Source organism: Dermatophagoides pteronyssinus, unplaced genomic scaffold (assembly GCF_027571235.1).
Source record: "Dermatophagoides pteronyssinus isolate colony J.1.1.1.1 unplaced genomic scaffold, Derpt_VIB-CSIC_2022.12 sq0007, whole genome shotgun sequence".
Classification (NCBI taxonomy): Eukaryota; Metazoa; Arthropoda; class Arachnida; order Sarcoptiformes; family Pyroglyphidae; genus Dermatophagoides; species Dermatophagoides pteronyssinus.
This window is the reverse complement of record NW_027461531.1, coordinates 2,643,355-2,882,116: the sequence shown is the minus strand read 5'-3', so window position 1 is coordinate 2,882,116 and position 238,762 is coordinate 2,643,355. Positions and strand designations below refer to the sequence as shown.

The 238,762-nt window shown below is 28.8% G+C and overlaps 53 protein-coding genes, 1 long non-coding RNA gene and 1 other non-coding gene across 65 annotated transcripts; 29 read left to right on the top strand and 26 right to left on the bottom strand.

Moving 5' to 3' along the window:
- The first annotated feature begins 5,240 nt into the window (after nucleotides 1-5,240).
- On the top strand, nucleotides 5,241-28,931 carry LOC142645173 (uncharacterized). Of its 4 annotated transcripts, none has more exons than XM_075820800.1 (3): nucleotides 5,241-5,423; nucleotides 28,199-28,718; nucleotides 28,795-28,931. In XM_075820800.1, exons 2-3 carry the CDS (start codon nucleotides 28,241-28,243, stop codon nucleotides 28,929-28,931), a joined length of 615 nt encoding a protein of 204 aa, XP_075676915.1. In that variant the 5' UTR covers nucleotides 5,241-5,423; nucleotides 28,199-28,240. The 4 variants fall into 4 exon arrangements, with proteins under 4 accessions (XP_075676915.1, XP_075676916.1, XP_075676917.1 ...); XM_075820801.1 differs by lacking the exon at nucleotides 5,241-5,423 and adding an exon at nucleotides 25,936-26,150; XM_075820802.1 differs by lacking the exon at nucleotides 5,241-5,423 and adding an exon at nucleotides 27,443-27,515.
- Nucleotides 21,846-24,269, bottom strand: LOC113794012 (traB domain-containing protein). The gene is made up of 7 exons (XM_075820570.1): nucleotides 24,062-24,269; nucleotides 23,389-23,937; nucleotides 22,893-23,033; nucleotides 22,708-22,818; nucleotides 22,436-22,618; nucleotides 22,124-22,332; nucleotides 21,846-22,013 (listed from the first exon to the last, which is right to left on the bottom strand). The coding sequence occupies exons 2-7, from the start codon at nucleotides 23,746-23,748 to the stop codon at nucleotides 21,863-21,865; spliced, it is 1,155 nt and encodes a 384-aa protein (XP_075676685.1). The 5' UTR covers nucleotides 23,749-23,937; nucleotides 24,062-24,269; the 3' UTR covers nucleotides 21,846-21,862.
- A 16-nt stretch (nucleotides 28,932-28,947) lies between the features above and the next one.
- On the top strand, nucleotides 28,948-38,997 carry LOC113793838 (uncharacterized). Its single transcript, XM_075820799.1, has 7 exons — nucleotides 28,948-29,337; nucleotides 31,058-32,614; nucleotides 36,024-36,477; nucleotides 36,574-36,791; nucleotides 36,871-37,353; nucleotides 37,522-37,634; nucleotides 38,810-38,997. Exons 1-7 carry the CDS (start codon nucleotides 28,948-28,950, stop codon nucleotides 38,874-38,876), a joined length of 3,282 nt encoding a protein of 1,093 aa, XP_075676914.1. The 3' UTR covers nucleotides 38,877-38,997.
- Nucleotides 38,998-39,250: 253 nt separating this feature from the next.
- AMPdeam (AMP deaminase) lies at nucleotides 39,251-42,704 on the bottom strand. Its single transcript, XM_027344087.2, has 9 exons — nucleotides 42,400-42,704; nucleotides 41,851-42,177; nucleotides 41,618-41,760; nucleotides 41,410-41,554; nucleotides 41,206-41,340; nucleotides 40,442-41,141; nucleotides 40,137-40,370; nucleotides 39,719-40,070; nucleotides 39,251-39,663 (listed from the first exon to the last, which is right to left on the bottom strand). The coding sequence occupies exons 2-9, from the start codon at nucleotides 42,146-42,148 to the stop codon at nucleotides 39,328-39,330; spliced, it is 2,343 nt and encodes a 780-aa protein (XP_027199888.2). The 5' UTR covers nucleotides 42,149-42,177; nucleotides 42,400-42,704; the 3' UTR covers nucleotides 39,251-39,327.
- A 647-nt stretch (nucleotides 42,705-43,351) lies between these two features.
- On the bottom strand, nucleotides 43,352-45,148 carry LOC113793685 (methionyl-tRNA formyltransferase, mitochondrial). Of its 2 annotated transcripts, none has more exons than XM_027343750.2 (6): nucleotides 45,016-45,148; nucleotides 44,508-44,945; nucleotides 44,333-44,453; nucleotides 44,173-44,287; nucleotides 44,042-44,117; nucleotides 43,352-43,973 (listed from the first exon to the last, which is right to left on the bottom strand). In XM_027343750.2, the coding sequence occupies exons 2-6, from the start codon at nucleotides 44,905-44,907 to the stop codon at nucleotides 43,489-43,491; spliced, it is 1,197 nt and encodes a 398-aa protein (XP_027199551.2). In that variant the 5' UTR covers nucleotides 44,908-44,945; nucleotides 45,016-45,148; the 3' UTR covers nucleotides 43,352-43,488. The 2 variants fall into 2 exon arrangements, with proteins under 2 accessions (XP_027199551.2, XP_027199559.1); XM_027343758.2 differs by having other exon boundaries at nucleotides 44,173-44,275; nucleotides 45,016-45,147.
- A 17-nt stretch (nucleotides 45,149-45,165) lies between these two features.
- LOC142645172 (uncharacterized) lies at nucleotides 45,166-45,695 on the top strand. Its single transcript, XR_012846337.1, has 2 exons — nucleotides 45,166-45,438; nucleotides 45,507-45,695. It is a non-coding gene; the product is annotated as an uncharacterized LOC142645172 (long non-coding RNA).
- A 21,289-nt stretch (nucleotides 45,696-66,984) lies between these two features.
- Nucleotides 66,985-69,299, top strand: LOC113793627 (uncharacterized). Its single transcript, XM_027343682.2, has one exon. The coding sequence runs from the start codon at nucleotides 67,615-67,617 to the stop codon at nucleotides 69,202-69,204; it is 1,590 nt and encodes a 529-aa protein (XP_027199483.2). The 5' UTR covers nucleotides 66,985-67,614; the 3' UTR covers nucleotides 69,205-69,299.
- Nucleotides 69,300-73,250: 3,951 nt separating this feature from the next.
- LOC113793387 (uncharacterized) lies at nucleotides 73,251-98,918 on the top strand. The gene is made up of 3 exons (XM_027343417.2): nucleotides 73,251-74,235; nucleotides 94,030-96,045; nucleotides 98,140-98,918. The coding sequence occupies exons 1-2, from the start codon at nucleotides 73,351-73,353 to the stop codon at nucleotides 96,010-96,012; spliced, it is 2,868 nt and encodes a 955-aa protein (XP_027199218.2). The 5' UTR covers nucleotides 73,251-73,350; the 3' UTR covers nucleotides 96,013-96,045; nucleotides 98,140-98,918.
- Nucleotides 98,919-108,835: 9,917 nt separating this feature from the next.
- Nucleotides 108,836-109,800, top strand: LOC113793160 (uncharacterized). The gene is given in 3 exon segments (XM_027343147.2): nucleotides 108,836-109,429; nucleotides 109,432-109,510; nucleotides 109,587-109,800. Coding segments are annotated over 3 exon segments (642 nt in total). The 5' UTR covers nucleotides 108,836-108,973; the 3' UTR covers nucleotides 109,694-109,800.
- A 558-nt stretch (nucleotides 109,801-110,358) lies between these two features.
- On the top strand, nucleotides 110,359-112,317 carry RanGAP (Ran GTPase activating protein). The gene has a single exon (XM_027342688.2). The coding sequence runs from the start codon at nucleotides 110,446-110,448 to the stop codon at nucleotides 112,021-112,023; it is 1,578 nt and encodes a 525-aa protein (XP_027198489.2). The 5' UTR covers nucleotides 110,359-110,445; the 3' UTR covers nucleotides 112,024-112,317.
- On the bottom strand, nucleotides 111,975-112,905 carry LOC113792773 (transmembrane protein 242). Its single transcript, XM_027342706.2, is given in 5 exon segments — nucleotides 111,975-112,258; nucleotides 112,336-112,356; nucleotides 112,358-112,507; nucleotides 112,573-112,673; nucleotides 112,735-112,905. Coding segments are annotated over 5 exon segments (519 nt in total). The 5' UTR covers nucleotides 112,811-112,905; the 3' UTR covers nucleotides 111,975-112,087.
- A 22-nt stretch (nucleotides 112,906-112,927) lies between these two features.
- Nucleotides 112,928-114,044, top strand: Vps60 (vacuolar protein sorting 60). The gene is made up of 4 exons (XM_027342696.2): nucleotides 112,928-113,128; nucleotides 113,189-113,434; nucleotides 113,486-113,776; nucleotides 113,830-114,044. The coding sequence occupies exons 1-4, from the start codon at nucleotides 113,057-113,059 to the stop codon at nucleotides 113,878-113,880; spliced, it is 660 nt and encodes a 219-aa protein (XP_027198497.1). The 5' UTR covers nucleotides 112,928-113,056; the 3' UTR covers nucleotides 113,881-114,044.
- On the bottom strand, nucleotides 113,988-116,278 carry LOC113792746 (uncharacterized). Its single transcript, XM_027342677.2, has 5 exons — nucleotides 116,009-116,278; nucleotides 115,677-115,950; nucleotides 115,423-115,619; nucleotides 115,214-115,365; nucleotides 113,988-115,145 (listed from the first exon to the last, which is right to left on the bottom strand). Exons 1-5 carry the CDS (start codon nucleotides 116,188-116,190, stop codon nucleotides 114,070-114,072), a joined length of 1,881 nt encoding a protein of 626 aa, XP_027198478.2. The 5' UTR covers nucleotides 116,191-116,278; the 3' UTR covers nucleotides 113,988-114,069.
- A 35-nt stretch (nucleotides 116,279-116,313) lies between these two features.
- LOC113793635 (uncharacterized) lies at nucleotides 116,314-118,929 on the bottom strand. The gene is made up of 2 exons (XM_027343693.2): nucleotides 117,838-118,929; nucleotides 116,314-117,762 (listed from the first exon to the last, which is right to left on the bottom strand). Exons 1-2 carry the CDS (start codon nucleotides 118,852-118,854, stop codon nucleotides 116,377-116,379), a joined length of 2,403 nt encoding a protein of 800 aa, XP_027199494.2. The 5' UTR covers nucleotides 118,855-118,929; the 3' UTR covers nucleotides 116,314-116,376.
- A 40-nt stretch (nucleotides 118,930-118,969) lies between these two features.
- On the bottom strand, nucleotides 118,970-122,541 carry Tudor-SN (Staphylococcal nuclease domain-containing protein 1). The gene is made up of 4 exons (XM_027343219.2): nucleotides 122,089-122,541; nucleotides 121,956-122,031; nucleotides 119,383-121,889; nucleotides 118,970-119,312 (listed from the first exon to the last, which is right to left on the bottom strand). The coding sequence occupies exons 1-4, from the start codon at nucleotides 122,128-122,130 to the stop codon at nucleotides 119,244-119,246; spliced, it is 2,694 nt and encodes an 897-aa protein (XP_027199020.2). The 5' UTR covers nucleotides 122,131-122,541; the 3' UTR covers nucleotides 118,970-119,243.
- A 353-nt stretch (nucleotides 122,542-122,894) lies between these two features.
- Nucleotides 122,895-123,026, top strand: TRNAE-UUC (transfer RNA glutamic acid (anticodon UUC)). Its single transcript has 2 exons — nucleotides 122,895-122,931; nucleotides 122,992-123,026. It is a non-coding gene; the product is annotated as a tRNA-Glu (tRNA).
- Nucleotides 123,027-123,369: 343 nt separating this feature from the next.
- On the top strand, nucleotides 123,370-130,642 carry Rbcn-3B (WD repeat-containing protein Rbcn-3B). Its single transcript, XM_027344239.2, is given in 10 exon segments — nucleotides 123,370-123,698; nucleotides 123,767-123,873; nucleotides 123,938-124,182; nucleotides 124,242-124,578; nucleotides 124,741-124,767; nucleotides 124,874-124,961; nucleotides 125,022-125,062; nucleotides 125,064-125,271; nucleotides 125,329-126,370; nucleotides 126,427-130,642. Coding segments are annotated over 10 exon segments (4,779 nt in total). The 5' UTR covers nucleotides 123,370-123,524; the 3' UTR covers nucleotides 128,937-130,642.
- On the bottom strand, nucleotides 129,651-134,728 carry Dp1 (satellite-binding protein 1 Dp1). Its single transcript, XM_027344249.2, is given in 10 exon segments — nucleotides 129,651-130,094; nucleotides 130,162-130,803; nucleotides 130,805-131,935; nucleotides 132,012-132,203; nucleotides 132,277-132,660; nucleotides 132,662-132,850; nucleotides 132,852-132,980; nucleotides 132,982-133,998; nucleotides 134,000-134,431; nucleotides 134,578-134,728. Coding segments are annotated over 9 exon segments (4,200 nt in total). The 5' UTR covers nucleotides 134,090-134,431; nucleotides 134,578-134,728; the 3' UTR covers nucleotides 129,651-129,668.
- Nucleotides 134,729-138,040: 3,312 nt separating this feature from the next.
- Mettl4 (Methyltransferase like 4) lies at nucleotides 138,041-140,183 on the bottom strand. Its single transcript, XM_027344132.2, has one exon. The coding sequence runs from the start codon at nucleotides 139,934-139,936 to the stop codon at nucleotides 138,377-138,379; it is 1,560 nt and encodes a 519-aa protein (XP_027199933.2). The 5' UTR covers nucleotides 139,937-140,183; the 3' UTR covers nucleotides 138,041-138,376.
- Nucleotides 140,184-140,258: 75 nt separating this feature from the next.
- LOC113794023 (uncharacterized) lies at nucleotides 140,259-144,283 on the top strand. The gene is given in 8 exon segments (XM_075820563.1): nucleotides 140,259-140,395; nucleotides 140,471-140,522; nucleotides 140,576-140,742; nucleotides 140,813-141,694; nucleotides 141,761-141,845; nucleotides 142,253-142,662; nucleotides 142,664-143,697; nucleotides 143,763-144,283. Coding segments are annotated over 8 exon segments (3,066 nt in total). The 5' UTR covers nucleotides 140,259-140,386; the 3' UTR covers nucleotides 144,190-144,283.
- On the bottom strand, nucleotides 144,187-145,860 carry SCOT (Succinyl-CoA:3-ketoacid CoA transferase). Its single transcript, XM_027344143.2, has 2 exons — nucleotides 144,694-145,860; nucleotides 144,187-144,632 (listed from the first exon to the last, which is right to left on the bottom strand). Exons 1-2 carry the CDS (start codon nucleotides 145,858-145,860, stop codon nucleotides 144,279-144,281), a joined length of 1,521 nt encoding a protein of 506 aa, XP_027199944.1. The 3' UTR covers nucleotides 144,187-144,278.
- Nucleotides 145,861-146,251: 391 nt separating this feature from the next.
- Nucleotides 146,252-146,991, bottom strand: ND-B18 (NADH dehydrogenase (ubiquinone) B18 subunit). The gene is made up of 2 exons (XM_027344204.2): nucleotides 146,739-146,991; nucleotides 146,252-146,671 (listed from the first exon to the last, which is right to left on the bottom strand). Exons 1-2 carry the CDS (start codon nucleotides 146,881-146,883, stop codon nucleotides 146,424-146,426), a joined length of 393 nt encoding a protein of 130 aa, XP_027200005.1. The 5' UTR covers nucleotides 146,884-146,991; the 3' UTR covers nucleotides 146,252-146,423.
- Nucleotides 146,992-147,000: 9 nt separating this feature from the next.
- LOC113794062 (uncharacterized) lies at nucleotides 147,001-148,658 on the top strand. Its single transcript, XM_027344151.2, has one exon. The coding sequence runs from the start codon at nucleotides 147,135-147,137 to the stop codon at nucleotides 148,617-148,619; it is 1,485 nt and encodes a 494-aa protein (XP_027199952.1). The 5' UTR covers nucleotides 147,001-147,134; the 3' UTR covers nucleotides 148,620-148,658.
- Nucleotides 148,659-148,824: 166 nt separating this feature from the next.
- On the top strand, nucleotides 148,825-149,969 carry LOC113794102 (uncharacterized). Its single transcript, XM_027344192.2, has 4 exons — nucleotides 148,825-148,982; nucleotides 149,050-149,183; nucleotides 149,250-149,495; nucleotides 149,572-149,969. The coding sequence occupies exons 1-4, from the start codon at nucleotides 148,916-148,918 to the stop codon at nucleotides 149,923-149,925; spliced, it is 801 nt and encodes a 266-aa protein (XP_027199993.2). The 5' UTR covers nucleotides 148,825-148,915; the 3' UTR covers nucleotides 149,926-149,969.
- Nucleotides 149,880-150,943, bottom strand: Polr2C (RNA polymerase III subunit RpII33). The gene is made up of 2 exons (XM_027344181.2): nucleotides 150,644-150,943; nucleotides 149,880-150,584 (listed from the first exon to the last, which is right to left on the bottom strand). The coding sequence occupies exons 1-2, from the start codon at nucleotides 150,852-150,854 to the stop codon at nucleotides 149,950-149,952; spliced, it is 846 nt and encodes a 281-aa protein (XP_027199982.1). The 5' UTR covers nucleotides 150,855-150,943; the 3' UTR covers nucleotides 149,880-149,949.
- Nucleotides 150,944-151,082: 139 nt separating this feature from the next.
- On the top strand, nucleotides 151,083-152,771 carry LOC113794073 (uncharacterized). Of its 3 annotated transcripts, XM_075820557.1 has the most exons (3): nucleotides 151,083-151,171; nucleotides 151,504-151,957; nucleotides 152,008-152,771. In XM_075820557.1, exons 2-3 carry the CDS (start codon nucleotides 151,591-151,593, stop codon nucleotides 152,625-152,627), a joined length of 987 nt encoding a protein of 328 aa, XP_075676672.1. In that variant the 5' UTR covers nucleotides 151,083-151,171; nucleotides 151,504-151,590; the 3' UTR covers nucleotides 152,628-152,771. The 3 variants fall into 3 exon arrangements, with proteins under 3 accessions (XP_075676672.1, XP_027199963.2, XP_027199971.2); XM_027344162.2 differs by having other exon boundaries at nucleotides 151,111-151,957; XM_027344170.2 differs by having other exon boundaries at nucleotides 151,113-151,957; nucleotides 152,011-152,771.
- Nucleotides 152,650-154,579, bottom strand: Eogt (EGF-domain O-GlcNAc transferase). The gene is made up of 2 exons (XM_027344119.2): nucleotides 154,264-154,579; nucleotides 152,650-154,191 (listed from the first exon to the last, which is right to left on the bottom strand). The coding sequence occupies exons 1-2, from the start codon at nucleotides 154,466-154,468 to the stop codon at nucleotides 152,657-152,659; spliced, it is 1,740 nt and encodes a 579-aa protein (XP_027199920.2). The 5' UTR covers nucleotides 154,469-154,579; the 3' UTR covers nucleotides 152,650-152,656.
- An 11-nt stretch (nucleotides 154,580-154,590) lies between these two features.
- Nucleotides 154,591-157,105, top strand: Adar (Adenosine deaminase acting on RNA). The gene is given in 6 exon segments (XM_027344410.2): nucleotides 154,591-154,879; nucleotides 154,940-155,249; nucleotides 155,251-155,789; nucleotides 155,847-155,974; nucleotides 156,033-156,428; nucleotides 156,481-157,105. Coding segments are annotated over 6 exon segments (2,067 nt in total). The 5' UTR covers nucleotides 154,591-154,686; the 3' UTR covers nucleotides 156,982-157,105.
- Nucleotides 157,003-158,694, bottom strand: LOC113794318 (1-acyl-sn-glycerol-3-phosphate acyltransferase delta-like). The gene is given in 6 exon segments (XM_027344435.2): nucleotides 157,003-157,185; nucleotides 157,247-157,457; nucleotides 157,516-157,718; nucleotides 157,782-158,145; nucleotides 158,147-158,274; nucleotides 158,346-158,694. Coding segments are annotated over 6 exon segments (1,149 nt in total). The 5' UTR covers nucleotides 158,509-158,694; the 3' UTR covers nucleotides 157,003-157,105.
- A 146-nt stretch (nucleotides 158,695-158,840) lies between these two features.
- On the top strand, nucleotides 158,841-160,722 carry LOC113794307 (poly(A) RNA polymerase, mitochondrial-like). The gene is given in 4 exon segments (XM_027344422.2): nucleotides 158,841-159,855; nucleotides 159,857-159,977; nucleotides 160,036-160,245; nucleotides 160,314-160,722. Coding segments are annotated over 4 exon segments (1,443 nt in total). The 5' UTR covers nucleotides 158,841-158,988; the 3' UTR covers nucleotides 160,559-160,722.
- LOC113794328 (protein KTI12 homolog) lies at nucleotides 160,562-161,470 on the bottom strand. Its single transcript, XM_027344446.2, has one exon. It carries the CDS (start codon nucleotides 161,468-161,470, stop codon nucleotides 160,595-160,597), a length of 876 nt encoding a protein of 291 aa, XP_027200247.2. The 3' UTR covers nucleotides 160,562-160,594.
- LOC113794336 (HORMA domain-containing protein 1-like) lies at nucleotides 161,455-162,513 on the bottom strand. Its single transcript, XM_027344455.2, has 3 exons — nucleotides 162,374-162,513; nucleotides 162,001-162,311; nucleotides 161,455-161,946 (listed from the first exon to the last, which is right to left on the bottom strand). The coding sequence occupies exons 1-3, from the start codon at nucleotides 162,386-162,388 to the stop codon at nucleotides 161,601-161,603; spliced, it is 672 nt and encodes a 223-aa protein (XP_027200256.1). The 5' UTR covers nucleotides 162,389-162,513; the 3' UTR covers nucleotides 161,455-161,600.
- Nucleotides 162,514-162,674: 161 nt separating this feature from the next.
- Nucleotides 162,675-163,382, top strand: LOC113794344 (uncharacterized). The gene has a single exon (XM_027344466.2). It carries the CDS (start codon nucleotides 162,675-162,677, stop codon nucleotides 163,302-163,304), a length of 630 nt encoding a protein of 209 aa, XP_027200267.2. The 3' UTR covers nucleotides 163,305-163,382.
- A 146-nt stretch (nucleotides 163,383-163,528) lies between these two features.
- Nucleotides 163,529-165,877, top strand: Ddx1 (ATP-dependent RNA helicase Ddx1). Its single transcript, XM_027344399.2, has 3 exons — nucleotides 163,529-163,894; nucleotides 163,956-165,036; nucleotides 165,112-165,877. The coding sequence occupies exons 1-3, from the start codon at nucleotides 163,529-163,531 to the stop codon at nucleotides 165,825-165,827; spliced, it is 2,163 nt and encodes a 720-aa protein (XP_027200200.2). The 3' UTR covers nucleotides 165,828-165,877.
- Nucleotides 165,878-169,471: 3,594 nt separating this feature from the next.
- On the top strand, nucleotides 169,472-170,250 carry Rab3 (RAS oncogene family member Rab3). The gene is made up of 2 exons (XM_027344556.2): nucleotides 169,472-169,809; nucleotides 169,914-170,250. The coding sequence occupies exons 1-2, from the start codon at nucleotides 169,472-169,474 to the stop codon at nucleotides 170,224-170,226; spliced, it is 651 nt and encodes a 216-aa protein (XP_027200357.1). The 3' UTR covers nucleotides 170,227-170,250.
- Nucleotides 170,251-172,021: 1,771 nt separating this feature from the next.
- Nucleotides 172,022-173,747, bottom strand: Set8 (SET domain containing 8). The gene is given in 3 exon segments (XM_027343345.2): nucleotides 172,022-172,722; nucleotides 172,795-172,953; nucleotides 172,956-173,747. Coding segments are annotated over 3 exon segments (1,068 nt in total). The 5' UTR covers nucleotides 173,571-173,747; the 3' UTR covers nucleotides 172,022-172,428.
- A 206-nt stretch (nucleotides 173,748-173,953) lies between these two features.
- Nucleotides 173,954-176,084, bottom strand: LOC113793349 (uncharacterized). 2 transcript variants are annotated; one of them, XM_075820561.1, is made up of 3 exons: nucleotides 175,192-176,084; nucleotides 174,836-175,130; nucleotides 173,954-174,747 (listed from the first exon to the last, which is right to left on the bottom strand). In XM_075820561.1, the coding sequence occupies exons 1-2, from the start codon at nucleotides 175,472-175,474 to the stop codon at nucleotides 174,871-174,873; spliced, it is 543 nt and encodes a 180-aa protein (XP_075676676.1). In that variant the 5' UTR covers nucleotides 175,475-176,084; the 3' UTR covers nucleotides 173,954-174,747; nucleotides 174,836-174,870. The 2 variants fall into 2 exon arrangements, with proteins under 2 accessions (XP_075676676.1, XP_075676675.1); XM_075820560.1 differs by having other exon boundaries at nucleotides 174,882-175,130.
- Nucleotides 173,965-174,845, top strand: LOC113793338 (BOS complex subunit TMEM147). Its single transcript, XM_027343357.2, has 3 exons — nucleotides 173,965-174,107; nucleotides 174,178-174,371; nucleotides 174,452-174,845. Exons 1-3 carry the CDS (start codon nucleotides 174,031-174,033, stop codon nucleotides 174,766-174,768), a joined length of 588 nt encoding a protein of 195 aa, XP_027199158.1. The 5' UTR covers nucleotides 173,965-174,030; the 3' UTR covers nucleotides 174,769-174,845.
- A 493-nt stretch (nucleotides 176,085-176,577) lies between the features above and the next one.
- On the top strand, nucleotides 176,578-183,779 carry dome (cytokine receptor domeless). 3 transcript variants are annotated; one of them, XM_075820553.1, is made up of 7 exons: nucleotides 176,578-176,724; nucleotides 179,182-179,592; nucleotides 179,644-179,862; nucleotides 179,948-180,232; nucleotides 180,314-180,446; nucleotides 180,546-181,060; nucleotides 181,131-183,779. In XM_075820553.1, the coding sequence occupies exons 3-7, from the start codon at nucleotides 179,763-179,765 to the stop codon at nucleotides 183,155-183,157; spliced, it is 3,060 nt and encodes a 1,019-aa protein (XP_075676668.1). In that variant the 5' UTR covers nucleotides 176,578-176,724; nucleotides 179,182-179,592; nucleotides 179,644-179,762; the 3' UTR covers nucleotides 183,158-183,779. The 3 variants fall into 3 exon arrangements, with proteins under 3 accessions (XP_075676668.1, XP_075676670.1, XP_075676669.1); XM_075820555.1 differs by lacking the exon at nucleotides 176,578-176,724 and adding an exon at nucleotides 177,618-177,978 and having other exon boundaries at nucleotides 179,182-179,862; XM_075820554.1 differs by lacking the exon at nucleotides 176,578-176,724 and adding an exon at nucleotides 178,042-178,191 and having other exon boundaries at nucleotides 179,182-179,862.
- Nucleotides 183,780-184,721: 942 nt separating this feature from the next.
- LOC113793443 (uncharacterized) lies at nucleotides 184,722-188,546 on the bottom strand. Its single transcript, XM_027343487.2, has 5 exons — nucleotides 187,485-188,546; nucleotides 187,041-187,330; nucleotides 186,777-186,972; nucleotides 186,373-186,590; nucleotides 184,722-186,282 (listed from the first exon to the last, which is right to left on the bottom strand). Exons 1-5 carry the CDS (start codon nucleotides 187,764-187,766, stop codon nucleotides 185,499-185,501), a joined length of 1,770 nt encoding a protein of 589 aa, XP_027199288.2. The 5' UTR covers nucleotides 187,767-188,546; the 3' UTR covers nucleotides 184,722-185,498.
- A 3,463-nt stretch (nucleotides 188,547-192,009) lies between these two features.
- LOC113793463 (deoxynucleotidyltransferase terminal-interacting protein 1) lies at nucleotides 192,010-195,835 on the bottom strand. Its single transcript, XM_027343508.2, has 3 exons — nucleotides 195,723-195,835; nucleotides 194,943-195,667; nucleotides 192,010-194,888 (listed from the first exon to the last, which is right to left on the bottom strand). Exons 1-3 carry the CDS (start codon nucleotides 195,724-195,726, stop codon nucleotides 194,370-194,372), a joined length of 1,248 nt encoding a protein of 415 aa, XP_027199309.2. The 5' UTR covers nucleotides 195,727-195,835; the 3' UTR covers nucleotides 192,010-194,369.
- LOC113793471 (uncharacterized) lies at nucleotides 192,031-194,357 on the top strand. Its single transcript, XM_027343518.2, has 2 exons — nucleotides 192,031-192,904; nucleotides 193,432-194,357. The coding sequence occupies exons 1-2, from the start codon at nucleotides 192,031-192,033 to the stop codon at nucleotides 193,614-193,616; spliced, it is 1,059 nt and encodes a 352-aa protein (XP_027199319.2). The 3' UTR covers nucleotides 193,617-194,357.
- LOC113793481 (uncharacterized) lies at nucleotides 195,783-197,240 on the top strand. Its single transcript, XM_027343529.2, has 2 exons — nucleotides 195,783-195,914; nucleotides 196,014-197,240. Exon 2 carries the CDS (start codon nucleotides 196,053-196,055, stop codon nucleotides 196,728-196,730), a length of 678 nt encoding a protein of 225 aa, XP_027199330.2. The 5' UTR covers nucleotides 195,783-195,914; nucleotides 196,014-196,052; the 3' UTR covers nucleotides 196,731-197,240.
- LOC113793846 (uncharacterized) lies at nucleotides 196,838-197,214 on the bottom strand. Its single transcript, XM_027343926.2, has one exon. The coding sequence runs from the start codon at nucleotides 197,212-197,214 to the stop codon at nucleotides 196,879-196,881; it is 336 nt and encodes a 111-aa protein (XP_027199727.2). The 3' UTR covers nucleotides 196,838-196,878.
- A 136-nt stretch (nucleotides 197,241-197,376) lies between the features above and the next one.
- Nucleotides 197,377-199,397, top strand: LOC113793453 (E3 ubiquitin-protein ligase RFWD3-like). Its single transcript, XM_027343498.2, is given in 3 exon segments — nucleotides 197,377-198,221; nucleotides 198,223-198,927; nucleotides 198,989-199,397. Coding segments are annotated over 3 exon segments (1,791 nt in total). The 5' UTR covers nucleotides 197,377-197,456; the 3' UTR covers nucleotides 199,310-199,397.
- Nucleotides 199,271-202,858, bottom strand: dlt (codanin-1 like protein dlt). The gene has a single exon (XM_075820552.1). It carries the CDS (start codon nucleotides 202,853-202,855, stop codon nucleotides 199,427-199,429), a length of 3,429 nt encoding a protein of 1,142 aa, XP_075676667.1. The 5' UTR covers nucleotides 202,856-202,858; the 3' UTR covers nucleotides 199,271-199,426.
- On the bottom strand, nucleotides 202,820-205,385 carry LOC113793509 (uncharacterized). The gene is given in 2 exon segments (XM_027343558.2): nucleotides 202,820-204,119; nucleotides 204,121-205,385. Coding segments are annotated over 2 exon segments (2,328 nt in total). The 5' UTR covers nucleotides 205,321-205,385; the 3' UTR covers nucleotides 202,820-202,991.
- Nucleotides 205,386-205,876: 491 nt separating this feature from the next.
- Coq4 (Coenzyme Q4) lies at nucleotides 205,877-206,762 on the top strand. The gene is made up of 2 exons (XM_075820562.1): nucleotides 205,877-206,026; nucleotides 206,086-206,762. The coding sequence occupies exons 1-2, from the start codon at nucleotides 205,877-205,879 to the stop codon at nucleotides 206,485-206,487; spliced, it is 552 nt and encodes a 183-aa protein (XP_075676677.1). The 3' UTR covers nucleotides 206,488-206,762.
- On the bottom strand, nucleotides 206,475-207,692 carry LOC113793550 (surfeit locus protein 1-like). The gene is made up of 4 exons (XM_027343601.2): nucleotides 207,399-207,692; nucleotides 207,196-207,338; nucleotides 206,843-207,137; nucleotides 206,475-206,785 (listed from the first exon to the last, which is right to left on the bottom strand). The coding sequence occupies exons 1-4, from the start codon at nucleotides 207,579-207,581 to the stop codon at nucleotides 206,513-206,515; spliced, it is 894 nt and encodes a 297-aa protein (XP_027199402.2). The 5' UTR covers nucleotides 207,582-207,692; the 3' UTR covers nucleotides 206,475-206,512.
- Nucleotides 207,693-207,765: 73 nt separating this feature from the next.
- On the top strand, nucleotides 207,766-209,014 carry LOC113793539 (small glutamine-rich tetratricopeptide repeat-containing protein beta-like). Its single transcript, XM_027343591.2, has 4 exons — nucleotides 207,766-207,907; nucleotides 207,959-208,565; nucleotides 208,626-208,745; nucleotides 208,808-209,014. The coding sequence occupies exons 1-4, from the start codon at nucleotides 207,793-207,795 to the stop codon at nucleotides 208,926-208,928; spliced, it is 963 nt and encodes a 320-aa protein (XP_027199392.1). The 5' UTR covers nucleotides 207,766-207,792; the 3' UTR covers nucleotides 208,929-209,014.
- LOC113793529 (trafficking protein particle complex subunit 13) lies at nucleotides 208,940-210,512 on the bottom strand. The gene is made up of 4 exons (XM_027343579.2): nucleotides 210,384-210,512; nucleotides 209,952-210,309; nucleotides 209,345-209,887; nucleotides 208,940-209,273 (listed from the first exon to the last, which is right to left on the bottom strand). Exons 1-4 carry the CDS (start codon nucleotides 210,418-210,420, stop codon nucleotides 209,036-209,038), a joined length of 1,176 nt encoding a protein of 391 aa, XP_027199380.1. The 5' UTR covers nucleotides 210,421-210,512; the 3' UTR covers nucleotides 208,940-209,035.
- On the top strand, nucleotides 210,486-213,149 carry LOC113793520 (mitochondrial potassium channel ATP-binding subunit-like). The gene is made up of 5 exons (XM_027343569.2): nucleotides 210,486-210,614; nucleotides 210,684-211,017; nucleotides 211,071-211,619; nucleotides 211,684-211,769; nucleotides 211,819-213,149. The coding sequence occupies exons 1-5, from the start codon at nucleotides 210,589-210,591 to the stop codon at nucleotides 212,945-212,947; spliced, it is 2,124 nt and encodes a 707-aa protein (XP_027199370.2). The 5' UTR covers nucleotides 210,486-210,588; the 3' UTR covers nucleotides 212,948-213,149.
- Nucleotides 213,150-213,727: 578 nt separating this feature from the next.
- LOC113793675 (MAM and LDL-receptor class A domain-containing protein 1-like) lies at nucleotides 213,728-217,603 on the top strand. The gene is given in 13 exon segments (XM_027343739.2): nucleotides 213,728-214,588; nucleotides 214,590-214,823; nucleotides 214,881-215,244; nucleotides 215,304-215,506; nucleotides 215,586-215,804; nucleotides 215,806-215,988; nucleotides 215,990-216,088; nucleotides 216,185-216,283; nucleotides 216,285-216,339; nucleotides 216,421-216,657; nucleotides 216,728-216,854; nucleotides 216,921-217,240; nucleotides 217,356-217,603. Coding segments are annotated over 13 exon segments (2,742 nt in total). The 5' UTR covers nucleotides 213,728-214,051; the 3' UTR covers nucleotides 217,421-217,603.
- Nucleotides 217,604-218,495: 892 nt separating this feature from the next.
- On the top strand, nucleotides 218,496-220,703 carry Hibch (3-hydroxyisobutyryl-CoA hydrolase). The gene is made up of 6 exons (XM_027343717.2): nucleotides 218,496-218,741; nucleotides 218,869-219,164; nucleotides 219,298-219,428; nucleotides 219,552-219,857; nucleotides 219,965-220,265; nucleotides 220,347-220,703. Exons 1-6 carry the CDS (start codon nucleotides 218,719-218,721, stop codon nucleotides 220,466-220,468), a joined length of 1,179 nt encoding a protein of 392 aa, XP_027199518.2. The 5' UTR covers nucleotides 218,496-218,718; the 3' UTR covers nucleotides 220,469-220,703.
- Nucleotides 220,704-223,879: 3,176 nt separating this feature from the next.
- LOC113793714 (uncharacterized) lies at nucleotides 223,880-235,770 on the bottom strand. 2 transcript variants are annotated; one of them, XM_075820547.1, is made up of 4 exons: nucleotides 234,447-235,770; nucleotides 225,159-226,378; nucleotides 224,819-225,079; nucleotides 223,880-224,523 (listed from the first exon to the last, which is right to left on the bottom strand). In XM_075820547.1, the coding sequence occupies exons 2-4, from the start codon at nucleotides 225,775-225,777 to the stop codon at nucleotides 223,958-223,960; spliced, it is 1,446 nt and encodes a 481-aa protein (XP_075676662.1). In that variant the 5' UTR covers nucleotides 225,778-226,378; nucleotides 234,447-235,770; the 3' UTR covers nucleotides 223,880-223,957. The 2 variants fall into 2 exon arrangements, with proteins under 2 accessions (XP_075676662.1, XP_075676663.1); XM_075820548.1 differs by lacking the exon at nucleotides 234,447-235,770 and adding an exon at nucleotides 228,707-228,818.
- Between the last annotated feature and the right edge of the window lie 2,992 nt (nucleotides 235,771-238,762).

Genomic DNA, 238,762 nt, shown 5'->3' with positions numbered 1-238,762 from the left:
AGGGTATCCTTGAATAAGATGTTGGAATTCTCCTTGTATATGTAACCATATCAGCCAACCATTTTTTCTTGATCAGGTGTTCCAGGAACATAATTTGAAGTGATGAAAATTAACCCAAACGCACCCACATTCGTCCAGTGAAAAACACGCCCATTTGCAAAAATTGCTCTCCTGCGGCCATCACTCCGAACATTTTTGTGAAACTTGGCAAGATTATTCGTCTCTTTATGAAGTCTCAAAAAAATGTCATTTGAAATTCTCAGGTTAGGGCATCAGAGGTCAAAGGGCAAAAAACTCTCACGCCTCTCCAACGGGGTTTGGTTGCATTTTTTCTTTTGGGTCATCAAGATATTCAAGATCTTCACCTGATTTGAAGTTTTGAAGAAATTGCCAGTTGTGGCAGAGAAGTTATCAATAAAAAAACGAAAAATCAATACATTTTCCTTCCGGCGGTTTGGGCGTGTACAAATACAATTTCCGGTATGTTCCACATTTCTGGAGTGAACACGCCCCAACCGCCGGAAGGGTGTGCATTAAAATTCACCTTTTTATTGATAACTTCTCTGCCACAACTGGCAATTTCTTCAAAACTTCAAATCAGGTGAAGATCTTGAATATCTTGATGACCCAAAAGAAAAAATGCAACCAAACCCCGTTGGAGAGGCGTGAGAGTTTTTTGCCCTTTGACCTCTGATGCCCTAACCTGAGAATTTCAAATGACATTTTTTTGAGACTTCATAAAGAGACGAATAATCTTGCCAAGTTTCACAAAAATGTTCGGAGTGATGGCCGCAGGAGAGCAATTTTGCAAATGGGCGTGTTTTTCACTGGACGAATGTGGGTGCGTTTGGGTTAATTTTCATCACTTCAAATTATGTTCCTGGAACACCTGATCAAGAAAAAATGGTTGGTTGATATGGTTACATATACAAGGAGAATTCCAACATCTTATTCAAGGATACCCTTTAAAATCTCAAACACAATACTCTTACAGACAATGTTGTGTTTTTTTGCTATTTATTTCATTCTTTTTTCCCACATACAAACATATATAAAATTCAGATTTAAATTTTCATTTTCATTTTCTTTTTTTTCATTAGACCCATAAATATGTAAATATTCGTTTCGTGCATTCTTTCATGATAAGAATATATAAGGTCAATAATTGATTGTTTGAATTGGGTTTTGATGAAAGTTGGCTTCACTGCATTGCATTTTTTTCACTATTTATCTGATGCAATTGAAATGATTTTTCTTTCTTCTTTCTCTTTTGGTAAAATTTTCATTTCAAGTAATGTAAAATAATCATTTTTTTGGTTTTAATGATATTTTATACATGGCCAAATGAGAGGGAAAATATGAATTTATGCAAATGTTTGAAAAATTTAAATTTTTCTTAAATAAAATTAAATTGTTTTTTTTCTCTCGTTTTCTGGTTGGTGAAATGTGTAAATTCATTTTGATAATTGTATCATTCATTAGCAAGAAAAAACGCATCTTACGTTTTTCTTTCAGCATATTTTCAAAATCTCATTTTCGCAATTGTTTTGATTATATGTGATGATGATAATCATCATTAAGTTTCTTCCATACATATTTTTTGTTCGCATTTCTTATTGTGTTTAGTTATATAACATTCCAAATGATTTCATGGCCAATTGTTTTTTCAGTTGATCTTATTCATTTCTCCTCTGTATGAGAATAATGTTTATCACAAATTATAATCTTTCAACATTTTTCATATGAAATTTGATTATTGTATATGATTTCGTTACTGTTCATTGTTTGTTATCATAGTCAACGTAATAAAGGAAAGACAAAACGCTTAGCAGCTCATAAATTGTCCATTAACATTAACACCAACACACACACACACACACCCACCAACATTCGAATACACACAATGAAATCCACTTATAATGAGTATTATTATTATCATCAGTTATTTCTTTTGTTGTCATTAAACGTATCTTTCTATGTATAGTCGTCGGTTTGTCAAGTGTGTATGTTTTTTGGGATGATGTAATTATCATCATCATTGTTCTTATGAAAATATATTCTTGAAAATTCAGCAACAAAAACAACAACAAAAAAAAGTCTTTGTTGTCAGTTTCTTTGTTGTTGTTGTTGTTGGTCTCTAGATCATATATAGTCCTGAAAAACAAATTAATATCTATGTGTTGTATTGGTAAAGGACAATCGCTCAGAACAGCGAAAAAAAATCAACCACAAAACATCTTTGGCTTTTCAAATTGTATCAAATAACCAGAAGATAATACTTAATGATTGCAATTTTTTTTTGGCATCATAAATAAATATAAATATCGACAACAAACACAGTGTATCCAATTACGATTTTTTTTCGTTTTTTTTTTTTTTTTGATTTACAATATATTTCATATACGTCATCATAATTAATATCATCAATATTTGTTACCGATTTTCTCTTTCTCTCTTTCTCTATCTCTCTATCTGTGTTAAATAAAGTTGCAATCAATTGATATTAAGTGAAAAAAATTGCCAGCCATTTCATATTTCTTTACTGAAAGAAAAAAAGGAAACTCTATCCATTTCGTTGTGGATAATAATAATAATAATAATAATAATAAAGTGGCCACTTATGAATTCTGAAATTTATTACATTCATTATACTATCTGATGTTTGATTGGTACGCTTATCCTTAATTTTTATATCAACATTTTTGTTACTGCAAATTTATTACCAATAAAATTTATCAACAACAACAGCAAACAAAATTCTTTTTTTTTCACTTTAAAATCTAAACAACAACAATAAATTTTTATCTATTTTTTTTGTTGGAAATAAATGAGGTGATCAAAAATGAATGGTCGATTTTAAATTTTGGATGGTTTTTCCTTCATTGTTGAAGATGAGTTTTTGAAATTCATTGAATGTCTAGCCTTTACTGATATATCGTTTTTTTCTGAAATAAAACTAATAAAAGTTAACCATCAAATTGATCTATAATCTCAATTTATAGTTTTTATAATAATATTTATTTATGTTTTTCAAAGTTTTTTGTTATCCCTTTCCATTTCATCATTGATGAATGTTTGTTATTCGAATGAATTCTCATTTTGTATGTCAATGTTACATGGTCGCTCTATATAAACGAGAATTAACATGAGAAAACAAATATAGAACACAAAAAATGAGACTACTTACCACCATGAAATACAATTCCATCGAATCATTTTCTTCACTAGAAGACTTGATTCTTTTTTTTCCATTCTCCAATGATGATGATGATGATGATGAGTTTGTTGTTGTTGTTTTTGTAATTTGTTGTTTGTTATACGAAACAAACTAGATTTTCTACGCTTATTCAATTGTTAATTTGCATGGTAAATCAAATAGCCTTGATTTTTTTGTTTTGTTGGTTTTTTTTCTCTATTCTTCATACTGTGAAGAGAAGTAAAATCCTGAGCAAATTTGAAATGAACTCACCAGAAAAAATAAAACCAGAAGATTTTTTTTCGTTACAAACAACAGAATAAGAGTAGAAAAAAGATGCAAATTTTTTCGACTGTGATGATGACAGCTCATATATTTTATTGAACAGAATCTAGAAAAAAACAAAAGAAGCAAACATGAATACAAATTACTAATCATATATAAATAAGTGTGTGTGTGAGTGTGTATACGACATGATGATGGATACATTAGAAATTCTGCCGTCATCATCATCAGCATCGTTATCCTTATCGGATGTGATCCGTTATCCAACCATAAGAATGGAAAAATTCCTTGCTTTATGAAATGGAAACAAAAACAAAAAAATTCGAGAATAGGCCATCCCAAACAACAAAATTTGTCAATCAATTTTGTTTTTTTCCTATTCCATTTTATGCTGTTTGACTTTCTTCGAAACAGCAATGTTTCTTTCGATTGAAAATGAATTTATTCCTTAAAAACTTTTTCAGTCAGCATAATCATTGATAATCATTCATTTTTTTGTTCCTTGGAAAAAATATATACTTGAATCAAATTATCAAATTTATGAATCATAAATTTCCCAGAAGAATTCACCTATTTTTTTTTGTTTCCCCAAACGAAAAAAACAACAACAACAAAATATTCATGTCAAAATAATGGAAAAATTTATGGATTTGACAAAATTTCTCTCTTTCTCTATTCTGACAACAAAAAAATTAATGATTATTTTCGACTTTCAATTTTTTTTTCACCTAAATTATTATCGTCGTTCAATAATGACAGTTTTTTTTTCTTTTGGATACATCGTTTCTTATCGATCCAGCAATGGAGATATCATCATCATCATCATTTTATATTACAATGATGATGATGATAATCAAACATTTTTTTCCACGAAACAACACAATAGAGCTATTCCATTTCCACATTGTATATCGATAAATCGTTCAATTTCATATGATTGAGGTTAAAGTTTCCCGAATAATTTTCTATCATGGTTATTTTTCATTTGAAAAATTCATTCAATTGATTTTGTTAAAACATTCAGTAATAACAACATGGAGAAAATTAAATGAATTTTGACTAAAGAGAGATAAACATTAAGTAGATTTTGATTAACAAGATGGGAAAAAAAGAGAAACTTTTCAAGAATCCCGAGTCTATGTTTTTTAGATTGTTAGCGTTAATTAATTATCTTTATCAATGTTTTTTTATCATTTTTTTCTCTCTTTTTTTACTTGATTCATGAATTCTAATTTTGTTTTTTTCTTTTCACACATTTCTTCTTTTCTTCCACTTGTGAATTCTTCAACCGAATTTTATGTGCGTGTGTTTGTGTCAACTTTGGTCAATGAACTCTTCCATCATCAATCTAATATGGCCGCAAATAATCGATTTTCATTTTATTATATGTCGACCATAAAAAAATAAAATCAATGACAACGATGATGATGATGATGATAACACAACTAAACTAAACTAAATTAACTAACTAACTAAATAAATAAACAACTCAAATGATTAATAACCGTATTATTATCGTCGTCATTAATTCTTTGTGTAATCAATGAAAAATTGATTAAACGAAACGAAAATCAAAATATCAACCGATTAACATCATCATTTGGTGAATCTTTTGAATGAAATGTATCCAAAAAATTCAACGATGAAACATCGTAATATTTTTCATCATCGATTTTTTTAATTCTTGATTGAATTTTCATCATGTTTATGTTGTTGTGTGTGTGTTCTATATGACCTCTATTCTCGATTGTCCGGTTTCTTTTTGTCTGTGTTTGTGTGAATATGAATTTCATTATATAAAAAAAGTGTACGCGAACGAGATGAATCATCATATGCAATTTGTCTATCACATGATTCAAAAGTTAAACATTATCGTATCGATATATTACCATCAGGAAATTTTGCTATACAAGATGGACCAAAATTTGAAAGTATTATAGCGGTAAGTGATAATTTTCGTTTTTTTCCTTTTTTTCAAGATTCAATTTTTTTTTGATTTAATCGAAAAATTCCAGATTTAAATTTTATGAATTTTATTCCAATTCCACACTGTTTCGTGATTCTTTTTTTCAATTTCATTTGAAATCCAACACACACGCATAGTGAGAATATAGTAAGAATTTTTCCATACAAACACGCAATTTGAAAAAGCTCAAATTCTTATTTCATTTCATATTAATAATTATGATTCTATATTCTATATGTGTTTTTGTTGGTGAAAAACAAGAAGACACACACACCAAACATTATATTAGATCATCATCATTTTCATCAAAATCGATTGATCGATTCAATTGATTTGATTTGATTTGATTCGAATCAAATGTATGTGTTTATACTGAATTTTTAGGTCGCCAAAAAATGATGATTATGATTATTATTATGATGATGATGATGATGAGTTTATAATTCATCTCTAGGGGATTTTATATATTACTATATCTAACTAAATTGTAAACAAACATTTTTCTTCGATGATGATAATAATGATGATTCTTTTCATTTGATTTCTGATCTAGAAGCTAGGTTAGCAATCAAATGTTATCATCATCATTTTCTAGATACAATTATTAAGGGCCACCACTGTGTTTGTTTGTTTGTCTGGTGTTTGTTGGAAATTGGTGCGATTTTTGGTTGGGTATTGTTTGCGTGCTTCAATATTTTTCTTTTCGTTTTCAAATCAATTCGTGTTTGGTCAATTTATGATTAGTGAAATGATGATCGGATATCATATAGTGAATGAATGTGTGACTTGGGATTTCCGAATATATATATTTTTTGTTTTGGTTTTTTGGTTTTTTCATTGACAATATCAAAAAAAAATAATAATAATTATCATTATTGACGACTATATAAACGATACGATATATGGGAGTTTCTTTTTGTTTTTTCTTCTTGTTTTTGTTTCAATGTAGAAAATGTCCTTTTATCCTTATGTCTATTTTGTGTTTGCGGTCATTTCTTTTTTTTTCATATATGATACTACAATCATCGACCTGGTGTTTTTTAATTATTATCATTGAACAGCCAAAAGAAATAAAAAGCTAAATTAGTGGTTTTTTCCGGCATGTTTGAAAGAGATTGACGAAACATAGTTAAATAGTCAAGAAATAGATACAAATATTCTTGTCCAGATCACTGATAGTTGTTGTTGTTGTTGTTGTAGACCTAATGAATAAAAATCCAAAAGAAGTAGTAGTCTATTGAATCAAAATGAGAGATGAAGATGATTCTAATTATCTTTTTTTTTCTTTCATTCAATAGCAATGGCTTTTCTCATTTGTATTTTTTTCGGTTGTATTTTCTTTCTCATTATATTTTTATCTGGTTTTTTTTGTCGAGAAAATATATAAAAAAAACTAGGGCAATCATGATGATCTGGTTTGTTTTTCGGGTAATGGTTTTATATTCTCGTTGTTTTTTTGGATTGCCTAATCCACCAACACACAACTATTTGAACCATGAAATTGAAAACAAAACTTTTTTCTTCCCAAAAAAAAAAATTCGGGTTTTCGGTTACTCTATAATCGTTTATTTGCCGATATGAGTGTACAAGGGTAAAGGCAAAAAAATTGTCTCTCTCACTTTCTATGTATGAGAATTTGATCCAATATTGTTGGTTGGTAATAAAGCTTTTAATTTTGTTTCCCCTTCCATATAGCAAAAAAAACAAAATGAATATTCATAAGCTTTGAAAATATTCAATTATGATGATGATCATCATGAGATCTGGAACGTCGTTGTTGATGAAGATCAACTTTTTTTCCATTTTTAAAAACTTAAAATATTTTTCCAATATTTTTAGTTTAACCAAGGAAAAAAAATTCTTTTTTGAATCATAAAACAAACAAAATGTTGAAAAAAATAGGCAAGAATTTTAATCTAAAAAGAGAATGTGTGTGGGTGAAATAAAAATTGAGACAAAATGAAACGCCTTTTGCGTATCATCATTTTTTTTCTTCTTTTTTTTCCAAGATTCTCTCTCTCTCCTGTTTGTCTATTAATCATATAATGAATGATTTGGCTGTCAATTTTAGACAATGAAATAAATTATATGCGAATATAGTTAATATCAAATATGAAGCAAAGAAAAAAAACGAAGAAATTTTATCAACATTGCGATAGGACCCAAAAAAAAAAGAAAACCTATTTTCTTTTCTGCATATAATTTTCTTCTGTTTTTCATCCTCAACTTCCCCCCCCTCAACATCCCAAACAAATACTCGATACGTGTGTGCGTATGGCCGCCACTTTCATATTCTGTATATTCGTTTTTTTTCACTTGCGAATCCATCACATTATGATATCACTGGATTCTTATTGTTGTTGTTGATTTTCCAATCTTTATATTGTTATTGTTGTTGTTTTCATCATCAGCATTCTATAGTATGACAAACATGAAAAATTGTTTTAAAAACATTAATAAAATTAAAATACATTATATGACAATGATGGTTTTGTTTTTGGTATTATGCATTGAAAATTTATTTGTTTCCTTTTTTCACTCTCGTTTGTTCACCAAACATGCATCATTCAAATGTTTTTGCATTTTTCATCTAGTAATTCCGAAAAAAAAACCATATGGTTTTTTGAGATTTTGTTGTTGTTGTTAGTTTTGGAAATGTTTTTCCATATGGATTAGCTATTTTTTCGTTATAATTTATCAATCATGATGTTTTCCATGTATTTTTCAATATTGACCGATGAATTTCTCTATACATATTTCTTCATCTACGATGATTTATACAAAACAGGGACTAGAAAAAACTTGTATTTTTTCTGTTCTTGAACTGGATTTTATTCGCTCCATCGACAAGAAAAAAAAACTATTTGTTTTCGTACATTTTCACAAACTGTTGATTGATTTGACTGAATTTTTTGTTGTTGTATACGTAGATATTTATCAAATAAATGTTAGGAAAACAAAAACAATTGAAGCAAACAAAATCGATTTGATCGTCTGATTTGACTACAGGATTCAATGTTTATGGATCAAATACATTTCTTCGATTCTGTTTTTCTTTATTCGCACAATTTATTCACACTTTATTCGTTAATATACTGCTCCCCAATAGGTATGCATGGAATGTGTGTCTGTGCGACCGTGTGTATTTTTTGTATATTTATGCAACAAAAAATATGAATTTTCTGTACCCAAACTGCTGCAATATGTTGACCTGTTTTTTCTCTCTCTCATTTACAATATATTCAGAATTTGATTTGATCCACACACACATAATTTACAAACAACCAGGTTCAGGTATTATAAGTGTAAATGATTTTTTTTCTGGATCAATTTCAGCTTTAGAATTTTGTTGTTTCTGAAGCACATCTGGAACACCACACACACACACACATATGGTAAAAATCATTTTGTTAATTGACTGTACATAATATGTCGATAATAACTTTATCCATCAATCTTTACGTGTTGTAACTAAAGTACCATCATCTTTAATCACCTTTGAACACAACTTGAATGTTTTTCAAATTGATTGTACATCATTTTTCGGTGTGTTTTGTTTTTGGCGAATAATAATTTTAAATTATTCACAAGCAAATAATTGAAATAAAACCGAGTAAATCTTATTAAATGGAAGGATTGCTTGCGTAATGACCATCATCATCATCATCATCAGAAGGTTATAAGAATTTACTTCTCGCATCAACTCAAGAATCTGGCATCCATTTTTTTTCCTAATTCAAACATTTAAAGATTAAATTATACAAGGCATATGTTTATTATTAACGATGAAGTGTTAGTGTCGGGAATAAATTTTTTTTTCACATCCAGATGAAAAATATGTTGAAATAATTGGATTTTTTTTTCTCCATTTCTCAATATATTCTTATTATTCAATGATTCTAGTCGACAATCATCAAATCATTGTGTGTTGTGTTTGAATTGGATGGGGTTGAAAAAAAAATTCAAAAAAAAGGTATTATGAGAAATGAATGAAAAAAATTGAATAAGATGAATGGATAAAATGAAAAAAAATTTGATTGAGATTCCAGAATAGTAATAGTAATAGTAGAAAAGAAAAAATATAAATCAACGAATCACATTGAATTTTGGCGTCAGATGTTTGATTTTCGTTTCTTTTTTTTTACTGTTCTCATCCATTCTAAACTAAATATTTTCTACCATCTCTTATATGTACAGAATCAACCAATGACTTAATGTCAATTTTTAATTAAGCCAATGTCAAAAGATGTACGATTTTTTTTTCTTTCTTCGATGACTTTTTACATTTTCGTTCTGTTTTCTTTTCATATATGGTGTGTGTGTGTATTTTTTTAATCATTCTTATTGATCTTGTGAACTATCTATAGGAAAAAGAGAGAGAAAAAAGTTAATGTACATTGTTTGACATGGACAAATATTTGGGCAGGCAAAATACTCTAGCAAAGAAAAAAATTGAGAGAATATTCAAACGAATCATTCACAATAATGATGGTTGACTTTTTGTTGGATATTCTGCCTTGAAGAAAAATATAAAAAAGATGAAATTTATTCTCTCTTGGTGTGCCTTGATGGTTGTCATGTCAAAAATTTTTCTCTTCTTCTTTTTTTTTGCCTTAACCAATTGACAAATCAAAGTTAGAATAATATATTTTATAAGACGAAACAAAAAAATTAAAGAAAGATTCTACATTGTTGTTGTTGTATGCAATTTTATCTTGTTGGTAGAAAAAAACGACATTATTTCCATAGACAAGTACAGGAATTTTATTCTACATAGAATATGTTGCAACAATGTCAACCAGCAAAAAAAATAACAACGATGACAGCCAACAACAAACAAACAAAAATAATGACAACAACAACGAAATTACGAAAGTACGATACGATTGAATCAACAACATTGAACAACTAATTAAGTTTGAACCCATTTAGTAGTGTGTAGGGTGTGAAAACACAGGCGTTCAGATATCATTTAGATTATATATTAGCTTATCATAAAGTGTAAAATCCTGTTATATTTGTTGATATATATATCGATCGATTAAATTGATGTTTTTTTCATTATTATATCAATGTGATGATGATGAATATAGAGAGAGAGAATCAGATTCTTTTCGAGGATCTATTTTTGTTTGTTTATTTTCATCATCAAGGCTTGATCTGTGTGATCGACTTGATGATTTCCTTCCCAGTTTTATTTTTTTGGTCCCGTATACTTTCATTTTTAAAACTTGATTTTATCGCATTATTTGCTGTGTTTGTATTGCTGTACTCTTGTGTGTGTGTGTTATCGTTTCTAATTAATCTTAAGTATGTTGTTGTTGTTGTTATCTGTTTATGTTATTTAACTTTTTTTTCTAGTTGTTGTTCCATAAAACACACACACAGAGACTATTGCCAATTGATTGGATTCTGTTATGATGATTTCCTGGTTCTTCTTCATTTTTTTTCGAAATTAAGATTGTTTTATCGATGATATGAATTGAAACACAAACATCCGTTAGTTAAAAAGTTTGTTTTTAATCCATAATATTTTATCTTTATTTATTTCTTTTTTATCAGAGAAAAAAAAAAATATTAAGTTTTTTATTCTTGTTTTCTCTCGAATCTTCGTATGTTTGTTTGTTTGTTTGTTTGTGAATTCATGCGTTTTTTTTATTCTCTCGGTTAAAAACACACTATAAGGAAAAAAGTTTTTTATATTTTTTTTTTAGATTCAAAACTTTCTTATGGACTTTGTATCATTGATAATTTTTTTTTTGCTTTTGTTTCTGCTATTATTATCCATTGTTGTTTGTTTGTTTGTTTGTTTGATGATATAAATTCGGTCTAATAACACTAATGTGTAACCATATCGTCCTATATTTGACATTAAGTACTTTTTTTCAGCATGATTTTTTTTTCTGATTCTATGTTTTAAGTTGACTTTTCTTATAGTCGATTTGGATTTTTAATCTGGTATATACCCCATACATACGGTCGAGTTACACACAAACACATTTAAAGATGAAACTTTTTCTTTAATTTTTTTTTTTGCTTTGATGTTTGATTCTGGAAAACTCTTCAAGAAAAAGCTAATTCACTCAAGTGTATTAAATGTTTGTGGTTTTTTTTTCTTTCATCTTTGTAAATGTTTTAATAGTCGATTGCTTTAGATTGTTGTTGAAAATTAAGTGAATTTTATATATGTTACAATGTTTCTTTTACACTTCGAAAAAGCGAAAAGTATTCCACCTTTATCTATATCATCATGGATCTTTGATTTTTGCTTGAAAATATTATTAGAACAAAAGAAGAAGAAGAAAATTTTGAAAAGATGCAAGTAACTCGGGCAACATGTTGACTTTTCATCAAAATGAAACAAATTACACTCTTTCTCTCTCTCTCTCTCTAGTTCACAAGAATAATATGTAAACTTTTTTTCTCCAAAACCATTTACATTTTTACTTAAAGGTTTTTTTTCACATTATTCTGTTTGGTCTAATATTTTCATTTTTTTTTTTATTTTTAAATAATTTATGTACTCCGTTTGGTCGCGTTTTTGGGTTCTTATTATTATTATTTCTCACATTTATATCGGTGTGTTTGCTTTTATATGGCTAGAATATTCAACGAAAAAATATAGAAGAGGAAAAAATCAGGAAAATTGACTTTACCTTAATGATGATGGTTTTGGCCAAAAAAGAAAAAAGAAAAAATTCCATGTGTTTTTTCTTTCCTTATGTAAACACAACATCATCATTCAGGTTCTATGGATATTTCCCCATCTAAACATTATTTATTTTTGTTTTTTTTTTATTATCATTATATTCTACCTTTTGACGAATCTATAGAATAATGTACACACACCACCGTCACTATACACACATTATTGATATTTATGAGAATGAATGAAACACACACACACCAATCATTTGCTATAGCAAGGGTGATAAAACAAACAAACAAAAACAAACGAGAAAAAAGAATATGAAGAATGAAACAAATATGATAATAATATTAATATTAAACTTTTCTAATTTCGTCTAATTTCGGGGTTTTTCTTTCTGGCTCGATAAAATTTAAGAAACAAAAATTTATCCATTTCATTTTGGTTCAAAAAACTCTAAAGAACAGAATTCACACTAACATTTTACTGGAATGACATCCAAAAATATTTTTTTTGAGAATCTTTCTTTCTTTCATATTCTATGTTGGATATGTTTCATTTCATAGCCTCAATACACACACACAAACACAAATGTCAAACAAACAAACAAAAACTATTTATATTTTTGTTTTGTTTTGTTTTATTTTTTAAATAAAATATTATGACACACTTAAGAAATTTTCTTATTCTTCTTCTTCTTATTTTTCTGTCACACATTCACATAACTTACATATACAGTGGTACCTCGGTTAACGAACACCTCGGTTAACGAAATTTTCGGTTAACGACGATGGGTCAGGAGAAAAAATTACCTCAGTTAACGATGATTTTTTCGGTTAACGACGATTTAAAAAAATCAATTTTTTGATTTTTTTGCGTATAATTTATTATAAATATTTGATTTTTTCAACAAAGACAACATCCTACTTATGAGAATTGATATCTAATCAAGAAATTTCATGAAAATTACAAGTTCCAAATATAATAATCGCTAGCCGAAAATGATTCTTTTTGGTTGAACAAATCTGAATTCCCTTATTCAGCTATGATTACTAACGATTCAAAATTCGCTTGCTTAACGATGATCACTAACAAATCCAAATTTACTAACCAAGCAATGATCACTGAAAAATCCAAATTTCCTAACCAAGCAATGATCACTGAAAAATCCAAATTCACTTGCTTAACGATGGTCACTAACAAATCAAAATTTGCTAACCAAGCAATGATCACTGAAAAATCCAAATTTCCTAACCAAGCAATGATCACTGAAAAATCCAAATTTCCTAACCAAGCAATGATCACTGAAAAATCCAAATTAACTTGCTTAACGATGGTCACTAACAAATCAAAATTTGCTAACCAAGCAATGATCACTGAAAAATCCAAATTTCCTAACCAAGCAATGATCACTGAAAAATCCAAATTTCCTAACCAAGCAATGATCACTGAAAAATCCAAATTAACTTGCTTAACGATGGTCACTAACAAATCAAAATTTGCTAACCAAGCAATGATCACTGAAAAATCCAAATTTCCTAACCAAGCAATGATCACTGAAAAATCCAAATTTCCTAACCAAGCAATGATCACTGAAAAATCCAAATTCACTTGCTTAACGATGGTCACTAACAAATCAAAATTTGCTAACCAAGCAATGATCACTGAAAAATCCAAATTTCCTAACCAAGCAATGATCACTGAAAAATCCAAATTCATTTTCTAAACAATTTCAACTAAGTAACGAATTCAAATTCATAAACGAAACAAGTCCAACAAAGAATGAAAAGTTTAACAAATCTTATCGATCAAGGAATAAAATTCGATTGGTTATCAAAAAGTGCTATGGGAGAATATGGTTCATTTTTGAAAGATTTCGGATTTGAATAAGAAAACAATTTCCTGGGTTTGAATGGATTTAAAATTTGCAAAATTTCATTTTGAATTCAATCGTTTTGAACGAATTGAATCGTTATAAACACGTGAATTTGAATTCTTTACTGGCCATTGTTGGAATGGTTAAACAAGTGAATTTTGGATTTTTCAGTGATCATTGCTTGGTTAGTGAATTTTGATTTGTTAGTGACCATCGTTAAGCAAGTGAATTTGGATTTGTCAGAGAACATTGCTTCGTTAGTGAATTTGGATTTTTAGTGATGATCTTTAAGCAAGTGAATTCGGATTCGTTAGTGATGATCTTCGAACAAGTGAATTTGGATTTTTTTAGTGATGATCTTCAAACAAATGAATTTGGATTTTTTAGTGACCATCGTTAGACAATCTAAAACATATTGCAACTCTTTTTTGAGAAAAAAGGTAAAGAATTATGACAGTGAAGCAAACTTTTAAGGGAAGTGGGACATTTTTCATTTTTATCACCGAAAAGTGATGATTTCCGTTATCAGATCCAGTCTATGGATTAGCCTAGATAAGAACGAATTCAAAAATAATCAGTTTATTATGATTACATGGCTTTTTTCGAGAATTTAAGGTGATAATAGGAAATCAAGGTCTGAGGTCGGATCAATTTTATCCGCTCTCCATTGAAACCTATGGAAAATCGTACCTCGGTTAACGAACATTTCGGTTAACGACGGTTTTTCAGGACCCGATCATCGTCGTTAACCGAGGTACCACTGTATTCCTATTTTATTCTTGTTGTTTTCAGAAGAAGAAAGAAAAATCTTCCAATAATAACAGTATTCTTCACATACTTCAAATCTATGAATGTTTTTTCTTTTCTTCTTTTCTTTTTTTTAGATATGTTTGTTTGCATCATTTATCTAAATTTACACCCAATGACTTTTTCATATTCAAGTTGTTGTTGTTGTTGTTTATTTGTTTTGTTTTGAATTTACCAATGATATGTTCCACGAATGACACACAGTGAAAAAAATACTGGACTTTTTTTTTCTCAATTTCATCGATTCATTGAACAAACAAACACACACACACACACTGATTGTGGATGAACAAAAATTTTGTTGTTTCGTGGTTCCCAAAATACATGAATGTCGTACACATATTCTGAATACATATAATGTGTTTCACAATAAAATGGATAATCTTTTTATGTGATTTGATATGAAAGAAAAATGATTTATGTTTTGCGTTTAAAAAACTAAAAAAAAACTAAAACCAAACAAGCAAAACATTCGGTTGTATAAAGTGTTGAGAAGAAAAATTTCATTATTTTTTTTTATTGTTTGAAAATAAATTTTTTTGAAACGTTTTTTGTTTGTTTCGCTTTGCTTTTATCCCATTTATTCGTCAAATCAAACGTCAATTATTGACCGGAATTTCTCTCATTTTGCTTAGGATGATGATGATCATCATCATCATTTAACTGATACATCGTTTGCAAAGCAAAAAAGACAAAGAAACAGAAAACAGAATTTCTGTATCGGACAAGAAATTGACATCATCAACTATACCAAAAACATTAAATGATCATAATATTATTCTGTTCAAAAATAATTTGGATTTTTCGATTTTTTTGTTTGTAAAAACAACAAAATATTATTACCAAAAAAATTTCCCATTTTGATTCCATTTTAATTCAGTGTCATTTTCTGTTTTGTTTGTTTGTTGATTTCAACTTGCTAAATTAATGATCTTCGTTTTTTTGTTTTGATTCGAATTGTTCTATTTTCTTTTCTGTTGTTTTTGTTTTTGACAAAAACTTGTTTGTTTACAGAAGATTTCTTTCTCTCTTTCTAGTTCTAGCTCTGTTTGAAAATTTAGTGTTCCAGGAACAACAAATTTGTTATATATTTTTTCAATTCGTTCGTTCGGTTCCTTTGTTTATTTTTTTGTTTTTGATGTATGTTTCCAAAAACAGTTGTCTTGCATCATCATCATATCTGGGCTTTGAAATTATTTTTCATTTTTGTTTTTCGGTCAAACGGATATGTTGTACACACACACACACACACACAGACAGAAGAATTGCCAAAAGAATTGGATTTATTGGTCTATATGTTTTACATTTTCGTTTTCGTTTTTCTCATCTTATTATTTTTATGATTGCATCATAGTTTTCATCATCATCATTATTATTGTTTTGTCTTTGAAATTTCCTTTTCCCGCCTCCATTTCTGACATTGTTTTTTTTTTTTGTTTGTTACGACCTTTTTCATGTTTTCAATGAAAATTAAATGGGGGAAAAATCATCGTTATGATGATGATGATCATCATCATCAACGATAAAAACAACAACAACAACAACAATAATAAATTCTTTAATAAATCACTAATTAATGATTCGATTCTTTTAATAGTAAATTTTTGTTTGTTTGTCCAGTTTTTTCTTCGTTTCGTTGCAATTTTCCTGTTATTTTTTCTCGTTTCAAACATCAATAATAATATTCTCTTTTTTTTTGGATCGGTCGGTATATTTTGTTGATTATAGATTTTTTTCTTTTTCTCGAATTTCATTATTGAAACAATCGATTTGTTTGTTTGTTTGTTGTTGACGGGTTGGTTTGTTTGTTTGTTTGTTGTTGTTGTTGGTTGGTTTGGTGGTTATGATGATGATGATGATAATTGTATATTGATTTGTGATCATTTTCTACCAAAAAACAACATAGAATCATGGAATTTGAGAAACAGAAAAAAAGAAAAGAAAAATCACTTGGCTGTTTAGTATTGATTGTTGTTAATAGTAGGTAACAACAGTACCAGCACCAACAAACATTATTTTGATTGAGAATGATGATCTTCAAAATTTTTGTTGTTTTTTGGTAGTTTTCATTATTATTCTGTCCATTACTTGTCTTTGCTTTTTTCCTGTTTTTATTCTGTATTTTTTGATGATGGTATTTTTCTTCCAATCTTAAACTTATCGATTTTATCAAAGAAGAAAATTAATGACAAGTACAATCATTTTGTTTGGAAAATCTAGAATTTTTGAAAAAAAAATTTCCCAAAAATAAAATCTTGATTCAGTTTTATCACAGCTTTCTTGTCATTATTAGGAAATTAGTGAACAAAAAAAAACAACAACAAAAACGATTATGTTTCGGTAAGTCATAATGGGTTCTATTTGTTCTGTTCTTATGATTCTTATTTTCGTTTCGCAAAATTGCAATCAAAACTTTGTTCAATAAAATGTTTGTTGGATTATTTTATTTTTTCCCGAATTATCTTAGATCTGTTGTGATAATCAACAAATTATTTTTGACATTAAAAAATTTTTGTTTTGTTTTGTTTTGTCTTTGAATGAAAATTAACTTTTTTTTCTCTGGCAAAGCATAATGTCATATTGATTGGATACAAAATCGTTGTGTTATGTTATGTGATGTTACGAATGTATTGGGAAATCGCTATTATTGTTTCATTCGTTCTTTGCAGTGAAAAAAAACCAATTTTCTATTTTCACTCTTTTCACTATGACTTCTTCCCCCACCACCGAACAAATTCAGTTTAAATCCTAAAGATTGATTATCATCTATATTGCATTCGACAATATAAATGATGAACCGAATCAGGGATATTATCAAACACCAATATAAATACACTGTCTTTGTCTACGATCTGTATCCATTGAACATTACAACAACTAAACGAGAGAAAAAAACCAATGAAAATGACATACACACACACACACACAAACAAAACAGATCCAAAATGATCCAACAAATACAGAAACGTTGTTGTCGTTATAATGATGATGATTATTATTAGTTTCACTACAAAACCGAAACAAAACAGAATTTTTTTGTTTTTTGGTTCTTGGTTGACAATGTTTAGAATCGTTTTTTTTTCATCCTGGTTATTCATTGCATTGTTTATGAAGTAAAAAAACATTCAAAACACGCATCATTCGATGAATAACTGAATATTTTTTTTTTCATCAATTCTACCACTTTCTGTTTGCTGGTGAATAAGAAACTTTCATCTGGGAAAAAAACGCACGATACACGAGCAAAAACCTTAAACCAGTAATGCTAATTTAAATTCAAATTTGAAATCTTCGATTTTGATGATGACGATTTTCGTTTGCTATTCTATCCTGAAACCAATAAAAACAGTAAATTTATTTTTTGGCAGTTTATATTGACAACAAACAAGAGAACAGATTTTCCATTTTCTTCTTATTTTCAATTCGTTCGTTCGTTCGTAATTTTAGCTTTCTTTCTATAGCATCTATTTGTTTGTTTACAAAACAGACAGGAAAACAAAATAAGACAAATGACTCAATAAATTCTATATTAGCATCAACTACAAAAGTGTTTTTTTTTCGTTCAGTTCAGTTCAGTTCGTTAAAAATTAGTTTCAAGTCATCGATACTTTTTTCATTCCATCCCAGTTGTTTTTGTTTGTTTTGTTTCAATTGTTGATGCCTGAATATATAGACCTATTCGGTCTAGATTTTTCATTTCATCAATTCAATATATTGAACTGATTGTTTTTATGGTCATGTTTATGTCATGAAATGGATATTTTGTTTTTTATTTTTTTTTCATTCTTCGGCCCCAAAAAAAAAACATTAATCGTCTATCTATTTGGTTCGAAAGAAAGTGGCTACGAAAAAATAAAATGTCATTAATTCTTTTTGTTCTTTTGTTGTTGTCATGTGTTGTCTAAGAAGTGTTTTTGTTTTGTCGAGAGAAAAGAAAGTTATTGACTTTTTTTTTTCGTGATGATCTTTCGATTTTCGGATGTTCCGAATAGTAATATCGATTGTTATTTTCATTTGACACATAAATATAATACCTTTGGTTCAATTAAATTGGAATTCAATTCGAATCGAATAAGAAAATCAAAATGGTTTTTGTTTTCTACTTTTGTGTTCATTAGTCAACCGAAAATAAACACATCTGGTATCATCATTATTATCATTGTTTTATGTTGCTGTTGTTGTTTTTTTGAAATTTCTCAAAAATTTTTTCCGTGCTAATTTGGTCACCGGAAAAAAAACAAACAAATAAAATTGATTGACTAGATTGAAAACTTTTTTTTGGACTAATTTTATCATTTGTTTTGTATGTTGTGGTCTAAACCCGGGGAAAACAACATACACAAAGTTGATATCTCAATGTTATCAGTTGTTTCACTATCACTGGAAAACAAAATACACAGTTCACATTTCATTAATCATTGAAATATAAGCCAATGAAATAAACCCGAACACAAATCATCATCGATAGATCATTTGGTGAATCTCATTTAAATCGATTTCTATAGATTTTTTTTTTATATATTATTCTTTTGGCTCCCTGATCGATAATAATATATAGACTGCTACTGTACATTGGGAAAAATCATCTTATAGATAACAATCTAGCTGAATGAATGAAGAAGAAAAAGAATCAAAACAAAATCTAAAGATTTTGTTGTTGTTTTATTTTTTTTCTTTTACTTTTTGGTCATTCTGAATAATGTTCTTGCTTTATTCTGTTGTCGTTTTTTTATTTTTTGGTTCCCTATGATATTAATCTAAATGAACATTGTTACCAGAATGACCAAATGTGAATACAATCCACATAGACATCATGATCCAGAAAGACATTCTCTAGAGATTTAAATGAATGTGTGTGTGTATGTAAACACAAGTGAAAACATTCTAGCATTAAAATAATAATAAAAAAGAAAAACATAACCCGAATATTACATGATCACATCAACCGACCAACAAACACATCCAGACAATAAGATGTTTAAACATTTCAACCAAAAAAAGTTATTTACATGAAATTTTATATACAAACAAAACTTTTTTTCTTTTATCAACAAACCGCTGATCATCATCATCAAATAATATTGTCTTTTGATTTCGTTTTTGTTCTCTTGACAAAATGATGATTTTCAAATATAATATATTCATTATGTACACAAGGAAACAAAGGTAACCACCACCACCACCCAACCTTATGAATAACAAATTTCTGTGATGGCTAATGGTTTAAAGATCATTAGGATCTTCATTATTTGCACACACAGTAGTCATTTTGATGACAAAAAAAATGAAGAATCGTAAAAATGTTAGGAAGAAGAAGAGAACTTGTCATAACATTATTATCCAAAAAAAAACCTATATAAATTCTTCAAGTTTTGTTTGTTGTTTTCAATGTAATTTGTATTAATTAACCGATCAAAAAAAAACCTGCCATGAGAATAGCAGGATGATTCTTTTATCCAAACAAAACCCAGAAAAAAATAGTGAATGAATGAAACACTGTCTTTGAGGTTGTTATATTCACCCTAGTGTATCCTAAAAAATCTTGTTCCATACACACACAATGATAATGATTATGATGTTGAAGACAAAGTAAATACAGAAAATTTTCTTTGTCCAACATTGACATCATAGCATAATATAGCTAACCATCATCATTGTCATCAACTTTTTTTTGGTTATATTCTTGATGTCCATTGTGTTTTCCAAAACAAAAAACTACCATTATCATTTTGTTATATTCGTAATAATGTCGACCTTTTACGAAACAAAACAAAAATTTTTCGTATTTTTGTCATCATTTTTTTTTTTGTTGCTTTGTTATTGGTCAAATATGAAACAATTGGTTTGCAACAACAAAAAAAAAAACTATAATAATAATAATAATGATAATGAAATGGAAACAAACATCGACAACAATATACTTGAAAAACTTGTCTTATTTTTTCATTCAATTCTTTAAATGAATGATAATGATATCGTTTTGTTTTGTTTTGTATTATTATTTCTTGAAACTTCTGGTCATGTTAGTTTCTTGTTTTTTTCAATTTCTTGTTTTTTTACTTTGGCCATAACTGTTTGTTGATGATACGATTGTTTTTCATTGAATATTATGATTGTTTTCGTTTGTTTTTTTTTACCAAAACAATTCTCCACATTATTATTGTTATCGGATATTATATAACAGAGTATATATTTGATAAGTGATAAGTGTGTGTGTTTAAGCTGCTTGAATTGAGAATAATAATTATTAAAGAAAATGATAAAACAACCGAATATCTGATGATTTCTGATATCCATATCGGATGTTTGTTTGTTTGTTTGTTTATTTTTCATTCCTATCGTGTGATTTATATACAAAACACTAAACTGATCGAAACCAAAAACAATACTGAGAAAAATTTATTCTGAAAATACAGCTATAGGCATTTATAATCGTGTGAAGAAAGAAAGAAAAAAAACGTGGAAAAAGTTAATCGGGGATTCACAATAAAAAGATCACAGTAAACATATAGTAAACATTTAGTTAATATATTCCATAGAATTTTTGATCATAACCAAGAAACAAAAATGAAAACAAAACAGAATTTTTATCAAGTTTATATGGTTTGTTTTATTGATTTTTTTCCATAATAACTACATATGAAAATATGGCAAAAGAAAATGATAGAAATAATCGGTTATTCAACTATCGTATTATTCATTTTTTTTCTCAGATCAGAATTGAAAAAAATGGTCGATTCTTATAATTTACAAATATAATTCCTGTAAATCCTTTATTTTCTTCTCCTCGATTATTCGTGATTTTTACTTTTACATTTATTTCTTACCGTTTATGGTTTGTTCTCCCGTTAAGAAAATAATCATTTTTTTTGAAATGATCATGATTCATGATGAGCAAGTAAACAAATGTCAGAATTATTATTTTGAATTTTCATTTAATCATTATAAAAAATTTGTAAAAAAAATGGAAAAAATTTTCATTAGATAAAGAACAATTTGATATTGTTTGTTTGAAATCTGAAAGGGTTTTGGAAATTTTTAAAAAATTGAATATAAAAAAAAGATGATATGTATTTCATTTCATCAAATTTGATTGGATAATTGATGAACAATATTTGTGGTCCAATTTTTTACCGTATTTGGAATAACATAACGATATAAACTATAAGCTATGGCACCATAGAATGTATATTTGATAATTATAAATGTTTTTGATGGTTTTTGTACAGGAATTCTATTTTTGTGGATCATAACGATAGAAAAAAAAAGAAAAATCAATTTATAATAAGATCAATGTGAATTTATAAAATAAAAATACAAAAATCAACAACAACAACAACATACTTGATAAGTTCTTCAACATTAATATTTTCTGTTTCCCATTTATCTCGTATACCTGCTACATGACCAATACCAACAACACCAACAATTGTACTATCCGGTGGTGTTGTTTTAGCTACATTTCGTAATGAATCAACTAGAAACATATCACGTTCATCGACCATTACTCGTGAAAGGCCTGGAAATTCAGCAGAAAATTCATCCACTAATTGCTAAAATTTTCAAAAATTAGAAAAAAAAATTCAATCATAATAAAAGTGAGAAAAAAATAAATTATTTCATTTCGGATATTGAAGAAAAAATATTCAAACATACTTCAAGAACATCTTTCTGTTTATATCGTTCCAATTCTTCTTCTTTTAATTTTTCATAATTAAATAAACAATGAAATGTAATCTTAATCTTTTGCCATGTAGTTAATGTTGCAATAGCACGTCTTAATGTAATATCGATTGGACGATCACCTAACATAACAACACATCCGGGTATTTTTAATGCCTTTAAGGGAAAAATTTTCCAAATATAAATTATTGATTGATAATTGAATTTGAAAACAAAAAACAGTCAATAAATAAATATATATTTACTTCATTGAATGCATTACGAAATTCACCTCCGGGTGCAATCTCTAGATCTTTGGTCACACGAGCTGAAGCACTTAACAATAATGTATAGATAAATGTTTGAAGAAATCCATGCTATATATATTCCATCGAATAAAATAAATAAAAAGAAATCTTAATAATAATTTTCTTTTCATCTTATATAATACCTTTTTCATATAATCACGAATCTTACGAAAATTCAATGATTTTGCTTCTTTCATGATTTCATTTTCGCTCATCGATAAAAAACACATACGACTACGACATAGTTCCAATACAACAACTTGAGGTTTAAATTTTCGGATTACCTATCCACCAACCACCACCAAAAAAAGAAAATGATAAAAAAATTTGTTCATGATAAATTGATGATCATTGGATCGATAATTGGTATGAAAAATGAGTCAGAAAAAGAAAGAAAAAAAGAAAACAGTATTTTGTGATGTGCTATATGAAAATGATGATATCGTATAAAGTCACGTTTGTTTTTCTTTTATTCTTTTTTGTTATTGTTGTTGTTGTTCCAACTTTACTGTTCCTTTTTTTTTGTATTCTATTCTATTTTCACATTCTCTGGTTCCATTTATTATAACTATAACACACTGGACTAATGTTTATATATTTGAATGAATGAATGAAATGAAAATGAAAATGAAAAATTACCCTTCTGACATCTCGATGACTTGCTTTACTAAAATGGCTTGTACCAACTAGATAAACAATTCTTCTATCATCCACTTTTAATATTGATACTGTTTCGGGCAAATTATTTGGATCTAGATCATCACCATCATCATCATCAACAACATCATCACCAAACCAATAATTTTGTTTGTTGTCATTTTTCATTGATGGCGATTGTTGTTGAACTGGCAAATCATTTGGTTGATGTGATGATGATGACATTTTTTTATTTTGTTTCATTGTTGTTTTATCATCACCATCATGGTGGTGGTGGCGGCGGTCATAATATTTATCGTCATTTTTGATAGGCGTGAATGAATTATTCGGTTTTATGAGCATATGAAAATCTTTATTATTCTTGGTGGTGGTCAAGTTGTTTATCAATTTTTACCACCACCACTATACTGTGATAAACTTGGCCATTCATTTGAATCTTGATTCATGTCGTTTTTTTCTCTCTCTCTATTTTATTTCCAACTAATAATGATGATGATGATGTGGATGATATTTGAGATAATAATGAAGAAGCTAAAGCAAAAAAAAAAGATGTCAAATTTATATTCTTGATGATGAAAACAAGTGAATAATGATGAAATGGAAACAAAAAAAAGTTTTTTTTTCAATGAATATATAAAAAATAAGATCATATAACCATGGATGATCACAAAGTGGTGTTAACTTTTGTTTGGATTTTTTTTCCAACACGAATGATGTTTGGATGAAATATTGGACCCGAAACTAAAACTAAAAAACAAACTAAAATATCGAATATAAGAAAAAGATACAGAAGTTTTTAGTTTAGATTTTTTTCGACAAGTCGATGACGTTGAATGGAGCGCGAGACTAAATTACCAATACACATCATCAAAAAAAAAAACGAAAGAAAAAGTTAGAAACATTGACATGAATTGACTGAATGTAAAGCGCATTACAAAACAAAAATAAACAGCTGGCCTGTTTTTTTTTTGTTTTGTTATTGTTTATTGAGATTTTTTCTTCTCCCGTTCGTATATAACGGATCGCGTTTTTTGATTTTTTTTTTCGATTTTCCTTCGGTTCATTGGCATTATTGTTTTGTTTGTTTTGTTTTGGATTAGCAAAGTATTTTTTTTTTGCTTTGTTTAATCTGTGAATAATCCTGTTGATCACGATTATTTGTCACAATCGATCGATCGATCGATTTGATCAAGATACAAAAAAAAAATCTATTGATCCATTTGAATAAGTAAATTCAATTCGACAGAAAAACGATGCGAATATATTTTTTTTCTATTATCGATTATCGAGATGTACTATATCATTAATACTCTATTGGATTTTTCTTTTTCCTTTCTTTGCAATTGAATTTTATTATTATTTTGTCATTATTGGATTTTCATCATTCGTTTTATATATAGAACATGGTTGTTGTTGTCATTGTAGTCATCATTGTCGTATATAATTAAGTTAATTAAATTAAATTTATTTTGCTTTCGCTCAATTCAGTTTGTGTTTAGATTGTTGATACGAAAGAAAAGAAAAGAAACAACAACAATTTTCCTATATTTGATCACATTTGAACCATAGCCAAAAACAAACAAAAGTGATTTAAGTTACACAAACACTGGCCATAAAATCGAATCAAATGGACCAATCAATTGGTGATTTGCCATTTCGATCTTTTCTTTTTTTCTCTTTCATCGTTTGTATTTGTTTCCAAAAAAAAGTTCCATTACAATTAATCGTATTTTATCTATGTTGTGATATGAATATAGTATCCCAAAACAGAAACAAAAAAAAAACATTAAAATGAATAGGGAAATTTTTTCTTCTTTTCATTTGTGTTTCCATAATGAAACAATTTTTATTCAAGTTAGTTGATTAAAACGAAACGATTTTGATGAAACACAAAGTAAAGGGAAAAACTAAAAAGAAAAGATCTATAAACATTGATTAGGGAAAGAATTAGTAACAACAACCCAAAAAAAAAAAGAAAATTTAGGTCAAATCTGTAAACGTTGAGGGCTTCACATTTTTTTTTCTCGGCCTTCATTGAAACTTTGAATAATAATTTGATTCTATTGAAAAATGAATGATGAATTTGTGTTCGGTATTATGGATTCAATGGATTTTCATTCATTCATTCATTGAGCTTTTTTTGTTTCCATCGATATTAAAATGTGTATCATATCATGTCATGTCAATGAAAATCGATTTTTTTTTGGTTATGAGAGAGAGAGAAGAAAAATATATATTTAGCCAACAAGATTTTGGTTCCAATTTTTTTTTCATTGTATTTGGGTATATTATCGTTTGCATAGAAAGAAAAAACCCGGGAAACTGTTTTCTTCTTTAGCAAGAATATCCGTTAAACATCCACTGATAAAACTGAATTTGTTTTGTTGAATGAATGGAAAAAATGAGAGAGAAAAAGGTCATTTAGGAAGAGGAAAAACGAAACGAAAAAAATCATTCATCCTTCCTAATGATGATGATGATGATGATGATTTGATTTTTTTTAATATTTTTTATTATTGAAAATGAAAAAAATAAAAACGACGAGAGATCATTACACATCATATATGAATAAGCCCATGATAAATCGAACGTTTTTTTTCTCTGTTGTATTCGAATTCGAATGTCGAATCATCAACCGGATTCAATAATAATAATAATAATAACACTGAACGATGAAACAAACAAACAACCATCATTAAACTGAAAAATGATGATAATAATAATGAAAAAAATATAAAGAATTGGTAAGAAAATAAAAAATGATTATTATATAATAATGAAAATTGTTGTTTGTAATAACAATTTAAATATAATGTTCCAATGATTTTTTTTTCGTTCTTCTGAATCATCATAATCATAATAATGATAATTTGAGTGAATCGAAACCATTTATCCATAATCATCGCCTGTTCTGTTCAGACATAGCAATTACAGGAGAAAAAATTTACTTCCAGAAACAATCGTTTGTTTTAAAATGTGAAAATAACAGAAAAAAATGAAAAGAAAATTGAACAAATGAAGAAATCGAATGAAATAAGATTTTGAAAAAGAGTTAATCCCATTTTCAAATCTCAATTCTGTTTTTATTATTGTTTTTCAAGTTTTTTTTTGAAAATTACGATCATCATCATCAAACGAAAATGAAATTTAACGAATAAGCAAAATGAAAAAAAGGAAATTATCCGGTTATGTATCCTTTGATAATGACTATTTTCGTTAATAAATTTAATTTAATTTGATTTTGGTTCAGTTTGAACATTTCTGTTTTTTTTTGTTGATTTTCTGTTTTTCATTATAGAAACAAAAACAAAAAACATTTCAATGATGGACATTTTGATTATCATTATTATAGTTGGTTTTTGAGAATTCACCGATTCGTTCACTAAATTCAATGAATCATTTTGATTAGTGTCGTGAATTGTCACATTACAGATCAAATTTAAATTGACTTTGATTTTTTTTTTTGTTTCGTCAGTACATTCGAATTTCATGGATTTCAAAAAGTTCTGTATACAAGTATCATGTGTGTGTGTGTGTACAGCAAGCTGCATTCATTCGTAACAATCCAATAAGCTTTTTTTTCCTGTTGTTGTTGTTCTATAATGGTAATAACGACAATGACGATGAATGTAATTTAATCTTGAATGCAATTTCTTTTTCTCTTTCTTCGTGTGTGCTCACCACTTTTTTTCTTGTCAATGGTTCTCTAGCTACATTAACCAATGAACAGAATCATTGTTCTGAAATCAATTAAACGTTTTTCTTTTCCAGTGAATGAAATGACATACACACACAGACAGAATAAATTTGACTATAAAATTACCAAAGAAAAGAAGAAAAAAAACAATTTCTATAAATGAAAAAAAATTCATTTGAAAATTTCCAAATCATTCATTCAGATAACTTGCATTTTTTTTGCTGCCGATTTGATGCTCAACCCTTTTCGAAATGACTTTGTTTTGTTTAGGTTCCACACGTTATATCCCTGACAATGCAAACATCCTCCATTCTTTCTTCTTTCTTTTGTTTAATTTGATTTGATAATTTATTCAATCCTGTGTATTCTCCTCATTATAATTTTCTTCTTTTCATTCACCTGATATTCAAATGTTCATATTTTTGTTTTGTTTATAAGTTTGTATTTAAATTGATTAATTAATTAATTAATTATTCAATCAATTTTTTTGAAGATTGAATGCATTTTATCATTGTAACTTTTACATTGTGTTTGGATTGAATGAAGTTTTCTTTTCTTTTTCGTTTGTTTGTTTGTTGTTGAATGGAAAAAAATGTTTATTGATCTATTTGAAATCAGAGGAAAGAAAAAAATCCTTTTTTTCTCGCTCTTGAATCAAATTCTATCTTTTTTTACATTGTAGATAAATATTCTATACGCTCGTTTGAGCAACGAATTCAAATTCGTATTTTCAAAATTGCATATGCAATAATATTAGCATCTTTCATCAGCAATGGATGCAGACTTTTTTTCACTCCTTTTCGGTTTGAATTTGAAATCTATATTTTTTTGCACTCAAAAAAAACAAAACAAAAAATTATCGATTTTTTCCATTTCGTTTGAAATTATTTTCTACTTCTAAGAATTTTTTTTTGACATTGTTTAACAGCGTAAAAAACGTTGCTGTTTGGGAAAGAAAATCTATCATTTTTCCAAATAAATTTGAATCTTTTTTCGCACTGAAACTAATTTTATTCTGTTTTTATTCTGTTTTTTTTGCTTTCGTTGCTATTTTTCCTCAAAAAACAAATTGATTGAATATATCAATCAAAATAGCTTATATCACATTATACAATATTTTCCGGTGGACTATGGTGTATGCTTGGTGATGGTTGTCCACGACCACAAGAAATAATACGACAATATGCTGAACAAAGTAATGCACAAATATCATTAATACAACAGAATAGTAATCATCATCATAATCAACATCAACATCATCATAGTATATCATCGATACCATATCAGGTATCATCATCAAATCATAATCAACATTCATTACAGAATCATCTTGTATTCACTATACATCGTCATAAAAATGATAATAATAATAAATCATCATTTGATGATTATTATTATAATTCTAAATGTAAAACATGTTTACAATTACAATTTCCATCAAATAGACATCATCATCATCATCATAGACAACGTCGTGTTTCAACACCAACAAATTTAAAATTAAAAGAATGGTTTACAACTATAAATCATAAATGGGCACGTATTAAACGACAAGTTATATTACATCATCAAAGACAACAACCATTGATTAATGAAGATAATTATGGAACAAATGGTTTGATTTTTTTTACACTTTTTTCTCAATTTCGCTTTTTAATTTCTTTTTAATTTTTCTTATTATTCCTCATTAGAAATGACCTGTTGTCATGTGAGTAAAGTTACAAAAAATACTAAAACAAGAAATCTACAAGAATTATTAAATGGTCATAATGAATCATATCGATCACCAACAACAAATCTAAATATTCATTGTAAATGTCTTCCCTAGTCAACGTTATTGTCTGATGAATGGTTATGGTACAACTTCAACACGTTATCAACATCGTAAACAACAATTTGGTCGTTGGCATGAAGAACCAGCATTCGGTAGCCGTTATGCATTTGATAATGAAACTTCATTCAATAATAATAATGATAATAATAATAGACAAACTAATTCGGTTACAAATACACCAAGTGCAAAAACAAAATTAACTTCTACCACCAATCAAAATGATATAAATATTAATTCAAAATCAACACAAGCTAATAATGATAATGATGATATGGTTAATGATGATGATGATGATAATGTTAATAATAATGATAATGATGAACGAATAACAATAACCAATAATAGGAATCATATTCATCATAAATCTCTTATAAAATCATCTTCAATCGATACCATAGCGGTAAGTTTTGTTTATTTCAAATCATATATATTTTTTCCTAGGAAAATATATCAAGATTGGAAAAAATCATGCATTTTTGTTGTTTTTCGTTCCGTTTCATTTCATTTGTTTATAACTTTTTTTTTACAACGTAAATCATCATCATCATCAACATCAAAGAAAAAAATCACACTCGAACAAATACACACGTGGCATTAAGTTTACAAAACAAAGTACTTTCCAATCAATCAATTACCGTATATAATATATTTCAAGAACCGAACATGAATGATTCGTTCGAATATTTGTTTTTTCTCTCTCTCCTTCTCTTTCTCGCAAATATAATCATTCATATGTACATTTACCGAAAAAAAATCTTTGGCTGATTTATTGTCCAAAAGAAGAAGAAGGAGATTCCTTCACGGAACGCTAGGAATTTTGTTTTTTAGTTTTAGTTTCAACTTGAACAACAACAACAACAAAAAAAAATGTTTCCATGAATCTTTTCGTTCACTTATTGTATAAATGTGTTTTTTGTTGTTGGTTGTTGGTTGTTGGTGTGTGTGTATAGATATCGATAAGAATCAATAGAGTAGTATTTCCTTTCGGCAATTTGTTCAATAAATTTACATTCACATTTTTTTTACGTCCTTCAAAATGGAATGCCATACATACGAATAACATACAAATATTTGATTCGAATCACGTTCATCATCATCATTGAAAAAGATAGAGAGACAGAGAAAGAAAAAAAAAGTTCCAGAAATCAAGAATGAGAATACCATGTTTTTTTTATTCCTATTTGAATGATTGAACTTCAATGAAAACAGTGAAAAAATCATTCACATCATCAACATTATGATGATGTATACACACAATCATCAAAATGAATCTTCATGTTTGAAATATAAATAAAATTTTGGGCGGTGTGTATGTTTACCAGTAGAATTCAATTCTTGTCATATTATTTTGATTCAAATATACCAAAAAAAAAAAAATTCTTTATCTTTGTAAGAAAATGGAAGATTGAACTTGAATTCAAGTAATTTTTCAATTTTGCTGAAAAAATTTGTTTTTTTTAGCTTATTGATTTTATCAGAAACCGAATCGAATCAAAATATCATTGGAAAAAATTGGCCGGTTTTGAATGTAAACATTATCATTCGTTTTCGTTCATTTAATGTATCAATTTGATTTTTTTTCTGTTTTTGTTTTGCTAATTGTTACCAATGGTGGTTGCTTTTTCTTTTCTTTTTTTTTTGACTATTTGTATTTTTCTTTTTAGTAAAATTGAGACATTTTGTTCCGTTTTTTGTTTTTGTTTTCCTTGGAATCATGTCATGAAAAGAAACTTTGGACTGAAAAAAAAGAAAAAGAAAACATTATTTGTTCAATCACGCTCAAACGAACATATCAAACATTATCAAATGAGAATGAATGATCATATACAGTAAAAGGCTGACAGTCTGATTGGAATTTTGTTTTTCTTTTTTCTTTTTTTTTCCTCTTGTTTCCGTCGGCATCTTTTTTTTCGGCATCAATCCAATCAGAAGAAAATTCAACCGTCAAAAAATAAAATAAAGAATGCATTTTTTTCTTCTCTTGTTTTGTTTATTGTTATTACTTTTTTTTGTTGTACATTATTAGCTAAAATTTAGTTATCTTTTTTTACGGTATCTTTTTCCGGTTGTTTATATTTCATCATTTGGTTAAATAACTTGTATTTTTTTCAATTACTTAGGCCTTCTTTAATGATCCAATCGAAGAGATTCGTCGTTTACATTTCCGACCATCATTTGATGATCATCAAACAACAAACGACAATTCATTGATGAATCAAACAACTATGGTCAATGGATTCAATGAAAATGATATATCCAATCAATTTGATTCTGATTGTTTTAATATTTCAAATTTTAATAATAAACCATTATTACAACGTGCCAATTCATTTGATGATCATCATCATCAATGTCATTGTAATTGTTCAGATTGGTTACTTGATATTGATACTGATGATTTAAATGATCCATTTCAAAGTTTACCTATAACTATTATGGCTAAAAATGATTGTAATCAAACAAATAATGATAATGATACAGCAATGAATGAATTACAAACAGTTTTTAATTCTTCTTCAACATCTACGACAACAACAACAAATCAATCCGATCATAATAATAAACAGATTATGTTCAATGGTTTTAATCATCAGCAGCAACAGCAACAACAACAACAATCATCGTTAACAAATAATTTTATATCATCTTCATCATTGAATAATAATAATAATAACCATACAATCATGAATGGTGGAATGAATTTCATACAAAATTCAAGCATGAATGGATTTCAATCTTTAAATAATAACAATAATAACAACAGTAACAATATTATTGGCCATACTTTAACACAACAATCAAAACAACAATTTACTAATCTTAACGGTCCACTTGTTTCAGCTGTAGATTCATCGAATCATCATCATCATCATCATCATAATCATAATCATCGTGAATTAACGACAAAACAAGATAATAATAATAATAATAATGTCGGTAAAAATTGCTCAACATTAAGCGGTACTACAAGTAGCGGAAGTAGTAGCAGTAGTATGAGTACAAATAGTAATAATAGTAGCGGTAGCGGTAGTGGCCGTTTTTATAATCGATCGTTTGGTCCAACAACTGTACCATCATTGTCAACAACAACAACAACAGCGATGATAATGGTAAAATCATCTCAAAAAGATAACGGTGTTGAAAATTCTATTCATCACAATAATGATAACAATAATGGTCACTTATCATTTCATTCTACTTCAATAAATCTTAATAATAATAATAATAATGATCTAATGGATTCGAATTTTTTCAATGAAAAAAATAATAAAAATAAAAATGATGAGATTAATCAACATTCAAGTTGTTCATCAAAATCATCATCTTCAACAGTAACAACAGCAACAACGATAACTTCAGATGTTGTATTAACATCATCATCATCCACCATTCAGCCATTATCAATTTCTCAATGCTGCAACGATTCTACGGGTACAACAAATTTATCCACTACCAACAATATCAAGAGCAATTCAACACAATCAACTTCAATCTCAACAATATCATCATCATCATCGGCAACAACAACAACAACGATAATGTCAACAATTTTAAATCATCATCAACAACAGAATCGTCCACCAATAATTGATCTACTTAAAGAATTTGATGTATGTTTTGATAATCATGATCAATTGGATGATGATAGTTCAACATTAACTGATAATTCTTCAACGGTAAGAATTTATTTTATTATCATTATTATGGGCTATTAAAAATCAAATCCAATCATTTTAATGTCTTTAACTCTTTTCAATTTCAATTTCATTTCATTTACAATTAATTTTTATCTGCATTTTTTTCCAAAATGGAATAATTCACTAATCACATTCATTTATTTGAAAAAAATGAAAGAATTAATGGCCCAAATATTCTTTAAAGTTGTCATTTTCAATTTAGATTTTTTGTTTCCTTTTTCATTTCAATAATAATAATAATAAGATTTACACCAATCATTATGATAATTCATTATTTTTCTTTGATTTGATTTCAATTTTTCTTTAATTTCATAATTTTTTTCATCCATTATGTGTGTCTGTGTCTAAATTGTTGTTTTGCATAAAATAGTTTTCATTTCAGCAAAGTTTTTCGGCACATCAAAATCTTAATCTTTTCATCATCATCAGTCATCAGTCATCAATATTGAATATTGCCTTCAATAGCTATTATTATAATCATCATCATCAGATTCTATGCTTTAATATTTAAGAATCTTAAAACTTTTTTTTTTTGTTTTGTTTCATTCCATCCTGATTTGATTATCACAAAGTTTTTTTTTTCGTTTTTCATATCCAAAAATGATTATTATTATCAATCATCATTCTTTCAGTATGTTTATTACAGATTTTTTTTTTGCTTGCCAGATCCAGTATACTGTTGTTTCCAAAAAAGTCTGTTTATATTCTTTCTTTTACTTATTCATTCATTCATATATGATGATTGAAGAATTTCGGATTTTCGCTTTCATTTTCTACACTCTTTCCTATCACTGTTGTTTGTTTGTTTCTTCTTTTCCGTTTTTCATCATTATTCATACAAAAGCAAGTAAATACGAAACTAATATTCTGAGAGAGAATAAAACAGTGATCTGGACTTTTTTCTAGTGTGAGATATGTGAAACTAATAAATTGACATGAATGATACCCATACGATGATGATGATGATGATCGGAGATCTGAACTTTTTCCAAAAGATGATATTGCCGAATTTTTGTTTTATTCTGTTGTTGCTTATTATTATTATTATTATTTGTTTCATACTTGAATTATTTACAATATCTATCTATCTATCTACTATCTTGCTGTGTTATTATATTCGATTTATATTCATCGTTATTGTTTTATTATTAACACAATTGAATTGGCCAGGCATAATAATAATAATAATATTTCGTTTTACTTTGCCGATCGTTATCGTTTTAATCTTGTCATGAATTTTTTTCCCCCAAATAGACAGCACAGCACAGCACAGATTTTATTAGATAGATCGAGATTCAGTTTGTTATTTTTCATTCGAACTATTTTCATTTCGAATGTCCATCATGTACACATCATGTGAACAATAAACGTGAACATTTGTGAAACAATTGCCAAAAAACGGCCGGTCATTTTTTTTTTTTTGGTTTGAAAGACCATGTGAATGAATGGATATAAATTTAAATTCTTTTTTTTTCCCCAAAATATTCTTCGATCATTTTGGAAACCAGAATTTCCTGATTTTAGCAACAACAACACTGATCAATGATATTGGTTGGCCGATTATTTATTTATTTTATTGATTTTTTCTTCTTTTTTTGGTTCAATATATCCATCGTTTCGAAACATAGTCGAATGAACATGCATGCATGGTTGACATTTTTTTTTCTTCGAAACATAGCCTGGCCTATAGAGACCTTCCTTGTATCGTATTTGATCAAAATTTCTTCTTCTTTTTTTTAATAAAAAAATTTCGCTTTGATACCCACCAATTATTGATGGAATTTTTATGCTAATACAATTCAAGTTTTTTAGTTTTTTTGACTGCCAACACTTTTTTTTGATATCCCCTTTTTTTCTGGTCAGTTTGAAGCTATTTTTTCAATCAACAACATCATCATCTAATCCCATTCTAGTATTCTTTGGAAAATTTCTTTGGTTCAAACTTGAACATTTTGAATAACAAGCAAAAATTATATACAAAAAACTTTTGACCAAATCGATCAATTTTTTTTGTTCACTCTTTTGCTGAAAAAAAAATTATAACTTTTTTGTTTTTTTTTCATTTATTTATTTATTTAAAAACAACAAAAAATATATCCATCTTGGGAATGGAAAAATTTTAAATTATAGACTTGGTTTGTTCAACCAAAACTTGAATGAAAGTTGGACTATTCGGGTTAGGCAGCAACAACAGCAAAAAAATAGAGATAGAAAGAGATGTCCCATCATTAGTTGTGCACATCCTTCTTTTTTCCCTAAGCAAATTATATATAGGATTCATTAGTGGTGGTCATTTTGGTTCCAAAATTTTCTTTTTTTTTGCTATTTTCTGGTTATGGTTCTTTAATAATAATAATAATAATCTTATTCATAGTAGTTTGATAAGCAAATGTCAACCATAATCTTTTCAGATAAAATTTTCTTACTTTTTTTCCTCATGATTCCAGTTTGGAACTAAATCAACACTTTTTTTTGTCTTGTTCTTTATTCTCTTTCACTTTGGTTTTTGTTGTTAATTACATCAACAAAAAAAAAATTGAAATTTCAATTTTTTTTCATTCCGTTCTCTTGAGAATTTTAAAATAATGTCAACTCTTTTTATTTCTTCTTTTCATTGAATTCATTTTCTCTCTTTTTGAATGTGGAAATATTGTTTGATTTTCATTTATTATCATCATTTTTTTCAAATTCTATTATCATTTCCATATTTCCACCGGATTCATCATGTTCATTTTTTTTCTTCTTTCGTTCGTTTGCTTTCCGTCATATTTTCCGCTATAATATTCCATAGATAAGAAAATTTTTTTTTATAAAGAAATATTCTGGCCACAAATAAGGTGTATTTTGTATTTCTCGGTTGTTTTTATGGAGTTTTGAATTTCCGGCCCATATTTATCTAATAGTCAAATATGGAATAAGATATAGTTTTCTTTTCTTTGTTGTTGTTTTCAATGACCAAATTATCATCATTAACCGAATAGTATCACTTGTTTCATTTTGTGTTTCACGGATTTTCAGCATGTAATTTTTCAACAACAACAACAACAGAAATTTATTATTTTATTTGGGATAAAAACAAGACAGACAACAATGAATGAATGAAGACCGAATGAAACAAAAAAGTTATCAAATAAACAAAATGAATAAAGTGAAACAAACAAAAAAATGTATTTTCCATTTCACGTCAAACATTTATCATATTTTAAAACTTTTCTTTGGTCGACGTAGAAAAGGGTAGACCAGATTTTTTTTTGTTGTTGTCATTTCAAAATGATGATCTTTACCCTTTTATCATTTATATTTATTATTATTGATCATTATAATTGCTTTAATGTTTTTTTGTTTTTGTTTTTCTAATATTTTCATTTTTTTTTCAATAAATAAATAGCATTCATCAAATTCCCCACCAAAACAAAATGTCCATAATGAAACAACAACAACAACAACAATGGCAAATTGTAGTAAAAATATTCCAACATCAACATCATCAATCTTACATACAAATGATTCCAATTTTTTTCAACAACAACAAAAACAACAACATAAATCATATCATCATATATCATCATTACCTCCACCAACTATTTCTCCACCACCACCACCGCCTTTATCCAGTTGTATTGAAACACCAATATGGCCTAATAATAATATTATTAGTGAATCATCATCATCAACAACATCGTCATCAACATCATCATCATCATCATCGTCATCAATAAATCCTTCCAATATTAATTCATGCATTAGCCAACAAGTGCCCTTGGGTGATAATAATGATAATAAAGAAAATAATGAAACTACTATTTCTACTAATCAACAATGCCTTAAAGACATTGAATTAAGTATATATTCACTATAAATATATGATGATATAAGATCTATGATTCTAATTCATTTTATTTGGCCTTTTTTTTATATTTTTGCCATTGTCATTCTAGTATGCTTGAATGAAGTGATTGACGAAGTTCAAGAAACAATACAAAAATGTAAACGTGGCCCAATTTGTTTTGATCCTCGTTGTATTACATTGAAACGAAGAATAGGAAATGGTTATTTTGGTGATGTTTTTCTGGCTACTATTCCATCATTACATGGTTCATCGAATATAAATTTAGCCGTTAAAATGCTTAAAAGTCATGCCGTTCCACAGCAAAAGGTAGAAAATGATTGATAAGTTTTTTACCTTACCGAATCCGATTCTGATTTTTATTTCTTTTTTGCTTTTATTTTTATAGGCTGAAATACTTCGTGAAGCACAAACAATGGCTAAACTTGACCATCGACATATTGTTCGTTTGATCGGTGTATGCGAGAATGATCCATTTATGTTAGTGATGGAATTGGCACCTTTAGGACCATTGAATAAATATCTACAAAATCATGGCCAAAATATGACCGATACTGATATTTTACGTTTAATGCTTCAGGTAGCTAAAGCAATGCAATATCTTGAAGATGTAAACTATGTACATAGAGATTTGGCTGCTCGTAATATTCTATTAGTTAATGAAAAATTTGCCAAAGTAAGCGATTTTGGTATGTCACGTGCCCTTGGCCAAGGTAAAGATTATTATAAAGCTCGTTCAGCATCAAAATGGCCACTCAAATGGTATGCACCTGAATGCATCTATTATTATAAATTCAGTTCAAAATCGGATGTTTGGAGTTTTGGTGTAGCATTATGGGAAGCAATGTCTCGAGGTGAAATGCCTTATCAGGTGAGTATCTGGCTTTTTTTCTTTTTTTTGCTCTCTCTCTTTTGATTGTCTTTTTTTCATAAAAAAAAGAATATTGTGCTTGTTACTTTGCCCGTTTTACCGGAAAAAAATGATTTTCATTATGTTCATTTTTTTCATTTTTATTTATTCGGATATTTGTTCTCTAAGGGCATGGATGGGCAAGACATTCTACGAATGTTCAATGAAAATCGACGTCTGCCTAAACCAGAGAATTGTTCTGTCATCATCTATCAAATTATGTGGAGTTGTTGGCAATTCAAGTAAGTTTTTCTTTTTATTATTCTTTCTAGTCTCTATTGCTTTTCAAATTATAAAACAGTAAAAAAATGAGAAAAAAGAAATTTAAATTTTAAATTTGATTTTTTTTTCTGCCCGCTTTTCTTGAACTCTTGTCTACGTCTTTTTTTCTGTTGAACTATTTAAAGAAATAAAAAGCGGAAAAAAAACTTTACATAAGTCTTGTGTAATGAAATTATCAAAAAATGTGTATGTGGATGATGATGAATCCTTGCAGCAACATATAATCAATTCGAATGATTTCTATGTATGTCGATTTTCCGAAAAATATTTTGGAAATATATTGAAATGTTCCATTTTTTTAGATCTGTTCTAAATGGTTCATATGTGTGTATGTGTTTACCCAATTCAATGAATATCTAATAGAATTCATCAACGATAAAAGTTATAGACCATTAAGGGGTGTGGTAGAATGGAAAGAAATTTGAATCAATTCATTTTTACCCATTTATTGATGAAACATTAAATAATCGTATATAGTTTGACCGTTTTTTTTATATATATTTTTGAACCAGGAAAACAAAAATTTTGACATTTTTTTTTCTCCTTCTTCTGGAATCTGAATTAAAATCTATTTTCATTTCATATTCTGCTGCCAATATATAACCAAGAGAAATAACATAGAATAAATTTTCTTTTTTCGATAAAAAAAACCATCGGAATCCATAATCGATTGAAATATATTACAATTCGCATATAATTTCAAGCATGAATTTTTTTCGATACAGAAAAAAATATTGAATTTTAATTTTATTTTCTTCAGCAATGAAAAAACAAAACAAGAAAATAATCCAATAGGTCAAGTGATGTGAATAAATTTTTTTTTCTCTCTCTCTCTCTCTCTTGATTTTGAGTGTAATCACTCAAGTTTTATTTATTTATTTTAAACAAATTTTGTTTTTGTAAAATTTGTGGCTTGTATTTTGCTATTTAAAATTTTTGACAAAATATAATTCATTTGAACAGGTCCCTAATGATTCTTCAAAAAAAATTTCATCAGCCAAACTTTTTTCATTGATCACACTAATAAATTTTGTTTTTTGTTTTGAAGATTGTTCAAACTTTTCGTTAAAAATTATTATTTGCTAATTGGATTCTAATTTTCTAATTTTTTTTCTCTCTCCCCCTTTCTCTATAGGCCTGAAGATCGTTTAAATTTTGCCAACATTGTCGATCAATTGATGCATTATCTTGATGGAAAATGAAAATAAAAATGCCTTCCTTTTCTTTTCTTTTTTGTTAACTCATTTTTTTTCATTGCATTACTATAGTCTCAATTTTATAAATGTTCATGTAATTTTTTCAATAAAAAAATTTTTAAAATTATGGTTTTTTTGAATTTTTTTCAATCGAACAAAGTGCTACCATCTATTAATATGAAAATCAAACAATGTTTTTTTTTACAAGATTTTATTAAGTTTCTCGTAAAAGTACTACCATCTTTTGAGAGAAAAAATAACTTTAAAATATTTCAGCAATTTTAAAATCTTTTTTAAAAATGTTCAATAATCACTATTCACTTGCCAATCGATTAGTAAAATGATAAAAAACAAAAAACAAAAAATCAATCACAATAATCAACCAAAAACAAAAAAATCTGTAATAATTTCTAATTTTATATTAAACTAGAAATATATAATCTTTTCCTTATAATAATTAGATTAATTTATGTGGTAAAGATGGTTTTGCAATCGTTTTGCCTCCAATCGATACTTTTTTTTGTCGTTCCCAATTTTTATCATCTGATCGCAAATGATCCAATTCATCCAACAATGTTTCATATCGATATGAAACACGAATTCCAGGTAAATTAGTTCGTTGAATATCGTTTCCTTCAACACCTTCACGTTGATAATTGGCTCCAATCCAATGTTGTTTAAATTCACTAGGAAAACCAGACATCAAAACGGAATTGCGTGCTAATTCGCTCATATCACAGCTACTTAATTTCCATACTTGTGCGGCAATCGAATATTCTTCCATCAATGGTTCCTGTAATCGTTGTATTAAAATCTATTTTTTTACATTCAAAATAAAATTTTTTTACCTTAGTAAAATGAAACTGTAACGGATCATCAGTCGAAAGTGATACGCAAAGACCACGAGATGCAAATTCTGGTAAAGGATTTCGATGATAATTCAAAAATAATGAATTATTTGATAACGGTGACATTGCGATTCCAATCTGAGTCAAATAGTACAAGTATTGTAAAACTGGTACTTTTCGAAGCAAAAGACCATGGCTAATATTTTCAGCCAACAAAAATCCACCAATCAAATGTTGAATATTACCAGCTTCACCACAATGTGGTCGTAAAACAAGTGTATTGAATCCACGTTCTTTACGAAAATGATTCAAAATGACCATATTGGCATACATATAATAAAGGTAGTAATTACTGTTTAAAAAAAGATCAGAAATCATTAGAATAAAACTCAATTCAAAAAAAATGTTGAAAACATACTATGGCGGATTTTCTTCATCTGTCCATTTGTTTGGTAACGTGATTTCTTTATCAAACATTGGATTTTCGTGTTTTGATTCATCGTCGACCGAATCGAATCCAGTAACATAGTTTAAAAAGACATGCAATTCTGGATGAGAATTTGGATTGTTCGTTACTTCAAACAGCGGCATAAAAATATTTTCCAACATTTGTTCAAAATTTCCAAGTATTTTGTTCGCTCGATATACATCACTAAATGTTCATTTATAAAATTTATATTTGTAATGAAATTTGAAACTTATGGAAATCATTATGCAACTTACTAGAGACGAGGAATTTGAATTATCCATCGAACAGTGTCAGAATAGACATTGTTTGTAAGGGCCCATTTGGCTAAATCATCCCATTCATTTGGTTTTCGGCCATAAATCGACAAACGTAATTCAGCCTGTTGATATTTGGATTCTTCTAGATCAGCCATCACTTCTTTAAGAATTTCGGCAAAATAAGCACCTTTGATATAATTGTCAGTTTTAAGAAATATTTCTCTTAATCTTGATTCACCGATAGGATTGTATTTGGCATTGAATTTATCAAAACGATGAAATGTATTACGATCGGCGTGAACATCCAACATATCGACACTTAGATCATAGCTTGTTAAATTTAACGAATCAAACACTTGTTCCAAAGTTAATGGTTTACCATTCTCTATGCATACAAAATCATTTCGTCGTGTTTTGATTGTTTTCTTGATAAAACGTAACAAATGTTTTTGATTCATACAAGAAGAGGCATGAATGTGCGTATCAACTTTACGTGTATTATAAAAATCTCTATGCGGTACAGCTTTTTGTGAACGTAATTCATTCATTTCATTGAGAAGAACATGTAATTGATATTTGTATGTTAGATATGCTAATCGTTTGTAACAATGTGATTTCAATGGACCATCTGTGATGATATTACACATAAATTTCATATCTTCAATAAAACTATTGAATGGTCGAACATTATAAGCTCCTGGAATAAAATTTCATGATTAAAACAAAAAACAATATAAAGCAAAAATTCTAAAAATTCTTACGCTTTTTTCCATCAAAATCGCTCTTATTTTTATAGACATGGATAACGCCATCTTCGATTTTAAGAATACAATTTAAATCTTCTGGAATCTTTATGTTCCAAGGATCAGCTATTACTGGTGGCTCATCAAAATTTACTATTGAATAATAAAACAATATGATAAGCAATAATAATCGAAAAAAACAAAATTTTGAACAATTCATACTTGTTTCAGATTGATAATCAGATTTGTGTGTTCGATGTAAAATACGTTTAGCCATCTCCGGAAATGATTGAAATGCTTCACGCATATAAATTTCTCTTAAACGCATAGCTCTACGCAATGATTGATATATTTTTGGATCTTCAGCCTATGATTTAGTTTTTACCATCATTATTATAACGAATAATTCAAATGTCACAACAGGACTTACACCGAATGAATTTTCTCCTGAAATATAAACACGCTGAAAATCCAAATGATTCAGGATAGATGTTGTAATAATATTTGAACATGTAGTTGGATCGGCTGAATCAGAATGTTTATGAATACATTGTAATTCAGTCTTAGGTACAGCTGATAATATATGCAGAATGGAGAATGGAGAAAAAAAACATAATCACAACGATAATAATCGGATGTCTGAAATTTATAACCATAACTTACTTTGTTCATCACATGTAGCGCGTTCTTCCAATTCTTTCAATGCGATTTGTTGTGCTAATTGTTGTGCGGCAATTTTTTTCTGTTCTTCCAATTCGATTGGATAATGTGGCAAGGTATATGGTGCAGAAATTTCTTTAACATTCAATTCACTATGATTAGATATATCTCTAGGTATTTTTGCTGCGTTTGCAGCAGCAGCTTCATCATCTTCTTCAATTTCATCGTCATCTAAAACCGATGATTTCATAAGGATTTCTTTCTCTTTTTTTAAATCACTACCGCCTACTAATCGTTCCATATCCGAAAAATGAAAATGTTTTGTTAAATCTAAATAAACAAACAAATATAAATAAATGATTAGTTGAAATCTTAAATTCGAATGATATGAACAATATCACATCGTTATAATTGCAGGCATTCTTATCATATTTCACCACCGTATTACTTTCGATAAGTTTTTTGAGAAAAAAATAAAATAAATTTAACTTTTAATATTATCATTGTTTGTATATAAACGAACGTGATGAAAAAAAACGATTGATGACTTACCAATGACCGTCAAAAACAAATAGATAAATAAACAAATTTAATGATCTAGATTTGGATCGCTTTTCAAGCGAATGATTGTTGAAGGTGAAAAAAGTGCTCTAATTAAAAATAACAGAAATTTAGTTAATTCCCTAACAACGACAATTTGAAAGAAGAAACAATGAGAGACAAACTTTTAAAAAAAAATATATTCAAATTCAAACATATGATTCGTAGAATCAGAATTCTGATCAATCAAGTGAATAAGGAATGATGATTGAATTTTGATATTGTCGAATCGATTATTCACTTAAAACTTGGATTGTCAATGATCTTATTAATAAACAAAACAAACCAAAATCAAATTCGTATTAAGTTGTTGATGTGAATTTTTCTATCCTCGTTTTGGTTCATATATACAAATTGCGGTTGGTTATATCGCAATTAATATATATTGATGGTAATAGGATTCAGAATTGTTTGTTGTTGATTATTTTGGAAATAAAAATCATTGTGGCAGTGGTAAGTATATCATGCCACATTATTTTTTCTGCAATAAATAGAGCGCATACTCTCTCTCTTTCTCAAACAATTGTTAACAATCAAACAAAATATATTAGATTGTGAAATAATTATAAAAAAAAGCTAAATTCTTTTATTCGAAAGATTTATAGAATGACTATAAGGGAAAGAAAAATGTATAACCATTGCCAAAATATATTTTTGATGTCTGGATGAATGATTATGATCATTTAGAAACAAACACATTTATCAGCATCGTTTATCATCATCGTTAAATGTTCGGTAGTGTAAAATAATGATCAAAATTCAAATCGAATGATTTGAATTTTCAAAATATTTATTTTAGATAAATGTTATTCGATATTTAGAAATGATTGATTATTATTATATCGATTTGATTATCAATGTTTAACGTGATTAATAAAGGGGTAGCTACCGATCGAATGGAAAATTTTTTTTTCAATCACAATTGTATATTTTATTTACAAACAGGCAAAAAAAATGTTCAATAATAACTAAATTATAATCGAATGAACTAAATCGAAATACACAAATCGATATTGATTTGGAAATTTTCTTTTACTCTTATCATAAATATTGTTGTTTAATCTGTTCGAATTCATTCATATTAAACATGCCGCCATGTTTTTCCGTTTGTCCTACAATTAAAAATGGTCGCTGTCCTTGATTATTAGCTTTGAATTCTTTAACAATTGGACGAATAAATGTATTGGAGAATCCTAATGCAGACATTTTTCGTCGTCCTTTCAGTGTTAGGCTTCTAAATGCCGACCATGTTTCATTTGCCGAAGCAATACATAGAATGTGTCGTTTTTTATGATAATAAACAAGGCCTGGCAAATGTTCATAGTGTCCATGTCCGGCTAAAACAGATATATTCAAACGATTCACAAGATCTGGATCAAGTATATCACCCAATCGTAATGGTGTACCATCAATCCAATAGGTATAAACATCGATGGTACCATTGAATGCGCGAAAACGCCGATCAATTTCATATGCATTCATATTTGTCCAATCGATTTCACCATCCGTAATTTTTAGTTTTCGAGCTATATACAAGTTTTTGTTGGTTGTCAAATTAGATGGAATGATTGTTAAATAAGAAAAAAAAACTGACCATATGTAACTCCTTCTTCAGGTTGTTTACGAGCGTTCGCTAAACAATTGTCCAAATCTTCAATACAGTCCCAAAGCTAACAATAAAAATCAATAAGATTTATCAAAGAAAACTGTTGATAATCAACTTACTAGTTGAGCTCCTATTGGTGCCATCACTTGTTTCAATTGTTTGGCCGAAATTCGATGTACAATTTCGATGGGTTTTTGTGCCAAAATTTCGCCAACATCAAACCTGTCCAAAATGCTAACGTTTTTTAAAGCAAATAAATTTATAGTCAATCGAACATACCTATTTGGATGAATTTTCATTATGGTAACACCGGTTATTTCATCACCATGAAGTATAGCATGTTGGATTGGTGAAGCTCCACGCCATCGTGGCAATAATGAGCCATGAATATTGAAAACACCTAAAAATGAAATTTATTTGAAAAAAATGAATATAACAATAACAAAAACAATACCAAAATGGCAGGCATTGATGGCTTGAGAAGGTATAAGGCGACCGAATGAGGAAACGACACCAAGATCAAATTGATCATTTGGAACCGTATATTCATCGAATAAAGTAATTGGTAGATCAGTTTTTTTACAATATAAACTAACAGGATTATTACATTTTGTTGTGACTACTTGTATATTTTTTACAATAACTGTAGCATCCAATCCAGGATTTAACAGTTTTTTATGTAATAATTTAAGACTAGCTATACTAAAATCATCAGAACCATAGAATAATATGGATAATTCTCTGGCTGATTTTTGTTTTGCATATGATGATAAAAATGATTTTGAAACGACCATGTTAGCTGGCGAAAGCCATTTTCGTTTCACCAATGATAATAATAATAATGTTGATCTCATACTTCATCGTTTGAAATCGATCGATAAAAATATTAATTCTGCAAAAAAAAATGAAACCATAAACACAATTCAATTAACATTAGGCACCAAGCGAACAGAAATACTTACAGAAAAATCCATACTTTGAAATAAATGATCTATGAAGATCATGAAAAAATCAGAGTCACATGTATCCAAAATATGAAGAAAAAAACAAAATATTCAAAACAACATTGAAATGAGTTTATTCATAAACATCGTATCCAAATATTTCGAATGTGAAAAAAAAATCTGAAGCAAATTTTTGTTTTTTTTTGGATAATTTTGTTTCGATTCGATTTGTTTTATCAATTGTTTCCTTTGTATGTACCTGTTTTTATGGACTTTTAGGAAATTTTTGTATCCATCCATGGTAACCAAACGTATTCAACAAAAAATTAAAATAAATCAAATCAAGATTAATGGATGTCAAAACAATTTGAGAAAATATGGTGAAAATAAACAAGCTATGAAAAATTATGATTGGTTGGATGTCCTGTTTGTTTGTATCGGGTAAATCGTTGTTGTTGTTGTTGTCGTTTTTTTTGTTCATTTTATTTTCATTCGTTTTTTTTCAATAGATATTTTTTTCTCATTTCATTTTGGCCAATGACAAATGCTAAATCTGTCAAATTTCCTGTCATTATTTTTTTTATATATCCAAATATTTCCAGGAATGCGTTGATAATGTTTTTTTTCTCAAATGGATACAATATTGGTTACAATACACACACACACATGCAAATAAAACCACAAACACTATAGATTGACATTGAATTTTGCGCTTTGTTTTCTATGCATTTAAAAAATCTGCCGAATCGTTTAACAGTTTTTCTTTTTTTTTTTGATATTGAACTTGAATTTTATTATTATCATTTTTCTGTTTTCTTGAAGGATTCGATTATTTTTTTTTCTTCTTTCTCACTAATTACTGCATTTCCTGATCGGTGGTGTGTGTGTGTGTTTGTGGCCATCAATTATCCGATAAAAATGAGCATTGATTGCATCGATTGATTGAATTTTTCGTTAATAATATTCTGCGTTCATAATTCTGAAGAATATTCAACAACAACAGCAAACGATTGCATTTGTACCTAAATAACTTATTGCAAATGGATCAAAATCTTGTTTTTTTTCGAAAAAAACAAACAAACAAACAAAATGATGAACGCAATTTTTTGATTTAATTTAAGGTCATCTTGTCCATTTAATTCATTCCCTTCCTTTCCCTCTATGTTATATGAATATCATATGTTTTTTTTTCATATTAATCTTTTGTATTTTGTATTTTTTTATTTATTTATTTGATTGATACAATGAGAAAGAGAGAAAAAAATATTGAAATCAATAGCCAATATTATCATAAACAACCTGTTGATTGATGATAATGATGATGATGATGTTATATGAATAAAACGGAACAAATTACCTTGAATCAAATCAAGGTAAATTGTTTTTCTTTATTCAAAAATTTTTCATTGTCATTTTTTTTAAAAAATATCATTATTTCTACCGAATAAACAAACAAACAAACGAGATGAAAAAAACAATAATCATTTCATCATCGTCTGTTTTTTTAACTATATAACTGTTAACAACTGAATTAAATCATTTGTTTTTTTTTTGATTCAAGGATTCCAAAATCATACGGGTTTTCTCTGAATTTTTTGTGTATTTAATTTCAATGAAATGAAAATGATTGATTGATTGATTAGTAAATCAATCAAATGATGATGATGTGAAAACATCATTGATTCATCATGTAAATAAAATGCTACTGAATGTGAATATGATTTTTTCCATTCAGAGGCGAACATTCATTCATTCATTCATTCATTCATTCGAATCGATCAATAATGATCCAATAATATCATTTTCATAAGAGGGGAAACAAAAGGGGAAAAAACAAAATTCAAGGATTTATCAAGGAATAATAATATTTCTCATCAAAACATTATCAATTGCAATGAACTTGACTTTGAAATTATTCAGTGAAGAAAATAAAAGTATTAATATTAAAAAAAAACTTTTGTCAAATCATTCATCGAATGGTTGGCTGATTTTTTTTTCTCTCTCTCTCTCTTCTCACTTTTATCCATCCTTATTTTGATTGGATTTTTGATTCAATCCATCTGTGAGGTTCAGTATCTATTTGATGGAAAATTTAAATGTTCTCGATGAATGGCTAAATTAAGCTGTTGGCCTTCAGCCACCACCATCATCATCAACAATACAATAATCATCAACCGACGCCAATCTACCGTTTGTGTGTGTGGATTCAACAATAACAACAACAACAACAAAAAAAATGACAAACAATATAACTGAATTGAAGTTTTATTTGTGTTAGTGGATAGTTTTTTTTTGTTGAAAATTTCAAATAGAAAGAGATAAGTTTCAAAAAGGTTCCGTTGTGAACAATAACAACAACAACAACAAAATATTATTGAAATCCACATTTATATTCAAAATTGCCTTCACCTTCGCCTTGAAACTGCATCAACAACAACAACAAGCAAAATCTTTAATATTTTTTTTCATCATCAAAATGATGAATGAATGAATTTATTTTGAACTAACTTTGTTCTGATTTTTCTTTTCCAATAAAGAAAAATATAACCCGGCCAAATGACCGGAAGGAAATTCAATTTGTAACGCATTTTTTTGGAAATAATTTAATAAATCTTAATAAAATAATTTAATTTGGAAAACATAAAACAAACAAATTAATAAATATCGTACGATAATTTATCATAAAGTACAAATTAGGTATTAAAAAGTGGACCGATCTTTGATCTTGCAAAAAAAAAACATCCACAATAACATAAAAAAGTAAAACACTGACTGGCTGGACGAAACACTTTCAATTTCAATGCGCATGTCGAAATGGATGGCTTGCATTTTATTTATAAGTCTGATTTACATAAACAAATGGCTGGCTTGCATTGAATTGGCCTTATGACAGCTAGACTTCGTCTACTTAGTAGACGAAGCCAATGGCCAATGGCTTGCAATGCTAGTATGACAATAAATAAATAGATTCACAAAAATAAAATAAAATAAAATAAAATACATTCAATGTTTATGTATTGAATGTGTGACAAATATCATTCACGTTAAAGCTGATCATTCGAGTTTCTCATTCGTTTTTATTTTATCAACAAAAAAAAAATATGGAATGGAATTCTCATCATCAACGAGGCAAAATCAAAAACAAATCAATGGCGTTTACCCAAATGACGTTTTTTTTCCTATTCACACTATCGTCGGAAGATTTTTTTGGCTCAAAGATCGATAATAATAATGTTTTTGTGTGCCTAAAACGATAACTGATGATCAATATAATCAGGAGATTATTCGTGACACTATGTTTTTGTTTTGTTTTGTTTTTTTTAAAAAAGGATTTTGTCATTTGGGACAAACAAAATAGTACATCACGAGATTTGTGTGGAAAAAAATATCAAAATACATTTTTTTTGAAAAAAATCAATTTAATCATAGAATTAGACATTTTGCAGACATCGATTGATTTTTTATAATTATATTCAAAATAATATCATTTGAAAATGAAATGATTCCTTTTTTTGCTGTTGTTGAGCAATAATAACGAAAAAATATATGTACAATTTAAAACTATTATCAATATCATTAATTTAGGTTGATCATGATGATGATGATAATGTGTCGACGTAAACGGATTTTCTACCCCAGAAAAGAAAAGAAAAAATAACTGATGATGAATATAATTCATTGAATGACTAAAGTAAGTTGACAGCTATGATGTTGTTCAATTCGATGCCAAAGCATCTTAGGATATGTCTTAGTATATTAGGATGTATGTGTGTGCTTGTTTTTTTTTGATCAATGTTTGATAAGACGACGAAAGTATTTTTTTCTTTATTTATTTATTTATTTACTTTTCTTGGTTTTTCGCCAAAATGTTTACGATAAAAGTGTATGATTTTTTTTCTTGTCGTCGTTTGACAAACGTAAATATCGATGATGACGATAATATGTCCATGACATGTAATTATTATTGTTGTTGTTGTTGTTGTTTGGTTCAAAGTAATCGATATCTTTGTGGTTTAAATTGGGAAAAACATTCTTGCTGTTGTTGATGATGTTAAAGATTCTTGATTTGAAACAATTTGGCCAAAAAAAAATCGGAGAAAAAATGCCAATTTTTTTCTCGCTAGAAATAACATAAATTTTCCTTTCAAAAACTAAAAAAAGAGTAAAAATTAGACATTTCACATCATCATCAAAGTTGCTTTTTTCGGTTTTAGCCAACCAAATTATAATTGACAAAGCGGGTAAAACAAAACAAAAAAAAACTCGTATGATAATCCGATTTAGGTCGTCGATGTTTGTATTATCATTTTTCATTTTCATTTTCTCTCGGTAAACACTCAAAATTTCTGGCCGATTCTGTTGACAAGAAGATAAACTTTTTTTCTGTCTCCCTCCTCAATAATTAACTAGCTGTATCATCTCTTTCCCCTTACAATTCCTTTAAAAAGACATCTTTCCTGTCACTAAGATTTTACGAAAAGAGATATATTCACCTATTTTTTTACCAGAAAAAGAAAAAAAAAATTTTTTGTCACAGATCATTTGATTCAAACGTCGTCTTTCTTTTCTTGATGATGATGTTGATGATAAAAAAAAGCGAGAATTTGCTTTACGCCCATTTAAAACCCATTTTTTTCATTTCAAAACAAAAAAAAATCATCCAAATCAAAAATGAAAAATTATAATCCAAAATGATTCTTATTAGTTTTTTATGATTTGAGATCTCAAAGAAAGAAAAAATGATCATTGATGATCAAACAAAACAATGATGATCATTGTAGAGAGACAATGGCAATGTTTTTTTGTCTGATGTCGAAATGTTTGACAGAAGAATTTTTTTTTTTTGTTGCACATGGTTGTTTTGTTTACCTCGAATGAATAAAGAATGAACAATCTTATGATTTCCGGTTATTCTCATGATCAACAACATCCATACATTCATCAATGAAAAATGAATATCATTGTTGTTTGTATTATTGACAAAATTTGAAAAACAAAAAACAAAGATGTTTTTCAACAATCTCAAGAGACAAACAAACAAATGAAACAAACAAGAAAATTCATTGCATTCATGTTTTTCTAATTATTTCATCATTTAAACGATATTATTCATCATCATCATCATCATGTTGACATGATTCCAATTCTTCATGGTGATGATGATGATCATCCAATTTGAATTTAATCTGGCAAAAATAAGAAAAAAAGAGGAAAGTTTTTCCCTTTAGATATGACAGTGACATTAGCATTATATTACCAGTAGAATGAACCTCATGAATTCATTTTTTTTGCTTGTTATTCTGTTTTTACATCTTTGCAAAGTATTGCCCATTAAATCCGTTGACGGAATTGATAATAAATAATAAACAACTATTTTTACTTGTTTTGAATTTTGAAGAAAAAATTTTGTGAAATGATATATGAATGATGAACAAAGCAAATCAACAAAACAGCAAAAATGAACAAACAACCCGAATTTTGTTAATAATGTTAAGAAAAAGAAAATGATCTTGAGATTCAGATATCTGAATAAAACTATGAAGCGAATCTTGTAATTGTTTTTTTCTTTGTTTTGTCTTTATTTTTTTTTATTATTCGATTGTTGTTGATAATGATGTTGGTGATGATAATAAACAACAGGGAAAAAAACCATTGCAAAATGAATGAAGAACTCATCATCATCATGATTTTAATTCATTCAACCAACATTTAGTTCATTCATTCATTCATTTGTCTGTTTTTTTTATGATCCGGATCGTGTAACGTGATCCTCTTCGTTTTTTTCATATTTAAACTAGGTTGATGTTGTCGTTGTTGTTATTTTTTTTTGCCATAATCAATGATAATCACTTGAAGTTCTTTCTGTCACTCACAAACATATACACACAATGGCCATGGATTCAAATTATATTATGAATACATCAATGTAGTAGTAGTGAAAAAAAAAACATTAAGCTAATTAATTATAACGCTAATCAATCGATATTATTCTGATTGCCTTGTTAATGATGATGTTTGTTTTTGTTATTTTGTTTTTTTCTACACATTAGTGGATTCTAAAATGGAATCAATCACCATGACCATGACCGTGGAATATTCATAATTGTTGGGAAAAAACATTTTCGTTTTGTTATCATCTCTTTGTTTATTCATCAAGAATTCAAAATTTTGAATTCATAAAAACATGAATAAAATGATTGACCATGATTATCATTCCTTTCATTTCTATTTGTTTATTCAATCAACAAGAAAAACAAAAAAAAAACATTGACATTGAAAACGAAAAACTCTGATGATAATCTGATGATGATGATGATTATTGATATTATTTATTGACATTTTTTTTCTGTTTCTGATGGCCATTTTTTTGATAAATTTAAGTTTTAAACTTTCTAATCTTAATGATAGTTGGATTCTCCTTGATCACCATCATCATTGTCGTTTAGAAGAATAATGATGATGATGATTCTATTATTAAATATCAAATCAAAAAAAAGTAAATAAAAATAAAATAAACAGTCAATTTAGCGAATAATAACAGCAACAACAATAGCTGATTATTATCAATGAAACGAAATAAAATGGCCATGTTGTTCATCATCATGATCGAAGCTTCTTTTTTCACATTCAATTTACACTCAGATTAAGGATATTATCTGAGATTTTTTAACTGATCCATCATCAGGTGATGATCATGATTTTTTTCGAACAAGCAAACAAACAAACAAATGGAAAAAAGTGAAAGGAAAAAATCTCTACAAAACGAAAGATGCAGTTGAAGACAACAAAAAATCATTGAACATTCGACCAACAATAAACAATTCAATTACAATCAAATCATCATCATATGATCATAACATTCGACAATTTTTTTTGGTGGAAAACAACCACAATATAATGACAACAACAACATTAACAACGATAATGATGACGAGGATTAACGTCCTTCATTTTTTTCCAGTTATTATTATCATCATTTATTTTTCTGATGATGATAATGATGATGATGATGATGATATCCGCACATAAACAAAGATCCTAAATATTTTTTATCATTGAATATAACTAAAGAGATTATTAGTAATTTAGTAAAAGTTAGTTAGTTTAGTTTGGTGGTGGTGGTTCTCTGTTGTTGTTGTTGATCCGATCTAAAGATATGATATTTAGTTTTTTCCTGATTTAGTTAAATGATGAGCCCCACAAACAACTGTGTTTCCGTGCAAAATTTATCTTCAAGAAAAAAAATCATCATTTTTTTAAACAGGAAATATATGATAGGTGATTGATTCAAAATTTTAAAAATTAGAAATCCATGAAAAAAAGGAAAATTAATTTTGACAACAACAAAACGAAAGTGAATGAAAAACACAAGATTCGATATCATCAATATCATCATCAATTAGTGATACCATTTATTAGTTTAGCGGAACAATCATCATCATGATTTTTTCTATTTTTATTCTAATGATGATCGATTTTTTTGAAAATGGAAAACGCTATTTGCTTATTAAAAATACAGAATAATGTTTTTACACATATAAAGTTTTTGTTATCAAATCATTTTCATCTTTGATCTGATCATCATCGCCATAAGAACGACAATATTAAATGGTGTATTAAACCATTTGATTTTTTCTTTCTTTGGAAAAAATTTCCGTCTTTTTTTCTTATTTACTTTTTTAAAAATCTTTTTACTTTTTTTGGCTTGTTTCAATTTTGACCATACAAAAAAAAACGGAAAAGATTATGATGGTGATGATCAAATTTAGATATTCTCATTCAATCAAGCTCATAAACACATTATTATTATCATTGATAATCATTGAATCTTTGAATCATATAAGTGGACGATATTTTCAAATCAAATGAAAGTAAAACAGTGGTCATAAATACTTCCTTTTTTTTTCTTTTCACAACCACCCTCTCTTCCCCTTTGGACAAAACCGACAGAAAATTTTTGTTTTGCATTGACTTGATGATGATTTTTTTTCAAATTTTTTTCTTGCAGCCAAAATAAAACAACAAAAATAATCTACATTAATGCGATTATTAGGTCGTTATTCATTTTTTTTGCATCACCCATTTCTTAGAATAATGTCTATGTTGAATGAAAAAAAGAAAGAAATTCATTTCGAAAAGGAATAATTTCATTTATTGTTGTTTGTTGACAAAATGAAATAAATTCAATTAACAATGTAGAAGAGCAGATTGAAATGTTTGTTTACCAAATGTATCGCATTTCAATTTTTCTATTTTAAAATATTTTTAAGGAATTGATACGATCACTGATAATGTTGTTTTGTTGTTGTTGTTGTTTTTACACAATTTCCTATTTGGACATCAATCAATGTTCATTTTTCATTAAGTAAGTCTTTAAAAATTTTCTTTTTTTTGACATGAATGATGATACTGATGGTGATGATAACAATTTTTGTCATGCGGATATGATCGGTGTCATCTTTAGGGTTAGATTTTTATTTTATTTCCTGCCATCATCATATGAATTTTGGTTAGTTTGGTTTTTGGATTTTGGATTATTATTTTTTTTCAGTAAAAATCAATCAATCAAACACACTTGATGACACGATCGATCAGCATACTAGAGAAAAAAATTATCAAGAAATTATATCAGAAGCCATATGATTCATATAATCAATGTTTACATCATCATCATCAAAGTAATTAAAAAAAGAAAATTATCATAACATTCAAAAAGCAAACAAACACACAACTATCGTTCGGAAATTTCCCCAATAACACTAACAACAACAACAACAACAACAACAAGAATTAAGTAAGGAAAAACAAATCATTCAAACGGAATTCAAACACGTACACAGACTATACTTAAAGACAATGTCATTCAACAATTATAATCGTTTTTTCCAAATATATTTTTTGTTTGTTTTCAATAAATAAAATCTTTCTTTGTTTACAATGTGTCAAGGTTCACCGGGATCCTTGAATTGTTTTACGTTTTCTATTCATGTATGTATGTATGTGTGTTCATCTATCAATCGATTGAAAAAGAGATTTCTTTTCGAAGAAAAATTTGACTAATTAAAATAAATCTTTTGATCACTGCGTAGGAGTAGATTTTCATTTTTTTTTTTGTATTTTGGTTTTTGGTCAACAAAGACATCCGATTTTTTTTCATTTGAAAAATAACGGGTTTTTTCCTATTTCGTTGAATAGATTATGAAAAAATCGTTGTCGTTTGTTTTTTTGATTATTTCTTGGAAAACAAAATGTTTAGTTTGCTTTATACAATACAACCGGATTGAATAGAAATGGCCTGCAAATCTAACTGACCATTTGTAAATTTTTTTTTGTTTTTGTTTTGTTTTGTTTCATTTGTCATTTTGTCATCATGAATATTTTGAATTTTCAATGTCAAATTTACGCATATCTACCCTCTTTTCATCGAGACAATTCCATACATTGATTGAAACAATGTCCGTCGTTTGTTGCAATTTCATTTTTTTGTTCCATGAAACGGTACAATGAACGATAAACGATGATTCATTCTTGAAATTCTGGAAATTCTGCATTACTACTACATTTTCCGGCCGGTAATTCAAACCATGCATTCATCCAGACCATTTTAGAAGGACATGTCAATTTTTTTTTGAAATACAATGACATTGAACATTGATTCATTGGTATTTTCTTTTTTTTCGTTATCATTCATGAACAAAAAAAAATCGGGTTTGAGTAGCCGCTTATGCGGTAAAAAAAGACATTTTCTATATAGAATGAATCATCCAAAGAAATATATGTAACTAATAAATGGAAACTTCAACGTAAATCTTTACGTGTTCGAATGTTGTGTGTGCAGCTTTGGCGTTGTAATGATAAAACGGGATTTAATTTAGAATAAAATATTTTATTGACCAAGCATATGAAGATCATAGATCTCCAAAATACTCGATGATTGAATGATAATTTAGGAAGGCTTTATATACTAGATTTAAATCAGTTAATTACATTCATTAGGCTACAACATTCATTAGTTGATTAACAAAACATCCAAACGATGGTATTTAGGACATGTAATCAATCAATAACATTCCAAAACAAATCATGTTTTGGAAATATTATTACATATATTTACCAAAAAAACAAAAAACACTTTTTTCATGCGCAAAAATAAACCTACAATATTGAACCAAAACAAAGAAACTGTTTCCTGCAAAAAATGATTGAATCTGAAAAACAAGACTGATGATGATGATCCGATGATTTTAAGACCTTGTTTTTCAATTGGAATAATGTAAGAAATGTTTGAACAAAAAATCAATTTTTTTTTCAATCAAAAATATCGATATTTAGGCCTTGGGCCATACGTGTGTGTTAACACGTTATTTTTTTTAAATTGTCCCTCAATTCATATACAGAAATTGTTTGTTGGAAATAATTGAATCCTTCCTTCATTTTTTTTTTTTTTTTTTTGGATAGTAAATTTTGGGATTTTTTGAAGAAAATGCACACACAAACACAACAGTTTTTAAGTATGTCAGTGGCCTTAATATTAGAAAATTCCACAATAACACAGTGTAGAAAGAAAAACATTAGCTCATTTTTTTTTTGATTTGGGATTTTCCAGATTGTCAGATTGAAAAAAAGAAAAGAAAATTGAAATTTACTTGAAAGCTTTAATCATCATCTAATATAAGTTGTTAGGATAATATAAACTCTTTACTTTACTCTTTAATTTACTTCAACAAACTGTATTTTTTCAATGATTTTTTTTCTGTTTCTTTTGGAAAACATTAAACAAACACGTGTAAATGTAATTATATCATACTTTTTCATTTTCCAACGACAATTTTGTTTATCTCTTTGTTCTTAATTTTGCTACAAATTCAAATCCAAAATCCGAATTCTCCATTCGCTTCCATATGATTCTTGTGTTGAGAGAGAGAGATAGAAATATATCGGAAATGTGATTATAAATATGAAAACAAAAAAATGGTGACAAAATATTAGATGAAAAGAAGTAAAGAAAATATTATTTTTCCTACTTTATCACACTTTTAAGTTTTGTTCCTCCGCACACATACACACTCAAATACACAGACACAAAGTATACTATCTTCCATACAGGATTTCCTTTTATTATTATCACTGGAAACAAAACAAAAAAAAAATGAATTTTCCGTATAAGTAGACCAACTGGTTAGTCATATTGACAACAGCAACAACAACATTAAAACACACCCTTCACATACACAATAGAAACATAATTAATTGAAAGAAAAATAATAATGATAATGATAATTCGAAGAATGGTTTGTCTTTTTGTCTGGTGTATGGTATGTTTGCACGTACTAATCGAAACAGAAAAGTAAGTGAAAGAAAGAAGAAAAAAAAATAGTAACCAAACACTAATCAAACGGAAATTATTGTCAGGTGATCGGGTGACATAGTAAACAAAACAAAATGAATTAAAATGAAAAGGCGATTCGAGAAACAGAAACAGAAAAAAGGTATTTTCATGACCACAAACATGAATGAATGAAACTACTGTTTCTGGAATGAACCAAAAAAAAATATAATAACCAAAAAACCTTGAACCTAATTATGTGTTTTATTTTTCTCATTTTTTCTTATTGTTTTTATCATTATTTACTTAAGTTTTTTTTTTGGTTTTGTTTCTTCATTTTCTTTTTATTGTACCTAACTAAATTTAAGCTTATTAAAAAAAGTTTTCGAAACAGAAAAAAAGCAAAAAAGAAAAATGAATTCATTTAAATTTTGATTCGAAAAAAAACAGAAATTTGCCATATTCTTGGCTAAAATTCAGAATTCAAAATTAGTGCTGTTCAAAAAATTTTCCAACTTTTACTTTTTTTTTCATTTACCATAGTTTCTTATGTCAATGTAGGTTTAATAGGTCATTCGCGCCGTCATAATGAATGAATGTGATGGAATTCTTTTTTCTGTTTGTTCTTGACAAGAAAAAAATATGAAAAATAATAATAATCTTTTTCTTTAGGAAAAAAACGACAAGTTCTTCTTCAAAGTAAAATTCTTCATCAAAAATTAACTCATTTATTTATTTTTTCAAGTAAAGTTTTTTTCGTTTTTTTGTTTATTTATGTAGAATTTATCATCATTACAATGACAAAATAAAAAGTGAATATTCTCCATTTTTTCTGTCCCCCGTTATGATCAAAATGACATGAATGTCATTAATCTATCTATTCTTAGATTTCGTAAAAAAGAGGATTTATTTAGGAGTGACTTTTTTTCAATGTGAATAAAAAGACAAAAAAGAAGAATCACTAAGAAACCTGGATCGTATAAGAAACATCACATGGTTTTGCTGGTTTTTTTTAAAACCAAATCACGCATAGTGATGACCTAAAAAAAATTCACTTTATCATCCCGTATGGCAATGGATTATTTTCACAATCAATTTTGTTGATACGTTGATTTGATGACACAAATGTGTATGTGTTTTAAAAAGTCAATCATTTCATTTACAAAATACAAAACAAAACAAAATTTGCTATTGATTTACTTATTGATTGACAAATTTTTCCTTATAGATTATTGTGATTTGATATTGAATTTGTTTCTTTCATTTGAAAATTTAATTTCAAATAAAAAGTTATTGGAGGAAAATTCTTGAATATCATTAAACATTTGGAAAAAAACCGTTAAAGGAATTTTCGGTTTTGTTTTTTTTGCATTCGGCGAAATACAGATACATTGAAAATCTTTACTTTTTTGTTTCCCTCTCTTACTCGTTAAATCAATGATTTGAAAATTTTGTTGTTGTTTTTTGTGATTTTTATTTTATTTTTTTTTATAAATAGAATTCAGGAATGTGGAATTCAACATGATGATAATCTCTTTTTTTTCTGAATAAATCAATTTATTTAGCACATTTTTCTTGTTGTAAAGTTTATTATTGAAAAATTTTACGAGATTTTGAAAATTCCTAATGAACATTTTATACATTTACTTGATGATTGATCGAAGGAATTTTCCCTTCAATGAAATTCTGTCTACTGTTTTTACATTGAGCCTCTAAAGAAGAATCTCCAAAGTTTTTGGGTGTTTGTTTGTTTCATTGAAAATCATTATTATCAATGTATCTAAATAGACATAAACTTTGCACCCTTTTTTTATTTGATTTTTTTTGTGCCATAATTAAACACATTTTAGAAAAAAAAATTCAATGACATAATACAACAAACGTAATTTACATGGCAAGTATACAATGTGTTTTTTTTGTTACGTTTTATGATCGCATTTAAAAGATGAAGATAACCAGAGAATTTCATCATATCGTTTTCTTTTTCTTACCGATAAAACTTTCTTTTGTACCTACATGGTGTGTTTATACTTTGTGACTAGACTTGTTTTCATTTTCATCATGTGATATTATTACACAATGTTTGTTCTGATCTAATCAACTTACAAACATCCTTCAACAGAATTCAGGTGAGAAAAATAACAGAGAAAGAAAGCATTCGACAGACAGGTTTACAGGTCCACCACCAGGATGGTGGTTGCATTTTTTCTCTTGAATGAAAAATCAAAAAGAAACAGGAATATATTCAGGTGAAAGAGTAATGTTAGATCGGAATGATTCTTTTTTCTCTTGTTTAACATTGTTTTAAAAAGGGTTGGTTTCGACCAAACACATCATCATTATCAACACCAATACTCTTTTTATAGTTTTTAGTTCTAAACAATTTATTCCGATTTCAACAAGATAAACAAAAAAAAACTAAAGTCAGGTATCGTATGAGTCATCCATTCATTTTCGTATTGTATTTCTATGGTTTTGTGAACACAATATAAGCACACACTATGAATAAATCACGCACAGGTTAGTGATATTGTTCAATATCACTACCAACCAAAATACATTTAAAACCAAAACCTTGACCATCATTATTATCAAATTCCATCATGTTTAATGTCATAATAAAATGTGAATAATGACAATCAACATTTAATTACCCCAACCATGAATGATAATCAGCAACCAAACAAACAAAAAACTGGTAAACTACAGCTACACAAAACAACTCTCTCTTGTCATTATTACAAACAGAAAACAAAACAAAACAAAACAAACACATACCGATGACAATCAAAACAACGTGGGGATTCACATAAATTGATTATATTTCAAGCAAAAAGAAAAAAGAAAAATTAGGATTCTAAAAAAAAAATTATCCGATAAATATTGAATATTAATTATTGATAATTAGGAAAATATTTGGACAATTATGATTTATAATTAGATAAAATACCATGACATATCTTGTATGGCAAGGTACATTGTTATTATTATTATTTAATTTGCCATCATCATCCTAAAAAAACGACGATGACGACGACCACGGTAACAACACTGATTTGATAATGATAATATCAAACATCATCATCGTTGTATTGTCATTTTGAATTCAAGGATCGAAATTTAGTGTTTCGTTTTTATTATTATTATCATATATAAAATATTGGATTGTTTGATTTACGTAGTCGTCGTCGTCGTCGTTGTTGATGTGATCAAATAAATTTTTTCTCTCCTCTTTTTTCCAGGAATTTCATTTCTTTCTGGTTCTGATGAAAAACGAGACAAATAGACCTGACAAATACATGAATCCAAAACAAAAAATATAAATCATATTTTGAAGATTAGTGTTATTAAGTAAGGTATAAAAAAATCAAACAATGATAATAATATGGCGCCAAACATCAATATATATAGATTGGCGTCAATGAATTATCATCAACAACAACAAACACAACAACAAAAATTGACGATAATAATGAACACACAGTTTTTAAAACCTTGAAAATATAATTTTTTTAAAAAAAACATTGTTAGGTAGTACATTTGATTCAATCATTCTTTTCAAGGTTGTTTTTCTCAAACATTCAACCAAAGAAAAAACAAAAATTCATTATATAGATAAGATTGATGCAAAAAAATAACATCATCAAACAACATCACAAACATAAAGATTCACGTGATTGTCATGTTCAAACAACTTTCATTCATTCAATTTGAATTCTATTTGGATGGAAAAGTCCATGTAAGTGCATGTCCACACTGGTATATCCATTCATCATAATTGTACGTTCTTTTCTTCTTCTTCTCAATATTTGTTTTGTTTTTCATCTTTTGGTAATTGAATAATGATCAATCGGTGATGATTGGACAGTTTTGATTGATTTAAATTTTCCTTTTTTTCTACGTTTCTATTTTAAACATCTAAACATTGGTGAAAATCTATTGATTTTTCCAACTAAGATGATCATATTTCGTCTTATTCAATATTTGTTGCTGTTGTTTTTTATCAACAATATTTTGTCGTAGAGTCGTAGTGTTAATTCAATAATAATAAAACAAAAACAAAAATTGTTGATATATAAAACAAACAATGTTGTATAACAAACTTGTTAACAAAGAATTACATTATTTAATCAGAATCGTTACCATAATGATGATGATAATGATGATAGTGAGAACAAAAAAAAACATTAAGGACTTTAACAATTATCCAAAAATCATTGAACTAGATAGAATTCAATGATTTTTGAATTGGTTTTTCCACAAATTTTTTTTTGTTAGAAGAAAAAAACAACTAATTTTGCCATTTTGTATCCAATGATTTGCCGAAAGAGAAAAACAAACATTCCACATCTTATTGCTAATCGATTATACCTTTTTTTTCATTAGTGATGGCCTGAAAGCAAATTTGATATATGTAAATACAAATTGGGATTTTACGTGTGTTTTTGTCAATGAATCTATTTATTTTTTTTTCAAAAAATTCATCAATGGCAAAATCGATATCAGATTGATAAAAATCTATTTAACAACCTAATTAGTTAATTAATTTACCCAAGATTTAATTAAATAATTATCTAAATATTTTGTTTGTTTTTTTCATTTCAATAATCGCAGGATAAAAAACCAAAACTTTTTTTTTGATGAAAATCTATTTTTAGCATCAAAATTAATGCAAAAACCAACCAAACACCATGTATACATTATTATTATTATCATTAAGCTAACATCCCACCCTTTGATCATTGATGAATAGAGTATTGTATGACATACAATGATGAATCATCATTGATAATGGTGGCATCTTACCAATATTGATGATGGATGCTAACATTATTATTATTATCATTATTATAATTGCGCAAACGCAATTTCTCGGGTTGATCATGATACTACTACCATCATCACTAAATCGTCCAAAAAAACCAAAAAAAAAGTGCTGCTGTGTCTTCTTCTTTTAGATCTTTTCATGATACACTTGTTGAACATTGTTCAAAGGATTTTATTTTTTTTGTTGAAGAATTTTTCCATGGAAAATTGGATGATTCATACATTTAAATGTGATCATCTCATAAAAGAATGAATGAATCAATGAAGTATATTTCGGATTTCTATGATCATCATCATTCATGCATAGCATCATAATTATATCCGTAATGGTATTTTATTATGTGCGTAAATATATAGAGAGAGAGAATGAGAAAAACAAAACCCATTTGAATTCCTATCAAATGTTTATATATGAAAAACGATTATGATTGTGTAACATGCGCAACAGGTTAGAATTTTTTTTCTGTTGTTCGAAAAAATATAATTTTCATATGAATGATTGGAATTTCTGTGTAGAAAAAAATTCTTGTGCAGAAAAATAACATGATAAATCGATGTTTGAATTCGTTTTTACGATAGAATGTAAGGAATTTATGAATGAATGACCTGAAAATATTTACAATATCCGTTCAAATTAACAAACATCTTAATGATGACTAAACGTTTGAGAATGTTATGTTATATCAAATCGATATTTTTTTGTTTTGTTTTTGTTTTGAATTTATCAGATCAAAATAAGGTCATAGTAATTGGGAAAAAAATCAACATTTACAACTACTACTACGGCTGCTAAATGGATAAAATTGAAAAAGGAGAAACAATTTTATGAATGAAAAAATCTTTCAATCAATGAAATTGCAATTTATAAACAAACAAACGAAAAAAAAACAGAAATATTCATTCAAATAAAATCTCATATACATCATTATTATTATTATTGTATATCGTATGATGCAATCGAAAAATTGCTTTAAAAAAATTGTTTGAATACTGCCATCAATTAAATTCATTGCAATATTCATTTATCAGTGTAGTAGTAACACGTGTTTAAAAACACGTACAATGTATTTTTGTTTGTATACATTTTTTTGCAATGATTTCAAAGAAAAAAAATGTATACAAATAAATTGTATGATGCAATGGTTTTTTTTCTTTTAAAACTATTCAATGTTTTGTGTGTGTGCTTTGCGTGTATTACGGAAATGAATTTCTTTTTTTGATTTCTAACTATCATATTGATTGATTCTTGATATATGATGCATGCGTATGATGACGATTCTTATTATTGATAAGAATCATTATTATTATTATTATTATTGTTTACGTGGTTGGTTGTCAATAAAAATAACACACACAGCGGCACATGATCAATATTTTTTATTTTGTGCGATCAACGACCATCAAAATATTTATTATCATCATCTTTATTGTTTGTTTGTTTGTTTGTTTTCTTTTATTTGATCAATATTTTGATGATAACGATTCTGCAAAACCTATTTTTATCTTTTTTTTGTTGTTGTTTTTTTATCAATCAAAAAGTTTTATAAGTAAATATTGTCCGAAAAAAATGACGATATTCGAATGATGATTCTCATCATTTTGGTTGATAAAAAAAACCATAAAACAACAACAATGATTCTTTTTTTCAATTCTCTGAATTTCAAACAACAACAAAAAACATACACCCATTCACCCACTCATATAAACACGCTATATTGAATTGAAAAAATTTTCATTTTTTGAAGCTGTATCTGGTTTTCTGGTTTTACTTATTCTTCTTTTTTTTTGTTGTCTTGCTTTCTGGCTGGCTGGTTGATCGTCATCGTCTGGTGTTGTTTTTGTGTAATGCGTACGAACGATGATGATGTTGAATAACCATAACCATAAAAGGATATTTTTTTTTCTAGAAAAAGAAAATTCAAAAAGTATTGAGGCAGATGATGATTATTATGGTGGTTGTTTTAGAAACATCAATCAATAAAATTATTATTGAAAATAGGATTAAAACGACGACGAAAGAATCTATTGATTCTATTTGATTCTAATCGACAATAATAATTTTTTTTTGTGTTTGTCAGATAACATCAGAAAACATTATTATCAAAATATAAACTATACACTTTATATAGTTTATAAACAGTTTATAATCACAATGATTCCATATTACACTTCAATATCTAGCATTTATCATGGTTCAACCAACTATTTTATTGTATTAGGTAAAAAGAAAAAAAATCGGAAAGGGCTAACGCCTTTAGCCTTTTTTTGTTATTATCAAATGATTTTGATCTTATAAAGTGTGTGTGCTTTGTGTATTTGACAAGTTGTCGACTACGAAGACGACGACGACGACTATAAGAAGACGGCGTCATATTAATATCAATCAAAAAAAAAAATTTAGACAAGATGTTTATATGTTTAATATTGTTTAGTTTTTTTTGACATTATCAATTGGCGCCAATTGATCAAATAGATCAAAATATATCTCCAATAAATATGTATTTTACAAAAAAAAACAAAATTCTGATCTTATTGAAAGCATAGTCAACAATCAACTACATTTGGGCATCTGGTTTCAAGATCATCATTACATTACAGGAACAAACAACAGAAAAAATTGACATTCACATTCAATATTTCGTGCAAATCTATCACGTGATAATCATCATTCAACAACAACGAAAAATATCGAGGAAATCATATTTTTGGAGAAAAAATATGATTTTTTTGTTGTTGTTGCTTCACATTTATCGAAACAAACAATAACCTAAAATGAGAACATAATAATAATTCTAATGACGTAATCTATTTTTTTTTGTTTTTCATTCATTCAATCACACTGTAAAAAATGAAAAATATGCTCTCCAAACAAAAACTAGGAATTGATCTTTATTATCAAAAGATAGATTCTATGCTCTTGCTTCTCTGTTTGTTTTTTTGTTTTACTGATTCGATTTAGGAAGCAAGAAACAAATAAAAAATTATTTTTGTAATTTGGAAATTGTAAAGAAAGAGAAAAATATTTTATTTAAAAAAACAAATAGCAAATAACACCCATCATCATCATTCATAAGCAAACAACAACAAACATCTTTAAATAACGATGATTGCGTGTTTCGTAATATTTTTTAAATTCGGTTTTTTTCATTTTCTTCTTCTTCTTTTGAAGCTCTTTCTCACATTTGATTTCTTACTTTGTTAATGCACATATATTTTCATTAGTATTATTATTCATGGATCATCATTATTATTGTTTTTGATAATGATGAGGATTTTTTTTCATTTTCTGCTTACTTACAATGATGTCATACAAATTTCATTATTTTTTCTTCAATTTATCTATCATTTTCCCACACTTATAGCTTTACAAAAAAATATCACTTTTGTTATGTTTTATTTCATTCAATTTTTTTTCGTTTGTTTCCAATGATGATGTGATCATCAAATAAGTAAGAAGAAAAACTCCATCAAGGTACATTATAGAAATGAGAAAAATATTCATTCAAATCATCAAATGTCAATTCCCGATTTTGAAGGCTTTTCATTGAATTATTCCTGGATTATATCCGGATGTTTTTCATTTTTTTTTTTTTTTTTTGAATAAGTCAAATTTTTTCTTGACAAATCATCAAAAATTGATAATTAGAATAGCTTTTTTTTTTTGTTTTAAAATCACCAACACAAACACTGATAAGACAATATAGAGATCAGAAGCAATGAAAACCTCTAATCTCGTGATTTGAATATATGTAGTTTTCTTTTTTTCTTTTTTTTTAAATCTTATCTTATTTTATGATATTTTTAATTTACAAAATATGCATACACAAAGTACAAACATTCCATAATATATTAATCAATGAAAAGGTTGCTGTGATGTGAAAATTGTATGATTGACAAAAGTGTTTTCCCCTCTTCCTCTCAAATATCTCACTCACTCACTCTCTCTTACAAATGATGATCCAGATAAAAATATTATGAGTGTTTCTGACAATGAAATCGATACTTATTTTGAATGACTAATTTATTTATTTTTGTTTTTTTGTTTCTTTATTATTTGATTTTATTCATTCATGTTTTACAATTTCTTAATTTCATCATCATCAAAATCATTCATATAATTGAGATTGATCATCGATGATGATGATGATGATGAGTATGATGACATTCATTCATTGTTCCGGTTGCAATGGTTTTAAACGGTTTTTTTTAATTGCATCTATCATCATTATCTACTTTTGACATTATTTCCGATTTTGATTGTTTGTTTGTTTGATTATTAACATTTTTTGTTTGTTAATGAAATTTGTTTTTTGCTTTTGTTTTCGTTTTTGGCAGGCATTAAATTGTGTCAGGAAAAAACAAAAATCTCATTTTTTTAAATATCATGATGTAATGGAAAATCAAAGATTAAAGATTATGATTATAATTAATTGAAACAAAAAAAACTTCAAACAACAACAACAAAAAAAAAATTGAATTAAATTAACGAAATTAACGAATAATGAATTTTGTATCATTGCCAAATTTACGTTTACAAAAACCAAAAAAAAAAAAATTGTTTTTCTTCTTCAAATTCTTTAAAAGTGAGGAACTATGGCAAATTTCTAATTTTGGAAGAAAATCCATGTACAACAACAACAACAACAACAAACACAAAAAAAACATGATGCTGTTGTTTTTTATCATCATCATCATCATCTAAGAATCATGGATGTATTTTCTAAAAAGTTTTTTTTTTTATATTTTTAGAATGTCGATCAATAAACAACAACAACAACATGAGATGTTTTTCAAATTCCAATAATTGCAAGATATCATCATCATTTTTATTATGTGTGTGTGTGTGATTCTAAGTGTTTTTTATGTTTAGTTTTGTCTTGTTTTGTTTTGAATGGAAAAAAAATCATCCCACTCATTGATCCAGAAAATATACATCATTTTTGTTTTTGTTTTTTTGACATTTAATTTCTTCATTGCAGATGTTTGTAGTTGGTAGCCGTAATGTGGGAAAACTAACTTTTTATTCATTCATTTTTTGTTTTATTTCGTTGGGTTTTTTTATTCACTAGGGTCTGACATTTGCAATGAAACATAAAATTTTGTTACATTTATTTCCTTCCCCCGGCCAATTTTTCCTATGCGGATTGTTACTAACTATATATACCCTTCCATGCTTTAAAACGAAAACGATGATCATCATCAACAACAACAACAACAATCCAAAATGATCCATAACTATTTATCAACGAAAAAACACAATACAATACGATTTGGTTGTCATAGTAGCCAACAGCCAAAAAAAAAAAAACATAGTCGGCGCCATCAATTTAATTTTGAATGAGATTCATATGACCAAAAAAAAAAAAAAAAAAAAAAATAGGAATGGCTATATTCAACAACAAACAACCCAACGTTATATTATTTTGTTTTTTTTACTGGATTCTATCCATCATTATCCATCATTCTTATCATCATCAGTAACAAGAAAAACAAGTAAAAAGAGATAGAGATATAATGATCACATCAATTGTTTACTAGTGGTACGGAAAGTACACAAATACAACACACATTATACATGTACATTTTTTTAATTTGGGGATGGGGTGGGGGAAAAAAATAATACATTCTTTGTCGAGACTGCGTTAACCGGATTTTTTTAATGTTTTTTTTTTGGAAAATATAATGATATCATTACAATTCATTCATTGGATATCGATGATGTCATTGTAATTCAAGATGATGAAAAAAAAACAACATGCAGACATACACTATACTAGAAAATTTTTACGATTAATAAAAAAAAAAATACTACTTTTGTATAGGGAGAGAGCTGGAGTGAGAAGATCCTTCCTATTAAATATATACTTTCCTCTGTGTGTGTGTATCACAAGCATATTTTCTCTCTCTCACTATACAACAACAACAACAACAAAATAACATTAACTTCCATTGATTCAAAGAAAAAAAAACCTGGCGCCATACATATACATAACACATATATTGGGAAAACGAAATAAAAAAAATACACAGAGCATATATAAGTAACAGCACAAAATTTTTTTCCTGTCAAAACGTGTGTGTGTACATCAATCCAATCCACAATTTGATTCAATTCAATTTTTTGATTTCCGATAAACAAATTTTAAAACCAAAATATTAATTCAAATAAAAAATAGTGATCCATTTCATTCAAATATATAAATTGTTTTGTTTATTCAAATCTGATGATGTTTTATTTTTAATCATTTTTTCCAATAACAACAAGAAAAAAAAATCAACGAATTTTTTCCATCATTTAAAAATATTGACAATTTTAAATTCAGTGAACAGTTTTCGTTTTTGATTTTGTTTGAATAACAAGATTTTTCTAAAAAAATCACTTTTGTTTTTTTCCCAAAGTGAAAACAATTAATTAATTTATTATCGATAAACTTGTTGATCATCAGTAAAAAAATTTATTAATAATGGCTACAAATACACATTTTCCATATTTACAAACATCAATCATGTATGAAGATGGTAATAATGATTTTATTGGTAATACATTAAATACACCGGATATTGTTGATATGTTGGATTCATTTCATCCAACATTTCAATCGGAAAAAACTTATAATAATGATCATCAAATATTTACCGATGTTTATTCACAATTGGATGGTCAAATAACAACATCAACAACAACAACAAATATGAATCCAATGATTTTGAATTCATCATCACCATCATCATCATCATCATCATCATTGATTAATAATAATAATCAAACAATATTAATGTCAAATGGCAACTCATCATCATTATTATCATCATCATATGGCTATATTGATTCACCATTATCTAATCATCAACAACAACAACAACAAAATTATTATGAACGTAAATCCTATTCACCATTATTAGAAAGTTCAGAAATAAATTTAGAAAATATGAGTTCACCTGAAATGGCACCAGTATCACCAAATAAAGTTTGTCCACATACGGATTATAATTATTCACAACAACAATATTCAGATTCATCATCATCGAATAGTAAAAATAGTAATTCATCAACAACAATAGCCTATCAAAATCTTGAAACGGCTCAACCAATTATAATTAAAGATGAATTTGATGAAATGTCATCATTGGTTGATTATTTAAGTGATCAATCACAATCAGCAACAACAACAACAACGACAACAACAGCAGCAGCAGCGACAAATACCCAAATAATCAATCCAAATACATCAACAACACAACAATATTATACAGCAAATTCACCAGCATGTTCGATCTCATCCAATTATTCATTGGATTCATGTCAATCACAACCAAAAACATTTGCAACATTAGATAATGTTATAAATATTAAACAAGAACCTATTGATAGTCAAACAATATTAATACAACAATCACAACAACAACAACAATATCAATCAATTGTACCAACAGTTGTTGATGAAACAATTGTTTCGGCAACATTTTTACCTGATAATTGTCATCATCAACAACAAAATACAACAACAACAACTGATCTATCATCAAATCAAATTATTTATAATTTAACACCTGTAACTAGTAATAATACGAATAATAATGGTTCAACAGCTAATTATTATTATATGTCATCAACGCCATTAAATACCAACAACAACAACAATACAAATATTATTCCCAATAATTCAAATTCATTAACAACGACGTTATCAATACCATCAACATCATCGACGATAAACCATAATAACGTACATCAACCACAACAACAACAACAACAATCACATGGACGTAAAAGAGGTGCAAATAATTTTGTTGTTGGTTTACATCAATCAACAACAAATGGAACGAAAAAACAACGAATGTCTAAACGTGAAAAACAAAAATTAATGGAATCCTGTATTGAACGATATGAAAGTGAAAATAAACAATTAGCTGAACAGATTAAATTATTTGAAAAGCAAATAAATTTTTGTAAAAAATATTTGAATGAAAATGTTGCACCATATCTACAAAAACAGCAATTACAAAAGCAGCCAATTCATCAACAATTACAAAGTTTTATTGGAATAGCATAAAAGATTCTTTTTTGCACCTCAACTTTTTTTTTCTTCTTCTTCTATTAATGGTCTCGTTCCTTCTAATCAACACCAAAAAAAAAACAAAAACAAAATATTAATAATGGAAAAAAAAATATTTGAAAACAAACACCAAAATACATACTCAAACTTATCAATCTTATATCCCAAACTACTATAACAACAACAACAACAACAAAACACCGCCTTAAGAAATTCAAAAAAAAAAAAAAAATTCTAATTCATGGCACGCTCATCTTCATCATCATCAGCATTTATTTTTTTTGTAAATAAATTGTTTTAGCATTTTGGACATTGGAATTTTTTTTTTTAAATCGTTTGTTTGTTTGTTTGACATATACCCACTTAAACACAAACAACATTCTTATAAAATATATGATTTTATTCATTCATTCATTCATTGCAATTTTGCTTATTTATTGTCATTCTTTTTTTCATTTGTCTCTGATTCTCATTCTGTTTACGAACGATTATTATTATTATTATTGTCTATTTTCACTGAAATTTTACATTTTTTTTTCTTGTCTTTTTCTTCATATTATTATTATTATTATTATTATTATTGATTATAAATCACCGAATAAATCTACTTTAAATAATTTATATAAATATGGTTTTCATTTTGGTTTTTCTACGGTATTCTATAAAATTCTGGAAAACAACGAGTCAAACTTGATGAATGCATGGATTAAAAGAAACCATCATTTTTGAAAAAAAAAAATCTTGTTGACGAAACAGCCATCTATTGATGGTAAAACGAAATAATGGATAACTTGAAAATAGTTTGCGTTTAAATTCACAAGATGGCAATACGATTTGATAAAATTTTTGAATATTTTTTTTTTTTTTTTTGAAAAAAATGGCGTCATTTTTTGTTTTTGTAAAAAAATTGTTTTCAAAAAAAAAATTAATCAAATCTGTTCCTCCTCTCTTTAGTTGAATTTAATTTCGATTCTTTTTTTTTTGAAAAAATAAAATATGTAGCGTGTTTAATTTTCTGCTCGGATTCAGGGAAAAAAAATGGACAACAAGAAAAAAAATTAATCAAAAAACAAAAAAAAAGATTTGACAAACAAGAGATTCATAAGAAACAACAAAAAAAAGAACAAAATTCTCTTTATTCATTCATAATTAAATAAAAGATTTGTTGTTGTTGTTGTTGTTATTATTCCCCCTCTCTTTACTTAAAATGGTAAATACAAAAAAAAAAATTATTGACTTGAAAAACTTAATTGAAGAAAACGAGATCATGATTTATAAACAAACAAACACAGCGAAAGAGCTAGAGAGAGAGAAAGACACGAATATTCACTGTTTGAAGAGAATCGGGAATCAGAACACCGAGAACGCAAAGATTCGTTGAAATAAATAACAAAATATTTAACTGACACGCAATAATTGTCGAAATAAGAAATTGTCTAAATCAAACAACAAACAAGGAAAAAAGCGAGAAAGAAAGAAACAAAATTGAAAAAGAAGAAAAAATACATTTGATTTGCTTAAAGATTCTGTCATTCATGTTTGATTCTCATCATTTGACAATAACAACAAAACAAAACAAAACAAAACAAAATGTAATGTAATTAACTGGTGTTGAATGTTTTTTATTTCATCATCATCACCATCATCATCAGTTGATCAGTTTACCTTGATACGGTAGAATATTTTATAAGACATGGAAGATGAACAAAAAAAACAAACCTAATAAAACCTAGTGGGCATTATTATTGGTTAAATTTGGAATCATGACTTGTATTTTGTTTGTTTATGTTTGTGTATGTTGTATGTTTAGGAAAACATTCATTAATGTTTGTTATCAATTTTCAGGTTTTTATTTTTCCCGCAATTTCATTCATTCTTTTTTTTTCTTTCATTGCATGACAAAAGTATTCTTTTCAAGGTAAACAAAATGGTGTTTAGAGGAAAAAATCTATGTGCGTGTTCTAATAAGTATAATGTGTGTGTGTGTGTTTGTTTTGGAACCAAAAAGAAAAAAGAAAAAAATCTTATGTTTAATCGGTCTTCTTTTCATCAGTTTTTGTTGTTGATTCAGAATATTCTCGATATATTATTATTATGAACTTTAATCTTTTGATGAATAATCTTTATTTCTTTCTTGTTTGATTTGAATCAAACTTAAAAATATTTTCTCTTCGTTTTCGTAATCTACTTTATCATCAGTTTCTTTTTTCGGTTGAATAATTTTATAAATGAAAAAATTTTTTTTCTTTGTTGGCATTCAAAATGAATAAAATTTAAAATTTTCAAAATTACAATTCGATTACAAACTAAAATAATTTCATTTTAGATCAAGCAATTTTCAAATATTCAATACAATTTTTTTGTTACAAATTTCAAGATCAATCATATTGATTAGATTCTTTGCCTGATAAACAAAGATTATTAGATATTTTCTATTAAGAAAATTATTATCATTTTATTAATCAACAAAAAAAATTGATTATGAAAAAAGATATGAAAAAGTTCATCGGAAAAACTGACCATTATATTATTATTAAAATAAATGGCGAAAAATATTGCATGATATTCGGTAAAAAACTGACCAAAAACAAAAAAAAACCTATCCCCAAAAATGAAACCAAATGTATTGATGACAATCTTTCCTTTACTGTCTATTTTTTTCAACCATTCTCTCTCTCTCTCAATGATCTCCGATAGATATAATGTTTTTTATCTTATTATTATTATGTGTTGTTCATCAACAATATTTGGTGCAATTCATATGTGTTTGTTCGTGTGTGTGTGTGTGGGTATAGTGTGAAAATTTTCATTTTCATTTAAAAACAAAGTAAATCTACTAAACACACATTCATTAAATTATAACTGAATCTACTGAATAATATTGAACAGTTTCAACAGCGTCAAATCGAAGGGAAAAAAATGCAATGATGACCAGAAAGCCAGAAAGGTAGAGAGAGAGAGAGAGAGAGAGAATGTTTTTTTACCTGTGTATGATAATAGATATAAATGGGGAACAAAAAAAAAGATATATTTGAATGAAAAAGAGAAATGTTCATCAAATGAATTTAATAAGGGAAAAATAAAAATGAGAAATACAAAAAAAAAATGGATAGAAAGAGAGCGAGTGAATGAGTGAGAGATATTCGATATGATCATCGAATCTAATAAAGAGACATAGATCCAGAAGAAGAAGAAGAAGAAGAAGTGAAACACACATACTGAGATACTCAATCGAAAGAAAAAAAAACACTCAACCGTATTATAACTGACAATGGATAAAAAAAACTTTCATTTGAAATTTTCATTGAATATAATCACACTATATCATTTATCAATTCATTTATTAATGAATGATCAACGTTTAGTGTGTATGTTGCGACAAAGTAGTTGATTATTTTGAAACAAAAAAAAAAAATTCATACATTGACAATCAACTGAATACAATTTGATAGAATTTTTCGTTTTTGGCTATTCTCTTCCACCTAAAATCAATTTTTTGTTTGACCGATACATTTGTTTTTTAAATGTGAATTTTCAAAACAAAAAAAAAAATTATTGATTTTTTTTCTGTGGATTCTTTTCACCATTCGTGATTATGTAATAAGAATTTTCTTTCTCTCTGAAACATAAATCAGTCTGAATATATTGTGTGTGTGTGTGCAAGTGATTTGTGTTATTATTGTTTGATTTGTTTCATTTTTTTTCAATCGGAAAATCTTAAATGTACATTATATGATCATCATCATCATAAAAACATAAACAATTTTTTTTCATTTGATCATTGACCATTCATCACATTGATGGTCACGCAAACAATTTTTTTTTCTTCTTCTTCTTCTTCTTTTTTGAATTCTGTTCTGATTTCCGTTGATTGTAAATGTGTTTTTGTGTGTGTGTGTCGTGAATATTCTCAAAATAATAATTTTGTGACTTTGAAAGATAAATATCCAAAATAATTGTAAACAAAAATATAAATTGATTCATTTGACCACATATATAAACTAAGAATTTTTTGTGTAAAAGTTTCATTCTTCATAAGTGAATTCAAAGACACAAAAAGTGTATAACAGTGACATTAATCATATTAGCCATGATTATGATCGATTTAATTATTAAATAACATATGAATTATATACAATTACAATGATAAATAATAAATGTTTAATGACCAACAACAATCCAAACGATTATCATCATCAACAACAAAGTGAATATGATCAATGTTTATTGATCGAAAATAATAATATTATTAATCAATCAAATGAACCGATATCATCATTATTATTGACAAATGAAAATCATCATCACAATCAAACATCATCGATAAAAATGGATATGGAATATCAACAGCAGCAACAACAACAACAACAACATCATATTCATCAACCAACACGACCGCATCCATTTATGATTACAAACAATGGTAGTAATCAAATTCTACCAGTACCTACAGCAACAACACCATCATCAACAGATATTCATCAACAACATTTAAACGGTAGATATCATCTTCTTCATCATCGACATCAACATCAACATTCAACACCAGCAAATGCTTATTATTATCATCATCATCAAGATCCGAATACGATGGCAACATCAACATCATCGGTAGCAGGATCTGCTACAACTACTTTACAACCACCGCCTCCCCAACCTCCACAATCATTATTACCACAACCACCACCATCATCAATAACTCAACCACCGCAATCAACTACACCACAATCATCAATTTCAGAATGTGAAAATGAATTCATTTATGAATCATCATCGTCATCATCATCAGCATCATCATCGATATCCAATTCAAATTACGATAATATTACTAATTATCCATCAATGTCAACTAAACAATTGAATCATACGGCATATCATTCACAGCAGCAACAGCAACAACAACAACACGAACAACATTCAAATGGATATCATCATCACCATCATCATCATCATCATGACCATCATCATCATCATGATCATCATCATCATCAACAAGAACAACAACAGGAAATGGCCGAATATCATGATGTAAGTGTCCCCATCCGATTCTATCAAATGAATGAATTTCAATGAATGATAAATATTTTATGTTAATGAATATCAAATATCAATTCAATTGTTTTAACCCTTATGTATACAAAGTTTATTTTATTTTCGTTTGAGAATATGAATTTTTCGTTTTTTTGTTTTAATTGATTGATTGATTTCAATCATTATAAAGCAAAGACAAACAGCAACGACAAAAGCCTACACTCTTTCGTTTTTGTTTGAATGTTAAACAACAAAAAAATTTCATTATCATTGAATTTGACCTGGAAAAAAATTCAATTTCTCTCTCTCACTCGCATTTACTGATTTGATTTTGATTAAAAAAAAATATATATAATGATAATCATAAATGATGCCAAAATCAATCAATCAATTGAAATCGAAATCAGAAACGAAAATGAAACGAAAAAAAAAATTCTTTCTTTTTTTTCACTTGATTGTCTTCAAACACACACACACACATTCATTCTCATCCATTTGACCAATGTACGCCTTATTTTTTGTCAAATTATCATCTGTCTGTTTTTCAAATCTATATAGACACACACACACCGACCAACAGGCATCTAGATTTTGAATTTAGCCTAAACTGAAACAAAAAACACACACACAAACAATAAGCATCACCTTTTTGTAATAAAGAATAGTGGAAAGAAGAAAAAAAAAGATCAAATCGATTGATGTTCTACATTAATCACATCATTTATTTTATTTTGAAGAAATGGTTTATTGGTTTATTTCATAATAATTATCACACATTTACACACACACAGAAGACTGAAATAAAAATAAAAAAAAGACATAATCCTCTTGTAAAGTAGGATTTTGTTTTTTTTTCTCTGTTTCTGTTTAAGAAAAAAAAAGAAATATTTTTCCATTTGCTATAAGATGATGATGATGTCTCCTATTTGTTTGTTTGTTTGTTTGTATGAATGAAATTGAATTGAATGGTTTTGAATTTTGAATGGAAAATACCCGAATTTTTCGTGTGTGTGTGTGTGTGTGTGTGTGTGTGTGTGTGTGTGTGTGTGTGTGTTTTTTCCATTTTTACATAACATATTAATGATATTAAATCCTGTATTTGTGTTTGGTCCTTTTAAAACTAAATCATAAATTCAAATTTCATCATCATCATTTTTGTATTATGTCAATGAATCAAGTTATTATTGATTTTATTGATTTTTATCATAAAAAAATATGAATATTTTTTATTCATTTCATTTTCTCTTGAAAATTTCAAACACGCAATCAATCTATACATGATTTTTTTTTTTTTTTGAATAAATGAAAAACAAACAGAAAAAAGAAAGATAAAAAGAAAAAGATGAAAAACAAAAACAACAACAACAACTGACCAGGACATTCTGAATGGGGCAATTAATTTGGATCATCCGTTAAATGTTTCAAATGGATCAAATCTTGTGTGTTTGTGTGTTTGTACCAAAAATTTTAATATCAGGAAAAATAAAATTGTAATAATCCCAATAAGGTCAATGACGTCAATCATCAATCATCATATTCAAAGTTGAATGGATATCACATATACACAAACAAACACACAAACCGATAGACATAAATGAATGGAAAATTTTTTTCCCGAATTTTTGTTTCATGTTTTTTGTTTCATTTTGCCCGTATTGTGTTGTCTTCAAATAATTATGATTAGCTTTGATCGAAACAAACAACAAGAATCTGCATAATGTATTTTTTTGCATATGAAAAACTATTTTGTTGTTTTTTCTGATGATCAATAGGGATGAATATACAATAACGTAGGTTTCATTTGACATCTACATACATACATGCATACATATGTACAGACATTGATGATTGAAAACGAAATTTTTTTTAAAAAAAAACTTAAACCAAATAAATAACAAAACAAACTTAAGTTATTTGATGGATTTAAAAGATTTTTAAATGATGATTTTTTTGCACAATCAATTCAATTCATAATCGATTTTATCGATCAATCAATTTGAAAATTGGTTTAACAACAACAACAATATCATCGATATAATATCATCGATTTTTTTCGAAAATATTCTCTTTGATCATCATTCAAATAACAGAAAAAATTAACACATGTTGTTCAACAGATATGATCTTCAACAACAACAACAACAAAATTTTAATTTTTCTTTTCATCATCATCATTTACCATTATGCAATGGATTAAGTGATGATCAATAACGTATTTTAATCTTTAAACATAAAAATTTCGATTAATTTTGATTGAAATTGAATCTATTCAAAAAGTTATTTGATTTGAATTGAGCTTTAGTCATCTTTTGATGGTCAGATTGTTTGGATTTGAAAATCTCTTTTCCTAAACACTAACAATAAACAGAAAAATCGCATTAATATAACGGTTTTTCATTTATCTTATTTAATATCGTTATCTCTCTCACTGTTTTCTTGGTTATTTTGATCGGTTTTTTTCCGATTCAAAAAATTATAATTTATACAATCGATTAATATGAATTATGATCATTATCAAATTGTTGTCGCCATTTCATTTTTTCCAACCAAAAAAATCCAAATGTTTACAATGTTAATAAATTTGCTTTTTTTGGAAGAAAAGAGAGTGGAATATTTATCAATCGGATTGATAAATAAAAAATGAATGCGAAAAATCTTTTTATCTGTGAATATATATTTTTTGTAATCTATTCAGGTACTTTATCATTCACATCATCATCATCTTGATCATCACCGACGCCAATCATTCAATCAATCAACTATAATGATGATGATGATTTTCTGTCTGTTTGTTGATTTTGAGAGCAATTTTTTTTCTTTGTGAAGAAAAAATATAACGGATACGGAGATCAACAGCAAAAATATGTAATGCGACTATCCTTTATTTTTTCTGGCCAGAACGGATCAAACAGATCGGATAGATGGTAAAACGTTTGTTGTAAACGTCCGAGGAAAAAGAAAAGAGTTATCGATAAATCTTATTGGATACATCAGAGGCGTTAAAAAAAAATTTGTATTTGAATTTTAAAATAACATGAAATTTTCAACAAACAAATTCCTCATATCACTTGAGTAATTGATTCACAAATGATATAGTTGTTTTTTTTCGCTTGTTTTGATTGAGTGAAAAGAATTTAAGTTTTTTTTTAAAAAAAACATCAATAATATACGAAACGAATTTGAAATGAGCCGTATAAATTGAAAATTATCTCACAACCACACACACAAACAGACAAACATCCTCAAGCAACGTTGTTGAAAACAAAAAAAAAAATTTGTTTCAAATTAAAGCGTTGATTAAAAATCAAAAAAATTAATTTTATCGATTTCATACATGTTGTTGTCTACACCATAATCATACAGGGAAAAAAACCTTGATTCTTGAATGGAAATTTTTGTTTTGTTTTTGAATGTGTGAAGAAAGGGGAAAAAACAAATTTTCAAATCAATAATTTTTTCATTCTTATTGATCAACAATAATTTGCTTTCTCTGATAATGATCTGAATTTATTCGTTTTAACAAAAATTCGGTTATTAACTTGATTATAATCAAATGAATATAAAAAAAGACGAGAAAAGAAAAATCCTTAATAAGTGATTGATGTTAACTATGTGTAATCAAATCACATTCAAGTATTGCCACAAGTATAACACACACTCAATGAAATAACATTTACATACAACAAATTCATTAATGTTAATGATGATTATCATAATTTTCCATTTTTTTCCCTACTTGATCGTTCATCAACTCATTTTGTTTTCCAAATATTAATTACAAATTGTGGAAGGGATTCTTTTTTGTTTCATTATTCACAATTGAACAGTAGCTTTTTTTCTGTGTGTTCAGAAATATTTTGTTTCGCATCATTTTTCTGTTGTTTGTTTGTTAGTTGGAAATTGTGATCCAATCAATTAATAATCAGTGTGTGTGTGTGTGTGTGTAAGTAATCATGATGGCCATGTTTATTATTAATTGTTATTAAAATACATTGATTTCTCTATACCGAAAATAGTGAACAGAAAGAAAATAGAGAGCAATAGTGAATAATAATAATAATGAAAAACAATCTATCAATCGATTGATATATAGATCAATCTTATATGATTACAATTAATCTCTAGATACGCGAAATACATTAACAACAACAACAACAACAAAAATCTGTAATAAAAAAACTATCAATATTTGAATCTATAAATCGAGTAAAATGAAAAAATAAAATGTGAAAATGAAACAATCAAAAAACAGTAAAAAGTATAATTATTCAAGGTTTATTTTTTTCATTATGTCAATAATAATGAAAAAATAGATGTATTTATAGTCGATAAACAAAAAAATGCGTGTTTTTTAATATACAGATTTTTTCATTCCAAAAAAATTTATCTGAAAAAAAGGCGGCAAACATAGATGAATGTGTGTGTGTGTTTTTTGAAAGTGAAAGGCGTGGAAAAAAAGTATCAAAGACATCTAACCATTTCAAACAAATTCATATGATTCAAATTACATTTATAGGATTAATTGATATTTATTTGACAAATGTTGTTAGAAAGAATCATTTTTAACCCCCTATTTATCGAAAGATAGTCAATGATTATGAAAACACAAGAGATTTGTCAGGTTGCTTCTGGCTGTTGTTTGATTATTTTGATTTTTTTTGCATTTATTCAAAACGATTGATTAATTTGGTAATTTGGCAATGTTCATCATCATCATCATCATGTTGATGGATAGGTAAATTAACAACATTTTTCTTGTCTGTTTGTTTGTTTGGTTAATTGGTAAACCGAAAAAAAATTCCAACCATAATGATTGATCATTATCATTGAACATCATTTTAACATCATCAAATCCAAAAAGCAATATTCATAATAAAGGAAATTAATTAAAGTTTTTTCCCATTCAATTGCTTTCATTTTCTTCAGAAAATAAAGAAAGTAGATTGCAACAACAACAAACAAAAAAACGGGAGCGAAAATCAATCGAGAAAAAAATGATTTTGATCAATCGATCGATTGAAATTGAAATTTATCTTTTGTGTGTGTGTGTGTGTTCCAGCAAACAATGATTTTCATTTTAATCAAAAAAAATCAATTTCGATCTCTGTTTATTGGTGACAGTAGCAGAAAAAAATGTCAAATTGTTGAATGATAATTTCAACACCTGAAATTGTAATGTGGTCAGAATTTTTCAATGATTCTCAATGAATTGATTGGACAAAAAAAAAATTGTTGTCCCTGAAGATATGAAAATAACAATAGACTCCATCATCATCCTCATCATCATTGATTGAAAATAAAATAAAAAAATTTTTGAAAATTTCATATTTTTATTATTTAATCACATTCACACACCAATAATACCTGTTCAGGGTTAAATTGATGGAAATATTTAACAAAAAAATAAAAAAACAAAAACAAAAACACTAAAATGTTTTGTTTTTTATTTTAGTTTTTTTTCTCGTTTAAGCAAACTTGATCTCATTATCGGTCCATTATTATTACGATCATAACGTCAATCACTAATATGATTACGATTACGTTGTTGATGATTACGATTAAAATATAATTAATCATCATTTTGTTCGGGAGAAATTCCATAGTTTTTTTGTTTCATTCAATTTTTCTATGACATCATCACTTGTCCGTTTTTATTTTTGTTTTGGATTTGATTTTTGATTTCTCGTTCAAAAAAAAAACCATGTGACATGGATTTGGAAAAATTGTTTCGTAATTGGATAATAATTTAATTCAGGCAAACGAAACAAACTAAAAATTATGAGCATCATAATTCAATCAAGAAAAAAAGAATGTTTTCCCCTTTCCATTCTGGCTTATCATAAACGGTGATTATCAAATCTTTAGTGATCATTTCATCGTCGATTGGTCAGGTTGTAGTTGTCGTTGTCACCATATTGATTTTATAGTTTCTGCTTTTTTCCTGATTTATTCTGACAAACGATGACGAAGATTAATTGATGCTGTTGTTGTCCAGTTAATACCATTTGATTATTAAAACTTTTCAAACTTTTCAAGTCACATGTTGATGATGATGATACGCTACTGTTGTATTTGATGCGATTAAATAAATTCAGAATGAAAACGATTCAGGTATATGCCAATTGTCGTAATATTCAGACAAAAGGGAAACAACAACAAAAACAACATTCACAAACAGCATGATATATTTTTTTCAAAATAAAGATCTAATCGGTTTGATAAACTTTATTTTTTGATGATGTGATTAATTCTATTCTGATTATGATTTTTCTAAAGATTTTTTTGTTGTTACATTTTTCTTTTCTTTAAATTCAATGTCATTTGTTTGATTGTGTCATTACAAAATTGTTGTTTATTGTCATGATAATCAAGAACAATTTTACTTGTGTTTTTTTTTCATTGAAAGAAAAAAAATAGTGTCATAAATTGTTTAAGCCAAAGAATCTCATTAAGTATATTTATTGTTGTTTGTGCGGTGGTTAACATAAATATCAAATGACCTGATTATTTCAATCAGTAAAGAAAACAAAAAATCATTAGTTTGGATTAGAATTCTTCATCAATCTTGTTTTCATTTTCCAAAAAAAATAACTGAATGATCAACTTTGGATTTGTCAACATTTTATTCATGAATCATTGATGATTAGAGTAAAAAATTTTCAATAAATTAGATGGTTTCTCGAATATTCGTATGCAAAAAAAAAATCTTGATTTTAGCAAACTGATAAATCGTTCGTTTACAAATTACAATTCGTACAACGTTTGATTTCGATGATGATAATGAATGATTTTTAATCCTGCTTTTTGTTGTTGTTGTTGTGTTATTCATCAAGATCATCATCAAATCCCTATTACGAATATAATAATATTTTTTTACCGCTATCATCATTATCACTATTAGGAAAAACAATTTTTATCGGGTTTCGTCCTGCCTTATCAGCAATGTATCCAATCAATCTATTTTATCGATAAAAAAAGAAAATCAATCAATTGATCAATAATAATAATAATAATGAAAATTCGAACGATTGATCATTAAATCTTGTTTTTTCATTCATTCATTCATTAACAAATCGAAAAATTTCGTTTGTTTTATCTTTATCTTGAACAAGGGAAAAATTTCATTTGTTCTTGAATATATTAACTTTTTAAAAAATCTAAATTTTCAATTATAATAACAGATGTGATTAGAGGAAAAAATTCATTCATTCATTCATTCAATGGCAATGATGAATTCAGTTTCATCAAAAAATTGCATGTGAATTTTTTTTTGTAAATTTAATTCACAAAACACGATCAACGTTGAATTTCATTCGGTCAATTCTTTAATCCAGTATATTTTTCATCTTTTTTTTGCGTTTTTTTTTTTTGTTAGTTCTGTGCAACAACAATCAAGTTTCATCTCTTTTCACCTTTTTTTTCTTGAAAAAAAAATTTTTTCAAAAATTTTTCGTATGAGAAAATCTGATTCCAAAGAATGAAGAAAAGGTATTCGTTCTTCTCTTTTTTTCACAATGTGGGTTTTTTTTCGTTAATTCGATATCTATCATCATTATCGATTCCATTCGAAGGACATTGATCATAAGTTTTTGCTAATTTTGCACCGAAAAAACAAAAAAAAAACTTTTGATTGTCATCCAAATAACAAATTTTTCTTCAAATTTTTCTCTTTACTGATTAATCTTGCAGAAATGATAAATGTTTGTGTTTTTCTGATTGGTGATGGTGGTCATATAATACATAAAAATGATAATGATAATTTCTTTTGATCGATCGATCGATCGATTAGCTTAAAACCTCAACGGTAATAATAATTAATTAACAAGTGTATAAAAAGGAGAAAATAAAAGGGTTATGAACATCATATATCATCATATGACCAATAATCGATTAATATGGTTAATCAATCGATTTTTTTTATATTATAAATGATATGATTGAAGGCCAATATGATATGTTTGAATCATCAATAACAACATAAAAAAAAGAAATCAAATTCACATTTACGTTTGATATACACTATGGTCATATAAATTCAAATCTTTTTTCTGTTTCATCATCATTTGTAATGAATATTCAAATGAATTCTTCTTTGAATTATGTCACGCAATCTGATTGTGTCATTGATGAAGAATTTTTTTTCTCCCTTAATTTTTTTTTATTCTCTTAATGCACATCAATTTATCGATTTGTTTCGTGACGACAACAAAACAACAACAAAAAACTGGCTCATACACACACAGGAATCCTATCAACTCGATCGTGTAATGGCTAATTTTGATGTTTCCCAAAAATGAATGAAGAAATATATAAGTAAAATCATGTTTTTTTGGTTATATAATAATCGTTTTGATCAATTAGTCTGCGTGTAATGTGTATAATATTTATAAGCATATTCATTATCATAATCATAGTGTCTATGCCATCATTATTAAGCCATTATCATCAAAGAAAAAAAATACATATAAATAAACAACAACAACAATCCAGCATAAAAAAGTCAAGTCAACTAATAAAAATTTATCCATTTGTCAAATATGTTTTCTTCTATCAATGTAAATCTATCATGCAATCTGTCTGTTTAAAGTGATCCGTCCAATTACAAAAAAAAAAAAAATAATAATAGGGTTCATCAATAAATAACTTTTTGACCAATAATAATAATGTCTATATTAACCATTTTTGGAATAATATTACAGTTAACAATAATGATAGTTTTGGATCGAAAGTAGTCATTTATATTTGTTTTCTGTGGATATAATCAATCATTAATGATGGCCATATGGACTATGTGGATTATACAATCATCAATACTTTACAGTTTTACAGATGAATGATTTTTCAATATTCATCCGCGGATAAATTAAACGTTCAAAGTTCATCAATTGAATCTGACTTTCTTTTTTGTTGGCCAGAGACTTTGAACAAAAAAAAAACTCAATCGAATAGATTGACCATGAAAAGAATCGAATCAATGATTCCACAACAACAAAAACGATTCATTTCATCCTTTTTTTCTCATACGTTAATTTTTATGGGTGAAAAAATAAAATAAAAAATTTATTGTTGAAAAAATATTTGAAGGTTACCATTTTCAAAACGGAAAAATATACAGCAAAAAGTATAAGGTTTTTACATTATCATTACATATACAATGAATAAAGCAAACAAATATTCAATTGAAATCTATTGTTATAATTTAATTAGCCGGCGATGTTTTTAATGATTATGTTGGTGATGATGGTCAATTTTTTCCGTCGCTTTTTCTTTTTTTTAAATTCAATCAAATCAATGATATAATGATAATAATCATGAATTGACCATATAATATTATAATGATAATGATGAGTATTTTTTGAAGAAAAAAACAGGAGAAAGGATGAAAATAAAATAAAATTGAAAAAAAAATTCAAATTTAAAATCGTTTCAGACTTTTAAATAGACCCCAAAAAAAACCAACTGAATTACACGATATAAGAAATTTTCAATTGTAATTATATATCTTTTTACTTTTATATTTTATTCATTCAAACACTACCTTGAACATAGTGTGTTTTTTCAATATTTTTTTCCTTTCTCTTCAATTCAATCTTTAATCCGGATGATGATGATGATAATGATTATCATCAACTTCAAACGAATTTAAATTGGTTTTTTTTGCTGGACAACAACGAAAAATATTTGGAAAAATTATTTTGGAAAGATTGCTAATCAAATTATTTCGGATAAATTTAAATGAATGATTATGGTGATGATGATTATGATTATTTATGATTATGATGTGATGGAATGGCGTTATTATCGTCAACATTCACAGTGTAAATAAATAAATGAAAAAAAAATATTGAACAAACAACCAAAAAGCGTGGCTTGTCTGGCGCATTTTCGTTTTTCTTACTTAAATCTTAATTTACAAGATATTGCGAGGCAAATTTGATCAAATTTTCAATAATTTCATAGATTTTAAATGATGATCGATCGATTGATCTCGATTGAATCTCAATAGATTGATTTTTTTAAGCTGTGTGTGAAAAAAAAATTTTCCAATCTTAAATTTTGTTTTTTTGAAATTCAATCTGGCAATCAGCCGACAGGCTTCAATTAACAAGGGGTCAATTTTGTATAATGAGCCATCGATTTATTATTGAAATGAAAAAACAAGGCTCGACATCATTTTTTTGTTGATTACAATCCAATTCAAATTGAATTTTTTTTTTTAAACTAAACAGTTTTTTTTCACCAAAAATCAGATCATTTTAATCACCATATTTACCCGGTTTTATATTGGACATCAGTTGAAGAATATGAACATTTTATCTTGCGATATTTTAACGAAATAAATAAACTAAATATTTAATTGAAATTTAATGCAAATATAGAATAAATCGGTTCAAATGCAGATTAACACACAGATTTTTTCTTCTTCTTCTTCTCGTTGTACAATCATAATTATTCCAATGGATTTCATCTATTAAATCCATTCAAATCCATCAAGTTTTGTTGTTGTTACTGTTGTATATCGATCAAATGATGCTTATATCTTGATCAATATCATTTGAATATAATGAATTTATTGCTATGTTAAAATATGTTAAATCATCTACATTTTTTTTGCTCTGTGTTGATTTGGGGCGAAAAATAAAACTATTTCGGCCCCATTTTTTTTCTTCGAGAAACAAAAAATATGAATTATGTATCAGGGTCCAAAATAATAATGGATAAAAAAAAACGAAAAATTTCCAACATTTCAACAAAAGGTTTTATCTTGGCTAGAAAATCTTTTTTTTTTTGTTGAAGATTTTTATTTTTTTTGACGAGAGAAAATGCCCAAGTCAACATATTGTGTTAAAGAAATAGTCTGTTGTCGATATAGTTGGTTGATTTTTGGTGTACATTAATTAACAACCTGGATGATAATATGATTCGAGAAATAAGTTTTTGTTTGGCCACCGAAAAAAATGACACATTTTTTTTTGTTGGAAAACTAAATGATACATTTTATCAATCGATGATGAACTTCAATCTTGAATCATATCAGATCGGATTGATCAATTTTTTCTCCTTATCCCGTTTTTGATAATCTCATTCAATTTCTTCATCTTTTTTTTCAAACTGATTAAATTTCAAAGACAAATTTCATCATTTTGGTCTATCATTGATTCTCTTCAATATTTGCAACAAACATAAAACAAAAATATTAAAGTTGCATTTATGGCATCAAAAGGTAGATCGATAAAGATTAATCAAAAATAAAAGAAGAAAAAAAATTGTACGATTAATTTGATTTGAGATGGCAAAAAGCAAAAAAAAAAAAAATTTGAAACAGAATGATTCATTATAGCCATTAGTGGCCAATTGATTGTATTCATTAGTCCCGATAAACAAAAATTGATCTAATTTCAATGATTTTTTATTATCGTTATCGTTATCATGATTAATAAACGATCAATAAATTATAACTAACCCAAAAAAAATGATGTAATTTTTTTCTTTTTTCACTCAGTTGGATGGTCATCATTGTTGTTGTTGTTCGGTCGATCGATTTTAATAATCATAATCATATTTTTTGGAAGCAAACAAACATAAGAAATGGAAAAAAATTGTGATAAGAATCGACAAATTTCTTTTGACACCTCTGTGTCTTGAATGGTATCCATCGAACAGAACGACAAATCAACACAGATTGATCACCACTCTTTTTTCTTTTTCACATCTCCTCCCTGCTTCTGTTTGAAAATCCAAAAAAAAAAAAAAAAAAAATGTTGCGACAAAAAAGTTGTCAATTTTCATCAAATTTTATGTTTGTTTCATTGATTTGATTCAAACATTTTTTGTTTTCTCTTTGATTCAAAATCCAATCATGGAAAAGTTGATAAAAAATTTTAATGATTAATTTGATTATGTTTAATTCAATTAATGTTGTTGTTTTTTATCATGATTTCTTTCAAAAAGGTAGAGAACAAAATCAATTTTAGTGACAAAATGACAATTTAGAACAGAAAAAAAAATTTTCCACCTGAATCTACGATCTATTAGTAGTAGTTGTCCAACAACAACAACAAAATAACTGAACTGAAATGACCAGTTAGTTAATTAGTTAGTGGAAAAATCCCAGAAAAAAAACTAAATAAATTGATCAATTAGATCAAATCAATCTGATTGATAATCTATTGTTGTTGTTGATGAATAATCTGGGCGTTGAAATGATAATAAACTATCAGATGAACCTTGAATGTAACGATAATTTTATTTTATTTTATTTTTTACTTTTTTCTTAATTTAGATTAATTATAATTACAACAATTATTATTATTATTATTATCGTTTATAAACATACTCGAATATCAGTTATAATTGAACGTTAAATTAGATCAAATCCAAATCCATAAGAAAGAAAAAATCATATTCTATCGAATCATTGGATAAATTGGATAGAAAAAACATCAATTTAAACAAAAAAAATAGGATCGGTTAAATAAAGGATCGTGATGTGTGAGATAAATTAAACAAAAACAAAAAAAAAATTGATCCTGGCGGCTCCCAAATTTTTCTTCTTCTTCTTTTTCCAATATCGATTGTGCAATATTTGGGGAAAAAAAGCAGACATTCATTATATAATTATCATGGCATTTTTTGTTGAAACTTTAAAAAATCATCAATATCCGAAAGTGACAAAAAATCAAAATTTTACAATTTTGTCTCATTATAACGGGTCATCGTCATTTTTTTTTGTTTCATAAACTTTTCATTGCCAAAATCACATATGTTTTGTTTCAGAAAAAAACAGCAGCATTAGCAAAAGCAATGGTTCAAAGAAAAAATCATATCCAATTAATCAATTGAATAGGAAAAAAACAAAGCCTTTTTAGTATTCTGGCCACAAATATGTTCGTTACATTTTTCTTCAGTAATATTCATTGTTTCATTTCATTATTGGTCATCATCATCATCCGATTTACATTGAATCTTTCAAGTAAAACAGATTGCAATATTTTAGATACAATAATTAAAATTGACCACAAGTTAATTGATTTTTTTTCCTAGTCATTATTGTTATTTCAGTTTCGATTCAGTATTCTGCGTTGTTGTTGAAACAATGTTTAGCTATGAAGTTTTTCTTTTGGCTTCCAAAATATTGAAAAAACGGCTATCGATTACATAAATTGTACATTGTCAATGAGATCAGAATATTTCCAGCTGCTATATTTTGTTTGCCCAATAGATTTAGTTTTAAATTTCCAATCTGGAACGATAATAGATTGAAGTTTTTTGTTTCAAAATTGATTCCAAAAAAACATTGTTAGTTGTTATAACTTTTAATTATGTTTGAAATCTATTTTTATAATAAAAAAATAATCATAATTAAAAAAAATTAATTCACTAATCACAAAATCAAAAATCATTTGATCGATTTGGTATTGATTGATTAAACGATATTATTTTAAGCATTTTTATCTATTTTATTTGTTGTTCAATTTAGTTTAGCCTTGATTGATCAATAAATATAGCGATCAATTTACCTGATTATCGTTTGAAATGATTGCTGATCAGTATCATCATCATCATCATTTCCATAATAATGATGATGAAATTGAATGGAATTGGGCCAAATTTTTTTGCTCCGTTTGATTATCAGTTATAGATGTCCACTTGATTATTTTGTATAATTTTTTTTGGGGGGGAGAAATTGATGTATCATCATAATATAAACATTATGGTGATTGATATATAAAACAAAAACAAACAGGCATTTCAGATATTTTCACATTTTCATTAATCATTTCAGTATGAGATATATAATTGATGAAGTTTATTGATAATAAACAATAATAATAATAGCAAAATACAGAAAAGCAAATGAGAGATTAATTTAATATACATCAGTGCTCTGCTTTTATACATATGTCAGAGCAGCTGACCTTTGACCCTTGATCTGTACGACTAAGTGTCAATGTTTAATACTTCCCCTCGGTTCATCAGTACAAATAGACTGCTGAACCGACCTGGTGGTAAGTTTTTAGTTAGAATGTCGGCGATCTGATTTTCAGTTGAGATCCACTTGATGATAATATTTTTGTCAATAATATCATTTCTTATAGAATGATACTTGATTGATATATGACGTAGTTTTGGTGAAATCGATTCGTGATAAAGTTGATAAACCGTTGAACGGTTGTCACAGTTCAATACGGGTATTTCGGTTTCAATACCTAGTTCGATAAGTAAATTCCGTATGTATTTGATATCCTTTGAACATAATGATGCAGCGATATATTCAGCTTCACATGTATTATCAATGGTGCATCGTTGAAGATGTGTTTTCCATAATATTGGACCACCATAATAAACAAAATGTCCGGTAGTGGTTCGACCATTTATTTTATCGCCTGCAAGATCGGCATCGGAATAACCAATAATATGTTTTTGAATGTTTCCGCCAACAATGATACCATTCGATCTGGTTCCATTAAGGTACCTGAAGAGGCGTTTTACAGCTCTCACATGAATTTCACGAGGATCATTGGTGAAACGGGCCAATAAAGATACTGAATAAGCGATATCGGGTCGTGTTTTGCACGAAAGATATAATAATGCGCCAATGGCTTGCCGATATGGATAATTCTCATCAGATGGTGATTCAGTATCGTACGGATTGAGACCACAAGCAAATGGTGAATCAGATTTTCTTGTTTCGTCCATGTTGAACGTTTTTAATTTGTCAATAAGATACTGTTGTTGTTTCAAAATGATGGTACGATTCCGATAATTTCGTTCATATTCAATGCCAAGGAAACGAGATGAATTTACTTTACGGATTTCAAATTTGTTTGACAATTTATTATAAATCTCGTTTGGTTTGTTTTTATCGGTGGATGCAATTATTCCATCATCAACGTAAATGATCATGATTGTAAAAACGTTATTTTCTCGTATAAAATAAAAACAAGGATCTAAATTAGTAGGTTTAAAACCAAAGCTACGTACGGTTTGATCGAACATAGAATTCCAAGATTTTGGACTTTCACGTAATCCATATAGACCACGAGCCAGTTTACAAACACGTCCTGAATCATCTTCATATCCAGGTGGCTGGCGGATGTATACATTACCCGTGATGTGGCCATTTAAAAATGCACAGGATACATCGAATTGGATTAATGACATATTGTAGGATGCGATAATCGAGAAGAACAATCTAATGCTTTCCATACAAACAACTGGAGCATAGCAATCGTATGATGATTTGTCATCTTGTTCAAAGCCTCTTGCCACTAGGCGTGCTCGATATCGACCATCTTCTTTTATGGTGTAGACCCATTTTACCGAGATGATTCGTGAATTTGATGGTGGATCTACCAATTTCCAGGTTTGATTTTTCAGTAATTGATCAAATTCATGTTGCATTGCCTGCTTCCATTTGAAAGAATCAGAACTATTGATCGCTTCCCTGAACGTAATTGGTTCACTTCCAGCAACAGCAATAATTGCTTTACCATCAACATCTCTTGGTCGTAATGATTTGATTTTGTCAATATTTAATTCATATTGTCGATTAGTGGAACCAAGAGGACGTCCAATATTGGGTCGTTGGTTCACTGTTTCGTTGATTGCAATATTTTCGTTGATTACAAAGTTTTCGTCGTTTACAATGTTTTCGTCAATATCGATATCGTTAAGGTTTTCGTCGCTTCCCCTGATTTGGGTATTTGTATTGTAGTCGACATCACTTCCCCCGTTGACGTTATCGATAGTTGAATCAGAATTTGTGATGTTTGCATCAAATTTGTAAGAATTAAATGATTCAATGGATGTAAATGATGCATTTTTGTTGTTGTCGTCATTATCGATTAAAATTGATTCATTAACATTTGTTTTGGATGGAGATGTATGGCATTTAGCCTGTTCATTAAACTTAACATCACATGCAAATTCTACACGACGATTTTGTGGACAATAAACACGATACGTGTTGCTAGAATGATATCCAACCATGAAGACCTTTTTGGTTTTAGATGAATATTTATGACGATCATTTTTGATTAAGGCATATCCGGTACAGCCAAAGATTCGGAGATTTGATAAATTTACTCGTCGACCAAAATATTTTTCGAATGGAATGATGTTATTTGAATTGAGCATGCGATTGATGATGTACACACTGCTGTTTGTTGATTCATCCCATAATGATAATGGCAAATTTGATGATGAAAGCATAGAAATTGAATGATCAACGATATTACGAATGGCTCTTTCTACTCGCCCATTTTGTTGAGGTGTTTTGACAGTAGCCAATTCATGAATGATGCCACGATTGTTGATAAATGATTTAAAATCATTACTAAGAAATTCAGTTCCATGATCTGTTCGGATACAAAGAACATCATTTCCAGTATCAAGCTTCACTTCGGTGACAATTTTTCGAAACTTTTCTAATGTTTCTTGTCGATTTTTCATAAAAGCAATTTTAATAAAACCAGAAATTTCATCAACAGCGACTAAATAATACTTGTTGCCATGAATTGATCGTGATGTGTAGCCGCCAATATCCAGGTGAAGTTTCACTCCTGGTTTCAAATATTGATAATTTTGATTTTTCCGGTGGTTGGTCGCGGTCATCTTACCAGCTTTGCAGGAGACACAGAACGACATATCATCATCAATTTTGTTTGGTACGCCATCTACCAAATGTTGATTAATCATTTTTGAAATTGTTGCGGTTGAAAAATGCGCGCAACGTTCATGCCATATTGCCATTGAATTTATGGATGAAGCTGCTGATGCTACAATATTTTGTTTTACTCGAATTTTCATGTCGAATAAATTTTCATAATCTTTTGACCAATCAGCAACAATAATGGGTTTGCCCATTCGATATACGATCATACCATATTCGTTGGTGTTGACTTTGGCACCTTTTCTACACAGTTGGCCTGTTGAAATCAAATTAAATGGTTGATTTGGTACATATGATACATCAGAAATTTTGCCGGGTGTCCATTCTTTACCATTGAAAAATTCACAATGAAGATCACCAATAATCTGTACTTTGGTACTTTGTTTAAGGCTAGTGATGGTACGATCAGTGTGCCGTTGATTTGATAATAAATTCACGTCGTTGACGATATGGAAGCTAGCAGCACTGTCGGCCAAAAATTTTGGTGATTTGTTGTTGTTGCTATTTGATGCTATTAATGTCATTGCTGACACAAGTATTGTTGCAGGATCAAGATGATTTTTATCGTCGTTGTCAGATTTTTCGTTTTGTTTACGATAAGATTGGAAATTTGAATGACGTTTCGAATTTGCAGGTTTGTTACGATTTTTCCTGCGACAGTCTTTTTCTACATGATTTTTAAGACCGCAGAAGTTGCATTTCATGGCAACATTCTTTTTGCTCGATATTAACGTTGCACCAGATAATTCTTTTTCCGGTTCACCCAACTCCCTTTCACGACGTAAAAGCATCGATTCAAATGTATCACTTGAGATACTGGAATCTTCTTTAATATTTAATAGCTCGACTTGTGTACAAATGTCACGATATTCTGATGGAAGAACGTCGATTACTTTTGCAACAATGAATGAATCAGGCATTCGCAATTCTTTTTCAGCCATTTGGATGACATTCCTACGAACTTCTGAGAATAATTTAGAAACATCACCATCGAATTTTATTTTCTGATATTGTCGCATTAGATCGAAGATGTTGCTTGTTTTTGATGACCGATACTTGTTTTTCAATTTGTCAATCATGGCTAATGGTGTTGTACAATTGAAAATTGTTTCACGATCTTTATGTTTGACTGATGATTTGATCAAATTGAGGCATCGATTGATGTCCTGTTTTTGTTTCTTTGTTAAACCATTTGTTGGATTGAAATTGAAATTGGTATCGATATATTCCTCGCAGTCCATAGCTGTCAGGCATTCTTTTATTGATTCAAGCCAATGATGAAATGGGGCATCGCCCAACGTCAGATATTGGACATTGTTCGGATTAAATTGTGTCATTTTAAGCAATTAAGATGATGATGATTTTTACGACAAAATAAAGAAAATAATGAATGATGATGATGATCACAAGACAAAATAATTTTTAATTATTCGCAGTTAAAAGCCGCTCGGACCCATAACCTGATGAAGTTTATTGATAATAAACAATAATAATAATAGCAAAATACAGAAAAGCAAATGAGAGATTAATTTAATATACATCAGTGCTCTGCTTTTATACATATGTCAGAGCAGCTGACCTTTGACCCTTGATCTGTACGACTAAGTGTCAATGTTTAATAATAATTAATGAAAAAAACAAACAAAAATCTATTTAATGGATCATTTAGTGAATTATTTGGCTAATTCGATCAATTCATTTATCCTGGAAATGTTGGTTTTATTTGGTTTCGTTTTTGTGGAGAAAAATGACAACAAGATAAGCTTAACTGTTTTTTTGGCTTCCCGTTTTATAAATCCTATAAATAAATCAATCAATCGATGTTGTTGACTTTTTTAAAACGACAAAAAATGGACTTGTTGCATAGTGGCCGATTCATTTTCTCAAAGCCATTTGGAAAAAGAAAAAGAAATATTCGAATGATAATCATCATCAATGTGAATCGATCATCATCATCATCATTGATTTATGATTAACAAAAGAAGAATATAAAAAAAAACTAAATCGAATTAAAATTAAAATCAATCGACCAATGACAAATAAATAAATAAAAATAAAAATCGAATAACAATAGCATTTGAATTTTTCTTTCAATCATAAACAATCTTAAATTGAAATTGAAACCGATTCGAGTATAAATAGCAGAAATTGAATCTTATTATTATTATCATTCATGGTCGATGTTTTTTGTTTTGTTCATTCGTTGATGGTCAATACCAAGAAACAAAACAAAACAAAAAAAAATCGATCATCATCAAATCGATTGCTCCATTTGCTGTCCTGATTTTTTGTCTGTTTGTCTGTTTGAATCTTTATTTTTCTGGATCAAAATACAAAACAAAACAAAAATTTCATGATCATCTTTCAAATAGCAATCATCGACGGCTATATACACACACAACACTATTAACACACAAATGTGAAACAATCGAACCAATTGTTGATCAATAATTTTTATTTTTCTTCGTCTTCTTGATTTCTGCTGACCGCGCTTATATATTTTTATTATTATTACTTAAGGAGAAAACATTATTTCTCAATATAAATAAAGACCTGATGATTATGACAATGATGATTATGATTATGATGATGATTAATCTTTTCATTGATCATCCATCCATCCATCCAAACAAACAAACAAAAATAATAACCCAAAATGAAATATAAAACTATATAATGTTTTGCTACTGTTTTTGACATGATGATATAACAATGTTTTCTTTTTCTTACTTTTTCTTCTTTGATTCCCACGCAATTTTTCATCATTGTTGAAACCGAAACAAAATTGACGCCAATTATCATCATCGAATAATGATGATGATGATTGGCCCTTTAAGGTCCTTTATTATTATTTCATTTCATTTCATTTTTTGGTCGCCATTCGCGAAAAAAAGTTCATCTAACTAGCCATATGTACAGCCGTTTTTCTATGCTGTTCATTTCAAAAATGATCATTATTACATAACGAAACAAAAAAAAACAAATAAACAAACTACTTGAATTCATTCCAATTTGATCGAACTGATTTATTTTTATTGATTGATCCAGTTATTAATCCTTTTTTTTCTTCTTTATATTTCTCAATCTTTTTTTTTCTTCACAAAATCAAAAAGCAGATGTGGCAAGATATTGAAAGCGTTCTTTTATTGGGACAACAACATCAACAGCAGCAACAACAACAGCAGCAGGCACCACCTCCACCTCCTCCTCCTAATCAACAACCACCACCACCACCACCATCATCATCATCATCATCAACAGCATCACAGCCACAACAACAGGATCAAATTACATCGTCAACATCGAATGACCATCATCATCATCATCACCATCATCATCATCATCATGATAATAATAATCAACAGCAATTACCTACGTCAACAAATAGCCAATGTATGAACAATAATAATAATAATAATAATAATAACTGTTCAAATGGACAAGATTCATTGAAAAATAATAATAATAATGATGAAACATTATTGAATGGACAAACAGTTCAAACACAAATTAATAATAATACTGATAAAAATGGCGATATAATAAAATCAATAAATCAAACAAATTCATTGAAAACCAAAGAATTAGATTTATCCGAAATGATTATCAATGAATATGGTGGACATTTTTATGAAAGAATCAATACTACAACAGCTAATAATACAATTAGCGCTGATGTTATTAATAATGATAGTGGTGTTGTTGATGATAATGATGATAATCATCGATCAATTCGATATGAATCACAATCAACAGGTCAAAGATGTTCAACAATGGTTAATCCAGTAACATCATCCATTCAATCAATATTACCGGTACCGTCTTCATCATATTCATTAACGGCGGCTACTAATACAACATCATTAACCGAACTTATGCCTTCAGTCACTTTATCACCTAATTCGATTATTTCATCTTCCTCTTCTTCTTCATCATCATCATCGTCGTCTTCATCACCACCAATGAATAATGGATCCATGATTAATTCTATAAAGAAAGGAAATCAACAATTTCCTAGCACAAACAATACAATGTCATCATTATCATCATCAGTAACAGCAGTCAATGGTGGTCAACAACGATCACATCTAAAAGATCAGATGCCAATATTACATCAACAATTATCCAGTAAATTTGTCGGCACAACAAACACACCAATTTTATCACATCAACAGATTAATAACAACAACAACAATCAAGCATCATATCCAAAATTATTATCTAATGGACCAACATCATCATCTTGGAATGATAATAATAATAATACTGGAGAAAATCAAATCGATAATTGTTATTATTCAAATACAAATTATAATAATAATGGTGGTAGTAGTTTTTGTCATACAAACGGTACAGATGGTCATCATAATGGTTATCATCATCCACGATTCAATCAAACTGTTCAATCATTATCGGTAATGTCACCGCCTGCATCACCTGGTGATCAAAAATCATTTATACAATTGATAAATAAGCAACAAAAATCAAATTCCGAATCTAATCAAAACTATCAATTTATGGCAACATCTCCATGGTCAATGCCAAATGGTCAGCAACAACAACAACAACATACAGCAGATATTATTCAAAATGGTGGAAATATTCAACAATCACCATCAACAATACTTACACTTCAAACCAATCAATCGATCTCACAATCACCGAATAATCGTATAATTACAAATCATGATTGTAAAGAAGAACTTATCTGTAATGGTCAATTAATGCAACAATCATTAAATCATAATCATCTAAGTCAACAACATCAACAAAATAAATCACAAACCAATAGCAATAATAATAATAATAGTAATTTTAGACAGAAAAAAGTAACAACACATACTTGTTCACATCCTGGATGTACTAAAACCTATACAAAAAGTTCACATCTAAAAGCACATTTACGTACACATACCGGTGAAAAACCATATCAATGTAGTTGGAAAGGTTGTGGATGGAAATTTGCCCGTTCGGATGAACTGACCAGACATTTTCGTAAACATACTGGTGATCGACCATTTCAATGTCAACTTTGTGAACGAGCTTTTTCACGATCTGATCATTTGGCTTTACATATGAAACGACATGCGGCTGTTTAATTTTTTTTTCACAAATACTTAATTATCTAATTGGTAAATATAATTTTTTTTTCTTTATATATGTTTCATATTGATTTATAATTGCAAAACATTTATCTAAACCTTAAAAAAAATCATATATTTTATCATCAACATTATCATTATCATTGATCAATCAATGTTTCAAATAGGGAAATAATTTTTTTTCGTTCAGGGAAATACTCTTATTTTCATTATTCCGTATCACTATTGTTTTCGGTTATTCGATCATTATCATGTTTGAAAATTTTTTTTTCAACCATTCACACCTGTGAATGGATTCAAAGTCAAAAACTAGTATTACAAAAAAAAAACAAACAAAGATTAGATTTTTTTTCACATCCACAAAGCAAAAACACATAGAACAACAATCATTATGGATTGATGATGATGATGATGATAATGATGAACACATAAATACTGTGAATTATATCACATAGATAGTCGGAATGATCCATGCAACAATGAAAAAAAAACTAAACTAAACCATTTTATCATTGACAACATAAATTCATTCATCAATCTTTATCCATCAACAACTGGAAATACAGACACAGACACACACACACATGACATTCATCAACAAGTCATCGAGTTAATCTTCTTAAACTAGATAAGATTTTTTTCTTTCACTTCTTAATGTCCCATCATTTTTTTAGACTAGGGGGGAAGATTTGTAAGAGAAAAACAAATAAACAAACAAAAAATTCAGTTTTTAATGATATTTATAAAGATTGAAATGATTATTTCGATTCCTTATTTCTTATTATTAAAATTAGGGGAAAAAACAAAAAAAAATTTTCATCACATCAGACAATTTGATGAATGAATATTTTAGCGAAGAAAATATTTAGCTTTAAAACCTCATTTTTCTATCAATAAAATCCCATTGACAATAATTAAATGTCTAAAATTCACGAAAAAAATTTCCATCATTATAATGATGATGATGATAATTTTATCTAAAACAAACAAAACAAAACGATTATCAGATATATATCTTCAGGGGGAAAAAAATTGTGACAAATTATCGATCGAAAATGATTATATAGAAAGTTTTTTTGGAAGAAAATTCTTGAACAAGGACATGGATTAATTTAAAAAAGTCTTAATTAATGTTTGTGTGTGCGTGTGTGTGGTCATCAATTGGTCATAATTGCTCAATCAGTGATTTACACACACGACTACGAAAAACTACAAATAAAGGAAATGTATTCGAGTTAAAATTAGTTTTTTATTTTCAAATGAATTTTTTCCAGTGAAATTTATTTTCAAACATGTTAATTAACTTGTTGATCAAACAAATTGATCATTTCATCACCGTCATCAAAATGAATGAGGAAAAAAAATTGATCAAAATTTTTTCCTCGATTTAAAATTCCTCCATAAGAATCTTATTATTGTAGACATGAGATGAATGATGATAATCACTTTGCATCCAAAATTGTTTAGGGTTTTTTTTCTTCAATCTTTTTAATAGTTTGATTAATTATTCATTTTGTGAATTGATAATATGATGATTATTTGCTGCCATGAAAAAAAAGAGATAATCCAAATCACTCAATCTGATCGAATTAAGAATTCATTCATTGATCAATCTGTTTCATTGTTTTCCAAACTCAAGGTCTGTCCAATGAGAAAAACAGAAAACAAAACAAAAAAATTGATTAGCCAGAATTAATTATCAGTTGAAACAATGTTTCAATCATTCAAAAACAAAAATGACATGAAATAATCTTCTTAACTTGAATCATTTGATTAATTCTATTCAAGTTATATATGATATAATGAGGGTGGAGAAAAATAAATAAATCTTTAGCTGACAACAAATTATTATTATCATTGTTGTTGTTGTTGTTTTTTCACAATCATAAATTAATTAATGATCAGAATGATAATTTTTCCAAATTCAATGACAAATTACAAATGAATTTAGTGAGAGAAAAAAATCTACTTCCGTTTTTTTTGTTATTGTTGATCCCAATAACATTCATCATATCACCTTTTTTTTCACCTCATAAGCCAATGTATTCGAGTATCGCATATTGATCCATTATATTAATCTGTTTTTTTTATATTTCATTTTTTTTCTTCTTTTCAAATCAATAGATCAATGGATTTTTTTTTATTTTCACACTTTGAATGTTCACGCCTGTCTGATTCAATCTTGTCAAACATGATGATGGTTAATCTCTTATCAACATTATTGATTGAACAAACAATCAACTTAATTAAATCGTTGACCGGCCGCTTCATCAGAACATAAATTTTCATTTTGGTTTCGTACCGTTTTGTTTATTTGGTTTTTTTTATTAAAATTCTTGTGTTTCCATTTACCCGCCTTCATATTGATCTACATTTGTTTCTTTTTGTTTTCCCGTTATATTTTGTTGAGTTTTTATTTTATCATTTTAGAATTTATGTTTAAGTTTTATTATTGATTACTGTTTTTTTCACATTTTGTTTTTTTTGTAGTAAAAGATTGTTGGGTTTTTTCCATTTAAATTTACACACATTCATTACACTACTAACCATTCAAAATATAAGGATTCTAAGATTGATTGATTGATTGATTTTAGCCAAAACTTATCACAACGCATACTACGTCCATATAGAATATGGACATTTTCTGCTTTTATCATCAGGCATCATTATTCAACAAAAATTGTTTTGTCAAAAAAAACACCATTTGGAAAACACAACAACAACAACAAAATTTTAATTTATTAATCAATAAACTACAAACATTTCATCCATATTATTATTATTATTATTGATAAAAATATAAATATTTAATTATAATTTACAAAACAAAATTAACTTATTTATCTTTGATTCCAAACAAAACAAAAAAAAAATATTTAAATTTCTTAGCAAAAACCAAACCAAACGAAACAAAACAAAAAATGATTATTAAATAAAAACATAAATAAAATATTATTATTATTTGAAATTAATCAATCTTGTCTTTTTTTTTTTTAAAATAAATTCTTACAAATCATTCTCATCCTCATCATCAGGTTAATCGATTTGTTTCGAGAGATTTGATCTGGAATCTAGCAAAAATCTTTTGCTTTTTTTTCAATATTAGCCGAAAAAAAACCAATAAATGTTTATGATTCATGGAAAAATTAAGGAAAAAAACATCAAGATTACATTAAGATTTATCATTGGAAAATATAGATCAAAAAAAAACTAAAATTAAATAATGAAATTAAGGATTTACGAAAGCAAAGTGCGGCAAAATCATATTTTTTTTTACTTTAAAAAACAGATAATTTTTGGTTTGGTAAGAAAAAATTATCTTTATTATAGGTTGCATATTAATTTTTTGGTAAACATCAATTCAATGATTTGAAGAAAAAAAGTGCAAATGAAAGATTGAAAAAACAAAGTTTTATCTCAATGACACCACTCTCTGAACTGAACATTTCTTTTTTTAACATGTTAAAATCCAATCATTATTACACATATCACGATCAATAATGCTGCAAATTAGATGAAAATTCTTTCCATTAATTGATGTTGAGCCAAATATTATTGGACAAAATATGAAAAAATGGACAATTATCTGATCGATACAAAGGCGAAAAAAAAATTATTATAATTTTTTTTCTTGTTATTTAGAATAAAACATGGAAAATTCAAATTCCAACAACAACGAAAATCCAAATTCAATGATTGATCGATTCTCCATTGGTTATCAATCACGATTCATGATAATTATCAATTATCATAAATTCATTGCGAAAGAAAATTCATTCATTCATTTTTTTTGAATTTCTATTCGATCTATTTTAAATCAAAAGAATGAAATGGAAATTTATTGTTTGTTTGGAAAATTGTTTTTTTTTGATATTCGACAAAACAAAACAAAACAAAAATGAATAATGTTTTCACACAATTAAATCCACTGTTGTTGAGTTGATGTGATGAATGTGTGCACACACACACACACAATATAAATCAAAAAATTCATTGTAATTATTATTTATTAATAATGGATTAAATTGATTGAATCCTATATCAACTTGTTGCCTTGTTGCAACAATTTATTAACAACAATTTTTTTCTGTTTATGATGATAGTGTTTATGTTATAATAATCAATAAACAAAAAGATTCTAGGTTATCGAAAAGACAAATAGTGTACGTGTTAATGTATGGATCCATCGTCTTCATAACAATTGATGCTGTGAATATATTGTGACTACATTAATATTTTTTTTTACACCATTATAATTGCTGTAATCAAAAATAAATAAATAATAAAAACAATGAAATAAATTGGACAATAAACAAAGCAAAATGGATCGAAAAATGTGTTATTAGAAGCTCTAATTTTTTTTTTTAATTGTAACATGAAAAAAAGGATGTTTAAATATTTCCTTTTTTTTCATCGTTTATCTCTCTCTCTCGCACTCAATGACTTTTACTATGTGTGTGTTATAGATCGAAATATTTTGGATGATAAAGGTTTGGCCAACTGTATAGGTGAACTGTTAGAAATTTGCTAAATTAAAACAATGATTATTGTTATTCCGGACAAATGTTGATGCAAAAAAAAAAAACGTGTAGAAAAATCTATGGGACATTTGTGAACAACAGCAGAAAGAAAAATTCTGTCAATGAATCAAACAAACAAACAAACAAACTAGATTAGTTTCGTAAAACAAAATCAATTTTTTTTTCTATTATATTTTTCTGATCCATCAATTTGATGAATTCAAAAATCATTCATTCATTACACACACACACACCTTTTTATTGTTTGTTTTCAATCATCATCATCATCATCCTCATCATCATAATCATAATCGTCGATGGCCAATAAATTATTCGAAAAAATTTTCATTGTTTTTAAAAAAAATTAAAAATCAATGTTATGAAACAGAAAAAAAACATCAACATTTTGTTGTTTTTTTACCCAAATTATGATGATGATGATGATAGCGATAATTGATTGATGATCTTAATTTATTCAAATGTTTTCCATAAATGTTTTTTGTTTCCCAATGAAAAATGATGATGAATTCTATGAGAAACAGGATCGACAACAAACAAAAACTTTAATTGATCTTGTTTTTTTTAAATAAATTCATCGAAAAAATTAAGTCACGCTGAAATTGAATTGGGGTAGAAAAAGATTTTTGAAATTTTTTATTTTGCTGTTGTTCATAATCACCATTATCATCTTTCACCCCTTACGGGATCAACAGAAAAATTACAGCCAAAAAAAAATCAATATAAAAATATCGATCATGATTGATCAGACCAGAAAAAAAACATCCTAATCATTTAATCTGGATTTTCATGAATTTTTTTTTCTTCTCTTCAATTAAAATAAGTTGAATGCATATCTCTCGAAGCGATGCTAATGAATCTTGACATTAGATTTTTTTTTGTTGTTGTTTCTGGTTAAATTTATTGAGCTGTTGGCCGTAATTGAAAGTGGCAGTTTTGTTCAAAAATTCAAAAGACTATTGGAAACGAAAACAGCATCCAAAAAGAAAAAATGATGAACAATTTCGAATGATGAAGACACGAAATTGATGGGATGATACGGATCAATGTTTTGCTGCCTGTATAAATGAGAATTCGGTAGCAAAGTCACGAAAAAGTTTTTTTTCTGTTGTTCACCAAACACTACTAACATACACACACGATATAATCATGACTATTTAACACCATTTGAATCATCTTTTTAAAGTATTATATAATAATATAAAAAAACAATCATTTATCACAGGTTCAATGTTGTGTGATCATAATATACATCGTCGACTTCTATTGATGATGCTAACTAGCATCGTCAATTTTTAATTGTTTATCTTAATGAGCAACCTGAAGATAATAAAAATAGAAAATTCTTTCCAAAATTAAAAAATGTGAAATATTGAACTAAATAACTTAAAAAACATTGTTTTTTTTCCAATAATAATCTCATTATCGTTTTTTTTACGATTATAATTTGTGAGCATCATTCATTCATTAATGGCTTATAGATTCTAAACAAAACAACGAGTAAAGCAAAAAAAATCATTCCATTTTGAATATAGAAAGGATTTTTTTTCTCAAATCATTATCTTTATTTATCATGATATCTGTTGATATTTCAACAGCAAAAGGAAAAAACAACAAAACAAGTAAAACAGTGAAACAGAGAAAAAAATCATTTGCAATTCTAAAATTTATAATTATAACAAAAAGTAATTATTTTGATTCGATTTTTTTTTGCATTACACACATACATTGGTCTATTCTATTTCTATGTATTTCTCTTTTAAGATTTTTTTTTTTACAGATGGCCAAAATCATCATCATTTGATCTTTTTTTTTGCTTTATTCTTAGATATTTTGAATAAATTTATCTGTAAATATTATCATAGCACTGTGATTTTAAAAAATAAGTATTTATCCAAAATTCGACGATGATCCATTTGTTAATAATCTTGTCCTTGTTACCTGTGTGTATATGTGTAAAATCATTAAAAATAGTGAGAAAATAATTGACTTTTTGTTTTCATTGTAAATTTTCTGTTTTGACATCTCTGTTGTTCCACCACCAAAACAAACATTATGTCTGGGCCATTTTTTTTGACTAATATTTGAACAATATCAATACAGCAAAGTGCAAAAGAAAAATAAGAAATCGATAAGAAAACAAGTACAAATCTACCAATTATCAATCAAGGCTGAATAATCCAAATCATTTGTTTTCACTGTTTTAAAACAAAATGAAATTATTAAAATATTATAAGTTTTTTCCGTATTCCAGGAAAACAACAACAACAACAATAATAAAACAAACATGGCCAAAAAAAAACGTGACTTAAGATTATAGACATTGGCCATTGGAATGCTTGGGAAATTGTATCAAATCACATCATTACAACAACAACAGCAAAAACAAAAATACCGGATTCTTCACAGGATTATCAACACACTGGCAACAATAAATGGCAAAAATGTTTGATGAGAGAAAGCGGATAGAATCAAGGAAATGATCCATTTTTTCGGTGGAAAAAAATACAAAATTCTACAAAAGTGATGGAGATTTTATTCCCTTGATTTTCAAAAACAAAACAAAAAAAAGTTAAAAATAGTTCATACTATTGAATAATAACCGTAGGTAATGGTAGTAAAAAAGGAAGAAAATTTATCTATAATTATTTAAAATTAAATGAATTATATCTGAAAAAATAATAATAATAATGTCTTTGCATCTATGATTATCATCATCATTCAATCTGAATGGATAGCCTTTTTGGATGATCTTTTTATTTCTTCGTTGCTTAAATGACCTAAAGCGAATTCTCTATGTTGAATCATAATGAAATTTCAAAAAAAAAAAATTAAATTAAATTATAATCAATAAGTTTGCAACAATAATAACATTGTGTTTAATCAATAGAAATTCAAGAATATTAAGTTTTTTTCGGATTATTAATAATAAATCAATCTATAGAATCAATAAAAGATGATACAATTATTGTTTCATTAATTGATCATCATCATCATAATCGTTTCTTTTCAAAAGAAAATAATGATTTCAATTCAATTCAATACAATAATAATTTAAACACAAAACACATCTATTTGCTGACCTTTACAAAAAAAAAAAGTAAATTAAGAAAAAAAAAATGAAATTATTGATCTGTAATAGGATAATATGAAGAAGAAGAAGAAGAAGTTCATCTAATCATTTATACAGTATATCGGATAGAAATAAATGAGGAGAAAAAAAAACTAGATCAATAATAAAGTCAACAAACATTCGCAAAATGCAAATCAGAAGAAAAAAATATTTAGATATCACCATCATCATTGAAAATCTGAATATTATCATTTCGGATTGAGTTATCTTTGAAAAAAATTTGAATATTTTTGTTTTTTTTTGGCAAACGTAAATCAAACATCATTATTGCCATGGATAATGATAATTATCATTTCAAGTCTATAGGATGATCGTCGTAGTCGCCAGCATGCTTTTGCGAAGAAAAGTTTTGTTAATTTTCTTTTCTAAACTCATTATGTGTTTAGCATAAATCAATTAATCATAATTAGTCATCATCATCATCGATAGAAATTATTATGAAAAGTGTTGAAATTGATGTCTATTGATTCATCAAATAGATAATATTTAAAAAAATCCCATTTTCAATTTCCCGAATGTCCAATATATTCGATGTTTGCTTATTTTTTTGCAAATTTTCATTTCCGAATCAAACAAAAAATGCAATGAAAATTTAATCAAACATTGACACATGAGGCATTTTTTTTGAATCTATAAGATCTTAATCGAAAATTAGTTCACCTGGACCAAATTCATCAAATCAACTAATAAACACACACACCGGTTGTGGTCATTTATTATTATTATTATTATCATTTCTCTTATTGTTTGCATTTGCCAAAAAAAACGGAAAAAAAAATTTCATTATACGTTAGTGTTATTTGATTTGAAAATGATGAAAATACAATAATGATGGCGATTATATGATGACAGGGTTTTATCATTTGTCCATATCTCTTTATATGAAAAAAATAATAACATGTTAATCGCACACACACACACACAATTCATTCATTCAAAATTCAATTCAATTTTATTGAATTGATAAACATTACTAACATAGTATATTATAATGTTTGTTTTGTTACATAGAAAAAAAAATATTGAATCCATTTATTTAGCTAAAATATAATTCGGTATTCAAAAAAAAAAAAAATTAGATCCAAATACAAACACCAAATATGATATGATAAACACCTTTTGATGAAACTGTGTTTGATCCAATTTTTTCTGTTTTTTTTTCTTCTTTCATTTTGTCCATCATTGTTGAAATAATAATAATCATTATCATTATCATCATCCGTAATCAATCGACAGAGAATCGATTGGAAAAATAAGGTGTTTGATTGAATGGAATAGGAAAAATTGAACCAAAATTGAATTGAATTGAATTTTCATCGAATATTTATCGAGATTTGGATATGGCATATTACAATGGAACAATCGATTTTATTCGTTGTATACTTGTGTGTCATTTTTTTTTCTCATTCATATAGCTTGAGATAATCTCATTTTTTTTTGTTTGTTTGAAATGAAAACAACAACAATCTGCCATCATCATTTTCATCGTTATCAACAACATTCTTTGTAAAAACAATGACATCCGTCAATGATTAAGTCATATCATTTTTTTCGTTTTTGTTTTTTTGATTGGAAAATGGATGACCATTTGTTTTGTTTTTTTTTTCATTGAAACAAACGCAAGTAATTCACTATCAATGAAACAATGATCAATCAATTAATCCTTCGAAATGGAAATTGATCAGACACAAAATTAAATCCAGATAAGTGTTTAGGCGTAAAAATTTAAATTTTTTTTCCACGAAACAACAACAACAGCAACAAAATTGTTGAAACATCAATTAAAATCAAAAAAACGAATCATTGATTCATGAATTTAAATTTTTTTTTTTAGAAAAAAAATCAATCGATTTTATCAAATTATTTTTCATTCACCGGGTGTGGTATATCAGTATTTTTATTTGTGGAGGAATCTTGAATAAGATGTCAGAGGATAATAATAAGATGAAGTAAATAGGAAAAAAATCTTGTGACGTTTTGACATCAATTAAAAATTTCATCATAACGAACGTATACTTTTTTAGCCGCTGGATAAACAAAAATGTTTGTCCAAGCAACAACAACAACAAAAAATGTTACCAGTATTTTTAGCTACATTCAAATTTCAAATCATCATCATTATTATTCACGATTTTGCTCTGAATTTTTTTTTCATTTTCAATCAAAATCAAAATCTCAACAACAACAAAAATCATCGGCCCACCAATCAAGTATTTATTCTTTTCTTTCGTTTATTTATTTGGTCATGTTGAATTTCCGAAATATTTTCTGTTTTGTTTTTTAAGTTTTTCATCATTGATTTACAACATTAAAAATTTTTTTTTTTTGACCCGAATCAATAGCTTTTGATAACTTAATTAATATTTTTTCTTTCTGTTTTTTGTTTTCATAAAGTATTTGAATGGAATTTTTTTTTCGTTTGTTTCATTTTGATTATCAACAATGAAATCACATTGAATTGAACGGGCTGCTGCCGAATGAATGAATGAAAAAAAATTACAATTAAAACGAACAATTTTCGAAATAGTTCATAGTTTCATACGTACACAAACACACCATATATATTGATAATAAGAAGAATGATAAGAATGGAGAAAGTCTTCATTAAGGTTACAGGGGAAAAAACAGAGTCTGTTTTTTTTTGAATGACGAGACAAAGACCATGATGATGATCATCATCATCATTGATCGATTGACTAATGATTAATATTGTGTGTGATCATTTGGGCCATTTATTTGATATGATCACTATATGAACTATATAGAGTGATAGAGAAAAATTCCATTTATTATATGATTGTGTTATTTGGTTGATGAACAAACGATTGATGATGATGATGATGATGATGAGACAAGAATCTTTGATCAAACTACATTGATAAATCAAATGAAACAAAAAGATTTTTGTTTTTGTTTTTGTTTTGTTTTTTGCCTACAACAACATTATTATCATTTCTTTTTTCTTTCCTATTCAAGGGGAAAACAAAACAAAAAAAAAATCGTGACCGTTCGATAACAATTTGCTACCTGAATTTGTTACATCTTTTTTCAAAAAAAGATTGATAATTTTTTCGTTTTCAATAGATTGATCCAACACATTGAATATTATACAATATATGTATGGTTTTGATTAGAATCTTTCTAACGAATTGTTTTCGTATATAAATGTGTGATGATGATGATAATTTACCATCTTTAAAATCATTTTTAAACGCCTTTAGTTAGTTTAGTGTGGCACGCGCATTTTTAATATGAAACAAGTGAAAAATTCTTTTTTATATTTCTTCATTTAATCAAAAATAATGGCTACTATTCATTCTTCAATGAAACCGAGTAGGAAGGATATATTATTTTAGATTAGGTATTATTGTAATAATCATCATCATCATTATCACCATCATCATGATAAAGTGAATATAAAAAAACGGGATTGAATTGATCAGAAAAAGAAAATAATATTATTATTATCCTTTATATATTCACAATAAAGGTGATAATAACTGTGTGATAAAAGAAACCGATTCGAAACCAAAAGAAATTTTTTTAGTTTTCTGTTTTGCCTACTCATTTTTTCCACACACACACACACACAATCATTTGGCCAACAATTACATAAATTCCAATGGACGATACCAATTTTGGAAAATTTATGGCTTTTTTTTTTGAAAAAGAACTTGTTATTTCTGTTGTTGAAAAAATCATAAATTGTTGATTACATCAATTTATTCAATTGAAAATGGTGTTTGACATTTTAAAAAAATGATTGATTTTTAAATCAAATTAGACCGGAGAGAGAGAGATTATCCTATCAAACAATGTCATGGATATTCCGATAGAGAGAGAGAGAGGTATGAAAAATTTGAGGTTTTTTTTAAATTAATTAAACCATCAAACAAACATGGACACACGCCAACACACATACACTAATCATTTATTGAAAACCGAGTGCAATGCTTCATTTTTCTCTCTATTTTTTCAAATGAATAATTATGGATTTTCAATTTTTTTTTGTTTGATGGATTAGACGACCATGGATGGATAGATAGTTGTTGTTGGTGGTGGTGGATGAAGATGGCCAAATATCAATTGAATGTGTCAATCGATTAATCAATCAAACAACAATCATAATAAATGAATGGATAAACAAAACAAAACAAAAACAAAAAAAACAAGTTTAAAAAATACAATATTAATATCGATATCTTTGAATGAAGAAGAAAACAAACAAACAAGAAAATTGGGATAACCTTTTCCTTATGATCAAAAGATGAAATGATTCAATTTAACGGGATGTCAGAAAAAAATGATTCGAATAATAAAAAAAATAAGTCAATTCACTGCTACTGTTATCCTTTTGTGTGTGTGTTTGGAAGATTTCTATTTCAAAATCAAAACGTGTCTGTTGTTTGTCGTGTGGATACAGAAACACTTTCATTTTGGATTTCTAAATTTGAAATCATCATCATGATGAAAATAAATGATTGTGTGTCCATAAATGAATCCATCTCATCATGTCATTTTGATCAGATTGAATCAAATCGATTCGTTTTCGTTTTCGTTTTCTTTTAAATTAACACTATATCATTAACGATTGATTTGGGATTTAAAGATTTTTTTTTGTAAGATTTCCTGATGCACGATATTGTAGAAGAGAATAAACAATGATAATAATAATAATCATCAACATCAACATCATCATCTCAATCGAATTGATATAATGATCGATTTTTTTTCCAACATTTTCCAAAATCGTGACATTACCAATTCATATATCATTTCAACACTTCATTACGAATCAATTTATCAAATAAGAAGAAGAAATGATATTAACACCTGAAATTTGGTGTTGATTAACCAATGGTCAATATATGATTGGTGTGTTTTCTTTATTTATTTTGTATCGATCGATGTTTTAATCATGCAATTTTGAGGCAAAAATATTTTTTTTGTACAATTCCAACATCCATTTTGTAAAGAGAAAATTATAAACAGATAATAAAGGTAAAGGTCAGATAATTTAATGGCGATTTTCAATTTTTTCGAAAATCATTAATCCATTTCCGATCGAATCATCCATGAAGAGAAAATAATTTCCGAAAATAATTTTTTTTTCATTTCGTAACATCGTGTATGAACGGTATGATTTATTGCTGAATTTTAGCCGTTGAAACTGCATCGAGCAATAAATCCCGCCTTTTGCCTTTTTTAAAAAATGTTTCGTTTGTTTATATTTTTTTTTATTGATTTGTAAATTTCAAACAAAAAAATAACAACCAAATCAATCAAAATGATGATGACCAATAATAAAAATGTGAAATTAAATAAAAATGTAAATCATCATAAAATGGTGGCAGATGAATGGGAAAAATTTGCAGAATCAACAGGTTTTTGTCAACAAAAATCAATAAATGAAACAACTTTAAATGATGTGCTGAACAATTATAATGATCAATCGTTAAAAACAATAAATGAAGCACAAAATTTATGCATTGAATTGAATAAATTGTTTGATGATAATATTACGAAAATCATTCGTGAATCAAATCTAGAATTTGATGAGAATCAAATTCCAACGTTACAACAATTGATCGAGAATCAAAAACAAACATGTGACCGATTTTCGCAATTGAATTCGACATTAGATGAAATAATTGATCAAAGAAATTCATTATGTGATGAATTTAAATCACTTCAAATAGAAATTGATAATTTTCGTAAACATCGAGATCAATTAGTCCAAAAACAATCGATGAAACGCAAAATAAAATTGAGAAAGAATCATCGAAAATTTGTTTTCGAAAACATAATGATCAACTGGTTGTTTGTAAGTAAAATCGAAAGAAAATTTTAATTTTATTAATAACAACAAATATATTTTTGTTTTTGTTTTATTCGATTAGTGGTTTTCAACAACAGTGATGGCCGATTACAGAATTTATTCGAAATCAAAGAAAATTCCACCAAAGAGGATTTCTGGCAAGATTTACATCGAAAAATTCTTAACTAACTGTGCACTAAAAATTTTCTTCTTTCTTTTAATGTTCTCAAAAATAAACTTGAAATAATATTTTACGATTATTTTTTTTGAATAATAATGACATTGATTCCATCAAACATTATCATCATAATGATTATTATCCAAATTAATTTAATTGAAACATCAGATTTACAAATTTCCAACAAAGATTTTAGACAAATGTATCCATGTCCATTTACTAAAATACTCGATTGTGATGATTATTATAGAAAGATAAAACGAAATTTTGATAGCGATTATAAATCAAATAAAAAAACTAAATTAGTTATTTCGGTATTGGAACGATGGATGATGGCGAAAGGAGATATTACAACAATATATATTCCACGTATTCTTCCAACATTTGGTAAACATATCTGCACTCGTCGTCCATGCGATTGTTATATTCAAAATTGTTTTGCATATTGTGCATGGAATTGGTGTCATGCACAACCGTTGGCCGATTTGGAGGAAAAATGGATTTATATTGAATGTATTGAAGATTTTAATCTGGAAGCTTGTCTATATTATGAATGGCCATGTCAAGAATATTGTTAGAATTGATAAATAAAATTTTTTTTTGAAAAAAATCAATAAAAAACAATTCCCGCTTAAATATTCTTGTACTGTTGCCTATGAACGGTCTTTTCCGGCAAATTTTCTTTTCTCGTGTTTTTTCTATTTTTTTTTGTTTGAAATTTTTTCTTTTGTCTCGTGATTTTTAATCTGTTTAACGATTAAAAATGGCTGATTTAATTGTCAAATCCAATCTAAGTGGTAAAAAGTTCGATAAAGCTGAAGATGTTACCGATTTGGTCGAACAAATTCGTAATAATGATGATCAAATTGGTACTTTGCAGTTGGATGGTAATTCATATGGTATTGAACCGTTGAAAGAAATTGGTCAATCACTTCAAACATGCCATAATCTTCGTCACTTATTCCTGAATGATATGTTTACCAGCAGATTAAAAGATGAAATACCTAAAGCATTATATTATCTATTGGTCGGTTTACAATCAAGTCGCGCCGAAATCGTAACATTGAATCTTAATGACAATGCAATCGGTCCAGTAACGATGCCAACATTATTACCATTTCTTCGTAGTGAACAATTCATATCATTGCGTCAGCTTTATCTAAATAATTGTGGACTAGGTATCAAAGGTGGAACAATGTTGGCTACGGTTCTTTCTGGATTTGAAAATTTGTCCGAATTAGTCATCGGAAGAAATCGTTTAGAGATTGATGGAATAGTTGAAATCAGTTCGGCATTATCAAAATTGACTACATTGGAACGTTTGGAACTGCCGCAAAATGGTACGAAAGAAGAAGGAATAATTCATTTGTGTGAAGCGTTAAAACAAAATCGTAATTTGAAAGTTCTCAACCTAAATGATAATGTTCTCACAACAACAGCTGAAAATTTAGCTTCTGCATTGATAACATTGAACAAACTTGAAGTATTGAATCTAGGTGATTGTTTGCTTAAAACCGAAGGAGCTATAATCATTTTATCAGCTTTAGATTCACTATATCGTGATAAATGGTGTTCGAGAATTCGAGAGATCAATATTAGTGGAAATGAAATTGGATCTGATGCAAAAGAAATTATTATCGCAACTGTCGAAACAATATTGGAAACAAGAGAAAATGATGAAATAAAGCTCAAACTTGATCTTAGTGCCAATAACTTCGGTGAAGAAACTGTTGATGAATTGAAAAATCATTTTGGTTCTGTCATCGATTTGATCATTGATGATGATCAAGGTTCAGAAGATGAACAAGAACAAACCATTGGTGATGATGGCTGCAAATTAGAAGATTCAAATCTATCAATTGATAATAAAACTTCTGCAAACGATGAGCTTGATGACAATTTATTGGCTGATCCGGAAGCATTACAAAAATATCTTGATACACAGTACACAGATCTTGAATCATTATGTAAAAGATTTTTTGCTGTATCGACTAATGGTTTCAACAAAACAGAAAAATCATTAAATAAAAATACTACTATAGAAATTGATGCCCTCATCAAATTTGGGAGAAAAAAATTTCTAAAAAATGAATCGGATTTTAATCTACTCAATACTTTACTAGCTATTTGTGGTTTATTAAAAGCTGAAGATCGTTCTAAATCACCACGTAAAGATGCTGATCTAAGTGGACCAATATTAGCATTGGCACGTGTTGCTAAAGAATTTGGCGATGATTTCAATCAAAAACGTTGCATCAAAGATTTATTACTGGAAAAAGTTAAAGAAAATCGTTATCAAACACTTCAAAATGAAATTTATTCACTAATTTACAGTTTTTGATACAAGAAAAAAGAATTGATAAAAAATATATAAATGAATTGGATAAGAAAAAACATCTAAATTATCATCTTGTATCGTTTTTTTCACCCTCTTTCAATTTTTTTTCTTTTTCGGATTCTTCAGCAAGATATGTGAACAGATCACGAAATGATTCGAATTCGGTTCGTCCTTGTGGAGGATTATTGCGAGGAATTTGTGGTAATTTTTCACCAATTTTTTCACGAAAATCTTTAAGCTATATTTTTATTGATAAATTTAAATTGAAATAAAATTTTGAAATATTTAAACAAAAAATCAACGTTTTAACCATACATTTTTGGCCCCAACACCGAAACCATATCATAGCGGATATGATACTAACGCCTCCAATTGCATACAATGAACCAATACCAAGTGCACGTGCTGCCAAACGTACACCGCTTTCCATCGGTGGTGGTTTTGGTATTCCCGGTTGATTTGGTCGTTCGGGCAACATCATTAAACCCTAACGATTGAATCGGGAAAAAAAATTATTTTATCCAATCAAAAGCAAATAATCAAACAAAATACTTTGTTGAATGCTGTTTCATCATTTTTTTTAGCCACAGATATACCATTGGAAAAACCAATCAATAAACCAACGGCAGCAATCGAACTAAGAAATAACGTTTCTAATCACAAAATGGAAATTTTAGAAAAAAAAATCTAAAAAACTTTTAAAATTAATTTTACCCCAAAATTTGCTATCTTTTTGTTTCGTTTCATGATTTGTTAATGACGATGATTCTTTATTCGTTGAATTTTCCATATAATTATCAAATGTTTTCAATTAAATTGATTTTTAAATTTGAATTAATAATGATCACATGTTTTCATATACGTTGTTCATGAATGTATTCCCAAAAAAAAGAGATGAATGTCAATTTATTTTTATTTACAACGCAACAATCAACCCACCCAATCTATTCGACAACAAAATTGATCAGGATTGAATTTTGAATGTTTTGATTCAATTTTTTTCCAAGAATCATTTGAACCAAAGAATTTGTACAAAATGATGAATAGAATGTTTGGTAAACCGAAAGATAAGGTGCCACCACCAAATCTTTCAGATGTGATTGCCAATGTGAGTTGACATTTTTCTATTGATTAAAATCCTTTTCTCACCGATTATGGATTGAATCAGGTTGATAGTCGTGCCGAATCCATCGATAAAAAAATACAAAAATTGGAAGCTGATCTAGTCAAATACAAAGATCAGATGAAAAAAATGCGAGAAGGTCCGGCCAAAAATGCGATAAAACAAAAAGCGATGCACATTTTGAAGCAAAGAAAAATGTATGAAAATCAACGTGAACAGTTGATGCAACAATCATTCAACATGGAACAAACAAATATGGCAACACAAACGCTCAAAGATACTCAAGTGACCGTATGTAAAATAAAATTGTTTTCTCATTTAACATCTTTGTTTTTGTTCAAGGTAAATGCAATGAAATTGGGCGTCAAAGAGATGAAAAAAGAATATAAAAAGGTCAACATTGATCAGATTGAAGACTTACAAGATGATCTAGCCGATATGATGGAAGACGCTAATGAAGTACAAGAAGCCTTAGGCCGTTCATATGGTATGCCTGATGTGGATGAAGATGAACTTGAAGCCGAACTAGAAGCATTGAATGATGAGCTTGCATTGGATGATACTTCTTATCTAGATGAAGTGTCCAACCTTAAAGTACCATCTAAAGAACCGGGAGCTGAAAGTGTTAATACTGTAAGTTATTTTGTTTTCATTCATTATTTTCAAACTATTCTGTTTTATTTCAGGATGGTCAATTGGTTGATGAATTTGGTTTGCCAAAAATGACAGCTACATAAAATATGCGTTTTCTTTCCGGTATTACTTCAACCAAACATTAACATGGATTGAGATTTTGTTACTATTCATTTTTAACCCTTGTTTTCAAAAAAATCATTTTAATAAATTTAGACCATTGCTAAATTCTTTATCAAATAAAAATAATGTACATCTAAATTTAAAATGACTAGATCAAATTTTTTTTCTTCTCAATTTCGTAATCGACATTGATCTAATAGAACATCATATTGATGGATGATACGTTGTAATACTTTAAAACGTTCAGCCCGATTGCGAAGTCTGTAGGTTAGATTTTTCAAAAAATCCGTATAATAAGGTGTTGAACGATGTTGAAAATGTATCGTCCAAACATTGTCCAATACTTCGAATGTATAATTCGCAGCAAACATTTCAGTGATATGCATTACTTTGTTCATTCCATAATTGAATAAATTTTCATCGTACATTGGAAAATAGGAATTTTTCTCGACTATAATGTATGGTTCGTATTTATCATGGAATCTATAGGTTATATTGTATGGCCTATTAGAATGATACCATTTCCAATAATTAGTTAGGCCATGAACTTCATTTGATTCATGTAAACGAAACGGTTCGATCATTGGATCATCACGATGTATTAATTGTATCAATTCATCTTTGCTTTTTAAGATAGGATCCTCTTTATTTGGTATATCAAGGTATTCAAAAGCTGGAACAACAAAAGCAATACGGCAGCCATTCATATCGTGTTGTCGCAGGTAGTTGGAATGATATTTATTCATTGAGCTAAGAAAATTTGCCTCAAGATTAGGTGATGGTTGAAAATCTGCATCCACCAGAAACATGAATCTAGTCTGAACCATTTTGATGGCTAAATTACGTAAAACATTAATCGGATAATGATCTGGATTGACCGAAGGCACTAAAATGATTGTACTTTTTTCCAATGCTATTTTCAATGAGCCAATCTTTTTATTAATGTATAGACGTTGCCAATCTTGGATTCTACCGTTTGTCGAATTATTGGTCAATACATAAATGGATATGGAAACCGGTCCATTCCAAGTACGTAATGATTGTTCAAGAATGACTAGTCGATCCATAGATACTTGCGAAACGAATGTTATTTGATGATTTGAGATCGATTTTTCATAACGAGGCATTTTCAGAATTTCATATTCTGGATTCGAAAATTGATTCGATTTCTTAACTTGATGATCCGTCAGTTTGAATGAACACCACGAACATATGTCATAAGCTGAAAAAAGTGGATCAAGTCCAGCTAAAATAATAAGAAAAACAAGTGTAATATTGAAAAAAAATTCATTATAAAAGCCAATGAAAACTAACCAGATTCACTGGTCAAACGAACATCGGTAAATGATGCAATGCCAGAATATCCATAGCATGCCAACATAATTGTAACCGATTTAATCGTTTTTGTTGAACGATAATCTTCTACACGAAGTGACCAGGATTCACTTTCATAACGAAATTTTAGCCTAAACAGAAACAACAAATTTGCGAATTTGATGTAAAGTTCAAATTATTAAACATACTTGATAATTTCATCAGTGAAATCAATGAATTCAATTAATGCTAACATTCCATAGAAACCATCATGAGATTGTTCGACTAATTGTTCGGCTGTAGCACGAAGACTAAAAAACAAATGTCGAACGTTCGATTCAAGTTTAAAGGGTACAAATTGATAAATGGCTCGTATTGAATTTGGTTTACATTTAGCAATGAAAATCTGTGTAATGGATTAAAATCAACAAAATCACTATGACTGGATTTTATATCATACTACCTTATCACAAAGTGTCCAACGATTATTGAAACATTGAATTTTTTCATCCCAACGAAAATGATCACTGAACCAACCGATGTGTGTGAGCTGCTTTGATTGTATTAGATTTGAATGCAATAAATTAATTGCATTTGGTCCGAATACAGTTGGATCGTTGAAATCCATTTTAATCAATTTATAACGCCGTTCGCAATCAATGTCATCATTGGTGATTGGTTTGGAAAATATAGATATTTTTCCTTTGTCCGGATGCTCATGACTAGTTGAATGTTTACTGTATTTATTTAATGAAATTAAAAACTGAAGATCCAGGAAACAATGTTAACACTAACCTATGATAGGTATCACTATAATAATTAAGATAATTATGAATTAATAGAATAGAAAATAATGAATGTAATACGATGGCAATGATAACAATTCGTAATGTGCTTGTCTTTTTCAACTCTAGCTGTAATCGTAGCAGAAGATAATCTAATCTACTTAGTGAATGATATGGTGGCAAAGACATCATCAAGGATGATTAAACATGATTTGGATCAATCTATTCTGTTTTTTGGATCACGACAATTGTGATACATATTCTATGAATGACCTCGCAGAATTTCGAATCTTTTTTTTTTTTTTGGTGCACGAATTTATTTATCAAAAAACTGAAATTTTAATCAGAATTTTCAAGCTCAAAGTTTTTCACTAATTATCATCGTAATGATAAACTCTCCAAACTAATACTAGCACTTAGCTCATGAGCATAATTATACATATTGGGTTTAAATTTATCAAATTCAGTTTTTTCGGCAAATAAATCTTTCACAAGTTCATCACCATTAGCCATTGAATCGTTTATGTTTTTGGTTTTCAAAATTTCCAAACAAACTTGTCTCAATCGATAATCTTTGCATTGTAAATCCTGTGTTAAAGAACGTGTCATATTTTTTAATTGTATTGAATCGATAACTTCAAAACGATTCATTTGTTGTAATGATTCCAATAGTTTTCGCTGTTCGGCAAATAGATAGATAGCCGTTTGTAAATATTCAATCGATATGTTTGTTTTACCAGTTCGAACATTCTGTTCCAAATAATTCAGATATGCATTCGACCATTTTTTCAGATTATAATAATAAATAATCTCATTTTCTTTGTTATATGATATATGTAAATTGGTTACATTGACAAACCATTGATACCATTCAATTGCTTGTGACCACATTTGCAATTCGAAATAACGATCACAAAGTTTTGTTACCATTTGAATGAATAATGATGATTCAAGATAAATATAACTAGCCAATGAACCCATCATTTCTTCAATATTTTCAAGTATAGTTTTTTGATTAGTAATACCACCGATTAGACGAATTGCTCGTTGTAATATTTGAAATTGTTTTTGTACCAATGACATTATCGATGGACTTTCATATTTTCGTTCACACATCATGCACCAATCATTGACAAATTCATTCACATCATATGGTATTGGACCATTACAATACTCGCAACGAATGGCAAAATATGAATTACGTGTTTCCTCTAAACATTTAGTACAGGCACACATAATATATAGATTTTGTAGATAACGTTGTCGTTTGAGTAATGAATAATCTTTAGGCACACCATATGTAATTGTAATTGATTCATTGGCCGCTATATTCTTAATAGTTTTAACAACGAATTTTTTACCATCAAATGTCCATTCAGCATTTGGTTCACATTCATGATTGATATGTGATCCAAACAGACATTGAAATGAAGCAACCTGTTGTCTTTCTTGATTTTCTTTCTGTTGCCAGCTATATTCATTCAATTGTGTTCGAACAAATGAAATGGCAAAATGTTCGATAATTTCGATCAAATCTTTTCTTTCGAATTGTTGCATATCAACATTCATTTTATAACAATAAATCATGAACAATATGATTGCATTGCATAATTCTACTGATCGTCGTAATGGTTTACGGCGAACAATTCGTTGATACAATTCACGTTGACTAATGAAAAACCATTGACGAGCTTGTTCCAATTCTAATCCTTTAGTAGTTTGTTCTAATTGATCCAAACAAGATTGAAAGGAAAATGTTTGAAACTGTGAAAGTGTGTGATTCGAATATAAAATTTTTTTCATTATTGATTGATGAGAATCCTTATTTAAATTACTCACTTCATCACGATGAATAGCAAGATTTAACTGTGGTAATTGAATGAAATCACGATACACAGTAGTTGATTGATTGCCAAGTTTTTCACGCATCAATGACAACAGACCACATTCATATTGATGAAAAGTATGTAAAGCATGTTCAGCACATTTCTTGGTACAAAAAACAACTTCGGTACAATTAAAACATGGCCAAAATGTATTTGTAACTTTTTTGTGACAATTATGACAATAATCATGAAGAAAATCGGCTGTAAATGAAATGATCATTGGTTGTTCAGATAGAATTTCTGTATTGGCTGCGATTTCAGCATTGGTTTGGAAATCATATCGATCACATTGAATTTTTGCAATTTTTATACGACGATCAATTGTAACATCAAGAGAATCATCCATTGATGATTGTCGATCGTCAATTCCAAAAGGAGATTTAAATTTTCTCGATTGTTTTTTAAGTTTTTTAAATTGTTTAAGCTTATCAATCGATAGAATTTTTTCATTTTCCTGTATAATGTTTGCCAACATACGATACGCTTCAGATTGTCGATTTAATCGATTTAGAATATCTACTTTACGTTCAATTAATGTATATGACAAACGAATCTCCAAAGCATGATCTAAATCTTTCAAACTTGATTCATAATCATTCTGATTCGAATGCAATATCGATCGTTGACTAAAACATTGAAATAATAGATTATTATCACGAATCGGTGCTGAAATAATAGCCATATTAATATTAAACATTGCTTTATCTGCAAATGATGAATCGGTCATATTTTTATATAAATTACAAAATTGTTTAAATCGTTGTGCATCTTCCAATGATTTTTTCGTACGCATTATTTCTCGTTCAAATGCAGGAACAAATGATTCGGAAAAATCTTTATTTAAATTCATATTATTCGTCAATATAAATTCCAATTGACTACTAGCTTTACTGAAACAAGTTGAATCATTATCTTTATCAACTTTTTCGCAAACTTTTCGTATGGATGAATAAATTTCCGAAATGGACATGATCAAGCGATACTTTTTTTTCTAATAAAATAAACAAAATTACTCAAAATACAAAACAAAGCTAAAACACTGAAAGAATATCGAATATTCGCGGTCCATTTTTATACACACATCCAACATGAAAAAATTTCATTAATTTTTTTTAATAAAAAAATTTATATTTTAATAATTCAATATTCATAGAAGAATAGAAAATATAACATTATAAAATTGAATAAAATATAAATTTCTTGTTGTATGGGCGTCTGAATATTGTTCACATATCATTATTGAACTAAAAAGAAAAAATTCATGCTCAAATAGAAAAAAAATGGTAGAAAATAATTCTCAATTCAAATTCCGGTTTTTTGTTTTGTTTTCAAACGATAAACGGCTTCTATCGTTTTCCATCAATGGCTTGGATAACCAAATTCTTTAGCATCATCCGGTGTAACATCACCATATTGCCATAGATTAAGCTGTAAGAAAAATGATACAATTTATTAATAATTTATAAACAAAAGAAAAGAAAAATAAATATATTCTTACCCCATTCTTTTTAGCATATTCTTGTGCTTCTTTGTATTCGTTAATTTTTTTCAACAATCGACGATCACGACGAGTTTTGGTGTCGACAAAAAGCCAACCATCTTTTACCATTTGAAGAACAATATCTTTTTTACTAGTTTCATCCAACAATGTTGCCGCTTCCAATCCATTGCCGACATCTTTATATTCTGTCTTGAGTAGCAGTACTTTATTAGCTGTTATATCCATAAAAACGGCTCGAACTTCATCCAAGAATTCTTCATCCGTATCTGGAAAGACGAATGCGAATGCATATTCTTTAGCCGCCGCTGGAATACTGGCGAAATTACCCAATGGCAGTGATGCTATATTTTTATTATCTAATGTTTCACGATTACCATAATCAATGTAGATAACTTGTGATTCATTGGAGTTCACTGTTTTTTCCACTCGTGCACGATACCATAATCCATCTTCACTGAATTTGGCCATAACAAGATCACCTTTTTTCGGTCTATAAGAGCCGGCAATGGGTGGATTAGCTGTTGCTTCTTGTCGTAATCGTTGAAGCATTGCCTCAATCTCTTGACCATCTTTTACTTGTTGCGCATGAAACGAGGTAAAATCTTTGGCCAGATTTGTGATTATGACACGTTTTCTTTGTGCAATGTCATCAACTACGGGCGCCGTTTCATTGTCACCATCCAAATCAACTTCTTCAACATTTTCAACGGCCACTTCTTCCTTATAATCTTTCCAGATTCCACGTCGAGCAGTTTTTGCTTCCTTTTCAGCATTGTTCAATTCCATATTTTTATTATATTCTCTCACCGACAGTAGACCATTGCGTACTAGATCCAATGCCAGATTATTATTTTTTTCATAATAAACAGATCCAATATAATTGCCAATCTTATCAACGGTTTCAATTTCAACTTGAACATCTCGTTGTAAGACACGTAAACGAACATGTTGTACAGCATCAGCTAGCATTGGATCGTTTGGTCGGGGAGTGTTTACACCGGACAATACGAGATTAACCAGACAACTTTCTTTTGGTATATAAACCTTTAATTTAGTCGATGATGGAAATACATATTCAATAACTGCGTCACGACGAATGCCTGTAGAACGTGTCAAAAATGGTGCCATTGATTTTGCTTTAGATAAATCCATTGATAGATCGGCTATTCGTATCATTCCGGCTTCAGGTTTGTTTGAATGCAAACCTTTATTATTTTTCTGAGCTTTTTGTTCAGCTGCTAGATATGAATCATAATCTGAAGCACGTTGATCATCATCTTGACGATATTTAACCACTGTAACTAGACCATTCATCACCAATTGTTCGGCGATATTCTGCCCATCACTAGTTAAAACGGTACAGCATGTTTTTTCTGGAAAATTTTCATTTTTCGGTTGAACATAATCCACACGTACTTTGACTGCTTTGCCGATCAGTTTTTTACGTAAAAATTCTCGAGCTTCAAACATGAATGGAATGTCATAAAGCGGACGAAATTGTTTCTTTGTATCGGTACCGCCACTCGATGCTAAAACTGTTTGTCCATCATCGTTAACCAATCTCGGTGCACGAATAGAAGCCAAAAATATTTTCTTTATTTCTTTACTTTCGTTATGCTGAATAACCAATGAATCAGGACTTGATATTTCCAATACTTTGGCTTCAAAATTCATTGAACTACTTGATCGTACAGTTTCTTTGAAATCTTTCCATATTCTTATTTTGCGGCTTTTAGCTTCAGATTCGAGAGAACGCAATTTTTTAGGATCTTTTGTCATACCTAACGTTCGATCAATACATTTTGCATAGCCTTCGCGCAACAGATATTCAGCAATATCACGATCCATAAATGCAACGGTAGCAACAATTGTACTTCCGCCAGGATTAATCTGTTCAACATGTACTTGAACATCACGTTGCAATAGTCGTGATTCGGTAAAAAATCTTGCCTCTTCACCAAATGGTTCATTTGTTTGTGGACAACGAACACCACTCAACACTACCATAGCCATCTGATACATCAACGATGATTGGTCATTTGACGGCAAAACGAGTCCAATTTTCATAGTTGAACCATCTCGTACATGTTCAACTATTCCATCCAAAGTTTTTCCAACAAACGATTGACTATTCTCAAATTCTTGTAAAATGGTACGTTTAATAGCGTTACCAGCCCATTTACCTTTTGATCCGCTACTTTTTACAGCTTCTTCTAGTTCGATCAAACGAACAACATCAGGATTATCTTTGTTTTGAGCACGTTTTACAACTTCAACTAAACCTTCATTTACTAATGTTTCGTTTATATTTTCCGTTCCAAGAAATATTGTTGCACATTCACGTTGATTATTACCGAATGGAACTTTATATTCAACGCGAAATTGTATAACTTTTCCGACAAGTTTTTTTCGAAGAAATTCTCGAGATTCCCATGCAAATGGTTCATCAGCTGTATGGCTACCATCGGGTAATTTACGACTTATTTTCGGTGCTATCAAATAGGCTGAAATTGAATATCGATTTATTGATTAAATGTTTGAGAAAACAAAAATTTAATATCAACATTTACCTAAATTGATTTGTTTTTCTGGTGGTGGGCCACCTTTTGGTTGGCTACGAATAATAATTGAATCGCCAGATTGAACCTTTTCATTTAGAAAATCATTATTTTTTTCAAAAATAAAATTTTAAAAAATACATACGGATTTAACAATAGCATTTTGAAGAGTTTGTGATGCGGACATTTTTGTTGTAACAAAATCAATTTTTTTTTATTACTCAGAATTAGAATTAAAGATAGCACACCGATAAATTTTTTTTTAAAAAAACACAAGGTGATGAACGAATAAAACAATAGAACAATCGTGTGATCAATGAATATGAATATTGCGATAACTTTGTTGATTTGGCTTTTAGAACATACACACACGCTCACACACAAATTACAAATTGCTCACTGATGTTTCATTTGCAAAAAAAAAAATTATTATCAATTCGATATCGAAGATCTGAACAAAAAAAAAATTTTTTATTTAATCTCCAAACGAAATGCTGAGTTGGCTTTGGATGTCTGATTGTATTTTATTTTAGTTTTTTTTTGAATGAGATACACACAGGTCGATGTTCTTTGATGATGTGGCATCAGCATGTAAGCCAATTCAATATTCAATTTCAATTGGATACCATGCTTGCGGATGATTATGAGGAGCCAAAAGATAACCGCCGGTCAACGATAGATGGCAGGATTTATTTTTATTAATAAGATTTTTTGATTTTACAATGTTTACTTGATTGAAAACTTTACACACATTATATCATTGATCAGAATTGATAATTGTTCATATTTATTCAAATTATATTCTTTTTGAATAACAATTTTTTCATTTGAATTTTGAACTTTTAATTAGATCATTTACATTTGATTTTTAAACAGTATTTGCCAACGTTGAAATTTCATTGAACATCATTTCAATGAAATTTAAATATTAAGCAACATCACTTATCGAGTTCCGATGTGGTCTAATGGTTAGGATTTCTGGCTTTCAATTAACAAGTAAAGCTGGTTAATTCTTGGTGATGACATCAGGGTTAACTGTAAAAAAGTGCCCAGGCGGTCCGGGTTCGATTCCCGGCATCGGAGTTGTTAATAATAATTTTTTTTTCAAAGATTCAGAAAAATTCAACGAATCAATTAATATTGAGAATTTAGAATTTGAAAGAGTTGTATATTTTATGAAACAATTCATTTAAATCCAAAAAATTAGATCATGATTTTGATTTTTTTTCCAAAATAACGGAATGAATTGCGCCCGCGTCAAAATATGGCCATATAAAATATTCTGAACATTTGACCTTATAATTTTGGCGTCATCTATTGGCGCCGATGGGCGTTTCGCAAAAAAAAATAAAATATTGCTCATTACGATCTGTCAGCTGCAATTGTGTCTGTCAGATTTATATTGAAAATTTTGATAAATATTGTTTGTTGATTATTGCGATGTTGATATCATTATTTTATCACCAATCATTATTATTATGATTCAAATTGTTTACAAATTAAATTTTTCAGCTTATTTTCAATTAATTTGATCATTCATCTTTAATCAATGTGAATCGATTAAATCAATTGATCATCAAGATGACTGTATCGAATTTATCGAGTCAATTAATTGTTCCGATAACATTATGGGGATCAAAATCGCCCACACATTGTGTTTCGACTATTATTATGACCGAAGATTATCATACAATCATTACTGGCTGTAATGATGGACAGATTTGTATCTGGGATTATTCATATGAAAATGATTCGGTAAATGATTTTTTTCTCTCTAACAAAAATATCGAATAAATTGATTGAATAAATTTTTTGTGTTTTAGTTGACACCTCGAAGTCTATTATTCGGACATTCATTAGCAGTTTTATGTTTAGCTAATGGAAAACAACAAAATGATATTATGCATTTTGTTAGCTCATCAGAATCTGGGTATGTTTGTGTGTGAATCGAACAATTCAAATCATTATTTGAATGTACAATTATTTTTCAATAGTGAAATGTCATTATGGGATCTTTCCGATTCACGATGTATTGAAACGGTAAAACATCAATATATTCATACAAACATTCAGACATATGTGATGAATGATGATGAAGTTCGATTTTTTTGCAATGGATATTATTCTGAAATATTTATTATTGATGGTTTAACATTGGAAACATTGTTTACATTGAATTCAAAATTAAATCCTGATTGGATTTCTGCTATCCATGTACTTCGTTCGCCTAAAACTCAAGGTTTATTTTTAGAAATTTTTTTCCTATTTTTCATATTTTTTCATACATCTCGTGTTTAGATGATGTAATTATCGGTCTTTCCATTGCCGGTATAATGAAAGTATGGACATTAAGTGGTCATGAAAAACGATCTTTAGAACCGATTTATGAGAATGAATCAAAACCAATTCGTTGTGCTAATGCAACACAACTAACATGTTGTGTTTATAATCAGCGAACATTATTAATCATTTCACCAAAATATTGGCAAATCTATGATGTTGGAGATTTTGCCCAATTATGTATGATGAAAAACAATCGTGGTGAACGATGGCTAGGTGGCCAATTTCTTTCCACTGATCGTGTCATCATATGGAATGATATGGGAAAATCATTTCTTTATAAATTACCCGTAAAGTAAGCCAATTGTTTGATTTAATAATTCTGTTTGAATTTTCCTTTTGTTTACTTAATTAACAATCCTATCATTTTTATCCATTGTCGATATCAAAACATTTTTCCTTTTGTATTGTTTTAACACGCGCTTTCCTTAATCTTCTCCTTAAAATAATGATACAGTAAACTAAAAGGCAAAGCTGTAAAGAGGTAAATGTATTTTACCATCTAATGTTTTCTATGTCTATAATGAAAATTTAATTAACTATTCTGACGATGTTTCTTTTTTTTTGTTTGTAAATCACATAAACTATAGTTGTGTGCCTGGCAACAGTGAATTCCATAATCTTAATATGACCAATCAACCTATTTTATATGCAACATTGATGATGAAAAATAATGAAGTTAGTCTTGAATGAATTCTTTAGACCTTGGTTATATTCTTTTTTTTTCTTGAATATTAGCGATTACTTTGTCCACCTGCCATCGCCTTTTATAACTTTTCTGAGAAAAATGAATGATGAGTCTTCAGACATTTCAAAAATTGTGCTATGTGGTGATTCTCATGGTCGAGTCTCAATCTGGAAGTTGAATGATTACTTGGTTGATTCATTACAGGACAACATTCCAGAAATTGAACCAAATGTTTCCCATTCACTAACGGCTGCATGGAAAGAACTAAAAGATTTACCTTGCGGTGTCATTGATACTTTGGTATGTATTTGGATTATGTTTCTGAACTAAATGGTTTAATTTTTAAATAAAATTTAGTTGAAAAAAATCGATGATCATCCGAATAGCTATAAAATAACGGCATCAGTTTACATACCTACTTTGGGTCGTTTAGTTTGTGGTCGTGAAGATGGTTCAATTATAATTGTATCGGGTAATCAAACTATTATGTTACAATTGTTACTTGGACGTCATTTGGCCTATGAGGATTGGCCTCATCATCAAGTTCTTTGTGGCCATTCAGGTCGTGTCAATACGCTATTATATCCGCATCATCTTGAAGAACGTTATGAGGCTGCTCATCTTGTTTCTGGTGGTGTAGATTTTTCCGTCTGTTTATGGGATATTTTCAATGGTTCCTTGTTACATCGTTTCCCAGTTCATGCAGGTGAAATTACTCAACTATTTGCACCGCCTAAAGATTGTAATCCACGTGTATTGAATTGCGTATGTTCGGTTGCATCCGATCATTCGGTAGCATTATTATCTTTGAAAGAACGTCGTTGCCTAATGCTTGCAAGTCGTCATTTATTTCCAATAACAACGATAAAATGGCGTGCTAGTGATGATTTTCTCGTTGTTGGTTGTATAGATGGATCGGTTTATCTATGGCAAATGGAAACTGGTCATTTGGATCGTGTTCTTCATGGAATGTCCGCCGAAGAAGTACTGAACGCTTGTGATGGAGCTTCAATGAATACGGTGGGTGATCGGTTTGTCAATCCTGCTGTACATTTATTTCGCGGACTACGACACCGAAATCTGGCCGCCATAAGACAAGCAGCCGTTCGTGGCCTACATAATATAAGTGAACATCTACAGAAACAGCGACAAGATATAATCGATGCTTCCATTCGATCACGAACAAATCCATTGCTGATACAAGGATTGCGTACGAACCCGAAAGATCAGGAGAGTCATATATTATTCTTCGATGTTGAAGCATTGATTGTTCAATTATTAAGTGAAGAATATGATTTATTATCACCTAATACGATGGAATCTACTGGATTAACATCGAATATTGAATATAAACGTTTTTCTGAACTGGCCTGTTCAACTGAATCGAATAAACTTTCGGGTAATAGAAACACTAATGAAATTCAAATGAATAGAATCTAAATTGTAAATTAACAGGTTTATTAGCTAAAATGAAAGATACAGCTGAAAATGCTGCGCAGAAAATCCAGGCAAAAGCCGAATCTGTTGGTTTCAAAAATGTTTCTGGCGATATAAGCGTTGGTTTTTATCGCAAAAATTCTTCCGCATCCACAGCGTCCGGTGGTGATGGTAGCGATCAATCCCGTCGATCAGATCCTCCAAATAAATTAAATAATCTATATAGCAGTGATGATCATATGCCTATGGAGATAGCTCGATTACTTTTGTCATTACTTTATGCATGGGGATTGGATTCAGATCTGGATAAAGTTTGTGAATCGAAACTTGGTCTTTTAAGGCCATTAAGACCCGTTTGTTTCGGAATGATTTCGAAAGGTGGTCACATGTCATTACTATTACCGACGTATTTGAATCACTTGGCAGAAAAATCAAAAGAAAATGATGTTTTAACAACATCGAAAACTTCAATGGCATCTCAGCAGCGAACTAACCAACCTTTGGTTCGAGCTAAAAGTGTGAAAATTGCATCAACCTTGCCGGTAGAATTACAAATTTGCGAAGAAATGGCACGACAATTTACGGCACGTTTTCATTGGGAGTTATCCGCATCTATAACCACTAATCATCTTTTATCAGTCATTTCACTAGCGAATACATTCATGATAATGGCGAATGCTTCGTTTTCATCATCAAAATTTGAATCTAATCGACGACGTTTGATTCGAAAATTAAGTCGACAAAATAGCTCTACTCCCGGAAGTGGTAATACTCCAATCAAAGAGCCATCTATTGTGGAAAATGAAAACGATATTAAAGTTCGACAGCAGCAAATTCATGATGCATGGCAATTGATTGGAGCATTACATTGTGTTATGTTGCCCGATCTTATTAAATCACCTTTTCTAAAACGACCATTAGTTGATTTACTTGCCAAACGTTGGCAAGATCGTTGTATTGAAATTCGTCAAGCTGCTCAAGATTTACTTCTATCCGAACTGAAATCAATAGGATCAAAAGGTCGTCGATTGATCGTGGAAAAATGGTCACTTTATTTACCCAATTACGATGATAGATTATCCGATTCTCACATGTCATCCAATTCGGTTCATAATAATATCACAACGAACGCCAACTCTACCGTTTCGCATAATATTCAAGCTCATTATAATGCTCATGCTACCACTCCGACGACTCCTTCATCGGATACTTATCATCATCATATGTCTAACAACGCTAATAATCATCATCAATTGCATGAATATTCTGATGGTGAAGATGGTGATGATGGAGACGACGATGATGATGATGATGGTGATGATATTCGAACACCAGCTCACTCGGGCACAATTAAATTCAGTACATCTGGTTCGGAAGGTCGTCGCAGACAAGCTACTGCTATTGTTTTGATGGGTGTTATTGGCTCGGTTTATGGAAGTGAAATCGAATCAAACAAAACAACAATTAACACAACAAATCGTTTGAATCCCAATGATCTTCAACCACCGCAACAGGTCCGTCGACGTTCAATTATTGATGGATTCGGTGGTGGCGGGAATTATAACTTAGCCCGAAAGACAAGCAAAGCATTATCATATCTTTTGTTAGCACCGCCATCGAATTCCTTACCCTATCATACATCATTACGTAGGGCTTCTATTGATTTGATTGGTCGTGGTTTTGTCGTATGGGAACCATATCTTGATGTATCGAAAATATTGCTTGCATTGTTAGAGTTCTGTTGTAGTACCGACACAGAACAATCGATGGTTCCAAGTCTTAAATTTGGCCTACCATTAACACCGGCCGCTGATTCAGCACGTACAGCACGTTGTGCTCTTCAAATGATTGCCGAAGCTAGACCGGCAGCATTCATAACGACATTGGCCAAAGAAGTAACCCGTTATAATACATTACAACAACAACAGCAAGCATCATTGAATATTATTCCACATCAAACCGTATTGTATCGTTCGCGTCCTGAAATTCTACGAAATCTTGAATTGCTAATCAAAGAACATGAAAAAGATGTTTATGATCTAATCATTGAAACAACTGATATTGTTCTTTATTCATTGGATCAAAATGCCCTCAAAAATAAGGGTTTGGGTGAAATGTTTCCCGCTTTAACTCGATTTCAAAATGTTACCTATTGTTTGTCATCTAAACGTGTTGCTGTTGGTTCAAAAACCGGAAATCTGGCCATTTATGAATTGAAAACGGGAAAATCACAATTAATACAAGCACATAATGGATTGATCACTTGTTGTGCATTTTCACCCGATGGAAAATATCTATCATCTTATTGTTGTACAGAGAATAAGATTTCATTCTGGCTTACACAGGCCGTCGGTTTATTTGGCCTTGGAAATGCCCAAACTAGATGTGTAAAATCATTATCATGTCCACCAATGTCCGAACCTGTCAGATCATTAGGACCATTAAAATCGGCTAAATTAGTCTGGGTATCTAGTAAATTAGTCATATTATTATTTGCCGATGGTAAAGAACATCGTTTTTGCATCTAATCAATCCACTGGTTTTTCACATCAATACTGCAGTGAAAAAAGTCGAATATTTTATTATTTTTCGTTTGTTTTCTATTTTATTTTGTTTTGTCTGTTTGATTCCATTTTTGTTTTGTTTTTTTTCAGTGAGTTAATAAATAAGTGTTTCATCGGTGTTGCCATATAAAATTCTGATAAAGTTACATTCTGATGACACACATTTGTTAAATTTGAAAAATTTATAGTTAAAAACCATCTATTGTTATTAGGCGAACCAATTGTTTGATCAATATATAGGACATAGTTCAGAATCCTAGGGCTCAAAGACATTGATTATCTTGACTTTTTTGTTTTAAAAAAAGATTTCATTTTTTTTCTCATCACTGCTTGTTGTGTCGTTGCTTACACTTTTTCCGTTAATAACATCATCATTATCAGTATTATTAAAATGAAAAAACACCACATTATTTATTTTGTAATGCAGTTGTATAATAATTCATTCAAAATCATCATTTAGCATCAAATAAATGAAAAATATATAGGTAAATATAAAACTATAAAATTATTATATAAGAAATATATCTGAAAAAATAAATTTATTATTGCTGTGGCTCGGGTTGTTTGATGTTTTTTGTTGTATTCCGGTCGGTCTGGTCATCGATCGATGGAAACATGTAACGGCTGATTTATTTTATTATTGGCTGATTATTAATTTGTTGTGGATTGGCATTGTCGTTTATTTTTTTTTCGAATTCAATTTCGTTTAGGACCCCAAACAATAGGTTGCTCATTGCTAGTTATTGTATCACCATTTTTTTCGCCTACCAAAGTAACATCACCATTCATAGGTGAATTATCACTATTCTCCATGGTATCGTTGTTAATCATTTTTGATGCGTTGTTAGACGAATCATTATTTGTGCCTCCAAATGCAGGAAAATCTTGAGCACTTGATGTATCAACACCATGGCCACCACTGAATTTTTGACGTGATCCAGGTGATTGTTCATTTTTATTATCACCACCACCACCACGAACAGTCTTTTTTTCCCATGGAGCACCGCGTACAACAAATCCTTTGTTCGATTCTTTCACAACACCAGATGTAGATAGATCTTCGAAATTTAATCGAAATTCATGATCAGCAGGTAATTGATATTGGTCATCAATGTCATCAAGCTAACACAAAAACATAATTATAATTAAACTTAATAAAAAAAAAGAATAAATGAAATTAAAAACTTACGTAATTATTGGCCAATTCTAATAAATGTTGTTTACATTCTTCAACATTGTTTGAGGCTCCGCTAATGGTCACCACATTTGGATCTTCACCATTTTGCACTTTAGGAAATCGGATATCCACTTTGAATTGACTCATTATACTTTTGATAGTTTTTCCACGCGTTCCAATCAACCGTGAATGTATTCTACTATCGATCTCCAACTCTTCAGTGACCATATCTTTTAGCTCTTGAATCAATTCCAGTATTTTTTCTTTAGCTTTCTCAGCATTCTCTTTATAACCAATGATCGTTATTGTATCATTTACATGCGATGATTGTTGTTCTTGATTATCATTATTCTGATTATTATTATTTCTATTTGCTTCCGGTACTTGAATCTGAACATCAAATTTTTTACGAATCGATGTAATGACAGCACCACGTTTGCCAATAATTTTTGGATGATAAATTGGATCAACTTGTACGGTAACCTGATAGCTACGAGCTTCTCTATCGGCCTTTTCTTCTTCCAACTTTATCAATCTTTCTTGCAGTGCTTTTCGGGCATTTTCAACATTTGTTCGATTTCCAGTGACAATAATGATATCCGATTTTTCTGCCGGTGGTGGAACACGAATATTCACATTAAATTTGTCCATCAAGATCACGCACTTCAACACCTTTTTGGCCAATGATGAAACGATGGAATTCAAAAGGAATGCTAACCTCAATCGAAACAGGTACTAATGTCAATAATTCTTGTTTAGCTTTTTCACAGTTTTCACGACGGCCAGTTATGGTAACAATATTGGCTTTATTATCCGCCAAATCTTCTTCACCATCATTGCTGTTACTATTATCCGATCGGTTAGAACGAAGTGGAAATTTAATTCGAACATCATGCTCCTGTTGAAGTGAATGGATTCGATGTCGTATATGTCGATGATGTTGGGCGTCAATTTCTACTTCAATCGTTTCTTGAGCATCAAAATCGGAAATGATTTCCAAAATTCGTTGTCGAACAGCTTCCAGACATTCTTTCGGGCCTTTCAAAGTGATACAATCATTGCTCTTGTCCGATTGTGATGGACAACTAACATCAACACCACCAAATTCATCGTAAAGTTGTTTGCAAAGAGCTGCTCGCCTGGACAAAAATAGATGATGATATTTTGGATCAACATGCATTTCAAGCTCGGCTATTTTTTCCAATTCTTTGATTTTAGCTTCAAGCATGGCTCGCGCTTTGAGAACATCTTCTTTCTTTCCGATGATCACCACACGATCAGAATCATTTATTGGACTGTTACTATTGTTATTAGTATCGGAAGAAAATTGTAATCGTACATGAGTTTGTTCACGAATTTTATTGATATTAGAGCCATTTTTGCCAATCAAATAACGATGATGTTCAACACGAACTTTTAACTCTTCCTTATAATTGTTTGTCTGGAAATCATTTGACATATCGATTAATAATTGTTTCGCTTTTTGTACGGCATCTTTTGAACCACGAATCGTAACACGATCCGAACTAGAGTTTTCCGATGGGAATGTTATGATAACATCTCCACATTCATTCATTATGTTTCGAATATTACGGCCTTTGGATCCAAGAATATGATTATGGATTTTACTTGGAATTATAATGTCTGCTTGACTCATATCTGAAAGGCTATTCTGAAGGGCTTGAATTCGTTCATGAGCTTTTTCCACTTTATCTTTAGGCCCAGTGATCACAATCAAGTCGCCATCATTTTGCACATCCATTCGAACGCCAAGATCTTCACGAATCTATCCAATACACAGAGAGTAGAAAATGTGTTGATTATTATTTTATTAATTTATATAGTATAACAAAATTAATTACCTTTTTGATTGAATCTTTCCCTTGAAATTGTAAGGATTGTTTGAGAATAGGCACTTCAAGACGATAATTATTAATAAGAAGTTCTTGATTCAATTTGGATAAATATTTATAACATGGTTCAGCATCTTGTTTGGCACCACGAATTATAACTTTTTCACTGTGGCCATTTTGTTCGGGAAAATTGATAGTAACCTTTATTTAAAAATCAATAGATCGATAATGTCATTACATTTAGTCATTCGGTTATCATTATCATCATACAAACCTGATTGAATTTTGCTCGAATATCTCGAATTTTTTCACCTTTCGAACCAATAATTTGTCCATAGAATCGTCGTTCAATAACCAATTCATAGGTAACTTCATTTTCTAATTTTCGTAGCAAAGTTTCCAATTCATGTTTAGCTTTTGCAACCGATTCTATTGAACCTTCGATACGAACAAATTGATTGCCGGTATTTGCACTTTTATTATTTGAATTTTTTGAATTTTCATTCGAAGATGAATCATTGCCTATAACTTGTATAGTTGCTTTTGTTTCTTCGCGAATCTGTCGAAGTGTTGCACCATTTTTACCGACAATAAATTTGATATGATTCGGATCGGAAACTTTGATTTCGGCTACAGCATACTGAGATTCAATTTCCTTTTGCACGTTGCTGTAAAAGTTGAGCTGCTTTTTGTACGTCAGCAATAGGGCCATTCAATTTGATTCGATTTTCTTCGGTTTCAAAACTAACATAAACTTTTGGAAATTCCAGTGATAGCTCTTGAAATTTAGCTCCTTTCGGTCCAAGAATGTGTCGATGAATCCAACCCGGTACAATTATTTCTTCTTCCAGTTTCTGAATGGGCTTTCTGGTAAAGTACAGCCAATGCATTGGCTAATTTTTCAGGTTCACCACGAAGAACAATAATTTCGACTGGTGAATCTAATGGAGGCATTTCAACGGAAACACCGGTTTGTTCAAAGAATTTCATTCAATGTATTTCTTTTCGGACCAACAATATATTTATGTTGTGATTTTTTCACCTCAATCGATACCGTTTGACAACGACGCAGTTTTTCCTCATAAATCGTCTTGACTCGTTCCAATGCAGCAAGAACATTGTTTCGTTCACCGGTTATGGTAATTTCATCTTTGTCCGTTGATGGTGGAGGTATGTTGACCTTGGCACCCGTTTCTTTCTGAATTTGTTCAACTATTCGTCCGAATGGACCATAAATAAATGGTTGATAAATTTTAGGCACATTAATACGTTCGATTGAACGAGAGTATGCATCATTTGAAATGGATTTTATTTCATGCACAGCTTTATCGATTGCTTCACGGGTACCAGTTATCCGAATCACATCGGATTTTTCATCTTGTTTAGGTATCTGAATTTTTGTTTGCGTAGCCTGTTCTAAATCCATCAATTTTTTGCCTGCTTTTCCAAATATCAATCGATGATGTTCTTTCGGTATTGGTAGATTATGAATTGTTTGTGCCATAAATTCACTAGCCAACATTCGTTGTGCCATATCGATAGCTTCTTGTTTGCCCGATAACAAAAACGTAAGTGTACCATCTTTTGAATGGGTGATTTGAATTTCTGTTCGTGTTTTATTCATAATATCGGCACAAATTCTTGATAGTTCTTCATGACGACGACTCGAATCACGATAACGAAGCTCTTCAGGTAAAACATGATAAACACGATTAGCAGTAGTTGATCGTATTTTCGGTCTTCCTTGATACTGGCAGTGATTTACAGCGGAATTGGATGGATGCATCATCATTGGTGATGAAGATGTTATAGGAAATTGTCCAGCTGGTGGACCACCTCCCATTGGCAAAGCGGGAAATATGTCATCATAATTTGGCGCTGATTGTTTTTTACTGCTTGATGTGGTTGTTGACATGTTTGCATCCATCATATTATCTGATGTAGAACATGATGAATCAATAACATCATCATTAAGGCCATTTATTGTATGTTCATTTAGGCGTTGATGTTGATGTCGAATCACCACTACTACCACCATTCAATTGTATATTTTCATTAACAATTTCAGTTCCATCCATTTCAGCCATTTTTTTTTTGATTTTAAAATAAAATTTGCAAAAAAAACAGTGTATGTAGAAAAGCAAAATCCAAGTTTTTGAAATTTATAAAAAGAAAGAATATCTTCAAGATAAAATGAGAATTCAATCGATTTTGATGTTTTTGTTTTGTTTTTTCTCCAATTGAAAAAAAACTTGTGAATATTTTTTTTCACTCGTTTGTAAATTATTTATATAAATAATAATAATAGGCAAAAGAAAAAAAAAGACCAAAATTATTTCAAGAGATAAAAATCAGGTTCAGAAAATCATAATAATATTCATTCAAAAAGGGGTTTCCAGTAGTCGGGCCAATTGTTTACAGTACGAAATCTGTATGAATAAAAAGAAAAGAAAAATTTAAATAAAATTAAAATAAATAAAATTTAAAACAATTGTTGAATGAAATAAAATTGTTTTTGTTTACAAGAAACAAAAAATCGAATATATTAACAGTTGGGAAAAAAACCATATCGAACCTGATGATCGAGAGTGAAAAAAAAGCCGCTGGTCACTTTGTGCATTTCCCAAAATAATTTTTAATTTATTTTTGAAAAAATTAATAATGATAATTGCCAACTTGTAAACATTTCGATGGCCAAATATCATCACAAATCATCATCATCATCATTTTCAACAATAAAAGTGAGTCGATTAAAAACGCACACACACACACAAACAAACAAAATGATTTTTTTTTAACTGTAAAAAAATTATCTATTGATAACCATAAATCTCATTTTTTTTTGAAAATCTTGTCGATGATGATCCTTCATTAATTTGCCGAATTTCATATGATTGTTGGATAAATTTTGATTTTCCAATAGAAAAAAAATAATAATACCCATTTTTTGGGAGATATTCACCACACACACACACACATTTGTTGCTTTCGTGGCAGTGGTATGAAAAAAAACACACATACAAATAAATACACAACGTGGATCGCGACTTCAAAAAAAAAAAAAATCACACTTGTACTCATCATCATTGCAATACACGTCGCGCCGCTGCTACTGCTAACAATTTTTTTAATGTTTTTTTTACTATCATTTTTTTTAAAATCTTTTGGATAATTTTTAAATTCGACATTAAAATAATAATACAAAACGAATGCACTTGTTGCGGACATTTTGCGATAATGATACAGAATATTTTTAAAAAAAAACTGACAATTTTTTATGAATGGCGTGTGTGTATGCAACAAATAACCACCCCCTCCCTAATTGCATCCTTTGAGAGGTTTTTTTTTTAAAAAAATAAGATATTAGATCAATTAAAACAAAACTGATCAACCACTTAACATAAAAAACAAATAAACAATGATAAATACAAATAAAATATAAAATAATAATTAACCTATTATATTTAAACATGACCTTTATTTTTGATAATAATTTGAATTCGACAAGGTTCGACAAAGATATTGTCGATTTATGGAAATAAGAAAAAAATGGTTGATTTGATATATTTAGATGATGACTACTTGTTACATTGACAACATATTAATCAAGCATTTTATTATCATCAAACCAACAAAAAAAAATCAATGATGATTTCAGCAATTAAATGCTTTTATCGATATATTATATTGGACATAAAATAAGGAAAAGTAAATTCCGCAATCTAAGCAAATTGTTTAAAATGCATTTTGGGAGATAATAATAAATAGAAAAATCCGAATGACACGTTGGCAATTAAATGAATGAATTTGAATTTTTTTTTTTTTTTTGAAATTATCAGAGGAAAAACTTTACAGAATAACAAATTCTAATTCTTAGATCAAGAATAATGATGTTGAAAAAACAAACAAACATTTCAACTTACCGTACTGTTTGTAAATCCGTAAAAGCTTTCCACTGAAAAAATGCAATCGTTTTTCGGCCAGTTTGAATCGTTTTTTTATTTGGGATCGTTCAATAACGGGAAAAAATAAATTTGATTTGAAGAAAATAAAAAATTCAATTAGCTAAAACATTGAATATACGTCGTTATTGCTGTCGGTTTTTTAAAGAATTTAAAAAAAAAAAAGAAGAAAAACAATTGGTTAATCAATTGTTTTTTTAAAAAACATTTAACATAACACACACACACACGCAAGCAAGCAAGGATTGAAAAATAAAACGGACCACACTATGATGGTGATGACGATGATTATTTATTATTAAACATACCTTTCGACGTGGAATATATGAATGATGATGGTATGGCGGCGAACGATGATGATGATGACGATAACTATGATGCGTTAAGAGAGAAAAAAAGAGGATATATTTTTTTTTATCGAAATGGTATTTGTTTGTTAGAGGATAGTTTGGTTCGGTTTGCTTGTATATCTGTTGCCGATGATGATGATGATGATGAGGATCTAGTTTTTTTTTCTGTGCGAAGTTGACTCTATCACTAATATATCTCTCTATCTCTGTTTTTTTTTCTTTTTATTCAAACTTGTCTTTTTTTTTCAAAATGTATCAGAGACAATCAATGTTTTTTAAATGAATTTGGCTACAAGTGTCTGCTGTATGTTATTGGTTACCAGTCGATAGAGTGGTGTGGATGTTATGATGTGTCTTGTTGATGATGATAATCGTCGTTGCTCGAGGTAGTAGCATCAAACAAAACAATACGAAAAATACATACATACATATGTTTTGGATATTTGAAGACGACTGGTGATGATGATGATGAGGATAATGATGATTTTGTTTTATAGAAATTCTTTTAAAACGGCGATGCAAACTTGAATTTAGTGTCTTTTTTTTATCAATTATTTTAACGGTGACGTTAAATTGTGTTGAAGTTATGTGTGTTTGTGTGTGTGTTGTTGTTATGCTGATATGTCGATGATAATCAGAAAAAAAAATTTTAAAAGATAGCAATAAAAAAAAGAGATGATGATGGTAACATTTAGCCCACTATCTTAATTTAGTGCTCTGGATTCAATGGTTAGATTAGGTGTTTGAATGATCGAACTAAATGAATCGATGTTTTTTTCTTTTAAAATTGACATTAGATGGAAGAATGAAAAAAAAGTTGATTCGTTCGATGTTCTTGTTTTCGATTTTTTGTTGTTGTTGCTCTTATTTAGTTGGTTGATGTGGATTTTTTTATTTTTCTATGCATAGAAAAATGTATCTAAGAATTCATATTCATTTCAGATTAGTGTATGTAATGTTTTGCCATTTTTTTTCATGGCTTGTTGCTGCTGGATTAATCATTCGAAGAGTAATTCATTTGACAGCCAGACTAGTTCAACCGGCAAGGTGAAAGTTGAAAGGAGGTTTATTAACTTTTTGTCGACAGCAAAAAAAAAAATATTCGTTTGCAATTGTCACGAAAAGTTATTTTTTTTTTTTGTTGCTACCGGTTTATATAACCACTTAGTGTTCTTCTTTATCACCCATTCAGGCTGGTTTTAATGTTGTCTGTTCAGTTTAAAAGTTTTATTCAAATAATAATAATAAAAAAGAACAGAAAAAATCAAGGTAACCATTCAAGTTGAATGCATTGATGGTATTCAAAATATTTTTCTTTTTCTTTTTTCATTTACGAATTGAATCGAAAAAAAGAAGAAAGAAGTTGTCTATCTATAGAACTTGTCGATTAAACTGGATTTCTATTTCTCACCATATCAACCAATGATATTATTTTTTTTAAATAAAATTTATTCGATTAGTTGGATAATCAAATTTGATTTTGGCATTTTGGCAATCACAATATAATTCATATAAATTGGAAGTATCTGGAAAAAAAATTTCGAATTAATGTCATTGTTTTTTTTTTTGAAAATAGAAACAAAACAAAACAAAAAAATTACCAAATGTCATCGAATATGATGAATTGTATGGTAGGCACAAAGACTGTTTATTGTTTGGTTGTGTGATATTGATGATATCCGGTTTAAAGATAAAACAATTGATTATTTTTTACTTATAATAATAATTGATCACAATAATCATGAATCTTTTTAAGATATTATCTTTGTAATAATTTATTTTTTGTTTAAAAAATTACATCACGACCATATGATTCGATTTTTATGTTTGTCTGTGTGGCTGGCTGGCTGGGTTCCAACTTGGCCTGGAAAAAAATTCTTTCCCAAAAAAAAACTCATCGTGATACAAATAATTTTTTTTTTGCCCATACAAATAAGACGTTACGAAAAATTCAAAATTCAAAAAAAAAAAATTTTTATTCAAAATAAATCAAACGTATAATTAATATATGAATGAAATACATCATATATAGGCACCATACAAACAAAATTTATGATTCAAATCAACAATCATCATTGTGTCCGAATAATTTTTCATTCTGTAATTTAATACATTCATAACCAATTGAATGGAAGCCAGTCTGTAAATAACGGGCAAATAATTCAATACCACATAGATAATTGATAAATTCATTAGCAACAAGCCAATAATGATTATTTAAATCATTATCATCATTTTTGATGGCAGTAGCTGCAGCTGCAGCTGCCGTTTCCACATTCGAACATTTAGACATAGAACAATGTAATGTTAGATCAGGATGAATATCACCAAAATCATTATGATTAAAATCAAACAAACGATGAATGATTGGCATTATACTTGGTTTATGTGAATGTATTGCCGATGGTATCGATACAATTATACCGTTTTTATGATTATCAATATTATTATTATTATTCTTCGATGATATCTGATCATCATTATTGTTTTTTGATGATTTTGTTGCCAATATAAGATATTCTTGTCCACCATGCACTTTGACTGGAAGACCAATTTTTGTCACTTTATGCCATTTGAGAACATGTGATAATCGTAAATTTAATGATGGTAACATTTCATCAATGACAAAATCTTTGTCCAGATTTGTTGTCCAAATCGCACAAACAATCGATGTTGATGAAGGTTTTTTCAACATTTTTTGTGTTGGACATGATTGCCGTAGACTGTCAATTAGATCCAGTAGAATTCTTGATTCTTTACAAAGACGTCGCATATAATCAAGACTAACTGTTTCATATGTACGTTTTCTTTTTACAGATTTATTATTATCCCATGCTGGATCCATGATGAATATGAATGGATTTCTTGTACAAATTAATGATTTTGATGAGCTGGTCATATCGATCGAAGTTCGTTTTAGATAACGGGTCAACATTTTAACACCATCGATAACATCTATACCGGCAAATGAACATCTTGGTGGAATTAAAAAGTTCGATAGACCGAATTTAGCTTTGATTGTTTTGGAGAATGGATTACAAAGTAATTTCGTTCGATAATTGAGTGATTCAAAACGATTGCAAAATAATGAATCGACAAATGATTGAGCTTCAAGATTGGAATTCATTTCTTTTAGATTTATCGATTTAAGCAATGTTTTCTTTGCATTCTTTTTCCCACCATTACAGCCTCCGTCACTTTCGTCGTTTATAATCAAATATTTTTCAATCAAATTGGTAGCCATTATTTTTTCTTCAGTTGATCCAAAATTACCATCCAAAAGAGCTAATTTTTTATCCAAATTTTTTTTCCTTTTTCTTAAAGTTCCATTGGATTTTTTCTTATCATCAACCATGTTAGCTGATTCTTCATTCATCTTTTTCAGCTTCATCAATGAATCACGTTCGGTTTTCATTAGATATGGCTCATTTATGGCAAATAATTTTGAATTAAGTTCATAATGAATTTGTCGATTAAAATCATTATCGAACCAATCAAAATTCTGCCGATGACGTAAGAATAGACCAATATAACCGGAATCATTTTGTTCAAAATCAATCAAATTTTGTAACTGTTGTGCCGCACGCGGCGTTGTTGGTGGTAATTGTTGAACATTGAGCATATTTTGTTGTCCTGTCGGCGGTTGGAAGATTTTTTCAGAATCAAAAACATAGAAGTAACGAAAATCAAATAACAATGCTCAAATTATGGAACAATTCCATTTCATTTTTGCCAATGATTTGATGATGATGATAATGATGATGGAACAGTTTTTCGTTTGATGATAATATTTTATTTTATAAAATTAAAGATGCTGAAAAATTAAAAAAAAATGAGCGACATCTTGAACTCAAAAACGTCGAACACGAGCCATAATTTATTTGATGAGTGCGGGCAATATTGTTTGTTTGTGTGTGTGTGCATGCACGATAAGATGGCAGACAAAAAAGGATCAATGTTTTTTTTGGGACTTTTTTTTATAAACAATGAACTGTCCATATAATACGATACCACATGTGACCCATCAAAAGATCAAATCTCATTATCAAATGTTCGAATCATTGATATTAAAATGTCAAGGGTTAGTTAGTTTTTTTTGACACTTTTCAAACTTTATGGAATAAATAATAATTGGTTTATCATTAATTATTTTTAGAAATTAAAATCATTGATAACAGTCGGTGTAGGAGCAACCGTTTGTTTTTATGGTCAGTTTTTCGAATCGAATACAAATTCATTGATAATGAATGTTTTTTCATAGGATATAATTTGTATAATGGTGATTATCGATTATGGAGCCGTCATGTTATACCTATATTTCATCTAATGTATCCGGATGCTGAAAAGGCACACATTGTTGCTATTACAGCTGCCCGTTTAGGATTAGTACCACGATTAAGCGAAGATAAGGAAATTAAACCATATTTGGTAGGTGATCATAATCACTCACCACTAACTTTCGAAATGAGATTTTTTTTTACTTTTTTGTTTTTCATAGAAAACAAAACTATGGGATATTGAATTCGATAATCCTGTTGGATTGGCAGCCGGCTTTGACAAAAATGGTGAAGCTATCGGTCAAATATCCGGATTTGGTTTTGGATTTCTTGAGATTGGAACTATAACACCCGAACCACAAAAAGGAAATCTATTTCCACGAATTTTTCGTCTTCCTCTTGATCGTGCTGTTATCAATCGTTATGGATTTAATAACTATGGTCATGATCAAATGGAAAAAAATTTATCACGACAAGAATCGATTATAAATAAAAAAAATATTATTGTCGGATTAAATCTTGGTGCTAATAAATTGACAGAAGACAAAATACAAGATTATATCACCGGACTGAAAAGATTCCATGATAAAAAAGAAATTAAATATTTTGTCATAAATATTTCCAGTCCTAACACACCTAACCTAAGGAATTTAGAAGGCAAAGATCAATTGAACAAATTAATGGATCGAGTACTTCGTGTAAAAAAAGAATTGGAACAGAAAAATCAGTTACGAAAACCATTATTAGTGAAATTTTCACCCGATTTAAATGAAGAACAGATAAATGATATTGGAAAAATTATGCTCAAATATTCGAATGAAACTAAAACACATGGCCAAATTGATGGTATGATTATATCGAATACAACCATTTCAAGACCTTCTGATTTAAAAAGTCCAAGAAAACTTATAAAAGAAGAAGGAGGACTTAGTGGTCCACCATTGCGACAATTGTCTACCGAAATGATTCGAAAAATGTATCGATTGACAAATGGACAAATACCAATCATTGGTGTTGGCGGTATTGAAAGTGGATTAGATGCTTATGAAAAAATCAAAGCAGGTGCATCTATGGTACAACTTTATACATCGATGGTTTATTTTGTAAGAATTTTTTTTAATGAAATATATTCATTGATTTTTTTTAAATTCTATCTTTTTCAAAAATAGGGTCCACCAATTGTTCGTGAAGTTAAATATGAATTAGCATACATGTTAGCAAAAGATGGATTCCAAAATATTAACGATGCAATCGGTGCTGATTTTAAATCTAATAAAAAACTAAACAATAATTGAATAAATTATTCAATTGAAATTTTCATGCATTTGAATTTTTTGATTTCCGGGAAATATTTTCTCTTGACATTTAAGGAAACTTTTCTTTTAAAATTCCAGTCTTATTGCATAAGGTAAATCAATGTGAATAATTGTTGTTGTCATTAAAAATGTTCGTAATTCATCTTTGAAATGATGTAAACAATTTTTTAAAATTAATAATCATGTTCGATGATTGGATACCATCATTCCATTATCGATTTCACATTCTAACCAATTGTGGAGATATCAACGATTCCAAAAACTCAAAAAACCAAAGTAATTATTATTTCTCTTCGATCATTATTGATAATCCAATCTAAATTTGTTGTTGTGATAATCGTCAAGGTAATCATCGACTTAGACGAAAATCGATTTCATATCGTCATCGTTCTTTTCATTATTATTTAATTCATTTTGGTTATGATTCTATGTTAAATATGTTATCATTTGATAATTTCAATATCTGGTATTATCAGATTCCTATTATTGCTGGTTTTATTACCACTGTTTGGTTACTACTTAAATTCTGGCGTCATGCACGAGAACAACAGATTCGGGTATTACCAGCCAGCTGGAACGGTATTCGTGCTCATCAATGGAGTCTTATACAATGTCTTACACATCGAGCAACTTGCTGCCTGTGCCGTTCGCTTATAGTTGATGCAATGTTTTGTGATTCTTGTGGAGTTTGTTTAGATTTTCAATGCTATGATCTTGTAACTCGATCCAAATATTTTCATCTGCTGAAAAAATCCGGAAAAAAATTTGATACTTGAACCACTTAGTCATTGTAAACGTGTTTCGATATCACGTTCGAAAGAATCTTCGAATCAATTCAAACATCATTGGGTGCATGGAAATATTCCATTACATTCAAAATGTTTCATTTGTCATCGATATTGTGAAGATGATGATGAAACAATTGAAAAGGAAAATATTGGCACAGCAATGGCCGAGCATACATTATATCATTATCGTTGTTGTTGGTGTCAACGAACAGTCCATGAAAATTGTTTTCATAAATCCGATTCGAATGACAGAATCGAAGCTGACTGTGATTTTGGCCGATATCGTCGATTGATCATACCACCACATTATATCATTCATCGTAGAGTATGGACAACATCACAAGGTAGAGCCATTGCATTGGATGAGATACGAGATTTCTCCTGCGAGGAACCTGATTGGTCGCCATTATTTGTAATTGCTAATCGAAAATCCGGAAACAATGATGCCGGTAATATTCTATCAAAATTTTTACCCATTCTTAATCCATTACAAGTGATTGATTTGAGTGATAAGTCGAATCAATTAGAACTTAGTCTGCAGATGTGTCGAATGTTACCGGAAAACATTACTGTTCGAATATTGGTTGCTGGTGGAGATGGTACTATTGGCTGGGTATTGAACACTATTCATCAATTAAAATTGAATCCATCACCTTTGGTGGCAATTTTTCCTCTTGGAACTGGAAATGATTTGGCTCGAGTACTTGGTTGGTCAGATATTTTTGATTCAGCTGCAAGAATCAATCATGATGAAATCATTCAATATGTTTATGGTGCTCGTTCAATTCAATTAGATCGGTGGTTAATTGAAATTGAACAGATTGATTATTATCATCGGTCATATAATCTTCTAATTGAATCTCTGCGAATACCACGATCAATCATGCCTTTGGGCAATCGAAGTTTATTCATGTATAATTATTTCTCTATCGGTGTTGATGCGTTAGTAGCATTGAATTTTCATCAGACAAGAAAATCTAAGATTTATAACTTTCTATTCAGGTATTATCATTATTTTGAAAAAAGTTCTTTTATTTAATTCTATTTCGTTGGATATTCAATTTCAGCAATACATTCATCAACAAATTTATCTATTTTACATTCGGCACGAAAGATCTATGGGAACGAAGATGTAAAAATTTGCAGACAAAAATACGTGTAGAATTGGATGGCGAAACAATTCGTCTTCCCGAATTAGAATCGATTGTCGTGTTGAACATTCATAGTTGGGGTGGTGGTGTTCGAATGGTCGGCGAGATGAATCGTTTTGATGATTTACGCGTTGAAGTTCTTGGGCTAACATCCACATTTCATATTGGACAAGTTATGATGGGACTATCGAAACCAATATTTCTTGGCCAAGCTAGTCAGGTTAAACTATGTCTCGATGAACATTTGCCAATGCAAATTGATGGCGAACCATGGTTACAGCCACCATCAAAGGTAGAAATTAAATGGAATTCGCATGCAAAACTTTTACAAAATATCATGTAATTCACTCAATCCTGTTATTTATTGTATTTGAAATGTGTATTGTTTCGAATTTTTGTTGATTTTTTCTTTAAAAAAAAAATATTTTTTCCTCAAACTTGTTGCATAGGCTTAAGATCAGTAGCAATTTTGAATTTTACACCAGTGGCATCTGTCACTGTTTGTACAGTTTGATCGTCGGCTATTTCGATTAAAGTTAAACCATCTTTTGGATGTACACGAAATACAGCTTTTTCCGTTATAATAGTATCGACACAATTCTGTCCGGTCAATGGTAATGAACATTCGGACACAATTTTCGATTCCCCATTTTTACTATTATGTTCCATTGTGACTACAACACGAGTTCCGGATACATGTGATGAAACTAAATCCATAGCACCACCCATTCCTTTGACCAATTTACCTGGAATCATCCAATTGGCCAGATCACCATATTGTGAAACCTTAAATCATAAACAAAATTGTTTCTGTTTGTAACATTTTTGTGATGAAAAATAATCATACCTGCATTGCACCCAACATGGTTACATCAAGATGACCACCACGAATTATGGCAAACGATTCATCGGATGATGTATACGATGTACCGGGAATAGCTGTTACGGGTTCTTTTGCTGCATTTATAAGATCTGGATCAATTTCTGATTTTAATGGATATGGACCCATTCCTAGAATACCATTTTCACTATGGAATGTGATTTTCATGTGTTCGGGTAAATAATTTGCCACCAAAACGGGCATACCAATACCAAGATTAACATACATCCCATTTTGAAGTTCCAAAACTGCTCGTCGAGCTATTCGTTCACGAACTGGATCAAGTTTTGATATTCCACCTTCTTCACGGAATATTATTTTTTCCATTGGTTTTTCGAAATTTTCGCCCTTGAAAATTGTTTTTACATAAATCGATGGTACATGGATATGTTCCGGATCTAATTCACCAACATCAACAATTTCTTCTACCTCTACGATCGAATGATCGGCTGCTTTACACATTGGAATATTAAAATTGGCAGTCGTTTTGCGAAAAACAACATTTCCATCCCGATCAGCTTTCCATGCTTTGACCAATGCATAATCCGCCATCAATGCTTCTTCCATAATGAATGGTTTACCATTAAATATACGTTCCTCTTTTGGTCGACTTGTTTCAGCGATCGTTTTATCCGAATTATAACGTATTGGAACACCACCAAGATGGATCTGTGTATTATGACCGGTCGGTGTGAAAAATGCTGGAATTCCAGCCGCTCGAGCACGAATTCGTTCAGCAAGCGTACCTTGAGGTACGAATTCAATTTCAACTTCACCATTCAAATATTGTCGTTCTAGTTCACGATTTTCACCCACATACGAACCAATAATACGTTTTAATTGTTTATTCAACAACAATTGTCCTAAACCTTTATCATCAATGCCACCATTGTTTGATATGACAGTTAATCGTTGTTTATTCAATTTTGCCAAAGCACGAATACTGTTTTCCGGTATACCACATAGACCAAAACCACCGACCATCAATCGTGAACCATCGGGAATATTTTTGACAGCTTCTTCAGCATTGGAAACAATCTTTGAAATTTGTGGTTGACTTTTTGAATATGAGCGAAATAAAATCGATTTAAAAATCGATGTTTTTATTGACAATATACGAAATTGACCAGTCATATTGGTTATAATTCAGAAGATAAAATGATTGGATACAATGTTAAAAACAAGAATGAATAAAAAATGTTCAGTTATCTAAACGCCAGTGGCTATAAGTGAAATCCCCGTTGTCCTTGATTTTAATTCAAGTTTTTACCACTAATAGAGCGATGTTTAAGATGCTGCTGTTAAGATTGATTGAAATTTTATACTCAAACTGTTTTTGATTAAATCACACACGTATAATTCAAATCATTATCATCCTCATCATCGTCATAATCATACGAATTGATAAGATCAATCAATTCATTTGAAATTCAAACTGTTTATTTCGTGGAAAAAGATTCCTTCAAATAATGAAAATAAAAATAAAAATTTCCCAGGAAAATATTTTTATGGAAATATTCTCGTATTTTTTTTTGTTGATTCAATTCAATTTTATTTCAATTAGAAATTTAATTTGTTTACAAGTATATCTGTAAAACTACACAAACAGATATATTAAATACATTTAAATGAGACAATCAATTCAAATAAATTTTCATATGTTTTGATCATCACAAAAAAAGTGGGACTAATTCGATTTAGAGATTTCTTTCCTGTTGTTTTTCTCGTTCTCGAAGACGACGTTCACGCTCCCATTCTTTCATCCGTAATACAGCATCTTCAAATTCACATTCACCATATTCATGACGCTCATGTTTACATCGCCAATAAAATGGTCGATTATTTTTCAAACAAGCTTGAAATTCAATATATTTATGAGCACAATAATCACGAAATTTTGGATGTACTTTGGCCGAATTCATTTCCTCTTCGGTAGCAATCATAACTTGAAAATAAAAATAATCCTTTAAATGAGTTTTTTTTGAAAATAAGCATTTAATGCAAAAAATTACCTCGAGTTTTACGGCCATTAGGAAATCCTTCTAATGGATCATATGGTGATTCTATACGATCTGATGGATAATTATCTTTTCGTAGATATGGAAATGTATATTTTTCCAAACTTAAATGATCTTTTGTCAATCCAATATTTCCCATCGTTGTTGTTTCTTGATTTGGATTCAATGTTGACTATAAATACATGGATAAAAATCAGCTTGAATGCATATGAAAAAAGTCAACAAAGTCACAGCACCGACAACAATCGATTTCTCAAACAATCGATGTTTGTCATGTGATCATCACTCAATGAGATTTTATTTCTGTGCGCCTTTTGTATTTAGCAACATTGACATCATTTTTCAAAATCTTTGGCTGACAAATTTATCGTTTGAAAAAAACTAGAAAAAATGGACACACCTGCTATATCACGCTCCGGAAGGGTGTTGAAAAAAAGTACTAAACTTTTAGATATGGAAACCGAAGTGATTGGTAAAAGTCCTAGACAAAGTGGATCCAAACCAGGAAAAATATCAATTATTGGTAATGATTCAAATACGACATTACCAGAAGAAAATATCATTGGAACAGCTCCACCAACTAATATAAGGCTGAAATTAAATTTATCTAATCATAGTGAACAGCTACCACAACCTCCAAAAATTACCATTGTTAGTGAACCGATTCCAAGGCCCAATAATCCATCTATCATCTCCACCACTCCTATTCAGATCAGACCAAATGTTATGCCCGTTGTAAAATCATCACCAACAATTGGATCATTAATTTTCAGAGTTAATAATGATTCAATAAAACGTTCTAATGAAGATGATATTCCTACAGGCGATGTCAAACGAATTAAGCCCAACGAACCGACAACAGAACAGACAAAATCTTCTATTCATCACAACCAATCTCCTGTTGTAAGAATCATAGCCAATCCACGCTTACCACCGCAACAACAGCAGCAGCCATTTAAAAGTACACTTTCGCCAATAACTGATAAAACAACGATGAATCAAGAATTTGTTCATAAATCATTTGCATCTTCTACACCGAAGATAAATACGATCATTGCATCTAGACAAATTCTACCTAGATCCATACAGGAACAACGACGAATTAATCAGGCTAATCGTGCACGACTTCAAATGCAACAACAACAACAACTTAAGGATGAATTTCGACAAAAACAATTAGATTTGATTAATAACAAACAACAATCGGATATTATTACGAGTAATAATAACGAAGAGATTGTCAAAGTACCAAAGAGACCAGCAATATCAGCTTATGTACTTTGGTGTAAAGAGAATCGAAGTCATATTCAATCCAATTATCCGGAATTAGATTTTTGTAATTTATCGAAAAAAATGGGCGGCATTTGGCATACGTTACCAAAAACGGAAAAAGATAAATGGACACGAAAAGCACAATTAATGACTAAATATGGTACTGGATTTAATATGGGTGCTATTTATGATTATGATGATGAAGACCTAAAACCCGAAATCGTTCTTGGTAGTCTTACATTGCCTATCACAAAAACATTGGATAAAACGTATGGTGAAAATTTCATCAATACAGAAACATCATCAATCGAAGGCGAAAAACATCATATCGGTACTGAATTGATTGATGCTCAAGCATATCTTAGTATACTTGGTGATTCTTTGATGACAATCAGTAGTTATATTCAACGTGGTATTAAATATAATAGTGAAATTCGTTATTGTCCAATGGCATCAATTTCAACACTTCTTGATACCGCATTGGTTTCCATGAGCACATTGGCTTCAGTTACATTATCATTGCCAAACATTTCGGTCGATCGTAAGATGGCTAAAAAAACCATTGAAAATGCTACATATTTTATGCCACCATCTGAATTTTGAAATATTTTTGACAAATAAAACAATTTCTTTAAATCCTAACTTTATTTTTTTTTATTAAATACCAATCCATATTGAAATTTATGATAGAAACATTCATTTGAAAAAATCGTTCTATCAATTTTTCTGTTTCTGATCAATAAGTGAACAAAAAATTCATGAGAATATCGAATATTCTCTACGACTATATCTACTCTAATTGGCCGTTTAAAATTGTCTGAAATAAAATCGAATTCCATTGTTTTCTCAATTTTTATTCACGATCTTTCAACATTTCGATAATTTCCATTTGTAGAAAAATGTCTTTTGTTTTCAATGATGATTCTCTGCAATTTCGTCTTTTGCCCAACGATATTGCAAAAATTGGTATGTTTTAGGCAGCTGCTAAAGAAAAAAAAATAAAAATTTGTAATTTTATTTACATTCATTCAAGATGTGGAACGAGATAAAGAATTTATACAAAATATCAATGATGAAAAAATGAGAGTTGAATTTCTTATTAATGATCTTCATAATGGTATTCGAACTAATGTAGATGAAAAAGGATCTCGTTCTTTGTTCTGTGTGGTTAGTATTATAACGATTTTGATGTATGATTACTTTTAATAATGATAATAATTTTTTCATATTCAGATTTGTGACATGAAATTATCTAACTGGAAAATGGTCAATGCTCATATTTCCAATGACCATAAAGATATTGGCCAATTATTGCGACGTACACGAATCAAACCAATAGTTGGCATGGATCAGATTGAAGAATATAAAGACAATGAGGATAAAGCTGTCGAATATAAATGTAATCTATGCGATCTGATCTATTCACCCAAATACATTTTTTGGCATATAATTTCCTATGATCATAAGGAAAAATTCTTTGTTAGTATTTATTGCTTACAAATGATGAATTTCAAGGATGTTCAATTTTAAGAAATTTTTATTTTTTTATTCTTAGAAAACATTATACTCAATCGATTTTATTAATCAAATCAAAGATGGCCGACTGAAACACGAAAAAATTGATAAAGCATTATTAAATTATGAGAAAGATCATCCAGATCGTGGAAATTTTCAGCGTAAAGAATTTAATCCAGGAATGGTTACTAGTCATTTTGGTCTTAAGAATAAGATGAACATGTCTTACGTAAGGAAGCTATATCCCCAACAAACTCAAAGAGTCAGCTATCTCGAATCTCGTTTGAAATATAAACCCCTTCTAAACATTCAAGTTCAATCGGACCGACAATTTGAACAAGCAAAAAATTTGTTACAAAAAATTAATCAATCTTTAATGGAATATCAGAAATAGAAAATTTTTGTTATTAATAAATTTTTAATCTTGTGCGATAGTAAGACCATCACTGTTTACTTCGTGTGAAAGATGTGTCAATAGGTCGGATAATTTATTTTTTAATACTTTCAAACCGGATTTAACCAGTGTGGTAGGTTTTAACGCTCCAGTTGATTCGACATTAAAATAAAATCTTGTTGGTTTTCCGTCGCGAATATAATCCGCTTCAGTTCGAGGATCATCATCCGGAAATTCACTGAATTCGCTACGTGGCCATTCATCTGGTTTAGGAAATGTGGTATGCCGAAAAGCATTATCCGGATCATATTCGAATGCAACGCCACAAGTTGGATTCCATTTTGCATGTTCTTTACCAAAACCTTTACGTGCATAGGCTCGAATTTTAAGCTCTTGACCACGACGTAATTTAACAATCAATATTTCATCACCTTCCGGCTCACCATATTCTTCACTTGTCTGACTTCTAGAGGAGACGGGCACAACACGCGGATCGTTTGATTTTAAATCGGCTGTTGTTACTGCTCGAGTTTCTTCGGTATCACAACGAACATGCAATACAAATTCAACCGAACAATTGCTACAAAAATCAGTACATGTACATTCTCTTGAATATTGAATTTTATCGACTACATCCTCACATGTGAGTGGTATCAAACCTATCAACCGAAAAAATTTTCAATTTACAATAAATTCTTTACTCACATTTGAAACTCACCCAAACGATGAGCTATAAATTCATCATTCAAAACGCTTGAATTTGATTCCAATTGAACCCAATCGATGGCTAATGTTGGAACTTCTGAAATGAAAATTCGACGCAAAGCATTGGCAACAGATAGATCGGTTTCATAAATTTGAAACTTGAAACTATCTTCAAGAATTCCATTCTCAGGAATATAAACTGATGATTGATTGGCGTATGGCATGATTTATGACAATTGATAATTTTAATCGAATTCACAATGGCTGAACGATATATTTCGAAACTATTATTACCCTTTTTTCTCAAATTAAAAATGTAACTTTTTTGTTTTCGCTTAAAAATCTAAAACTAATTGTTTAGCATTGATTTTATTATATTGATCAATCCTCAAAAATGTGCGAATTTGACTTTGATCAAGAGCTTTCACACTTCTGAATGCAGGGTAATTTATAGAATAATAGTGCTATTCGTAAAGAACGAAAATTAGATTTTTTTTTCTTATTTCTATTATTCTCTGTTGAATGCAAATGAATTTTGTCGGTAATAATCGTTTTTAATCAAACTTTTATTTTTAATAAAACAAATTTCCTGTACTCTTTTTTTTTCGTGAAATCTTCCCTGATGATGATAATAACTTTTAAAAAATAGATGTTTTTGATAAAAATCAAAAATTTAATTTCACTTCTTCCATTTTTCAATTAGTCGTAGTGGGATAAAGTCCGACCACTCAAAAAAAAAGAAACACTAATAAATTTCAATTCTATATTATTTTCATTACATATAACACAAACATTTTAACCTTATTGATTATTTAAAAAGAAATTGTTTTTCTATTACATGATTGTATCATTATTGTGTTAATTGATTTTTAGAGCTATTCATGTTTATATAATCATATTGTTGCACGACCAACATTTTAGCAATTGTTTTCATATTTTATTCAAATTTATATAATCACAATGGACAATCAATGTCCGATGCAAGGATGTGATGGAAGTGGACATATATCGGGTCTATTCTCTTCACATCGTAGCCTTTCCGGTTGTCCATTAAGTCTTCGTTTTAGTGAGCTACAACAACAAAGCGATACAAAACAATGTCCAACACCTGGTTGTGATGGTTCTGGAAATACGAAAAGCATGTATACCTATCATCGAAGTATTCAACGTTGTCCAATGATTAAAAAACAACTGGAAAAAAGCAATATGACTATCGAACAAATGGAAAGCTTGTTGAGTGGTAATAAATATTCCTTAAAAGACTTACAATCATCATTTGCTGAATCAAATTCCGACAATAACGACTTATTATCAGCATCTAAAATTGGTAAGTAATTGATTTGTAATCAGACTTTTTGAATCATGAATTTCGAATAGTAGAATCGAAAAAGGTCTCCTTTCAATCACGAAAAACTATTGTTTATAATCGATTAGCAGCGAAAAAATCTCAAAATGGTATTATGAAAAATAAGAATAAAAAAATCATCACCAATATTAATTTGGCTGCAGATGTTTTCACATCAAATTCATTTGAAGACATTGATCCAGAAAAATCTATCATTTCAATCAATGATAGTCGAATGAAGAAAATTGACGATAATTTTCAATTACAAACGCTCAATTGTGATCTAAAATCTATAGATTTATTGACAGAAAACCAATATTTTTTGAAAAAAAGTTTAATGAATCTAATGAAAAAATACGAAATTCTTCAGAAACAAGAAATCGACATTTATCTTCGGTTATCGTCAACTGAAAAAATTGTCAAAAAAATGCTTGCCGAAAAATCTAAACTTCAATCACAAATTCAAGTGGATTGCAATTCAATACGAAATGTTTGCCGGAAAATTCATGATCTTAAAATCAGTAATAAACTAAGCTCCGAAGCAACCTTGGATGAATGTCTCGATTTAATCGAGGAAATTCTAGAAAATCACCAAAAAGAAGAGTATAAAAAATTGTTCGAATTCATCAAAGATAATCTTAAATTGACTTGATTTTTTTTGTCATCGATTGTAATTAATTATTATAATTCAATTTTATTAGCATTTGATATATTATAATTATTATCATTAACACCTTGATTTATAAATTCATTTATTTTATCCTGAATAAATAGTTTTTTTCTTTTGCGAACCAAACTGATAGCTTGCCAAGTTATTCGAACAAATTCATCTGAATCGAAATGATAGTTAACGAATTTAGCATGTGCTGATCCTGTTGCTTGTTGATCAGCTTTTTGACTATCATCCATAATGACTTTTAATTTAGTCTTATCTTGCCATGTAAGATAATGTATGCCTCGTAAACGTGCCAAATCTTTGTAACAATCATGATCATCGCAATTGTATAATTCGAATAGGATTCCGTAATCCGGTTGAAATAATGTATGAGTTAATCCAGCTCCATGTATACCGATCAATATATCCGTTTGTGATGATACACGAACCTGTTCGATGAATGGCATTCGATGATTAAAATCAACCAATTGAATGTTGACTTTGATCTTCTGATTTTGGACTTTGAGAAATGATCTCAATGAATCGATTAACTGTTGTTGATTGAGTATCTGTCTATATCGTGTATTACGTTTGATGAATGTTATATTTATCACATTATCTTGATAATCAGTCACAATATTTTCAGAATCTTTAAGATTGAGATGAAATAATAGATGGCGATTGAAGGCACGAAATATTCCACTATTGCTACAGCCTGGTATCAATGGCATATTATAATATAAACCGTAAATCATTCGAGGTAATAATGGAAAAATAACGTTAGTAAAGCAGACAGTTTTGTCTTTCAACATGGATAGATTTATTAGATTATTTCGAGTAAATGCTTGCCAAACGATACCAAAATTAGATCGATATGGATAGGTATCCCAGATTATGATTTGATTATCACGATCGAATGAGCCATTCAGATGAAAACTAAGATAAAGGTTGATGAAATCGCAGAAATGATGATACATGTTAATTGTTGCATCTAATTTCATGATGTAAGTGGGTTTATCGAATTTTACATCACATTTTACCGGCTTTTGTTGAGATATATTACGAAATTGAGAAATTTCGGCAAACCAAGACATTAGTGGACTTTTATGGCCACTTTCATTAAGAAGATCGTTTCGAAAATAATCACAATCATAGCCTCCAATATCACCATAATCAAGTATATCTTCTCGGTATCGGATAGGTTCAGGTAGATGAACTAAATTCCGAAAATTTATGTAAATATTTTTAGCGCGGCAAAATCGTGTATATTTGGTGCATTCAATTGAAGAGGCTTGTTTATTGGAATTTGGACTGCAAAAATACTTAAGTTCATTTCGTTGTTGTCGAATATAACCGAAATCGGCTGTGTTAAAAAATATGTTCCATTGTTCATGAGAATCGGCTGCCCATGATTGACTGGAACTATCACAAATAGGTTTGTATAAAAGACAATCCGTCACGTTGTCCAAATCATTTTCATAACCCCAACACGGTAAACGCTTTTGCTGATGAAATTGAATAATCTTTTGACAAAATTGATTTTTATATTGTCCATCATCATCTTTTTATTGAAATTAAATATCAAATGTTATTGATAATAATAAAAATTTTCATCATATAAACAATAATATACCTTTAGCATAATCGATAATAATTAAATCATGATTATTTTGACAATAATCGATTAATTTTATTCTATCAACATCAAGTTGATTACGTAACCAACATTCAACATGTTGCAAAGGAATCAATGGAATACGTATTGTCAATGTTGATTTATCGCATTTTGTATAGCTAATTTTAATTATTAAGATTACAATAATACCCAATGAATTCATTATATGAAAACATTTAATATTAATTATCACATTTCAATTAAAAAAATCAATTTATTTGGATAATTTAAACAAAAATTGTGGGCGGAGCGATGAATCCATTTTTTTCACGAATTCGATTGTATCGATTGTCTGTACAATATTGAAACAACATTTTACTCGATCCAAATAAATTGAATTCTTTTTCAAAATCTTCAAACAATCAATGTTCCATTTCGAAAATGGAAACTGATAACACTTCCAATAATGTTTCCAATTTTAAACTCTTGGATAACTTTATACAAGATGTTCGACAAGAAAATGAAAATAAACGAAAAATGTTGGAAATGTTTTCAAGTAACAATGAAATAGAAGATATTAATATGAAAATAAGCCAACAAGAAATTGGTGAAATTGCATCTCGATTGAAAACAAGTAAATGGATATGTTTTTAATCTGATTGTAGCTCATTTAATGATTTCATCTTTGATTTAGTTTTTTCTCTAGACAAATCTCCTGTCCAAGTTCTTCATGAACTTTTCCCCGGTACTAACAATACTGTCAGAATCATTGATAAAGGTTCTCATGGTTTAGCCCATGAACCCACACATCTAACATGTATAACGATTGAAAATATTGGTAGTTTTATTGGTGAAGCTAAAAGTAAACAAGAATCGAAACAAAAAGCAGCTCAAAATGCCATTGGTTTTTTAACTCGATTTTTGCCATTATCCGAAAGCAAAAGTAAAAGTAAACGAAAAAATAAAAGAAACAAAACTGGTGATTCTACTATTGGAAAATTCGGTCGAATATAGTCAACAAAATCAAACAGATGTTGAAATGACTTCTGAAGAGATTTCTCAACCCCAAATAGAATTCATTCCAAAACAAGATTCAGAAAATTCGCAATCAAATGATGATGGAAAATTAACCGATGTCGATGAAAAAGTTAAACCCACGTCTTATTCATTGAAATTTATGCAAGATGCAGATCTTTCAAAGCTTATCTGTGAAAAAGTGTTTGAGAAATTATCCGAAACAATCAATCCAATCAATCTGAACAAATTGATTGATAAATTAATCTGCGATGAACGTGCTAGACTTAATTTTGTTGAGCAGGATTTATGGCGATACAAAGAATTAGCAAGCTTTGTCTTGGTCTCGGATATCGATAAAAGTATTCAAGTTTTATGTTTAGGAACTGGAACTAAATGTTTATCAAGTGAACATCTATCTCTTGATGGTAATGTTGTACAGGATTCACATGCTGAAGTGATAGCTCGTCGAAGTTTAATACATATTTTATATGATCAATTGGAAAGTCTATTAGCCAACAATTTAAATGGTAATTTGTGTGAAAATTAAATAAGAAAGTTCATGTCAAAGTTTTTTAATCAATTAGATAAACCGGAGTTTATTCTTGAACCTGCTGATTCAAGTGGAAAACGTTTTCGACTTAAAAGTCATCTTAAATTACATTTATTTATAACATCACCGCCGTGTGGCGATGCTCGAGTATTTAATTTCAATGTAATTATTGTGTTTTTTTAGTTTTTCATTATTTCTAATGTTCATCATTTTTTTTCAGGAAAACATCAAAAATATTCGAACTCCTAAAGGAGTATTGCGATGTAAAATTGAAAAGGGACAAGGCACTGTTCCAATGCCATCAAATTATATGGCTACCTGGGATGGTATTCTTTTGTCCTACCAACGTTGTACATTCATGTCTTGTTCAGATAAATTGGCCCTATGGAATGTTGTCGGTGTTCAAGGATCATTGTTAAGTTTAGTTTTAGAACCACTTTATATTGAAAGTTTAGTCGTTTCAAATCTATTTCGTTATACTCATCTTGTCCGTGCTTTGCATGGAAGAATTGATAAAGAAAAATTAAACAGCAAACTTGAAAATTTAACAGGTTACCGAATCAATGAATGTAAAGTTGGATTCAATGATAAATCATTAACTTTCAAAGACCCGAAGGTAAGAAATCTTTATATTGCAATTATTTAATCTAATCATGTTTTTTTCAAAGTTTTCATTCATTCCATCTTATTCTCACAATTGGTACAATCCTATTGAACAAAAATCATCTGAACAAATATTCGGAGATATAGAGATTATTCGCTGTGAAACGGGGACAAACTATTTCAACGATGAAATTTCACGTTTATCAAAACGAAAATTGTTGGAAAGATTTCTGAATCTAATCTCTAATTATCCAGATATTAGCAAGGAAATACATTTAACCGATACATCTGATGATGTAAACGTTGAAACTTTATCGATTTCTAATTGTGCGAATAAAGATTATCATTTTTTGAAGCATATTGCACGTACATATCATCAAGCTAAAATAGCATTATTTGCTACATTCGAAGAAAGTAATCTTAAAACCTGGGTTCCAGCACCGATTGATGTCGATCTTTTTCCGATTTTTCCACAACCATCAACGCAACAAGAACCAGAACCAAGTACCGAAGTTAATAATGATATAGTAGCGGACAATAATAATGATAATCAAAGCGAATCATGATTATAAAATTTTCTACAGAAATTTCATATTAATATAATTTTATCTAAGTTAAAAGAAGCAACAGTTATAATCATCTATATTATCATTTGATTTAAATAATTACGAATATTTTTTTTTCTTTGGATTAATGCATTTTTTTGGTTTTCTTTTCGCCATAGTTTGAAATTTTGGCACTTTTGAATATCTTATAAAGGGTGAAAATTACTGTGTATAAAAATAAATAAAAATATCTTATGAAAAAATTTGTATTTTTTTATATTATTACCTATGATGCCGATCAACAGGAAAATTAGACGTATAATCCAATTATGGAATGCAAATGTTAAATAATACAATAGATAGTAAACAATGCTTCCACCAATGACAAAATTCATGATCATACAACGTAACAATAGCAATACGGATCTTTGATTATCAATGACCATTTCACAATCCGGTATGAATGAATGTGTTCGATGTTGTTCAACAACCTGATCCTATGAAGTAAAAAAAAATTTTTTTTTAAATAATCATTCCAATGTTCAATGTATTTACTTTTTTTGCGAATATTTCATACAAAGTTTCTGAATATTTGCTATCTTTTGCATCCGGTTCTGGTAATTGATCTGAATGAATCTGTTCTATGTAAAAATCCACGGAAAATTTTCGACCAAGTAGGAAATTTTTCCAATCTAAATCGGCGGAATCTTGCTTTTGAATTAATTCCACATTATAGATGTTAAATTCATTGTTCGAATCTAAATTAACAAAAAATTTCAGCAATTTAAATCATCGCAAATAAAAAAATTTTTGCTTCTCACAATTCTGACGTATATATCGTAGAATATAATTAAATCCTTTGGTACGAGGAATCAAATGATGTTTGAATATAGGCAAATTGTTTTCCTTGGCATAATCGATACCTGGCTTCCAATTTTCTTTCAGAGTAAATCGTGTTCCTTCGGGAGCAAAAAATAAAGCAATCGATGCAATCGAATTGCCTATATTTTTCAACGATTCTGTAATCGTTTTTTGGTCTTGTTGCCAATCTCGTTTGAGAAAGATGAATTCACTAAAGTAAAATGCCCAACCGTAAATCGGTACATTAATTAATTCATATTTAACGAAAGATCTAATCGCTCCTAATGGTCCAAATATTCGAACAAATACGATGAAGAACAAAAACATCAATCGGATAACGATGATTGGAAATCAATAATGCCGGCTTTTTACCATAATTATCGAATGATTTTCGATCTTTAAAAAATAGTCGTAAACGAGTTTGACAAAACCAATCAAGACAAACAACAAATTCTATACAAACACTCACAATAAAAGATGACAATGTTTTTTTCTCCCAAAAAAATCAAACAATTTTTACTTACGAGAAAATATTAATTCTTGCATAAGAAAATTGATTCGTAATTGTAGTTTACGATTTATTTTAGATAAAATCATGTAGTTCAACCATTGTATAATGCTCATCACTAAATTGGTGATGAATAGAAGAGTTAAATGGACATGAAATAAAATTATTTTCACCATCATTTTCAGCTTAATACAATTTATTTATTCATTTAAAAAAAACACGAAAAACAATTTTATTATCGGATACATGTGATACTTATTGTGCTTTATATTCATTTCGATTTGATTACATTATCGTACGAGAAAAAAAAATCAACTTATCAAATTGATAAACGAAATCCGAAATTCATCAACAAATGTAAGATTTTCTTTCAAGAAAACCAACATCCTATGAAATTTATTAAATTTTCTGTTCACACACAAGATGAATTTTAAAAAAAATCCATTTTTGACTTTGAAAATTAATGAAAATAAAAAGCTACCAGACTTTCTAAATATCGACAATCCAAAAATTTCTCAATTAGAAAAATAATTACGATGTTTGGCATCCAAATTCAAAAAAAAACAATATTTATGAATGATGTGTAATTTGATGCATGCTTTCAAATATCATATGAATTTCATCGATGATGAGATTCTTGTGTGAATTTATTCAGCAAAATGCAATTAAGAAGATCAAATATTATTTCTCGTTTAATACTACATAATAATTCAAGACGTGAATTTACCAATAGAATTAGTTTCAAAGATATAATCAAAACAAATAAAAATGATAGCAAAAAATTGATTTTGGTAGAAAATTTGTCGGCAAAAAATTCATCGATAAATGGCCATTCTTTACGCGAATGTTTTGACGTTAAAATCGATAATTTTTGGACATGGAATTATAGAAGAAGAAATTTCGCATTAATCCAATTAAATAAAATTGATGATGTAATGAAAATTCAATCGAATTGTGGTTATAATTTGCATGCATTGCCCATTCGAACTCGAATGATTGAAACAAATTTTCCTGCTATCGACCATCATGAATCATCACAATCACCATATGAGCTTGGAATAAATGTCAAAAAATCATTAAGTTGTTCGGATTTAAAGGAAAGATTTCCAACTAATGAACAATTAATTACTCATCTGACCGAAATGAATTCTCTAAATGAATTAGACGAACTGCTTAGATATTTTCTGATCACACAATTGGAAGATGTTATTTGTCAGAGTGTTTTTTCTGATTTTAATATCTATCCATTTGGTTCATCATTGATCGGCTTAGGTGATTCAACCAGTGATTTAGATTTAGCTCTATTACATGTTCATCAATGGCGAAAAAATAGGGACATAAATTTTGCGATGCCTGAATTGAAATCTGAACGTGATCAAACACAACAATGTTTATCACTTATTGCCGATATTATTCGTAATTTTATGCCAAATATATCAAAGGTGAATCGAATTCTAAGAGCTAGAATACCAATAGTTAAAATGAGTTTTGATTTGGCACCAATCGATATCGATATTTCAATTGAAGTTATCTACCGAAACTGGTCATCATGGCCTTTTAATGGCTGATTATCTTCATTACTGTGTTTCACAACATGTAAACATTAAACAATTTTTACTTTTTCTCAAATATTGGTCAAAACAACATGGTAAAACAATTGTTTAGGTATAAATTGACTTATCAGTTTACTTTTTATATTTGTTAAGGTGTTGTCAAATCTATTCCGGGTAATTGGTTTTCAAATTTTCAAATACTTGCATTGGCCATCTATTTTCTTCAGAAGGAACAAATTCTTAAACCAATCGTCAATATTGACGATAATGAACAACAACAGTCCGTTACAAACGTTATGAATACAATGAAGATGATTTACTCATTTTTTGAATTTTTAATTTCATTCGATTTCGAGAAAGAAGGTAAATTTTAAAAAGCATATTTTGTTGCTTGTTTAAAATTTAACATTATCATTTTTTTTCATTCGTAGCCATATCAATACAAACAGGAAAATCATTTACAAAACCCGATTTTTCACCACTTTACATTGAAAATCCGATGGAACCTACATTGAATATTTGTAAAAATGTTAGCGGCGTTGAATTTAAAAAATTATTATTACAAGCATATAATTCATTAGATGCTTTCCATTGTAAGGATTTTCATCTGGCCGATCTACTTGATCCAGAATATTTTAAAACACTTGAAAAACGCAATAATCAATCTGTTCGATAAGAATTTTGTTTATATTTTTTAAAAATTTTTATTTGATTAGATATTTGAACTATTGTTTATAAACTGTACAAATGCTGTTATAATACGATCTTTATCATTGAATGGATTCAATTTGGCATAATTAATAAATTGTCGCCGGAATCGGTTCAGTTCGGCTATAGGAATCTTTCGGTTTAGATTCACCGTTACATCTGTGCCGGTGATTCGAATTTCTCGTAGCTGATTCAATTGTAATGCCGTTTGAATTTGTTTCACTACCAACTGTGTTTGATTATCCAATTCCATTATAAAATTATCGGTGGTCATCGGCATTGATTGTGTACTTCGATTGGGTTTTAATTTTGTACGTTGAAAAAGTACTTGGTTTATTTCATCCAATGGTAATTGTTGAGCTTTGAATTCAATCCGAAACAAAGGTTCTTCCCAACGATTCGAAGATGTAGGTGGTTCATAACGTTGACATAATTCATTGAATATCTCTTTGGTATAACACCGAATCGGACTGTTCTGTTCGATAGTAGTGAGTGTTTGGTTGAAATGTTCATTAATAAATTGTTCATATTCATCCAATTTTGCCATTGGTGGTAAACATTCAATTAGTGCGAATGTATGTTGGAATTGTTTACTAAGACAATACAGTTCATAACGGAAACCTTTAATGTAATTAGTTGAATCTAAGATTACTAGCGTTTCTGGTGAACTAAGATGACGTTGAACTTCGGATTTAAGCCAAGAACGTAGATCTTTTTCATTCTGGGCTTTACGATAAATTGTTTCCAATCCTTGATCGCATAATTTCTCTTCATCACTAACAACTACTAAACAACATTTTTCACCAAAAAATGATTCTAATGTTTTTGCAGTTGTCGATTTTCCTGTCAAAGGTTTTCCACATATCACAATTAAAGGCATTTTTTAATTGAATAATTAATTCTGAATTTATTGGGAAAAAATTAAAAAAATGAAAAAACGTGATACCAATCACGTGATAAGCATTTGTTTGTGTTTTGATTTGTGAGATACCATTCATCAATGAGATTTTTTAACTATTCCGATATAATTGTTGAAATCGTCTGTTCGACTCTTGGTGATCATAATCAGGATCTTTAGAATTCTCTTCACGAGATTTGATTTGAATTGAAAAAAGTTGTTCACGAGTAGTGATATTGTGGATAATATTCAAAGTTTCGTTGTTTTTCGATTTATGTGGTACAAATCCAAATGGTTCATAATCCAAAGGAGCAGTATCATTGTAATACAATTTAAAAACAACATGATAATGTCTGTTTTTCGGAATCGATTTCATATGTTCAAGTGTATCGAGTAAATTCAACATCAAATCTATATCGTTTTTCCGAGGAAATCCAAGATGATCATCATTTAGTTGACTAGAAAGTATGAGAAAAATATTATTAAAAGTCAATCAAGTAATCAGTCATTACAGTGAATAATCATAATTGAGTTCATAACTTTCTATCGCATCGAATGAATCATGAATTTCCATGATCAATGTTTTTAGATATTGACGCTTCAATGGCTGAAAACAATTGTTCATGTAGTTTATCAAATTTTCAACAGCTTCGTTAGAACTTTTTTTAAGAATACGCAATCGTATTGGACCAAAATCCAATGGCCAGTAAGAATTTTCAGTGAAAAAATTTCTAACATATAAAATGGTCGATAGTGTGTAGCCCGTGAGTTTACAAAAATATGATTTTAAATCATCATTATTCATATTTGATTGGTTTTTCTCCTATAATTGAATAAATTGTTATAAAAATCAAATAAGTAAAAAAAATCTTAATAATTATTTACCTGTGAAGATTCCATTTTTTTCTGTATCGAATGTTCATTCGAATCGAATTTTTCGAACAAAATCGTTTTACAATTTGCAGGAAAAATTTCCAGTTCAAAACGGATTTCCTGTAAATTTTTCTTTTTTCGCTAAAAAAAAATTTCGAAAAAATGATCAAAATACAAATTGCGTTTTCGATGATGTTGTACAACAAAATTTTCTCATCGGTCATTGATTCATCGGTCAATCCATTTCCTTTAATAACTTCCTATTTAATATATATAAATAGCAGATTAATAGATAAAATTCATTGAACGAATCATGGCTTCGAATCATCATGCTTTTACGATAATTTGCTTGGCCATTTTGATTGGCAATAATTTATGTGATTCATTAAAATTGAAACAAAAACCATATGATTTAGATGTTATCGATATTGATGATGAAAATAATGCTAATCTATTCTATGCTGATGATGATGAGCTTTCAACGGAGAGAACACCGACAGCAAAAAAATTGACAATAAAACAGGTAATGCTCGAAATTCTACGAAATGCGAATATCTCGAGCAATGATAAATGTCAACAATATAAAACAGATATTAATGATCTTTGTATGGCAAAATTTTATCAAAGAAGTCGTCTTCGCTATGATCTGACAACGATCGACGAAGAAGTTGTTAATGATGTTGAATCTATTGCCAGTGCTCAACAGGTTTGCTGTGAATTCCGATCAACATATCTACATTGTCTGATTTCCAGTATCAATTTCATTTGCGATCCAAGTGAATTCAATTCACTTTTCGAACAAATACGTGGACTTTCAGAAATTTGTTCAAAATTTTTCGATAAATCATCACGTAAATGTCGTCGCCGTTATACGATCATGGCTTCGGGTGGATTTTCGTTTCAAAATATTGTTCCACCGGAATTAAATGTTACCAAACAATGAATAATATTTCTATTTTTAAGAACAGTTAATTTTCAATTTTATTAATTTTTAAATAAATAAAGATCATTTTTTCATCAAGCATTATTCATTTTAAATATTTACGTACTTTTCGAATGGATTGTTGATTTTAATTTTGCACAATATTCTCGCGTGTTTGAGTTATTTTTTCAAATTAATCATTTTCATTGATTTTTTTCTTGGTTAATTTGAAATTAATCGAAAAAATGACCGCCTTTGAAGAAATGGGCATCATGCCAGAGATCGGTAAAGCTTTGGAAGAAATGGATTGGCTTTTACCGACCAACATTCAGGCTGAAGCTATTCCATTGATACTTGGCGGTGGTGATGTTTTGATGGCAGCCGAAACAGGATCCGGTAAAACCGGTGCTTTTTGTCTGCCTGTAATTCAGATTGTATGGGAAACATTAAATTCAAAATCAAAATCAAATAAATCTCAAGTATCGGATAAATGTCTATTCAGTCCATATGACATTGATCCTAATCTATCGTTGGCAGCCGATCTACTTTCGGCACAAAGCAAAGTATCAAATCAATGGCAAGGTGTACGAGCAAATAAAGCGGTTAAAAAGGTAAGTTAAAATTCCATTCTCATTCATTACAGTCTTGAAAATTTTTCCTTACAATTATCAGTGTAGAGGAAAAAAGAATCGATTCTATTATGAAGTGGAATTTACTTCATCGGGATTGGCTCGAGTTGGTTGGGCATTAGATAATGCTTCTCGTGAACTTGGTACTGATCGTTTTAGTTGGGGTTACGGTGGTACTGCCAAAAAAAGTAATTCACGAAATTTTGAAGATTATGGAGAAAAATTTGGTGATAAATTCGATGTTATTGGAAATATAATCGATTTGGATTATTGTACAATTTCATGGACTAAAAATGGCCAAGATTTAGGTGTCGCTTTTCAGATTCCTCAAAATCTTTGTGAACAGAATTGTTTTTTCCCTTGTGTTTGTATTAAAAATGCCGGACTAAAAGCTACATTTCATAGTGATCAAAATGCTCCGTTTAGTTGTACATGGATTGGCCAATTAGGATCGGATCAAATTGTGAATAATAATTTTTCAGCTAATAGTTCGACGAATGAAAATAGCCCAAAAGCTATAATTCTGGAACCAAGTCGTGAACTGGCTGAACAAACTCATAATTGTATTGCTAATTTTAAAAAATATCTTTCCGGTGAAATTCGTCAATGTCTTTTAGTTGGCGGTCTTAGTGCCAAAGATCAAATGTATCAATTACAAGCTGGTATCGATATTGTTACTGGTACAATAGGAAGAATAAATGAATTGGTCAATTCTGGTCATCTATCATTACAATCATGTCGTTTCTTCATCATCGATGAAGTGGATGCATTTCTAGCACAGGGAAATATGCAAACCATACTTCAATTACATGGCCGTATACCACGAATGTTTCCCGATGGTAAACGTCTGCAAATGATTGTTTGTTCAGCTACCTTACATAACTTTGATGTGAAAAAATTAGCCGAACGAGTTATGTTTTTTCCGAATTGGGTCGATCTTAAGGGTGAAGATTCCGTACCGGATACCGTACATCATGTTATCTTACGTGTTGATCCACGTAAAGATACTTCATGGATGAATCTACCAAACACAATCACAACTGATGGTGTTCATCAGAATGATATTCGAAATTATAATAATCCGGATAAAGAAACGTTGAGTGAAGCGGTCAAAATTTTAAAAGGTAATTCTTTTGATGAATTTCGAAATTGAGAAATTAATGAATTTTCCCAACTATTTTAATTCAAATAATGTCTAGCCGACTATGTGATCAAAGCTATCGATGCATTACAGATTGATTGTGCTATTGTTTTTTGTCGAACAAAACTTGATTGCGATAATCTTGAAACATATTTCAATCATCTATCCACTAAACTTCATAAGGATTATTCATGTGTTTGTCTACATGGTGATCGTACGCCACAAGAACGACAAGCTAATCTTGAAACATTTAAAACAAAAAATTGTAAATTTTTAATTTGTACGGATGTTGCAGCTCGTGGTATCGATATTACCGGTGTACCATATCTATTACAAGTTACACTTCCTGATGATAAAGCTAATTATCTACATCGAATCGGTCGCGTAGGCCGTGCAGAACGAATGGGTTTAGCTATTAGTTTTGTTTCGAATGTACCAGAAAAAGTATGGTTTCATGCAAATTGTCGTTCACGTGGAAAAAATTGCTGGAACATTGAATTAGTTGATCATGGTGGATGTTGTATATGGTATAACGAAATTCAATTATTGGCCGATATTGAAGAACATTTAAATTGTATAATATCGGAAATTGGTTTAGATTTTAAATTAGAAGTAAATGAATTTGATGGAAAAGTAATGTATGGAGCTAAACAAGCATCCAATGCCGGTGGTTATACCTATAAAGATCATGTCGCACAAATGGCCACTAATGTACAACAATTATATGAACTGGAATCGAAAGCTCAACTTGTTCATCTTGGTCTTTATTATTAATGAATGAAACCTTGATTTTTTTTCATGTCAAATAAAATTTTCCAATTTAATTGTATTTTTTGTTTTCATTTCGATTTGTTTGAAAATAGTCGTAACTATTGCCACACAAACAACAACATAATTATGTTTGAATAGTGATTTTGAATTATATTTGATTTCCTTCGAATATTCTGCATTTATTGATCATGTTCATTATTAATTAAATTCCAAAAAGAAAATACACAAATTGGTCAATAACAGAAAAAAAACCGTCAGCCAATTTTTCTATCAAATTAATTAATAATATTTCGAAACTATCCATATGAAAGAAAAAATGCCAAAGGCAGATAAAAGAAAAAAAATTTCCTTCCTGATCGGATCAAACGAAGCTTATTATTACTACAAAAAATCTACTCTTACATCATATACACTAACATTTATATTGATTCCTTATGCAAGCTCATGTTGTTTCCAAAAAAATGATGAATAAACTGAATGTGAAAAAAACTTTATCTTGAAAAAACTATATTAAAATATGATTGTTGTTATTTACAAAATATTATTATTATTAGAAACAACAACAACAACAACAACGATATCGAATAATTACATTGATATAGACAAAGTATTTATTACCTGCATAAACATACCAATACACAAACACAAACACAAACCTACCTGCATACCTGAATACCAGGCAACCAAACTGATCAGGTATAGAATTTCATCTTCATTATTATTTGTTGAAAACAATATTCAACCTATAGCCAATTAATCAATGAAACAACAAACAAATAGCTGGAAAAAAATGAATGAATGAATGAATGCCCAAAACACTATTTGAAATCGAAAACCAAAAAAAAAAAATAATGGCAAACCACCAAAATAATAATATTCGATCTTGATTTTCGTTTCCATTCGCATGCAATCGAAAAAACAAACAAACAAACAAAAAATTAATAGAAAATATTACGTCATCATCGTGATCAAGAATAAACAAAACAAAAAAAACGAAAAAAAATAGGTTCGTCTGCATCGAAAACAATGCTAATGGAATGAATTCTTTTCTATCATAGATCATCAATATTAAATGTCCACCGCCATTTATTTGCCATCATCATCATCATCATCATTATCATTGTCATTATTATACATGAAATATTCCATCATAATTCTTGACACACACAAGAATAAAAAAAAAACAAACGCACAACCAAAAAAATTTAAATGTATCCGGAATATACAACAACAACAGCAAATATGAATATGGGATGGATAATTTTTATATGATAAAAATTATTTATCTATTTTTTTATTCACTTTTATTCAAATCGTGTAGACCTTGAATAAATACTATATCAATTAGTGTGTTTGTTTGTCAATGCTACCAGCAAAATAATAACAACAACAGATCCAATATGAATAGGAAATGTGTGTCTGTGTGTGTGTGTGTGTGTGGAATATTGTAGGGAAAAAAAAGGTTGTATACATATCAGCCATAATATATAATCTATTCGGAGAAAAATAATGGTGACGTTTTCTATATCAAAGGAAAAAATAACAATTTGTTTGTTGTGTATGTTTATACGATACCAAAACCAAATAATTTATTGATTATTTCAATTTTACAAATTTCGTTTTAAACAAATTAGTTTTTTTTTGGGTTTTTGTTTTTAAAAATTTGTTTAAAATTGAATTATTTTATTTTTTTTTACCGGCACCTTTTTTTCTTTGGTTCTAAATTTAAATTCATCTTTCGTTCATCAGACAAATCAGATAATCAAATTGTTTTAAATTGAAAAGTTAAAGTTCAAATCAAATTTAGAATCTTAAGCTTCGTTTTTTTTGCTTTTATTTACAAACAAGAGTCGACTCTCAACATCTGATCTTGACATTCCCAACAAAAAAAAAAAGAAAAAGAAAAGAAAATTTTTTTCGATTTTCAAAATTCCTTCCACATACATATCATCTATCCATAATCGAAGAAATTGGGTGTCCATTCCATTTATCTATCTATCTTTATCTGTCTATATAATATATGAAAATTTTAATTCTACCATATATAGAGTTGTTACACTATTCTCTTGTTCTGTATAATATCGGCGTCTGTATTTACCGACAAACAAGATAAAAAGACGACGACAAACAAAACAAAACAAAACAAAAAGAAAGAAAGAATAACCTAAAATCGTTTTTAGCAGCTGCTGCTGTTTAGTGTTCCAAATTCAGTGTATTCGTTCAGGGAACAAAAATTGGGCCAAAAAAACATAATTTTTTTCCAATATTCCAATCGTATATATAGAACCAAGAATTTTTTTCGGATTCAAGTAATAGTGGTATTTTGAAACGACGACGACGACGACGACGACAAATCATTCTTGTGATTCAAACTCTCAACGACCTACCAAATAATAATAATAATAACTAGCTGCTTTGAAATCGAAACTATACGCGGATTTTTTTTTTTTGTTGAAGCTCAACGTTCTGACGTTATATTCTGGATACATACCATACAAACACACCTCTTCTTCTTTTTTTTTCGTTTGTTTGTTTGTGCATTGAAGAAGAATATTCTCATCATCATCATCATCATCATCATCATAAGTCATTCATTCTTCATTCCAACCAGAAAAAAAGAAGCAAAAAAAAACTACTTTATTCTCTCTCTCTTTTTTGTTGTTCTTGACTAATGTTCAAGTTTTTGGAACCAGTTCATTTCAATCCCAAAAAACGTTTTATCAATTTTTATAATCAAAACGATTCTGATGATCATATTCACTGAAAATTTTACTGTTCTCATTTCACTCTTCACTATTGATTGATTCCTAATATTCATCATATTTTTTTTCTGTTATCAAACCATATTAATAATAACAATCGATACTTGCGTTAATCACTAAGAAATTTATTCAAGTTAATTAGAGCAATTCCAAATTGTGTGTTTGTGTGTGTCCAGTGTTTGAAATATTTGACGACAAACAAATAACTTTTGTGTGTGTGTGGTTCGGGTGTGTGTTTGTTTGTTTGGAACGGTTTTGTTTGTGTTTTGGTTATTGGTTTATGTAATAATCTTTGGGAATCAATAGATATTGTTGTTTTCGGTTTTTTGGGAGCTTAGTTCTTGTTTTTTGTTTTTGAACTCTTGATTTGTGGTTCTATTCTAATCAATATTTGAAATAATTAAACATCATCATCATCAACAACAACAAACTTATTGATTCATCAATTAATAACCTCGAATAACATTTTGATATAAATGTTTGTAATTATTAACCAGCTTGTCGTGAAATAAACTAGCTAAACGAAGCGACCAAAAAGTTTCAGGCTTCAATGAAAAAAGTTTTCATCACTCTTATTTCATCATATTCATCCGATTGATTTGGAAATTTTCATCATCATTAATTATCACTTTATCAAATTTTTTTGGGGGATAGAAAATCGTGATTTTTTGTTGTTTTTTTTCTGTTGTTGTTGTTCACTGAAAATATAAAAATATTCCAAATTTTTAATTTATTTTTAACTAACAAAAAAAAATAACAAGCATTGAATGCTTTTGAAGAGCTAAAAAAAAGTAAGTGTTAAACATTTATTGATTTTCATTTACGTCATTAATGATTTTTTTTAAATTGATTACAGAAAACAAAAATAATAATAATAATAATATCATGAATCAGGATCAAAAATGGCAAAAAGATACGGTCGATCAAAATTTCGATTATATGTTCAAAATTTTGATCATAGGAAATAGTAGTGTTGGTAAAACATCATTCCTATTTCGTTATGCTGATGATTCATTTACATCGGCATTTGTCAGTACAGTTGGAATAGATTTTAAAGTAAAAACCGTTTTTCGTCAAGATAAACGTGTTAAATTACAAATATGGGATACGGCCGGTCAAGAACGTTATCGTACAATAACTACTGCCTATTATCGTGGTGCAATGGGATTCATATTAATGTATGATGTAACTAATGAAGAATCATTTAATTCAGTACAAGATTGGTTAGTATTGTCAAACTATTCATTCATTCATTCATTCATTTACCTTTTCAATTTCGATTGATTAATCAATTAATTATGTTTTGTATATTTTGATCATATAATAGGGTAACACAGATAAAAACATATTCATGGGATAATGCACAAGTAATATTGGTGGGCAATAAATGCGACATGGAAGATGAACGTGTCGTTTCATATGAACGTGGTAAACAATTAGCCGATCAATTAGGTTTAGAATTTTTTGAAACATCAGCCAAAGAAAATATTAATGTTAAAGCTGTATTTGAACGTTTAGTCGATATTATATGCGATAAAATGAGCGAAAGTTTGGATTCTGATCCAAATGTTATGAATGCATCGAAAGGTACACGATTGGCCGAAAATCCTATGCCACAGAATCAGAATTGTAATTGTTAAAAAATAAAAATTTCATTCATTTTTTTCCCGGTTGAAAATTTTCAACAAACAAAATTAAAAAAAATTGTTAGCAAGAATTTTCAATATAAAAAAAAAACACAATTTAACATCACATACACCCAAACAAACAAGTAAAGTTGATTTCCACCAAACTACGAAAAAAAAAATTACAATTTTTCTTTTATCAACACACACACACCAAAACTTCTAACACACATATATAAAAAAAAAGTCCAAATTGCATTATTACAAAAAAAAAAATTTTTTTCCTACCTTAACATCAATTTTTTCTTTCGCTCGCTCGCTCGTTACAAAAATTCCAACCAAATTCATCACTGTCATCATCATCATCATCATTATTCTCATTACGATAAGCGGAAACAAAACAACAAAAAAAATCATAAATGAAGAAAAAAATGAATAAGTCTCTCTCTCTCTCTCTCTCTCTCTCTCTCTCTCTCTCTCTCACTCTCTTTTATTCGGTCGAATTCATCGAATTCAAAGATTCCCAAATTGAAAAAAATTCCATTGAAATAACATTAATAATCGAATTGTCTTGTCTTGTAATATCAAACAAACAAAACAAAACAGAATAACAACAAATTATAATATTGATGATGATGATGAAAAAAAACAAACATTTTTCTTCTCTCTCTCTCTCTCTCCCAATTTTATCGTTTGCATTGCTATATACTTGTCTTTTTTTCTTTTTCTTTTTTTTTGTCGAATAAAATAGGCAAATTCACTTATTAACTTTATATATTAACTTTTTGATGTTGTGTGATTGAAGTGAGAAAAAACTGAATGAATGAATTCCTTTTCGTACATTTACAATACTGGATTGATTCTTAATAAATCATCATCATCATTCGGTTATTTTATATTAACCGTATATCCTATTAACATTATCCTAATCAGAATAATGATATAAATAAATATATTGTTGTTGTTGTTGTATCATCAGGATAAAGTAAACATTATTAACTAAATTTACCCGACAAAAAAATGAAACCCAAATTAATTCATTTTCTTCCGGAAAAACATTGGATGCATAAATTTGAATTAACTGCATATACAAATGTCATTCATTCATATGAATTGATTTGACAAAAGAAAAATAATAATCTTTCAGAAAAAAAAATGAAAACATCCTGAAAAGAAAATGGTTAATGATGTGTGTGTATATTCATTTTAAAGAATTTTCAAGAAAATAACTTATTATAAATGTAAATGTCATTTTCTTTTTTGGATTCGCCGTTATCTTTTTCTTCCGTTGCTCGCCCACGTTACAAACATCCACACCTATTATCGGTATCATATATGTCAATCTTTGATATAATAAAAAATTGTTTATATGTATTTTCATCATCAGCATACGAACCAAATTTTTTCATTTAAACAAAAAATAAAAATAATATTCTCGGTGCAGATATTTTTTTTTTGATAATATTAAGCCATGGCAAAAACAACCAGAAACCATTTCATTCACATGATCTCGATTCACACATTTTCATATATAAAAATAGATTTCACATTCAAATGGCCAAACACGTACACCGGAATTTCAATATTCAACAACAACAACAAAATTTGATAAAAATTAAAAACATCTCGTGAACGGACAACTGTTTTTTCTCAATATCAAATTCCGTTATCTTTATAATGTATGCACAAACACACACACACAGAATAATGTTTTTATTTTTAGGCGCTGTTGTTGAAATTGAATAAAAATGCAAATTTTTGTTTCAAAGTTATTCTCACTTTCTCTCTTTAAACTGTTTGAAAATATTAGTAGTATTTTATAATCATTTATTGTTATTAATACCGATAAATCCGAATGAAATGAATATAAAGTTTCGAATGAAAAATAATAATAATAATAAAAATAGATTTCAAAATAAATTTGTGTAGCAAAAAGTTTTTTGTTTTCAGTATTTTCTTTGCCTGTATTAGGGTGAAAGTGGAAGTTTTTTTCTTAATACTGTTGACCATCATTGATGTTAGTGATGATGATTACAGATAATTAAATGATTGTTTGTGTGTGGGTATGCAAACATTGTGGAATACGGTGGATTAGTAATGGAGACAAAAATAAATTTGTTCGAGTAAAATTAAATGTGAAAAACGATATAATGATCAAAGTTAATACACATTGTATATATACAAATAAACAAAAAAAAAATTCGGTTTTGTTTTCTGTTATGTAGCCGTCAACCATGGATGTGATTTGATTGCCATTGGATCACGTTCACCATAATCATAAAGAATTTCTTCATCTTGATTAATATCACGTAATGCAATAAATATCAAATGTGGCCGTTGTTTATATTCAAAAATTTTTGTTTTACAATTAGGCGCTTTTCTTGAATGATTGATTAATCGACCTAAACGATCAGTCGGTTTGGTAGCATCTACACACCAGATTGTTGAATTCCAATTAAAATAATACATATAACAACCGGCTTGATTTTGTTCGTATTCAAGTTCACGTTTCTAAATGACAAAATTCAAAAAAAAATCATATCAATGAATGTTATTTAACCATTATAAAAATGATTGACTAACCTTGGCTGAATCTAGATCAATCAAATCACCACTATATTCACAGATAAATGAACCTTTTCGTATCGGTTCTTTTGCAATGATTGCTTTTCCTTTTGATTGAAATTCAGTAATGGCTAAATAGTCGAATGGATCGGTTTGTTTTAACAATACATTCAATAATACGTTTGATTATATTCTTCTTCTTTAAGTTTAGCGGCCAATAATCGTCGTGAAATGACCGGAAAATAATTCGTAATCACATTATTAGAAGTGGTAATTGTAGTTGGTTGTCGTTTAGTCATCCTATGTGATGATTTTTGCTTTGAAATATTATCACATTTCTTTATTTGTTGTTTATCAACACCATTCGGTTGTTGTTTTTGTTGTCGGTGGTTGTTGTTTCGTTTTACATCAACATTTTTATCATCACCATTAATAGTTTTTGTATCCAAATTGTCATCATCATTATTTTTGAGAATTTTTTCGGATTCATCATCTTTATTTTCAATTTTATTCAAATTAGTTTTAGTTCTATTCGATGATCGTTTTGTTTTGGTTGCTGAATACAATCTTCGACGACGTCTTGGCTTTTTCGTAAGATTTCTGGTGCTCGATGATGAATTCTGTATTGGTGAATTTTCATCTTGTGTTTCGATTTTAATCTCAACTTTTTCCTCTTCATTTTCGGATTTTTTCTCATTAATCATTTCATCGATTGAACGTTGAAAATGATTATTGCGAACGATAACCGATTTATTAGGAATCGATATGTGTAATGCTAATGGTGATGATGTCATTTTGATTTCGATCGTTGATTATATCGTCCATCGAAACATTTGAATGTATAAAATTTGATGATAAACAAGGAAAATTTTAATTATTATTTTCTTTGAAACAAAATTTTTTGTGAGAGAAAAATTCATAACATAAGATATGTGTTTTGAAAAAAAAAATTTTCAACAACAAATAAAATTAATGAGGCCAGCGGTGTTGTTTTGGTTATTTTCAACCGTTTTTTTTCCTCAAACATTAACACACATGCGTCAATTCAAAAATAAAAAATACCACTACTATTTTGTCATGCTCATAAACTCAATGATGATATTTTTTTTTTTTTTAATAACATGCCATCAAATTCTTTAATTTTTTGTTATTTATCAATGCTCAAATTTTATCGATATTTTTCTATCAGATTTCATTTACGGATCATTTTGAATTAATTTTGTTTTCATATATCTAAATAATTATCCCGTTACAATGACATTATATCATTTTGTAAATTGTGTACTATTAACTTTCGGTCCACCGGTTATTTTATATCGATTTTCAGTCATGTAAGCCATATATATGTGAAACCAAAAGCACCTTTCCAATTTTTAAGATTGTAAATTAAAAAAATTTCAGATCCGAATATGGAACTTTGATGCGTGTTGTAACCGGTGCATTAGCCTACATTTTAACACAGATTAGTAAGATGCTTATAATAGCCGGTCTTGTTAATCTAACAGAATTTTGGGAACATTTAATCGATTGTATTGGCCTTTACTATTCAATGGTATATTATCAAAAAGCTTCGGTTGCATCGGTCAAAATTCTTAGTAAGTACTTACTATCATCATCATTTTGTAAACATGTTAATTGTAAATCAAATTAAATTATTAAACACATGTAAAAATAGGTACAGCACTTGGTTGGACTGTAACCGAATCAATATTTACTCGTTTGGTAAATTTTTACTTGAATGCACGATCATTACAATTTGATTGGCATCATTTAATAGATGCTTGTGGTGCAAATATTGATCTTGTGCAAAATATCTGTCTATGTTCATTATTATGGTATTGGAATCGAAAATCAAATAAACTTTATATGGCCATGATTGTCGGATATATTTTAGCAATTTCATTCATAGAATTTAACATTATTTATCGTACTGGTATGGTAATGGCATTCAGTCTTGCTTCAATGGCCATACTAAATTTGAATGAAAAATGATCAATTTTGATTAAATAATTGGAAAAAATAAATCATTTGTGTAGCTTTTCTACACATTATTATTTACAAAAATTTAATTATCAAATTAAGTTAATTAGTTCATCAACGATTACAATTGAAACAGATAGCAACGTTTACACATTCATTTGAATAATCATAAGTTCGAATTGAACAAAGGCTACAAAAATATCGATTACAATGACGACATAATTGTTGACAATCATGGCATAATATACGATCACAAAAATCACACATTTTTGCATTGATAACCTGATTAATTTTACATTGATGACAAATCGAAGCGCCCATTATCTGTACAGATTTCGCTTCATTTCTATGCGAAGTCATTGATATAAATGGATCTAGATTGTTGAAATATGAAAAATCAATTTTTGAAAATTAAAAATCATTCAAACTACTCACTTATCTTGACTAAATTGGCTGGAAATTGTTGTAATAAATGAACATTATTACGTTTACGTTTAGATGGTGAATCAAATGTCTTTGAAATTGATGATTCTTGATGATTCTGTTGATGATGGCTATCATCATTTAAATCATTAAAGGGTCGCTTTAAAGTCATGTTTATGACAATATAGAAAATGTTAAAATGTTTTTTTGAATGATCAAAAGAAATTTTTTTTGTCGAGAATTGAAATAGATAAAAAAATAGAAAATTATTGTTTTTTTTAATGAAAAAAAACATTTGTCAGAATGGCGAAAAGAAAAAAGAGTTCAGATCGATTATTTGTTGTCGTTTATAATGATGATTACAATACTTGTAAAATGTGCTTAAAATAACAAAGAATCGACAAGATCGTCATCATCATCATTCGAACATTTGGGCCTTTTTCTGGAACCTCTTTTTTCACTCTTTCTTTCCGGTTTCGGTCGATGATTTCGATTCGGGTTATGGATGAGTTTTTGTTTTTGTTGTTGTTTTGCGGACTTTTTTTTCGTTGAATGTTGAATTTCGATTTTTGTTGTTTTTTTTGAACTAATGGCCTCTACATGCCATGTCGAAAACATATAAATTTCAGAATGAATTTTTATTTTATTCTTTTTCTCAATTTCTTGCCGCATTGAACATCAACTATATCATCACCAAGAAACAAAAATTATAATTGAATCGCGCCTTAAATGTTAGTATTGGCGCGCATGTATCTTCATTGCCAACGAAAAAAAAACGATAATGAAACAAACAGACATATGATCATGACATGTTCATGAGAAAAATATGAATCGCAAAAAAAACTATAGTGAGAAATGATAGAAGAATGTTGTTTGATCAATCGCTGAGAAATTTCAATTTTTTTTTTTATTTTCAGTAACGAAAAATAATAAAAAAAGACGAATTAGCCGCTAGGTGGCATTTCATTCATTCATTCATTCATGAGTTAATCCATACAACAGCATCATCAGCAAGTAAGAAGCGGCGCAACAAAACTAAAAACACACATTGCGATTCGAATGAATTGGAAAAATTCGAAATACACATGCGTAAAAACATTTATTTGATGAGAGGATTGTGATGATGGTGGTGGTAATGATGATATCCACTATATGTGTTCCAATGAATGGTCGGTCCATGAATTGTTTGGGTGCTTCAATTCAATCATTATTTTCGGTGTGTGTATCATTTGTGTTCGATTTTTTTCTTCTTCTTTGCTGATGTGTGTGTGTGTGTTTATTCTTGAATTCTATCCGATTCTATAACTCCAAATTAGCTAGACAAATAGCTTAGAGTTTAAAGAATGAAATATTTTAATTATCATTTCGATAAAAAAAAACATGAAATGAACATCAAATAAAACATAAAAAATCACTTTATAATTTGTATTTTCAATTAGACAAATATCATCATCTATTTTTTACAACAAAACATTAATAAATATCATCGTGTAAAACTAAAAACCACCAAAACATAAAACAATATCAACGTGTCATCTTTGACTGGTAAGTTTTCTTTAGTTAAAATTTTTGTTTTTGTTTTTGTCCAACTTGGAACCTACAATATTATAGAGGGAAAGAAAGAGGGAATTTTGAAAATTAACCAGGAGAAAAAAAAATTTGATATATAAAAAAAAATCCAAAACTTGTGCAATTGAAGGATTGAAGAAAAATAATAAACAAAAACAAAATTGGAAAAAAAAGTTTCGACGGCTACGACGATGGTGATGATGATAACAACAACAAAAATAAAATCTGCAATGAACGAAAAAACAACAACAAATAGATGATGGCAAGCAAGCAAATAAGCCGAAAAAAAAGTGTAGAAGCAGCAGCAGCAGCATCATCATCAGTCGACCATATAAACTAAATCCGAATCTTTAAACTTGTTGTATTCTGAATCTCGAAAAAAAAACAAGAATTGTGTAATGGATAGTTTTAATAAAGTGTGTTTAAATGAAAATAGTAGCTTAATATTAATAGTGTGTGTGTGTGTGTTTTTAGTTTTTTTGAAACCTCTCGAAACGAACGAATTGAAATGAAGAAGAAAATATATTCTTTATTAATAATTTGCGTCGTCGTGTGGTCATCATCATCTTCATCGTTGGATTGTTGATAGCGGCGTCTCTATGTTTTCTTTCAATAATAACAAAAATGCATATTTAATTTCATAAATAATCTATTTGAGATGATGATGATAATCAATAGTGTTAATTTTATTTTTTACCAAGTATGTGTGTTTCAATGTTTGTATTGAAAATAATTTTCTCCAACGCCGCAAATAATTTTTCAGAACCTGGATTCAAAATTAGTTTTGTTTTATTGAAAATTTTTTTCCCTATAATGATTGATTATAATTGAATATATTCATTAATGAAAAAAATTGGTTTCCATTTTAAATTTTGATTTATTTAATTTTATTCATAAAAAATGTTTTGAATTCGTTTTCTATTTATTCCATTCATCATTTTTTGTTTGTTTGTTTGTTGATTTGTGTTTACAGCACCCAAAGGAAGAGAGAGAGATCTCTAAGCAAACTTTTGTTTTGTCGGACTGTTGTGTGTTTGTTGAATGTTGAAAAATCGAATTTTTGTTGTTGTTGAGTTGTTTATGAAGAGAGAAAAAAAAATCGGTATCATCATCATTCGTCGGTGTTGTGTAATAATCAACTTGGCAAAAAACAGCTTGTATATTTTTGTGTTGTTGTTGTGTGCTCTATACAAATCGTTGTCAAGACTTGAAAAAAATCGAAACATATCCGTATGTCTTGTATTTGGTATTTTTTCATTTTTTTTTGTTTTTGATTCGTCGCTGTAAATTTTTGTTTGTTCCATTCAATTTTTTTCCATTTTCATCATCATCAAATTCATAACAGAATGATTATGTGAGAGGGAGAAACATGCTATTACCCAATGAATGGGTAAAAATCGATCGATGATGATGATAAACTTTAAAATGATTGATAATTTACTGGTGATGATAACTTTTTTTTTGTTTTGTTGAAAATTTTCCCATTTTTTTATTGTCAAACAATTATCGTTGTTGTTTTTTTCTTTCTCTTGATATGAAAGATTGTTAATTGAAAATTTCTTTTTTTTTCTCGTTTTCTTTAATGTTTTTATTTCATTCATTCATTCGATTTGATGATGTTTTTATTCATTTGATCGCGGAAATGTTTGAAACAACAAAAAAAAAATTCTAACCATTCATTTATGATTGACCATGAAACTTTTTTCCTACAGTTATTTTTTGAAAAGAATTAATGAAAATAATAAAAAATCATCAGCTCAAGCAATCGGGTTATGATCAATTTTGAATATAGAATTATAGTTATTCTACAATTTTGTTTTAATCAATTACATTGTGTTGACGTTAAAAAAGTAATCCGTTAAATATTTAATACAAAAATAATGATATGAAAGAATAAAAAAAAATAAAGTAATCAGCCATATTTTTTTCAATTCTCTATATCTTTTTATGATATGTTTTAACAATCAGCTTGTTGTTTTGATTTGATTGTCTATCTATTGCTATTAATCTCTTTCCCTCTTATTTCAAATATAATAAACAAATTTAGACCCAAAAAAATGTTTTGGTTTCCAATTCATTTATTTAATTTGATAATCATATTGATGATTTAGAAGAAAAAAAATAAATGTCAAATAATCTTTGTGTTATGTTTACTTTGATTTACTTGTTAATCTTTTTTTTTCACCAATCACCAACGCTGATAATTCAGTTGTGCGAAAAGGCGGAACAAACTGATGATTGATATTTCAAGTGTGCGTGTAATTTAAGTAAAAGTGATGAAATTTATAATCATACTTTATTCGATTTGTTTGCTGGCGAGATTGAATTGATTGAGAGAGAATTAATGAAATTGATACTCATTTTTCCGTTTTTTTTAAAAATATTTTGAAATAAATTCGATGAAAACAATTTTCTTTTTGTTTTTCTCCATAGAATCGGCGATTGAAATTCATCTGCGAAAAAGATGATTTCTGATGGTTTAAATGAAAAACATTATTGAACACTTGTTGTCAGTGATGAACATTTCAGTTCAATTTCTATTATGACATTTGATTGTTTAATAATATCATTATTATGGAATAAATAATTCCAATGTGATGTTACGATTTTTAAATATTGGAATATTCGGTACATCCGACGTCATCTATCAGACATCAATAATCTTTTTGTCCGATCATAATCATTACAAGCCTTTTTCATTGTGAAGACATTGACTTTCGACTGGTAAGATAATCTCAATTCATCAACGATTTATCAAGAAAACAGACCGATTTAGTTACAATGTGATCCTTGATTTTTTTTCGCTGTCTGGTTTTTTATGGCATTGATCAAACAATCACTATGGTAATTTCTATATAAAAAAATCATTGTATTCAAAGAGGATTCTTTTTGCAGTGATCATCAATTTTCAATGACATCATAACGATAGAATCGATAATCAAATCAAAATAAAAAAAATTTCATCGCTCATTATCGTTGATATATAAAAAAAAATACAATTAGAAAAGAATATAATGATGATAAAACTACTAACTATAATATTCTTCACTTTTCTGACTTATGGCCTTATTGTTACTATTGTCGAATCTTGTCTGATGGGTATTAATTTCGGAGGTATGTTAATCGAAAAGAATATTACCTTGTTTTATGGATATGATTATAAGTTTTTTTCCTTTGTTTTTGTTCTTTTTGATCTTAGATCTTGTTCCAAATGAAGCCAATGTCGAAGTAGGAGAAGAGCTATCATTTAATTGCACATTGAAAAAAGAATTTGTCGATAATGGCGAAATCGATATTTCACGTGTATTTTTTGCTCGAAATGAAATTATAATCGATCAACGATTTGTAACAATAATCGATCCATATACTGTACGATTATCAATCAAAAATACTAGCCCTGATGATTTTGGTAATTATTCCTGCAAATTTAATGATACCAATGGAGAGACTCTACCTATCTGCTATAGTGATGGTAATGTTGCATGTAAGCAAAAAAAAAAATTAATTTTTACCCACCTCAAATAGATTAAAATTCATTATGTTTCTTTTTTCCACTTGTATGCAGATAAACCATTAAATGTTAGTGATTTTGAATGCATCTTTCATTATCGTCAAAAACTTTCATGCTCATGGACATTGCCTAACAATAGGATTGAAACGAAATATACATTGCATAACTATCATGAAGGCCTAGAAATGTACGTTTTAACGATTTGATTAGTATTATTTTTACTTTTACTAAATCGATTTTCTTTTCATTTTATCATGATATCTTCTTGGATCATCCTCGAATATAGTGAAAAAAGAGATTGTGGAAATGTTTATATTGAAAATAATAAACAACATTGTTTCTGGAATACATCGCATGATTTATCATTGCACAATAATCATTATTTTTTGGAACTTTTAGGTTCTAATAAAATTGGCACCAATAATCAGACATTTATATTTGATCAGACATCAATTACACAATTGCCGCCACCACGTATGAAACCTAAATATGAACAATTTGTTGATGGTCATTTGCAATGGATTGCGCCGGAAAATCTATTATTGGATGAGACATTGAAGAATCGAATACTTTATAGAATTTCAGTTTTCGATATGAATAATAAAACGATAAGTATGATTGATTTCAATCCGAATGATTATAATAAAAAAATTAGCCGACTATCAAACACTGTATCATTGGATATGAAAGATCTGAGACCGTTTACTCAATATCGTTTCAACATTAGCTGTAAGGTAGACGATCCAAACAATCAATATTGGAGTGATATGATTTCTTTTGATGTTTTATCCGAGCCAAAAAGTATTGTATTGCCAAAATTTGAATTATAATTTTTACTCACTAATTTTTTTCTTTGTTTCCTAAATAAAAGTTCCTGAAACATCGCCCATGATTATCAATCAATCATTTGAAACATTGTCGGTAAATTTGTCGGAAAATGAACGAAAAGTAGTGATCTATTGGAAACCGTTAGCCAATGAAGAACAGAATGGACCGGATTTTGAGTATTTTATCTCTTATTCAGTTGTAGATGAGCCAGATTATTGGATAAATCAAACGACACTTTATCCAAATCTGACACTAACATTAAGCAGTAATGTTAGTTATTTATTCAATATTTTTTCTAAAAATTCTGTTGGATTGTCGGATAATTATTCGCTGTTTGTATTGCCAGCTACACGTGAAATTCTTTGGAATAATGCAAGCAATATTCTGAATAGCATGATCAATGTATTTTTATTTCCCAATGGAAGTTATAAGCTGAATTGGACATCAATCGATGATTCACTTATTAAAGATTATACTCTCTTTTGGTGTTTAGCTACGAATGGTCAATGTTTGAATCAAGTGCAATGGAAATCAATGTCTGAAAAACAAAGCCTTCTACACTTACCAGATTATGAATACAAATTTGGTATTGCATTTAACAGTCATAATCAACAAACGACTGGTATTATATGGGCCAAATGTTTAGTAAACATGAAAACAAAGAAAATTGATGGTGTTATAATTACGAATGTAATGGCTGAAAATGTAACATCTGACAGTGCTATCATTAAATGGAAATTAACTTGTGGAGTTCACCGAACATTGATTGATCGATTTGAGATACGATATTGGAAAAACACAAAATCAAACGAATATATATCTAAAGTTGTTCACAAAGATAAAAATCAATATTCATTGACCGATTTAAAAGACGATACAGAATATAAATTAATTATTCTGGTGGTATTAATAGGCTCACCATATCCTTATCAACAAAATAATCCGATAGATCTCCATACGCTTGTTGGTTTGCCGTCACATGATGGATTTTCGAATCAAACAAAATCATCAAATTCGGGACTAACGTCTCCGAATCGTTTTTTGTTATTCATAATTAGCTTCATTTCTTTCATAATTCTTCTATGTTTTGTTCTTTTCTGTACATATCGTACGTTTAAATCGGTCAAACAAAAGAATGATGAATTTACTATAAATTTCAGTATGGAAGATCAATCGTTCAAAGATCAATTTCAGGCCAAATTTGGGTCAAATCAGAATTCCAATCGTAACAACATGTTACCTGAACAATCAACGCAAAAATCACCATATCGTGAAACAAATATCGATAATGTTAGTAATAATAATGTATCCGAATCTAGTCTAATGGAAAGTGATTTAACAATGGCTAATACAGCTACAAATGCAAACAGTTCAAATACTATTAATGATCAGGCACTATTATCATCGTCTGGCGAAGCCGAACAAAATATTTTGTTAATAAATCATAGTAATAATCAGATCAATAATGATCAACAACAAAATGACAATAGTAGAAATAATTCAAAAAATTTGACCAAAAATTCTTATATAAAGTTATCATCGAATCAATTCTGTTCTTCTGATTCAGGTGTTTCGGATATGAATCATCATGATAATCTGGAATATTTTTATAATCAAGATGAATCATTACGTGAACCATTCTTACCGAATGGGAAAAAATCCACACAAATCATTAGTAATGGTCATGCACCTATGAACAATGGGGGTGTTAGTAAAGGTATTGGTAGTTTTTGGTCAAGATTTTCCTCATCAACTGCAGCAGCAGCAGCAGCAGCCGCCACTTCATTAACAACGCCGGCTACAGCAACTTCAGCATCCAACTCTACACATTCGGCTCCAAGCTCAAGTTTACCGTCGCCGGAACATAATCATGTTTGTTCATCACGAACACCCATGTTTTCATCACAGAATCAGCAATCATCGCCAATGACAACCACAAATATTAACAATAATAATGGCAGTGTAGCAAAAACTGCATATGTTATGATACCAAGCTCAAATTCACCAAAATGCTTACCACCATCTCATACAACTCAATTACCCCAATCATATAATTTGAATCAAGTTTGAATCAAATTGGTCATTCTTACGAAACACTTCATCTTATTCATGGTGGTCATCATTTAAACGGGTCATTTCATCCAAATTACCCCCATCAATTTAACTGTGATGTATTGAGAAATTTTTTCGCATCGAATTTAAAGTTGAAATAATTATTATATATACTCGCCTCTTTTATTTTCATTCCTTTTGCCTATAAATGCATCATCATCAACATTAATCTCATTTCGATTTTTGGTAATGTTTCTTCCTTATATTTTTTTGTGTTCGATTTTGGATTTTTATCGAATAAGTAAAAGAAACAAACCAAAAAATTTATCATCACTCAATGTGCAAAATATTTTATGTTCAATCAATTACTATCTACTAGTATACATATACAAAAACATACACATCATCTATACCAGCGGTCGGGGAACTTTTTTGATCATTACCCCATATTATAGCCCCCCATTGAATAATTTTGATAATTTTGTAAAGAAAACGTTACCCAAAAATTTCATCATTACCCCATTTGGGGTAATTTACCCCGGTTCCCCGACCGCTGATCTATACATATTCTGGTCGTTTGTTATAATTCAAATCAAATCCAATCAACCCAGTCAATAAATCAATTCATATCTTCAAACAATCTTTTTATTTTTTATTTTTCTTCACTTCAATCAATCAAAAAAAAATGGCAAGTAATTTTACTTTTCTGTTTGTTTCCCAGCTCTACACAGTGGAGTATAAAGTATATTTTATCATCTCAATAATTTTTGTTTTTTTTTTGTTTTTCTGTTAAACAAAAGAAAAAATAACAGAACATGAATGAACAAAAATATACAAAAATTCATTATTCTCAAAGCTTTTAAAATTCATTGATGTATATAAATATGTGTAATATAAATGGATCGATCAAATCGAATGATAATAACTATACATTTGTTTATCAGTGCCCGAAAATTTGAAATGCAAAACAAAAACGACTGAACAAATTTTTTGTTTTTATTTATATTCTCTCTACTAATATTTATTTCCGATTTTATTTTTATTTTTATTTGGTAACAAAACGCAATTAGATTATTTTTTATGTTTATGCTCATCAATCACAGCAACAACAACACCAACAACAATTTATATCAATCATCATCATCATCATTTTATTAAGAATTTATAAATCCTAATAATTATCATCTTATGAACAAATTACCTGTTGCTTATAATTTTGAAAAAAAATTGTAATACCAAAAACACACACACACACGTTTTGTATAAATCTATTTGAAACAAAACAAAATTTTTTTTCTGAAATTTGTTTAAATAATTTTATATATTTCTTTTATCATTTTAAATTGATTTTATTTTTTAAAATGTAAATAACAATATTTTATTTTCTTTCATTTGATTCACATGTATATATTTTTTTATATTACACTGACACACATCTAATCATCATCATTCTGTTTTTCCTTCTTTCCTCATTATCATTATTGTATTATCATATTCTCACACTTGTTATATTTGATCACGGAAAAATTAATTTTAAAAACAATAAATAAAATCTATGATACTTAAAATGAACCAGGAGTCATTTTCAAAGTGAAAATTATTATTTTATTTTATTTTATTTAAAATTTCAAATGATAAATATGTGAATAAAGTGAAAAGGAAATAAAAACAATTTCAAATAATCGATTCATTTGTTTGTTTGTTTGTTTGATTCAGTTTAAGATCATAGTTTGGGCGTTTTTTTTATGTCTGTGTGTATGTTCGTGTTATATTATAAGTCTGTTTTTTTTGTAAAAAAAATCAAAGTTTTAAATGGTCAAATATTGTTTAGGTCAATTAGATGTGTATGTGTGTGTTTGTATCACAGAGAATAATCAATAACAAATGAAATGAGATGAGATTCATAAAGTTGTGGCAAAGTTAAAAAGTGTGAAAATGAAAACAAAATTTGATCTATAGTGCATAGTGATTTGTTAATGTTTTTAGTATTCTGTTTGTCAAGGTGTAATTTAAAAAAAAATTTTAATTTTTCATTGCAAAATAATTAAACAAATAAGTTTTGTGTTAAGAAAATCATCATGTAATGTGAGCAAATTTACAAACACAATCATCATTTCATTGATTAGAATGGAAATGGGTAAAGAAAAAAAAATTTGCAAATAAGAACAATTAACGGTGAAAACAAAACAAAAAACAATAATGATAACAATGAGGCTAATTAATTATAAATCTAAAGCAACAAACAATTGTAGAATCTGAAGACTTTGGTGTATCAAATCAATCAATCAATTAATAATAATAATGATAATAATGATAATACTGAATTAATAATAACGATTGTAATGTGAAATAAAAATGATCACACATTATCATCAGTTTTGATCTCTTCGATATAGATATTATTTAGATCTAAATGTTTCATGACAAAATTTCTTGCATGTCTTGCTTGAACTTTGAGATCTTTTGGATATGGTGTTGGTTGTCGTTGGAATGCTTTATTTGTATTGGAAGTTGAACTTGTAGTTAATGGTACAATGGCCGACGATTCATTTGATTCAAATGATTCTAGATTATTATTATTTATAGATTGTATGGATTCTTTTTTCTCAGCCGTTATCAATGGTTTATCAATGTTGACCGTTAAAAATGAAAGTTTTCTTCGTTGTGAATTATTTGTGGAATGATGTTCCAAGGCAGTGGTCGTGTGCTCTTCAGATTTGGTCTGTGGTAATAGAAAACATGTGAGTATTTTTAATGGAGGTGGTGATCCAATGGTGGATGATTTAATATCCAATGTTTCAGAATGTAATGGCATTAATGGTTTTGTTTGATTTTCTGATAACCAAATTGATTTAAGATTAGTAATTTGTGTTAATGAAAATGGCAAATAAGTTAGATAATTGTTGCATAAATTTAACACTTGTAATGATGACAGACGACCCAAATCTTCAGGTAAATATTTAAGATTATTTTCGGCCAATGATAATATACGAAGACGATTACAGCTACAAATAGAATCCGGAAGACGTTCAATCTTATTACAATCAGCTATAAATGTTTGTAAATTTCGTAAATGTCCAATTGATGATGGTAATTCGGTGATCATATTTTCATTGATTGTAATTTCTTCAATTTGGCTAAGACTGAAATCAAAAAAAAAATTGATTAAAATCATAAATCAAAATTGACGTTTATGTGTACAGGATAGGGAAAAAAATCTAAATACACAATACCTTCCCAAAGACGATGGAATAGTTTTGAGCTCATTCTCATCAAGCCTCAAAACAAGAAGTTTTTGAAGATTACCAAATGAATCGGGCAATTCTTGTAGATTATTCGATGATAATGTTAGATCGGTTAAATTAATACATTTACCGATTTCAGGAGAAATGTCTTCGATTTTATTGAAACTAGCATCCAGATAAGTTAATTGAATTAAATTGCCGATAACCTGCCAAAAAAAACAGATGACAATTTAATCATGCGTTAAAATAACCGAATAAAAGAATTGAAACAGACAACTTAGTAAATAAATAAAACGAGACAGTAATCGATAAATAATTGATGTATTATCATTGTAGTTTGTGAATATAATTTGTTTTTATGCATGTAATATCAAAAAAATGCAAAAACTTACATCGGGTATTGTAACAAGTTTGTTGAAATCACACCAAAGTTCATTAAGATTGTAAAGGCTACCAATCACATCGGGAAATTCAATAAAATCATTTTGACCAATATCTAATCGTCGCAATTCAACTAAACGATTGATTGATTTGGGTAATGTTTTTAGATGATTCTCACGAAGTTCGACTATTTGTAGCCTAGTTAATCTACATTGTGATGAACATTATTAATGTTTTTTTTTGGTTCACATTTTCATTATACAGATAACACTTACTTTCCAAAATTTGCGGGTAAAAATTCCAGAAATGTATCATTTAAAAATAATTCACGTAAATTGATTAATTGTGTTAATGAATCGGGTATTCGTGGACCAAGTGGATTGATTGATGCTTCAACAACCATTAACAATTTACATTGTCTAATACTGTCGGGTAATTGTAATATATGATTTTTGGAACAATTCAATTCCTCTAATTTATGCAATGATGAAATGGCAGTTGGAATTGATTGTAATTCATTATCACTTAAATTTAGTTGACGTAATTCTTCACAATGGAATAATGCCTATTGATTGATTGATTGATTGATTGATTGATTGATGAACAAATGAAAATGATAGTAGAAAAAAAGAAAACGAACCAATAAATTGGATTGAAATGATTATTGATCGATAAATTGAACAAATAAACTTAAATGAATTTATTTCGGAAAAACTTACTCTTGGTAGGTCACGAATTTGATTTGATTCTAGATTTAAATGTTCTAATGTACGTTCATATGTAAAAATAGTGGCCGGTACATCTTCCAAACAACAATGGCTATAATCAAGCTCTTTGATTATGGAAGGATCATTATCATCGCCAATATAATCATTGTTATTATCGCCAGCGGCATTAGTATTATGATGGCCACCACCACCACTGCCGATAAACAAGCTCGATTGTGAACGTCGTCGACGTCGTCCCGTACAGAAACACGGACACTTTTTAAAGATACCCATTCAGTGATATATTCATATAACATTCAATATTGCACAAGACGAACAAATCGAATGATTAATCAATCAATCAATCAATTAATCAGCGTTCGAAAAAAAAGTCATCTTTGAATTATCATCCATTTCATTTTTTTTTGTTTTGTTTGTTTTATTATGTATCACATAATTTGTGAATAAAAAGGAAAAATAATAATAACCAACAACAATAACAAAAACAATAACAGCAAAAAAATTTTATGATGGCTAACACGATGAATGATGGACAAAATTTATTTAGTCGGTTAAATAGTTGATCTAATAGAAATTCTTTGTTTTAAGCGATTGAAAATAGCGACAATCAAAAAAAAATTTGAGTAGAATTGAGTGTGCGAGAAAAAAACGCGAAAGATAGAGAGAAATGTGAGTAGTAACATTACGGTACGAAATCAATCGAAAACAACAAACAAAACGGCAAGGCGACAAGATCCGATCCAAGAATCGAATGAGATTGTAAAAGCCAACAACAACAACAACAACAAAAAAGAATGAAAGAATAACTGAATGAGGAAGAGAGAGAAAAAAAAATAAAACGACAAGGCGACAACCTTTTCAAACGATGATGATGATGATGATGTGATGGTTATGATGATGATGATTGGCTATAGTCATAAAGAATGTGTAACAAAAAGAAGAAAAACGGGATCCTGGCTCCTCAAATATAAAATAAATATTTTGAAGAAAAAAAATATATATTAGCCACCACCATATAACCCAAAAAAAAAAATGAGAGAATTGAAGCACATGAAGATGAGTTCCTCTCTCTCTCTCTCTCTCTCTCTTCCTTTATTCAACTGTGTGCACGCGCGCTTTTCGAATAAATGAAAAGAATGGACGAAAGCGGATACCCATACAATCCTATGGCCACAAAATATCTATGCACACAAAAACAGCACACATATATCCAGAAAGTAAACGCAAAAGAGAATGAACAGGAAAAAAAACCTGAAATGAAAAAACCAATATATATTCACAATATCGACCACAACACTATTTTGAATGTGAATGAAAAAACCTGTCATACCATGATCATCATCATCATAACAGAAAATGGAAGTCATGAAGAAATATATAAAAAAAACAGATCAATAAACGGAAGAAATCAGAGGGAAACTCCATGGATTCGATTGGTTTCGTCACAAGTTTTATATATGATGAACCTGTTCTTGACCTATGAACAATTAAGGTCATTCGAATTTATCATGTTTTTTTTAAATTCTTTTTATTAGCCATTATTATTATCATCATTAAGCTTGACCATTATCATCATCATAAAATAAATGTAGAAAGAGAGATCAAGAGAAAAAAATCTTATCTAGGCTAATTCGTTTTGTAAATTAAATTATTGAATAAAAATGTGTGTGGGTGCCCGTACATTTTTTTTTTTTTGGTTTTTGTTTGAAACATCATTTAATCAAAATCTCGACCCAAAAGTATTAGGATGTTTTGTCAAATTTTCCATGTCATAAGATTGAATCGTTAAAGTTTTTGTTTGTTTGTTTTTACATAAATTAATATGAAATATAACAATATATAATTGTTTTTAAGAAAAAAATTTAAATGTCAAAATAAATGTCTCCTTGACATTCGAATAATAATTTCATAAATATCGTATATATTCTTAATGAATTCCAATGTATACATATTCTTCTTCAATTTTTCCATTGAATTTTGTATTTATTTCATTCAAGAATCCTTAAGGTTAATGCCTGTGTTTTCATGTTTGTGTGTTTCAAAAATCTAAATCAGAATAAAATCAAAAGAATAACACTTAAGTAAAAATGAATACCAGAAGCGAATTAAAACATTAACAATTATTTGGTATGAATGAATAACAATAATGAAAGATATTTTGGATCCAGAATGGCGCCTAATATAATCTATTTGTTTTTTGTTTATTTTTTTTTTGCATCATCATCATCATCATCATCCTATAAGTAATGAACATTAAATTTAATATCTTTTTCTGTTTGTTTGTTATAATGTACATTATTATCAATAGTATTTGCTCGATTTTTATTTTCATTGAAGAAAAACAAAAGATGATGTTTCTAATATTGTCAAAAACATTCGAATGACACATTTATATTTAATCCAACATTTTGTGTCGATTCTGTTGCTGTTGTTGTTTTGTTTTGTTTATTCTTCTCGAATTCTTCATAGGAAATTAAATGATAATGATTATTACATGATTTTGATGAAGAAAAATAAACAAATTCGAATTTATTTTCAAGAAAAAAAGAAGAAGAAAACTTTTATTATCTGAAAAATATACCTAACATTTACGGGAAGGAGAGAGAGAGAGAGTAAGATAAAAACGTATTTTAATCATCATCATCACACACACACACACACACACACATATACAAAACGCACTAAATAAAAGTACACCTGATATATCAAATGACACATTAGGAAATATATCATTTATTGCCTAATAACATAACAAAAAGAATGGATAAAATAAAATCTTTGTCACCAAGGGAGTGTTGTTGTTGTTGTTGTTGTTGTTTTCCTATCTAAAAGGATGTGTATTGAGCCATAAAATACGATATAATATGACTTTCATACGTTCACACACACACAAAGCATTAGATTATTATTATTTATAGACTTATAATAATAATAATAATAATACAAAACCAAATGAAAGAATGCAACAAAATAAAAATAATAATAATAATAATTGGGCGCCTAGAAACACCTAACTATATGTGAAAAATTTTCATTTCGTCATCATCATCATCAGCGAATTATTCAATGACAAAGGCACCTTGTATATTCTTATTATATTCAACAAAATGAAATCAGATTTCTTTTTTCAACTCTTATTCTGTGTGTGTGTAATGTAATTCCTAAATTCATCATCATCATAATCATTGATTTAATTGATTAATTTGTTGTTTTGGAATATTTTGATAAAAAAATTATCGATTTTTGTTGTTGTTGTTGTTGTTGGGATAATAATGATGATGATAAAAAGGAACTAAGAGAGAGAGAGAGAGAGAGAGAGGAAAAAAACAATGTCATCAAACTTTGTGTGATTTAAATGTTTCAACAACAACAAAATCAACTGACTTTTGTTTCGAAACGTCGATTTTCTCTATATAGAATAGTAAAAAGCAAAAGAGAAAAAAGTATCCCCTGCCCATTTTATAACTGGATTTTTTGTTGTTGTTGTTGTTGTTGCTATTCTTCTTTCCAACATTCATCAATTATATATAGCTTACCATTCATACATTTATATATGATAGCTATATGGGAAAAAAGAACTGGCTGGAACCAACAACAACAACAACAATGACGACAACTGGATATAGCAAAAAAAAACTTGTATTGAGATTGTCGTTAACATTGTTGTTATAATGGTGGATGTTTGTTGATCATTTATATATATGACGCAGTGAACCATTTCGTTTTGTCCTCCACCTTCTTTTTCTCCAATTTGAATTGAAATTTTTTTTGTTTTGTTTTTGTTGTTCTTTTTGTGGATGATTTCTCTTTTTTTTCTTCAATAGATACTTTTTTTCGGTTGTGTTTTCTGCTATCAGTTTTTTTTAAATAAATTTCTATAATTAAAAACAAAATAACGAAATCCATTTAATATACACGTACAAAATATATCCTTTCTGTTTATCAACATCCATTGATTGACAAATGATTTTGTAGTTGTGTTTTCCCTCTCTCTCTTTATTTTGTTCCATATTTCATTATCATCATCATCATTCAACACCTACTTATTTGATTTGGTTTGGTTTGTTTCTGTCAAATATATAAACAACGATAACAACAACAATCCATTCGTGTATTAACCCACCAACCGATTTATACATATTTTATTTATAAATTTTTTCTGTTTGTTTTGAAAAGTATATTTCCATCCAGATTGACAATTATATAAATTCGTCGTCTTCAATCGTCATTCATTCATTCATTCATTCAGAATTTTGTTTAGATTTTCAATTCAAACTGTACATATAAAATAGAAAATTTGACTTTGACATTCGAATCATTAATTTATTATTCTTATTTTAATTTTCTCTGATTGTCTTTAAATTTTTTTTTTGTTGTAAATAATTATTGTTTTCTCTCTTTGTATACATCAAAAATCAAAATTCTCATCCATTATATTTATCTACAAATTCTTTCAATTATCACCAACAAAAATTATTTGGAATTTTGAATTCTTCACTTCACTTCACTTGACTACTGTGTCCTGGAATAAAAAGAAATGTTTACATTCGCTCAGTATGTTTTTGGCGTAGGAAGATCACTTGAAAATTCTAATAATTCTAACGACAACGAAAATAATCAAACACTTGAAAATTCAACGGCTTTATCATTACAACAACAATCGAATAATAATAATAATAATAACAATTGTAATAATAAACAACTAGAAAATCCATCGACAACATTATCATCAACAACAACATCATCATCATCATCTGGTTGTTATGAAAATGATTCCGAATCAAATTGTTCATTGACCAATATTGAAAATGATTGGATTCTTATCGATCATGCTAAAGCAAAGAATAAGAATCAAGAAAAAAAGGTAAAATCAAAACTGCCCAATATAACTATTGCATCAAATAGCAATAATAAAAATCCGACTGCCATAAAAACGTTCAAAAACAATAAGAATGAAAAATGGTTAGTTGATCCACCGGAATGTTTTAAACCAGGTAAACGTAAAAATCATCATGAAAAATCAATAGCTAATGATAATGATAATGATGATGATGATGAAAAGACCGAAGAAATGGAAAACCTATTGATTGAACATCCATCGATGAGTGTTTTTGATAATTTGTTTGTTAAAAAACCTAATCCGATTACATTGGCTACTGTTCAACGACCATCATGTTCAATCGTTAATTCGGCCGCAATCAAGCAATCATTGTCATCAATGAATAAAGCTGAACAACGAAAAATTATTCTGGCTAGAATTCAACAATCATTGAAAAACAATAAAGAAAATGGTGGCAACAACAATAATAAAAAATCTAAATCGAATGGTACAGGTTCATCATCATCATCATCATCATCGCAAACATTTAACAATGTTCCATTGGCCCAATTGAATGGAAACAATAATAAAGGTTTGTAAATAATAATAATTCAAATAATCATTTGATAGGACAAGGAAGGAAAAATTTAGCCATCATCACGTAATTTTTTATTTTTTGGGTCATTGTTGCTGCATAAGCTCAACGGAAAAATTTTTTTCCAATGATCACTTCGATTGATTTGCTACGTAGTTTAGCAGCTGATTTTTTTTTTGGCGCCATATTGCCATAATGAAATTTTTTTTTCTGCAGAGAAAAAAACTGTAATTTGACAATTAGTTATTGCCTAAAATAAAATATATAAAACGAGCGAATAGAAAAGAGAATCCTTGAAAGATGCTCTTTTCTTCCAGTGAGGATATATTTATTTTCTATTCATGGTAACATTGATGCGCCTATCTTCTTCTATAAATAAGAACCACGAATTAAGTGTTCTTGATATGGCATTGAACATTTTTTATATTACAAGTTTTTTTTCTTTATCGTTTTCAAATTAATAATACAATTTCTTTTTTTGTCTTTTTTTTCAATTTTCCTCTAAAAAATTACATTACAAATAGCATTGATTGCAACAATAATCGATTCAAATGATAAAAATGATTATCGAAAGAATAAAAAACAGATTACTAAAAAACAATATCAACGACAGAATAAAAACATACAACAACGAAATGGCCCGATCATAAGACAGAAAAAAATGTTTATCCATATCAATGGTATCTATCATAATCGAAATAATTGTTAATTAAAACAATTGAAAAACAAAAATAAATTACGAATCTAACCTGTCCATCATTATCATCATCGATAACATCATCCATTAACAATGATAAAAATATATCATATAAAATGTGTTCCTGTGAAACAGAAAACAAATAGCAAACTGTTTATATAAATATAAAATTAATAATATTCAATTGATCAACTACGTCAACTTCTAATGAAATACAGGATCAACTTATACACAAATATAATAATATATTGCATACTCATTTATTAATTAGTGTTTGTAGTGCGATTAATAATCATAGCCTAAAGACTTTATCATATAAACAACTACACTGTCATATTTCTTGAATAGATAAAATTCTACTAATTGCTCATTCAATTGGAATTTTGAATATAAACATTTTTTTTGAAAAAATAGAATGTTTTTTTTTTGCAAAAAAAAACTTAGATGTCTATTTCGACAACAGCGGAAAAAAACAACGAAAAAGGATTTAAAAATAAGCTTCCCGATTTGCCTTTGACATTGAATTATAAATTTTTTTGTTTGTTTGTTTGTGATTATCAAAATTGTCGACAAAAATATTTAATCAAAGGATCGAATTTAAATTTGCACATTTTTTTTTGTTTCTTATTATTGTTTGTCTTTAAAAATATTATCTAATATATTACATGAAATAATTATTACACATGATTTGTCACATTAATAATACTATAGGAAAAAATTTAAAAAAAAATTAAATAAAATTGAAATAACCAATGCCATTTTGTTTTAATCGATTGTAAAGTCCTTATCCTGTTCATCATCATTCTCGTAATCAAAGTTATCATCATCATCATCGACGTTGTCATCATTGTCAAATAAATGGCCAGTTTCATCGTATGCATCGATTTCCGATCGATTGATAACCATTGATTCAGGATGAACTTTAATTCTTTGATCATTCATAGCCGATTTATATGATTGTTTGATCGAAATATTTGTCGTTCGTATCATACTAGTAGATATCTTATCAATCATTGATTGTGGTACAGTGAAACCTTCGCCCATTTCATCAACATCAACACCGGGTGTTTCACGATATTCATCTGAGTTCAATAACTCGATTATATCATCTCTGACTAGTAGATATGCTTTGCCACCAGTAGTGGGCATCAATTGATTTTTATGCAACCATTCTTTGTCCTCGTGATCACCGATATAACGAAATAGATTTGAATGTTTTGAATATAATCGACCTCTAGCTGCACCAAATCCTAATGCTTTATTTGCCTTTGAGCCTAACACAAACTGTTTAAGAGAATAAGATAATAAAATTAAAAAAAAACATTTTATAAAACAAACCAATGTTTTAGTTGATAATCGGGATGGATCCCATTTGCTTTCATTATCATCGATCAATTTATTTTTGTTCGCATTTTTCAATGTGGAATTAGCTGAAGAGTTTGTTGTTGCTGCCATATCATCATTGTTAGCTATCACCAAGTTTTGGGTAGCATTGCTTGACATAATAAATGTTTTACGTTTTCGTTTTGCTTTTGTCTTCAAAACAGTACGATTAAGTTTAGGTCGGCCACGTGGTCGTCCGCTAGAATTTGATGCAGTCGATATTTGTTGATTATTGGAATGATTACTATTAGGTTGTCGCTCTTTGTCACAATCATTGTCTTGTTCCTGTTGACGTAGCTTGACCAACATTTTATCATTATCATCAAGTGGAAACATTTTTTTAGCTTCATCCAACACTTGATGCATGAAAGCATTTATGTTTAAATCGTTGGCCAATTCATTATTACGCAGATTTTGACGAACATTATTGAATACTGGTTCCAGGAATGTTTGACGATATTTTTGTAGGATGTCTCCGATCTCTTGATTGATTTTTGTCTGTAGCAATTGCCGCAACAAATTGATTGATTTAAAAGGACAGTTTATTGGATATTCTTCACGGAATCGATTGATTGCTGCAACTCGACTCGAACATTTTCGATCATTAGGTGGAAAATTTTCCAACGATACATATCGCATATTGAACGGTTTTATCGTAATTGTGTTTGTATTGGATAAATCTAAATTGATATAAAATGTGATAAAGGAAAATAAAAAAGGCTGAGCATTACATACCCATTATCTATTGAAGTGTCAGTTACATTTAGTTGGAAAATTTTACGTTTACGCTTCAAACTTGAAGAGGTTAAGTGATCCAATTGAGCAAAAATCAAAAAAAATAATAATTGTTTCATTTTTTTGACTAACGCCATCTATGAATTCAATAAAATCGATTCTGATCCGTTGTGATTTTTCATTCCGAGCAAGGTAACATGGCCTTATTTTGAACAATTTTAACATTTCGATTATTATTTTTTTCTTTGTTCTAATTGAACTTGTTATTATTTGAAACAATAATTCATTTAGCAATATAATTATTTCACTCATAAAAATAATCAATAAGCCATGATGGCACCAACATCAAGAATCGATGATGAAACTGATGAGATCATTTTTCTAGGCAAACGACCTAGAACACAACCACCATCAACTTCACCTGATGTGGAATTTGTCGGAGTAGTTAGCCGTTTTTCTAATAACTATCAAAACAATTTTTCATCACGATCGCCTGCCACATTTGATGTTCAAGATGTTGCACTCAATTTATCAACTCAAACACCATCAACATCATTATTATCATCACAATCATTTCAAACAGGACCAACACCAATTTTAGATTTATCATCTATCATTCTAGGAAAAAGTCTGCCTTTACCCGAAACAACATCATCAGCATTATCGATTGATAGCTGCGAAGATCATTGTAGTCGTTGCTCGATTTGTTTCGAACCATTTGGCGATTCGGATTCATCTCATCATCTGGTCACATTAAAATGTGGACATATATTTGGAAATAGTTGCATAGAAAAATGGCTAAAGCCAATTGATCAACGAAAGTGTCCAACATGTAAAAAACCAGCCACAACAAAACAATTGATCAAAATATATGCAGAAAAATTGCCCGCCAATCAATCGTTATTGACCAAATATCAGAATGCTATAAAACAATTAGAAATTTACAAAAATGAAGCTGAAAAATTGAAAAAAAAGATGAACAAAAAATCATCTGGCAAACAAAAATGATTTATATTCCGCAATAATACCGTCAATTTCTAACTTGTAATTTTTTCCCTTTCAAAATTGTCAAACATGGAATATCTTTTTCTAATAAATTATGATAAATAAATAAATTTTTTTTACAAAATTCAAAAAATTTACATTTTATTTATTATCAAATATGATTAGCTTGTAAGGAAACATTGAAAATATCATCTTCGAATTCATCATCATTATCATCGCTATCTTCACTATCATCAACATCATCATCATCATTATTGTCCATATCGTCGTCATCATCATCATCATCGTCATCATCTTCGGCATCTGAATAGATGTTTGCCGTATCCTGGTTATTATTGTAGGCACGATTTTCAATTTCTGATATTAGATTATGATATTCTTTCTCCAATCCTGATAATGTTTGATCTTCTTCAAATAATTGATCATAATGGAACCAATGTTCATCAATATAACGTGGTGTTAAGGATGGAAATAACGGGCTCACCATAACGATAAGATCAGTTAATCAATTAATCAATTAAAATGAATTATTAAACTGAATTTTTTTTTGAATTATAAACGAAGACATTCAACAAAGAAAATAGTTTTCCAAGAAATTTCCAAAAAAAAAATTTTTCCGTCAACATTGCTCGTACGTTACAATAATCGAATCGATTAATCGATTGTTGTATGCATGAATTTGAACATACCAACATTCACTCATTTTGGTGAAAAATCAAATGAATCAATATGTCATATCATTCAGATCATGATTATGATGCAATTGAAGTATATAATGATGATACCGACAGTTATGAGGAAGAAGATGAAGATATGGCTGAGATGACCGATGAACTCAGTAATACTTCCGAAGAGATCGATGACAACGACAATGAAGATGATGATTTTGATGATGATTCGTCTGTCGAAATAATTGAAAATGAAACAACTTCAAATCAGCAATCATCAAATCCTGTTCTCTCTAATTCAGCGGTCAACAATGAAGCAAGCTTGCCAATTTCAAATTCTCATGTTATTCCAAATGCTGAAAACAATGATCTCTTAGATTCCGAAACCGATTGTTGTATTATATGTGGCGATCAATACACGAATAGTGATACTCATCATATTGTTACACTTCGTTGTGGTCATTTGTTTGGAAAAAGTTGTATTGAACGATGGTTATCACCAGAACTACGTAATCAACGTTGTCCTACATGTAGCAGAACTGCTCGTCGCCGTGAAATCATAAAAATCTATGCACAAAATCTGAGGCCTTTGGATACTTGGAAACTGGATGAAAGTATCAAAAAAATTGAATGTTATAAAAAACAAATAGAACAAATGGGAGCTGAGATTAAAAAACTTAACGAATGTAATAAACAATTGACCATCGAAAATGATTTTCTCAAAGCTAAATTAATTAACAGTCATGATAAAAGTGGAGGGAAAACCGATATCAATCGTTTCAAGTCATCCACCATACCATCTAACTCATCAAAACGGTCTAAAGCGATTTCAAATTTCTCATCTGAAAGATATTACTTTTTCAGAAAAAGGTTCCCGGTATCTTTGCTACAGTCATATTTCTGATCAATTGGTGGTCAACATTTTGAACTCAAATATAGCGCCTAATGCCATGTTTCCTGGATTTGGTGTCAGAATGCTCAATTTAGAAAATAACACTAACGAAGCTTTTTTCTTACATACAAAAGTTATGAAAGGAATGGTTCTCAATTCTTCCGAAGGAACACTGGTAACAATTTCATTAGACAAAACAATGAAACATTCTTCTATATTCAACAAAGCAGTCATCGACAACATCCAATTAACAAATGAGCCATGGAGTGTGGCCAAAATGCCTGACAATAATCTATCTTGTGTTGGTTATCGAAATAGTATAATCGATGTGTACGATCGTCGTCATACAAGTGAACCAGCATTTACTTTTACACCAACATCGGTTGACATCCCAACACCGGTAGCTTCAATGTCAGTTATTGAATATTCACACAATCATCAACGAAAAACAGCACTTCTATCAATGCATTTAGATTCATTTTGGTTATATTTTTCCAGAGATAATCTTATCACCAATAATTACGAATGTTTCAAATTGCCAATGCAAGGCAAAACATTGTCCTGTGATTTTGACAAGAAAAGTGGCTATACATTGATATCTTTTCGACCATCTCAAAAACATCAACGAACAACTCATTATGTAAGATATTATTATCTATAATTTAATTATATTTCTACAAATTATTGATTTTTTATTTTAGATTTTAGATTTTGAATATGACGACCAATCATCGAATATTGTTCCTCATATAATAAATATCCTGGAAAGTGGTAATCAACAAGTTCAACTATCACAATCCCGAATTTTCACCAATTTAAATGATGATGATTCAATTTTGATTTGCGCTCCAGATGATAATTCACAAGGAGCTATGATTTGGGATTATAAAAAGCGTTTCACTCAACCAATCAGAACCAATATGATGATCTATGATTTTGGCCTAATATCAAGACATCATTCAAGTCCTCGCGGTTTATTTTCTTGTTTAGGCGAATACACAATCAAACTGTACAAACTGTAAAAATCATATGGCTTTCTTTCTAATTTTATTAAATATTATTAAATATTTACAAAAATAAATAAATAAAATTTTCTTTTTACAATGAAAATACACTGAAAACATTGATTATTTGATTAATCATTCTTCCAAGTTTTGATTTTTGCAAATCCAAGCCAACCAATTAATTATTTCAGTTCGAACATGTGGATGATTTATTGGATGACTTTCTGAAGGAAATGAAATACTATGGCGGAACAGGTTATTTTTTTCGACAAAATCGACTAAAGATTGAAGCATGCTAGCAAGTCGGGTTAGTAATGGTTGTGGCCATTCGTTTTTCAACACGGCCATGACATCTTCTTCGAGAATGGAAAAATCGTATACACTGGAACGGATCATACGTTGCAAAAATGATTCCCATTTAGACCAACTTGCGGCTGGAGATTTGGACAGATTAATCATATATAAATACTTAGGACATATTAGTCTTCTATGTGTTGTCACATGATCGGTTGTCCAATAATTGATGGCTATTTCAAGAATATTATCTTTAAATGTGGATGGTGAAAAAGTTACGATGCTCATTATTAAGTCTAAAATGATGGCGTCAAATAATTGATAATTTGATGTAGAAAATGAATTCAATGAGCTCATCAGTGTCATCTGTTGTAAAATTTCAATCACATAATCATGCTTAAATGTTTCAAGTTTTTCATGAGTAAGATCATAAAGAATTTGTCTAGATTTCGACAAACACGATTCTAGTTCAGGAAGTTCTTTGTTTAAATCATCTTTTAGATTGTCCGCATTATGCGAATGTCTGTTACTGATCAAATTATTCGACACATTTGTGTCGATCCATTCATTACATTTTCTGAAAATTTTGGGCAAACATAATTGTTGAATGATAAATTGTATCGTTTCTTGATCAAGATCGTCTTCAGCAATTAATAATGGAAACATTGTTTCAATCGAATTGGTTGAATATTTTTTGATAAAATTCTTACAATCATCACGAATTAGATCACAGATTTTTTGTATTTCAATTTCATTAGTATCATCAGGTGATATATTTTGAAAATATTTTCTATTTGCTTTGGGATAGATTTCTTTTTTAATTTTTTTGATACAATTGGCTTGAATTCGATCATTTAGGAAATTGATACACTTTCGTAACGAACCAGTATGAAGATTAAAGAAACATTCTTCAATTTGAATCTGAAGACTGTTCATTGCTTTTTCATTTTTAGGCAGTGCAGCTTTTGTGAATAAACTAGATGAATTTTTTTCATGCAACAATGTGGTGGGTGTGATTTTACGTATTTCAGTCCGGCAACTCGAATGACGAAGAATATCGAGAGTCGATTTTGAAAACCAAGGAAAAAAATACGAAATTAGATTTGAATCTAAAAGTTCTGGTGAAATGAAATCAAGAAAGAAAAAATTCTTCACTTCGCTAGACTGATTATCGGAAACAAATTTTGAAAACAATTTCTTAGGAAAATCTTCCGGATGTTGATGATTGTTTCTTATCAATTGTCGAATTCGATCAAATGCATCAATCTTTTTGTTGACAAACAATTTTTCGAGATATAACTGTAAAAAGATACGAACATGTGTAGATTTTGATCGATAATTTTCCAAATTCGGCAGATAATATTTGTAGATCAATACTAAAAGAGCAAATACATTAGCATAACAATCCATAGAGAAAGAAAACTGATCGATAAACATAAGAAATTCAATGACCCATGGCAATGAAACCAATAATGAATGTGTTTGCATTGAATTGACAAGATAAGTTTCAATATCAAACAATGGCGAATGGTTAATTTGTCTAAGGGTTTGTTGATGTTTGAAAAATAATGATGCATCACTTTCTTCCTCGAGTTTACGTCTTGTTTCAAGTGAATAAAATGATAAAAATCCAGCAAATTTCGCCAATAAATCGGATTTGATCAAATAATTGGATAAATTTTCTTTAATATCATTTGGTGTGCATAATTCAGCGAGAATAGTCGAGTGAACACAACTAGTCATTTCAATCAGTTTTGACTTTAATATCATTCGTAATTGTTCGTTGAATGAATGAGAATCTGAATAGTAGATGAAATCGCGAAAAAACAATTCATTTGAGCGAAAGTATTCGCTGTATAAATTTTCAGGTTCTAACGGATTTTCTGGTTGACGTTTTCGTTCTATGATACGATTTTGTAGTTTATTCAACCGGTCTTGATTGATTTTGATACCACGATGCTGTTCCAGCGATTCGTTTAGAATTTTCATAGAATCAGCATCTCTATAAAGTTGACCGTTGCAAGATTTCAATAATTGATCGACGAATAACCGGGCTAGATGAAAACTGTTACCAACATCTCTCACCATCGCAAATATATTCTGAATAGCAACAATAAACAATGAACGAATTGTTTTATCAGTAGATATGATTGTTGACCAAGAATTTTCATTATATCGCTTGAATAAACGATAAAATTCATCTCGCTGTCGTCGAAACATTGAAAATGAATAACCATCGGGAAAATTTTGTTTGCCATCAGTTTCCGATTGAAACGAGACAAAAAGATTGTCGCCTTCGGACGAAAAATTCAAAGATAAGGAAGGCAGCTTTTGTGTCAAAAAATTATTTAAAACTGTCCGTATAAATGATGATTCTTGAAATTTAAATAGAAAAGGATCATCTATAAGATGATGAATGACATTCACATTGAAACATGTGAAAAAATGCTTTTTAATAACAATTTCCTCAAATGAAAGCCAACCGAAGTAATAACAATTATGATATGATTCGAACAGTTTTCTTAGATCAAAACAAACAATTTGATTATTATCACATTCAGTAATCATGCTGGATGATTCAATCACAGATTTCTTACTAATAACTTCGACAATGAATTTAATTTCTTCAAAAAGATATGGCCAATAATTATCGATCAATATTAAGCTATATAATTGTTGAAGTTTTCGAATCATTTCCTTATTTGTTGTAGATATTCTATCGAATTTCGGTTCGACAACAATAGCAGTAATGTTTTCGCTTTCAATTTTTCTTGTCTGTTTTATCTTGTCATATTTTTGACGATTATTAATTGACATGTTCATCTTGAATTGTTTCAACATTTCACGTTCTTCTTTTAAATAATCACTATTTTTCGGAGATATTGAATTATTTTTGGCATTTGAACATTTGAATAAGTTTTCGTTTGTTTTGATAAAAGAATGATTTGTATCGATCGATGTCGGTTTTATACGTTTTTTAAATGTTTGTTGTTGTGATTGAATATTCAAAGGTGGGAATGCATCATCATCATCAATATTCAAATTTTCACTCGTAATCAAAGGGTTGTTGTTATTGGTCATGACAACATTGTTTTTATTTTGTTTCAATAGCCAATTGAAAGATAAATGAAGATTCTCAATGAAATATGAAATAAAAAGCTGCGCATCTAAATCATTTTCATTTATGATATCATGACGACCCTGAAACCATTGTTCAATATTTTCAATGGATAATTCATTTTGAATATAAATATTTAATAATTTTTCCATGATTAAAAATTCATTGTTTTAATCACAATTAATTTGAAAAAATAAAGAAAACAAAACAAATCGTTGAATTGAATCGATGTCCACATGTATTATGTTTGGTTACTTGGATCGAAATAGCATTGTTTTTTTTAAGAATTCAAACACTAATTTTATCTCGAAAAACTTTAGCTAAATTCATGACAATAAAACGATTATATTTTTGATTGTTGAATGCTGTCATCAAGTTGTTTGCATGATAATCAATTACAATGAATGTTGTATTCAATGCAAACTGGATTAATTTGTAATAAATCCTACCATTTTCAATTTTTTGTTGATAATGTGTAGCATATTGTTCTTTGTTTAAATCGATATATTTTTGTAGTATTTCTTTTGCGTTTGTCGAATCTTTGAAAAATTCAACAAAACGTTCGTAGGTCATTAAATTTGAAGGTTGAACACAATCACCGTTAATATATCGATGTAATGAATGTATATAAGAACGAAAAAATTCATTGTATCGAAAATTATTTTGTAGTTTGGCATACCAAACCATAAGAAACCAACTGATCTTGTTGACTAAAAATTGCAGTGAAATAAATCTATCATTTCGAAATATCAACAATATTATCGTGTTCGTTATTCGTTGATAAAGGGGCAAATATTCATCGGGCTTGATTTCTTTACGAATCGGATCGCAATATTCTTTATTTGAATGTTGATCATCATCATGATCCGATGGTTGTTGTGTTTTGCGCCATATTTCAAGATTATTTTTCAGGATCATTTCATTCGCCATCGGATCATCAAATTCGATCGGCGTGATAGAGAATTTATTCAACGTTTGATGATTGACATAGAGATTTTCAATTTGAGTTGCTAACTGACCGAATTTTGCTTTTACCGGTAAAAATATGTCAAAATATCCTTTCATTCGATTTAGATTAAGTAATGATAATTTTGAAATTTTCTTTTTTCCTTCTGTTCTCTCTTCGTTCAATAAACCCTTGACAAGAAGTTGTTTGGCTTCGATCAAAGTCTTATATTTGTAGCCAAGAAATTCACAAAATTCTTTGGATTCATTGATAACTTTCACACGTGCCAATTCATTGAGAAAATCCGATAAATGTTCACGTCGCTGTTGAACAAATGTTGAGTTAGCATTCAAACTATTACGAAATGATGTTTTCGGAATCAGATGGCTGAACAATGAATTTGGATGAAAATAGATACTAGAAGGCTTTCTTTTCAATCGTACCATATATTTACGATATTCAGGATGTTTTCTCCAAACGATATTGAAACGAAAGAAATTCACTGAATCGGCGCGAAACTTGATAGGATTGCCAACGAGATTGACAATCTGGATGTTTATCATCGATAACTAGCACATTGTAGACAATAATATAATCAATATAAGGATCTACTTTGGATTTTTCCGATTTATTCATGTTATTGTTTGTAAATGGATTGGATGTTGAAATCTTTGCCTGAATAATACGAATTTCATTGAAAAATCCTTTGCTCCAATCGTTCGGACTAGATGATTGCTCATTATGTAGAAGATCAACGGTTTCGTCTTGTCGAAAGTCTTGATCTGGATTATCTGTCGAGTCTAAATTTGAAGAACGAGATTTATTTTCAAGCCGAAAAACAAAATCTTCTAACGACATTGTACCAAAACATGTTGAACATAGATAGAGGTAATTGTAGAGTATAAAAAAAGGATCGGTAATTTTTTGAATAGAAGGCAAAATTATTGTATAAATAAGGATATTATAAACAAAAAGACGAACAGAATTATGTCCATCATCACATTTGGTTATCAAAGAATTTACATCTTTTGGTAAGACTCGAATTAAAATATCATCCAAAACTTGTGAAAAGATTTGTTGTTCAATGTCATCGAAATCTTTATGATGTCTGTAATGGCGTCTCTTCTTTAGACAATCATTGAGTTTATCGAAAATTTGTATTGCAAAACTTGAATCATTACACAGCTTTTGTTGCGTCAGCAGATAAAAATTATAGATTGCTTCATTAAGATTTTTCTTAATTAGTTTTCGAAAATTTTCACCTTCTCGAGGCAATGAAGATTGAATGCAATCATACCAGAAATCAATAAAATTAACACAGATGACTTCAGACAATTTGTTGATTTCCAATTTTATATTTTGATCATCCGAGTAATCTTTGGAATTTTTCGCATCGAAATCGAAATAATGATCACAGTAAGACCAATAACGGAATGGATCAAATCGAATGTTTTGAAAACATTTGTAACTCAGTTTCTTGATCCATTTGTTTAATTGATCATTGGAATTTCGATAAACATTACGGCTATAATCGAATAAAGTTGATAAACCGAAACAATTTTCATCATACAATATTTCAAAATATTTTCGAATTGATGAATAGAATGAAAAGACTAGAAGGAAAAATATTGTTGCAAGTAAATAAAGAATAAACAAATCGAAAATCAGCATTTTTATTTCTTCATCGAACCACAACCATGTTATCGTGGATGCAAGATTTCAATTGCGTTTCAAAATATATCAAAATGATTCGATTTTAATCGATTGTCTACAATCGATACATTGGTCGTTCGAAGAGTTCAGAATTGTCTTTTAAAAAAAGAGATTTTTATTTTCCAAACAAAAAAAATGTTAAGACTGAACATAATTCAAACAATTGTCCAAAATTAGTTTAGGAAATACGATTTATAGACGATGTTTTTTTGGAACTCAAAGATTGTATAGCAATGACCAACAACAACAATATGATGAATCAGATATTTCTTCCAAAAAAGATGATGATAATATCGACCAACTGCCCTTGTATGATGGTCATATCCTTTTATCTCCGATACAAAGAACATTATTGTCAGTCGGTTCTGCATTAGCCGCTCTTAATGATCCATATCGTGATGGTAATTTTAATGAAAATCGTTGATTTTTTTAATGGTAAATATAATTTTAATTTTTGATTACAGATGCAGTTGCTACATTCGGCGAAACAACTGGTTATTATGCATTACGACAAATGTACGCTGAAATGCTTAAAAATCCAGAAGGACAACGTATCATCCGTGATCAGCCGAGAATTCATTCGACGACCATTGATCTAGAAGCATTGGGTCAACTACCACCTAATACTTTTGGTTATAATTACTACGATTTTTTGAGAGTCAATGTAAGTTTCTTGCAAATTTTCGGATTCTGTAACTCATTGTTTCTGTTGCTTAAAAAAAGAAAATTACACCAGATTCACGAAAACAGGTTCGATTTGTTGATGATCCAGAATTGGCATATGTATGTCAACGTTATCGTGAAGTACATGATATTGTACATTGCATTCTTTCGATGCCCACGAATATGTTGGGAGAAGTTCTTGTTAAATGGGTAGAAGCCATACAAACTGGATTACCATTATGTTGGTTTGGTGGTTTATTTGGTGCTATTAAACTGAATCCTAAAGCTAGACAGATATACTTGAACCAAGGTCTTCCATGGGCATTGCAATGTGGTCATCAAGCCAAAAAATTCATGTGCATCTATTACGAAGAACGTTTTGAACAGGACTTTGAAGATTTGAGAAAAGAATTGAATATTCCGAAACCACCGAAAATTGGTAAAATACGATCACATGTATGAATGAATTATTAATAATGAAATAGCATTAAAATATGATATACATAACCAACGCTAACAATAAATAACTGAAAACTTTTTGATATTGTTGAAAAACATCATAATCACTTTTGAAAGATATTTGGCCACCAATTGGACCCATTTTGTGAGTACTTTTTTTGTCCGCAACAAATAAGGCGAATGGTTCTACTTGAAGTTTCTCAGCTAGTTTATCCATATCCAAGTTATTATCTAACATTTCCGAACGAAACAAATAAAAATATTTGCAGGACATTGTACGCATCTTGGTGACTAAATCCATCTGTTTAAAAAACAAAATTTCAATCAAATTTTTGTCAATCACAAAACAAGAACGAACTTTTTCATTAAATGTTACATAGGCATCCAATTCAACAGTACCCTGTACTTGTCCAGACTCTCTTGATTCGGGTTTTTTACGGTATTCCGAAACCCAACCACGATTGACTAGAACACGGCGACCATTTTCCAGCACGAATGGTGTCAATACATAATAGCCAGATCGATTCAATGGAGATACAAGGGCATCGGAAAATTGAACATTCGTTCTTTGTGAGAGAAGAAATTCTTTATCATGTTCAAAATATCCACGTAATTTGACCTTTCGATACATTAGTTTTTGTATTTCTTCAGGCCTGAAATAGAACAAACAAATTTCGTTAACATTACAGTAAAAGATTAATGGAAAATTACTCATTAGGTAAATCTACAGGTGGAATTTTATCCAAATTTTCGATCGTCAAAATTGAATCAGGATTTTGCGAATCGTTTTGATATTGCTTTATTCCGGCGTGAATGGCTAATGTTAATGGCACTATCCAGATATTACGAGCTGCCTAAACATGAAAAAATGATATGCCTTAAGATTTCAAAGTCTATTCAAATTTAAAACAAACATTGATCATATTATCCATAATGGTCCAATTCTGTCTTTTATAGTTGTTGGTTGGTGGTTTATTTTTTGTATTAAAATAACGATAAAATTGAACATGATTTACTGATGGCTTAAAAGTAGAAACTATATGAATCTGAATAATTTTTCCGGTAAGTGATCGACAATTTAACAATAATGTATTCATTCTTTTTGATTTTGTTCATCAAAAACAATTTCGTTTTCAGAGTGATTTTAATTTTGGTCCTATCATTGATGGACGGCCTTTTCTTGCATCATATGGCATGCATGAATTTTATTTTTGATTGATCATTCAACGACTTTCGTCTTATCACACTTATAATTTTTTTTCAAACAACTGTAATTCCAAAAATAAAAGATTGAAATTTTAAAAAGAAATGTCCAATTTAAATTCCAATATGAAAACTCGATTCGTTGCATCATTTATGCAATTTCTTTCGGAAGAATTGAACAATGATGAATTATCGGCCGATTCGAAAGAAAGTATTGAAGGTATGTATTTTCATTTGATATATCAATTAAATTTAATAATTGTAAATCAAGTTGCCATTCAATGTTTGGAGACGGCTTATAGTATTAATCCAGTGGATGGAACATTGCATTCGAAAAAGCCAATGATGGAAATATTTTCCGATTATATGAAATGTGAAAAACAGGATTCCCAAAAAGTTGTATCTGAAGAAGATAAAACAAAAGCAAATGAATTGAAAAATGAAGGTAATGAATTAATGAAAAGTGGTAAATATCAAGAAGCTTTGGAAACCTATACCAAAGCCATTGAGTTGGATGATGCGAATCCAATCTATTATTGTAATCGTGCCGCTGCTCACAGTAAATTGGAAAACCATGTGGCTGCAATAGAAGATTGTAAAGTGGCTATTCGAAAAGATCCAAATTATAGTAAAGCTTATTGTCGAATGGGTTTGGCCTATGTCAATTTAAAAGATCATCAACGTGCCAGAGATTGTTATAAAAAAGCTGTTGAATTAGATCCAAGTGAAAGTAACAAAAATAATCTTCGTTTGGCTGAGGAAAAACTTCAAGAGGAACAGGCTCAATTCTCTAATATGGGATTCGGTAATCTTTTCAACAATCCGCAATTGATGAATTTTGCCTCTCAAATTATGTCCAATCCAAATATGCAGAATATGTATGATTGTTTTTTTCTAGTTCATTATAAATTTTATTGAATGAATTTCTACATTTCTAGGTTTTCACAGATGTTGGGTTCGATGGGTGGTATGGGACAACAGCCAAGTGATCAAACTAGTGATCAAACTGCTGCTGATGGAACTGCTTCGTCTAATCCAATGGAATCATTTTTGCAAGTGTGAGTTTGAATAGTAAAAAAAATTATACTGAGATAAATTCTTACATATTAATTTTTATTAGTGGTCAACAATTTGCCGATCAAATTCGTCAAGCTAATCCTGAATTAATGGAACAACTTCGAAGCGCAATGGAAGCTAAAAAAGATAAAGAAGATGAAAATCCTGATAAACAGGAAAATTAAAATTACTGGTCTTTGATTGATTGAGAAAATATCATTTTTTTAATTCATAAATTAAAGTTCAAAATTTATTTCTTTTCCAACAACAATTCACAAATAATGCCATTCTGTCAAATAATATCAACCGATGCTAAATCTTTGAATTCAATGAATTTTTGTGTTATTAAATCGGTTATTTTTATAACCGGTATGCTGAATAATCCAATTTTAACTGGATAAAGATTCATCTGTACTTCAATCGATTGTGATTGTTTCAATTCACCCAAATTTTTACTCGATAATCCTAGCCACAGTATATTCTGATTTTCATCATTGACAAAATTGACCAATGGCTCTACTGTTTTTGAACTGTATGATCGTTTTTTTAAAAAAAGAAAAAAAAAAATTCAAATAAAATGTTTAGTAGCGATGCATCTCACCTAAAATTGATGATTCTGAATTTAATTTTAAATATCTCTTTCAATTTAGTCTGTGTTGGAATGTCTTCAATATAAACTTTTATATTATCGACTGTGGCGTTTCGTTCCAATTGTGACGTTTGAATGTGTCCTTTTTCTCCAATGCCTGAATACCATATAATGTCCAATTTACCAATAGTGTTGATTGATTTCAAAATCGAAGGATTAAAACGTATGTCTTTCTTGGGTGTTAATACAAACAAATATTGCCGAGATTCACTTGGATTCAAGCGATTAATTTCGCCAAATATCCATTGATCTTTATGTTCGATATTAAAATTCAATGATGTGACATCAAAATTAACACTATCAAATTGAACACTTTTCAATTGTATGGGTAGATTAGTCGAATTTTGAAACATTGCTTCCAAATAAATTTCATCACATTCTGTGTAGTAAAATTTAGTCTTTACATCAATAGGTTTGGAAATCTGAAATTGAAAAAATTTTCGACACGATTGCCTTTCATGATCGGGAAGATCAAAACTCAAAGTACAAATTAATCTAATGTAAACGATAGAAAAAAAACAAATTATGTGATATAATAAATACTAAATATCCTACTTACACGTGAATATGAGGTTCTTTGATTTCATAGCTAAGTATCTCGTCAAGACTAGCTTTAGCATCTAGCTTTTCGATGTTCAATTCTTTTAAAACGATAGCTCGATTATTGATTTGCATATCGATTCGAACCGAAACATTTGTCATTAATTCTTGTATCGAATCATTTGTACAATTGATAAAAAAAGAAAATATTTCTCCAAGATATATTGTTTTGTATTGATTTGGAACAATAATCCAATCATTTTTATATTGATCAGGAAGAATTAGATTGTCAATAGTTGGATTGCTAAAATAATGATTATATTCATCGGCTGTTATAAAGCTGCTTACATCTGTTTTTCGAGATACAACACGTCCAACTGTTTATAATGATAATTTAATTATTAGATTTATATTTTTGAAACAAAAGAAAAAAACATTTCAAAAGACAAACCTCGAACTGATAATAAATTTTCGGGTTTAATTTCCATTTTTCAATTTATCCATTGATGACTTGAAATTTGCAAATGTTGTCAAACCAACAGATGATCCGCAAGGTGTCTCCAAACGCAGAATATCCAGGGATATAAATCCATGTGTAATATTTGTTTTTGTTTTGGATCTCGATTTTCTTTATCTTATAAATTTATTCATTTGAAATGATTACAACTAAAATTCTTAGAATGTAAATATTTTAAAGATAATAAATAAAATCGAATGATTCTTGTTAAAATTTCTTGATTCTTTTTCATAGAAATCGTTTCATACTGAATAGGCCATTGATTCATTGGTATTCATCCTTGACAAAAATCGGAACCAAACGGCCACCAATTAAACATATCATCAAAAAAAATGGATTGACATTAATGTGTGGTGGTATTACAACCACTGGATTTCTTTATTTAGCCATTGATAGTTTTCGATGGAAAGCAATTTGTCAAAGTTTTGAGCAGGATAGCATTAATCGAATCTTTGATGAATCAGAAAATCATTCCAAAAATCGAGACCATAATCAACGAATATCGATTTGGTCAAAATTATATGAATTCCTCAAACCAGATATTCTTTGGTTTCTTTTCTCGATTCCGGTTAGTATAAAAAAATGGTTGATTCCGTTTTTGCCATTTTTTTTCTCCCGTAGTGCGCTTTGATGTCCGCGTATTATAATATTCAAATTAATCTTGAATTGGGAAACCTGATGAACGTCATTCAAGAAACATTAAAATCGGGAACACTTACAAAATCGTCGGAAGATTTTATTAAAGAATTTATTGAATTGGTCAAAGAACCGGCAAAGAATTTGTTATTGGATTATCTATCACAATCAATTTTTTCTTGTCTTTATCTTTATTCATTGTTTGTTATGGCCGAACGAACTGCTAATCGAATAAGATTCGATTTATTTTCCAAATTTTTAAGCTTCGAGATTAAATTTTATGATCTCAATAATAGTGGCAATGTTCTTAGTGCTATATCGAACGATGTGCTTGAATTTAAAAGTTCATTCAAACAAATGATTTCGTTGAGTATCAAGAATATGGCTCAAGTTTTAGGTTGTGTTTATACATTGTTTAAAATATCTCCTGAAATGACCATTTTGATTAATGTCGTTGTTTTGCCTACAATGGTTGTCGTTGGTACACAAATTGGATCACGATTACGAAAACTTTCACATCGATTGCATAATCAGGTAATTTTTTCTCCATCAATCGAATCTACTCGATTCATTCTAATTTTCTATTTCAATTCATTAGATTGCAAATATTACGAATGTAGCATTTGAATCAATGAACAATATTCGAACGGTTAAAATGTTGAGCATTGAACAAATTCTTGAAAAGTGAGTTATTTCATAATTATTTACTTTTTTCTAATTTTTAATTTGGTAGTAAATTTCTCGATGAACTACTCAAATTTGATCATTTGAATCAAAAATTTTCTTTAGGTTTTTCAATATTTCAAGGCTTAACAAATTTAGCAATAAATGGTATTGTTATGGTTACATTACTTTTTGGTGGCTATAATCTTCTTGGCGGCAGAATGACCGCTGGTAATCTGATGGCCTTTTTGGCCACTACACAAACTGTTCAACGTTCTCTATTTCAATTGTCCATGCTATATGGACATTATATAAAAACAACATCAGCATTACAGAAAATATGCTTCTATCTGGCCATTCCTTCTCCTGATATTGGTGGACAAATATTGCCAAATGTTACGGGTGATATCCAATTCACAAATGTTACATTCAAATACCCGAAACGACCAGAATATATTGTTTTAAAGAAATTCAATCTTAAACTAGATGCTGGAAAAATTACTGCATTATGTGGTTCATCGGGTAGTGGAAAATCTACCATAGCTATGCTGGTCGAATCGCTATATGATATTGAATCCGGATCAATCACGTTAGATGGGATTAACATGAAAGATTTGGATAAAAAATGGTTGCGAAAAGATCTGATTGGATACATTTCTCAGGAACCAGTGCTGTTCTGTACATCAATCAAAGAGAATATTTTGTTTGGTAATCCAAATGCTACTGATGATGAGGTGATTGCTGCGGCTAAAATTGCTAATGCACATGATTTCATAATGGAATTTCCAAATGAATATGATACAATTGTAGGTCAACAAGGTACAGCATTATCGGGAGGTCAAAGACAACGTATTGCCATTGCAAGAGCGATAATTAAAAATCCAAAAATATTGATACTAGATGAAGCTACAAGTGCGTTGGATTCGGAATCCGAATTATTAGTTAAAGAAGCATTGGATAATGTAATGAAAGATCGTACTGTATTGGTCATTGCACATCGTTTAAGCACGATTGAACATTGTGATCATATTGTTGTACTAGAATCCGGACGAATCGTCGAACAAGGGACACATGAACAACTTTTACAGAATCGTGCCAAATATTTTCAATTAATTAATCGAGCTAAAAAGAAAAATATTGATAAACGAATACGAATAATTATTGACGATTTTTTGATTGATGATTTATTAGATGAATGATTCCTATTTGATTATACAATTTTGCAATGCATTATTTTTTTCTATACAATAGTTGAGCAATATCTACAAATCGGATTTGTAACAAAAAGTTTATTCCGTTGATTATTTATTTTTAGTCTATCTTTGTTTGTTTGTTTGTTTAATTTGTATTTTTGTTCAATTAAAAATTGTGATTGAAAAATAAATTTGTAATTTTCACCAATATTATTGTATTTGTTCAAATATTTTTAATTCCAATTGGATTATCGTTGATACATGAATAATGATAATCCTCTTTATCATTCCAAAATCGATCAAATGGATGAAATTTTTTCTCAATCCAAGATATTAATCTGCTGTACAATTTTTTGTGGAAAAAAATAACGAAAATCAATCCTAAAATTCGCTTGGTTTGTCATATTCTAATTACGTGATCTATTTCCGCTCTAATTGTTGTCATTTTTTTTTTTTTGTTGATTCGAGGGTTTTTTCCAAATTGATAGCAAAATGTTACACTTTCATTCTTCAATCTAACCCTACATGATTATTATTATTGTTATCATTTTTTAAGCAAAAAAAATGATTTATTATTGGAATAATAGTTGTACGTTTTTTTCTGAACAAAGAAAAACAGAACATAGATAAAGGTTGCTAAATAATGTCAAAAAAAAACAAAACACTGGATTTTTATTTTGAATGACCTAAAAATAATAATGGTCAGTAGAATTAAAAAAAATGTGAATATTTTTGCAAGATCCATAGTGATAATTATCTTTCTAAATAATTAATTCAAGTCACATAAATGTATGAGTAGTTGAATGTGTATGAAAATTCAAAGGGTACTTCCCGTACCTGTCGTTATGGTCATCATGAACCATCATATGTTTCTATGACAATTTGCCTGGCCTTTTTTATTCAGGTCTCAATTCCTTTTCAGTTGGTGGATTTGATTACCAAAAAAAAAAAGAGTGAAAGTTTTGAAATTCATTCATTTCGTTATGATCACTATAGTGGAGGTTATCATAAGATAGACATGTAAAATGATGATGTTTTTTTGTGATGTTGATATTACTATCGAGTTGATTTAATTTAAAATCTTTAAAGACAAAATAATAGATATCGACAATGAAATTGTGTTTAATTTTATGTTCATTATTAAGTGTGTGGCCAAATTTTAGTGAAAGTTTTCATCGATATTCCTCATCACTAGAAAGATCAAAAAGGCAAGAAGAAGCTGAGAAGGTTGGCGAACCTGAAGTTGATTCAATAGTCGGACAACCATGTGATTATGGTACCGGAGCGTTTATAAATCTATGTCAATGGTCAGTACCAAATGGAAGTCATCCAATGTATCGTTGGCGTATCGCTCAAGGATCACAACAATTTTGGCTTGGTGGTCCAGGAAATGATCACACATTACTTGATACGAGCGGTGGTTATGCTTATTTTGAAACTTCATATCAACAACAAATGAATCATAATGAAAAATTCATATCGATGAACAATCAACTAAACAATCAACGACAATCAAATAATTCAATTATTAGTACTGGTAGTCTATTAGGTTATTCATCGAAAAAATCTAAAAATGATGAAGTTATCCGTCCGTTGATAAGTCAATTTCCATTGTTTCAAATAAGTAAACCTGAATCTAAAAAGAACAATACCTGTACCCGATTATGGCTTATTACAGACTCCAAATATTAGTGAAACAGGACCAATGGGAATATGTATGATATTCTATTATAATATCGAAGGTCTTAGTTCCGATAGTCTTCAAGTAATCCTTTCTGATTCAAAAACCAAGCATAATAGAACTTTATTAGAATACAGTGATGTAACCGATGGTGAATGGAGAAAAGCTGAAGTTCTTTACACTTATGCTGATCTTCATCAAGTAAGTCGATTAAATTAATCAAATCGAACATGATCAATAAATTATTTTTTTCAATAGATATTTATTCGAGCTAACGCCAGAAAGTTAAATGATCCGGATCGATTGTTTCGAGGTTATATTGCAATCGATGATCCTGAATTAAAACAATTAGATCCCAAAAAGATGAAAAAAGATGATGATTCTTGTAAAGGTCATTGCACATTTGAAGCTAGTCTTTGTTCATGGAACAATCAAGATGAAGATGATGATTTTGATTGGAAAATCGGCAGAGGTTCACAGAATCTTTTTACTGGACCATCAAGAGATTTTTCTAGTTTTGATAATAACGAAATTTCCGGTGGATATATTTATATTGATTCTAGTTATCCACGAAGACCGGGTGATAAGGCAATGTTGCTTAGCCCAGTGATGAATCCAACAAGTAAGTTTATAAGATTATGGGCATTGTAATTACTTAATTAAAATGTTTGATATTAAAAGATGACAATAAACCATTGTGTCTTAAATTTGCCATACATATGTATGGTAATGGTATCGGTACATTAAGAGTTTCAATCCGTTATACTAGTGCAAGTGAAGAACAAGCTATACCCGATCAGGTTCTATGGGAAATGACTGGCGAATCGGGCAACAGCTGGCATGTTGCTCAAGTTCCAATCTCATCACCAATGTTATCTTATCAGGTAATTAGGAACATCCTTATCGAATTTAATTAAAATGAATGTTCCGCCTTTTTTTTGTAATTTGTTTTTCTTTGAATAGATTGTTTTTGATGGTGAAATCGGATCAAATAATCTTGGTGTTATTGCATTGGATAATATTGCATTCAATGAAGAAGAATGTCCAGTATTACCACAAACAGCATCTAAAGGAAATGGTGATTGTACATTCGATGAAAATATGTGTTTATGGAGTAACCCAAGTCAATATAATAAAGTCGATGATTTTGATTGGTTACGGCAATTCAGTCTTGGTCAAACCAGAACCACGTTATGATCATACTAAACGTTCAACTGATGGATATTTTATTAATCTAAATGGTGATCAACCACATCGTGGTGGTACAAGAGCATGGCTTTATAGTCCAGAATTTGTTCCACAATCAACAGTACCTAAATGCATGACATTTTATTATTATATGTTTGAACGTACAATTGATTCTGCCAGGACCTAGTTTAGGTTCATTACGAATTTATGTTAAAACAATGACCGATATGGGTGAAGAGATAAATCTTGTTTGGCGGCTAAACAATCATCAAGGACAAGTATGTTCATTTCAAACAAACAAACAAAAAAGTTTTTTTTCCGCTAAATTAATTTTCCAAAAAAAAAACAATTTCAATTTTAATTTGATTTCACAGCGATGGAGAAGGGGTAAAGTACCGATATTGATCGGTCCAGATAGACAACCACCAATGCAGAACTATCAAATTATAATCGAAGGAATTTGGGGTGATGGTCAGAGTTGGAGCTATAGCTGTTGATGATATTAGCTTTTATAATGGCAATTGCACTGGTTAGTCAATCATTTTAATAAATGTTTTCTGGATTATTAATGACTTTTATTTTGTCAATATTATTATTTGTTCATATCCAGTTTATCCACCAAAAGCAGCAGCTGTTTATGGTGAATGTGCATTTGATCATGATCTATGCGGATATCGTAATCAATCGGGTAAAGCACCAACAACAAATGTAATTCCAGGAAAAGCAGCATTAGAACGAAATAAAAATCCAAATCGATTATCAGTTTCAAAAGATTCAATTACTTGGAAATTGGCAACATCGACAAATCGACCGGCTAATCTACAAGATCATACATTTAGAGCGCCCAGTATGTTAACGAAAATGATGATTATATAAAGCAAATAATGATAAAAATATTGATTTATTTTTATTTTTAGTTGGCTATGCTTATTTCGATGTATTCAATCAAAATCAGGTCCAATATCCAATTCTTCGTTCACCGGAATTTCAGCCTAGAGAAGAAATTCCACGTTGTGTATCATTTTGGTTTACACCATTTGGAAGGTATTCAATTAATTCATTTCTTTCAAAATTGATGAATCAAAAATGTTTATTATCGATAAATCATAGGGGTGATTCAACTGTATTAAGCGTTTATGTTATTACAATGGATCAAAAAGAAGGAACTAATGCATTAAGTGAAGAAGGTGAAAGTGAACCTGCTCCAGCTAAACCTAAACCAAGTCCAAGCAATGGACAAGCTGGACTTGAAACAAAAACACTTGTTTGGCGTATAACAACAAGAAAATTAGATTCAGTTAAACCTGAATGGATTTATGCACAAGTTTCAGTTACATCGGAATTAGTTTTTCGTATACAATTTGAAGGTGAAGCAATGGATGGTGGATTTGCATTGGATGATATTGCCTATTATGATGGTGCTTGTCGAAGTAAGTTTCGCATGTCTATAATTGATATTTATGAGAAAAATTAATAAAAATACACTTTTTTTCCTACGTCCAAATCAATTTTCCCTCTCTCCAACAAAAAAACAAACAAACAAAGCTCGTCCAATCGAAGCTGCAGTTGCACCACCTCCGGAAACTGGTGAAGCTGAACTAAGAGAATAATGAAAATCAATTTCAAACAAAAGTCATAAAGAGAATATTCTATATTGATTTCCCATTTTTTCTGTTGTAATGACTGATTTTATTTTCTTTCTTTCTCTCTCTTCTGCCCATTTTTATGATGGATTTTCTTTTTCAATTAATTTAATTTATAATTTTAAATAAAAAATTCTTTGCAAAATTCAATTCAATCAATTTTTATTGATAGAAGTTTAAAAAAAAAATTATCATCAAAATTTTAGTTAGTTTAGCTATAGTCATTAAGATTGTTTTTACATTGTATCTTCTTTTCAATTGAATCAAAATCTATATATAGAGATTAAGAAAGCCTTAAGTGCATGTATATAATATGTTTTTTCTTTCAGAAAAAACAGAAAATATCATGATTATGATGATGATTAATATCACGAACAAGAGTACATTCGATAGATGGAAACATTTTATATTCATTTTTTTACATATAACAACTATAACTGCAACAAAGATATTAAATTTTACATTTACACTTTAGATATTTCAACAACAACAACAAAAATGATGAACTGATCGATGGAATAAGATTCGGTATCAGTGAAATAGTAAGATAGAAACTAAAAAATCATCAATTGAAATTCAACAATACTTTAATGTTAAAATCAAACATTGATATTTTGATAATAATAATAATAATTGATATTAATGCCGCCATTTTTTTCAATTGGTAAAAAAAATTCTATTCGAAAAAAAAACTATCAGTTTTTGTCAGCTGACATTCTATTTTGTATTACAACATTAACATTTATATATGCTGCTCGAACATGATATATATCCGTATCTTTTGCAATGATGATAGTATTTTCTTCTTCTTGTGTATCCCATTGTATATACAAAGTCCATCATTCGAAAATTTTTCTATACACATGATGCACACTATACACACTGGCAGACAAACTGGATATAGCGGAATATAAAATTGTTGATCTATGGTTGGTTTGTCTGAATATGATATACAGAAGATCAAGGAGTAGTAGCTTTGAACCTAAACATTATATACAGAAAAAAAAGATCAATGTGGATTTATAGAATTTGTTTTCTGTTTTTGAAAGTGAATAACAACAACAACAAAACAAAAATCAAAATAAATAGATCAGAATTTTTTATTTTTTTTTTTAAATAAAATTTTTAACGCACAACAATATCAACCTGCCATCAAAAAAAAAGTTTATTGTAAAGTAAAAAGTTGTGTTTATTAATTATCAATTCACAAAAAAAATTGTTCACCTTGAATTTGTTGAATTCATTATCACTAAACCTAATTACAAATGGGTATCGTAATTTTAAACAGGTATTATTTTATTTCTTGTCATTCATTCATTTAATGGAATTGATGAATTCTTCTTCTTTTTTTTGGAATCGATCATTAAATTCTGAATAAAATTTGTGTACGGAAAAAAATTTTATGTTTCACAAAGGAATTTCTGTACGAAATTGGTTGGTCGTTATAATTGTTACAATCGTTCATTATTAATTAATCAACAGCAACGTAAAATGTCATCATCTACATCTGCCGATGAAGTTTTATTTGAAACAAAAGGTGATAAAGCTTTAATTACATTGAATCGACCAAAAGCATTAAATTCGCTTAGTTTGAATATGGTACGATTAATTTATCCACAATTGGTTAAATGGGATTCTGATCCAAAAATTCGTTTGATAATCATTAAAAGTAACATGGAAAAAGCCTTCTGTGCTGGCGGTGATGTTCGTGGTTAGTATTTATGTTCATCAAACATTTTTCTTTTCTTTTTTTTTGAAAATTCGTGTGTCCATGGGTTATCATTATTTATTGATCATTTGTGTTTTAATGTTTTCATTATTCTCATTTTATTTGAGTGAGATAGAAATCGCTGAAAAAGGCCCAAATTCTGAACTAAGCCGTGATTTTTTTCGTGAAGAATATACATTGAATCATAAGATCAGTGTACTTGGTGTACCTTATATATCCTTGATCAATGGAATTTGTATGGGTGGTGTATGTGTGTTAAAATTAGTTTTATATGATGAATAATTTAATTGAATTCGATTTTTATTATTAATTGACAGTTAATCAATGATTTTATTTGTTTCTTATGTTTGATTTAATCAATCAAAATAGGGTGTTGGCGTATCTATACATGGACCATTCCGAGTTGCAACGGAGAATACGATTGTAGCAATGCCTGAAACACAAATCGGTTTCTTTTGTGATGTTGGTGGATCATATTTTCTACCTAGAATATCAGGTAAACTTGGTATTTACCTTGGCCTTACTGGTCGTCGACTTAAAGGTCTTGACATACAAAAAGCTGGCCTGGCCACACATTTTTTACCGAGTTCTCATCTATCGGCATTGGAAAACGATCTGGTTAGGATCGAGGATGCAAATGCTGCCAAAATTAGTCATCTACTTTCAAAATATCAAGTATGTCACTTACATACGATGACGATGAATACGACGAAAAATAAATAAATAAAACAAATTCGTTAATGGAAACTCAATGTTCACTTTATCCATTTACGATTTGATAGGAACAATGGAAAGATGAATATAAACAGGAATTTTCACTGAAACCTTATATTGGTCGTATCAATTTAGCATTTGATGCCGATTCAGTTGAACAAATTGTTCAAAATCTTGAAAAAGATGGCTCTGCTTGGGCGAAAGAGGTACTTGAAGATCTAGACAAAGCATCACCATTAAGTTTAAAAGTGACATTCGAACTTTTAAAACGTGGAAAATCATTGAGCTTACCAGATTGTTTGACAATGGAATATCGAGTAGCACAGAATATTCTAAAACATAAAGATTTCTATACAGGAATTCGTGCACGTAAGTTTTTTTAAAAATTTATGTTGACAGATATATTTCAAATAATCTGAGATGATTTTTATTTAAACAAAATCAAAAAAGGTTTGATTGAAAAAACAAATAAACCAGAATGGGATCCAAAAACATTGGCCGAAGTGACTAACCAAACAGTGCAATCAATATTTGGTCCGATTGATGGCGGTGTAAAAGATTTAGAGCTTTAAACAAAAACCTGACAAACAAACCGACAATGGTGAAATATGGTATTCACCTTTGGTAGAAAGAAAAAAAAACAAGATTTTTTGTATCATATCCAATCATTATCCAATAATGATGATCGATTGAATACAACCAATTTTTATGTTTATTTTTATTTTTATTTTTTTTTGGTCTTCATACATTTCTCGTTACAGAAATTAAATGAAATTTTAATAAATTTTAAAATCGTTATTATTATTATTATTATTATCATTACATTTTATTTGATTCTTTTTTTTAAATTGTAAATAATTTACACAAAATAAATATGATTAAAAACAGACGAAACAAAAACAGAAAAAAATGAAAATTCTTGTATTGAAATTGTTGGATGATTTCAATGATTTTGATGATGATGATGATGATGATGACTGGTAACATAAAATGTTTTTTTGTTTTGTTTAATGATCGACGGAATTATTGAAATTGAACTAATAACATGGCAAATAATCTCTATATAGATCTATATATATGTACAGTTGGTGAGAAAAAAGAAACATTTCAAAAACCAGGAACGAATAACAACAAAAAATATAATTCAAAATATTTGACAACTAATCACGATAATTGTGTTTGTGTGTGTTGGATGAATAAAATTAAATGAAAATCATGATAAAAAAACAGTAATAAATATGATTACAATCGATATTTAAATGACAATATTAAACTATATAAAAAGATAATTTGTTTTATAATTAATGTAATTATTCTGTTTTTAAATGAAACCAGTTTTTTTTTATATTGAAACCAGAAAAAATGAACATTTTTCGATTGATTTGATTGATGATGATGATGATAACATTGACGATTATAACACTTGAAAGCGAAAAACAAAACTTGAAAGTTGATCCATAATTATTTGTTAATAATAATATTTTGTTTCTTAAAATAAAAAAATGAATGAATCCAAAATCTAAAAATCAAAATTCGGATTTAATGATGATGGTAGGTAGGTAGATAGGCATTATACGAATCTGATTCGGAATGATAGAAAGTAGTAGAAAAAGAAACAGAATCGATTGTTTTTCTATTATTGCTTTTTTGTTTGTTACGGAATTGACAATAAAGGATAATTAAAAATTGGAAATGAAATGAAAAAAAACAACAACAAATATTACAGACGTTTGATGAGAGAAAAAAAATTGTCGTGCGAAAAAAAGAAAAACAATTTTGTTATGGATCAAACGAAACAACAAAAAAAAGCAGTACAAAAAAAAACAAAACAAAAACAATGGCCAAACAAACAAACAAACGAACGAATCATTGAGAAGAAGCCCAGAGGATAATAAAACATTTTTGTTGTTGTTGTTGTGTATACACAAGAGATTTGAAAAATGCAGCGAAATGTTTTTGTTGTTGTGTTTTCATTGCACAATTGGGCGTTTTGAGAAAAGATCAATGGAGCATCATTTTTTTTTGAGAAACTTGGGAAAAAAATGGAAGACTTTAGTTTTTTTTTTATATTTATGTTAAAGAAATTATTATTATTTTCCAATAATTTTCATTCCTATAGTTGATGTTTGGAAATTTTGTTCTCAATTTTGTTTTCATTTTGCTGTTTAGAATCGTTTTTTTTTTTGCTTCTTGTTTGGAAAATTTGAAAATAACGAAACAGGAAAAAAAACAATAATAATAAATAAGAAAAAACAATTCGTTCAGATCGAATGTGGTTGATAGTGGCGATGATGATGATTAGAATTCGAATCATTTGGTTCATTGGGACGAAAAAAAAACCGACAACATCAAAACATTGATGGCTGATTGAAATTTTGAGGTGTGGTAATTCTTGATCGTTGATCCGATATATCGTTAATATCATTATATTTTAGTTTTTTTTGTCGTTCACGAAAAATCATGTCCAATCAATTGCAATTGGTTTGTTGTGGATTTTTTTCTATTATTATTTTTCCTTGTCTATGGGCCAAGCACGATTTTGTTTTTATCGTTCATTTTGTTGCTGTGAAAACATCAATTCTGATGAACAACAAAACCTTCATTTGATAAATCATTTGGCTAAATGATGATAGTGAAATTCTGGAAAATTCGCTATAATCATCATCAGCTTCATCATTATTGTCATTTAGTGATGGTCTGGAGTCGGCTTTGATAACGGTGGCTATTTACAAAAAAAAATTGTGAAAAGGAAGGAAGGAAGGAAGAAAGAGAAGAAAAACATCCATTTCTCTTGTTCCATTCAATTCATTCAGTTGAAATGTTGGAATTGAAAATTTCGACTGTAATCATAATCATCATTTAATGATGATAATCCAACGGATGTTATTTATATATTGATAAAATGATAATAATGTTTACAATTTTTTTCTTCTTTTTCCAAAAAAATAGAGATGAAATTCACTCTGATGATGATCATCATCATCATAATGATGACCATGATAATAATGAGGAAAAAAAAAAGATTACATGAACAACAAATTTGATTGACATTTAAAGGTCGATGTTGTACAATCCATATTCGAATAAATAATATTTGATTAAATAGAATATGAATTTCGATTTCAATTTTTCATGAAAATTCTGTTTGTTTTTTCTTAGCCATTCATTCTTTGAATTTTGTTCCAATCTTTGAATCATTGAACCTTCGTTTTTTTATCTTCACAAAAAGATTTTTATCCAACTTCAGATTGATCTGGTTTTTGTTTTCATCATTTTGAACTTTTCCTTTCGAACAAAGAACAGAAATTATATTTATAGAAAATGACAACAACAATGACAACAAAAAAATTGATGATATTTCAGAATGAGATTCGATATCGATGATGGTATTTAGATTTTATTTTCCAACGATAGGATCGAATGTCCCTTATCGAGATTAAAGTAAATTTTTTTTTCTCATTATTTTGTATCTCGGGAATATTATCATCATCATCATCATCATTTTGGTTCACTCGAGTAAAAATAGCTTGAGCTGACGACAGAAACAGATTTTTTTTTTTTTGAATTGGAGAAAAGTAGTTTCATTATTTTTTCTTCTTTTTTGTTTTGTTTTGTTTGTGATTACAACAGGATTACATTTCCAGATTCAAAACCGAAAAAAATATTAGCCATCCATCATTTTGAACAACGACAACCGAAAAAAAAATGAAATGAAATGGAATGAATGAATGGAAAAAATGAACAGAACAGAAGCGTAGAAAAAGATTAATTGATCAGTTTTCAGTCTTTCTCAGTTTTGTTTTCATATATCGTCCGAATTGTGAGAATGGCCACGAATAAATAATAATAATAATTGTGTAGAAAGTAAATGAAAAGAGAAGAATGTACATTTTTTGTTTCTCCTTTGATATTGTATGTTTTTTTTTGTATCTATATTTGAATTTTCGAATCAGATTTGATTGATTGATCGATTCGTATACGAATTAATTGAGTAGTTTTTATTATAATTAAGTTGATTTTGGTATTCTATTTCATTTATTTATTTATTTTTATTTTGTAGATTAATTGGAAATAATTTTTCCATAATTACATCCCGGTACTGGACATGGATTGGTGGAGCTTTGATTGGTTGATTGCTGTGTTGTGCCACTACCAGAACCAGTACCGGTTGGATTTCCCGTACCCCCACCACCGCCTGATGTTGCTGTTGTATATGGATGTCTAGTACGTTGATCACCGGTACCGGCCATACAATTACCGGATGTTGCCGTAGTTGATGGAGGAGGTTGTTGTGATTGTGATGTTGGTGGCTGTGGTTGTTGTTGTTGATTTCTTGAAATACGTTGTGATTGTTGTTGTGCGGCAGCAACAGCAGCGGCAGCTGCCGCTGCGGCTGCCGCTGCTGCTTGTTGTTGTTGTTGTTGAGTGGTCGGTATAATTGTTGACAAATATTTACTCGAACCATGTTCGCTGATTTTATATGAAATGAAAAAGGCAAACAACATGAGAAAGAAGATCACTACTGCAAAGGAAATCATATATCCATTGTACATTAATTCAGCTAATGAATCATTGTAAATGAAACATATGGCAACCAATCCAATTAACAAGAAGAATATTATTATGCCTATAAATATAAAATTAGACAATCATAGTGAAAATTTATTATTATTACATATTATAAATTATGTATAATTATATTTTTTTCATGTTGAAATACTACTATTTCTTTACTACACAAAATAAAAATAAAAATAATGATCATCAAACATAAACGACGATTACGATCACAATAATAATAACAAGTATATGAAAAACAAACTAACAAATAATAATTGTAGTCATTGATAATGATTGGATTAAAATGGTAATATCATTATCATCATTAAAATAATAATAATCATTATTATTTAGATGCTTACCATATACGATCAATAGATATCCTTTATGATGTTGTGCACCACAATATCCGATTGTCGTAAATGCCATCACAAATAATGAAAATATAGCCATTTGGCCACCAGTATAACCACCTGGCCATTTTTCCTGTGGATATCCAATACCGAATAATGCATTGAATATTGCTAATATGAAACCAAATACATTGCATAAAATCAATGTATATTTCATACACGAAAATGCGTTACCACGATCCATTATAAAATTTAAATATAATAATAAATCTTTTTTTTTGGCAAAACGAAAAAAAAATCGAATCAAAAAAAAAAAAAATTTGATTAATTGGCTATCGATTGAACATACCTTTTTTCTGATTTTGATTAGGATAATTATAGTTTTGATAATATGGATTGTAAGGATTGTAATGATTTCTTCGATAATAACTACTGGGACGATAACCGCCACCACCACCACCACCCACACTTCCAAAACTACGTGCGCTACCAAATCCAACACCACCAACACTGCCAAAACCACCAGGACCGCTACCAAAACGACGACTGCCTAATCCTAATCCTAAACCTAGACGACTTCGTCTAGCTACACCGGATGCACCAATAAAACCAGCAGCTCTTCGAAAACTGCTGTTATTATTTGGATTATATCCACCGATTTGATATCGATTCGATGATAATAATGCTTGTGTTGGTGTTGTTGGTGTAGGAGGATAATAATTTGAATAATTTGAATATTGTTGTTGTTGTTGTGGAAATTGTAGTTGAAGTCGATCACCACGTTGTTGTTGTTGTTGTTGATGTTGAATACGACGTTCAACAAAAGGTGCTGTAACCGATCTAGGTTGCAATTCTGGCTGTTGATGATGAGATTGTTGTTGACTACTAAAATTTGCTGATTGCTGCTGCTGCTGATGTTGTTGTTGTTGTTGTTGTTGCGGATGATAATTTGGTGGCAAGTAATACATATGGGGTAATTTTTATTTATATAATAAGGGGGAATGGGGTTAATATTTTTTTTCGATATTGATTTTTTTTTGATTTTCTCTATTTATTCTGCTTCAATTGAAATTCAATTTGATTTGAATGAATTGTTTTTTGTTTTGTTTTTCGTGTCAATTAGCTGATAGATTGAATTGAACAACAACTATAGCAACTAATATAATCAAATTATAATCGAAAAACTTTTTTTTTCTTTCTCTTTTCATTGATTATATCGAAATTAGATAGATAGAGAGAGATAGAGATGAAGAAAAAAAAGCGAAATTCCAATGAATAATGGCCTAAATTTATATTTTATTTTGTTGTTGAAATGTAACTCTAAGTATATAATGTATTTACGAAAAAAAAAATGTCTCGAATATATTAATGTTTTTTTTTGTATGGGTAAAATATATATAGATATTATTCTTCAGTAAAAACAAAAAACAAAAAATTTCGAAAATGAATAGAGAAATTCCAAAAAAAATGATAATGAAATGAATTGTGAAATGAATGTGTGTGTATGTATCTATGGTTTTTTTTCGGTTCTCATTTATATTTCACCCAGCCAAACTATATTCAGTGATCCTGGAAATGAATGAAAGAAAAAAAATGAAAGAATGAAACATTTAATTATAATTAACAAACATAGAGAGAGATATATAGATATAAATGTATAAGCATTGATCCATAAACAGAATAGACAAGCAAGCAAGCAAGCAAGCAAAAATTTTTCAGAGATAGAAAATAACAAGAAATTTTCATATCCTCATCTACAACATTTCGATTCGGCATTTTTTTATTTGTGCCGAATATTATTCACACAAAGACGACAGAAAATTTTGTTAAAACATTTTTGAAAAAAAAGAACGGCAAAATAAATGTAAATTAATGAAAATGAGAACAAATTAGGTTTGATAATAATAATAATGAGAATATACAACAAAAAAAAATGAGAGAAAAACTTTCAACAAACGCACAGAATGTGTCAGAATGATAAAGTGTGGATAGTGAAAATTTTGTTGGTTTTTTTCAAACAACATTGAAAATTAGAAAACATTTTCAACAATCAAATAACTTTTTTCCCTGTGTTTCTGGAGATTTTCAATGAAAATCAGTAGAAAAATTCACTGAATGTTGGCTTCACTGCCATAATTCACATAATTTTTGTTGTTATTAATAGAAATTTTTTTTCTAAAAAATTCTTTTTGTTTGTTTGTTTGACCAGTTTTTCATTTCGAAAAAATTTTTTTCACTCCAAAATTTTCACCTGCAATTAATTTAGTTTTCAACAAAGAGAAAAAACGGTTCACTAGAGCGTTGCAAGCATCATCATCATTTTTTTTTTTTTTTTTTTGTAAATTGGTGAAAAAGAAGAAAAAAAATTTAATGGACCAATTCGGAATTAATTAAGCCCTATAATTCGGATTTGATGGTTTTTTTTCGTTGTTGATGACCTTTTTTTTACAACCAACAACGTAATAAAATGAGAATTTTTCGTCCCAGATCGTTTTAATTTTCAGAAAAAAATCTAAAAAAACGTTGACCACTGTGAATGTTATGAACAACAACAACAACAAAATTTGCTTACCAAAGACAAAATCTAGATTTGGAAATCATTTTTTTTTTTTTTTTGAATTTGATAGTCGAAGAAAACAACAAAAAAAAATCAATACAATTCAAATTTCAACAACAAATTTATTCTTCGAAACATTGAATAAATAAAAATTCAATGTGAACAAAGCAAACAAACAAATTGAAATTCTTTCTTTTTTTCCTCTTCTCTTCAGACCATCATCATCATCTTTGTTTGAGTTTAAGTTTAGTTCAAGTTTAGTTCAGAATTTTTCGACCAGAAACAAAAAAAAAGTAACGATTTGTTGTTGTTGTTAGTGCAAGCTTAACATATCAACAGAGAAAAAAAAACAAATAAAAATTCTTCTCGAGAAGAAGAAAAAAAAGATCGAATGAAAATTCAATTTTCTCCAAAACAAAACAACCAAAAACAAACCTTGTTATTCAATATAGATTTATTTATTTATTTATTTGAACTTAAAATTCAATTTTTTCATCATTCATCATCAGTCGTGTATCAAACATAGCAACAAGATCATTGATCCATAAATTGTTTGCAAAAATTGCCATCATTATCATTGAAATTGAAATGAAACAAAAAAAAAACAGAAAGAATAGAACAAAAAAACAAATTTAAATTCAATTCACTAATGATTATGAATGATAAATCAATGAAAAGAATTTGTTTTCTCTTCCTTTCTACTATTATTGTTTTGCAATCAAAATGTTTTTTGTTTGTAATAAAATTGTATCAAAAATGTTTTTTCTTAAAACGGTATATATTTTTTCGTCGTTTGAATTGATAAATCGAATTCAATTTTTTTTCAATTTCATTTCATTTCATTTTTTTGGATTTGCACTCCCACACACTTGCACTGTGGTTGATGATTTCGGTTTGAAATTGGGTTAAAAAAAAGGAGAATCTGAACCAAACAAAAAAAAACCTCAACAACGAAAAGCGAATCACATTCTGTATATATATAGAGAGAGAGAGAGAGAGTTAGAAAAGTTAAAGATAAATAGCGAAAGAATTTAGTTTGAATGAAATTAATAAAATTAAATTAAAGACAAGTCAAGAATAGCAGGAATGAAAATAAATGGTGGAAAAAAAGCGATACGATACGATGCGAATAAATGGGAAAAATGTGTAAAATAAATGTTTTTTTTGTTCATTGTGATTTTTTTTTGTTTCAAAACATTACATTTATGACATGGTTTATGGTTGGTGCAATCACGAAAGAAAAAAAAATGATAATGATAATGAAAACTTTTATTTCTTTTCAATTAGAAAAAAAAATAAAGTAGAAAAAATTTTGCAACACAAAAAAAAAGAATCAGTACCAAGTTTCAGTCATCATCATTATAAAGCCCGAAAAGAGTGAACGAAAAAAAAAATGATAATCAACTGGAAATATATGTGAGTTTCACAAGAGACACAAAGATTTCAGCATCTACATCACTGGAAAATAATAAAGTTTCATCGTATAATCATTATCAGTCAAACTTTTAAATTATAATACAATCAATATATATGGTCCATAGAGAAACCGAAAATATGAACCGAAAAAAAAACAAACTTTTAAATTCGATACTATCGATTCTTTTATATTATTTTTTTTGGAACGAATTTTCTTTTTCAATACAATCGATATACAATTTGAATATATATCCTGTACTCGAATTCAAGTGAATTGAAAAAAGGATTACCGAATCATGTGATGTGATGCATGATCGGATATTCTGTATTCGGTAATAAACCACATTCAAAAATAGAATATTGCTTGATAGAATGTGATTGAATAATGTGATTTCTTTCTCTATCTCTAAAAAAAAATTCAAAATTTATTACATTGAATTTCTATCCAATATTCGTGTTTTGAAAATGAATTTTTTTCCTTAATACGCTACTTGAGAAGTCTGAAACTTTTTCTTGTTCAAGTTTTCAATTATATATGACCTGAAGATTCAATTATGATTTTTTTCTGGAAAAAACACTACGAAAAGAAAGAATTTGTATGTTTGAATCAAACATTTTTTTTTTTATCAGATTGAAAATTTTTTTCATAATTAATTAAACTAACCATATAATTATGAAATTATCTATCTATCAAGTTGATTTTGTTTTCTTGATAACCGTAAAAATTTTTGGTTAAAAATATTTCAACCAAAAAAAAAAAAACTTGAACATAGCTTCATTAAAATGTTCAATGTCAATATACAAATATTTTAATTCTTCTTCTTCTTCGAAAAAGAAATCCCGGTTTAATGAAAAAAAAATTCACTTTAATTTGTTTTTCATTAAACCGGGATTTCTTTTTCTTTCTTCAGTTGCTGGAATCACACCAGTTCTCTTTTTTTTTCGTTACAGTTATTCAAAATTCTGATGAATAACCCCAAAAAATAGCTCAACGAGATTAATTCAGGCACAAAAAAAAATAATAATAATAGTTTTTGTCAAAATAGTTGGAAACCAAACCAACAGCTTCTATTCCAATAATTTTTGTTCGTCTCTAATATTAATAAAAAACAAATTAAATTCAATTGAATACGTGTTGGTTGCAATCATCTGAATGATCAATAATGAAAATAATGAAAATAAAAAAGTAAAACTGATTAATTTAACAAAGAATTTGGATAACGATTTCCACCACCAACACCATCATTATCATCAAGGCAACAACCAAATATTTGATTTTGCTTTTTATTTATTCTTATCCAAACGAAAAATAACATAATAGAAAAAAAATTGTTATCGATTTTATCGAGAGAGAAAGAAAAAAAATATGGGAATAAGGATTCATTATGTAAATATGAACTTTAGATCTAATAAATTGCGATCCAGATGGGACGAAAACATGAACAAAACAAAAAAATCAATCTGCCATTATTCAGTGAATGGTACAGAAAGAATATTCAAAGAATATTCGAGGTAATCAATATCTTTATTTTCATATTCACCAAAATAAATTAGACTGGAATTATTCTTCGAAAAAATTCTTTTTCGTTTTTTTCTTTTGGGGATTAGATAAATTAATAATTTAAAATATAATTGTTTTCACGTTGTTCGGTATTGAATAAAACCACAAACCAAAGTCATCGTTGAGATTTTTTTTCCCCCGTTGTTTCGTGATAAAAAGGATTAGAAAAACTTATTTTTTTCAAATCTCATTGCAATTTTCATTTTCATATCATTTGGCGACAAATAAGAAAACTATTGTCAATGTTGAAAATATGTTTCGTGATTTGTCATCATTAATTTTGGTAGGAAAAAATTTCTCTTACGAAAAAAAAAAATGATAATAACAGAACTAGATTCTTCTATAAAGAAGATGTTAAGAAATGAGTGATAATAAGATTTCAATCTTTATTTTCTTTTTTTCTCTCGAAATTATTTGCCATTCATTTCATTGATGAAACAACAATTGAGTGAGGAAGGAAGAGCAAAAAAAAAAAAGAGCGCTTGTTCCGTTTTAATCAACAACAAAAATAGTATTTTTCCAGTAAATTTTTGCTTGATTATTATTCGAGTGAATAAATAACAAACATATATAGTGTTGGAGATGTGAAAACTTATTCAAACAAAGCATGAGAGAGAGAATGAACACGAAAAAGTTTGACAAAAAAAAACAAGCCTTAGAGCAAACAAGGTGCCAACAAATAAAAACAATCATTTTGTTTTTTGACCAGAAAAACAAAATGGCCTGAATAATAATAATCACCATCAATCGATGAAATAATCTAAACACTTCAATCTCATTACATTAAAGTTGGTGAAAATATAAATGGAATATTTACAACAACGAAAAATTTAATATGAAATAACAACAAGGTGAATTTGTAAATTATCCCTAGAATAGAATTGATAATTGATCGATCAAATGCATCATTGAATTTTGTTTATTTCTATCTTGTAAATGATAACAACTATAGCTAATAATCAATCAATGATAGTAAAAGTAAAAGTAATAGTAGTAGCAGCAGCAGTAATAATAGAATATTAAAATAATGAATCAATAACAGTAAAGGTAATCCATCAAAATCATTCAAGGAACTTGAATTCAACACCTTTTTACAGCAACAACAACAACAACAACTTTATTACATAATATAACCATACTGAGTATAATTGGATGAAAGAAACTTTTACTATCAATATTTCTCTCCACATGGAAAGCTTGAAATACTAAAAACAAATTGGACATCTTGACAAACTCAAGTATCATTTTGATTTGAAATGACAAATAAATACTTATAATACTCAATATAAATTGAAATCATTAATTATGATCCAAAAAAAAAGAAAAAGAAATTAGAATAGCACGCTGAATTATTGTCAATGTTAATGATACAGAAATCGATTACAATTATCATTTTTTTCCGGGAAAAAAAATTTAACGCTTTTTTTCCTATGAAAATTTAATTTAAAATAATTTAATTTGTTTGGAAGAGAGAAAAATAATAGAAACTTTTTGCCTTTTTCTGCCTTTGTTCTATGATAGACAACACCATCAAATATGACTATGATGATGATGATGATAATGACAATTTGCATAAATAATTTCAATTCTAGTTTTTTTTTTTGATTTCGTTTTCAAATTCGTTTTGGATCGGTAATTCATTTTTTCCTATCTAAATTGAAATTAATGTAAATTGAATTTACCTGACGTTTGTTCGAACGAAAAACGAAAAAAAAAACGAAAAATAATGATCTATGAATAATAATAATCTCTGATTATGGCTTATATAATGGTTTAATAATAATTTTTTCATTTGTTTTGTTTTTGTACGTACACACAATGAGAAATGAATATTGAATAAAATTTGAAATCTTTTTCTATGCCAAAAAAACTAATCAATCATTTTCATTTTTCCAAATAAAAAAAACAAATATTTTTTTGGCTGTCAAATTCTAAATTCATTTTTAATTGAATCAAATCGATCATTGGCATGTATGCGTGTAATGTCATTCACTAAATTCACAGTAAAAAAAAACGAAATGAAATCGACAGATTTATTCAAGAAACTTATAATTATCATATATCGTGTGCATTTGTAGGGTAATTTGTACCAAATTCTTCATCATTCTATTTTTTTTTTTTGCAACAACTTTTCAACATCTAATGTATTTCTTCATTCTCCTTTCTTTTTTATTCAGTCATTCAATTTCCATTAATAGTAAATTTGTTTGATTAGTTCTTGCTTGTATGTTCTGTGTGTGTATGTTGTTAGATAATTCGATGATTCTGGTTCACATATTTATGTGAGTGGTATTTGTATTTGTATTTGTATTTTCTTTCTCCTTTTTTTTCTTTATTTATCCATCAGTTTTTGTTCATTCATTTATTCTTTTGGTGTTTGTTTATTATCGTCACTCTATTATGTTTTTTTTCTTCTTCTTGTATATTCTTGAAAACAAAATTTTGTTTGTTTGTTTGCTTATTCAACTTTATCACAAATAATCGAACAAGAAACTATTGTCATCATTTGTGTATATATTCCTGGGTTGGTTTGGTGTTTCATCATTTTTTTCTGATTAAATTCTATATACACAATGAATTTGGAAAAAATGAAAAATTGGAAAATGGAAAATTTCATGATTCAATGTTTGTTGCCTATAGGTTTGAATTTGAATTTTTTTTTTTCAATATTAATATTATAGATATTGTACGCTTGGTTTGACACGAATTGGTTTTCGTCGTCTTGTTTGTTTGATTAAGTGCCTCTGTGTTTGTGTGTGTGTGTGTGTGTGCCGGCATTTCCAAAATTTTTTTTTATTCTGCTGTTGTTGGATCGAAACGACAAACAGAAACTTGATGCTCTATTCTGTATTGATATTTGGGGCAACAAAAAATCAAACAAACAAACAAACAAACAGACAGTACAAAAAATGACAATGCATACCACACAAACAAAACAAAAAACTTCACTGACAACAAGAAAGAATGATAAACAAACAAACAAACAAATAAAAAACTTAACAAAAATGACAATTTGAATATTTGTGTTGAAGCCATTTCAAACCAAAAATATATTCCAACTTTACCATTCAAACTGAAAAAAACTATTTTGGCCTTTTTTCCATCCGCATCAACATTATTATGAAGGCCCAGAAGAATAACTGATTGGTTATGACTAATTTTCAATTTTGATTACTTTAGAAATTTCATTGTGTCTATAGGTGGATTCTATAGTGAACATAATTAATAAATTATGTGCAGAAACAAACAAACGAAAAAGTAAATAATAATGATATTAAAAAAAACAGAAGAAAAATAACGATTCGGCGACAACAATATGTATCATCTCTCTCGGTGTGTGTGTATTTCGTTTCGTTTGGTTTGATAATAAATTATTGATCAATGAAAAATGGTAGTAAATTTTTTTTTCTCTAGTTTTCTTCTTTCCATCGTATACAATTTAATATAATGGTAATAATAATAATAATTTTCAATTCTGTTCAATTGAGAAATTGAAAGAACATTGTCCGTTTGTTTGTTTGTTTGTTTGTCTGTCTGTTTTTTGTCTTCACCCAAAAAACAACAAGGTTTCAAGAAAAAAAAACACTAAATATTATGAAATAAACGAAGAAAAAAAACGATGTGAAAATTTTCCGATTCTATTCAATTAGCCGATCGTCAGCTTGTTTTGGTGTTTTATAAGAGCTGTCAATTTTTTTTACTTTTACTTTTACTTTCATTTTTTCATCACTTTTTTTTCAGAAAAAAAAATGTTTATCTGGTTGTCAACGAATCGATTATGGTTCGATGAATTTTATAATTTAGTTTACTTCAATTTTTTTCCATTGTTTGTCTTTTCAAACAAACTAAAAGATGTGTGAGTATCATGCTAAAACTATTGATGTTTTCGTAACCTATTTTGTTATCTAAAAAATGTTAGATGTCCATTCATTGATGTTGAAAAGAAAAAATAAAGAATAGATTCCAAAGAAAAAATAGAAAAGAAAAGAAATCCAATCGAATTGAATTCATCAACGTCTCTCTATGTGTGTTTCATTAAGCAATCGAAATAGAATTATCAATGTGCTAATTTGCACTTAAAAATTGTTTCCTATTTGACTTACCTTTTTATTCTTTTTTTGTTTAATGAATTGAAATACAAACGAAACAAATTTCTCAATCACATCGATCAAATTAAAATTTTGATTAGGATTAAATAATGATGATGATCATTATTTATTGAACCTTTTTATAAATCCTGTTTTGTTTTGTTTTATTAATTCATCAATATTGTGCAATAATTTCTCATTCATTTCAAATTATGATGATAATGATGAAATTGATGGCAAACAAAAAAAATTTGTTATTATAAATAATACATTATTCGAAGAATCAAGTATTATGAAAATTATTGTAAAAACAAAAACAAAAAAAAAATTTACAGTAATTTTAGGTTTTACGCTTTTTTTTTCTTGAATGTCAACGAACATCGATCATCATCATCATCATCATCATATCATTATATAATGAAAAATGAGCAATAATTTTCATAATCAATTTGACATTGATTGAATAATGGTGAGATAATGGTTGGTTGAATTGAATTGAATAAACACACACACATTGTATCAAACCATCCAATCAACAATCAACAAACAAACAACGATGACAACATTTTAATTATAAATAACCAAGGATGACATGAATACACACACCCACACCCACACACACACACACACACACATTGACAATGTAGATAATTTATTTCACTTTTGATGATGATGATGATGATGAAAGCAAAAGAGATATAGAAAATTTTCATTTATTATGACAAACGATGATGATCAGCTTATCATTTTATGTATAAGGCAGAATTTTCATCAGAAAGAACGAGAATCACATTATCAAAAAACAAAATTCATTTCAATTTTTTTTGATGAAAATGAAAATTTTTTGCAGGAAGACAAATGAACGAAACATAAACAAAAAAAAAAAACAAATTAGCAAATCAATTCAATGAAAAAACTAATTCGAATGTATTTAATTCACATTCACACACAATTTTGGTTCTGAATTCTTTTCTTTCTTTTTTTTTATTGACCATCATCATCAACATTGATGTTCATTGTTCTGTTGTTGTAATCAATGTTTTAAAAAAGAAAAAGAACACCCAAATACGCAAACATATAAACCAACACACACACACACACGCACCAAACACACATTGACAAAAAAATAAAAATAAAAAACAGGCGCGAATTTAGATTGTTGAAATTATTCTTGTCTGTGTTTTCTGTTTGTTATGTGTTTTTTGTGCATGTTGTTGTTGTTGATAAGTGTGGTGAATGGTGTTCCATCATTTGATCAAATGATGATGATGATGATGATCATGATCATCATCGATAGTCTGAGATTCTTGTGTGTGTTTAAAGAAAGAAAGAAAACTAAACAAGCTAAATTTTTTTGAAGCAGAAGCAGCCTTCAATATGATCTGATTCGGTTTTTTTTCTTTTTTGCTTTGGTTTAGTTTAGTTTAGTTTAGTTTTTCATTTCATTTCTCATACACTATTTTTTTCTCTCATTCACGATTCTACACACATTACACACATTCCACATGCCATTCACAGAATTTTTTTTATATCGTCTGTGTCAACGAGCATAGTCAAAAATGTTTTTCCTGAAACCTAAAAACAATATATACGATACACACCAGCAGGCCACTAGCAGTTTTGAAAAAAGAAAAAAAAATTCTGTATATATTTTTTTCAAATCGTTTTTCATTTTATTTTATTTGAATTTTTATAAAATTATAACTTCTTTAACCCTCTTTCATCCCTCATTGAAATAATGAAAAACCCCCAAGAATATATAATAACATCATACCGCTACCCAAAAAAAACAGTCTAAAATTTCAAGTTATCATCATTATTATTATAAGTATTTAGCTATAATAATAATAATAACAAAAAAAAAAAAACATTTATCATATCGTTCCAAAGAAAAAAAAACTGTAATAAAAACAGAATAAATCGAGATAGAGGATGATGAGGAAAAAAAAAAGTGAAATTACTATACAGACATGAGATATGCAGACAGCCTGTTTTTATAGTAAACCAAACCAAATGACGACCGCCATTTGGTTTCTTTTCTTTTTTTTGCCAATATATTGTTCAATGATTCTATGGGTTCCAAAGATATAACATAGAATAGGATGTGTATAATAACATCCAATGATGACGACAAACAAATGATGAAAACAAGCAGCAGCAGCAGTAGTGAAACTTTTACTAAAACTTCTCATCTTCATGATGATGATGATGAGGACCTAGAATATAGAAAAGAAAATCGAATTCGTCTGCCATGACTTTGAATCGACGTTCGAATCAAAAAAAAAAAAAAAAAAAAATTGAAACAAAAAATAGAGCGCAAGCGCATTTCGAAAAAAAATATATTCTGTATGTTTTTCGATATATAATCATTTCAACTCGAACTTGTATTAACATCATCATCATCTTATTTGTACAACAACAACAACAAAATGATCTAAAAAAAGGAATCGTATCAGAGAGAAAAAAAAATTAAATACGAATATTGATGTCGATGATGATGATGATGATGATGAGAGAACGAAACGATCCATAGAATAAGAATCTTGAAACCAAGACTATAAAAAAAACTGCAAGTCTAACGAAACAATGTGAACAAAATGTAGAGGGTATCTGTCAAAAAATGTGTTTATTATGATACAGAAGAGAAGAAGAAGAAAAAAATACCCAACCGTTTTATATATAATAGAAAATGTTCAATCAATATCAATGAGATATATGTGTTTTGGGCGCCACACAAAAAAATATATCAAAGTTAACAGGAATAGTATACAGAATTTCTGATTCAGCTGTGTATGTACTGTAAATATTTCTGCTACTGCAATTGAAATTTTTTTTTTGAAGAAGAAACTGGATTTTGTTTTTTTTTTTTGCCCAACTAAAACTACACCGAACATGATTTTATTTAATTCTCATCATCATCATCATCATGATTATCATCGTCATTATTTCGTAGAAAATATTCAACAACAACAACAACAACAAATTGTCAAATTGTAAAAATTTTTTTATAATGATATAATGTTTTTTTTAAATAAAAAAAAACATTGAAAATCATGAGAGAAAAAAAAATTATAAATGTCATTGGGGTTTCAAACTACAAAAAAAAACAAGAATTTTGTTTTTCTCCCTGTCTCTCTTTCGAAACAAATTCAATCGTCGATATTTATTTCACTGACGATGACATTCTTGAATATATAATTCAAAAAGTAAAAGTAAAAAAAAAATTCGGCTTCCGGGAATATATTTTATTATTACTTTCGGTGCTGTTGTTGCTGTTGTTGATGATGATGATGATGTTTTCTGTTTGTTTGGAACCAAGTTTATTTCATTTTTTTTTTGCAAAATATTCTGGATGATGATGAAAAAAAATCTCAAAGACAAACATTGTATGTATGCCAAATGGCAAGAGAGAAAAAAAAATGGAATTCAGAAGCAAAAAAAAGAGTAAAAATTTGAACACAAAGTTGAATCTAATCTCTGGAACGGGTTTCGCATCATCATCATCATTGCCGTTTTGGTATTAACTGAATGAAAAAAAGAAAATTCATAATAATATTCAGCGATAAAAATGAAAAAAAAACGAAAAGAGATAAAGGTGAACGAAAAATGAATTTTTTTTCTTGGTATTCTTGAAAAAAAAAGAGAAAATATTTGCAGGAAAAAAAACTTGAATAAACTATGATAATCGTAAAATGTTGTAAATTACCATTTATACACACAGAACATTTTTACAATAAACAACAACAGAAAAATACGGAAAAAGAAATAAAATTCTTTTGAAAAAAAATCAAGATAAGTGTGTGTGCTTAAAGTAATGAGAAGTGAAGAAAAATATATTCATTGAACATGTGAAAGTAAACTACATTGATTTTTTGTTTTGTTTTCTTGTTTAATTTTGTTTATTTGTGCTCTTCATTCACACACTATCAATGGCTTTTGTAAGTTAGAGAGAGAAAAACAAAAGAATAAAAGAGATAAAGAGATTAATAGATCAAAAATGAAACAAACAAACAAACAAACATCATCATTCAAAATGAAAATCTGGAACAAATATAGATGAATGAATGATGATAAAACAAGATTTGACAGGCAGCAAAATTTCTATCCATATCCATGCACACATTGAGAAAAAAAACTAATTTTTTTGATCTTTTTATTTTTATTTATTTTTTTTTTGTTTATTTGCAAATTTGTTTCGGAGATTCGAAAACTGTTAATATGGATAGTTAATATTTTTTTCTGGTTTTTTTAAAGAAAAAATTTCAACAACAAGCACTGTATTTTTCATTCTTAGTGTTGATATTATTGGAATTTTTTTCCCAGTTTCGGCA

Excerpts from the sequence above, each read along its gene's own strand:
- LOC113794012 (XM_075820570.1), bottom strand. The coding sequence starts at position 23,748 with ATGCTCATAAAACCGAATAATTCATTCACGCCTATCAAAAATGACGAT. Across the intron at positions 22,619-22,707 it reads TTCGTAATGCATTCAATGAA|GCATTAAAAATACCCGGATG; the intron begins GTAAATATATAT and ends TTTCCCTTAAAG. Across the intron at positions 22,333-22,435 it reads AACAGAAAGATGTTCTTGAA|CAATTAGTGGATGAATTTTC; the intron begins GTATGTTTGAAT and ends TGAAAATTTTAG.
- LOC142645173 (XM_075820800.1), top strand. The coding sequence starts at position 28,241 with ATGCTTGGTGATGGTTGTCCACGACCACAAGAAATAATACGACAATAT. Across the intron at positions 28,719-28,794 it reads AGATAATTATGGAACAAATG|AAATGACCTGTTGTCATGTG; the intron begins GTTTGATTTTTT and ends ATTCCTCATTAG.
- LOC113793838 (XM_075820799.1), top strand. The coding sequence starts at position 28,948 with ATGAATGGTTATGGTACAACTTCAACACGTTATCAACATCGTAAACAA. Across the intron at positions 29,338-31,057 it reads CTTCAATCGATACCATAGCG|GCCTTCTTTAATGATCCAAT; the intron begins GTAAGTTTTGTT and ends TCAATTACTTAG. Across the intron at positions 37,354-37,521 it reads GAGGTGAAATGCCTTATCAG|GGCATGGATGGGCAAGACAT; the intron begins GTGAGTATCTGG and ends TTGTTCTCTAAG.
- AMPdeam (XM_027344087.2), bottom strand. The coding sequence starts at position 42,148 with ATGGAACGATTAGTAGGCGGTAGTGATTTAAAAAAAGAGAAAGAAATC. Across the intron at positions 41,761-41,850 it reads CGCTACATGTGATGAACAAA|CTGTACCTAAGACTGAATTA; the intron begins GTAAGTTATGGT and ends ATATATTATCAG. Across the intron at positions 41,142-41,205 it reads CGATTTTGATGGAAAAAAGC|GAGCTTATAATGTTCGACCA; the intron begins GTAAGAATTTTT and ends ATTTTATTCCAG.
- LOC113793685 (XM_027343750.2), bottom strand. The coding sequence starts at position 44,907 with ATGAGATCAACATTATTATTATTATCATTGGTGAAACGAAAATGGCTT. Across the intron at positions 44,454-44,507 it reads CATCAATGCCTGCCATTTTG|GTGTTTTCAATATTCATGGC; the intron begins GTATTGTTTTTG and ends TTTCATTTTTAG. Across the intron at positions 44,288-44,332 it reads ATGAAAATTCATCCAAATAG|CATTTTGGACAGGTTTGATG; the intron begins GTATGTTCGATT and ends AAAAAACGTTAG.
- LOC113793627 (XM_027343682.2), top strand. The coding sequence starts at position 67,615 with ATGGCTACAAATACACATTTTCCATATTTACAAACATCAATCATGTAT.
- LOC113793387 (XM_027343417.2), top strand. The coding sequence starts at position 73,351 with ATGATAAATAATAAATGTTTAATGACCAACAACAATCCAAACGATTAT. Across the intron at positions 74,236-94,029 it reads AAATGGCCGAATATCATGAT|ATGTGGCAAGATATTGAAAG; the intron begins GTAAGTGTCCCC and ends ATCAAAAAGCAG.
- RanGAP (XM_027342688.2), top strand. The coding sequence starts at position 110,446 with ATGGCTGATTTAATTGTCAAATCCAATCTAAGTGGTAAAAAGTTCGAT.
- Vps60 (XM_027342696.2), top strand. The coding sequence starts at position 113,057 with ATGATGAATAGAATGTTTGGTAAACCGAAAGATAAGGTGCCACCACCA. Across the intron at positions 113,435-113,485 it reads TCAAAGATACTCAAGTGACC|GTAAATGCAATGAAATTGGG; the intron begins GTATGTAAAATA and ends TTTTTGTTCAAG. Across the intron at positions 113,777-113,829 it reads GAGCTGAAAGTGTTAATACT|GATGGTCAATTGGTTGATGA; the intron begins GTAAGTTATTTT and ends GTTTTATTTCAG.
- LOC113792746 (XM_027342677.2), bottom strand. The coding sequence starts at position 116,190 with ATGATGTCTTTGCCACCATATCATTCACTAAGTAGATTAGATTATCTT. Across the intron at positions 115,620-115,676 it reads GTTGGACACTTTGTGATAAG|ATTTTCATTGCTAAATGTAA; the intron begins GTAGTATGATAT and ends TCCATTACACAG. Across the intron at positions 115,146-115,213 it reads TCGTTTGACCAGTGAATCTG|CTGGACTTGATCCACTTTTT; the intron begins GTTAGTTTTCAT and ends TTATTATTTTAG.
- LOC113793635 (XM_027343693.2), bottom strand. The coding sequence starts at position 118,854 with ATGTCCATTTCGGAAATTTATTCATCCATACGAAAAGTTTGCGAAAAA. Across the intron at positions 117,763-117,837 it reads TTGCTATTCATCGTGATGAA|TTTCAAACATTTTCCTTTCA; the intron begins GTGAGTAATTTA and ends ACACTTTCACAG.
- Tudor-SN (XM_027343219.2), bottom strand. The coding sequence starts at position 122,130 with ATGTCCGCATCACAAACTCTTCAAAATGCTATTGTTAAATCC. Across the intron at positions 122,032-122,088 it reads AAAATGCTATTGTTAAATCC|GTTCAATCTGGCGATTCAAT; the intron begins GTATGTATTTTT and ends CTAAATGAAAAG. Across the intron at positions 121,890-121,955 it reads AGAAAAACAAATCAATTTAG|CCTATTTGATAGCACCGAAA; the intron begins GTAAATGTTGAT and ends ATTCAATTTCAG.
- Mettl4 (XM_027344132.2), bottom strand. The coding sequence starts at position 139,936 with ATGCTCAATGTTCAACAATTACCACCAACAACGCCGCGTGCGGCACAA.
- SCOT (XM_027344143.2), bottom strand. The coding sequence starts at position 145,860 with ATGACTGGTCAATTTCGTATATTGTCAATAAAAACATCGATTTTTAAA. Across the intron at positions 144,633-144,693 it reads CCATGTTGGGTGCAATGCAG|GTTTCACAATATGGTGATCT; the intron begins GTATGATTATTT and ends TTATGATTTAAG.
- ND-B18 (XM_027344204.2), bottom strand. The coding sequence starts at position 146,883 with ATGGGAAATATTGGATTGACAAAAGATCATTTAAGTTTGGAAAAATAT. Across the intron at positions 146,672-146,738 it reads TAATGGCCGTAAAACTCGAG|TTATGATTGCTACCGAAGAG; the intron begins GTAATTTTTTGC and ends TTTATTTTCAAG.
- LOC113794062 (XM_027344151.2), top strand. The coding sequence starts at position 147,135 with ATGGACACACCTGCTATATCACGCTCCGGAAGGGTGTTGAAAAAAAGT.
- LOC113794102 (XM_027344192.2), top strand. The coding sequence starts at position 148,916 with ATGTCTTTTGTTTTCAATGATGATTCTCTGCAATTTCGTCTTTTGCCC. Across the intron at positions 148,983-149,049 it reads CAACGATATTGCAAAAATTG|ATGTGGAACGAGATAAAGAA; the intron begins GTATGTTTTAGG and ends CATTCATTCAAG. Across the intron at positions 149,184-149,249 it reads CTCGTTCTTTGTTCTGTGTG|ATTTGTGACATGAAATTATC; the intron begins GTTAGTATTATA and ends TTTCATATTCAG.
- Polr2C (XM_027344181.2), bottom strand. The coding sequence starts at position 150,854 with ATGCCATACGCCAATCAATCATCAGTTTATATTCCTGAGAATGGAATT. Across the intron at positions 150,585-150,643 it reads ATTTATAGCTCATCGTTTGG|GTTTGATACCACTCACATGT; the intron begins GTGAGTTTCAAA and ends TTCGGTTGATAG.
- LOC113794073 (XM_075820557.1), top strand. The coding sequence starts at position 151,591 with ATGGACAATCAATGTCCGATGCAAGGATGTGATGGAAGTGGACATATA. Across the intron at positions 151,958-152,007 it reads ATTATCAGCATCTAAAATTG|TAGAATCGAAAAAGGTCTCC; the intron begins GTAAGTAATTGA and ends AATTTCGAATAG.
- Eogt (XM_027344119.2), bottom strand. The coding sequence starts at position 154,468 with ATGAATTCATTGGGTATTATTGTAATCTTAATAATTAAAATTAGCTAT. Across the intron at positions 154,192-154,263 it reads TATTATCGATTATGCTAAAG|ATGATGATGGACAATATAAA; the intron begins GTATATTATTGT and ends TTCAATAAAAAG.
- LOC113794328 (XM_027344446.2), bottom strand. The coding sequence starts at position 161,470 with ATGCCTTTAATTGTGATATGTGGAAAACCTTTGACAGGAAAATCGACA.
- LOC113794336 (XM_027344455.2), bottom strand. Across the intron at positions 161,947-162,000 it reads CTCAATTATGATTATTCACT|TCAACTAAATGATGATCATC; the intron begins GTAATGACTGAT and ends CATACTTTCTAG.
- LOC113794344 (XM_027344466.2), top strand. The coding sequence starts at position 162,675 with ATGGCTTCGAATCATCATGCTTTTACGATAATTTGCTTGGCCATTTTG.
- Ddx1 (XM_027344399.2), top strand. The coding sequence starts at position 163,529 with ATGACCGCCTTTGAAGAAATGGGCATCATGCCAGAGATCGGTAAAGCT. Across the intron at positions 163,895-163,955 it reads CAAATAAAGCGGTTAAAAAG|TGTAGAGGAAAAAAGAATCG; the intron begins GTAAGTTAAAAT and ends TACAATTATCAG. Across the intron at positions 165,037-165,111 it reads AGCGGTCAAAATTTTAAAAG|CCGACTATGTGATCAAAGCT; the intron begins GTAATTCTTTTG and ends AATAATGTCTAG.
- Rab3 (XM_027344556.2), top strand. The coding sequence starts at position 169,472 with ATGAATCAGGATCAAAAATGGCAAAAAGATACGGTCGATCAAAATTTC. Across the intron at positions 169,810-169,913 it reads TTTAATTCAGTACAAGATTG|GGTAACACAGATAAAAACAT; the intron begins GTTAGTATTGTC and ends ATCATATAATAG.
- LOC113793338 (XM_027343357.2), top strand. The coding sequence starts at position 174,031 with ATGACATTATATCATTTTGTAAATTGTGTACTATTAACTTTCGGTCCA. Across the intron at positions 174,108-174,177 it reads TTATATCGATTTTCAGTCAT|ATCCGAATATGGAACTTTGA; the intron begins GTAAGCCATATA and ends AAAAAATTTCAG. Across the intron at positions 174,372-174,451 it reads TGCATCGGTCAAAATTCTTA|GTACAGCACTTGGTTGGACT; the intron begins GTAAGTACTTAC and ends ATGTAAAAATAG.
- LOC113793349 (XM_075820560.1), bottom strand. The coding sequence starts at position 175,474 with ATGTTTTTTTTCATTAAAAAAAACAATAATTTTCTATTTTTTTATCTA. Across the intron at positions 175,131-175,191 it reads AGCCAATTTAGTCAAGATAA|ATCCATTTATATCAATGACT; the intron begins GTGAGTAGTTTG and ends TCAACAATCTAG. Across the intron at positions 174,748-174,881 it reads CGTTGCTATCTGTTTCAATT|TATGGCCATTGAAGCAAGAC; the intron begins GTAATCGTTGAT and ends ATTCAAATTTAG.
- dome (XM_075820553.1), top strand. The coding sequence starts at position 179,763 with ATGATGATAAAACTACTAACTATAATATTCTTCACTTTTCTGACTTAT. Across the intron at positions 180,233-180,313 it reads TAGTGATGGTAATGTTGCAT|ATAAACCATTAAATGTTAGT; the intron begins GTAAGCAAAAAA and ends ACTTGTATGCAG. Across the intron at positions 181,061-181,130 it reads TGTTTTATCCGAGCCAAAAA|TTCCTGAAACATCGCCCATG; the intron begins GTATTGTATTGC and ends CCTAAATAAAAG.
- LOC113793443 (XM_027343487.2), bottom strand. The coding sequence starts at position 187,766 with ATGGGTATCTTTAAAAAGTGTCCGTGTTTCTGTACGGGACGACGTCGA. Across the intron at positions 187,331-187,484 it reads AAATTCGTGACCTACCAAGA|GCATTATTCCATTGTGAAGA; the intron begins GTAAGTTTTTCC and ends ATCAATCAATAG. Across the intron at positions 186,973-187,040 it reads TTACCCGCAAATTTTGGAAA|ATTAACTAGGCTACAAATAG; the intron begins GTAAGTGTTATC and ends ATCACAATGTAG.
- LOC113793471 (XM_027343518.2), top strand. The coding sequence starts at position 192,031 with ATGTTTACATTCGCTCAGTATGTTTTTGGCGTAGGAAGATCACTTGAA. Across the intron at positions 192,905-193,431 it reads GAATGGAAACAATAATAAAG|CATTGATTGCAACAATAATC; the intron begins GTTTGTAAATAA and ends CATTACAAATAG.
- LOC113793463 (XM_027343508.2), bottom strand. Across the intron at positions 194,889-194,942 it reads GATTATCAACTAAAACATTG|TTTGTGTTAGGCTCAAAGGC; the intron begins GTTTGTTTTATA and ends TCTCTTAAACAG.
- LOC113793481 (XM_027343529.2), top strand. The coding sequence starts at position 196,053 with ATGATGGCACCAACATCAAGAATCGATGATGAAACTGATGAGATCATT.
- LOC113793846 (XM_027343926.2), bottom strand. The coding sequence starts at position 197,214 with ATGGTGAGCCCGTTATTTCCATCCTTAACACCACGTTATATTGATGAA.
- dlt (XM_075820552.1), bottom strand. The coding sequence starts at position 202,855 with ATGGAAAAATTATTAAATATTTATATTCAAAATGAATTATCCATTGAA.
- Coq4 (XM_075820562.1), top strand. The coding sequence starts at position 205,877 with ATGTACGCTGAAATGCTTAAAAATCCAGAAGGACAACGTATCATCCGT. Across the intron at positions 206,027-206,085 it reads ACGATTTTTTGAGAGTCAAT|AAAATTACACCAGATTCACG; the intron begins GTAAGTTTCTTG and ends GCTTAAAAAAAG.
- LOC113793550 (XM_027343601.2), bottom strand. The coding sequence starts at position 207,581 with ATGAATACATTATTGTTAAATTGTCGATCACTTACCGGAAAAATTATT. Across the intron at positions 207,138-207,195 it reads CCTGTAGATTTACCTAATGA|GCCTGAAGAAATACAAAAAC; the intron begins GTAATTTTCCAT and ends GTTCTATTTCAG. Across the intron at positions 206,786-206,842 it reads ATGTAACATTTAATGAAAAA|ATGGATTTAGTCACCAAGAT; the intron begins GTTCGTTCTTGT and ends TTTTTTAAACAG.
- LOC113793539 (XM_027343591.2), top strand. The coding sequence starts at position 207,793 with ATGTCCAATTTAAATTCCAATATGAAAACTCGATTCGTTGCATCATTT. Across the intron at positions 207,908-207,958 it reads TTCGAAAGAAAGTATTGAAG|TTGCCATTCAATGTTTGGAG; the intron begins GTATGTATTTTC and ends TTGTAAATCAAG. Across the intron at positions 208,566-208,625 it reads AATCCAAATATGCAGAATAT|GTTTTCACAGATGTTGGGTT; the intron begins GTATGATTGTTT and ends CTACATTTCTAG.
- LOC113793529 (XM_027343579.2), bottom strand. The coding sequence starts at position 210,420 with ATGGAAATTAAACCCGAAAATTTATTATCAGTTCGAG. Across the intron at positions 209,888-209,951 it reads AAAGAACCTCATATTCACGT|ATTAATTTGTACTTTGAGTT; the intron begins GTAAGTAGGATA and ends CGTTTACATTAG. Across the intron at positions 209,274-209,344 it reads TTCAGAATCATCAATTTTAG|TTCAAAAACAGTAGAGCCAT; the intron begins GTGAGATGCATC and ends ACGATCATACAG.
- LOC113793520 (XM_027343569.2), top strand. The coding sequence starts at position 210,589 with ATGATTACAACTAAAATTCTTAGAAT. Across the intron at positions 210,615-210,683 it reads ACAACTAAAATTCTTAGAAT|AAATCGTTTCATACTGAATA; the intron begins GTAAATATTTTA and ends TCTTTTTCATAG. Across the intron at positions 211,018-211,070 it reads GGTTTCTTTTCTCGATTCCG|TGCGCTTTGATGTCCGCGTA; the intron begins GTTAGTATAAAA and ends TTTCTCCCGTAG.
- Hibch (XM_027343717.2), top strand. The coding sequence starts at position 218,719 with ATGGGTATCGTAATTTTAAACAG. Across the intron at positions 219,165-219,297 it reads TGCTGGCGGTGATGTTCGTG|AAATCGCTGAAAAAGGCCCA; the intron begins GTTAGTATTTAT and ends TGAGTGAGATAG. Across the intron at positions 219,429-219,551 it reads ATGGAATTTGTATGGGTGGT|GGTGTTGGCGTATCTATACA; the intron begins GTATGTGTGTTA and ends CAATCAAAATAG.
- LOC113793714 (XM_075820547.1), bottom strand. The coding sequence starts at position 225,777 with ATGTATTACTTGCCACCAAATTATCATCCGCAACAACAACAACAACAA. Across the intron at positions 225,080-225,158 it reads TAATCAAAATCAGAAAAAAG|ATTTATTATTATATTTAAAT; the intron begins GTATGTTCAATC and ends CCAAAAAAAAAG. Across the intron at positions 224,524-224,818 it reads ATATCTATTGATCGTATATG|GCATAATAATATTCTTCTTG; the intron begins GTAAGCATCTAA and ends TTATATTTATAG.